The sequence below is a fragment of the Trichosurus vulpecula genome, chromosome 2 (assembly GCF_011100635.1).
Source record: "Trichosurus vulpecula isolate mTriVul1 chromosome 2, mTriVul1.pri, whole genome shotgun sequence".
In the NCBI taxonomy this organism is placed as follows: domain Eukaryota; kingdom Metazoa; phylum Chordata; class Mammalia; order Diprotodontia; family Phalangeridae; genus Trichosurus; species Trichosurus vulpecula.
In genome coordinates, this window is record NC_050574.1 from 267,962,662 (window position 1) to 268,251,019 (window position 288,358).

Sequence of the window (288,358 nt, forward strand, 5' to 3'; positions counted from 1 at the left end):
GAATGGGCTGCTTCAGAAGGTAGTAGATGCCCTTTCAGTAGAGGTTTTTGAGCCCAGGCTGAGTGACTGACCTCTTTTCAGATATCACAAAGGGATTCTTGTTCAGCTACAGGCTGAGACCCTTCCAGAATCTGAGATTCTGTGACTGGGCTATCATGAGAGGTGGTACTAGTGTGAAAGCTGTAGGAATAGAGAGGCGAGGTGGTGGATGTGAGAGATAACAAAGGAAGAAAGGGCAGGATATGAAAAGTGGATGTGTGGAATGAGAGGGGAAAAGTGGAGAAGATAATAGCAAGTTCTGAGCATGAATAAATGTGGATCCCTTGAAGGTAGATTTAATTTTTGAGAAGAGTCAAAAGTCATTGACAAGTGTGCCAAATGCAATGAGCAATCAAGCTAGGGAAATTTCGTTTTTGGTTGAAAATAAGGTGAAACTAAAAAGTGATGGTTTTCCTATGCAGTCATGGGTGTATATATCCATACATAGCGTACATACTAGTTCAGTTTATTGAGTATCAAAAGCTGGATTAATACCTGGATAGTCAACACATCTATTGGGGAGTGCTCTGAAAAAAATGTTAATTATTAGTATCTTTTCATTCAATTGGAACAACCACCACAAAAATAATACCCATATAGTGCCACATCCAACCAAACCAGACAAGGGTTGCCCACTTCAGGCATCATCTCTTCCACAAAGTTTCCTTTGCCTCTCTGGGTAAGTGAAAGTAATCCTTTTCTCCTCAAATCTCTCATGCCTCTGTTTATCTTTCCTATGCACTTATCATAATTTATTATAGTTGCTTGAAGACCTGTCTTATACCCCATACTAGATTTTAAGTTCCGTGAAAGCAGAAATTGCATCATTTTTTTTCATCATTGCATCTCTATTACTTAGGACACTACACTGTGAACATTTGAAATTTAGTAACTGTTCAATCGAAATGATTGGAGAGGAAATGGTGAACTACTCCAACAGATTTGCCAAGAAAACTCCAAATGGAGTCACAAAGAGTCAGATACAACTGAACAACAACGAAAATTGAAATGAACCACCCTAAGAGGTAGGCAAAGCAGGTATTATCATCCTCATTTTACAGATGAAGAAACTGAGGCTCAGAAAGGAGAAATTATTTGCCCAGGGTCATATGTTGAGTAAGTGGCATTCGGTTGTTGTCATTCAGTTGTTTTCCGGTCATGTTTAGCTCTTGGTGACCCCATTTGGGATTTTCTTGGCAAAGACATTGGAGTAGTTTGCCACATTCCTCTCCAGCTCATTTGACAGATGAGGAAACTGAGGCAAACAGGGTTAAGTGACTGGCCCAGGATCACACAGCTAGTAAGTGTCTGAGGCCAGATTTGAACTCAGTTCTAACCACTTCACCACCTAGTTGCCCTGCCATAGGGAGGGCTAAAACCCAGCCTATCTGACTTGAGTCCAGAGGTCTTCCCAGAACATTACATTGCCTCAGAAGACCTTGTGGGCAGCGATATGGGTAGAGGCCAAACTGTCATCAAAGAATGTGACACTTCAACTGGAGCTTTTTTTTCCCCCAGAGTTGACTGCTCACTATTTTGAGCACGAAATGCCTTTGCTTTTACACAAATATTTCCAAACACTGTAATTTATAATTTTTGAATTAATAGGGTTATGACATGACAATTATATCATTTGCATTTTTAAAAGCATAACACCATTGTTCTACTGTAAATTGTAGCAGACTCAAATTATACTACACATAATCTTTTCTGTCTTCCTTTTTCTTTTTTTTTTCAAAGGAATGGGGCACTGGCAACAGACCCAGCCAAGGTAAGATGCCAAGAAGTGGCACTGGCTAGCAGGAGCCTAATGCCACTATGATTGTTTGCTGCACTGGAAATAATCCTTGGGAAAAAACAGGAGCACCTCCCTCACTTAGCAGGTAAATAAAAGAGAATATGTCCTTCAATTCCTTTCCTAAAATGCATTGTTCAGCTAAGACAGGCTATGTCCAGTCAAACTTTTATTCACAAACATTTATGCAGTGCTTACTGTTTACAGAGGACTGTCAATAAGTCAGTCAAGCATTTAGTAAGTACTTAATATATTTTAGCCAATATGCTAAGGGCTGGGGACACTAAGACAAAATTCAAATGCCAGCTATTCTCTAGGACTGACATTCCTGATACAAAATTTAAATAAAATGCCCTCCTTGCTTTCAGAGAGCCCAGAGTCTAGTAAATGACAACTGACATTTGCATAAAGCTTTCTACTTTGCAAATCACTTCCCTTAGTCTATGAAAACATTATTACCTCGATTTTACAGAGGAGGAAACTGAGGCTGAGAGACGCTAAAATGATTGCCCAAGGTCACACAACTGTTCAGGGTCAGAGTGGCAACCAAAAAACAGGTGTACAAATGCCATGTCCTGTGCCCTATCCATTCTACTCACTGCCTCTACACTGCCCTCCTTATCTAATATGAAACTCTCCAAAGTGAAATAAATCCTCTACATAGACATCCTTACTATCACATTCTCTGCATATCAATGTATTTTCCAAATCCAGTAAAGCCCATTTATCTGACACTGTAGAGAATGAGGTGTTTCACATGATTGCATGTTCCAGATCACTGAAGCTTATCCATTTAAGCATCAAAATTTTATCTTTTGCCATTTTTATCGAGATCTTTTTAATATGCATTATATCCCGCCTTCTTAAAGTGAGGACGCTTCAGTGGCTCTGTGATCTCCAAGGTCCAGCCATTCCCTCCCATTGGAGCAGATCACAATTGCTCCAAGCCTCCGATTGTGCAAATCTTGCCTATGCCTTTCCATAATCCTCCATAAAAGGCCTACCTATTGAGGCTTCCCTCTGGTTCACTGACTATTTTACAAGTACCAGTCCAGAGCTTGTGCTGTCTGGTCCCATGACCAGCTCAAACCTTTTCCTGATAATACATACATAGGAGTGTATGACTCACAGCGATCATAAACCTGGCACAGAAGGTGGCAGCGGAGGAGAAGAGAGCAAGCATTTACTAAGGACCTACTGTGTGCCAGGCATTTTGCTAAGTGTTTTTCAAACATCTCATTTGATTGTCACAACAATCTTGGAAGGTGGGTGCTATTTTACAGTCAAGGAAACTGAGGTAGACAGATGAGGTAGATTTGCCCAGGGCTGTACAGCTAATAAGTGTCCGACACCAAATTTGAACCTAGGACTTCCTGACTTCACATTCAGCATTCTATTCACTGAGCCAGAGTAGGATGGTATATGGGAGATTTCATCTGTTCTGCTCCAAAGATGTTTCTCTGTATCCCTATCTCTCTCTGTCTGCCTAAAGCAGAGCAGCTAACAAATCCCTGACTTACCTTAAATTTTGCAATTCAAAAAAGGGAAACTATATTGAAAACTGCTATACCAGATCTAATTCTGAACAACTTGGAACTAGGCGCCAAAGAAGAAATGCTGGGAAGAAGTAACCAACACATCATAGAACTCAGGATAGAGAAGGAAAGTTGGGCAAACTCTGAAATCTACCTTTCCTGCCCTCATCTCTCTGTGGATCTCCAATCTCATCTCCAGGTGTCTTTCAGGCATCTCAAACTGGACGTCCACTAGACATCACAAACACACTCCACCTTTCCTGTTACTATAGAGGACACCACCATCCTTCCAGTCCCTCAGGATCTCAACCTAGGAGTTATCCTGGGTTCCACAGTATCCCTCACCTCCCACGTCCAACTTGTTGCCAAGACCTGCCATTTTCACCTTTGCTCCTTTCTCTCCTTTGATACTGCCACTGCAACGGGGCAGGCCTTCCTTACCTCACACCTGCACTATAACCTGCCAGTGGATCACTCTGACTTGCCTCTCCCCACTCTGATACTTCCTCTATTCAGTCACTATGGTTAAGTTTCCTAAAGCTCAGGTCCAATCCTGTCACCTCCAATCCAGTCTTCTTGAGCATTACTCTCTAACAGGTGCTATTTGGTCCAGTCACACTGACTTTCTGGCTGTCCCATGAAGAAGACATTCCCATCTCTTAGCTCTAGGCATTTTGTCTTTCTGGACCCTATGCCTGGAACACTCCTCCCTGTGTTCTGACTACTGACCTCCTTGGCTTTAAGTCCCAACTAAAACCCCACCTTCTACAGCAAGCCTTCCTCACACCCTGTTACTCCTAATGCTTTTCCACTGTTAATTATTTCCCATTTATCCTGTGTGTAGCTTACTTTGTTTTTGTTTGCATGTAGTCTCCTCTGCTAAATTGTCAGCTCCTTGAGGGCAGGGCTGCCCTTTGCCTCTTTTTGTATCCGCAGTGCCTATGTTCCTGGTACATAGTGTAGGTTTAATAAATGTTTATTGATCGATATGTTTCGCAATTACTTAGGTACAGGCCTTGGTAGCATCTTTATCAAATTTGCAGGTAATATCAAACTTGGAGAAATGGCTAATAGATCAAAAGCCAGAGCCAGCATACAAAATGAGTTTGGCAATGCTGAACAATGGGCTAGATCTACTAAAGAGAAATTTAATGGGTATAAATACAAAGTCTCACATTTGGGAATGACGAATACTAGACAAGCATAGAATAAAAAAAATTGAGGGCTGTAGTTGACAACTTAATATAAACCAATAGTATGACATAGTTATTGGAGAAAGGTAAGATGAGTGCAGGCTAGCTAATACCGCAGGAGGTGGCAGCCCTGCTATTTTCCATCCCAAGATACATTTGTGGGGTATTGTGTTCGGTTCTGGGTGCCATAGGTTTTTTTGGTTTGATATTTGGGTTTGATTTGATGAACAAACTGGAGCACAAGCAGAGAAGGGTGTCCAGGACAGTAAGACAACTCAAGATAACAGCATACAACAGTGGTGTCAAAATTCAAATAAAAATGGATCCTTGTGGGTTGCAAATTGACATAGACTACAAATTAAAATTGTTTTATTTTATTTTTATTTATTTTGTTAAAGCATTTCCGGATTACATTTTAATCTGTTTTGGGCCCACTGTAGAGGTTGCGGGCCCTGGAGTTTAACACTTCTGGTACACAAGCATTAGTTGAAGAGATTGAAGGGGTTTAGCATGAAGAGAGAATTTCAAGTACTTGAAGGGCTGCAGAGTGAAAATGCAGCTAGGTGGTGTGGTGGATGGAGTGCTGGGCCTGGAGTCAGGAAGACGAGTTCAAATCTGACCTCAGTCACTTACTAGCTGTGTGACCCTGGGCAAGTCACTTAACCCTGTTTGCCTCAGTTTCCTCATCTGTAAAATAAGCTGGAGAAATGGCAAACCACTCCAGCATCTTTGCCAAGAAAACCCCAAATAGGGTCACAGAGAGTTGGAAAGGACTGAAATGAGTAAAACAGCAGCAACGTTGAAGAGAAAAGGAGTAAACAGTCATTTTTTAAGTGCCTCCTATATGGCTTAGTACTTTTACAGCTCTTTTCTGATCTGATCCTTACAACCACCCTGGAAGGTTAGGTGCTATCATTATATTATTTATTAATATTATATATTATAATTATATGAGAAAGAAACTGAGGCAAAGGTTAAGTAACTTGCCCAGAGTCACACACACAGCTAGTGTCTCAGATCACATTTGCACTCGACTTCCTGACTCCAGGCACAGAGCTCAATCCATTGCACCACCCAGCTTCATTGAGAGAAAATCAACTTAAGATCCTTCTGGCTTGGAATCTAAGAACTGAGAAGAAATGCAAATTTTGGCTCCATGTGAGGAACAACTTTGTGCCCAATTAGAACTATCTGAGGAGAGAACGGATTTCCCTAGGAAGCAGCAAATTCTCCTTCGGTGGACATTTTCCAGCAATGCCTAGATAACCACTTCTTGGGAATACCACGGAGAGCTTTCCTATTCAGATAAAGAGGACCTATGAGGGCCTTCACAACTATTACATTCTGGGAACACCATCTAATTTACCTTTTCTTGATGGTGATTCCGTGGCATCATTTTGAACATTAATTATTGCACTGTGCTAGAGCGATGCCCTAAACTTCCCCCAGACTGCTGTCTTTTGCATTCTTGTGGCTTTTTTAAAAGCACTTTTTGTTCACCCCTCATTACTAGACTTATTACTTGCTGCTATTAGTGTGCCTGTCTTTAGTACCCTGCCTCCCTCTCCAATCAACAAGCATGCGTTAACCACCCACTACATTCCAGGCACTGTTAATCGGCAATGTGTCTGAATAGTGGCGAGAGAGCAGAGTGCAGAGGCAGAAGGAAATGTGGGTGAGGTGTGCCGAAAGGCAGGAGATCCGTGAGGAGTTTCCATTGTCCCATGGTCACTGAGCACAGCTGGGGTAGATCTATGCAGCCAGGTCTACTGGTAGTCAAGGTCACTGATTGCAGGATGTTAAAAATAGGGACTTGAGGAACCTAGTCCAGCCCTGTTACATAGGCAAATGCAGGACTCCCACCTAAAGCTTCTGAATCTTGGGACTACAAATCCAGTACTATTTCTATCATACTTTAAGAAAAACAGATGGCATGAGCACCAAGGGCACATTCATTGAGATCTAGGAGTGATTTTTCTAGGTTGCAGAGGTTGGGTGTGAGGATCTTCACTAGTAGTCTTCAAGTAAAAATTTGGCAGGTATGGGTGGGCAGAAGGGACCCAGCCAGCTGGGCCCCCAAGTGTTTTTCACATAGGGAAATGCATACTTTGATAATTACCTACCCTCCCTTTGGGGATGTGGCTTTGTGCTTGAATGCTAGGAACTTTTACGTCCACTTGAAGGGGGAGATGTTTTGGTGTATCCCTATACTTCCTGGGTCACTCCCACCCCCACTCCCACTTAGGGGGTGTCATTGAGACCCTTTTTTGACTCTGACCTGGAAGAAACCAAATAACCCAGATCCTTCAGAACAGAGTGCACAATGATCATAAACAGTCTTTAGGGAGTATGTAAGGGTTCTCCATGGGAACAGATTTTAATGACTGGACTTGAGTATCTAGAATACCCAGGGTTGGCTTGTTGAAGGCCTTTCTGCTTACTCCTAGATAGTTGGTGGTACTCCAAGTAGCTAAACTTGCTGGATGACTGATGACTTCCAGATATGAGCTTATTATTAATAATTATAATTGTTCACAGTTAAATCATGCCGTAAGGTTTACAAAGCACTTTGCTCATAATGAGTCAATGCATTTGGCAGTACAAAGACTGCTGTCCCCATTTTTTACACCTGAGAAAATTCAATCTCTTAAGAGGTTAAATAAATGATTTGTCCAGGGTCACCTGGTTAGAGGCAATGTAGGATAGTGGTTAGAGAGCTGGTTGTGTAGTAAAAAAAAAAAGATCTGGATTCAAGTCTCTGATACACTTGGGAAAGGCATTTAATCTCTTTAAGACTCAACTGCAGAGAAAGTGCCAACGTACATTGGTATTGAGGTCTTCCTCACCTGGGTTTTCTCTGACAACGAAATGCTTTCACTTGGTTATTAAATACCTAAGCCAAGACTTGAATCTAGATCTTTTGACGCAAACTACTGAGTTAAAATTTGCCCCCTCCCCCCAATTTCCTATATTCATTAGTTTTCTATTCTGCACGTTTTCCTTTATTTTGTTAGTAAGTGTTCATTAACCTTCCCTCCCTCTTCTCTTTACTGCTTACAAAACTATTAAAACTTCCTGAAAGATTTAAGGACCCATCTTATACCTATGTGCTTTATTTTCCCCTTATATTTAAAAATCCATAGATTTGTTTTTGTGGTGTTTGGAGCTGATGTCTAAGCCAGGAAAACGCAGAGCAATCTCAAATTTGAAGTCTTAAATTTGCCTCTTAGCTAGTATAGATACAACTCCAAGGAAAAGTCCAGAGTTACTACCCCATGTGGGACAAATTCTATTTATTTCAAGTCAGCCAGTCAAAACACAGCCCACCTCTCCCATTCCCCTTCTCTGACAACACAAAGACACAATGTTCTTCATGGATCCACATCCTGAGTGATCTTGTTAATAACAAAATGATCCCAGATCTCAGTGTTCTTGTGTCTATGAAACAAATATCCTTTTAAACCACACACATCAAATGGTGTTCAGAGACTGCATTAGCCATCTTTATTGCACTCAGAGGAATAACTCAAGACACATAAGTAGAATGGATTTTTTTAAAGTAGATGTTTTCTTGACCCAATTAATTTTTTATTCAGTGAAAAAAGTTGACAAAGACAAAAATCCTTTAAAATTGTGCAACAATATAGTAAAATCTTTAGCAGAAATCAGTGACTTATGAAACTTATCAAGGCAATTTAAATTATAAACATCTAATGTTACTTTGGAAAGGAACAAATATAGAGTTTTGCTTAAATAAGAGCAGTACATGATTTTTTTTTTCTGCAAATGCTTGTGAATTTGCTTAAATTTTTAATGATTCCTAACAGAATCTTTCAACTGAGAAGCGCTATGGCAAACAGGAAAGTAATGTTATTCCATTTCACCATTCACTCTTTCATCCCTCTAAGATACTATACATGAGACTAATACCATTCCTGGATTACTTGGCTCTTAAAATTTGTGATATGGCTGCTCTAAATGAGTGGGCAGAAACATATATGCAACTAATCCTCCCTCAGCCTCTTTTCCTGTTAAGTGGTAATGATACCTTTTTTGAAAACATACCTCTCATCAGCATGCTGCCAATATGTTATCTTATTCCATCGCTTAGGCTTGCATAGAGAAGAACCTGTATAAACTCAATGTACTGGTTTTTAAACATTCAAGTTAAGACTAATTAGATGGCAGGAATTTTACAAGAGAGCCCTAATATAAGCTGTTTCAAAGATTCCTGCCTGGATATTTAATCAACATAAGGTGGCATTCAGTTTGATTATTTTCCTAGATGCCTTCTTTGCAGGGATTTTATTCTTTGCCAGTGAGAGATGAAACGGTCTGGAGGACCTGCAGTCAGTAGACAGCCTTGGGTGAGGGGTTCTCCATCAGTAGCAGCAACCTTGGTGAGGAAGAAATCTAACTGCTAGGATGGAGTTTCCCCCAGGAGGAAAATCTGGGGATGTATTTTCACAAGATACAATAACTAGTCTCTAAACTACATGAAAGAATGACTGAATAAAGCAGGTGTGCATGTGTGCGTGTGTGTGCGTGTGTGTGCGTGCGTGTGCGTGTGTGTGTGTGTGTGTGTGTGTGTGTGTGTTGGGGGGAGGGGCTTCCCTTGTCATGTTCCCTACACTTGACATTGCTTCTTCTCCATTCAAAAGAGGTGACCTATTAGGCACAATAAGGTTAATTTACTGAGTGGACATTTAGGAATATACCATATGGGTTACACATTACTGGAGGAAGAAAGCAGAAGATAGCTGAGCTCTCCCTCTGTCCTCGGTGGCAATGATCCTAGGGATATCATAAAGGATAGAGTGAATCTCTACAAACTCCTTTTTCAAGAGACAAAAGCTCCTCCCAGTGGCTGGCATCATGAGGGTTTTCACAGACTTTTAAGTCAGCCACCAAGTTGACAAAGGCTTTTTGTTTTGTTTTGTTTTTTAACGACCTGGAAAGTTAGACCATATAGATCTGGCCTTCTCATGGAACCCTCTGCAGGACTCTACTGTCCAATCAGGACTCTGTCTGTTAATGAAATACCTCAAGAGAGGCCAATGTCACATAAAGTCCGAAGGGTTTTGCTGCACACAGCACAAAGATGGTCAAGTTCCAGTAGAAATTTTTTTTATGTTATTCCTTACCCCAATTTATCCCCCCTTGCTCAATTTCGATGATCCATTTAGGGGATGTGGTTCAAATGTGCATGACAATTGAGTCACTCTAATGTCTACTGAGAGAAAAATGAAAACTCCCCACTCCCCCTCAAACACAACAGACCAAATGGACAGCATCTTCACCAAGGCACGAGACCCCCTTTGCCAAAAACATCCACTGACATTGGCTGTGTCACAGTGAGGGAAAAGATCCAGTCAATTGAAAAGGCCCTCAGAAATTTCTTGACATTTCCCAGTGCCACTTCAACCACACTGGATCCCTTTAGACTTCATATATACATCCCGACCCCACATAACTACATGAAGAAAGCTGATGTGCTTCAAAACTCCATAAAAATATACAATTTACACATCGCTGCATCTATCTATACCTATCTTAGTATTCTGGAGCTGAGCTCTTCTGTTTATATAAAATACACTAGCCCATGAGGCTGTTTTCTCTAATAGTACAAGGGGCATTATTCCAAGGGGAGAGGTGGTGGCCGGCATATTCAGTACTGTGCACACAGCGTTGTGAGGCACTAGGAACTCTCAAAAATACCTAAACATTGCTGACGGAGACCTGATCTATACACGAAATTACCTACAGAATCAATGAAAACAATGTCTCATAGTTCACGTGAGCCCTGTATGATGGCTTTAACAGACAACACAAAGGATTGGTGGGAAGGAAGGAAAAGAACCATACTTCCTAGTTTAATTCATTTAATTAAATTAATTTATTTAAATTTAATTAATTCTCTCTTCTCCCCACGCCCTGATTTTTAATCTTTCAGCTACTTAAACGAGTAATTAAAGGGGGAGGTGCAAGGAATAATCAATAATAAAATCCCAGCCAAGAATGGAGAAAACCAATAAAACTCCTGTCTTTCAAAAAGAAACAATAGCCTGGGAGAAAGCTCACTTCACCACCACCACACATTAAAAATGAGAGAAGTAGCCACAGAGAGTAAAACTTCCATTGTTTCAAATATTCCTTATCTGCAATTAAAGTCAACAGTTTAAAAAATACCATTGGCTCTTTTTTCCCTCCAACACAATCCTTAGGAAGACTGTAAGTACATTTTGTTACACAAAACAAGATACTTTTGGTTAAAATAAATCAAATACTTGAGAGAAGACAGAGGTACACTGCATCCAGCAGTGCTGATGAGGCTTCACAAAGCTTTGCATATCAGAAACATGTATTAAAAGACATAACTTTGGATTCTCCCCACAGGTCATTCATTGCTCCTAACCTGGGAGGAAGTTTCACAGTGACAAACCACAGTACAACCACAACAATGCCAGACAAGGATGCAGACTCTAACTGCTAAAGAGAAGCGTGACAGGCCGCAGTGCATTCTACGTTAAATGGCCAGTGTTGTTTTTTGTTTTTGACACACAGATGACTTTATAAAGGCAGAAGAACAATTACAAATTATTTTGCAAAGAGAACGAACAAACCCCATTTTTTGCTTCTACTAATTCTGGTTCGGTGGCTCAAAATTTTGGATTGTCCAGCTATTTTTGTGAGAATGTAGCACTTTCTCTTTAGAGAAAGGAAAGAAGGGAGGGAGGAAGAGAGGGAAAGAGAGATGGATGGAGGGAGGGAGAGAGGGAGGGAGAGAGGAAGGGAGGAAGGGAGGAAGGAAGGGAGGAAGGAAGGAAGGAAGGAAGGAAGGAAGGAAGGAAGGAAGGAAGGAAGGAAGGAAGGAAAAAGAAATAGAGAAAAGGAAATAAGGAGAGAGGAGAGGAGGAGAGGGAGGGGGAGAGAGAGAGACAGAGAGAGAGAGAGAGATGGACAGAGACAGACAGAGACAGAGAGAGAGTGAGGGAGGGAGAGAGAAAGAAAGAGAAGGCACTGACCCAATCCAAAACAGCTGTATATACCAATCATTTTTAAGAACAAATATCAGCCACACTATTATCTTAAATGCAAAACTTAAAACTGAAGATGCATAAATGGAAAAATAAGGTACTCTATTTGCCAGAGTATTGATTGGTCACATATCACTGCATTGAGCTGGGAGCTAACTCTCTCTCTCACAGTAGAAGGAATCTTTTTTTCCCCAATAAAGACTGCAGCACTGTATAATAGAGCAGTGTTCTCTTACGCCACCATTTCAGCTTCAAAAGTCACGTCTTGTACACAGGCAAATAGAGTAAAAGTCCATCGCTTAATATAAGCAAGAGTAAGCTTATGGTTGGCAAGATGCACAAGCTGCAGCTCTGTCTAAATGAAATCGAATGTTGGTTTCAAGTGTCTCTCCTATCAAATACAGTAATGTTTAAACACATGTTAGATTAAAATGGGTTTCTTCAGGAATGGCAAAACCAATGCTTTTGTCCCACTCCTGGGCCCTGTGAGAGAGGGGCTCAGTATCACATGCAATGTCACATAACCACAAAAACCTGGCCCCAAAGAGAGGCCCCAATAAATTAACAGAACAAAATAAAAGCACCCTCCCCAACCCCAGCCACCCTGAACTTGCATATAAACAAAATCCAAAGAATATTTAAAATCCGGTCACTCCTTCAAGGAGAGGGGGATTTCACCCTTTGTAGTTCTCCTGAAGTTTTTATTAAATACATTTCTGTTGTCTTAGAAAAATAAAAGGGAGTAGCCAATTTATTAAACGAAAAATTATCTCACAGACTTAAAAGCATGCCCAGCAAGCACAGCCCTGTAAGACTAAATTAATGTCAAATCAAAGCAATTTGATGACTAAAATCAACCTGGTTTCTTGGTGTTCACAGTTGATTACTACAAAGTTTATTCATTCATTTCTTTCTCTTTTTTTGTGTTTTTGTCCTTTTTTTGGCCCATATAAAAATAACGTATTGCAACTCAAAGTGCATTTTTTAAAATAAACCATCAACTATCTTTATCAAATAAAATATTTACACCATTTGGTTTACAGTGAGGAACACACTCTTCAAGCTATCACCATGGGGACGTCATCTGAAAATCCCGTTATCATGGGAGCATCCTCGTCATCATCTCCTAAAATTAAACGTAACTGTTGGTAAACCGATCATACACTGTCACAGGTGATTTCACCCCACCCTCCCACCCCCGGCCACAAACCCGGTTCCCACATTGTAAAGGACAAGGCTGCAGCCTCCATGTTCTCCAGGTACACCAACACTTTAACAACAGCAAACTCTTGATGTAGCCACATAGTTTATACAATCCTGTAACACAGCCCTGGCTTTCTTTGGCTTCTCAACACAATGCTGAGCCACATGAAAATCCCAGGACCCTATATAAATTTAGGGCCTGAAAAGCCCTCAGAGCTAACACATAAGGGAACTGAGACCTACATATATCCAGTGCTTGGCATGGTCCCTGGCACATGGTAGGCACTTGATAAATACAAGATGACTGACTGACTCAAGATGTTCTGGAACTTGACTAAGGCCAAATTAGTAGGTAAGTAGCAGAACTGGGATTTGAATCCAGGCCCTCTGACATAATACCCAACATTCCGAGGGCATTAAAGAAGCACATTTTGGTATCAATGGAAGTTTAACATAATTAGGAAGGTAAATTTGCAGGAGGAAAAAAAACTGACCTAGAAGGCATGATGTTTTCATGGGTTTTCCCTGTTACACTGTCCTCCTTTTATTAATCAATCCAGAGCCTTCTTCATGGCCTATGATCTCTGCTGGGCCCATAGTGCTCTTTTTGCACTGACATGAGAGGGCAAAGACCCATGAGTATGGAGGAATGTAAATTCCTTGAGAATACAGGCTGTATTTCCTCTGCACTCTATGGCTTGTGTCTTACACAACCAAGAGGCACTCAGTGTTTAAGAGAATGGAGCTGAGCTGTAGAAGTACCACTCTTCCCCTAACAATGGCGAGGCCCAAACCCCCAAACCCACCCATCTTCCCTTTGCCTAGGCAGTGGTTTTCCTTTAAACCAGGCAGACCAAAGAGTTTATCAAAAACACAAGGAACTGAGGAAGAGACTAGGACAGAAGATTTTAGTGGTCTCAGAGTGAGGTCACCACTCAAGAGAGGCATCTCTTCCTGTACTATTGTCAAAGCTAAAGTGTGCTTGGGCTCAGGAGAAGGATCAAGAGAGGAAGGCAACATTTTAGGGTAAAAGGAGCTGACCTGCAAAAGCATGACTCATGACTCCATTTGATAAGTCCTCCAAGGTTGCCCCAAGGAGGTGAGATTAATGGTGTATTATGTGTATGAGTCAGAGGGTAGGTTATTTTGGGGGGCAGGTTTCCTACAGGTTTGAAGGATATTAGGAGAGTTTCTAAGGTCTGATTTTTGCTCCCAGAGGAGGCAAGTTCCCAGATAAATGCCACTCCCTCAGGGGTGTGACCAGAAGGCCACGGAAGCTGCAGATGAGGCCAGACATGAGTTAAGATGTCAAAAATCTTAACCTCAAGCTCAAAGGTACTCCAAAAGCCATTTATTTCAATATCCTTATTTTACAGATGAAAAAAAATTAAGAAGTTAAAGTGACTTGCCCAAGGTCACACAGATAGTAAGTGACAAAGATGGGATCAGGATTGAATTTAAATTTAACTTAAATTAATTTAACCCATTCCAATTGTATTATTGGCTGATGAAAACTCACTTTGGCAGCACAGGTAATACGACCAAAGGATGGGCCTCAGGAGGCCCCAAGGTGAATCACTGGCTTAGAGGATATATGGTTTAAAGGGAAACCACCACTACAACCACAACAACAACCAGGCCATGCTTACCAAGATCATCCCCTGACGAGAAAATGGCCGAGCCAAGCCGGGAGCTATAGTGACTATTGGCAAAGGCAGTGAAGCTATTCTGGAGCCTCCGATGCCGTGTATACAGGACTACAAACCCTATCCCCACGGTCACCAGCAGCAGGAATAATATAGGGACCACAATTGCAGCCACATCAGTTGACCTTCCAGCCTGGAATGCTGATGCATCCCCACCTGCCGACAGAACAGTGCATCAATGAATAAGGTACATGCCTGAGAGCAAGGGACAGAGGAGATGACCCCGCAGGCCCCAACGGTCCCCCTCTCCCTGACCCATCTTTTGAGATGCGCAACCCTGAGCGGCCTCCTCATATGATAAGTTCCCACATATGACTGTTTTTTGATTGCCCGCCATAAGCTGACAGACCATAGGCCTTGAGAATGCAAATACGGTAATTACATTAGACTCTTAATCACTGCCTTGTTGGTTATTTAGATGATCTCTTGGAAAGGAGACCTTTGTTGGGGGTATCAACACTGATTTCATTAGCAGTATTACTCAAGACCACTCGCTTGCCGTGTACAAGAGGATGTGAAACCAGACCACTAATTACTGAGATTGCAATTATTTTCCCGACTTGGCACCCAAGTTGCACTGAACTGCAATTACCTGAAGCTCCGTTAAGTGATCTAAAATACTCATTCACTAGAATACTGACTTATAGCCTGTGGCCTTTAAAAAAAACCCAAACTCTTCTATAAAAATGCTTATAACCATCTATGGAAAAAATGATAACTCGAAGGGAAGAGTTAGGCTCTAGGCTTTTTTTTTTTTCAATGTAAAGGGAACTCCACAGATCAAGGGCAAAACACACACATGAAACCTTCATTTAGCCACGAGACAAGGACCAACCTTCTGGGGAAAACGTTAAATAAACCAGGACTCTCATCGGAGCCTGCCTCTGGAATGCTGTCACACAAGGCACTTTGATAAACAGTGACCTAACACAAGATGGGGCATGTGTGGTTTTTTTAACTGTTGTTTGGTTTTAATCTATAATGAATCAGGGCCTTCTCACCCACCATGACCTAACTCAGTTATCAGACCACCTACACAGTGAGTGCGGAAGGAAAAGGGGAGGGAGCTGGCACAGAAAGAAGAAGTGTGTGTGTGTTTGTGTATCTGCGCAGTTCATACACACTGCACCACAAAAGCCAGGCATACAATGCCTGCTGATTTTCTGTTGTTTCGGACTAACTGTGCTTCTAAATCCTCTACTCCTCCCCTCTCTCCCCTGCCCCATCTCCCCCAAACCCTCTATTATGCAAGTTGTTGGGAAACTACTCTGTCAGGTGCTGATTCTGATCTCCCTGAGCTGATAGCAAAATTTAATTACAATACTAGAAAGGTCTATGAGTAAGCCTTCTGAAAACTGCAGGCAGAAACCAAAGATGCCAGTCACTCACCAAACCCTAACTCATCGTAGAGAAGTACCGCGGGCTCTCCACAGATCTGGCCACTGAGAAGGCATCTTGCTTGTACTGAGAAAGTGTAATTGTGGCCCATCTTCAGATTAGAAATTTTAAAGAAATTGTCGGTTGTGTTCCCAAGGTATGCTGTGATATTCATCACGCTGTCATACATGCGTATCTCATAACCCTAAGAGCAAACATGTTGGCTTGAGCAAATAGCACATACAAAGAACCAAACCAAGAATGCTAGAGTGTTAAGGGACCTCAAAGACATCTTGTTTCAGGGGTGGGGAACCTGCGGCCTCAAGGCCACATGTGCCTTCTAGGTCCTTGGGTATGGCCTTTTGACTGAGTCCAAGTTTTATAGGACAAATCCTTTTATTAAGGGCATTTGTTCTGTGAAGTCTGGATTCAGTCCAAGGGCCGCACTTGAGGACCTAGAGGACCACATGTGGCCTTGAGGCCACAGGTTCCCCACCCCTGTCCTGGTCCAGACCCATCATTTTATAGTGAAGGAAACCAAGGAGCAAAGTAATCTGGTCAAAGACAGAGATCAAGTCCATGGCCAGCTAAGCTGGGATTAGAATTCAGATCTCTTGACTTCTAGCCTAGCGCTCTTTCCATGAGAGTAGGGGAAATGCAGCAGCTCAAAAGAAATATGAGATGTGCAAATTTAGAGACATCTCCGCCCCAAATATTCACATGAACTATTTGTGCTCGATCTGTGGTAGAGACTTCCGAGCTCATACTGGTCTGATCAGCCACTGTCAGACACACTGGACCTTGACCCCAACATAGTGGTGTCATTTGGTCCTCTTCTAGAACAAAGGACAACAACTGGGCAGTAGGGAAAACGGTCTCATCATTGGAGACATTAGGATACAACACAGAGTTACAGGAACACATCAAGAATAGGCAGTTTCACTGGTGTGAGAATTCCCTTTACTGATGCAAATGGAATCTGTAAGTGAGCGGGTAGGCCTGAGCAGAAAAAGAGGAGTCACACGGCCCCTGAGGGTCAGAGTGGAGAGTTAAACTAAGGTTACTACATCAAATAACTGACTTTCCTTAGGCCAACCAAATGCCTTTGAAGTTCAATTTGCTGCCACTTATCTCTGGAGAGAGAAGGCTTGATGAGATGACTGGTTTAGAGGGCAAGCTGATTCCGTTGATACTGTTGCTTGAGGACAGCTGCTTACGTGGCTCTGAGAAAGGTGTAGTTTAGTGGTCTGAGGCAGAATCACTCTCCCTCCAGCTCACGGTGTCTGCCCCAGTCCTTCTCCCACTCTTTTTTAAGTGAAGAGTTCAGGATGGAAAAGTGCTTAGTGCGGTGATTTCTATCCTTAATGTGCCGCATAAACATTTCACTAATTAGCAATCACATAGAAAATGGTCCTTTAATTCTCAAGTTCACTGCCTTGCCCTATTTTTCTGCCCTCCATCTATGCCAAGCGTTCTGTTAATGAGCTTGTCTCTGAGAGAGCATTTCAACTGGATTCCCAAAATCAGAGGAGAAAAAAAGAATGAATAAGACACTTACCCTGCTTTCATTAAAATACTTTTCCTTTAAGGCTAGACTTTTCCAAAAGAGAAGAACATGGTCATTTTCTGTTATGATTTTTAAGGCATCTGGTGCAGACAATGACACTGAAAATTGAAGAGAAGAGGATCCCCATTAGCGGATATGTAAAGAACCCAGGTACCTTGTAGACTATGGGTCTTAGCTGGGTGGTCACTGTACCCATGCCTGAGAGGGACCAAGGGAAGAGGTGCATGGAGAGACACAGCACTGATGACTAGCACTCAGCTCTTAGTTCTTGATACTGCTCTGGCTGGTCATCATCCATCCCCTAGGAGTGCTGGCAACACAGAAAGAGGAAGTATCTGCTGAGTTAGGAGGTACCTGGGAAAGGACCTGCTACCTCTGTTCAGTCTGTCCTGTTCCTCACATTCCCCAAACATACTGGAGGCCACACATATCCCTCTCTGCTGTCCAAAAAAACACTCTCTTGCCTCTGATCCTGGTTCCTGAATTCCATTCTAGGACCTTTCCTGCACATTCCAAATTTCTACTGCAGCACACACATCTCTGCAATTCATTCATTTAGCCCCAACTGCATACAAAGAATTGTGCTAAGCTTGGAAAGAAAGGGTAGGGCTGGGGTGGAGGATGAGGAGAAACACAGGAGTAGAAAAAATATGGTCCCTGCCTTCCTAGAGCTTATGGCTGGGTGCAAGCATTTAACACAGATACAAAAAAACCATACTACAAAGTAACACAGATTAAATCCAGTAGAAAGGTGAGGTCCCACAGAGGAAAGACTACTGACAGCTGGGAATGAGTTGAGGCATTCAGGGAAAGTTTCATGAAAAAACAGGGTAGACGGCATTTGAGCTGGGCTTTAAAAGACAAGCAGCATTGAGTGAGCGGAGCAGAGTCAGGAGAACATTATACACAACCACAGATATATGGATTCCGTGAGGACCAACCCTGACAGACTTTGCTCTTCTCAGCAACACAATGTGCAAAGACAACTCCAAAGGACTCAAGACGGAGAACGCTATCTACACCCAGAGAAAGAACTATGAAGTATGAATGCAGATTGAGGCACACCTCATGCTCGCCTTCCCACCCCACCCCACCTTTTTTTCTCTCTTTTGTTTTTGTTGTTTTTGTTGCTGGGTTGGTTTTTTTTTGGTTCTGTTTCTTCTTTCTCATGATTCACTCCATTGGTCATAATTCTTCTCCACAACTTGACTAATGTGTAAATTAATTCAATGCGAAGTTATACAGGGAAGTTATATGGGATTCCATGACATCTTGGGGAGGGAGGGAAGAAAATCTGGAACTCAAAATTATGTAGAATTGTGTGTTGTAAACTAAAAATAAAAAAATAAAAAAAAGACAAGCAGCATTTTCAGGGGTAGGGAAGAACACTGCATAGAGCATCGATACAGACAAAGGAGTAGGAAAATACAGAATATGTACAGGGGTAGGAGGTTGTTCAGCCTAGCTAAACAGAGGAGCATTTACGGAAGAGCAGCACAAAGATAAGGCTGGAAAGGAAGGAAGACAGCAAATTGTGGAGGACTTTGAATGCTAGATTTAGCAGATCACACTTGATTTGGAAGATAAAATTTGACAGGCTTTGAGCAGAAGAGTGAGTGACATGAAGAGACATACATACAGAATCAACCAATCAGCAAGCATTTATTAGGCACTTACTATATACTGGGCACTAAGTAAGCCATGACAAAACCAAAACAATGCTGCCCTCAAGGAGCTTACACTGTAACTGGGAAGATGACATGTGGAAGTACACACAGAGCACACACACACACACATGCACACACATACATACATGTTATATGCGATATGTATCTATAGCTAGATACGCATTAATGTAAGGTGCATGTATGTGTATCAATACATATGTACATGTTATATGAAATATATATTCAATATCGAGAGATATACATACGTGTATATATAATTATAATTTATTATATGTGTATGTGAGTATACATACCCAAAAAGGAAAGTAGTTTTAGGGTAAAGTGTACTAGCAGCCAAAAGGATAATAAGAGCTAGTATTTATATAACACAATACATCTCAGTTGATTCTCACGAGGTAGGTGGTATTATCATCATTTTAAAGATAAAGAAACTAAGGCAGATAGCAAGTAAATGACTTGGCTAGGGTCACACATCTAGTTAAGTATCCGAAGCAAGATACGAACTCAGGTCTTCTGACTCCCAACTCCATAACCCTATGCCCTATGCCACCTGGCTGCCTTGTCAGTAAAGGTTTGCATATAAAAGGTGACCCTTGGGCAGATCCTCAAAGGAAACCAGGGATTCTAAGAAGTGGGAATGAGGAGAGATTGTATTCTAGGCATGAGAGATGTCCAGCACAAGGTAATGGAGATGGGAAATAAGCGTGCCATGGGCAGAAACTCAAGTAGGCCAAGAATGGAAGGAAGTGACACATAAGAAGAATGGAAAGGTGGGAGCGGCCAGGTTGTAAAGAGATTTCTATGTCCAACAGAGGCATTTACATTTTGTCTTAGAGTCACTGGGAGTCACTGCAGTTTACTGAGACATGACACGATCAAACCTGAGACAAGTTTTCATGAAAATCATTTTGGTGGTTGTGCGGAAGATAGATGGGAACGGGAAGATGCTTGAGGCAGGAAGTACAATAACAAGACCATTGCAATAGTCTAGCCAAGAGGTGATGATGGTAGCTGTATGAATAGAAAGGAGAGGATATATGCAAGAGATACCGTGGAAACAGAAAGGATAAGTTCTGACAACCAACTGAATACGTGAGATGAATAAGGAGTCAAGGATGACACTCGGATTAATTTGACAGTCGTATATAAGATGGGTTGGAAGGAGGTAAGGGGAGAGGCGAGGAGACCTACAAGAGTACAGATCGGTGGCTAACAATGAAAACATGCAGGAGTCCACTGAGGGGGAAAACCATTCCACCCTAATCTTTGCAGTGCCATCAGCATGCCCACCCCACCCAACATTCCACAAGTCAGAGATGGGTGAGGACAGGCATGAAAGAGCTGACTGTATCTTCCATATAACTGGACAAATTCTAATTCTGGTGCCCTCTCAGCAATACTGTGCCAAAGGGGAGTGTTCCTATCTCATGACCCTTGAGGACTCCCACCAGAACGACAATGGTACAGTTGAGTTTAATGTACCTACTACTCCCTTCTCTCCCCCAAACTGTAAGTTTCCTAACTTACTATCACCATCATTTCCCCGTGGGACAGGGCTGGACAGGGAAGTCACAGAATGGGTACATTCACAGCTTTAAGAAACTTCATGCCTGAACAGCTGCTTTGTGTTAACTCTGGAGCTACCTTTCAGACCTAGCTGGCATCCAGATAATGCAGAACTCGCTCTTGCTTACCTGTATTAATTTTCACAGTGGCTTCTTTACTCATGTTTCCAAGCTGCACAATGACATGGTATTTTCCACCAGGTTCCAATTTGCTAATCAGGTACTCCACCGTGCTATTCCGGGACTTCACTTTGTAATTCCTGTCCGTCTTTCGGATTAAATCTCTAACTGCCACAGCATATAACTGGAGGGGGAGAAAACCACATTGATGCATATCAGCTGTTCTGCAATGTTTTTCCTCCTTTCTGGATGTATGACAGATGATGTAACATGGGTATATTTGGCCATGGTGACCCTAGGCAACAGCATTCTGAACTACAGTATTCAGCTGCATCCTCTGAGGACCCATGGGGCCCCAGTAGGTCTCAACCTCATTACAAGAATTTATTAGTAGAACTTTGCCTGAAACCATCAAATACATATCAAGACCCCACTCATGACTCCAGGGGAGACTGCATTTATCAAGACACCAGCAGAACGGAACAGGGAAGAAAAACATGAACTCGGGATTTAGTTCCCCTTGAAACGGTGATAGCCAGAGAGTGTGGCTAACAAGGAAAGAGAGGAAAACCATCTAGTCCTGGGGATCTATACATTTGGTTGAAGCTCAATGCTAAATCTAAGTAAATAAAATTCGTTCTTCCTATCTGACTGATGTTATGCATGGGGCATGGAGGCAAAGAAAGAATGGAAGAAAAGAGCATTATTCATAATGGAAACACAAATCAGGAAGGAGGAAGGTATTCGTGCACTGGTGTAATCCCTTCAATCAATCACCCCAGGAGAAGCCCATTTAAAAAGCAACCAGCTCAAGATAGTGATACTCTCTAGGACTTTTCCTCTAACTAGTGGAAACAGAGAGCATGGAAGCAACATTTAGCTCCTAGAAATGGACTCACAGCATTTCAGTTATCAGTGGTTCTGTTCTTAGAGATTTAAAGGTCTGGCTCAGTTACTCACTTGTGTCTGAATCTTTGTGATCCCACGGACCATAGCATGCCAGGCCCTCCTATCCTCTATCTCTCCCCAAAAAATGTGAGGCAGAGGCCAATATATAAGGTGAGAATGGAGAAACTCACTCATTTGCATGGCCCTGATAAAGAACCTGCCTTTGGCTAGGCAGCTAGAAGGAAAAGCACAACCAATAAGAAACCAAAGCAACTGGGTCAGTGGTCAACTGGTATGGCTAAAGATTAGTTTTGGGGGCTAAAACTCAGGGGAATCAGATACTTTGTTGTGTGTATGTCCTCTCAATCTCTCACTGTTTTAGCTTGGGCTTCAGGGAGACAGCTGAGCTGTCAGCCACAAAGTCTTTGCACAGATATCCTTTCCTCCCCAACGACACTGTCTAGCTACTGTATCCCCAGCCACTCTAGAGAGTCCTCTGAAGCCACAAGGCTGTGGGCAGGTAGCTGGCCAGCTCACCATATCCTGGTCGGGAGAGTCATATGGCGATTCCCATTTGATTACAGCTGAGGTCTTGCCAATGTCCACTGCGTGAAGGTGTCGAGGAGGGAGCCTGTTGTCTGGGATCATCTTCACCACAATGTAGTCAGAAGGTGGGCCTTGGTACGGGGCTATCACCCGAACCTGAAGACAATCACACCCACCCCAAACGTGACATGATTACAAATTTTGTTGTTACTCCATGCCCTCTGATAAGATCAGTGGATTTCACGGAAAATGGCTCAGGGAGGCTCAGTATCCCAGAGAGAGCAGCAAAGGCTATCTCCCCATGATACAGATAGGCAAATTGAGGATAAGTAATTTGTCTGGAAGTTACAAAGCTACACTGTGGAGAGAAGAATCCAGAATCAACTCCTCTGGGCCAGGTGCTAATCAACTCAGCCACTTAGCTGCCCTCTAAAAGAAGCAAGTTGTGAGCCACAGAAACATACCAGAAACAAGTACTGTTCATCTCTGTTGACAATGACTGTGCTATTGTGGAATGAGGTAGTCAGGTTCTTTGGGTTTCGGTAGAGGTCAAGAAAGGATGTGGCATAGAAAACCCCATACACCTGGTAGAAGCCAGAGAACAAGACAGGTGATTAGTTCATCATCCTAAAAAGAGCAGCCTCCTTTTCCTCATATACTGTGTTTAGAAATCTGGAAACCAAATGACCCAGAGGGAGTCCATCAAACCCTAACAAGATTACCATATAGTCTTTTAAAAAATAGTATTTTACAAATTTTTAGTTACAAATTTTATCCTTCTCCTTGCCCTCTGCCAAGATGGTAAGCAATCTGATATAGACTATACATGTGCAACCAATGTAAAACATATTCCCATATTAGTCATTTTGAGGAGGGAGGAAGGAAGGAAGGAAAGAAGGAAGGAGAGAGGGAGGAAGGAAGGAAGGAGGGAGGGAGGGAAGAAGGAAGGAAGGAAGGAAGGAAGGAAGGAAGGAAGGAAGGAAGGAAGGAAGGAAGGAAGGAAGGAAGGAAGGAAGTTTCAGCTTGTATTCAGACATCAGCAGACAGAATTTTTCATTATGAGGTCTTTGGGATTGTCTTGGGTCATTTCATTGCTGAGAACAGCTGAGTCATTCCCAGGTGCTCATCATATAACACTGTTGTTACTGTGTATCACGTTCTCCTGGTTCTGCTCACTTCATTCTGTTATCAGTTCACATATGTCTTTCCAGGTTTTTCTGACATACAGTCATAAGCATTTTTTATTCATTCATTCTCATCTCCCAGGTGAGGCAAGAGAGGGAAAGTGATTAATTAATTTTCCCATTTTACTGCAGAGGCCCAGAGAGAGAAGAGGTTACTTGTCCCAGCTCCCACAGCCCTGCTGTGGATCTTAGAACTCAGGACTTTCTGGTTCTTGACCCTGCTGCTTCCTGCCAAGTGGTAAGTTGGAGGTCCTTTGAATATGGCAAGGTGGATATTAGCAAATAATTTTTTCCAAAGGTAAACGGAAAGGAGGCACAGAGACCATTCTAGCTTTCCCTATCTTTGATAAAAGTGCTCTCTCCATTGCAGTACTCAGTCTTGCTGTCAGATCCAGAAAATGCCCACAGTACAATCCTAAGAATACATAGTAAAATCCTAAGAATAAAGCTCTTCAACATTCAGCACACAGGACCTCATATGACACCACTCTAAGGAAGTTTTTTACTCATGTTCACAGGGTTGGAGCCCAGGCCATGGGATGCCAAGGCTTCCTGGGAAAGAGTAAAAACTTGTCACTTGCTGGTAGAGAGAAGGCAATGCTATTTCAAAGGGTCATACAACAAATAGCCTAAAGGAAAACCTATCTTCTTAAACTATTTCAAGGGTGGTAAAACAGCAATAGTTTGAACCCCCCAAATTCTGCCCACTGACCTAGGGGTCACAGGAGTGAACCTAGTCGGCGTTTGGGATGCTTCTCCCACTGACTCACCACATTCCTTGGCCCAGTCCAGGTACACTCTACCGAGGTCTGATTGACAGCTTTGGCTTTGAGGCTAGGAGAGGGTGGACGAGTGCCTCTGGTCATCACATGCTCAAAAGCCAGAGGACTGTCACCCAGGTCTGTCTTGGCCCAGGCAGAAATCTCATAAGAGGTGTGGGCAGTTAGATTGTTCACTAGAGAGAAGTCAGGAGGCAGAAAAAGAAAATTAGACTATAGTTTGTATCTTGATGTGCAGAATCACTACAACAGCTGTAGCTCACATACTGTGAGAATTTCATCAGGTTATCCATCCAACCTTATCTCTGAGAACATCTGATTCTTTACAGTAGGATTACGATACTCCTCAGAAGTAAGATGATAGAAAGGCCAGAGGACCTCAGAATCAGGTAGATTTGGGTTCAAATCCTACTTCTGATATTTATTAGCTGAGTGATCTTGGGTAAGTCAATTAACCTCTTTGTGTTTCAGGCAATTCCATGGGACCCAACTATAAAGCAAAACCCTAATAGGTGGGTATGATCAACACCCTTGCTGAGATTAATGAGATCATATATTCCTTGAAGTAACAACAGGGGAACAGTCTAGCAGTAGGGGCTCTTACTTCATCCCCCTTCTTTTTAACTTAGACTCAGTAGGGGAAGAAAAGACCCAAGCTCAGATGATAACGGTGGAGTTTCCCTCACTTGTTCAGGTACTAAACCACTATTTATTAAGTGCCTGTGTGCAGAGAATTGTGCTAAGCTTTGGAGAGGCATAATAGTAATGATGAAATCACAGTCTCTGCCATCGAAAAGAGTGAAGTAAGATTATTCTCACCTTTTCAGATTCTTATTTCCCTAGACGTTTTGTACTATCACAGCTATCTTTCTCCAGTTGATAAATGGTCAAAGGATAAGAATAGGAAGGTCTCAGGAAGAAATCCAAGCTAACAAAGCTAGTAACAGCTATGTGAAAAATCCTCCAAATCACTAATGATTCGTGAAATGCAAATTAAAGCAACTCTAAAGTTCTCCCTCATGTACCCATTACAAACTAGCAAATATGATAAAAAAGGAAAATGACTAATGATTGAGGGGCTGTGGGAAAGGGGGCACATAAATGTACTGCTAGAAGATCCGTGCATCGGTTCAGAAATTCTAGAAAGCAATTTGGAGCTAAACCCAAAGAATCAAAAACCTGTACACTCTTTGATCCAGAGATTCTGCTACTAGGTCTATTCCTTAAAGAGACAAAAAAAAGTAGGAAAAGGACCCATATAAACAAAAAATACTTATTGAAACTCTTTTTGTAACATGGCAAAAGCTGGAAACTAAAGGGATGCCACCAATTGGGAAACGGCAGAACAAATCACGATCATGTAATAGAATACTATCACGCCATAAGAAATGATGAAAGGATTCAGAAGAACCTGGGAGAACTTATAGGAAACTGATGCAAAGTGAAGTGGGCAGAACCAAAACCATTTACATATTAACAACACTGCACAGACAAATAACTTTGAAAGACCTGAGAACTCTATTCTCTACAATGACCAGTCAAACATAATTAGAGAGGATGGATGGTGATATTTACTACTTCCTGACAGAGATGGGATGGACTCAAGATGAAGAATCAGACAGTTTTGGACATGGTAAATATGGAAATTTGTTTCCTTGATGATACATATTTGTTAAAATAATTTTATTTTCCTTTCTTTTTAAATGGGGGGAGGTTGGGAGATAAAACGCATTTTTGTTAATTAAAAAAAAATAGAACCACAGGAACTTAGAATTAAAAGTAATCCTAGATGTCATCTAATATAGCCCCATACCATCCATCTAAAACATCCCTAAGAAATGGTTAGTCAGCCTCTTTCTGCAGACATCCAGTGTTGGGAGCTCACCACCTCACTGAGTCAGCCCATTATAATTTCAGCTGAAATTACTAGATTTTCTTCTAGGGCCAAGCAAAACAAGTCTAATCCTTCTTTCTAATAAGTTTTTCTAAAACTTGAAGATAAGTATCATTTGTCCTGCAACTCTTCTCTAGGGTGAATATCCCTAATTATTTTAGTAATCCTCTTAAGGAACCAGTCTCCTCACCATTTTGGCCTCCCTCCTGCAGACATGAGCTTCTTAATCTCTTGGCAAAAATGTGGTGCTGAACACAATAGTAGAGATATGGTCTGACCAGGGAAGACAAAAATATACTATAATGGGATCATCAGTTCCCTCATTCTGAATACTATGTGTCTATTCAGCCTAAAATTGAATTACCCATATTATCCTAGGATCTGGACAGGACCTAGAGAGAAGGGGAGGAATTCCCAATTCCCAATGGTAGGAAAGCCATTCACAGGGATTGGCTTTTTACTTCCCTCTTCCTAATACTACCATTGAAGCTCCTACCCTAGATCTGGAATGGAAGTAAGAGTAGGAACAGGGTGGTAGAAAGGGAACCAACCATCATCCCCAATAGCATCTTGTTGAGGAAACAGGGGACTAAAAGCCTTAGCAGTGGCATCTGAGAAAGAAAGGCACCTCCGTCACCATCCCGACTGGCCCTTAGGATGGCAAGGCTGGAAAACTGTAAAGGGATTGGCAAGGGGCTGCCACATCTTGGAAACAAGAGCACAGTAACCCAGAGAAAAGCACAGTTTGGAGCAGAAGTAATTTCTATACTGTTGGAGGCTTACTACTTGTTTGAGGTCCTTTGGACTGGATGATCTTTAAGGTCCTGTCCAGTCCTAAGATTCTGTGTTTCTAAGTGACAGCTGCCAACTAGACACTGAGGGAAGAGTCAGAAACACACACACACACACACACACACACACACACACACATACCCCATGAAAATCAGACACACAACCTCATTACTTTACAGTAAAGGAATAGTTAAAAAAATTTAAATAGTTTTGGCACTTGGATTCCGTAATTTGGGAAATCCATTTATGAGACTACATCCTTAGCTCATGATGCCAAGTAAGTAAGGGATTACTTTGGAGGGCTCTGAAAGAAAGGGGCTATCCATGTCAGTCCTTCACATTCCAAAAGTGGCCTCCCTCCTAGAAAGTTCTATCTTAGGCAAAAGGGAAAGCTTAGCTATGATCTGGTAGTCTCTCCTTAGTGCATTTTCAGATCCAAAGCTTCATATTTTCATGAATGAGTGACAGCACCGATAGATTTTTTTTATTCTCCAGAGATAAAGAGTTAAGACCTTGAGCAAGGAATGCCACTTTGGCTGGTCAATATGCTATACCTCACCTGGAGTCAACTTCAGTATCAACTTCAGAGAAAGAAGCTTATAGGAATGGTTTTCCTTTTAGCCTCCAAACTTCTAACAGAAACAGAATTTTAGATCTGTAAGAGGCTCTGAGAGGTTATGTGGTCCATTCCTCTGCCTTCACAGGAGATAATATTTACAGTGTGCCTAGCACAATGTATGGCACATAGCAGACCTTAATCAATCAATCCTCCCTTCCTTCCTTCCTCCCTAGTGAAGGGCATTCACTAACATTGAAAAACCTGCATTGCTTGAAAATAAATACCTCATCTAACCTCAATCCCACCTGTGCATGTCAACTAGTTGCCACATTTTACCTTTGTATGATGTTATCTCTCCATGTAGGAATAAAGTTCTTGTCTCTTGTCTGTGAGAGTCGAAGGCCCAGAAGAGGTTCACCACGTAGCCATTCACCTGACAAACATGAAGAGACAGAGTTATCATGGCGGCCATTTCGCACTTCCTGATGGCACTATGACTCTCTCTAATACTGGAGAAATTGAAATAAGCATGACTGGAACCAAACCAAACCAAGGCTCATCTACTGCTTCCCTTTTGATGAAATTTGATGCTAATGAATCTATTAATCAATGTTTATTAAATACCTTCTCTGTGCCAGGCAATGGAGACAGAAAGACAAGAGAACATACATGTATATGTGCACATTTAGGTATATTCAGAATAAATACAAGGCAATTTCTTTATTTTGGAATGGGGAGGAAGCCTAAACAACTGGGAGGATCAGGAGAATCCTGATGATGTGGAAGGTGAGACCTGAGCTGACCTGGGAAGATTCTAGGGGAGGTAGAGGCAGAGGTGAGGAGGGAGTGAATTCTAGACTAATGGAGTTGGGTGGGTGGGGGCAGCAGCCAGCACCAAGGCATGTCACGCTATAAAGGGGCATTTCACTGTGAAAAGAAAATAAGCAAATGGCACTAGGGTGTTTTTGAGGGTTGGGGGGGGAGGGGCTCTCAGTCTATGAAGTCTAGCCTGTGCTGCCATGTGGTCTGTAAGCTTTTGTTCCTGTCATTCCTCCTGAGGCTGAGGGATGTGAATAAAGGCTGTGAAGTAAATAAAAATGAAAATCTGGGGTACTGCCCCACAAGCCCCAAACCACAGAGGCTTTGTTACAGAGATAAGAGTTGAAAGGGTATGCGACCATCCCATCCACTTCCCTGATTTTACAAGTAAGACAACTGAGGCCCAGAAGAGGGAGTCACTTCCTAAAGCTCACACCTCAAGGCAGTGTCAGGGCTGAGACTAGAATCTTAGTGTCTTTAGTTCCAAGAGTCAATACATTCCAAATAGTTGAGAGCTAGAAAGACAATGGGCTGCCTTGAGCCTCTGCATCACTAGAGGTTCCTGCCTCTACTTTGTGGGCAGCCCCCCACCTCTTATTCGTTCCTACTAGTTTACATTCACTGAGGAGCCACAGAGCCCATTCTAACCCTCTAAAGGACATTCAAGGGTATGTCTCTGGTTACTCCTTGAGGTCTACATGGAAAGCGGGAACTAGGGTGAAGAAGGGGTTAAACCATGGAAGAGTCTGTGGGGCTGAGGTGGTGGGGTGAGGTGGGGAGGTGAGAAGGGAAATACATGGAATCTGTTTTTCCCTGGGAAAGTATCAGAGCCTCTCCCCACAAAGGCTCTTCTTCCACTGTGAGAAACACTGCATTAGCTCGTAGCACCAGGAAATCCAATAAAGCTGAAAATTACAGGGCACACGTTCTCTGTTAACACCAAGTCTTTATTTGCACTGTAGCTGTGAACCATTTAATTACATGGTTTAAAAAAAAAAAGAAAGCACCAGGCTGAGGCAGGATAATTATACATGAAGATCCAAGTAATTCTTTTGCTTTGGGGAGAGGAATGTTGGGGGGTGGGGGGAAAGGAGCTGAGAGAGGTGAAAGGAAGGAAGCCAACCTGGTTAGGCTATTACTACATCACCAGAGTCCTTCATTTCTCTTGATCCAAATGAATATACGTTGGTTCTCATGCTGGGTAAAGTCTATCACCCAAAGCACCTGAGTCAGCTCCTTGGGAATGAGCTGTCCCCTTGCTTTCCACCTGCCCCACTATGAGTATGAGCCTGAATATGGATTTCTGTATTACCTTAAAATTGCTATCCATTACCAGGGTGAGACTGAGAGAATTTTCACTGTAGCTCTCAATGTGGATATTTGGTGGTGGGATCACTGAAAACAGAAAAGAATTCAAAATGAGAATCCTAAGGAAGAAAAATTAGACAGCCAGCAACCTGGATGAGCCTTAGTCATTTCCTGTTCTATGGACAAAGTGATGTTTCAGTCTGGGCACGCAGGGGATTTCCTTTGCCTGATTCTGCCCACCTGCCATCTCACTCAGGTTCAGTCACCTGAGCCACCCTGGGAATTAGTCTGCACTAACTACGTGCCATTCTTTTCTTCTTTTTAAACAGGCCTTTTCCTAACAATTATTACCTCAGGCACTGGAATCACAGGGGTGGGTGTCCTCTCGATAGTGAAACCCCCATTTCTATTATAAAAATTCACCTTTATTTAATACTTCACATTCACAAAACAGTTCTATATCTCTTTAGGAATCTGTATGCTAAGGTGGTGGTGGTGGTGGTGGTGATTTTGTTTCAGTCGTGTCTGACTCTCCATGACCCCATTTGGAGTTTTCTTGGCAAAGATATTTGAGGGGTTTGCCATTTCCTTCTGCAGGTCATTTTACAGGTGAGGAAACTGAGGCAAACAGGGTAAAGTGACTTGGCCAGGGTTACAGATACCCAGTTAAGTGTCTGAAGCTGGATTTAAACTCAGGTCTTCTTGACCCCAGGGCCGGTGCACTATCCACTGCACCACCTAGCTGCCCTTTGTATGCTAAGATAGAAAACTACTACTCTCTCTAGAGTCAAAAGAAACAGGTTCAAATCCCATCTCTGATTTTACTATGCGTGTGGTTTATGGGTAAATAACAACCTCTCTGGGCCTCAGTTTCGTAAAATGAGTAGGTTTGCCTAGATGGCCTCTGATCTATGATGCTCAGGTCACTGGTTCCTTACGATGATCTCATATGGCAGGTGGTGCACATATCATCTCCATGACGATGAGATTGATTAAGATGAGGAAATTCAGGCTCACGGACTTGCCCAAGATCTCACAGCTAGCGATGGGGCTGGAACCTAAACATTTTCTGACTCCAGGGGTCCAGTGCTCTTTATACTATCCCAAAATGACACTCTCATTCTATAACATGGCAGACTGAACCACTAAGCAATCTGACATCCTGGAAATATCTGAGAATAAATCTCATAGCACAGCTAAGAGCTGTGAGGAGGATGAGAACAGGAAAAACAGTGGATACCTCTCCACTTGAATGTATAGAGAGCACACTTATCGTCATCAACGTACGTCTGTAAGAAAGGTGATGGCTTCTTGGGTCCCCTCCAACTTAGAGACTATTTGATTCTGCAACCTCTGGACCATACTTTTCACAAAAAAATTACTTTAAAGGACACCAACAAGTGATCATCCACCCTTTCCCTGAAAAAATTTAGTGAGGGAGAACTTGGTATTTCCAGGGGCAGTAATCCCACTTTTGGATAGCTCTAATTGCTAGGAAGCTTCCCGACCTCCCACCTCACAAACCAACCTAAATTTGCTTCTATGTATCTTTTAGCTGTTTCTCAAAATTTTTCCATGGGGTCAAGAAAAACAAGTCCAATCCCTTATCCACATGCTTTATATGATGATTTAGAAATATTTTTGGGGGGTAATGGTTTGGGTATATTTCTCACTCCTGTTAACTTTTTTTAATGGAGCATTTCATGTAATTCAAGGATACACAGGGACCTACAGAGGTAAATACAGACAAAAACAACTATTCTGCTGTGCCCTTACTGCATTAAAGACTCTCAGTTCATTTGTCCTTTCCTTGTATGCCATAAACTTGAGACCTCTGACCACCTTGGCTGCCCTCTTTTGCACACTTCTCCAGCTTATTAATGACCTTCCTGATAGAACCTGAGTTTAAATTTCAGCTCTGCTACTTACTACATGAGACCTTAGGCAAGTCACTTAACCTATCTAGCCTTTAGTTTCTTTATTTGTATTTATTTATCTGATAAAATAATCTCTAAGGTCCCTTCCAGCTCTATATCAATCAATAAGTATTTATTAAACAACATGTACCATGTGTGGTGATATGAGCCTATAATTAGCTGAGACGGAAAAATGGGGCCTAGTAGGGCCCCAGGACTGTCTGCAATTATCTATGTGGAAAAAAAGTACTCATCCTTTAACTAAGAAAGGAAGAATGGACTAGTGACTAAGAGTTCTTAACCATGGCAAAGTCCATGGACCCCTTTTCGGGATAGTGTTTTTAAATAATTCGAGGAAATGTTTCACTTCAGTTAGAGGTTAGCCAAAATAAATTCCCTCCCCACCATCCAAGTTCACAGACCCCCTACAATCTACCCACGGACAGATCTGTCCATCCACAGATGATGAACATCGTGCTGCCGATGCAGGCCGCGTTTACCTTTCCTATACCTGCTCCTAAGGAGAGAAGGTCATTCAGGATCAGTCATGGATCTAGAGCTGAAAGAGACCTCCCATGCTGTCTAAGCCTAAATTCATCATTTTATAATGTCACCTTCAATGCAACATAAAGGTCTCTTCTGTACATGCAATATCCAGTTCACTTGCGTGCAGCGGGGCTTCAACACCACCATATGAAGTAAGTTTAATAAATAAGTTTAATAATAACACTGGCTTAGGATTTTAAAATGTGGCGTTGGTTATCTTTTGTCTAAAGAATCTCTGGAGATATTCTCCCACCGGCTCCTCCAGCAAACTTTTTTATCATGAGCATGGTAAGAATTATGTCTCTAACTTTGTATCTGGTTTCTTTTTTAACAAAGAGAAAGAGAGAGAGAGATGTGAATAAATCCAACAAGCTTCTTTGAACACCCAGTTCATTATTCTGCCCCACACTTACTAGATTCCCTAAATTTGCTCGTCTTATTAATATATTTTATATATTTATATATAAATTCATAATACATATTATGAATTTATATATTTTTAATATAAATCAATGACTAGATTTTAGTAGGAGGCCAGGTGCCCAAAAAGCATTGCTGGAAACTTTTTCTCACTGGCCTCAAGGTTTCAAGGCAAATAACTCCAACCACAAGAGGATTTCTTCTCTGATTTTAAAAGCCACAGATCCAAAGGTGAGGATGCCTGGTTCTAAGGTGAAAATCAGGAACTCACTTAGAAAACTATTTGTTAGCAAGGACTTATTTAGCTCACAGGGTCATGTGCCAGCAACCTATGAAGTACATGGCAATGAACTAAGCTTAATGATGACTTTTGGCTTTTAGCTATGGACACAATCACCACTAGCACTAGCACTAGCATTACTGGGAGACTGTGACAAAGGCTTTTTAAGAGTAGCCTTATTTGTGAATTGTAAAATAAAGCTGACAAAAAACCCACCATTTCGCAAACACATAAAACTTTAGGAAGAAGAATGGTACACTATTGATCCTGAGTGGCTTAGCTGCAAGCTTGACTAGAGATAAGGGGATATCTATCTATCTATCTAAAAGGATATCTATGGGTCCCTGTGTATCTTTGAATTATATGAAATGCTCCATTTAAAAAACAAAAAAGAAAAAAAATCATGAATGAGAAACATATCCAAACCACTGCCCCAAAGAAAATATTTATAAATCATGATGAATAAGCCCAGGAATAAGCCGGGGAGGACATTCAAATCTGTTTCTTCATCCCCAGGCCCATTTCACAAGGGTTTCTACCTTTACCACATCTGCAGGCACTGGGATCATTTACCTCTTCCTTTCGTGGTGGTGATGGATTTTGAATCGCTCCAGTTTCCTATCCCACGACTGGTAACCGCAGCGACCTTTTAAAATTAGACGTGAGTTAGTATGAAATAAGGGCAGTGCACCAGAAATCAAGGATGCCCAGTGAGCTACAAGGTTAAGAAATGACATAAGGGTGCTATTCCTCTGAGGGGCAGGCAAATGAAATGGAGATAAAGAAGGAGCACCCTGTCAGGGGCATTGAAGGGGCTGTCAGAGTCATTAGAAAATGGACTCCCACTGCCTGGTGCGCTCCAGGTCTTTCTAACGAGTGTTTATGGACAGCTGAAGGAAAAAGGCCAAAGAAAAGACTCAGTGCTACGGCATCATTAGTCTATGTACAGGGATGATCTCATATTATTAATACTTTGTGCAAATACGCCCTCTCTTCTTTAAGGTCATCAAAACACCTAAGTCTGTTTACAAATGTAACACGACGCAGCTGCCCCTCACCCTGCGGTGGAAGATGAGCACGGGGAATAACATGGAAAAGCACAGGAGTCTGGGGGCTAAGACAGCATTCTAGTTAACTCTGGAAAGAGGTGTAATACAAGGCAACACCATTTCCCGAGGTAAAACCTCCTTTTAACTTCTTAGCAGCCTTGTCATGTCTTCTGTTGGTGCCAATCCCAAGGGCAGGAAAGCCGGACAACTTTATAGCTTATTCTAAACCAGGTGCTGTAAAGGATGGGGTATTTTAATTGACATCAGGAAACCTGGATTCAAATCCCACACCTCAGGTATTTACTACCCAGGCAACTCTAGGAAAGTCTTTTTACCCCTACGGACCTCATTTTCTTTACCTGTAAAATGAGGGAATTGGACGCAACAGCTTCCCAGGTCTCTCTTCTAGCTTTAGAGCTATGATCCAAGTTTTAATGATTTTTTTTTTCTGGAGGCTTACGTGTTCCCAGAAAAGATACACTCATACTTTATTGGAAGAATTAAAAAGTATCCAAATGCCTTTTGGTTATAAGTATTCTGGATCATCCATCCACTACAGTGACTTTATCAGAGCATATTAATGAGAAGTGACTACATTATCAACACAGCCAAATGACTTAAGATTGGGCCATGATGCTGGATCATGAAGTCTCCTCCTAACATCACGGTGGAAACAAAGGCTCTCCCTGGTCCTAACGAAGTGAGCGAGGAGAGACTGTCATGAATGAACCCTTGGCTGTGGTGAGAAGACCAGAGAACTTGAACATCCGAACTTGCCTGGTTATAGCTCTACATTCTCCCACTGAGTGTCACAGTAGGAGGAGCCAGGCTTCATCTTAGTCCTGAATGGGGTGGGGGTGGGAAAGTAGGAAAAGCCTACAACATTCAAATTTCAGGGCCTAGGCTTTCTTAAGATTTTGAATACATATCTTAAGGGTTGTCCAAAAGGAAATTAAACCTCTGGGCAATAGGTTGGGCACTTTGTAGGTCACTAATGTGGCTACAATACAGGCAATAGCACGGTACTCAAAAAGCAGCAATAACATTGATAGGTTCTTAAATTTTAAAACAGGCATTAAAGAGAAAGATAGCTGGCATTAACATAGATAGCACCTTGAGGCTTGCAAAATACATTGCACACGTCTCACTTGCTCCTCAAAACAACGCTGTGAGGCAGTGCTACTGTGGTCCCCATATTACAGATGAGACAACAGTCTTAGACGGTCATAAATGTCAGAAGTGGGATGTGAAACCAGTTTTCTCCTCACTCCAAGCCCGGTCTTCTTTCCATTATATCATACCACCTTATCATTTATCAACTCACTCTTAGGGTATATAAAGTGTTGACCAACAAGTTCGTTATTTCAGTGTAGTTACTAGGTGCTCTCTGGGAGGCCCACATCTTGGTACCACTTCTACCATATTCCACCTGAGGTCAAGAGAGAAAAGAAAAAAAAAAAGCACACGGTCAAGAAAAAAAGGTAAAAAGACTGGCCCATTCTAAATAGGTAGGTACAAGAGAAGTGGAAGAATCAAAGTCTTATGAATTGGTAAGGATTCCTGGTCGTAAAGATTTTCCTTCTGCCCCAGCATGCCCAGAAGCCTACGGCGTAGGATGGAGGAGTGTCTCGAAGATACTCACAATGTATTCACGGACAAGTCCATGGGTATTGGCAGGGGGTGCCCAGTGACCCACTATCACACCTTCGATTTCCTTGTGAAGCGACAACTGGAGATTCCGAGGAGCATCAGGAACTGGTAAAGAGATGTGTCTGAGTTAAAACCAACTTGTACATCAGAGAAACAGAGGAGATTTACTGGCCTAAGAGTCCACCTGTGCATAACTCCGACATAGAAAATTTAGCTGTTACAACACCTATTCCCCTTCTTTTGTCCCAAATTCAAGTTACTTAAAATTTACTGTGCCCCTACACAGAATATGCTTCAGAATGAAAAGGTCTTGGAGGGGTAAGGACAATGCTTCTTAGAGACTATCATGCACAAATAAGCCCCTACAATACTTGATGGTATGACTAGAAAGTAAGGAAACTTTTTAAATAAACAAGCCAGAATTCCTACATATAAGTGAATTTTGCCCCCTTCAAAGCAGTCATCTGTACATTTATTTTAACAGGGCTGCCTTGCTCAGAATCTCTTCAGAATTCCCCTTTCGCAACGGCTTGCAAAGTCAGCCCAGGAGGCACACAAGAAAGCCTACTTTCTTTCCCATCTTGTACCAAAAATAATCTGCAGCTTGACCTCTTACCTTATTTCCCTAGGCCTGATTCTAAATTACTTTTGCCTTGTTTCAAAACATCTAACCTATGCCTAGAAGGCAAAGGTGTACCCTTACTGGGAATATTTAAAGGAATGTGCTGTAGGCTCTCACGGCAATTCCAAAACGGGAATTCTAGATAATGTTCTGGGTGCGTCACTGCAATGCAAGTTGACTAGTCCTGTTTTATAATTTTTTGGTTAAAAAAAAGACAAATCAGACCAATCTCTTTAGTGGTGCAATCAATCAACTCAATAGTACTAAGTAGTGGGGAACAAGGCAGAGACATAGAGTGAGGGGCTTGGGGGGTGGGGGAGGAGAAAAGGAAGAAATACTCAGAGAGCGCAGCTGTAGTGGCGGGAAGCTGGGAATGAAAGATCAGAAAATCAATCAATGAATAACAGTGGCACAGGACTGATCTATAGCTCACACAGACCTTTGCTAATCAAGCTCAAAGTTCAGGGGGCAAGGAACCAGCCACATGGCCATCCCTAGGAAGTAGCCTGCGGATTCCTACTGGCCCAGTCAGCTGAGCACACTTACGTCCTTCTGGGGTTCTGAGGGTGACAAAGTCGTTGGTGTTGTGCACTTTAGTCAGACATTGGACTTGCACTTTGACCTGATAGGTGGTGTCAGGTTTCAGGACTTTCAAGATGCTGATGGTTTTATTGCTATTAGTCTCCAATATTTTCCACATGCTCTCACCAACCATCCTGAGGGAGAAAACAAAGGTATTTCAGCTCTGAAGCAAAATGGAATTGACTGAGACTATATGGCTCCATTTAAAAGCAGCCACACCAGGCCTTTCATCACAGGAGCATCATAACACATCCAATGACAAGGAGGACCTTTTACTCTTCATGGTGGCAACTGATATGTTAGTGAATGAACTATGAACTGAGAGGTAGCAAGGACCACCAGAAAGAACCCCGAACGAGGAGTCAACAGGCCTGGATTCTGGTCCCAGACCTGCTGCCAAACAACTGGGTGACTTCAGGTATAATCACAAAACCTTAGAGTTGAACAGGAATTTCCTCTACAACCTCTCCCATAAGTGGTCATCCAGCCTCGAGTCAAGTCAACAAACATGTATTAAGAACCAGCTATGTTCCAGACACTGTCCTTGCTTTCAAGAACCTCCCAGTCCAAGGGTGAAGACAACATGTAAATCAGACATATCTGTCTTATCGACTATATATGAATCTCTCATTCTATCTTCTATCTTATCATCTGTGTATCTATGTATCTACCTAGCCACCTATTTATCATCTAGGTATCTATGTATCATCTTTCCTATGTATCATCTATATATGGATCTATCATCTGTATATCTATGTGTTATATCTATCATATTTATCTACCTACTTCTCCAATCTCTATTTACCTACCCTACCTACCTACTTATCCATCCATCTATCCTGTCTACCTACCAACCTATCTATCCATTATCATGTCTCTACCTACCCATCCTGTCTCTGTTTACCTACCTAACTCCCTCCCCATCCATTTATCCTATCTACCTATTATCTTCCTTCCTTCCCCCCTCCTTCCTCCCTAATCAGAAAGACTCTCAGAAGGAAGGCACTAAGATTAAGGAGGACCAGGAAAGGCTTCTTCTTGGCCATGGCTAGACTTTTGGATAGTTCTAATGTGGGGAACATTTTTTCCTTATATTAAGCCCAGAGTAGATGCCATTTCTACTCACTGTTCCTTGTTCTGCCCTGTGGGGTCACACAGAGTAAGTCTAATCCTCCTTCCATACGATAGATTTTCAAATGTTTGAAGATATCATGTCCTTTTTCAGTCTCTTCTTCTCTAGACTAAATACCATCAGTCGCTTTAGCTGATCCTGATTTGGTAGAACAAGGCCCTTCACCACCCTAGCACTTCTTTCTTCTGACATCATCCTTCCTAAAATCTGGCACCTAGAACTGAAGACCACACCTGATCAAGGTGGAATGCAGAAAGACTCTTCCCTATTCCTGGGACTAAGCCTCTCTCAATAAAGGCTAAGACTAAACTAAATTTTTTGGCTGCCATATTACATTACTGACTCATATGGAGCATTGTTAAGTTCACCATTTCAACCAAATGTCTTCACATTTATGCTTCTTAAATCTCACTTTGTTCTCTTTAGTTTTGTGGTTTAGTCTGTCCAGATCTTTATGGATCCTGTGACTCAGCTCTGTGTCACCTACAAATATGAGATAGATACCAACTATGTTTTTATACAAGTAACTGATAAAAATGTTAAACAGCATAGAGATAAACAGAGATCCTTGGCCATCCCACTGAAGACTTTGTCCAAGTTGGTATCACACTACAAATGATTACTCACTGGGTCAAACCATTCAACCAATTCTAAATTTTGGTGCTGTTCAGCAGTTTTTCAGTCATATCTGACTCTTTGTGAAACCATTTGGGCTTTTCTTGGCAGAGATATTGGAGTGACCTGCCATTCTCTAGTTCATTTTACAGATGAGAAACTGAGAGGCAAACAGGGTGATCACACAGCTAGTAAGTGTCTGAGGCCAGTTTTGAACTCAGGAAAATGAGTTTTCTTGACTCTGGGCCCCATGCTGTGTCCATTGTGCCATCCAGGTTACCAGCTATAGTAAAATCTAGCCAGTGTCTTTCCATCTCTTCCACAAGCATAGAGACTGACAGACACTTTGCTAAAATATACGTAAACTCCAGCTTCAATACTGACCCAATCGACCAGTCTAGTAACACTGTCAAAAGCAGCACCCTGAAGCCAGAAAGAGCTGGGTTCAAGTTCTACCTCTGACACCTACTGGTTGTATAACCTTGGGCAAGCCATTTAACTTCTCACTATCCCAAGGAACTCTTTAACACTAGAAGTTTCAGAGAAGGTACTGACCTGCGTGGGTGGACAGCTTCCTCATCTGGGAGTTCCACCAATGACTTCAACAGGTAAAGTCCCTATCCACATAGGTTTGGCATGATATGTGCCAAACTGACTGCCATCACTGCTCCCTTTTCTAGACATTCGATAGCCATCCTTCTGATAATGGCATGCTTTAGAATTTTGCAAGGAATGCAAGTAACATTTGGCTTTTTCTAATCCTGAATTATCACTGCTGCGCTCCATAACCTTTCAGATATCACTGGTGGTGACTCAAGAATCCAATCTGCCAGTTCTTTCACTACCCAAAGACGTAGTTTATCGAGGTCTGGTGACTTACACCCACCCTAGGCTCTTTCACTCATATTTTTTGTTTTGCTTTGTGACTGGCTCCCCCTATCTTGCCCAGGCTAAAAGTGAAGTACTCACTGGTCTAACCCTTCTGGCATAAGTCTCTCTGCTGCTCCAAATTCCTGAACTCAAGCAATCCGCCAGCCTCAGTCTTCCTCAGAAACAGGGAGTGTGGGCATGTGCCATTAGGCCTGGCACTTTGGGATTTGCATACTTACCTTCTGCTTTGGTACACACCTGGCCCTTAAAAAGGCATAATGGTTGATCAATTGAAAGCCCTTTTGACTAGATTTTCGAGACTCTGGCAAATGTACTTTTACCAGCCTTTCATTAGATATACTTCCACTCTTCACAATCTTTTGAACACCACTGTTGGTGGCTCAGCAATCACACTGGTCAATTCTTTCAGGAACCTGAGATGTGGGTGCGAGGTGGTACAGTGGAGAGAGCACTGGGCCTAGGGTAGGGAGGACTGGAGTTCAAATCTGGCCTCAAGGCCCTTACTAGTTGGGTGACCTTGGAGCATGTCATTTAATTGCTGTTTGCCTCAATTTACTCAACTGTAAAATGGTGATAAGGGGAAGGAACCCACTGCCTCAGTAGCCCGTGGTGACTAGATTATCTCTAAGGTCCCTTCTAGTTCTGAAATTACACACATACATATATACACATACACGTGCATATACACACATTCATACATACAAATATATAATAACCTTGGGAGTTTTATATATACTTATTTATAGTATACTACACAGTATTAGTATTTATTCATATGTATAGTATATAATATATAGTATTTATAATCATACATATTTTATTATATTTATATGTAATATATCCACACTATCATGTGTATTATATTAATTATACACAATTATATACAACATATACATAATACATATTATATATGTATATATGTATGTATATAAAATTCCCAGGGATGTAAATATAGATATGTATGTATGTGTGTGCATATATATATTTATGTGTGTGTGTGTTTATATACGTATGTGTGTGTATTCCTATTTATTTGCTGAGTAACTATTTATCAAATATTTACTTTGTGCAAGGCTAGGAGATACCAAACTATACAGAACACAGACCCTGCTTTTAAAGACTTTACAAGCTAATCTGATGGGTAGTTGTCCACTACTAACCTATAGGACCTGTACAAATATTACACATATTTTGCACAAATGTGTATAAATTTGTACAAATAACAGTGGTAGAAGAGGCAGCAGGTAACTGCAAAGGCAAACCTGAGGAGTGTGTGTGCATCATTTCACCTTGGGAGCTGGGGCCAGGGAAAGTCTTCATGGAAGAGGCAGCACCTGAGTTTGGTCCTGAGATAAGGGAGGACTTCAAAAGGTGGGAATGAGGGTTGTAGAAATCCAGTCCAGATATGGGAAATGGCATGAACAGAAGAATGGAGATGGAAAAGAGCAGATTACGGAGTGCAGCCTCGTCTGACTGAAATATATGATGATCCCAGAACTCACCGGTAATAGATATTATACACACAGGATGCTGCTGGCATTTTTTTCGGCCGAGTCCAAGTCAAAGTAACATCACCAGAGAAATCAGCTGTCCACTGGAGATTCTGTACTTTATATACAGTTGTCTCCTCTACAGACATAAAAGGATTAGCGAGAGAGTGGGAGAAAATACTGCCTCATCAAGTCTTGGGTTTGAAGGGCCCTCCGGGGGCCACTTAATCCCTTATCCAGCTTACTGACCAAGCTGGGCCGACAGTTACATTGAAAGGCCCCAGTCCTCTTAAAATAAATCCTGGGCAAGAATTCTAGAGTCTCCCTAACTGCAAATCTTTCAGGGGTCCCATATCCCTTATAGCCATGATGCATCTCTCTGCATTTTTGATCAAATCTGTCCTGTTGAAATGTTAGCAGAGGTGCCAAAGCAAATAGACTGGCATTCAGTATTGCTTCAATCATGAGAGCACCAAACACTTAATATGTTCTCAAGGAGGAGGCAATGAGTCGAGTTGAGGCACAATGTTATTTAAAGCACCAATGGCTGTGTGTTCACAACGAGAAAGAATCACAGCTAAAACAAAGCCAGGAAGGAATCGGGCCTAGTGATAAGGTAAGGATGGTGTCAGGGTTTCAAAGTCTGCCTGTTCTCATCTTCCTTAAGGGAACCAGGAGAAAGGTTCTGTTTCACCTACAGGCTGGATGAAAATTAGAAGACCCAGAGCTTCTTACAGGGGGACCCCTGGTTACCTTGGGAAAAAAGGACCAACTGTCTAAACAGGTCAGTGGGGAGAAAAGTCACTCACCAGTACAGCTCCTTTCATCACTGCCATCAGAACAGTCCAGGAAGCCGTCACAGCGCTCCGACAGGACGATGCAGGCCTCTCCATCCTCACACATGTACCGTCCACTGACGCAAGTCAATGTGCTACGTGTAGCTAGAAAACAACAAAGACAAATACAACAAAATTCAAAAGCTCATAGGAACCGTGGTAAAAGGACAGGAATGATGGATTCCATTAGTTGAGCCTGAGGCTCCAGCTCTGTTCACGTCTGTGGTCAGTGCCTGAATTTTGTTTCAGCTGAATGAGCTTCATTTAGATGTGTCAGGATTAACCATCCATAGGGGGAAGATCCATAGCTTGTAATTCTACATACCTTAAAGTTTACAAACGGAGTTCTTCATTCACATACCATGCACACAAACTCTGGGGCTCTCATGCATTCATGTGCCAACATCTTCAACACATCGCTCAGGGGAGCACCTCAATCTCCTTGACTCTACCATCTCTGAGCAATGATAACAATAGTCAAGATGCCTGCTTTTACTGTGGGCAGCTAGGTGGCACAGTGGATAGAATGTTGGGCCTGGAGTCAGGAAGATCTGAGTTTGAACCTGGCCTCAGACACTTACTAATCACATAACCTGTTAGCCTCAGTGTCCTCAGCTGCAAAATGGGGGCGATAAGAGCACCCGTTTCCTGGGGTTGTTTTGAGGAACCAATGGGATAATAACTGGCACATGATAATCACCATATAAAGTTAGCTATTGTCATCACCATCACTATTATTATTGGTGCATAGATCACTTAAAATTTTTCAAAATATTTTCACATAAAACAAGATAATGCATATCAAGAGATCCAGAAAGGTTGAAAAGACATACAAATATATGCTCTCTACTTTCACTGACCCTTTGCACAATACTGTAAAATTAAGTCAAGAAACTATCTCAATAAAATATAAGAGTTCTCAAAATCAAATCCTGACTCTACACCTGCAGTTCATCCTGAGGAAAAAGGAACAGTCAGTGTTGCTGCGCAGACAGCTCTCCGCTGAGCTCAGATTTCAAAAGCGCATACATACAAAGGATAGAAGAGGTGGCGTATAAACTAGGGTGGACCTAGAAGAGAAGTGGGGTGGGTGATCACTAAGGTCTCTTCTAGCTTGCAATCCCCTCTTCTCTCTCAAGCAGATAAAGTATCACTTCTTTTTGGAAGGAAGGAAGTAAAGAAGGGAGGGAATAGGGAAGGAGGAAGATGACAGAGCAACAGATAGTGAGAAAGAGATAGGCATACAGAGAGACAGAGTGATAGACAAGGGCAGGAGAAAAGAAAAAGAAGTCTGGAGAATGAGTGCAGTATAGGCATGAGTGAGGTGAAGCATGGCTTGGTTCCTTATTAAAACAGAGCTCCCAGGGAGGGAGTCACCAATTAGAAGAGCAGGGCCTCAAGGCCAGAAGTTTCTCCAGGATAGCAAAGCAGCAGGTAAAGAGAAGAAATCCAGAGTCTGCCCTACTTAAAAGGAAAAAAAAATAGCAGGAAAGGCTTCATAGCTACTGACACTCTATCAAAAGGAATTATCTTCAAATTGGAAAGAGTGAAACGAACACTGTTTAAGAAGGAACTAAAGACCACAATTGGTGAGGAGACAGTAGCAGAGAACTTGGTTACTTTCAATAACTCATCAGGCCCATACAAACTATACCCCAGGGTACCAAGAGAACCCGTAATTGAGATAGCAGAACCACTGTCAATAATCTCTGGGACAACATGGAGCCTGGCAGAGAAGCCTAGGGATGGAAGAGAGGGAAATGTTCTAATTTTCCAAAAAGGGCAGATTCTAGAAATTACAGACCAGCCAGTGAGTTTCATGGGATTGCTAGCAATATTTTATTAGATAACTGGTAAGCATTTAGAAAAGAATGCAGTGATAACAAGGAGCAAATCGTGCCCAATTAACATCACTTCCTTTCCAAAAGGGACCAAGGGATTGCCAGAGACCCAGTCTAGACTAATTTCAGAACAATTTTAACAAAATCTATCCCATTATGCTCGTGGACAAGACAGAAATGTGGGAGGGATGATGACAAAACTAACTGCCATTTTAAAAATGTTTAGCTTAATTATCTCATTTTACCTTTATGACAACCCTGAAGTTCTAAGTACTATGGGTATTGTTATTCCTGTTTTACAGATGGGAAAACGAAGCCTCTGAGTCAGTCAGTCAATAAACATTTAATAAGCACCTATTGCGTGCAAAGCACTCTGCTAAACACCGGTGACTTACCCAACAACTAATACCTATCAGGGGCAGGACTTTAACCCAGCTCTTCCTGACTCCAAGTCCAGAACTCTATTCTATACCAGGCTGTCTACCAATAGGATATTGGAGTGGGGGTTGGGGCTATGTAACTGCTTGAACAATCCCACCATTGAATAAAAGATGAAGGTCAGCCTAGAAGGAAGTTTCCACTGGATTCAACTTCAGCTCAAACTCTGGTTCTACAACATACTAACGACAATGGACAAACCACTGAACTTTTTTGTATGCAACATTTTCTTGTCTAACATTTTAACCAGTAACTTCGATAAAAATATCGAAGGCATGCTTACTCAATTTTTATAATGCACAAAGCTGAAAGGAATAACCTATAGGATGAAGAATAAAGTCAAGCTTTTAAAAGGATGCTGATGTGTCGGAATAACCAGAACAAATGAACAAGACAAAATTCCATAAGGATAAATGTCAATTTCTGCACTTGAGTTCAAAGATTCAATTTAAGCACCAAGAACTCTGGTTTAATAGCAACTTATTTGACAAAGACCTAGGGGTTCTAGGTGGATGCATGCTCAATATGAGTCTGGTATGACTTGGCTGCCCCAAAAGCTACTATTGTCTTAGGCTAGATGGATAACAACAATAATCGTAGTAATAATGTATTGTATGCAGGACAAGGGATATATAAGTGACAGTGTTCTCTGCACACACATCTATTTTATATATATATATACACACACATATGTATATATACATATACATACACACACACACACACACACACACACATAAAATAGACATAAATATACTTTTCTGTTCACTGAGGCATTAACAAAATGAAGTGTTTCCAGAAGAGTACAACCAAAACAGTGAAGGACCTAAAAATCACATCATAGACTTATGAGTTCCAAGAAATTTTTGTCATGGAAAAGGGCAACGGAAGAAGACAAAAGAGAATTCCAATTCTGTCTCTCTCTTACTAGTTATGTGAGCTCACTTAACGCCTGTGCCTTAGTTTCTTAATTTGCAATATAAGGATAATAACTATCCTTCCTATCTCATTAATTCATTCCTATCTCATTAATTAATTGACAATATGAGGATAATAACTGTCCTTCCTATCTCATAGGGCCAATGAAATGAGATCATGTATATAAAAGCATTTTGTACATCATAAAGGGTTATACAAATGTCAGAAATAATGGTGAGGAGGAAGATGACAACGACACTGCCATTTTGGGGATGGCTGAAGGAACTGGGGATTTTTAAACTGGAGAAGAGAAGATGTGGCTAAGGACATAAGTCACCTTCAAAGTTTCAGGGGTTGTCTTATGAAACTATGTGGTTCCAGAGGGCAGAACTAGCAGCAAATGGTGAAAGTTATAGAGAGGCATATTTTGGCTCAATATAAAAAAAATTTCCTAACAGCAAGAACTCTCCAGAAACTGAATGGGTTACAACCTTATGAGGTCATGCAACTTGTCACTGGAGGCATCCCAGCAGAGTCTGAATGACCAATCGTCAGGGACGCTATGGATGGTGTTTGCGTACTGGGTAGTAAGTTGGATTAGGTGACTTTATTAGATGACGTTGGATTAAAGCCTTTTCCAATTCTATGAGGGAACAGGTATTATTATTGCCGTTTGAAAGAGGAAAACATTAAGAACAAGGAAGTTAGCTGCCTTGTTCGAAATCCAGCAGTTGGTTATTGGGAGACTGGGGATCAGAACCCAATTTTCTTTCCACCAGACCATGTTCCCTCCTTAATTATGCTATTCTTCCCACAGGGAAAATAAACAAAACATTATCAGTAGGACGCCCTCTTTAACCTCTGACAGCAGATATACATGGATTCTTCCATACTCTTTCACCCAGTTGCCTTTGTGGCCAGAGCTTGCATATTTGAGATGGTAACAAGGCCTATTGTGGAAATCTGCAGTTATGAAACAGAACAAAGCTAACTGGCCCTCAAAGGGATGGATGCAACCCTTGATCTTGAACTTGTAAGCAAGGAGGTAACTAGGCACAGGTAACGTTCTTCAAGTGCGGCTCAGAAGTCTCTGCTTTTTCATCTAGAACAGCATCATCTTTGGCTTTCTGACCTTCCCACCCTCCCCCTGGGCAGCAGTCTTTTGGGTGTGAATTGAATAGGCTTGGAAATATCTGTTAGGCCATCCCTGCCCCACCCCCTTCAAAAGTCACAGAAACTGTCCAAATGATGTATTTTATCTTGAATGTGTGTTCCATACAACAGTGTGCCTTGAAATGGATACTAGTAAGCCAAGAACAGACACAAAAGATACCCTCCCCTGCCCCTTTTTAAAGAGGAGATGATAATACCAGAAATCCCTAACTCCCAGTGAAAAATAAAATAACTCTAAAGCACTATGTCCATGTAACCTTTGATGTGGGTGTTTTCAGAGTGACTACAGGCACATTCATGTATTTATTCATTCAACAAATGTTTACTAAGCACATACTGTGAGCAGAGCACTGTGCTGTGTGTTTGGGAGGCATGGCAGGGCATACAAAAGCTAAAACAGAGGTGTCAAACTCACTGCCCGAGTGGCCCTCAAGACTCCTGAGTGCAGCCTGAACCAGATGAAAATGTAATTGGGAAATATTTAACAAAATAAATAAAAATACAACGCAAGACATAAAATCACAAACATATTTTCTAAGTCAATATGCGGCCTGCAGGCATCCATTTCTTAACTATGATTGCACCGGTCTACAACAGTGTAGACCCTGACCCCAAATGTTTATGAGCATTAACACAAACAGGCCTGTACATATGTATACACAGATACACACACACACGCACACACACACACAGACAGATTCCACTCAAGTAGGGATATACAATTCACAAGGATATTAATCACAAGGAATAGAAGACCAACACTAAACATCAGCCTTCCTAATGGCTCTCCAGGCACTTACGACAGTTGGACTCATCCATGCCATCCCGGCAGTCCCTATGACCATCACAGCGCTTCCAATTGGGAATGCACTTCTTTGGTTGTTGGCACTCAAATTCAAACCTGCTGCATCGTCCGAGCTGGGTAGCAGTGGAGGTCGATGAGATATTAGCTGGGAAAGGAGACAAGAAGACCATTAGGACCTCAGGACAAAGGGGAAGGGCCAGTGAACATTGGGGACAATATAGAAAGAGCCACAGAAAGGTCTCAAAGAGCTAGAAAGTGTAATGATGAAATATGTACATAGGGGTTTGACAGGAAAGAAGTGAGAGGTGATCTGTTCTATTCCACTCAAAACTGCTGGAAGCCACAGTACAGCTGAGATTAAAGAACACCGATTAAGAATAAGGCATGACCTTCAAAAGACCTGGAGTAAGGGTTATAGTGCCAAATGCTGTATGAGGGATCTAAGGGAGCACCTGGACAGAATGAGAAGCCATGGGTGGACCGTAACTTGTATTAATAGATGTTGAGTTCCTGTATCGATAAGAACTGCTATAAGGAAATATCTAAGAGAAGAATAATGAAAATGGTTCAAAGGCTGGTCTTGGGGCAAAGGACAAAGTAAAGAGATACCTCATCTAGGCACATAAATTACTAACCATATACTAGTATGTTACATGAGGGCTTAAGTCCTCACTACACACAAAATCTTTGGGGGGAGACGAGCTTTATGTACATGAAACAGCTAGAAAGCAATTCATGAAAATACAATTGAGGGCTAAAATGTACAATACAAAATACAAAAGGGAGAGAGATCAGTGTGCACTGAGGTCATCACAGGAAGTTTCACTGCAAGAGTCACATAAAAGATAAGGATGTCACAGCTCTCAGGTCTAGGTCAGAGATCTCCTGACAGCCTTTCTTTCTCTAAAAGTTACAGCCTTATATATTCTGAAAAATGATGGGGTTTTCAGATATGTTAGGGGCAAATAGGAGGCCAACTTCAGTGGAAGAGGGGGCAGATGTAGGGGAAAAGTGGGAACTAGCGTGGTACTAGGTAAGTAGCATGGGTTCACATTATGGAAGTCCTTGAACAGAAAGCTGAGGAGTCTGGAATTATACAACTGGGCAACACAGAGCCATGGAAGGTTCTTAAGCAGGAGGGTGATGTGATGGAGAAAGAACCGAATGGAGACGTAACAATTTGCTATGCAAAGTTTTTATGCAAAGGATGAGTGATTATTCTCTATTTCTACAAAAAAAGAAATAAGTTCAAAATATACAGATGCAGGAAGAATTCAGATTAGACAGAAGAAATGCCCTCTGACTCTTGAAACAGTGAGTCAAGAGATCTGGGTTCTAATCTCGGTTGTGTCATTTGCAGGATTTGGGGTAAGTCGGCTCATTTCTCTGAACTCTGTTATCCACTTAAGAAAATGGAAGGGACCGAATTAGACAACATTCGAAGGGAGGAGTTCTTAATCATTTTTGTGTCATGGACCCTTTTGGCAGTATGATGAAGCCTAAAGACCCCTTCTCTTTTAAATACATAAAATAAAAATACATAGTATTGCTAACAAAATCAATTCTATAGAAATAGAATTATCAAAATATTAAAAAAAAAAGTTCATGGATTCCAGGTTAAGCACTCCTGCTCTTGCAGCTGTAACAAAATGATTCACATAATCACGTAGGTCAGAGCTGAAGGCAACTGTAAAGACTTAGTGCACATGTCAAAACTGAGGACGTGATTTATTCAACATCCGACTAAGTGATGAGAGAGCCAGGATACGAACCCAAGCCTCCTCAGTCCACATTCCATTTAGAGGAATCCAGAGGAGCGTTCGTTCATTCAATAAACATTTATCAAGTGCCTACTATGTGCTGGGCACTGTGATAAGCACTGCAGAATCTCTTCTCTGATAACCTTTAAGAACAGGACACTCATCTAGCCGGTGTTTCTATTCTGCTGGAAGTGAAGTGTATGAATTAGTCGAGCTCTCAAGGTCTTTAGAAGCCTGTTCGTTGCAGGCACGAAGGACAGTTATTTCAAAGGCTCAGACATGGTAGATGGAGCGTCGTCTTTGAAGAACAATGAGGATAGTTTGGCTGAGCCGTGGAATGAAGGTGGGTGATGTGTAATGAGGCTGGAAATTAAGACAGTGTAGAAGGAAAGGCTGGTTGCTCCTTTGAAAGAACAGGTGCGTCACCACATATGACCACTAGATGGCAGTCTTCTACTCTTTTTTGAGGAGGAAAAGTGACACGCCTATGTGTTCACTACCAGAGGGTTAAACATAAAAGTATATTCCTACCCACACTTGCAGCTGCACTTCCCGCTCAGGGAGAAAGGTGCGGAGCCTTGGAGACGGGAACAAGAGAGCTGGAAGAGTCCTGCAGCAAGTGCAGGGGGCCAGTAACAACACCATCGTTCCGTCTTTTCCTGTCACTCATAAATCTGATGTACCATCGCTAGCTCTAAAGCTGCTGCTGCAGAGGAAGTTAGCCCAGTCTCTACACCTACCTCCCCAAAAGACAAGAAGGCAGTGGAGTTAGGAAGAGCTGACTTCCAATCTGGCCTCAGACCCTTGTTGTATGACCCTGGGCAAGTCACTTAACCCCCATGTGCCTCAGTTTCCCCATCTGAAAAATGATGATAATAACAGCAGGTACCGCCCAGGGGTTATTGTAGGGATCAAATTAGGCAATATTTGTAAAAGGTTTCACAAACCTTAAAGCACTACATAAAAATGCTAGCTATTATTATTAAGAAGGCAACATGTTATAGTGCAAAGATCACTAGGTTAGAGTTTAGAACACCTGGGTTCAAATTCGAGCTCTACCTCAGCTGGGGAGTTTGGGGATGGGGGTGGGGTATGCAAAAGGTGGACAGAGCTCTGGGCCTAGGGTCAGAAAGACTTGAATTCAAATCTAGCCTCAGATTCTTACTAGCTGTGTGACCCTGGATAATTCATTTAACTTCTGTCTGCCTCAGTTTGCTCAACTGTAAAGTGGGGATAGTAACAGTACGTATCTCCCAGCATTGTTGCAAGGATGGAATAAGATAACATTTGTAAAGTGCTTTGTGCAGTGCCTGGCACCATTCCCTTCCCCAACTCCCATCTTGCTGTGTGTGTGACCCCAGGAAAGTCCTTCCTCCTTTCTGCGGCTCAGTCTCCCCTTCATAAAATGACAGCCTCTGACCAGATGATTTCTATGCCGCCCTCCTGCTCCTGACAGCCTTCCGAGGCAAGGCCTCTGCATTTCTTTCTCCCCATCATATCATGTCGGCTGTCTGAGAAAGAGTCTGATAAAGGCACTTTCTCACAGTGACTTCCAGAAACCTGGGGCTCTCTAAAGAGGTGCAACGCTCAAGCTCAGCAGAGGCATCTTCCACAGGTGGGAGGTAAAGAGGCCAGAGCTCTAAAACTCACCAGCGGTCGGGCAGGCTTCCTCATCAGAGCCATCAGGGCAATCTTTGTACCCATCGCATGCCCAGCTGTTCATGATGCAGGCACCGCTGTTACAGCGGAAGTAATTGGGCAGACACGTGGAAGGCCTCGTCGTCGTGCTGGGGGGAAGGAGATGGGAATCTGCGAAAAACAGAGAGCAACAAAACCCTCAGAAGTCACCGTCACACAAAGAAAGCTAATTCCATAATCTCTAAGTCTAAATGTGGCACCCTGGCCCCTGCATGGCTCATGTGGAAGCAAGGCGGGCAGAGACAGCTACACATGAGAACGGTGGAAAATTCAAGTGTTATTTACTTGGTAGCTTTGGGATGAGTTGACACGTGTATGTACATGGCCAGCAAGCTTACCATCCCGATTGTGTTTGGTTCCGGCCAGCACTGAAATGGGTTTGTAGTCCTGGGGTATATATGTTAGCTGACAGCTAGAGAGGAGAGCGTTTAGAGGGTGCTGAGTGCCAGGACATCTACCTTGGGCCTGAACATTTGAAGTGGTTAACCCAAAGTTGACTAGACTGTCAAGGGCAAGGACCCAAAGTGAGAGACTAGAAGAAGCACGCTAAGATAGTGGTAAAGTCATCAGAAGGTTCAAGTCTCAAGAGCTGCTACTTCCTGGTTACCTGACCTTGGCCAAGTCATTTACCTTTTCTGATCCGGTTTCATCTGTTAAAATGAAGCCAATATTTGCCCTCCCCAGAGCCCAGGGTTGTAGAGAGAATTTAATAACTGGCACGGTAGATAGAGCACTGGGCCTGGAGTCAGCAACACCTGAATTCAAATCCAGACTCAGACACTGACCTGGGCAAATGACATCGCTGTTTGCCTTGGTCTTCTTAACTATAAAATGGGGATGATAATAACACCTGCCTCCCAGGGTCATCATGAGGACCAACTGAGATGATATTTGTAATGCTAAACTTAGCAAAGCGTCTAGCATACAGTAGGTGCCTTATAAATGTTACTGTTATCAGTTTTTTCTTCCCCCTTTTAAATTTTATTTTCTTTTTTTCTAAAGCAAATGCAAAAAAGACAAAGCATATAAACTTAAATATTAAAACAATTACAAAATAAGAAAAAATGCCATATGCACAGCAGAACACAGGAGCAGATCCGAAATATGCAGCAATAAATTTCCATTTCAAGAAAGCCTTATGTGATAGATACTACATGTCGTGCTAAGAGCTATCCATCTTTTCTTTGCTCCTTTTTAAGTTTTCTTTTGTTCTCTGCTTAACACTTTTTACTTTGTTCTTTTTCCCCCTATCCTTCCCCCATAAAGGCTTCAATTAAACAGATATATTTATTTCTAGATATATACATACATATACACATACATACATATATAAACATATACTTTACCTAACAAATTCTACTCCTGATCTTTGTTTTATGATTTCCCATCCCTCCTAACTCCTCTGCTTTACTTCTACATGCTACCTTGCTCTCCTATTATTTAACCTAATCCCCCACAACCCCTCCCTTATCCTCCCATTCCCATAAATCTAAACACCCTTCTGTAGCCCCCTATAATCTATTCCCTCACCCTCCCCTCTAGAGATCCCTCCCTTCTCCTCTCCCCCTCCCTATCCCCTTACCATTTTATGCCTTCTGAATTTAGAAGACTTTTATACTCTTCTAGATATATATGTATTATTCCCTCTTGAACCCACTCCTGACTAAAGTAGGTTTCCAGAACTACCACCCTTCCTCCAGTGTGTAAGGTAATTACTCATTTTAGCTGTTCCTAAACAGTTTTACTTTTTGAAGTCATATCATACTCAGGTCTACCCCAAACTTTCTTACAAACTACCTAATTACCAATAGCAATCTCAGACATACGTTTTACGTTTACATTTTACATACATAAAAGGTAAATAGTTTATTGAATGCCTTGGAATTAGTCTTTGTTATGTAACTTATACTTCTCTTGCCTCTTGTATGTCAAATCTTCTATTAAGTTCAGGTTTCTTTTTAACAAAGTCCTGAAAGTCTGACAGTTCATTAAATGTCCATTCATTTTCACTGAGGATTATGCTTAGCTTTGCTGAGTATATTTTCTCCTGGAAGCCCAGTTCTTTTGCTCTTCAATATACAGTGTTCCGAGACCTGTGGTCTTTTACTGTTGCCACTGCTCAGTCTTGTGTGATTCTAACTGTGACACCGCCATATTTAAATTGGTTTTTTTTTTCCTTGTTGCTCGTAATATTTTATCCTTGAGCTGGGGGTTTCAGAATTTGACTATAATATTTCTGTGGGTTTTTCTCATAGGAGCTCTTTCAGGTGGTGATCAGTGGATTTTTTTTTTTTTCTATTTCTACTTTTCCCTCTTGTTCCAATGCTTCAGGACAATTTTCTTCAATTATTTCTTGTATTGTTATATTAAGATTCTTTTTTTGATCATAGCTTCCAGGTAGTCCAATTATTCTTGTTTTCTCTTCTTGATCTGTTCTCTAGATCTGTTGTTCTTCTTATGAGATGTTTCACATTCTCTTTGATTTTTCATTCTTTATATTTTGTTTTATTATTTCTTGATCTCTTATAACTTCCCAGGCTTCTTCTTGTCCAATTCTGATTTTCAAGGAGTCATTTTTTTCCTTAAGATCCTTCATCTCTTTTCCTAATTTGTTAACTTTCTTTTCATAATCTTGTTTTTCTTGGATTGTTCTTTTTTTTTAATTTTTCCTCAATCTCTCTCATTTGATTTTTTAAGTATTTTTAAAGTTCTTCTATGAATTCTTTTGGGGCAGGTGACCATTTGACATTAATCTCTGGGGTAGAAGAGGGTTTCTTTATTTCAGTATCCTTCTCTGATCCTCTCCCCAGTCTTTTCTATTTCCCTAGTACCTCTCTATAGCTAGATTCCTTCTCCTTTGCTTCTATATGTAGCAGCTTAGTTTTTGTAATCATCTCTAGTCCTAGGGTATGAGGGATGGTGCCTCTGGCCTGGAACTGAAACCAGGACCTCCAGCCTCAGAGGAGGCCCTGCCCCACTGCTTCTGCACTCACCAGGTGTGAGCTGGTTCCTTCTTGCCCCAGGCTGCATCTCTGCAGCACAGCTGGGTCTAGAGTTCCCTGTCAGCAGAGGTTCCCTAGATCTTACCCAGCTCAGATGCCCAACTCTCCTCACTGTGGGGGGTAGGGGTAGGGGTGGAAGAGATCCTGTGACTGGGGCCAAGGCAGCCTCTCAACCCAGCTAACCCCAGGGCCTGCCACTTGTTTAAGCCATCCTTAGTCTGGAGGTGTTTACTCTTCACAAGGACCAAACCTTGTTCTGGGATTTTTCTTCAGATCTTCTCAGATTGTCCCAGGAGGACCCCTGCTCTGCCCCTACTCTTACTTATTTTTACTGCTCTATGTTGGCTCTGAGGGACTATTTTATCTCTTTTGTGGAGGAAAATCTTGAGAGCTTGGAATTTTCTGACCTACTCGGCCATCTTCCCAGAATGCTCTCCTGTTATTGTTATTATTATAATCATCCTTATCCTCATCATTATTTAGGCAAAGCACTTTGTAAAACAGCAAGCGTTCTATAAAGACGAGCTCTTATTAGCATCAGTCAGCTTGTTGTAAGCGCTCGCTTACCTCCACCTCCACAATCCTTTTCATCAGACCAGTCCCCACAGTCATTCTCCGTGTCACACTTCCACCTGTTTGGAATGCAGTGCCCATTTTCACACCGGAATTGGAAGTACCGAGAGCAGTTTGGTGCTTCAGTGGGGTTTTCTAAAGATACCAACCATGAGCAGTAGTCACTTTCCCAGTACATATTATTCAGAGATCTCAAAGATCTAATTGCACCTTTCTTACCCAGAACCCAGCTGCATTTATCAAAGCTATTAGACTCTACAACAGAGACAAAAAAAAATATCTGCATAATTCCATAAACGCCACCCCCACTTTTCTCCTCCTCATGAAACTCAATTCCCTAAAATATACCGTAACATTTTGAAAATCATTATCTAAATTTAAAACTATACGCATCTGACAAAGAGAATGGTCTATTGATGAAAATTAATGGTGGTCATCTATCTGTGAATTAGGACACTTGGTACTCTGAAGAGCATTACACTCAAAAAATGAATATATAGATAGATACATACATGTGTATGTGTACATATACATACATATTCAAAACTTGGTACTTTGAAGAGCATTACACTCAAAAATGGAAATATAAAGAATATATATTTATAATATATATAATAAATATGTGTGTGCATAATATATATAACATGTGTGTATATGTGTATATATACATACATACATATTAAAAACTTGGTACTTTGAAGAGCATTGCAATCAAAAATGAAAGCATATATAAATAATATATATAACATACACACACATATTTCATCTCAATAAGGAGTTGTCCAATAGCTTCCAAAGTCTCTCAAGACATGACAACCCATAAATTGGCTGAGAATTAGCTGCAGTTCCTAAAAAAAAAGAAAAAAGTCTGCATATGACCAAATTTCATTTCATTTCACTTCTTCCTGAATTAAGGGTGAGTGTTATAAGATCAGGAGGACAGAAGAGTGAACAAACACAATTTTTTAAAAATTAGCTTACCACAATTGGCTTCATCTGAGTAATCCCCGCAGTCATCCATCCCATCACATTTCCAAATCAAACTAATACAAACTCCATTCTGACACCGGAAACTGAACTGGTCACAAACCTTGCGGAATTCAGGGTCTGGGGCTAACAAAGGAACAAGTTAACTTGAGATAATGATCATTCCTATGCTAAAAAGTTCAGCACAGCCGGACAACATAGGGGTAAAAAAGGCCAGAAAACTTCTCAAGGGCTCTTCTGATCCAAAGATTCTATGAAATATATAAAGCCCAAGCAAAAAAAAAAATCCCAAATTCTAATCTCTTAGTACTTTGACTACTATCAACTAAAAAGGCTTACACTAATTTATATATAATGTCTAGTCTTTTAAGATAGCCTGTATTGGATAATTGACAGATCTCTAAGCTAAGTGAATAAACACACCTAAACTGGCCTCACCACCCTTCATCTGTGACAGTCCTTCCACCATTTTAGGATATCTTTTCCCTGAGCAGCCCACTTACCACACCCAGCAAAAGCTGCATCCTCATCTGAGCCGTCACGACACTGGACAATGCCGTCACAGACCATGGTGTGCAAGAGGCACTGCTCGTGGTTTTTACACACAAAGTCCATGAAACGACTACACAGGGGCTCTGAAAGAATTCACAGACAGCAGGAGATGTCAATTAGACAAATATCCATTAAGCACCTACTATGTGCAAAGAAAGCCCTGTGTTAGACACCTAAGGAGACATAGTAAGTATAGATAACACACAGTCTTTGCCCTCAGAATTTAGTTATGTGGGGTAAAAGATAAAAACAACACTGATAAGTAAAATGCACAGTAAAAACATTGTACAAAACAAAGAGCTATAGGAAACCCAAGGGGGAAAAGGGCATTAATTCATTACTAAGGGGTTGGGGGAGTGAAAGGAGGGAGGGCTTCATAAAGGAGGTAGCTTTTTAGTTGGGTTTAAATGGATGGTTTGGAATTCAGGAGGGGAGGGCGGGTGGGACTTTGCTACCCAACATTATTCTGTGGTAACAATGGACATTTCAGGCAAATAGAGCCTTAAACCAAGGCATTAAAACAACAACTTGGGATTTAAGGGAGTTTCAGGTCACAAAATGTTGCATGTGTTGCACTAGTAATACTAGATTTGTATGTAATTGACCCAGGAGACAGTGCCAATGCCCACTGAAGAAGCTAGAACTTCTCTCAACCAAAACCCAAGGGCATGTAATCCCTCTGGTGTTGTCTTATCTACCTTGGGGAGCTAGCAAGAGACTGCCTGAGTAGCTGAAGGTCAGTCTGATTAAAAACAGACCCTGAGAAGCAATCATGGCAGCAAAGTGTTGGGACTGCCTGTTCCCAACCACCACAGACACCCTGTCTGTGGCTTCCCCTTGGAAGAGTACTGCACTCACCACAATGCTGCTCATCTGAGCCATCTGAGCAGTCATGGAGCCCATCACAGTGCTTGCTGGAAGGAATACAGGTACCATTGGGGCAACGGAATCCATTGCACTTCTTCTCTGGAATTTGATAACGGAAGAAAATGAAAAGAAAGAAAAAAAAAAATCAGTGCCCAGGTACAGGAGGCCATGAAGCTTGGATCAAGTTTTAAAATAACAATAATCATTATAGAAAGAGTCTGGGACGGATTTTAGATACTTTCTAGTCTAATCTCCTCATTTTAGAGATGAGGGAACTAAAGGGCAAAGCATTTAAGCAAGCAGCCTAAGATCATATTGGGAGTAAGCAGCCAAGGCTCCTATACTGGGAAAATTCCCCTTTATAATTTCATTAGAGCACTCTGCCATCTATCCTCTCAACAATCACATAAGGTAAGGAGAACAGGTTCCTAAACACAGGCCACCATCTAGCCTTTACCTCTGCTATCAATCTTTGAAAAAACAAACAGAGGAACCAAACAGCAAGGGTTTAAAGGATCTGCCTGAATGAAGTAAGACACTGAAAGTCTGTAGAGAAACAAAACTAGGAACCTCAATTCACACATTCAGATATATAAATCTTGCCAAAAGAGCACTGCCTCCAGATCGTAGCCAGGCATAGTGATTCAAAATGAGAATAGACCCACGCTGGTCTCTGAGCCCCAAGGAAGCAATTTCACAGGTAGGGTAGAGCCATGAGGAACAACAAATGGTCAAAGCATCCCTTCTGGAAAAGCAACCAACCAAAAGGAATGTTCCCAAGTCCTTAAATCTGGCTCACTTAAAACTCTGAGAAATGGAGTAGTTTTCCCAGCTCAGAGGGAATCTTTCAGTGAAGAATGATGGAATTTCTCATCCTGAAGCCTTCTGCTTTCTAGTGGAGACTGAGAGGGAGAGAGAGAGGGGGAGAAGGAGAGAGGGAGGGGGAGAGAGGGAGCGAGGGAGAGAGAGAGAGGGAGGGGAAGGGAGAGAGAGAGAGAGGGAGGAGGCGGGGAGGGAGAGATAGAGAGAGAGACAGAGAGAGACAGAGAAAGACAGAGAGAGAGAGAGAGAGACAGACACTGGGTCAGAGGCATCTGCACTTACCACAGTTGATAGGGTCCTCATCAGAGCCATCCTGGCAATCAGCATCCCCGTCACAAGCCCACCTTTGAGGGATACAGTGACCATTGCGACACTGGAAGCTGGAGGCCTCACAGGTGTGGAAGATGGCTAAAAACAAAACAGAAGGAGACAGCATCACCACAGCTGCCCCTTCTCTCTCCCCGACCAACCACTGAGAGGAAGGGATTGCTGTCTGGTCCTCAAAACTGAAGGAGGAAGGTCTGCACAAGGCAGGGCCTAGAAAGCTGGGGAAGGCTGGTTTCTAAGCTCAGTGGGTGAAGCTTGATGAATGGGCTGGCATGTCTAATGTTCAACAAGTTTTAAAAATCACTGCAGAGTCACCATGAAACTCCATATACAGAAGTTAAACAAAGCGATCGTCCCCTGACTGAGTGGTGCATGGCTGGGAAAAGACAAATGGGTGTGTGTGTGTGTGTGTGTGTGTGTGTGTGTGTGTGTTCCTCTCTCCTCTCCTTTCTGTCTCTCCCTCCCCTCTCCTTTCCCTGCCCTTCTCTCCCTTTCTCTCTCCCTCTCTCTCTCTCCCTCCCACCCTCTCCTTACAACATATGCTTTACAGAAGCAGTTGTTTCCTCTTTGTTTGAACTGGTCACATTTATTTTTGCTTGCACATGCCCAAAGATCTTTGCTACAAGCATACTGGTAACCAGAGCGGGACAGGACAACTCTTGACCGTGAATTCTAGTCTAGTCCACTTAATATTTTGTTATAGAGAGGCAGCATTACAGTCAGGGTTCAAATTTCCTGCCTCTGATCTTGTTAGCTGGGAAACTTAATCTTTCAGGGTCCCAGGCAACTTTCTAAGCCTGTAGACTGATGTGCATTTAAATTGATAGAGGGAGATTCCATACCAGGGGTTTCCTTCAAGAAAGAAATTAGAGACCTATCTCATCACAACTCAACAAGGTAAAAGTTATAAGAATAACAACAACAGTAATAATGTCTTGTTTCACAAGTGTCTCTGATAAAGGCCTCATCTCTAAAATATACAGAGAACTGAGCCAAATTTACAAGAATGCAAGTCATTTCCCAGTTGAGAAATGGTCAAAGGATCTAACAGGCAGTTTTCAGGGTAAGAAATTAAAGATATCTGTAGTCATATGAAAAAAATGCTCTAAATCACTATTGATTAGAGAAATGCAAATCAAAACAACTCTAAGGTACCACACCTCTCCTGTCAGATTGGCTAACACGACAAAACAGGAAAATGATAAATGCTGGAGAGGATGTGGGAAAATTGGAACACTGGTACATTGTTGGTGGAGTTGTGAACTGATCCAGCCATTCTGGACGACAATCTGGAACCATGCCCAAAGGGCTAAATGTGCATACTCTTGGACCCAGCAATACCACTTCCAGGGCTGTGTCCCAAAGAGATCACACAAGTGGGAAAGGGACCCATATGTACAAAAATATTTATAGCAGCTCTTTTTGTGGTGGCAAAGAACTGGAAATCAAGGGGATGCCCATCAATTGGGGAATGGCTAAACAAGTTGTGGCATATAAATGTAATGGAATACTATTGTGCTATAAGAAATGAGGAGCAGACAGACTTCATTACAACCTGGAATGACTTACATGAACTGATGCTGAGTGAGGGGAGCAGAACCAGGAGATCATTATACACGATTACAGACACACGGTATCTGTAAAGAATAACTTTGATAGACTTGACTCCTCTCATCAATGCAAGGTTCAAAGACAGTCCCAAAAGACTCACGGAAAAAGCTATGCACACCCAGAGAAAGAATTATGGAGTCTGGATGCAGATTGAGGCAATCTATTTGCTCTCTTTTTTTTTTTCCTTCTTTTTTGGTTTCGTTTCTCCTTTCTCATGATTCATTCCATTGGTTATAATTCTTCTTTACAACTGGACCATTATGTAAATAAGTTGAATGTGAAGGTATATGTAGAAACTACACTGGATTACACGCTGTCTTGGGGGGAGGGAAGAGGGGAGGGAGGGAGAGAAAATTTGGAACCCCAAAACTTGTGGAACTGAGTGTTGTAAACTAAAAATAAGAAAAATAAATTTATTATAAAAAAATAATGTCTTATTTCCTATCTGCAAGTCCTGTGTCCCCAAAAAGAATATAAGCTCTCAAGGTCATAAACCATTTAATGGTTTTTCAAAACTGCTGGTTATGATTTTATGCTTTTACTCCCTAGAACGGTTATAAATAGACAGTAGGTGTTCAATAAATATCTGATAACTTAGTGATACTTTCTCCTGAAAAACAGAAAATGTTCTCGCTTGAATTCTTTCATTTATTCTCACTACAACTCTAGAGGGTGAAGCTGTCTGATTTAGAGGTGAAAAAAACTGAAACCCAGAGAGTGATTTACTCAGGTCACAGAGTAAGTGGGCTCCAGAAATAAAACTACATCCTAGATCTAATGATCCCAGAAGACTGGGCCCCCGCTACCAGCTTAAATTAAATAGAGACGAGGACTGCAATTAAAAGCAAAAGAAGAGGTGGCTGAAACTATGGCCCCAGGCTGTAAGGAAACACCAATGATTTAAAGAGATTGCTCCAAATCTCCAGTTCAAAGGGTGAAATTTCTGCAGGCCACTAAAGAGTGTTGCTGGCTGCCTGCCTTCTTCATCTGATTCAGGCAGAACGTTGTTTATACCTATTTCCTAAGGAAGAGGGAAGAGAAGGGGAGGGAAGGGAGGAGAGAAAGGGGTAGGGGAGGAGTGGGAGGGAGAAGAGAGAGGGAAGGGGAGAAGAGAGGGGGAGAGGGAGAGAGGGGAAGAGAGGAAAGGAGGGAGGGACAGGGGGAGAGGGAGGGAGGGAGAGGGGGAGAGAGAGGGAGGGAGAGAGAGAGGGGGAGAGGGAAGAGGGAAGAGGGAAGAGGGTGGAGAAAAGGGGAGAGGGCCACAGAGTAAGTGTGTTATAGGGAGTAATAGGTGCTTTTCCTACTAAATCAAGGCAACCAACAACAAGCTATTCATATTAATTTAATGGCTTGACTGACACTGTAGGATTCCAACTTAACTCAAGTCTATTCCTAAAGATAATTTAAAATGCAAGGAGAGGTAGTGTAGCATTGTGGGTAAATACTGGATTTGAGATCATAAAGCCCTGAGTTCAAGTCCATTCTTTATCTATGCAACTATGGACAAGTTACAACCTCAGTGCCCCAGACAACTCTTTAAGACTAAGTAAGAATAAGAGAGAGCATTTACATAGCACTTTATTGTTTGCAAAGTGCTTTAACAGGTCCTTGACATCATGAAGTTAAAATAAAAATATCCTGATTTTCTAAACTCTTTTAAAACAAGTGGTACTTCCATCCTCTTCTTGCTATATCTCCTACAAGATGCCTCACATGGCAGGGTGCAAATAAACCCACTAAAGGATTTAATATGTTACCGTCACTGGCATTTACAATCCATTAGGTATCTTTTAAAAATGCATTTATCTCCAAGAAGGGGAATAAATGTATCTGTCATGGTGCGTGAGGTATTACCCCAGGAACAGTGATTGTTTTACAAGATTTTAATTTATTAATTTAACATGTCTAATAACCTTTCCAAATGCCTCATCACATTTTTCTCCTCTTTCATGAACAAGTTGCTATTAGTCCTAGGATGACTCCACGTCAACTAGCAGGTGTTTTCCAGGGCTTTGTTTGGTTTTAAACTTTAAAAAAACTTTTTTGGGCGGGGAGGCAATTGGAGTTAAATGACTTATCCAGGGTCACAGGTAGTGTCTGAGGCCAGATTTGAACTCAGTTCTTCCTAACTCCGAGGCTAGTGCTCTACATATGGCACCACCTAGCTGCTGTTAGACTAACAATTCTAATATGCTCCTTGTTTAGCCTTTCCACGGCATTCGGTAAATGAAAAATGCCTGGCCAAGTGCCAGCGGTATCTCCAAAGATCTATGAAGGGTGTAGGTCACTGCCATCTCCAGTTTAGAACCCCAGAAGCTGGAGAGCTAGAAAGGTCACATTTACTCAAACTTTTGTTATACAGTCTCAACTGGGTCTTTCCTCACTGCACCAAGACAATCCTTTCAACACCTTCTGCCTTCCTAGGCCTCCTTGAAGGCTCATCTCAGATCTCATCTTACGCAAGATGCCTTTCCCAGTGTCTCTTCCAAATTCCACCCTGCCCCCACAGCTAGTATCTTCTCTCTGAGGTTACTTTCCATATCCTCTCTCTCCCCTTCCCCCCATATATATACAGGAACCCGTGTATGCATGTTGTGTATGTTTTATGTGTAAATATATCTATATACGCATATTTATTATACATATGTTTATATATAACGTAATACACATGTATACAATATAAAATGTGTATCTTGTATGTCTTTAGTCATTTGCACATTGCCTCCCCCATGAGAATGTGAGCTCCTTGAGGGCAAAGACTGTGTTTTGCCTTTTTTATATTCCCAGAGCTCACCACAGGTCCTGGCAAATAAGGAATACCTAAAAAAAAAATGCTTGTTTACTACTGTTTAAGTGATTTGGAGGCAAAGATTGGATGAGAACACCCCACTCTAGAAATTTTCTATTAGTTCATACTCCTTCCCTTATTTTTTTTTTATTGCACATTGTATGATACTCCAGAGGGAGCCAAGGCTGAGTTTAAATTAGGTTAAAGGTATCTGGCAAGACTAGGTGGAGAGTCAATGTGTATGGAAAGATGAAAAATACCCCTGAGAATGGCCAGGAGTGAATTATGGAAAAAGAGAATGCCAGAGCTGGAAAGGACCTGAGAGAACACCTAATTTAATGCCCTGCTTTTATGGATGAAGAAATTGTGGTCCTGAGAGGTCTGATGATTTTTCCAACATCACACAGCTAGTTAGAGGCTTCCTGATTCTTAATCCAGAATGCTCTCTGCTCCATCATGTTGCCAGAGTGGTCAAGGTAAAATTCAGAGAATGGGAGCACTAGAGTGTCTAATATAGTCTATTATCCAGTGAGTCACTCTTTGACGCTGAGCAAAGCTTTCCTGCCTCTGCAGCTGAATAACAGCAAATGAGGTTTCACCATCAGCCAAACACGAGCCTGGCCTTTCTTCTCTCCAGATGAATTATGACAATGAAAAGAAAGTATGGCCTCGCTGCCTCCATAAGGTTCAATTGTTTAAAAGTGCACAAGGGCTGAGGCTAACTGAAGGTCAGCCTGTCCTGACCTATTTTCTTTGGCTATTTGGTCACAGCTTAACTTCTTGTAGGAAATGGAAAGTCATGCGCACACATCTTAATGAGCTCCCATCTGACCTCAGACTATTTCAGGAAGAGGGAAAGAGAGAGAATCCTCTTAGAAAAGTTTGGAAAGGCAGGTCCTAGAACAAGACTTCTGTTGAGGGAGGCAAGAGCTATGAACTCCCTTTATCAGCACTGCCGGGGGAAGTCAGGGAGGGGGGATGTAGATGGCAACATCCCCACACCCCCCAAAAATGAAGTCATTAATTCATTTCCCAGCACAGGCACATGCTCCGAAACACAAGTTTGAGTGATATGGTGATGTTAACAAGATATTCAGTCATCCTACAATTTGCAAACAGAAATGCCTACGGGCTTCCCACTAATTTACAAACTTGTCACGCATCCAAACAGGGATTTCCTAATGATGGTCATGCCTTTCAGAGCTTGACAACAGTTCTGTCCTGGGGCTTGTTTTCTTCACCCTGCTATGAGCCCTGATACATAGAAAGATTCTACCCTGCAGGTCCTAGCCCACCAGCCCCAACTGGATGGAAAAACATTCTGGCTTATTCCACCAAGATGTGCCACTTGTAGGTTGCTGCTGCTGCTGCAAGCAACAACAGTGACAAGGACACTGGGAAGTTACTTGAACTCAGCCAGATTCTCCTGGTCCCTCACTTTAGGAAAGTCTACTGACTTTTACAGGCCGAAAAGCCAACACTAAACAGACTAAGTTGATAAAGGGAAGCAGGGGCCATGAAATGTTTGTTGAGAATTTACTATGTACACAGCACTGCACTAGGCACTATGGGGAGACCTACACAGAAGCATCAGACGAGGTCCTTGTCTGCAAGGAGAGAAATCCAAAACAACGAATAATAGAAAAGCCAATTATATGTAAATTTCGGGTGTATTACAAAATATGTGTGTAGGGATGGGATGTCCCCGTTTGTGCTTGTACTTCTACGGAGGATGTGTATTTCCCATTTATGCTTTTACTTAAGTAAAAATTAAAATTAGTTGAGATTCTCTTAGTCCCCTGGGGCAGGGCAGGATGGCATGGCTGCTCAGGTATACCTGGAGGTGTAGAAAGGCTGAATTTTAAAGTTGTCTTAACACACAAAGCAGGTAATCCACATGCATTAAAATGATAACTGATGGTATCACCTAATGATAGGTGATTGATAATAATAGGTGATGATAATAATCACCTAATCCTGCTAGAATTAGCAAAACTCTAACAGTTTAAAGTTTATACATATATACATACAAAACACACACACATACACACACATATAGTATAAATGTTTAGATTTCACATTCTGGAACACACAATTTAATCTCTCTGTTCTATTTTGGGGGGGGGCGGGGGGGCAAGCCTTTTGAACCACGGACAAACAAAGACACCTATGGGTCCGAGCCACTCACCTGTGCAGTTGGCTTCATCAGACCAGTCCCTGCAGTCATTGTCCCCATCACACACCCAGGAGGAGCGGATGCACATTCCTGAGGTGCAGTTGAATTCATCACTTCGACACTGGTGAGCTTCTAAAGGGGAGAGAGCAGGACAATAAAATGAGAACGAGAGTAAGCCCTGATCGGGTCAGACCAATGAACCCTGTACTGATTCTCTTGCCTCTGAGAGAGGTTCCATTGGAGCGCAGTTCCCCTCCATGAGGAGCCTAAACTTTTCTAATTCCTTAAGATAACCCCATTATAGAATTTAATCTCCATGAGTTTGTATATACAAATTTGTCTTAACATTGTTTACTGTCCATATCACTTAAGGCAATTCACTCCCTATTATTACACATAAGCTTGGGGCCTTTGTTACCAAATAGCAGGATGCCCCTGGGTGTCAGGAGTGAGGAAGGAAGAAGGGGAGGGGGTGTCAAGCATGGGTCCCTGCCCTACTGCTTCTTAGGGAACTGCTGTTTTGTTTTCTTTTTGGCAGGGTTGGGGTTAAGTGACTTGACCAAGGTCACACAGCTAGTACAGGTGTCAAGCATCTGAGGTCACATTTGAACTCAGGTCCTTCTGACTCCAGGGCCGGTGCTCTACTCACTGCACCACCTAGTTGCCCCGGGAACTGCTTTTTACCTGTATTGTCTGACTGGAGATACCTGAAGTGGGTTAGAAGACAATGCTTGCCCTCTTCAGGCATCATCAGTACAACAGTGCCTTGTAAAGATCAATCTGGATATGGTGATGTCAACCGTAACAAGTTGGGGAGCAATACACAATCTCTGCCCTCAAGGCGCTTCAGGTGGTGGACACCCCCAAAGTCACCTATTCCCCGGGGTTCAAACAAAAATGGAGGACACAGAGAGTAAAAGGGAAAAAGCAATGCTGCATGAAGTCAAGGCAGACCAGGTCTACTATGACTGAGGATTTTTTTTAAACATATTATTGTGTCCAGTCCTGGTGCTGGTGAATGGGGTGAAGCAGACCCTAATGCGGGGTGGGGAGCTCCTTGTTTCACACTCCTGGCTCCACCTCAGGTTTTTCCCGAGTCTCACAGATATATTAGAATAACCCCCAGTCCCTCAGCCACCCCGAGTTAGTTAGTATGCATTTTTCATTGACTTGTGCTTCTGTTTTCTTCTTCTAATAGAACGTAAGTTCCCTGAAGGGAAGGACTAATTCTAGCACAGGGCCAGCAACGCAGTAGGTGCTGAATAAACCAAATGTGTCCTGTGAGGTTTGGATTCAGTCAAAGGACTGCATTTGAGGGACTAGAGGGCCAAATGAGGCCGCAAGTTCCCCACCCCTGGTTTAAACACTTACTGAATGATTATGTACACTAAGACTTCTTCATATTAGAGTTGAATAGCATTGTCAAGAAAATGATTTTTAACAAAAGATGGCCTTCAGTGGCAGGGAATAGTTCAAATTCAGTGAAAATACAAAGTCACATAATTTTCCAAATAGGATTTAGCCCCATTTCCTTCTCCTATTCACAGGATTTAGAGCTAGAAGGACTCTTTGATGCCACTGAAGCCCCTTCCTTTTACAGATAAGGAAAGTGAGTCACCTAGAGGCCAAGTGACTTGTCCAGAATCACACAGCTACATTATTTCACTGAACAAAAGTCGCCGATTTTATGCCAATTTTTTTTTTTTTTTTGCAAAAGATGTGATGGGATGTGACCATCATGTGAAGCTTTTTTTTTTTTATTGTGCCAGTATTACTTAAAAATAAACTGCCTTTGCTGCAAGATTAGGATGCACAGAATACTCACGAATACATGTTAAAATTGAATACTGACAATGTGCTAGTGCTGAGAACTCTAGGGTCGGGGCTCACAATGTCTGAGAGATAAATGCGTATCCATATGCTACTGGTGAATACATTGCTGCTCTGTTTACCTTTTAAGAAGCATGACAAACAGAATTATACCATGCGACAATCATATGATGAAAGGTTATAAACCAGTTTTTGGACTGGGGGAAAAAAACCCACCACCACCCCGGGTGCAACAAATATGTGGTGAAATGTGGTAGTAAGTGTCTAAGGCAGCTTTTAAAGCCAAGTCTTCCTCATTCCAAGTTTAGCACTCTATTCTTACACCATACCACCTCTTCAATATTCTGGTCTTTACTTGGGGTCCATCTGCAATGTCTGTTTAAGATATATACTCCAACTGACGGAATATCTTAATGGGCTGCCCTTCCTATTAAAATCTGGGCAACATGCATATTCAGCTACTTGGTTTTTTTCCCCAGTGTGGATCAATTAACAAAACAACAAGTTGAAATTAAGCATCTACTATGTGCTAAGCATTCTGGCAGAAGGGCTGCAAAGATCAATGAAACAGGTCCTGCCCTCAAGGAGATTCTATTCTACTGGTGATCTTTTTTGAGAGACTTAAGATCTCAATTAGAAAGCCCTGTAATTCTGGGGGCAGTCAGCTGACAAAATGGATAGAGCACGAGGACCGGAGTCAGATGAAATGGGGGAAAAAACCCTTCAGCTGACTCTAGGCTGTGTGGGTAGTAAAGTGGTTTTAAATCTGGGTGTGGAGATAGGTTATCTAATTAGAACAGAGAAGATTTTGCACCAGATGTTGGAAGCCCTGTCTACCCAACAACCCCAAGATATTCCTTATTTCACATGGGAAGATACGGTCTACATCAGTGGGGTCTTCAGAAGTCAGCCTTCTCGTTTCCCCTTACCACAGTGACTTTCATCACTATTGTCTCCACAGTCGTCCTCCAGGTCACATTTGTAGGACAGTGGGATGCAAGTTCCAGACTCCTGGCATCGGAACTGGGTGTCCAGATCACAAATGGTGGTAGCTAAAAGGAAAGAAGACACAGGGAGGAGTTACATGACTTAGATGATGTGACTGGGGTAAACACTGCCCACCCTTCCCATCCTCACTCAATCAGCCCTGGAAAAGCACATACTTTACACCCCCCTGGCCCTTGCCAGGCAATGACAACCCAGGAGACTGTGAGCATTATAACTCATTTGCTACCCACTCCTACCCCGAAGGCTCCCACCTCCTATTTCACTCCTCCTCCCTGATTACTTAGTCACCAACAACTTAGTCTCATCCTCTCGCCTCCCACCTCAAATTCTCTCATCTCTCCTCCTCAACTCTGCCCTAACCCTGATCCAATCCAGCCCTGCTCAGCCCTTTAACTTTGCTTTCTGGAATTCTGTCTATAGTGCACAAACCACTTCATCATGGACCAGCTTTCTCCCATGCTCCTTCAATTTTCTTGCACTCAATGAGAACTGGCTTCCCTTCCCTGCATCCCAGACCACTGTCTCCAGCACTGACTACACCTTCAGACCCACTGATTCTGGAGGGGGAGTTGGAATCGCCTTGCTTCCCAATTCCATTCCCAGATCTCCCCTTCCTGTCATTGCTCAGCAGTCTCTCCCTTATTTTCACTTCATTCACATTATGGTGGCAGTTGCATATTGGCTCCCAAGGGATTCTGCCTTTTCACCTAAGGAGTACAGTGCCTGACTCATCATCTTCCTCTCTTCCCCAACTCTTGCTCTAACACTGGGGTTCAGTATCCTAGCAGATGTGCCTCCAAATGTGCCATGACCTAACATCTCTACCCACCTCAACTACACACAAAGAGAGTCACATCACGATCTCACAAATACTCCATTTTCCTGTTCAAAAACTCTCACATCTCTCCAACTTTGGGTACTTTCTCAGTCATTTTCTGCTCTTCCTAATCTCTATTCTATAATTTACCAACTCCACTCTGGAATCCCTTACCCCACTGTTTTATTATCACTCATAACTCGCCAAACCCCAGGCCTCCCAGGCTCTGACTATCGGTTTCCTCTGGTCATATTCATGTGTTGATGACTAGAGCTGGATGAAATCGCAAAAAAGTGTTGACTGAGTACACTATAAATCCATGCTACTCAACTAAAATTGAGTCTTCACTGAAACAAGGCAATCCTTTTATTCATCCCTTATCTACTATCTCACTCATCACAGAAGTTATACCAAACCTTCTCTTGTCTCTTCAAGCCTCCCATACCACCCCTTCCCCCTACTCTTTCAGCCAAGGATCTTGTCTCTTAATTTATTAAGAAAATTGAGGCCATTAAACAAAAGTTCCCCCTTTTCCCCTTCTCTTCATCTCACAACACCCTAACCTCCTCTCTCCCAGTCTCTAATAATGGGGGTAAAGGCTAAACTCTCAATATGTGCCCTTGATCCCCTCTCCCATTTTCTCCAGCAAGTTGTCACCTCAATCATACCTAATCACCCTCTCTACTCAGTCCTTCCCTACTGCCTTCAAAGGCGTCCAAGTCTGCCCCATCCTTAAAAAACTTTAACTAGACCCTACCATTCCCTCAAGCTATCATTCTAACTTTCTCAGCCAAATTTCTAAGAGATGACAATACCTATTGCCTCTACTTCCTTTCCTCTCATTTAGTCTTCAATCCTCTGGAATCCGGATTTCGATCTCATCACTCAAATGAAACTGCTCTCTCCAGAGTTACTAGTCATCCCTCAAATGCTGAATCCAACACTTTGCTCTGTCTTCACCCTTCTTGACCAATCTGCTGCATCTGACACTGTGGCCACCCTCTCCTCCTGGATACTCTTTCCTTTCCAGGTTTCCGCATCACCATTTTCTCCTGGTTCTCCTACTACCTGTAAGAGAACTCTCTGTCTCCTTTGTTGGCTCATCATCCATATCACAGCCCTAACTGTGGGTGGCCAGCAACGCTCTATCCAGGAACCTCATCTCTCTGTACTCTCACTGGCTTCCATGGGCTTAATTACCATCTCCAAGCATGTAACTCCTCAACCTGCATGTCTGGGCCCAGTCTCTCACTTAAACATCAGTCCCAACTCGCCAGTTACCCCTGGGGCAATTCAAACTTGTGCTAGGCACATCTTACACTCAAAGCGTCTCAAACAGAACCCATCATCTTCCCTCCTGAGCTCTCCCCTCTTTCCAAACGTCCTTGTTTCTATCCAAGGCACCACCGTCGTCCTTCCGGCCTCAGGTTTGTAACAACAGTGTTCTGCTCATCTCTTTATTACTCCCTTGCCATTTCTACCTTTGTATCCCTTGCAGCTGCACCCCACCCCAACTCATACAGCCACTACCTTAGCTCAGAACCTCAGCACCTCTCAGCTAGATAATGCAACAGCATCTATTGGTCTCCCTGTCTCAAGTCTCTCCCCACTCTAGTCAGGGGCTGGCCAAATCCAGTCCCCTGGCTTTACATAGTCCATTAGCTAATGATGATTTCTGCTTTTTAAAATGAACACCCATTCTTAGCTCAGGGGTTGTACAAAAGCAGGCAGGCCAGATCTGGTCCTTGGGCAACAGTCTGTGGACCCCCTTCTCTATACAGATGCCAAAGTGGTTTTTCTTTTTCCTTAAGCCCAGATCTTATCATGTGACTCCTCTACTCAATAAATTCCACCCCCGTTGCTGCTAAAATAAATAAATACTTCCCCAGTTAGTTTTTTAAAGCTCTCCCTGGCCCCGACTTACCCTTCCAGACTTACTATTACTTCCCTTCTCATACTATTCAGTCCAGCCCAACTAGCTCTTCTGCTCCTCACACACAGGGCTCCATTTCCTTTCTCCAGAACTCTGCACTGGCCTTCATCCCCGCCTCCACCCCCACCCCCACTCCCTACTCACTTCAAAGACTTCTCTTTCTTCAAGATGCATATCAGGTACCACTTTCTGCATGAAGTGATTTCTGATTCCCTCTCGAACACTAGTGCCCCTCCTCTAATTAGTCTCTGTTTATTCTCTTCATATTTATTGTGTAGGCTATAAGGATTTAATGTAAGGACTGTAGTGTAAGGATTACTTCGTTTTTTATATACTCGTATACGTTGGACTTAGCCTGGTACCTGTTACATAGCAGTCACCTAATAAATGCTTGTTGATTGACTGATACTACAACTCCCCATTTTATAGATAAGAAAAATGAGGCTCAGAGCAGTTAAATTATTTGCCAAGGTCACATTGGGAGGCAGAAAATGACAGAGTTGGAATCTTTGACTGTAAATTCTACACTTTCCACTGAACCTCACTGCTTCTCTAGTCTCTAGTCCATTAACAAGATTTTATTAAGTGCCTACTATGTGCCTAGCACTGGGAATATAAAGACAAAAATGAAACTCAAAAGTCAGCCAGACTTGCTCTTTGAGAATGCAGTTATGTATATACTCTACAGGTGAACAGACACAAGTACACACGTGTACACACACACACACACACACACACACACACACGCGTGTCCACCAAAGAGGTCAGGGACTTGCTCCATCTAGAGTTCCTGGGACAAATAGGCTGGAAAACCAGGAGCTAGCAGCCCCTCTGTTCTCAGGACACCATTCCTAGAGGAGGCTGAGGAAGTTGGCTGTTTCCAGATGGTAAATGATTCTCTCCGCCATGAACAGCCAGGCTACAGAAGGAGATGCAACAAACCAGAATCACCCTGTGATGAGCAGTGTGCTGCTGGCTAGGGGCCTGGTGGCAGTGGTGGGTGGGACTGCAGGAGCCAGTGCAAACATTTTGGCAGCTCTGATTTGGGGCTTCATGGCTTCTCTGTAATTGAGATGTGAGTGGGAGGGTGAGCCTGAATACAAAATGACGAGAGTGAAGGGGATGCTCCTGCAATGCTCAAGGGCCTGGCACCTTCCTGCTGAGGGAGTGTGTTTGGGAGGTGAGGCCATCTCCTGAGAGCATCCGCCCTGCTTCCCTTCAGCTCCTCTTTCACCATCTCACTTTATACCCTAGAGGACACAAAGGCAGCACCTGAGCTGCTCCAGGTGTTCTAGCCATTTGTTGACAAAACATACACTGTTCTATCTTGATAAGCATCACTTTTCCACTGACTGGGATAAGGAATGTAGTCTGTGGGAGGCAGAGATAAACACTTATCTTGGTTTCCAGGCATCACTTTCCAAACCTAGCTTAATCACCTCACCTTCCTTACCTCTCACCACCCAGGCCTCCACTAATTGCAGCTTCAAGAGCAGAGGGCTACCATTTCCCTGATAAGGAAGCCTCAGCCCCAGTTCCTGTTTCCCAGCAAGGCCTAATGGGATGTGGTATCTCAACCAAAACCTGAGAAGGTCAGAGCCAGCTCCATTTTTCACTCTAAAAGATAGTGACCAGACCTGTGGTTTCATTAGCCTAAGGGGCTTCCACATGAAGACACCCCCTCTACCAGTACAAACCAGTACCTTTTCCGTAACACACATTCTTAGAGTTGCCTAGAATACTGAAAGTTTAGGGGCTTGCCCAGGATCCTTACAACTGGTATAAGTCAAAGGCAGGCCTTAAACCCAGGACTTTCTTGCTCCAAGGTGAGCCCTCTTTTCTACTCTCTGCCTCTCACCCAAATAATAAATTAAAATATCTGTTTGTAAAGTGGTTGAGTCAGCAGCAGAGACCAGAAGATTGAAATCATCTATTCACTGGGCAGACCTTTTGAACATGCACACCTTTCCCTTAACTAGAGAAAATACAATATTTCAATTAACTGATCTACTTAGAAGCAAAACCCCAGCAATTCAGGGAGAACATGATAGTACTATTTTGAAATGATTAGTACCACTAGGACAGAAGACAAAGTGTAAGCTTCTCAAGAGCAGAAACTATCTAGATTTTGGTCTCTTTGGCTGGCACTGAGTAGGTGCTTAAGAAATTCGTGGTGCTTGATTGATTGATCTTGTCCAACCCCTTGCTTCTAGAAACAAGTATACCTAATTTGCCCTGGAGAGCTGCCTTTTAAAAAGTTCTCTCTAAAAACCTAAGAAGGTAATGCTCACTGACCCACTTCCACTACCTGCCTCAGTACCATCAGGTTGTTTCAGAGGTAATTCCAATAGCCGATATAAATGTCTCCTGCTGCTTTGTAAAAGTAATTCAATCTCTGCTTTTGTTTGGTTCTAAATGGTAAGTGTCTGGTTGTCCTATATTTACACTATCCTTACTCTCAAAAGACTCCTACCCAATGATAAAATATCATTATATCTTTCTGGCCTCTCTATGAAGTACAGAAAGTTAAAACAGTGCCCATTTTAGAGGCAGCAAAACTGAGTTATGAAAAGGTCAGCAACTTTCCAAGCTCAATGACGAGACCAAGACTGGCATTCAACTTTATCACTCTTCACCTAGAGTTTTCCCAAACATGCTTTTTGGGGAAACATGTCCATTGGCACCAGGAAAAATAACCATGAAGCATTTTGGCAAATGGCCTTAGGTAAGGAACCACTCCCCCCAAAAAGCATTTGTAACATTAGATGAAATGCATGACTTGACTATCTTACCCTCTGGAATGAATGGCTAGCCTGCCTACTTCCAAAGAGTGGTTAATGGGTCAGTAAGTAGGCTGCACAGCCTGTAAAAATGACAACAGCTGTATATAACCAGAGTGAAGACAAACATCTGAAACACCTCAGGATGTTGCTAAATGAGATATGTAAAGGCTGGTACTGTGGTGAAATGGGGGGAAAAAACCAACCTATCCATTTGGACATCAAGAGGTCAAAGATCTGAAAAACAGGTATATATCTCTCTCAATAAATTAGAAACTATTATAAATTGAACTAAGTGGTGCCAATGATGCTGTTTGAACTAAGGAAGTTGTATCTAAGTGTAATCTTACTACAAAGAAACAAATGATTCTGAACTGTGACAGGTCTTAGAGCTCAACCTCAGCTTCCCCCTTTGTAAATGAGGACATTAGGTAAGTCCCATAGAGATTAAGTACTTACCAAAAGTCCCCCAACTAGTTATAAATAGAGTCCCTCCAGCACAGCAATTCCTACAGCGAAGTTTCTATTACACTGTGCTCGGGTTATACACCTCTTCAAGTAAATTATTAATTTGTTATTTTAAGAACCATACATTTCTGTACAAAAGGCCTAACTGAATGGGGAAACACATTAACATTTCGTTCTTCTTTCCTTCCCCATCCAGATCATCTTCTCACCTTCAGTGACAGAGTATGTACAGTCTCCATAGAATGTATGTGTATTCCTTAAGGGCAGAGCTTGTTTTTGCACTGTGTTATTACACTGCCAGCCCTTGCCATTAGGTATTTAATTAAATGCTTGTTGACTGACTTGACAGTAGAATCAACAACCGCCTGAGAAGTGCACTGCTCTCTACCTGGTGGTCCCAACCTGAATCAAAAGTCTGGAGAAACTAACCCACGCTTCTTGGAAATTCAAGCTGGTGAAAAGATGGGAAACCTGCCGGTCCGCCCACCCAAGCCAGGTGACTCACGGCAATTCCTCTCGTCGCTCATGTCCCCACAGTCGTTGTCGTAATCACACCACCAAATACTGTTGATGCAGTTCCCGTTGCTGCAGCGATACTGATTGCGGAGGCAGGTGTTCTCTAAGGAATTGGGGAGGTGGGAGGTAGGGAAAACAAGCCAAGCATCACAGTCATCACTATAGGACCACAGGTCTTTGGGGTTTGTGTTGTTTGTCCTTCGTTCTGAAAGAGGACTATGACAATGGGGGGGGTGATGCCATGACAGGCAAGTGAGTTAGATTTAAGTGAGGGAGGCCTGTGCTTTGGGGATTTTACTTTCTCATCTTTACCCCAGGACCAGTACAGAACACTGGGGAGGGGGGAGGCAGGAAGAGACACACTTAGAGGGCAGAGGACATTTTTCTTTGTTTCTTCTTAATGAAAAGCAAAAGAAGAGAAAGAAACCGAGAAAGGGTATGTGAGAAATGGTGGGAGTTTTGTTTCTACAGGATTAAAAGCACTGCCACCACCACCCCCTCCCCACCCCCACTTTAGCAGAATGTAAGTCAGGTGACTGGTTCTGATCAGAGCAGTGATTTAGCAGAAACCAGGCTTCTAATCAGGTGAAAAGTTAGAAGCTCTGTGCATGCTTAACGAGCTGTTTGAGGGAGGCATGACATGAGTTGCATCTGGCCAATGAAGAGTCAGGCAGGAGATTCGAATTGGGAGTCAATAAAAGACTGGCTATTGTCTGAGTCCTTGTACTCTCCTGTACTCCGCTCAGGGGATGTATCCATTTATTCAGACTTAATAAATGTAAACTATAATTAAAACTTTCCTGGCTTTCAACAAGTATTTTTTATTCCTAGGCTAAGTATGTTTCTAACAGGTACAAGGACACCTGAGATGACGAACAAGGATGGTGGCATTGGCCAGTGGGATGAGGGAAAACCAAGCCCCCATAACAACACTTGGAACAGTTATCTTCACATTGAACACGTTAATGGGGACCCAGACCATCCTATATTTAAGAAAACATTCTATTTATTAACTTACTGAATTATTTGGATTTTCTCTACAGTGACTTCTAAAATTTATTACTTATATATTTATTATTTTTCTTATATGACTTTTTTTTAATAAAACAAATATTCTCTACTTCCTACACAGAAAAAAACACACTTTTTTTAAAAAAGAAATTAGGCTGAGGCAACACATGAAGATTTTTATGTCTTGATGGCCAGGTTGTGTTCTGATAACAGGATACTGAAAGGATACTCCCCAAATGTGGCATTGATTCTGACTATTAAATCTCAAATACCTTTGAGATGTCATATAGTGCTCTTTTTCAGTGGGGAAAAAAAGGTATCTTTTTATTTTCTATTCATTTTTTTTAGGAAAGAGTCTAAAGTACTGCCATTGTATATTTAGCTGCCCAGTCTCTAAGACTGCTGTGAGAAGGAGCTTATGATTACAAGGAAAACAGCACCTGGGGCAAATGCAAAGGAGGAATTTTGGACATCAACATGAGCCCATCAGGAGAAGGACTGGTCAGCTGGTGGTTCAGTGCATTGTCATGGCAACACAAGAGGGGGCGTGGGGGGAGGTGTGCAGAGTCTGGACTAGAGACCCACAGGCTAGAACACAACGTGAGGCAAAGTCCACAGTGCACTTGGATCCAAGGCCTTTTGTAAAAGCTGACAATGGCACCTTGGGGAATCTGCAGTGAAAGGGCCAGGTGATATTCATTGTTTGAAGGTGGACTGGTACCATCTAGCCAGGGATGTGGGGAAGGAACAGTAAAAAGGTGAGGGGTGTAATTCTGACATTAATCAGAAAAGCACAGTATCTGCAAACAGGGATCTCATTTTGGAGGTCAGCAGCTCCGGGTTCTTTGAGCTTGGGAGATAAGCACTGTAGATTTGGAACCTGAGGCTGAGATTCTACCCTAGGGTTTCAAGAACAAGGGGAAAAGGCTGGGGGTTGAGGGAAGGGGAAGAAAAGAAGGGAGACAAACCAAAGAAGACACAATGGAGCCTCACCTTCTTTGACACAGGTATTATTCTTCAGTTCATAGCCCCGAGGACAGTCACACCTTAGCTCCCCAGATGGAAGGACGCTACTGGATACACCCTCGGGACACCTGCAACTCTTGCTGTGGTTGGCTTTGGGCAAACACAGCAGGTTGCAGGGCTTGGATACACAGGCGTTGCTTCCTGGATGGAGGAAAAGAGGTAGCAACGTGGTAGGTTATTAAACGAGACTGGATGATGAATGGGATCTGGGGTCCCCTGAAGGACCCAAGTCCTGCCCAGACAGGGGTGGTGTCAGGAGGCAAATGTGAAGCCCAATCCCCTCATCTGGGAGATCAGAGAGATTAAGTGATTTCCTAAAGTCACACAGCTTAAAAGTAGAAGAACAGACTAGAATCTAAGTCTTCCACCTTTTCTTCAATCTTCTGTGCACAATACTGGGCTGCCAGACTTTCAATTCAAGAAACTCATTGCTAATGCAATCAAGCAGCTTCTGGTCTAAATGAAGTACACCAAATATCTTAGATTGTGTTACAGAAATACTTCACTGGGATTAGAGGTACAGAGATCCTGTTATCTGGAAAATCCACATAAAACTTTTTGGCCCTCCCTTTGTACTGCAGAAGTAGTCTGAATTATTATGGTATTAAAAGATAAAATATGTTGATGTTATACAATACTATACATATATTTTATGCACTTCTGAGTTTCTAAACTTTTTCTGTGTCATGTGCTGGCCTTCACATGTTGTCCGCAGCTTCTGCAAAACTTCCCCAAAAATTCTCATTTAACTCCTCATGCCAACTCACAATGTATCGAAACCACAAAGGGGAAAGTTGTGATGTGGAAGGGATAAGTGTAATTTGGTAGTATTTGTAATGATGATTATTAATAGTCTCTTCAATTCTCCTCTGAAGTGCAGCATATCACAGGCATGGAAGACCTGACCAAATTCAAGAACACCTGAATCTGAATCCTGCCACAAATGCTTACTAGCTGTGTGATCCTGATCTTGCTGTAGAGAGTGAAATAATTGATAACTATCCTAAAAACAAGGAAACCCAAAACATTTAAGGAGTAGCTGAGACCTACAAGATGAAAGTTACAGCCCAAAGTGTTTGGACAATCACAATTAGTCTACTGCCAGAGTAGGATTTTCAGTTGCTTAGAAAGCACAATGCCCAAGGGGGGGGGGTCAATGTCATGGTTTGGATCCTCACATGGACCAGTACACCATGACTGTGCACTTCTTCTACTCTAGGCAATCTTTTCACAGACACATATTAATTGTTACAAGAGCAGCTGGGAAAGAAAGAGTGAGAATGAAACAGGGCAAATAGAAAAGAAAACACTAAAAACAATGACCTAATTAATGGTAGTCAATATCGTTAACTTCATCAACCAGACATGGGAAATGGCCGTTTCTCTAACATGATATCTTTTTGAGAAGCAATGAAATGAAGAATAACAGCATGAAATTGAAGCATAAAGACACGTGCTTGGTATTTTGGCTTGTTTGCCGTTAAAACAATAACACCACAGTTTGAAATAAATGTAAAGGTAAAGGTAAAGGCTTTGAAAGGGACAACACTCAACTCAATGTAGAAGTTCTGATAAGCTTCTTTTAAAAAAAATGGTTAATTTATATTCATACCATGTATACACAGGCCAAAAACCATCAGTTTATCACCAAATATCCGAAGTTAACAAATGCATTAAATGAAATGCTGATTATACACTGGTATAGATTCAAAAAGCAATGCTTCCATACGTGTCACATCACCAGGAGATTTTTGATTCCAAAAACAGATCCTGATGATTTACATGACTGACAGCAAAGCCCAAAATGCTGAAATGTGTGAAGACCAGGCTATTTTCAGTAATGACGGTAATAACATACAGCAACTGGTGTCCAAGATGTTGTATCTTGTGTTAGAATTATCTTCAGATCAAAGATTTAGCAATGGAAAGAACTTTAGAGATCTAGTTCATTTTACAGTTGAAAAAACTGAGGCCCAGATACTTTAAATGATTTGCATAAGGTCATAGAACCAGGATTCAAACTTAGATCATGGCAGAAGATATGGAGTCATAGGATTTAATACCTGGGAGGTCCTCACAGATCATTTATTCCAACCCCCTGTAATGGGAAACAGGGTGAGACTTTTCCCTGTTTTTTCTTTTGGAATGGAAAGCACTAAGACAATCAAGTGCCTTTAAGTCTTGCTTTTGTTTCAATCAAGAGTCTTTGATTGAATCAAGAGTCTTTGATGACCTGCTTAAGTCATAAGAAAGCCTGAGCCACATGAGTTTGAGTCACATGATTGTGATGCCCTCTGATCCTGAAGAAGTGTTTATATATTCTGAGGTTAGCATTTTGCTTTGGGGCTCACTCATTGGAAGAGTGTTCATGTAGAGCCTCTGGGTAGCCATTAAGGAGCCCCCCGGCTTTGAAAACCCAGATCTTGACACTTCTCTCTCTGGTAATTATGTATGTATTGCTATGGTCAGACAGAAGCCTGTCTGTTGATTTGTGTTATTTTGCTCTGTTTATAATTTCTGCTTGTAATTTCTGTTTGTATTCTCTCTGAAGTCCAGGGGCTGGCTTTTCCCCCAGAACTAAGTGAATGATATATGAATGGTTAATTAAAATGAGATTGTAAACACCTTAAAGTTGCTTTCCTTAGAAAAGCATATCAAAGAACCTATGCTAGCAGCCTTCCTGTGTGCTGCTGTTATTGGCCTTACACAGCCACGGTAGCTGCAAGTAAAATTCTTGTTACACCCCCTCATTTTACAGATGAAGTATCTGAAACACTAAGAGTCACTTGTCCACTGTCACCCAGGTGGCAAGTGTCAGTCAATGAGGACTCGAATTTGGATCCTTTTATTAAGAATCCTGCACTATTCTTGTCACTCACACCCCCCCCCCAAGTAGCAGCAGACCAAGCTTCTATCCTATGAATGGGAAATGATTCTGAAAGAGGATGAGCTACACTGGAAACCAGCAGCAACAGATTCTGTATGCCAGGAAGCCAGAACAAACTAGCACAGGCTGACTGGCATTAGAAGGTTGCCTGCTTTTTTAGCTCAGGGTGACAATACGGATCACCCATAGTTAAGTTCTAACTGCATGGAGTGGCAACTGGAGGGAGACAGGATTGAGGAAAGTGCTACAGAGAGGAAAACATTCTGAGTAGGGGGATCTGAGCAGAGGGATGACTTCCCTCTTAATCACTGAACCTGATCCTTCTGGCCTCTTCTGGATTGTCATAATAGCACTCCAAGATTCTAATAGCATGTGAGAAACTTGAGGCCAGGAACTCATCCATCTTTTCCTTTCTGTCCTCAGTTCCTGGCACAAGGCTCTGATGGTACTCAGTAAATGTGTGCTGGTTGACTGACTGCAATGCTTTGACCGCATACATGAGGCTTGGCTCAGAAGGTATAGGATGAACTTTCCTACCATGACCTCAGGGAGGAGCTGAGGAGCAAGCCATTATTCCGAGCATCTTCCAAGATTCCACAGAACTGAAAGGTGAAGGATTCAGCGTGCAAACTAAAATACATATATTTTTTGGACATGGACAATGAAAGAATCTGTTTTGCTTAATGATTCATATTTGTTATAATAGTTTCATTTTATTTTTCAGTGGAGAGAGAAGTGGGACGAAGGGAAAACAACATTTTTGTTCACTGAAAAAATAAATTTTAATTTAAAAAAAGGGGAGGGTGTGCCCAGATGTTATGAAAATTAAATGATGACTTTAGCAGGCTATCAGCTCAAAATTACAAATCTATACCAGGCTCAATAGGCATCAATACTGTGATAGAGAACCTAAAAAAAGCTAATATAATCTTGGGCTGCTCAGGACAAGAGAAGTGGTGATATCGTTATCTTCCGCTTTTATCAGCCAGCTCTGTGCAGTTCTGTTGTCATCAAAATGCTGACAAGCAGAAGTAGGTCTGTGGGAGGGCAAACAGGATCATAAGGGGATTTCAAACTGTGCTGCCCTAGGAATGAGGATCAGTCAGAAAGGGGGGCTGTTCAGCTTTGAAAAGAGAAGTCATAAGGAGGGGGAGGATGGCTGCCTTCAAAGATCTGAAAGGCTATATAATGAAATAGGGAACAGTCATGTTCTGCTTGACCCCTGTAGGCAGAATAAAGATGAATGTGTGGACATTAGAGAAAGGAAGATTTAGACTTGTTATAAGTAGAGAGCCCTCCTTAAAATCCAAACTATCACAAAATAGATTGAGCTACCTCAGGAGGTCACGAGTTATCCATCTCTAGTGGTCTTGGAGCTGAGGCCAAAAGACTACTTACGAGAGATGATAAAGAAGGAGCCTCTATACAGGGTTGGACTGTGAAATGAAAAGCTTTTCCATGACAAAATTAATACAACTAAATTAGGGAAGTTATCAATGGTAAGGTGGAGGGGAGATAGGATTTTATACCAAATATCTCTGATAAGGGACTGATATCCAAGATAAACTGCACCTTGATGGCTCAGTGAGAAAAGCAGATTAAAGTCCCATCTCTGATACCAGTCATGAGACCTCAGCCTATGTGAACTTCGGCTTGCTTGTCTGAAAAATGGGGCTAATAATACCCATGCTACCTACCTCAAAGGGTTGCTGCGAGGATCAAAAGTTGGCCACCGATATGACTATTCTAACTTCTGAGGTCCTTCCAGACCACAGCCTAATATGCCACTCACAGTCCTTGCTTCCCTAACCCAGATGAAGTCAGGGTCTTTGGACTCCCTGCTTTCCTGGTAACTTAACGCAAACAATTCTAGAACTGTCTGGATGTCATTATTTCTGGTGTTATCCAAGGAAAGGTTGCTGAGGGAGTTTTGAGGGAGGCTCCTTTAAACATTATCATTTCAGAACAATGACTGTAAAGCCAGTCACTTTCTTCCCACCTTAGATATCAGCCCTGCAATCCCCCTCCCACCCCATCCTCACACACATACAATCATCTTCTGTAGTCCAGCAGTTCCAAAATGTTTTGGTTTTAGAACTACCCCCTCCCTTGCAGCAACTCTAAAATTACTGAGGATGCTCCCCTCCCACCCCCAGGGCTTTTGTTCACGTATGCTATATCTATCAATATTTACCATATTAGAAATTAAAACATCTTAGTATTATTATGAAATTAGCTTTGACCTTGCAGGCCCTCCCTGAAAGGGTCTCAGGGAAACCCTCTCTCCCCCCAACCTCAGGGGTCGAAGAACTGCTGCTGCCTTAGTATAATCCAAGTTTGCTTTCTCCAGCACAAAGAGGAAATCACACCCAATGTGAGAAAGGCAGGCTTGCCTGTGCTACAGCTGGAGTTGGTATAAGTGCATTCTACCAATTCCCTCAGCAACCTTCTCTTAGATCACACCAGAATAACGGCATTCGAACAGTGCTGGAACTGTTTATATTAGGTCATCAAAGAAGTAGGGAGCTCAAAGACCACAGACTTCATCTGAACAAGGATATCTAAGAGCCTGCCTGCCAAATGCGTGTCAAACACATCCTTCTGAACATTTACTTGTGAGATGGAAGATTTACTTTTGTGGATGACACAGAATCTCTGGATTCTATTCCTCTCACTAGAAGATCATACTACCCCATGTCAGAGAGAAACTCTGGGATGTCAGCTATGAACTAAGAAGCAGGGTGCAATCATATCCCTCTCTCCCCTTCCTTCAAAAGATCAACGGGAAGTTTTGTTTTGGTTTTGGTTTTTAAATTTTTTTTTCTCATAGCCTTCTACAATTTCTGTGCTTCTCTCAGATTAACTCAGAGAGCCTGTGAAAAGAAGACCTGGAGACAGTCCTCAGTATTATCAAGCACAATGAATCTCACCTATCTGCATGCCACAGCTTTGGAATCAGAAAGATCCGGAGGCTGCACAGTGCCATGGTCTCTCTGTGTCTAAGAAGTAGGCCATTTGTGCCAGACATCAGGAGGAAATCCAGGACATCCTCCTTACATTCTGACCTTGGATCACCCAGGGGAATCTGCTCTTCTGCATCCTTCTGTGCTGGGCTAAAGCCAAACTCTAAGTAAGCCCTGTAGGGATGGCTACGATGACTCAGAGTATATGTCAAGCTTTCACTTTTCTCCTCTCCATCCTCCTGTTCCTAATGACTTCTGAGTCAGCAGCTACTGCCTGGAAATGGCTGTCTTCTCTGTTCCCCAAACTGAACTTGGCCTAGAATGATGGAATGTGTTCTGGTTTTAAAGGCACCTCAGGAATGATATTCCACAAGTTTCTTTAGCAAACTGAATCTTGCAACCTCCGCTATGAGAATGCCTTTCCTTATTTCCAAATCCCAAACCCTCCTGCTACTGCTCTATTAGTCCATTTCCTCTAGTTCTGTTTTGAGGGAGACACTGAACAGCTGGTCACCATCCTTTGTGCAATAAATAGCCTTTCCCAGATTTCCCTTGTTCAGGAACCACTTAATGTTCTCACCCCCTGTGATGTTTAAAGAGAGTTTAACAAGATCATGAAACAGAGCCAGACAGTGTTTTCAGCAGGCCCATTTGGGGCTGTTCCCCCATCCTTTGCTTTACATCTCTCAATACCCATCTGGGAAAGCATCCGGCCTGTGTCCGCCATTGTCTAGCTAAGGCTAGAGTATTCCATGCTTCAAATAGCACGTCTGATTTTAGGGGAAAGAATGAAGTTTCAAGGTAAATTTCTTATCATTTGCTCTACCCTCCACCTTCCACACCATAAAGGGATCTACAGCTTTTCTGTCAAGAAGAGCATGATAATTTTCTCCATCAAAGAAAGTCATCAAGAGCAACAAAGGGACAGAGATAACCAATGTTTTGTTGAGTTGAAGTGCCCACTATATGCAAAGCACTATGTGAGATGCTGGGGATACAAAGACTGACCTACGCTCTCAAGGAGCTCACATTCTAGTGAGGAGCACCATGAGTGGCCCGATAAGTAAAAAGGATACTACTTGATCAGCAAGCATTTATTATGCACTTACATATTACTCGAACAGCAAGCATTTGTTATGCACTTACAAAGAATAAGCTAAACAGTCCCTGCCATCCAGAAGCTTACATTCTAATGGAGGAGACAACATGTACATATACACAATATATAAATAGAGTTTTTGGAAGGTAACCTTAGAGGGAAAGGTACTAGCACCTGGGGAGACCGTAAACAGCCTCCTGCAGAAGGTGGCATTTCAGCTGAATCTGAAAGGATGCCAGGCATTCTAAAAGGCAGAGGTGAGGAGGGAGAAAGGATAGTTAGATAATCTGAGGATGAAGCAAATACTAGTTCTTTTGCAAAATTCATAATATCGTTCTGGACAAGGCCTAAAGAGGCAGCTAGGCAGCGCAGTAGACAGGCGTGGGACTTGGAATCAGGAAGACCTGAATTCAAACATTGCCACAAATTCTTATTAGCTGTGTAATCCTGGGGCAAGTCAATAAACTCCTCTTGGCCCCAGTTTCCTCATTTGTGAAATGGGGCTAACAGTAGCACCTGCCTCACGGGATTGTTGTGAAGACCGAATGAGCTAACACAGGTAAAGTACTTTGCAAACTTTAAAGTTCTATATAAATGCTAACAATTATTTCATCACTATCATCATTGTTATCAGGAATTACTCTTCTACCATACCCCAAAGAGATCACTGAAGGAACATTCACTGATCCACTAGGAAAGGTACAGCCCTGGACTGTGCCTGAGAGCTCTTAACACAGGCCTCTGCTATGCTGTGATGCCATGAAACTTTGTATGGCACTCTAGTCTTCAAAGGTCTCATAGATACAAGATTTAATGTGATCAATTGAGAATTCCAAACAAAACAGTCCCTGAAGGTTCCTTTCAGATCTAAAATGCTGTAAGTCAATGCACTTATAAGTTACTGAATTTAACACGGTATGCCAACATATGGCCCTGCTGTCCTCATCCTTTCAATTTTCCCCTTACCCAAGGCTATCTTTGGAACATAAACCAAAAGCCATATCCTAGTTCAAGCAAGAAACTATAAAGGTGAGTCAACAGACCTGAGATGATATTTAATCTTGAGATGTGGGGAGAATTCTTTAACAGAGATATCCTCTCTGGAGCATCTACCCTACTGTTTCCCTGTTGAATCAATACTATGTTCAGGACAAACAAAGGTAAGGGAGGGTGATGTAGTGAAAATGGCACTGAATTTGGGAACTGTGATAAAAATTAAAAATAATAACAATAATAACATTTATATATTGCTTTGGTTTATAAAGTGCTTTTCACATCTATGTTATCTCATTTGCTCCTCACAACAACCCTGTAAGGTATGTACCATTATCATCCCTATTTTACAGATGAGGAAACTGAGGCAGGCAGAGGTTAAGTGATGTCCCCAGGTTCACATAGCTAGTAAGCGTCTGGAGGCAGGATTTGAACTCAGGTCTTCCTGACTGGAGCTCTACACGCTATCCGTTGTGTCTCTTAGCTACTCCATAAGACCTCACATAAGGCTTGGGACTGAAACCTGGTTCTGCCGCTTAACAGCTGCACGACCTTGACCATGTCAATCCAAGTCTCAAGGCCTCACTTTCTTTATCCATAAAAAGAAAAATCTGGACTAGATGAACTCTAAGGTTCCTTCTAGGTCTAACATTCTAGGTCTATGAAAGACAAGGAAGGAAGACTTTTCATTGAAAAGAATCTTAGAGCTCCAAAGGGCATCCAGGATTTCACGATCTACTGACAGCTCTCGAGGCCTTACCTGCTGTGTCCCCAAGACAGCTGCCAGTTGCCACGCTGGGTCTTCAGAGTCTGCCAGGATTCCTGGATGGGAGTGCACTGAGAAGTGGCAGCCCTCCTTCCTCAATCCAGGATTTAATAGCTTACGTTCACACAGCACTTTGAAGCCCACAATGCCCTCTCCTTACAGTCTTGTGAAGCAGGTAGCGCAAGTATCGTTATCCCTATTTTTCAGGTGTGGAAACTCAGGCCAAAGAAGTTAAGTGACTTGCCCAAAGTCACAGCATTATAGAGAGCGTGACCTTAGACCTGTCACTTTAACTTCTCTGGGCCCTACGAGGCAGGCGGAGAAGGACTTTTTTTTTTACGGCAGCAAAACAGCTAAAACCAAAGCTAATATTACGTGCGGTGGGGAAAACGTTAGAATTCTTCTCAGTAGATGCAAGAAGCAAGGATATTCCTATTCTCCATTTATCTCACGCAGTTCTAGAAATGTTAGTGATAACAAAAAGTCAGGAAAATTAAAGATATCAACATAGTCAAATAGGACATAAAATTATCCCAAATTGCTGGAAAACTGACGGTTTACTCAGAAAATTCTAAAGAATCCACAAAGAAATAACTGAAACAATATCTTCAATAAAGTAGTGGGTTACACAGCAAACCCATAAAAATCAACAGCATTTCTGTACAGCAATAACAAAATCCAAAAAGAAATAATAATAAAGGGAAATCTCATTCAAAATAACTACAAAAGGCATAAAATATCTAGGAGATAATCTACCAAAGAACACTCAAGACTTATACAAATACAATTACAAAACATCATTTAAAGAAATAAAGAATGGCTTTACATAACTAGAACAATATTCAGTGTTTAATATAACAAAATTACAACACCAACTAAATTAATTTAAAGATTCAGTACGTTAGCAATCAAATTACAAAGGGATGGAAACAAAATAACAACAAATTTCATTTGGAGGAACACAAGGCCTAGACTTTCAAGGAAATTGATGACCAAATATGAGAATGATGGGAGAATAGTGCTCCCAGACCTTCAATTATACTATAAAGCAGGAATCACCAAAACTACTTACTGCAGTTAATACATTTAAAAAGTACATCAGTGGTAAAGACTAGATAAAGAAGAATCAAAAACAAGTGAAGTCATTAACACTGTTCAATTAATTCAAGAATGCAAATTCCTTTCAGAGGTCCCTATCTGAAAAGAATTGCTATGAAAACTAGAAATAGAATTTGGCAAAAATTAATCTTGGACCAACAGCTTGCAACATATATCACAATAAACTCAAAATGTATGTATGACCTGAATAGTAAAAGTCACAGAATTAAAAAAATTAGAAGAGAACCAAAATGGATACTTTTTTAACACTTATGTTTGGGGAAAGAACTCTTTACTAAAGGATAGAGGTGACACAAAAGAGAACATAGTTTTCTTTACATAAAATATAATTATGTTTTACCTGAACAAAATCAACACAACTAGAATAAGAAGGAAAGCTATTAATCAGAAAAGAAAAATCTTTTGCATTAAATATCTGATAAGATATCAAAGACATGAAAACTAATATAAATACATAAGGAAGAGCCATTACTCAAATGAGTAACTGTTCGATGGAGATTTGTAAGAATAGGGATTAGACCCATGATTTCACTGGTACTGGAAACTCCTGAATGAGGAAATTTTCTCTATCAAAGCAGGTCATCACCTTCTCTTCAACTTAGTCTTAAAGGGTCACCTAGACCACCTAAGAGGCCATGTGACTTTGTGTCAGAGAGGACTTGAATTCAGGCCTCTTGGCTCTGGAGCCAGTCTCTGTCTATCTCTACCATACCATAGAACCTCTCTTAAAAAAATAGTTCTCAAAAGAATTACAAACTATGAACAACCATATGAAAGACTATTCCAAATCACTAATAATGAGAGAAATATAAATCAGAACAACTCTTGAGAATTCACCTAACATCCAGCAAATTGGCAAAGATGACAAAAGATGAGACTAGTTAATGTTGGAAAGACTGGAAAGAGAGAGAACATACTAATATACTATGGAGTTGTGAATTAGTTCAACCATTCTGGAAAGTAATTTGGGATTATGCTAAGAAAGAGGGTAAAATCTCCATACCCTCTTTGACTCATAGATCTCATGGATAGGCATACACCCCAAAGAGGTGAAGGATAAAAAGAATGGCTCAGGATACATGAAAATATATTTAGCAGCATTTTTTAAGTAGTAGCCAAAAACAAGTAACAAAATAGACCTCCATCAATTGGAGAGTGGCTACACAAATTGTGGCACAACAATATAATGGAATATTATCATAGCATAAGAAAAGATGATCATGATGGATAGAGAAACATAGGAAAACTTAAATGAACTGATACAAAATGTGGTAAGCAGAACAAGAAAACTTATACACATGTCTACAATAAGGCAAATGGAAAGAAAAGACAATAACAAAATAAAAACTGAACACAGGTAATTATAATGGTCAGGCTAGGCACCAAAGTAGAGCTATAAGAAAGTATCTCTCAACCTTCTTTGTAGCGGTAGAAGCCTATAGGTGTGGCGCACTACCTGGATAGTTGGACTTGGTTGCCCTATAAGTTAGTTTTGCTAAACATTTTTTTTAATTCCTTTTTCTTCTTTCTCTTAAGGGATTGTTCTATGTGTGGGAGAGAAGGGAGGTAGATAGTGGAAAATGAAGGTGATATAAAGATAAAAGATTTAAAAATTTTTTAAAAGATTGCACAAACTTGGAGATTGTAACCTGTGCAGAAGTTCAGTATTAACTTCTCCAAGAATTGATAAGGCTTGAATATTTTTAGGATGAAAAGTTGCCTTTTTAGATAACGTGAGTGAACAACAGAACTCAGGGAACACCGTACTTCCCAAAATCACAGCTAGTCCTATCATTTCTAAGACTAGGCTATTTTCTATTTGTTCATTAGTCAGTCAAAAGCAGTTCAATTTCTAAAACTGTGCCATGAAAGCAAACTTTACCACTTCACCCAATTTCCATGATTCCAAAATAATATATAAAGGGTCTAGTGATTTAAAAAAAAAAAAGTCTTAAGCCCTGTGCTCTAAAGTAGGACTGACCTTTGGCAAAATTATGAAGCATGGTTGTGGATTCCCAGACCTGGAAGAGGACCCTAGAGGTCTTACCATACTCTGTAACATTTCATCTCACCATGTAGTGGATAAGATGAGGTAACAGAGGCCTAGAGATGTTGTGACTTGCCCAAGATGTTATGCTTCTTTAGCTCCCCAGGCCCTAAGTCTTTGATAAGTTTCAGGGAGGTCATGATGGTTATGATAATGAAGATACTTCAGTGCAGGGCTGGCCCTCCTGAAGTTTTAGGCTTTCAATTACTTTAGTTCTCACCCAGGATAAACCTTTTTGCTTCCCTGAAGTCATCATATAACTTTCTTTCAATAACTCAATTCATCCCTTATTTATGGGGTATATACTATGTACTCAGCATTTTTCTAAATGCCAAAAAAAAAATCATTCAATCAAAAAATACCTAGCAAGGTTCTGTACCAGGACCTACAGGGGCTGCAGAGAAGTGTAAATCCTGCTCCCTGGCCTTGATGAGCTGACAATCTAGATGGGAAGTTAAGTACAACACATAAAGATGGCTAAGGGTACGAGAGAGTAAGAATGCAGTCAAATAAGTGATAGAGTTGTGTCACAGTTCAGAAGAAAGAGGTCACTTTGGCCAAGTTGGCTGGAGAAGGCTCCGTGGTAAAAATGAAATCTGATCTGAGTATAGGTATGATTTCAACAGGAAGTGAGGAGGCTGGGCAGGATTTCAGTTAGAAGTAAAGGAATGAGCCATTTATCCCATCCACTCTGGTCACACATTTCTGGTATGGATAATCTGATGAACTAGTTGGGAGTCTTCAAGGCTACTGAAGACAATATAATTCTCTTATACAATTCAAACATTTACTAAGCTATGAGTGAAAGACACTGTACTGTTGGGAAATACAAAACTGAAAAACAATCCCTGCTGAGAAGGAATTTCAGTGTAAGAGGAAGGATAAGATACATTAAAAAACTAAGTATGATTCAAGATAGAATGTGATGATAGGAGCAAAGAGGAGAGGTAAACAAAGTACGAGAAAGATCCTGAGAGATAGATTGTTTACCGACAGATAAATCAAGGAAGACTTTCTTAGCAACAGAGCCAGGGAAGACAGCAGAACCAAAACTACACAGCTAGTGATGGAGCTGCTATCTCCTGGAGGTGGCATTTAGTGGCACACTTAAGGGGATGGAGCAGAATTGTCTACAGGGGAAAGCTTGCAAAAACTCAGCTGCCTATGGATGAATTTGGCCACCTGAAGAGGAAGAATCAGAGCCATGTAAGCATCTCAGGCTCAGGAGGAGAACTACCCCAATCTCTTCCATGCTCCCTTTTTCATGTTTCCTCCAACACACTGACCTACACTCCAAGGCAGTCATGATATCAAATGCCCTGTGTCTTTTGAGTCTTCCTCCCCAGAAGTTTTCTAAGCTGTGAAACAGACAGACACACTTGGGACCTTCCAATAGTAAAGACCCAATCTATTAGCAAAGATAACTCCATAATGATAAGACCACTGAGATACAACTCAGGCTGCATCACTGATCCTGACTACCTCATCATCCTAAAGACATGCTGAAACTACAGACCTAGCATTTACAGGCCTGGAGTCAGGGAGACTCATTCTCATGGTTCAAATCCAGCCTTAGACGCTTACTAGCTGTGTGACCCCAGGCAAGTCACTCAACACTGTTTGCCTCAGTTTCCTCATCTGTAAAATGAGCTGGAGAAGGAAATGGCAAACCACTCCAAGTGTGTTTGCCCAAATGGGGTCACAGAGTCAGACACCACTAAAAATGACTAAACAACAACAAACCTTTACAACAGACAGATGTGGAGAGGTATGTTCTCAGCACTGGGGATAGCCCACAGGAATACACAGAAGGCAGAAAAAACAGGATGAGATCAGGGTACAGGTAGAAGTCTATTTTAGCCGGAATATGCTCACGAAGGGAAGTAGAATTAAAAATAAGGCTGAAAACGTAATATGTGGCAAAATAAACTGTGGCACATGAACACAATGGAATGTTACTGTCATAAAAGAAATGATGTTCATAAAGAACATAGAGATTCACGGAGAGACTTACATAAATTGATACAAAGTGAAGTAAGCAAAACTAAAAAATACAATATATGTAAAAACTACAACAATGTAAACAGAAAGGACAACAAAAAAAGAAAATTGAATACTGTGTGATTATAACGACCAATCGAAGACTCAAAGAGGATGTGTAGAAATATGTATTTCCCACCAATCTTTGTAGAGGTGGGGTACTACGGGCGTGGAACACTGAATAGTGACTACAATTGTGTTGGTTAATTTCACTAGGCTGTTTTTTTCTCTTTTTAAAAAAATTCTTTGTTACAAGGGATGGCACAATGAGTGGAGGAGAAAGCACTAACATATAGGGAAATAAAGGTGATATAAAAACAAGATATCAACTTTTTTTTCCAATAAAAAAAAATTTCTTGTCTGTAAAACATAGGTGGGAATAGCAGAAATAGTACTGGATTTGGAGTCAAAGGGTCCAAGGGTGAATCCTAGTTTGGCCACTTACTTGCTGAGTGACCTGAGGCAAGTTACCTCTCAGATTTCTCATCTATAAAATGAGGCTCCTTCCAGCTCTAACTCTATGATCCTATGACCTCTAAGGTCATCCTAGCTTTAAATGCTACGATTTAAGTACAGTAATTAGGAATCGAACCCAAGTCCAAATCTAGCAGTCCTGTTATATCATACTGGCTCAGACTGTCACCATTACTGGCATCATCATCGACATGCCCTAGAATTCAATACCATCCCCAGGGACCTTAAAATTTTATAGGAATGAAAAGGAGCTCATCCCCACAAAAAGGCCTAGGGAAGCCTCCATATGTGGCACCTACCTTTTCCTAAAAAGGAGGGTCTTGGGCTTGAAATGCAGCATCTGAATAGGCTTGCTAGCAAACTGTGCCGGAGCCTATCCGGATGTCACTTTGCATAACTGTCACCACCCACTGGGATCAGAAACATGCTGAGACTTGGCCACCTCCATCCCTAGGCATCTCCCACCAATCAAAAAGGGGTGAAGGGCAGGAGGAGGGTGTAATTATCCGCCCAACACCAGCAAGCCAGAGAGGCAAAATCATGCTGTCTTCCAGCTGTTTGTACATCATTAAAAGAGAAATTAAGATGTCATTAAGGAGGAATTAAATAATGTGTATGTTGTCGTGACAACTGAAAATGCACAGTGGCGCTTACTGCTCAGGTGAAAAAATTGCCCACAACCAGCTCCTCTCTGGGGAGAGCTTCTGAACAGGTGATGAAGAAACCTCTGACTTACCTGTGGTTTTCCCCCTGTAGAAAATCTTCATGTCCATCAGGCCTGTAAGCTGGCTAACCAAAATCTCCATCTGGGACCCACTGTACTTGGAAGCTCGGAAGATGCTGAGTTGTGACCAATCGTCCCAGTAGATTTCATTCTGAAAAGGAAAATGTGATTCCTTTGATCAGCAAGACTCGCGGTTCCTGATATCCTGGGCTCAGTCTTTCTTTCTTTTTTCCCTCTCTTACCTCCTCTCAGTCAAGACAGAGCCAAGTGCCCTGTCCAGTTCACAGTGGACATTTGATGTCCTGAAAAAGAACTGATTTATCTGGCCCTGAAGAGCAAGAATCTGTCATGCCACTCCAAGCCCTTGGCACAGTTAAGATGAAAGCAACTAAAACCACCAGATGGAAATAAAAGTCAGTAGAGATGCCCCAGAATTCAACCCACCAACTGCTACAAGGGAGAGGCAGCATGGGGTAATGGAAGGAAGAGTGGGCCTACAGTCAGGGGCCTTGGGTCCTCCCTCTGATCAGTGGGATCAGAAGCAGCTTTCATCTCCTCATCTGTGAACTGTGAATAATAATAAAATAATAATACTCATACTACTGACCTCATGGTTTTTTCTGTTTTTGTTTTTTTGGTGAAAAAAGTGGTTTGTTTAAACCTTAAGGTGCTATAAACAGGCGAGCTGTTCTTGTTTCAAGGAAAACAACTCTGTCCTCTAGAGGTCTGCTAGTAATGAGCGTCAAGGAGGCAGGCAGATCAGCCCATCCTCCTAAGGAGATAGGACGTGGAATGAGCAGACTGCAGAAAAGCTGGGGACATCCCAGCAGGACAAGCCAGGTAAGGGCATGGAGGGGAGAAGCCGTCGCCTGATCCATCCACCGGCATCTCAGTCTTTCATCGTGTCGCCACACCTAACCTACTAGGGAGAAGGGTCAAATCCTGGAAAGGACCTGAATCAGCTGCCCCAAATTCAAACAAGATCCAAACTGTAACAATTAGAAAGCACTGACTTAAAGGGACCCGAATGGCAGATTCACAACTCCAACAAAGATCCAAAGACCACAAGCCCCCTTAACCTCCGCAGAGTACTTGTCTGCCCCGATAACACTGGTAAGCACCTTAAAGACAGCGATGGCGTAGGGGTGAGGGAGGTTGTCCAGGATGACGGAGCGCTGCTGGCCACTGAAGTCGATGCGCTCGATGCAGTCCAGATATGCATCTGTCCAGTAGATCCAGTCATCATCCACCGAGATGCCATTGGGCCACTTGACATCCTCGGAAACAATGCGATATACGGAGGATCCATCCATGTCGGCCCGATAAATTCCAGGCTTCAGGTCACCCCAGTCAGTCCAAAACATCAACCTGGTTTCAAACCCATCAAAGCGAACATCCTTGTTAGAACCAAGAAAATGGGCCCTCAATGTAAGAGAGAGAAGTTTCTGAAGAACAAACCTGCCAGGTAGAGGCAGCTGAAGTAATGGACCTGGGAGTCAGGAATGCCCGAGTTCAAATCATCCCTCGGATATTCACTTAGCCATGTAAACCTGGGGCAAAGAACCTAACATCTCTTAGGCTGAGTTTCCTCATCTGTAAAATGCGGATTGTAATGGCACCCACCTGACCGGATTGTTGTGAGGCTCAAATGAGATAACATATGGAAAGCACTAGACAAACCTTAAAGTGCTGTATAAATGTTAGCTACTGTTACCTACTGCTTGGCATTTGAAACTAAAAATATCTGCAGTACTATGGCAGTGGCATGAGGGAGAGACTGACCTAAAAGAACTTCCTTGGCTTTGAAATGAAGTGTGTGTGTATGTGTGTCTATTCTCTGCCTCAGAGTCAGCCTCCTAATTATCTTTTCTGCAGGTTAAATGGCTCAGTATGCCATGAACACACTCCAGCTAGAAGAAAGGGCAAAGAGCCTAGACATGCTAGGTGGGAGGGAAAATATATATTGGTATTTAAAATTTTCTATTGTATGTTATGTAACACACATATATGTATATAGACATATATGTATTGTGTATGTATATGAACAAGGCCAGCTAGGTGTAGCAATAGATAGATAGAGCACCAGGCCTAAAGCCAGGAAGACCTGGGTTCAAATTAGACCTCAGATGCTTCCTAGCTGTGTGACCCTAGACAAGTCACTTAACTCTGCTTCAGTTTCCTCATTTGTCAAATGAGCTAGAGAAGGAAAGGGCAAACCACTCCAGTGCCTTTGCCAAGAAAGCCACAAATGAGGTCACAAAGAGGCAGACACAACTGAAATGGCTCAACACTCTCTCTCTGTCTCTCTCTCTGTCTCTCTCTCTCTCTCTCTCTCTCCATAAATGTGTATGTGTGTACATACATACATACATACATATAAGATACCTGGACTATTGGGCGTATTCCAAAGTTCATAAATAAAGAGGAAATACAGTTCCTTGGCCAAGACTATTCATTATGTTAGAGCAGATAGAGCACTAGACTTGGACACCAGTCAGAATGATCCGGGTGCAAATCCTGCCTTAGACAGTCAGCAGTCGAGTTACTGAGCAAGAAGCTGTTCCTCTCCAATTGGCTCCATTTCCTCATCTACAAAATGAGGAGGGCTAAAGCTCTAAGGTCTGTTTTAGTCCTAAATCTGTAACCCTATGAACTATGTTATTTTCTATTATTCCAAACAATTCCAGTTTAGAAATCCTCTCTAGCCACATGGATAGCCAGATGGATAAAATGTTATGCCGATTCCAGTAGTTTTCAGGTCAAGAGGGATGTATCTGCTAGAAATAACTCAAAGGGACCGTGCCGTGCAATGTCTTTTTCACCATCAGAACTGGACACTTACCCTTCTTTGGGGACGAGGGCCAAAGCTCTTGGCCGATCGAGCAAAGAGGAATTGACGATGGTAAGTCGAAAGTCTCCGTCTGGATTGGCCACCTAAGTGAAAGATAGGTAATCTTTAGATGAATGTATTTCCTAAAGGGCTATGCTTTTTGCAGCAATCTCTACCCCACATTACAATAATAACATTTCTCAGAAATAGTATGAAAAATGGGAAAATAGAGCCCAAGGGATGGAGACTAAGACAGGAGGAGCAGTCGAGAGGTGACAGCCTGGGAAAGAACTCGGGGCTAGTGGAACAGAAATCAGAATGAGCATGAAGGACATGGGGAAGAGCTGTGAGGCAGAGGAAAAGAGGCAGTGATAAAAGATTATGATCAGATAAAGGAATTTCAGAGTTCACAAACACAGAAAGGGAACACTTGTTGAAATCAAGATCACGGTGATGAGAAGTAATGCAGGTCGTGGCAACTGAGTAGCCTGAAGAACTGAAAAGTTAAGGTTCTTGGAAAAGCATCATTATGTAGGCTGAAATTCCCCTACAATGCTGGGCCTGGAGCATGGAAGACTTGAGTAGAATCTGGCCTCAGACACTTACTAACTACTTAACCCTAGGCAAGCGACTTAATCCGTCTGCATCAGGGTCCTCGACTCTAAAACGACAATAAGAATAGTACCTGGTTTATTGGATTGTCCTGAGGATCAAATGAGGTATCTGTAAAGCACTTAGCACAGTGCCTGGCACACAGCAGGTACGTAATAAAGGCTTGTTCCCCTTCCGAGTAGGAGGGTGACAGCTGGGGTAGAGGCTGTAACTGAGGCATGAAAGGGGGGGAAGGAGGAAGGGAGGAAGGAGAGTGTCCTGGGGGGTGGTACGTAACTGCTACCGGGTGACAAGTTTGTAGAGGATGATGCTCCAGCAAAGAGAAGGTGATGAGCGATGGTGGCAGAGGCAGAGTACAGAAGTGGTGACGGAGCACATAGAGTATTCCAACTCTCCCACCATGACTAGGGCTATGAGTGAAAGTGCAACCAGTGCTGAAAACAGCAGACAGGGAAGTGGTTATGATGATACAATAATAATAATGATAGCTATCATTTATCTAGTACCTACCATTTGCCAGGCACTGTGTTAAATACTGTCTCATTTGATCCTCAAAACAAGTCTGTGAGGGAAGTGCTATTATCATCCCCATTTTACAAATGAGGAAACTGAGGCAAAAAACAGTTAAGTGTGACTTGCCCAAGGTGACACAGCTAGTTAGGTATCTGAAGCTGGATTTGAATTGAGGTCTTCCCGACCCCCACGCCCAGGGCTCTCTCCACTGAAGTGACATCAGGAAGCCGGAGCTCAACGAGTGTCTATCAGCTACCGTTCTGCTCTGGGTCATAGCAATCTTTGCACTCCCCTCCTGGTACCCAGCACACTGTAGGCACACAGAATCTCAGAAAAAGAGAAGATGAAAGAGGTCACTGAATCCAAACCTGCCTGAACAGGAATCCCCTCTACGAAAGCCCCGAGCAGTGGTTATCTAAGTCTCTACTTGAAGTGCCCCTGTGACGTGCCCCACAGAGGCAGCCCAAGCCCCTTATGGACAGCTTAAAACTGCCTCTAAGTTTTTTTCTTACACTGAAATCTGCTCCTTGGCAATCTTCAGGGATTATTCCCAGTTTTGCCTTCCAGGGCCCAGCAGAACAAGCTTAAATCCTCTTCTACGTGACAGATTTACAAGAACTGTACTTAGAAAGACAGTCATCCTGATCACTCTGCCTCAGTCTTCTCTTCCCCTTCCTAGAGGCTAAAAATACTCAGTTGCTTCAACAGATCCACATCATGGTCTCGAGTGCCATCACTGCACAGACCTCAAATACGGGCTAACAAGACCATAACAGCATCAGTGAGAATATCACCCCCCTTGCTCTGACTCCATGGCCCAAAATTACACAAACTTTTTGGGGGCCATAGGACATCTACCCTCCCTCTCTATGTGTGGTCTTTTCCCCATTAGAATGCAAATCACTAGAGGACTTTCTTCTTGATTGCTTTTTTGATTCCCAGCACTTTGCCTGGCACACAGTTAAGTGCTTAACTGCAGACTTGAGCTTCCAGTGGCCTAAGACAGGGCTGTCTAACCTTAGGTTTTTATAGAAACAACAGACAATATATTTTGATTTGCCATTTTAGTGAGAGCTCTGCGGTGGCTCGGCTTCATTTACTAAAGCATTTATGTAAATTTCTATGCTTGTAGGTGGGCAGCATAAATTGCACTTTGGGCTGCATGTGGCCTGCAGGCCACATTTTGGACAGCCCTGGCCTAAGACATCAATATCTTTTTCTACGAGAATTTCTGTCTCACTTTCCCCATATACTAATATTTTTTAAACACAAATGCAGGACTTTTTGTTTATCCACATTAAACCTAATCTTGGTTTTGGTCCATTGTTTTAGCTATCAAGAACTTTTTGGATCCTTAATCAATTTTCCAAAGTGTCAGATCTCCCCTCCAACCTTTGTGTCATTTGCAAATGTGATATGTACATTAGAATATCCCTCCACCGTGCCTTCCAATGGCCTCCATTTTGGAGATAGGGCCAGGATAGCCATTCTTCATCCAAATCGTTGATAAAAATGTCAAACAGAATAGGGCCAAGAACAGATAACCGGGATACTCTGTTAGAAAAATTACTGCAAGATGACATCAAATATGCTTTAGATCTCATCATTTAATCTACCCAGCTGTGATACCATCTAGCCCCTATCTTTCCATCTTGTTCACAAGGACATCACGGAACACTTTTGAAATACTTGTCTGAAATCTGGGTAAATCACATGTATGGCATTTCACTCTCTGATCTACCAATCTAACAACCTTGTCAAAAAAGGAGATGAGATTTGTCTGGCACAACCTACTCTTGATAAAGTCAGGTTGATTGGTGTGTTCACCACCACTTATAACTCATCCCAATAAAAATATATTCTAGATCTTCTCTAGGAACAAAAGTCAAAAGTCAAGCTCACTAGCCTACAGTTCAATGACTCTACATTCTTTTCTTTAAAGAAAGTCAGTAAAACACCATGATTGCAGATGTATAACCTATATCACAGAGGGAAAAAATTTTGGAACTCAAAATCTTTGAAAAAAATGAATGTTGAAAATTGTCTTTACATGTAATTACAAAAAAAATAAAATACTATTAAATAAAAAAAATCAGTAAAAATAGTTGCTTTTCTCCAGTCCCACAGCAGTATCTCTCCCACACTTCCTATCTTTCAACAGGACAGGAGCTTGGCCCTCATGTTGGCTCATCTTATCAGTATTCTTGTTTGCTGAACTGAATTGAACCAATTAAGACCATGTAGGGCTTCTAGCATCTACAACAAATTTAAGAATATATTGTTTCTTAAGGTTTTGTGTCTTAGATTTATCAGGGTGTCCACTGTTTTTTCTCAGTGATGTCACTGTCCTTTCTTTCACACCCCTCCATGCTGATCTGCTTTGGGTTAGGAAGCCAGATAACCAGGTGTGTTAGAAGTGAATATTAATTAAAAGTAAATGGGCTATGAACAAGGACCTGAGGGGCTCTCCTTTGAGTTAAGTTTCTGGGTTTTACTGCTTTATTTTGTGAATTCAATTTTGGCTAGACTTCTGTGATAGATTCTTGGTTCTTAATGGTTCTGAATTGGTGATGGGATCAGATAGCTGAATTCTTGATACATGAGGTATCACTGTATAGTCACTTTTCAACTGTATTTATTAAAACTGTCTACTGTGTACATTTTCTACAGGATTTCTTTTTCTGATCTATCTTCTCTAGGTATCTGGCACTGTCCTAGGCTGCTACTGCATAAAGGCAAATTAACTAGTATGTGGTTAAAGGCATGACAAGAGCTCAAATTATTATTAGATATTTTCAATTCATTAAGGTCCTCCTAAATGCAAAGCACTGGGCTAGGTGCTAGGAAGATACAAAGGTACATCATAATACAGTTCCTGTCCTCTGTGTTTTCGTTTGTCTGAGACCAGATGTGTGATTTTGCTGATACCAGGAGCTAAATTTCTGAGTGCAGAAACACTATTTACTGTTATAGGTACACACTTGCCCTGCAAATTATAGTTTTGGGGAGTTGCTGGGAGCACTGAGGGCTTCTCCTCGGTCATTTTCTTCATCTTTCATCTTTTCTTTATCTTTCCTTCTGCTGCCTTTGACATTGTCAATCACCCTCTTCTCTCTAGGTTTTCATGACACCACTCTCTCCTAGTTCTCCTTCTGCTGGTCTGACCAACTCTTCTGAATGGCCTTTGCAGGATCATCGATGGTGCCACACCTATTAACCATGAGTATCCTACAAGGTTGTGTCCAGAGTCTCTTCTCTTCTCTCAATATACTAATTCACTTGGTGATTTCATCAGCTCCCATGGATTCAACCAGCATCAATATGAAGATGATTCTCAGATTTGTTTGTCCAGTCCTAACCTCTCTCCTGACTTCCAGTCTTGCATCTCTAACTGCCTATTAAACATCATGAACTAGAAAGAAGTGGGAAGGGGAGGGAATAGGCATCATTAAGCACCTATTATGTGCCGCCTTATAAAAATTATCTCATTTGATCCTCTTAACGGCCCTTTGAAGTAGGTGCTTTTATTATTCCATTTTACAGTTAAGGAAACTGAGGCAGATAGAGGTTGAATGACTTTTCCAGGATCACACAGATAGGAAGTGTCTGAGGAGGTACTTGAACTCAGGTCTACCTGATTCCAGGTTTAATACTCTATCCACTGAGCCATCTGGCTGCCTCTAAGACTAGATAGCTTAGAGACATCTTAAGCTCAGTATGGCCAAAACTAAACTCATTATCTTTCCCCCCAAAGTCTCCGTTCTTCCTAATTTCTGAATTACAAGGTCAGGGGACTTTGTACCACTATCCTCCCCCTCACCCAGGCCTGAAACCTTGGTATCATCTTCAACTCCCCAAATTCAATCACTTACCAAGCCCTCTCACTTCTGTCTTCATAAGCTCTTCCCTCTCCTCTGGCACTGCCACTATGTTGGAGCAGACCCTCATTACCTCAGGCCAGGACTACTGCAATAGCTGTTGGTGGGTCTGCCTGCCTCAAGTCTCCCCCCACTCCACTCCAGTTCACCTTCTACTCACCTGTCACGCCATGTCCCCATTTCATGAATTTTCAGTAGCTCCCTACTGCCCGAGGTATCAAATATAAAATCCTCTCTTTGGCTTATGAAGATCTCCATAACCTTGCTCCTTTCCTACCTGTCCAATCTCTTTATACCTTGTTCCCCACCATGTCCTCTTCAATCCAGTGACACTGGCCTCCAGGCTATTCCTTGAACGTGACCATCATCTCCTAACTCTTAAGTGTTTTCAGTGGCTTGCCCCCATGCCTGAATCTCTCTCATCTCTGTCCCTGGTTTTCCCGGCTTCCATAGAGTCTCAGATAAAGTCTTACCTTCTTCAAGAAGCCTTTCCCAAGAATGCCTTTTCCCTTTGATTATTCCCAGTTTATCATGCTTATCACTTGTTTGTACACAACTGTTTGCATGCTGGCTCCCCCATAAGGCTGACCTCATTGAAAGGAGGAACTGTTTTTTGCCTTTCTTTGTATTGGCAAGGTTTATTACAGTGCCCGGCACACAGCAGGCGCTTAATAAATGCTAGCCAACTGACTAGAGTAGCCCAGCTGTATGTGTCAGCGGCAGGAGTTGACTCCTGACCCTTTCTGCTGCAAGGCCTGCTTTCTATCCACTATACTTTGCCCATTCTTCTCTCTTTATTTCGTCAAACACAGCACGCCCCTCCCTTTTCTTATGATGTTTCCTAAGTCTAGAATCTCCTTCCCCCTCTTCCTTTCCTCTGTCTAATTCCTACTTACGGGTAGGTCGGCCATGTTTGATTCCCCTTCTTCCTGCGGTTCTGAGTCTCCTGGAAGTTCACCATAATAACCCAACTCAACTGCCCTCGAACCCTGGCCCTTCACCACCTGGGGCCTTATCACCCTGGTGTCATCTCTTCACCATTTCGGCCCCCTTCTCTCGCTGGTGAGATTCTTCCAGGACCTCAGCCCCTCCATTCTGGCGTCAAGGCCAAAGCAGCCTTGCGTCATTCCCCCACCAGTTATGTTTCTTTTCCTCTGGATATCACCCCCATCCCCCCAATATGGGAACACTCTCCTCCCCCTCACCACTGCTTTTCAGCTCCCCTAGATAGAGTCTTTCCTCTTTAGAATGTAAGCCCCTTGAGGGCAGGGACTGTCTTTCTTTTTGCTTATGTTTGCATCTCTAGCACTTCCCATAAAGCCTAGCATGGAGTAAGCGCTTAGATGCTGTCACCTGCCTGGTTAATGCGATGCACATGTCCCTTCCTCCGTGAAGCCTTCTCTCACTTCCCAGAACCACCACCGCCAATTCAGTAACTAGACTTTGCACCCCTGGACCTCACAGAGCACTTTCTACCTCTCTAATGCAACTACCACATGTTCCTGTGTATTACAATTATCTGCACTTGCATCTTATTCCCCAATTAGACTGCATTTTGTAAGATCAGGGACCCATACTTTTCTAAACAAAACATCTAGGCAGTTAGGAAACCCAGTGGGTACAGCATTGGGCTTGGAATGAGGAAGGTGAGAGTTCGAATCCTGCCTCAGACGCTTACATGTGATTCTGGGCAAGTCAGCCTCTGTTTGCCTCAGTTTCCTCATGTGTAAAATAGGGATCACAGTATCACCCATCTGACAGGGCACTGTGAGGATCAAATGAGACAGTATTTGTGAAGCCCTTCGCAAACCTGAAAGTGCTATATGAACTATCATCTCCCCCCACAGCCCGGCCCAGATAGATGCTCTCTTCATGACGGCTCTCTGTAGAACTGAATGCTCAGACTCCAATCCCACGCTCTCCCCATGCTCTGTATCATGCATAGTCCAAAGGAGACCCTTTCCGATACTAAATAAAAACAGGAGCAAACATACCTCGATTTTTTTCAGCCCAGCATCTACCCAGTAAAGCAGCTGGCTAAGAGGTTCAAAGGCCAAAGCTTCCACTGTTTCCAGACCTGAATTGATGATCACCTCTTGCCCAGAGCTTCCATTCAAACAGAGACGCTAAAGAGGGGAAAAAACAAAGTTTCAGACGTTTATGTCCCAAGAAGATTAGCAATCCTATATAAGCGGATTACCTGGTTAACTGAAGTTTAACCCCTTTAAGTGACACTTTACCCCAATTTATCTTAACAATTCTGATAGAAATCAAAATAAAAAATATGCTGAATACTTCCCTGCCTTCTTAAACAGAGTAAAATACAAGAAAGAAATGAGCTTCTTTCTGATGACTCAAGCACAAACACCACCTAATGAGTTTTAGAGGGATCATAATCAATTTTGGGGCAGGGAAAAACCCACACTGATGAAGCCACCACTCTCTGAAGGACTGGAGGCTCCAAGTCACCACCTCGAGCATCATTTAGAGTCTGGAGATCATTCAGTGATTCCCTTCAGATTCTTATGAAGCAAGCAGAGCTGCCAACTTGTTACTCTAGTCTGTGCTATTAAAAGTTCTTGGGCTTGCTTTTTTTTTTTTTTAACTTTTCTGTTTCCTTCTTCATTGTGACCTTACCACTTCTTGCTCTTATTTATACACTTCTTTCTAGGTATAGCTTTCTGATGTTACTACCAATATGCCTTGTGCTGGGGAACCAGATAACTGAACATATTAGAACTGCATCTCAAGTAAGAATAAATAGGTTCTGAGTGAAGAGGCTAGCATTACTTATACATGTATGAACTTTGGTATATCAACATTTATTTAGACAGTTCAGAGACCTTTTTGTTTGTTTCCTTTCTACAGTTTGGGCTGTGGCCCAACAGTTGATGGAGGGGAAGCACGGAAGGGAAGGGGGTAACAGGGCGTAGGTAAGTGTACTCCCCACCTTAGGCCCCCACAGTAACTAAGTACGGCCCCCACCTAAATGGAGGGAAGTATATGAGGAACTTCACCACAGAGAAGGCTACAAGACAGATTCTGACCCTGGTATATTAATACGGGGGGATGATGCTACATCATGTAATGGCCCCAAGTAGGCTACTCCTCCCAAACCCTGGAAACCCCCGACCATTTCTCAGGATGTCACTGAACAAGGCTCATCAGATACGGAAGTTAAAACTTAAGCTGACCTTTAGTAGCCAAGCACAAGCTCTCCACTCAGGTGTACAATCAGCTCACCTGGATGACGTCCAAGGCCAAGTCAGACCAGTACAAGCAGTTGTGTTCATAGTCAAAGTCCAAAGCCACAGCTGCCCGAAGCCCCGTGACAGGCAACTGCTCGATGGCCCCGGAAGACAGGTCATAGCGGTAGATAGATTTCCTCATGGCGTACAGGATGAACTCATTCTCCTCTGTGCAAAGAGACAAACATACAGGGACATCTCAGTCCACTTGGCTGGGGATGGGAAGGGAGGAGATGGAGAAGAGCATGTCAGAATTTTGTTTGAACCAACAATGGCTCCCCTTTATATGTCACTTTAAGATCTGCACATCTTCTTACTTCTTATTCATTTGTTCCTCACAACCACCCTAGGAGGTAGGTGCTCCTTTTCCCTCATTTAAAAGGTGAGGAAATTAAAGCTCAGAGAGAGAGAGAGAGTGATTTGCCCAAGATCAACAAAAACTAAGTATCTGAGGAGGGGATCCAAATCCAGGTCCTCCTGACTCCAAGTCCAGGCCATGCCCCACAAAGAATCACAGAATATTAGAACTGGAAGTGACCACACACATCAACCTGGTCCAACTCCTGTGTTTTACAGGTGAAGAAGAGGAATCCCCAAGGTCAGGTGGCTTGTCCAAGGTCACACAGCCCGTGAGCAGGTGGCTGCAGAAATGGTGCTTGAACTCTGACCCCGCCCTGTTAGTGCCACGTATGCCTTTCCCCATGTCATAACCTTGAAATCCTTTGTGTCAGTCTCACCAACAAAGCCACTTCCTCTCATGAAGTCTTCCATGGCCTCTGCTGAATGACAGGCATTCTGCACTGACCTGGACTGGAGTCAGGGAGGCTGGGATCACAGTCTTAGCTCTGCTCCCCCCACCCCAAGTCCAGAACCACAATAAAGTCATTTTACTCAATGGACTTCAGGTTATATACTCACATCAACAAAATAAGGAGAATGGAGAAGATGGTCTACAGTGAATTAGAAAGAACACTAGACCTAATGTAAGTCAGGAGGCTGGGGTCTGAGGCCCAGTATCACTGCTGTCTTAGGAAAAGTCACTTCAACCCTTTTGGCCTCAAGTATTCTCATCTGGAAGATGGGAATAACATCGCAGTACCTGCCCGACCTGCCTCATGGCAGGTATCAAGTGAGTGAACAAAGAGGCATTTATTGAAGCACCTACTATGTGTCAGGCATCATGCAAGATTCTGAGAATAAAGAGACAAAAGAAATAGGACCTTCCTTCAAGCAGCTTACACTCTCTGGGAAGCCCTTTTTCATAAAGACAGGCAGCTGGTGGCACAGTAGATAGAACACTAGGCCTGCAATCAGGAAGTCCTGAGTTCAAATCTGACCTCAGATAATTACTAGGTATGTGAGCCTGGACAAGCCACTTAACTCTGTTTGCCTCAATTTCCTCAACTGATAATAACCGCATGTACCTCACAAGGCTGTTGTGAGGATCAAATGGGTTAATATTTGTCAAGCTCTAGCACAGTACTTGACATGTAGCAGGGGCTATGTAAATGGGTATTCCCCTAAAAAACAAACTGTAAAATGCTAAATGGATGTGGACTTTCAGTACTAATAGTAATAGTGAAAGGTCCCTTCCAGCTTTAACGTTCTATTCATCTCCATCAGTCAAGGAGGTGCACTCTCTCTCCCCACCCTCATCACACTGCTCTTTGTGCCTCCTTCCTCTGTTCCTGGATGTCCAGGAACTTTATTTACATATATAAATATACACACACACATACATATACACCCATGTAAGTATGCAAATATATGCAAACACATATATAAAATAAATTTCCTGGACCCCTGTTTAAGAATCTCTGAAATTTTACACATACACACATGCATGTATGTATGTATGTATGTATGTATGTATACATATATGTGTGTGCATTATGTATATGTGTGCACACACGTGTTATATATGTGTTTATGTATCTGTGTATGTATGTGTCTGTATATGTGTATATTCATATAAACATTCTATTTGTGTGTATATTTTTATATATACCCATGCATACATGTATACGTACATACGTATAAATATTTCTATCTAAATATTAGTATTTCAATATAATTGGTTTCCTTTGTAGTCCTATGAATTTTATTTTAGGTATCATTTAATAACATTATTCTGAGAAAGGGTCCATGGTCTGGCAAAGAGCCCCATGACACCACAAGAGTTAAGAACCCCTTCACTAGACAGACACACAGAAAGGCAGACAACTGAGAAACCTAAGCCCCTGCATCTGTGCTGCTTCACCTAATAAACAGACCAAAGCAAGAAAGGACCTCAGAGACCCCCTAGTGCAAAGGTTCTTCACCTTCTTTTGTGTCAAGGACTCCTATGACAGTCTAGTAAAACCTTTGAACCCCTAAAGATAATATTTTTAAGTGCATAAAATAAGATACATAGGATTGCCAAGGAAACCAATTCTACTGAAATACTGCTATCAAATTATGAAAAAAAAACACAAATTAATGGATTGCCTGAAATCTATCTTCCTAGGGCTCCAGGTTTAGAACCCCTGATCTTGCCCAATCCCCTTGTTTTTATGATGAGGAAACTGGAGTCTAAGTAGGGTAAGAGACTTGTCTAAGGTCATACAGGTAGTATCAGGGATGGCATCTGAATCCAGGTCTAGTGACTGAAGAGGTCTTTCTACTTTGCCATGATGACAGCTTATACCTCTTTTTTCTCCTTTTACACTGGGATGCTCCGCCCTTGCAGAATGATGGTGGCTAGTCACAATATCCCAGCATTGCTAGCACTGATTTCTCTACTGAAAATTTTGACACGAGTAGAAAGGCCAATGCACTGCCCACATCAAGAGAGCTCCTGCTTGTTCCTATTTTGACTCTGCGAGCTAACTGTACAGCCAACACCCCCTACCCGTGTTAACATGAACTCTCTGTCCCCTTTGGCCAATACTGATAAAATGAGACCTGGATTCTCAACTTGTGAGTCTCCTACAATTGAGTAAGTCCTAACATGGAAGGGAATAACCTGAAAAAAATTCAGATTCTTCTCACATACTGTAGAAAAGTTTTGCATACATTTGCAAAGTGATAGTTTTGACAATCAACTGCTTCATGAGGCCATGATCAAATATGGATCCTCTTGCTGCAGTATGGACAGTTCAGACAAGAGCAAATCCTATATGAAAAGCCAAATGTCATGTACCCTAGGGAGATCAGAAGAAAAGGACTCATGTACAAAATATTTATAGCAGCAATTTTTGCTGTTAATAAAAACAATGGTATGCTCTCTTATTAGAGAATGACTAAACAAATGATGGTATAGTATATGAATACCACTATGCCAAAAGAAATGGTGAAATGGACAGTTTCAGAGAAAACTGAGATGACTTGTGTGAACCAATGCAGAAAGAAGTAAGCAGAACCAGGAGAACAATTTATACAACGACAGCAACACTGAAAAAAAAAACAACTTTGGAAAACTTAAGAACTCTGATCGATGCAATGATAAACCACAATCCCACAGGACCACAGTGAAGCAGGACACCCACGTCCTGCCAGAAAAGTAATGGACTTAAATGCAAAATGAGGCATACAGTTTTGGACATGGCCAATGTGGGAATTTGTTCTGCCTGACTATGAATCATTATGACACTATGATAAGAGTTTTCTTTTTTGCTGTTGCTGTTCAATTGGTAAGAGAAAAGAAAATGGGAGGGAGAAAATAAATGCTTGTTAAAATTATTTTTTTAAACAACCAAATGTGTCAAGATGGTAGACCTAGCACTGGAAACAATCTAGGCTTCAGTTCGTTTTTTTTCCTCCTTATTTAAAAAGGTCTTAAATCCTCACACCATACTATCACAGCTCAACCTTTCTGATTTTCAAACAGATCTTCCTGTTGCAAGTCTCAGTCTCTCCTAAAGAGGGAACAGAACACTAGATGGTCTATCAAGAAGGCAAAGGAAATTAAAAACTACAGCTGCCCTAATAGTCAGGGGCTAGCTTCCCACTGAAGTTAGATTCAAAATTTACAGGATGAATTCATTCTCCTCAGTGAGATTCCATTTTCTTACCACATCAAAAAATACAAACTTCATTCTGCTGATTTCCTTCTAATAATCTAATGCCTCCAAATTGCCTAAGCCCAGGACTGTTTGCCTTGGTGGTGAAGAACAGAGTGGATTTCCAGGTACTGTGAGAAAGTACAAAATGGAGCAGAACAGTAATGCCCGGCTCTTGGCCCTACAAAACCACACATTCATGTCTATCACACACATTTCCTCTGGTAGTAATCGTAAGGAGAGATCAAATATTTGCAATCCTATCAAGACACCTAACTTGTCTCATCTTTGCAAAAGGGTAGGTGTTTTCCACCAACTCCATTTCAATGTTACAACTTTGTCTGCCAGACTAAGAATTCTTTTACATAAAGGAAACTGGCCATTCTACTTCTTGTCCTATCTTCTATGCAAATGTTCTTAACTTGGGGTCCATGAACATGTTTGTAATTTTTTTAAGTAAAAAAAACTATATTTCAATAGAATGGGTTTCCATTATTAATCCTACGTATATTATGCACTGAAAAATGTTATTCTGAGAAGGGTCCACAGACAACACTAGAAAGTCAAAGGCATCCATAACATACAAAAATGTTAAGAACTCTCGGCTCCTACTGAACAGAGAAAAGGGTCTCTGCCCTTCAAACTGTTTTGAGTGAACTGGGTTCTTTTTCTCCAGAAGAATTACTTTCAGATATATTTTCTGCTAAAACATATATTCTAGCTCCTTAAGCAAAATCATTAAACCCTACTAACCAAAGCTGTCATTAATAACAGTTCTTATGGAAGAGGCAAGGGGGAGAGGGTAAGGCGAACGTGTATCATCTGCTCATTTTTGGGAGTATCCCGAAAATGTATTCTTTATAAATCTCCAGTGCAACCGCATGTTAATTATGCTGCTAATGATGGAAGATGAAATTAAAGTACCAGGGAGCTTCACATGAACATCATCCATGTAAGCCGGCAGCCAGCAAGCCAATGACATGCCGTCACTACCCTCTACACAAGGTTAGGCTGCTTTCATGGTTCATTTGGTCCCTGTCACTGTTCCATGACACAGCATCATTCCCTAATGGAAGCAGGCACAAATCATTCACCTTCACCCAGGGCTCTAAGAAATCAAAGAAAGGTTACAAATGAACGAGACTGGGAAGCTGAGACAAGAAACAAACAAAGGCAGAAGATTAGCATCTTTTTAAAGTTACCATAACTTCAGGTCTATGCTGCACATGCCTCAATAAAGAGTTTCCCGAAATCAACCTGGAAAAAGCTTTAGGGCACACCTCCCCTTTGTAATATGCTGCCTTTCCACAGTTTTTTGCAATTAACATGCATGGTTTAGATCTAAAACTGAAGGAATGCTACCAATCTCTGCCATCTGGCTTACTGATCCAATGCCTATGCCAAGTGGCCTCAGGCCTAAGGAAGCCACACCACAGACTGAGAGTTGGAAGGGTCCTCAGAAACCCGCTCATCCATCTCCTCCATCTTACAGTCAGTCAGCAAGCATTTGTCAAATACTATGTGCTGGGCACTGTGCTAAGCCCTGGGGATACCAACACAGAGGCAGCTGGGTGGCACAACAGACAGAATGGTGGAGTCAGGAAAATCCTAGGTCAGACACTTATTAGCTAGGGGACCCGAGAGGAAGCTAGGGTAAGTCACAAGACCTCTGCCAGCCTCTATTTCCTCATCTGTAAAAGGGGGGTGATCATAATAGGCTTGTTGTGAAGATCGAAAAAGGTAGCATGTAAAGATAAACATGCTTTGCAAACCTCAAAGCATCATATAAATGCTGGCTGCTGCTGCTACTGCCACCACTACTACTACTGTTATTACTATCACCACTGTCATGACCACCACCACTACCGGTACTCTTATCATTACTAACACTACTACCATTAGTACTACTATCACTACCACCAGCACCACCACTACCACTATTAAGAAATTCACAGCTGTTAGCAGCACCTGGCTCTCTGTAACCAGATTAAGGTGTAATGGGGAATGCTGAACAAAATAAATAAAAATGCAATACAATGTTGTTGTAGTTGTCCAGTTGGGCTTAGCTGGACCACACTATCCATGGAGTTTTCTTAGCCATTTCCTTCTCCAATAGATTAAGGTAAACAGAGGTTAAGTGACTTGCCCAAGGTCACACAGTTAATCAGTGTCCGAGGAAAGATTTGAACTCTGATCTTCCAGACTCCAGGCCCAGCACTTTATCCACTGAGCCATCTAGCTACCTCTGCAATATAGATAATGTTCATTTGTGGTTTTCTAAGTCCCTTTGTGGCCTGCATCAATCAGTTCCATTTCAGTTTGAGGCCACTGTCCTACTGTTAGCTAGGCCTTCACACCTGTACTTGCATGATGCAAGGACAAGGAAGAAATCATAGCTGAGGAGGAAGGCAGTGTGAAATGAAGTCTCTCTTACCAGCCAGAGGACAGGGAACTAATTCTCCCTCCAAGCGGGCTTCAACATCTCCACCACTACAAGTGTCTCCAGAAATCTTGCGGTATCTAGTTGCATGGCAAAAGGAAAATGAAGAAAAAAGGCAAGTCAATAAATAATACCACCAAAACAATCATTCCTAAAGGCATGAGGACACCATTATCCTTCTTCCAAATAGATTCCAAGCAATTCATTTCTGCATAAAACTAGCAGAAAGATTTCCTCTACATTCTGACTCAAGTCCACAGGCAGATCGAATAGGCTTGAACAGTATTCCTGGAGGCTGTCTTTTGGCTCGTTGCCTGACAGTGCCAAGTGGGAAATCATCACTTGGACCAAATCCTATAAAGATTATCCAGTCAGTTGGAAGAGATCTCTTAAGTCATCTAGTCCAAGCCACACCCGCAGGGTTTGGTGAGGGGAGGTGCACCAGCTCCCAAGGCAGCCCATTCAACTAGGGAATGGTTCTGAGTGTTCAGAAGCTTTTCTCCATAACCAGCCTAAGTTTATCCACCTATAGCTTCCTCCCATTGCTCCCAGTTCTTCCCTGGTGGGGCCAAGCAGAATGAGTCAAAATGACAGCTATCACGTCCCCCTGTGGGTTCTCTTTTCTCCAGGCTAAATATCTCCTGCTTTTCCACTGCTCTTCATCGGGCATGTACTCGAAGCCCCTCACCATTCTCATCACCTAAGAACAAGACGGCACCTGCAGCTTCAGAGGGCTGGATTCAGGCTCACCTGGAGCACTGGTATTCTGAACAGGTACAATGAGAGCATTCCTAAAAACCCTGGAAAATCAGGGCTTTGCAGAACTTAGACTCAGAGTTGCCACCCTGGTCCCCTCAACATGGTAACACAGAGTTACAAAAGTAAAGGGACCTTTGGTGCCTTCTAATGCAACCTCCCAGGCTTTGAGTGAGTGCCACCTCTAACATCCCCAACAGATGGCCATTTAGCCTCTACTTTAATAAATCCAGCTGAGGGGCTTCTATTCTGGAGGCAACCCTTTCCACTAAGGCAGCTTTCATTTCTCTGTCCTGTATGATATTCAAATGGTGGTCCTTATAAACTTTCGCCTATCGGCCCCAACAGTTTTGCTTCCTGATGCCACACAGAACAAGTCCACCACATCTTTCTAGGGAGATTCAGAAATTTAATCTAACACAATTCAAAAAATAGTTCTTATATGCCTGCTAAAGTTCCACACACCATGCTACACAGTCAAAATACAGATATTAAGGGAGACATAGGCCTTGCCCTCAAGGAACTTATAATCTAATAGTAAGGATAGGACATGATCTCCAATCGGGAAAAGCTAGAAAATAATGAAGTGCTAAGATGATGGCTAATCAAGCTATTATAGCAAATCTGAAGATGCCTGATTATTTCTAGCTAGAGGGAAATCAAAAAGGTTTTGTGGAGGAGGTGGCATATAAGCTAGGCCTTGACGGAAAGAAGGGATTTGAATGGGGTGGGGATGGGAAGGAGTTCATACCAGGGTTCTGAGAAGGTTCGTGCAAAGAGATTCTAGTCTCTCTAGAGGTAGGACAAGAAGGTACTAAAGGTCGATCTGAATTCTAAATTCTGTGACTCTATGATGCCAAGTTTAGGTGAGTGAGGGTGGCAACTCTTAAATCTAAGCCCTGATCTCCCAATATTCTTATAGCACGTGTTCAAAAGGCAGGTGTTCAGGTGAGCCTAAAGGAAAGACAAAAATAGAGTTTGGTGAATAGTATAGTTTGCTTGGAATAGATTTGTTGTCATTGTTCCATTGCATCTGACTTCATGACCCCATCTGGGGTTTTCTAGGCAAAGATACTGCCATTTCCTTCTCCAGTTCATTTTATAGATGAAGGTTAAGTGACTTGCCCAGGGTCACACAGCTACCAAGAGTCAGAGGCTGGATTTGAACTCAAGAAGATAAGTTTTACTGACTTCAAGCCTGGCATTCTATCCACTGCACCCTCTAGCTGCCCTAGAACATAGGCAATAGGAATATGAGCTAAGAAGAGGGGTGTGCTGTAGCCAGCTTGTACCAACTCACAAAAGCCAATGCTAAATTTTCGGTGAGAGGATTTGTACCTTGTAAATCAGCAAATGCTACAAATCAAGGCTTGATTTATTATTTTGTTGACTGCCTAAATTTAATAGAAAGATAGAGAAAATGTTAAAAATGGAGATTAAGGGGCAGCTAGGTGGCACAGTGAGTAGAGCACCGGCCCTGGAGTCAGGAGGACCTGAGTTCAAATCCGGCTTTAGACACTTGACACACTTACTAGCTGTGTGACCTCAGGCAAATCACTTAACCCCAATTGCCCTGCCAAAAAGCAAAAAAAAAAAAAAAAAAAAAGAAAAGGAGATTAAATCTAAAAGTGTGTCATGAGTACATTTTTCCCACCAGGCATCCAGTTGTTAAAAATTTACCAGCACATCTCTGACTAAGAGTCAGGCTACTGAAAGCCATGAATGCCAAGATAAGAAGTTTAATCATTATGTCCGTTTAGTTTAGTTAATAAGGCAATGAGGAGGCTAAGTTTTTTATACTTTAGCCCAGTTCTGCCAATCCAGCTCTGCAACAGAAAAAAAACAAAGACTAAGCTTGCTAAGGAGGGGATGTGGTACTGCCCCTTGTGCTGCTGAAGGAGGCAACATGTCGGTAACCAATACAAATGGATCCAGATTTTTTTATGCTACCACATCCCAACAAAGACCAAGCTCTTCCTAAGAACACAACCCAGTGGCGGAGAAAGGGGATAAGTGGAGAAGCCTGGTAGAAGGACAAAAATCGTATTCCTTCCCTTTCATTCTCTTAGTTGGCTCAGTGGATAGAGTGCTAGGCCTGGAGTCAGGAAGACCTGAGTTCAAATCTAACCTCAGATACTTACTAGCTGTGTGACCCTGGGCAAGTCACTTAACTTCTACCTGTTTCAGTTTTCTCATCTGTAAAATGAACATAATAGCTCCTACTTCCAGGGTAGCTGTGAGGCTAAAATGAGATAATCTTCATAAAGTACTGAGCAAAACTTAAAGTGCTATTTCATAATGGAGAATGTAGCCAGCCAGACCATTAAGACACATAGGCGATGTGACTGTAAGAGCCTAAGTCCTTAACTCCAAGGGGTCTGTGGACAGATTTGGGTGTGGGGTGGGGTGGGGGAGAATCTGTGACCTTGGATGAAAAAAATACATTTTTATTTTCACTAACCTCTATCTGAAAGTTACCATTTCCTTCAATTATTTAAAGAACCTTGATTCTGAGAAGTCTATAGATTTCACCTGACTGCCAAAGAGATTCATGACAGAAAAAAGGTTAAGAACCCCTGATATAGACAAAAAAAAACATACATTCTACAAGGCTCCCCAAAGGGATATTATCTCTTTAACTTTACATTTCTAAGAAAAACATTACTCAGAACAACTAGAAATTCAGCCAGATGACTGTAAGGGGCCCATCTTTATTTGTCCCCGAGCAGAGAACTAATGGGAAAGGATCTAGGAAAGACCACTAATTTGGCTGCTTTCAAAGAGGAGCAAATAGAAAAAGAACCAGGCAGAGAATGAATTCAGAAATGGGGCTTTTCAGGTTCTGTGGCTGCCTGTGCTCTCTTGGGCTGGCTGCTGCTTCTGTCTAGGACTCAGATTTTCTATCTGTTCTGTGAGAATACTGTTTATCTCCCATAATCCACAGGGTCATTATAAAAGCATATAACATAAAAGATAAGAACACACTTCAAAAACAAAAGAGCTCTAAAGATGGAAAGGATTATTAGTGATAGTATTATAATTAAAGATAACAATACCGTTACCGCTCTTTGGAGGACAATTCATAATGTAGAGAGCACACTAGTCTCTAGGCAAAAAGGAGGTATGTTCTGCAGCCCAGGAAGGGGGAATGGAAGCTCGGGACCAAAGATGAAAGGAGAGAGCCTTAAATGATGATTTAAGCCTTCAAGATCTAGAGGAACCAACAAGGAGGGAATTTTATTCTGGATTTCATTCTTGCTAATAGGAAAAATCTGGGTGCTGGGATGGAAATGACAGAGGGAATAGTGGAGAATAAGCATTTATCAAGTGCCTACTATATGCCAGGAAGTGTGCTAAGCACTTTCATAGCTAATAAACATAGTAATAATAATGATAATAAAACACTATGTGCCAGGCATTGTGCTAAGAGCTTCACAATTATTATCTCATTCGATTCTTACAACAATCCTGGGAGGGAGGTACTATTATATTCATTTTATAGTTGAGGAAATTGAGACAGACGGGGTCAAGGGACTTGGTCACACAGCCAGTAAGTGTCCGCAACTGGATTTGAACTCATGTCTTCCTGACTCCAGGTCAGAGGTTCTACCCACTGCACCACCTAGTTGCCTCTGATGGGACCCTACGGGCAAACAAACTTCATAGAACAAATCCCCTTAATAATAATAAAAATAAATAATTAAAAAGAAAAAAGGAAAGAAAATCCAAACTGTGAAGTTTGGATTCAATCAAAGAGCTGCACTTGAGGACCTAGAGGGCCTCATGTGGCCTCAAGGCTACAGGTTCCCCACCCCTGACAGCGTCCAGCAGAGGGCAAGTAAAATAACAAACAGGCATAAGTCTGTGCCATATGAGAATCATTTGAAAAAACTAGGAATATCTAAGCAAGAAGAGAAAGCTTAGGGGGAAGGGAGGAGGAAGGAAGAAAGAGAAGATAATAACATCGTGGTAGGATAATGGGCTATATCCTCAGGCACCGAAAAGAAATGGCAGATGTGATTACTGAGCCAGTGGGATACCTGAAGGATGGTGGAGAACAGGAGAAGCATTACTGCTTCTAGTGTGGGAGGGCAATTGTTCCAATGGGAGAGAAAAAGGCAAAAAAGAATGGGGTCTGCAAACCACAAACCAGACAGTTTGACTGATTCCCAGCAGAATTCTAGAGCACAGTATTAAAGAGCTGGTTAGCAAGCACCTAAGAAGGAAAGCTCTAACTATCCGAAGCCAGCCTGACTTCCTCAAGAACAGGTCCGGTCAGATTGACCTTATATCCTTCTTGGAAAGCATTTACTAAGCTAGAATGCTACCTATCTAGTTTACCTAGATCTTAACAAAACATTTGAGAAAGCCTCTCATGCGATTCTGGTAGGAGCGGTGGTGCCGTGGACACACTGACAGCATGATGGACGGATCTGGAACCAGTCAAGTGACTGGATTCCAAAGCACCCAGTGGAGCGTCCCAGGGATCGAGGCGTGGCCCTAGGCTGTCTTTGTCCATGACCCGGATAAAGGCATAAACAGCACGCTCATTAAGTTTTCAGATGGTACAAAGTTGGAAGGAGAGTCAGGATGAGAGCCAGGAGCCAAGAAGACAGGCTGAAGCATTGGGATGAATCCACTAAGGGTAAATGTGGAATCTTCCAGCTGGATTCCAAGACCTGACTTCCCCAGGAGAAGATGGGGGGAGCAAGGCTAGACAGTAGTATGACCAAAAAAGACTCAGGGGCTGACTCACAAGTATGATAACAGCAAAACCAAGAAAGCCACAAATGGATTCTTGAGCCGCCTTAAGAGAAGCAGAGCCTCTGGGAATAAGGAAGCAACAGTCCTGGAGGACTATGCCCTGGCCAGGCCACATCTAAAGTACCATAGCCAGATTCTGGCACCATTCTTCAAGGACATCAGTATTTTAGAGAGTGTCCAGCAGAGGGCAACAGTGAAGAAACTAGGAATATCTAGCTGAGAAAACTTTGGGGGTGGGGGAAGAGAAGATAATAACATTATAATAGTTAGCATTTATGCAGTACTTTAAGGTTTGCAATGCATTTTACAAATATTAACTCTTTTGTCATCACAATAACTCTGGGAGATGGATGTTATCATCATCCCCATTTTACAGATAACTGAGACAGGCATTAGTTAAGTGACTTGCCCAGGGTCACACAGCTAGTTTCTAAGGCTTTGGTTTGGTTTGACTTGAACTCATATTGTCCTTACTCCAGATCCAAAGCTCTAGCCACTGTACCACCTAGCTATCTTTTAAGAATCTGAAGGACTGAGGAGGGATTAGCCTAGTTCTATTTGACTCCAGAGGGCAGAACCAGGGCCAATGGATAGAGGCTAAAAAGAAACAACTACAGGTTTGATATGGGGGAGGGGGGGAACTTTCTAACAATGAGAACTACCCAAAGGCAGAATGGACTGCCTCGAAAGGTAGCAAGTTCCCCCTTGTTGGAAGCCTTCAGATAAAGGCTGGATGACAAGTGGATAGGATGCTGCCATGTTGATTCTTCAGGTATGGGATGAACTAAGCGGCTGCTGACATCATTTCCAACCCTAATATCCTGGGGACGGGCCAGGGGACCCTCAAACACAGGTCTATCTATGATAACAGAACACCAGGTTCCCCCTGTCATACTATAAGCACTCTCATAGTACATACTTACCCTCTTGTCTTCCTGTAAGTAGAGCCAACGGGACAAGGCACGGGAGGGGAGAAGGGTTTACTGGCAAATTCAGGATCAGGAACACAAACTTCTAATGATAGATCTTCACTCATCTTGAAGCCAAAATCACTGGAAACAAGACAAAGGGTTAAGACTGAGGGGAGGGAGAGGAAAAGAGCAGGGAGGGATGAGGAAACCCATCCCTTCACTTCCTATAGTGATGCTTGAGTGGACACACAGTATGTACTCAAAAATACACTCACTCAATGAATTAACCTCCACAAGCCTCAGGTCCCCAACTCTGCAGGTACTCAAATATACACTTATTGAATTAGAATGAATGAACCTCCATAGGCCTCATCAGGCCTCTGGTCCCCAGCAATGCCAGAAACAAGACAGATGACTTTGGCCCATTAATGGACTAAATGACTGCTGAGATCATTTCCAGCTCTAATAGTCTGGGAGCAGGCTGGGGAATCCCCAAACATGGGTCTGTCTTTGATAGTAGAGCACCTACAAACTCTCATTTTCTTCATCTGTAAACAGAAGTGGGTAATGGACTAAACTATCTTTAAAGTCCCTTTCAGTCCTAAAATTCAGTAAGTCAAAGAGGATTTCTCCATAACTGTACACTAACAGAAAATTTTCTTTTATCCTTATTAAATCGACTTATCTCAACAGAGTTTCCCTATATGTGTATTAGATATGCAAGGAAAAAACTAGGTTTCTCTGCTGCCCAAAAGACAGAACCAAGGCAAAGGAGATTTGCTGCTGTCAGATTCATCTTAAAAAAAAAAAAAGGCAGGAACGTGGGCCAGATATAAATGGAAGACAAAGATGTGGCCACCTGGACTTAACTCTGGTTCTGGCTCCATTCTGCTTGTATGCAAGCCAGAGAAGATGCTAGGAACATCTAACCTTAAATGAAATAGTTATCCAAAAAAAGGAGCTCAGATCTCTAAGCTTAGTGGTAGGAAAGACTTAATCTTTCCCTGGAAGGGGAACGCTCTGGCTGGCTTTTCTCAGATGGGTGTGGTGGCCATGACTAAAGAGTTCTCTGCCTCCTTTAACAGGGAAGGAATCTGGCCACTGGCCATTCTCCAAGGTGGCAGTCTAGAACTAAGATGCCAGGAAGTGGTTGGTCCTGGAGAGATGAGGCCCAGAAGCTGGTGGCAGAGGGCAACAACACCCAGTAGAAGCGAGCACGCCCAGCAGCCATCACAAGAATAGCATTCCACCACACCAAGGAGGCACCCTGAGACCAGCAGGGAAAAGGTAACATCATGCCCAGAAGAAACAACATACCCATTAAGGAGCAGGCCCAATGAGGACAGCACAATGGCATTACTAGAAGGATCACTGGACTAGCAGCATTAGAAGAGTTGGCAGCTAGGGGGTGCGGTGAGCAGAATGTTGGGCCCGCAGTCAGGAAGATCTGAGTTGAAATCTGGCCTCAGACACTAACTGGGTGACCTTGGGCAAGTCACTTACCCACCATCCTCACCCAACTGTAAAATGGAGATAATCAGCACCTACTCCCCAGGATTGTTTGTAAAGCGCTTAGCACAGCTCCTGGTACATAGTAGGTACTACTTAAATGTTAGTTATTATCATATATGTCCTTCCCATGTGCCTCTCATGCACGACTTCTATACATACCCCCTCAGCCCATTGATATCATGTGCATTTGTAGGAGATGTAGCTCAAGTTTATGGAGGAATGGCCTATTCTGATTTTCCTCACTAAGCTCTTTCAATAAATAACTGTGCTTTGAATTAACTGTGTTTCCTGGGTGACTGGAGAAGAGAAAATACAATCGGTAAGAGCTCATGAGCCATTGCTCTGTGCGGATATTGACCCATGAGAGTAACCTGAGCCTTGGGTAGCTCTGTTAGGAGCCGTGCGTGCACGTGCATGTGTGTGTGTGTGTGTGCGTGTGCATGAGCTGGAGGAGATGTCCCAAGTGCCCTAGGCAGCAATCCAATCATTTATGTGTAAAGGTATTGTATTATAGCTATTTTTCCAATAGTTAGCAATGCTCCCCAACTTACTCATACCTATGGCATATCTGAACACTTCTCAAGAGTCTGTCATTGCTAAAAATGAATTCAGAAGCTGCGGTATTTTTATTGTTCAGAAACAAAATTCCCATTTTTTGAGCATCTAGACTCACAGGAAGGAAGATTAATGTAATTTGAAGAGCGCTGACCTTGGGACTAGGACATTTGGCCTAGAATATCAGCTCAGACACATCCTAAATGGGTAAATGATTTCATCTCTCTTGAGTTTTGGCTTCCTCATCTGTAAAATGGTCACAGAGCCGGAAGGCATCAGAGCTAAGATTTAAACTCAAGGTCTCCTGATGTCAAGTTCTTTATCATCATACCAAGAGAGTTCCTAGTGAAGACAGATGACCCCAGATGTGCACCCTCTCCCCTGCTTCACTCACACCAGGGCAGCCTGTCCCACGGCTCACTGCTCTTCTAAGATCTGCTGTGTGCAGGGTCTCTCCTTGGCCCCAGCTGATGGGCTCCTGGCACTTACCATTCATAGTCCTCCCTTGTGCAGGAACAGTTGGACACCACCACAGGCCTATCAAAGTCTTCTCCATTGAAACATGTTGCGTGTGGAGTCCTCCGTTTGAAGACAGTCTTGTGCCCCAGCAAACATTCATTCCCCCGTTCATCAGATGGTGACCACAGCTTATAGTCATTCTCGGTGCAAGGAACCCCTGCGTGGGGCAAAAAAAAAAAAAAAAGAACAAAAATCTGTAGCAGAAAGTCACCAACATGAGACGCCCCAAGTTCCTAACTCATTTGTCATCTTCCCCCCAGCCTTGCCCCACCTTCCAGTCACCCATGTTCAAAAACTCAGTTATCTCTGACTCCTCCCCTTCCTCCCTCCCCACCCCCATTTCCAGTAAGTTGCCAGTTTTGCTCACCATCCTTCTACATCTTCTGCATCTGATGTCTCCTCCCCACTCACAACCTGTTACCCTGTACAGGCCTTCATTGTCATTCATGTGGACTAGCGTGATGACCTCCTCAATGGCTACCTTGTCTCTAGTCTCACCTCTCCACAATCCACTTTCCCACATTGCTAATACACACACACACACACACACACTACTGCGCTCAAAAAAACTTTCAGTGCCTGTACAGTACCCCTAGGAGAGAAATACAAATACAAATTCTTTGTCATGGCATTCAAAGCCCTCCACAATATGGCTTCCACATATTCACTACTACTCCCTTTCACATCTTCCATGTTGCAGACAAACCAGTCTATGATCTGATTCCCAAGTTCAACATTCTACTTCCTGCCTCCATCCATTCCCAGAAGCCATCCCCCATATCTGGAATGCAGTCCCCCCTCATCTCTGCCTCTCAGAATTCAAGGTGGGCTGGAGCCAGTTCATACTGGCTCCAGAAAACCAACTGTTAAATTTTCAGCGTGAGCACTTATACCCAGGAGTTGGCTTCATGTATCACTTTATGGATTAACTAGAATTTAAAAATGTAAATAATACAGATTAAATATAAAAGGATATAGTGTGTACATTTCCACTCCTCCCCCCACCAAAAGCCAGATGTTAAACATTTACCAGCACACCCCTGCTCAGATGATTCTTCTTCCTTCAAGACTTATTATTGGGGCCACTGCTTTTATGAGGTCTTTCCTGATCCCTCCACAGTTGTTAATACTCTCTCTTTCCTCAATTTTCCCTGAATACCTTTTCATGTACATGATGTAAATCCCCTACTCTCTCTCTCTCACACACACACACACACACACACACACACACACACCATGAAATGCCAATGCCTTGAAATCAGGAACAGTCTTCTGTCTTTGTATTCTCACTACCTTGAACATAGTAGGCATTTAAGAAACGTTTGCTGAATCAAACTGAATTCATTTAGCCTCTTTGTAATGGCTACAAACCCATCAGCCAATTTAAGTCCAAGTGGACATTCTGAATCTAAGAATTCCTTAAGTATCTAAGAAATTCCCTTAGAAAATGGGTCCTTAAACTTGGGTCTATGAACCTTCTCCCCAAGGGATCTATGGAGAGATTTCAGGGGGAAATGTAAATTTTTAAAAAAAAAAACATTTTGATAACTATTTCAATAGAATTTATTTCTTTTGTGATCTTACAGATTTTATTTTATGCATTTAACAGTATTCTGAGGGGTCCACAGACTATATCCAGCAGCCAAACAGCAAACACAAAAAAGGTGAAGAACCCCAGCCTTGGTGATTCTCCAGATAACCAAACCACATGAGGGATAAAAGGAGCCTTAGAGATTATACTAATCTCTGTCTCTCTCTATCTCTGTCTCTGTCTCTCTCTCTCCCCCTCCCTCCCTCCCTCCTGCCCTCCCTCCCTCCCTCCCCATATATACAGAATATCTATATCTATGCCCTTCATTTTATAACATGTAATGGAAAGAGTCCTGGACCTGTCAGGAGGCCTGGGGCCTTTCCATGGAGGCCTTAATCTGCAGATGTTTTTTCTGCAGATTTCTGATATTTGTTTTGTTAGTTACACCTGTGATCACCTTCTCCAATCAAACAATAAGCCCCTAGAGGGTAAGGATACCCTTTTTCTGTATCTCTCTAGAGTGCCTGGTTTAGGAGGGTTCTGTACACAGCAGGCACTCAGTCAGTGTTGACTGACCCATGCAGTAACGATTACCAACATGGTGGCAACAGATGACTCCCCTGAAGATTCACTCACCTAGGACATCTGTTGTGTTAACCTGCAGGATCAGCCAGCTGTGCCCATTCTCTTTGTATGACCCAAAAATGGTGAATATGGTGCTCTTTTCTCCAGGTTCAGTGAGAAGTCCATACACAAATACAGGCTTCTCTGAGAAGCTGAACGTTTTCCAGGTCTCCCCTTCATTGGTACTGTACCTACCCAAACAAAAACAAGGAAATTCATAAGGTTAAAATTCCCTAAACTAAACAGCCTCAGGGCAGGGAACCAAGCCCAGGAAGACAGGCAGTGTTTTGTTTACTTATTACTTATTACAACAATATTAAATTTTGTCCTTGTGAAAAATTACCTGGAGGGTGAGTTCCCCACTGAGCTCATGAGGAACCTAGGGTTAGGAACCAGGACATCCTGCAATCTTTTTTTTTTTAAATCTCAAATCACATACAAAATACATCCTGTCTTCATTTTTCATATGTATTTGAGATTTTAGGCTTAGTTCTTTAGAATAAAGTCTTCTCTGATATATCCCACATGAAAATGATCTTTCCCTCCTTAGATTTCTTATATCAAATCAGCTGAACTCATCTTTTATCCTTATAACATTTTACCTCGTATCCTACTGATTGCTATATAGGTCTTGTTCATCCACCACTAGAATGTGAGCTCCAAAGACAAATTCCTTTGTTTGACACTAAAGCTTTAACAGTTTACTTCCAACCTGCCTTTGCTGGATTATTACACATCCATTACTCTCCATCACACACTCCATGGTCCAGCCAACTGGTCTTCTGACTCTAACACATACACAACATTCCATATCTCAACCCCATGACTTTGCACAGGCTGTGTCCTGCCCTCTCTGACCCCACTGCACCCCACATCTACAATGCATTCCATTGCTCACCTCCACCTCCTGGAATTCCTAACTTCCTTCAAAGCTGGCTCCAACACCACCTGCCATATGAGGCCCCTCCCGACCCCCAGGAAAAGGACCACGAAGGATGAGGCAATATATAAAATGAAATTCTGATGATACAGCGACCTCAATGAAGGAGAAAAAAGGGAGCAGGGTCTTATGCTGGATAATCATAGGCAGTATAGAAAAGAAAACCTTCCACATATAGGAATAACAGCTATTTACATTAATCCTTACTAAAGCTTAAGTCTTCTATTTAGGTTCAAGAAAATCAAGCTCACAACTATAAGACAGTGAGAAGCTGGCTACCTACTGATGTCTCCCTCATGGAAACTCCCCTGTATTTATTTTTTTTTTCTATATTTATATGTGCACATATTATCTCCCCCAAGAGAATTTAAGTTCCTTAAGTACAGGAATGGTTGGGTTTTCATTTTTGTTTCTGCAGCACCTAGTACCATGTGTGGGCACATAGTGAGTGCTTCATAAATGCTTACTGACTGACTGAGAATAATTTTGTATCCCTCAAGCACTGAGCACCGGGCCTGGCATACTAAATAGGACCATGAGAAATATATATTATATATTTGATGTATTTATAAATTATATATTATAAATTATATTTGATATATTTATAAGTTACATATCATGAATTATATTTATATTTGTAACATGTATTATATATTTATGTGTAATTTAAAAATCATATATAATATATATGTTGGAATCATTTCAAATTTACATGAAACAGTACTTTCTATTGTTCTCTGATTTTTATCCACATATAGCACCCCAGAATGGGAAGGATTTAGCTTAATCCTAAAGAACCTAATAATGGTGAGGCTCATTAGGCAATGGAAGACAGAAGCTGAAGAAATGCCTTTCTTCGAGGTTTTAGCAAGAGGATGGTTTAAAATGGAGGAGGGGATGATCTGACCTTTTCAATCCCCATCCTTGCCTGTGGTTTTGGTGAAGGCTTAACATCCACTCACATACACACAAATCTAATGAAGTCGTCTTGCTCAGCAGAAATGATGAGCAGCGTCTTTCTGCTTTGTAATAATGCTGGAAACCCAGTCTTTTGCACATTGCCTAATTATTTCTATTTATAAGTTCCTCCAACTCTAGCTAACCTCAAGAGACGAATCATTTCATTTCCCAGGAGGTTCCAGAAGGGCCCAACCAACAATGTATTAATGAGGCTAACAAGCAAATGCACGGTCAAGCACAGGCCTGTTGCTGCAAACAAAACTGCTCATTTAAAAGAAAATTATTTTCTAGAATTTCTTAAAAAAAAAAAAGGGAGGGGGTTTGTGACAACTACAGAGAGTAAAGGAAGTAATAAAGGGACCTTAACATAAGTGGAAACTATAGCTGTTATAGATTCAGCTCAACAGGAAAAAATTAATGAAAATGGAAACTAACAGAACCTTGGGAGAATGTGGCCACATCACCTCAGACTGAGTGGCAGACAAGGGTCTGACAGAATGCCTGAGAAAACAGACCCAGTGAAATATAAATCCTAAACTTAGGGATCACAGAGGCAGAGCTGAAAGGAGCCACCTAGCCCAACCCTCTCATGTTACAGATGAAGCAACTGAGGGCCAAGTGTAAATGACTTATCCAAGGTCATATCGGTGCCAAGCTGACTTTATGATACAAATAATCAGAGGCATCATTTGAATCTAGCTCCTCTGACCTTCAGAGTCCGTGCTCTTTCTATTGTATCAATACCATCTAGCAAATATCTACTATGTGTAAATATCTACTACGTGTAAGGCATCATGTTAAGTGTTAGGGATATAAAAACAGAAGAGGTTCTACCTTCTGGCCCTGAGAACTGGCTAGTTCAGTGACAAATCCTTTAGGAAAACATTCTTCCAACAGTTTAAGGAACAGATATTCTTCCAACAGAGAGGACTGGAAAATTTAACAAAGGAAAATATTCTACAAAAGAGAAGATAACCTTCAAAATGAAATTCTGATAACGCTATTTTTTTCTAACTATCACCGATGAAGAAGGGAGAAGGGGATAATATTTTATACTGAACAACACCATCCAATGCAAAAAGATTTCAAGAAGGCAGAATTTATTTATTCTTATGAAAGTTCAAGTCTTATGCACGCGTTCAAGAAAAATCAACCTCCCAAGTATGGGACCATGTGAGACATGACTATCCAACCATTCATGTGAAAAAGACCTAGGGTTTTAGTGGACTCTCAGTTCAATACGAATCAGAAGAAAAATATGGAAGCCCACAAAGTTAATCTAATCTAAGGCTGCATTAAGAAAAGCACAACACAAAAAAAAAAAAAAAGAAAAGAAAAGCACAACACTCCTGACAAAGGGGTCCCATTTTACTCTGCCCTTGTCAGACCACATCTGAAATACCGTACTTAACTCTGGGCACTATATTTTGGGGATGAATACTCACAAACTGGAGAACGCTGAGAGGCAGGTGGCCAAGATGGTGAGTTTCAAAACTCTGACAAGAGAAGGTTGAAAAAACCTGGGTTGTTGAGTTTCGGGAAGGGCAGAGGTGAATACCATCACTATCTTCAAGTATCTGAAAGGCTGTTAGGTGAAGTAGGACTTGTAGGATCAATGGGCAAAAGTTGCAGAGAGGTCGTTTGGGATTCCTGACAATTAGAACTGTCCAACGGTAACTGTTCAACCACAAATAAAGCATAGGTTCTCACTGAGGGTCTGTGAACTTATTCATTTAATATTTTTATAACCATATTTCAATGTAATTTTCTTTCTAATCCTACATATTTCATTCTACACATTTAATAACATTATTCTGAGGGAAAGGGTCCATAGGTTTAACCAAGTTGTCAAAGGGATCCATAATACAACCAAAGCTGAGCTCCTCTGAAACATGGGCTGGATTTTGTGATGTCCTCAGAGGTTGTTGTTTGTCTCTGACCTCCGTTGGTGACACTGTAGAAGGACTTCTTGAACAAGGACGGGGTGGAATAGGTAACTTGTAAAGTCTCTTATAATTTTATTTATATGACAAAGAAAACTACATAACTATGATGGGAATTTCCCTAACAAGTTCACCACTTAAGGGCATGTACAAACAGAATGGAAGGATGGGCACTTCACCAAACAGGAATGGACCCAGAATAAAGTGAGGTTTACAAGAGTACTTTCAAAAGTATGACAAGAGTAACTTTTAAAATAATTTTCAGAGCAGGAAGACAATGAAGGGAAGGGAAAAGCTACACCTTGGGGCAGAAGGCATCAGGTTGAGAGATGCCAGAAAGAAGAGAACTTTTTGATTCCTATCACACTTCTCCATCAAAAAGAATGGTCTTAAATTGACCTAAATGACTTCTACAGTCCCTTCCAATTCTGAGACTTTAGGGAAGGTAAAACAAGTCAGGCTGAAAGGAGACTGAAGCCTCAGACAGTGAGCTTCACCTAATTCTGCAAGAATACCATAACTCTGGACATAAGCAAAATTGAAAGAACAGGAAAAGGCTCAGAAGTGGTCACCAAAGCTTGTTGACTTTATGATACAAATTCATCATCACTCAAGTCTTTCGGTGTTTTGTTTTTGTTTTTTTTTGTCCCCAAGACCTACAGCAGCTCATCAAGCAGCCAGCTACTCTTTCTATTCCCCGACTTGACTTCAACAGAGGAGAACAACAGAGGAGAACAAGAAACCCCCAAAACATCCAGCAACGCTCAGAATAAGAAGGAATTTCAGAGACCATTTAGACAAGAAATCCCTTTGTATGGCCAAGAAATAATTATCTACCTAGACTGCTTGAAAACCTCCCAGCTGTTTGTTCCTTTTTTCATTGGGGACACTTAGAAAAACTGCATTATCGGAATTTCATTTTTTAAGGTTATCGTCTCCTTTGTGAACTGTTTTCCTTTGTTAAGTTTTCCTCTCTGTTGGAAGAATATCTGTTCCCTAAACTGTTGGAAGCGTGTTTTCCTAAAGGATTTGTCACTAAACTAGCCAACTCTCAGGGCCAGAGGCTAGAACTTCTTCTGTTTTTATAAACCCAGAACTTAGCTTTTATCAGAAGGCTACCTTATGGTGAGAAAGAAATGGGTTGAGTCAACAGGTTTATTTCCTGTCCTATAGTGGTACCCTTTCCCTAGCTTCCATGATGTAACAGCAAGAAATCTGGGGTCTTCAGTATCCCAACAATAGCATCTCTGGTCAAAGACCTGATGGAAAATAAAGACAGACCTATTGCTTAAGTAATTACATTGATTAATTAATTAAAACTTGAGGTGGTCTGAGTTTCTAAAATACATAATACATATAACTAAACAAGAATAAGCTTATGTTATTTTTGGTTTTTTTATTTGAACAATTGTCCCAATGTCTCATTGAATCTATAACCTATTCTTACTCTCATTCATTGGAACTGGGAACAGGTAATGGAACAACTGGTACTTTTTACGTCTTTGAGCAAAAAAATAAAGAATCCTATATTGATGATTCATTTCCTCTTTCATTTCAAATAGCTGACTGGAGACGTGGCTCAAGCTTAATAAGCATCCTGTGCTCTGTCCACAAGCACGGTTCTTGGGGACAAAAGGCAGGAAGAATGCTTTGGCATTCAGAATATAAAAAGAAATGATCACAACTGATGATTCACAGGTCAAGATTGGATTTGCCAGCCTCATCGTGAGAGATGAGAACAACTTCCATTTCTTCCCATAGAGTCTGCCTTCAGCATAAAGATATACTTAGTGATGACACTTCTGACTTGCCAAAAAATACATATATGTTCCATCTTCCAAAAAGATGGGAAGCACTTTCATAGGGGTATATTCCCAGTACCTCCTGTGAGGGTCCTAGCACATGAAAGCAGACCACTGGCTAAGGGAGCATAGATTAAAAAATTAACCCATAGCCTAAGTATCTCCCTTACTACACACAGGACAGCCATGCCTGGGGCATCCTGCTCCTCATCTCAAAACTTTAGGGAGACCAGGGGAGGTTCCACTTTTGACTAAAGCCTAAAGTCACTCCAAAATACACACCTATGAGGGCCTGGTCTAGCTTTGGAGACAGAGGCTGTGGCATCTTTGGGGATTTCAGCATAGCTCTAGGTCACTGCAGAAAAAGTGCTTGATTTAGAGACATAGAATCTTAGAATTGTAAGAGACCTCAGAGGCCATCTAGTCCAACAGAGACCTGAAAAAAAGGATCCCCTCTACCCCCAACACTATTCCTGAAAAGCGATCACTGAGCCTTTGTTTAAAGGCCTCCAGAGAAGGGGAACCTTCTACCTCCTGAAACAGTCCCTTCCAGTTTTGAATAATTCCCATTGTTGTGATGTTTTTCCTTATGACTATCGAGGCTCAATCTACCCATCTGTATTTTCCACTCATTGCTCCTTCTTCTGTCTTCTGAGGCCAAGCAGAGCAATTCGAATCCCTTTTCCTATATGACAGCCCTTCAAATACCTGAAGACAGCTGTATGTGTGTATATGTATGTATATGTGTGTGTATGCATACACACACACACACACACACACACATATATTCATATAGATACAGGCGTATGCACATACACATTTAAACACATATATACACACATAGACACATACATATATATCCCCTAAACCTTCCTTTTTTAGTTTAAACATCAGCAATTCACAATAATAAGAGGAGAGATTTGGTTTGAATAATCCCAAATAGCAGATAATCCAAAAGCCAATTTCATTTGCATCTAGGGAACATTATGGTTTGGGTTTTGTTTGGTTTTGAAAATGAATTCTCTCTCTAATGGTGACTTACTTCCAGAAATTTTGAAATGATTTTTCATACCTACAGAGCATGTGCATGCACACGCGCACACGCGCACACACACACACACACACACACACACACACACACACCCTACCTTTGTGAAGGTAGCCCAGAATTACATTTACTGACAGAAAAGTAAAAAACCCTGGGATCAAAATATTGAAATAAGAAAATTCAGAGGGAAGGTGGAAAAATATAGTACTATGTGTGCAAGTCAGAAGATCAACATTCAAATTCGGTCTTAAACACCACCTTTATGACCAGGAAGTAGTCATTTAACTTCTCAGAGTCCTGGTTTCATCACACGTAATAAGGAGTAATAACTCCTGAGCTACCAATTTCACAGGGCTGTGGGGAGCAATTACTCGGCAAATCTTAAGTCACTAGGAACAGGAGCTGTTGTTATTATCAGTATTACCATCATTGCTGTTATTATAAACCTCATGCAGAAAATTGAGAATTGACTACAAAGCAGTAATTTCTTAGGAAATCTAAAAATTCAAGTAGGACCAAACTTAATAGTACAAAGAGTTAAGGCACAGAGAAGCTATTCAGGTATAACTGTACAACTGCTGCGCAAAGAGTGGGTGGATTATAAATGTTTGTTAAATTAAAAAGATTTTTTTTGAAGCGCACTGAAATCACCATATCACAGAAATTATAACAAAAAGGGATAATGCCAATGTAGAATCATAGGACCTGTATTCAAAATCTGCCTCTTTCACTTATCCTACCCTTTTGACTGTGGGCAAAGCCAAAACCAACCTGGACCTCAATTTCCTCACCTATAAGTCAAGTCAATCGCAAGCATTTATTAAGCACCTACTATGTACCAAGTGCTAAATGCTGTAAAATGAAGGGAGAAGGAAGAAAAGGGAGGAAAGGGAGGGAAGGGAAGGGAAGGGAAGGGAAGGGAAGGAAGGAAGGAAGGAAGGAAGGAAGGAAGGAAGGAAGGAAGGAAGGAAGGAAGGAAGGAAAGAAGGCTATTAAGTGCCTACTATGTGCCAGGCGCTGTGCTAAGAGCTTTACAACTATTATCTTATTTGACACTCACAATTCTGGGAGGTAGGTGCTATTATTAATTCCCATTTTACAGTTGAGGAAATGGAGGCAGACAAAAGCCAAATGACTTTCCCAGAATCATGCAACCAGTTAAGTATCTGAGGCCAGATGTAAACTCGGATATTCCTGACTCCAAGCCCAGTACTTGGCCCCATCCAGCTGCCTTCAAGGCCCTTTCAGCTCTAAATCTCTGATCCTATGATCATTTAGTCCAACTCCTTCCTCTTCTCAATGATGAAACCCAGAAAAGGGAAGTTACTTGCTCAAGGTCACAGTGACTTTGGGGCAGAGCTGAGATTAGAAATTGGCTCTGCTGCCTCCCAGACCAGGGCTCTTTCCACAATGCCATGTTGTCTCTTGTCCCAGTCAATTCTTTTCATGATACAGAGACAGAGAGCTCCAAAAAGTATTCTTACCCTGTACCAAAGGGAGAAGAAACCAGGGTCGGAAGGAGAGCCACAGTCCTTTGCCTTTTTCTGCCATCAGATTGTGTGATCTACCCCTGCTTCGGTCCTCAGCCTCAGAACCAATCACAGGAGAGAAAGCCAAATGCTACAATCTCAGATTCCTCTTAAAAAATAAATCTATCACATCCCTCTTTGCTATCGGCCATTCTTCTAGAAGGAACAAAGGAAGAGAAAGGTTGTTTTATTTCAACCTTTCTGTTTTTTCCAGTCATCCATTCAATGGGAGACAGAAGCATGGAGGTCAGTCTGCTCCGACTGAGCACCAGCTACTGTCCTGTATTTCAGGGATCTGGAACTCAGGCAAAAGCAAAACCAAGATCAGGATATGGTGCAGAAGGTGGGGGTTATGAGGGTCTAGACACATTTTTAGTTCTCTGTATGATGTTGGGAAAGAGGCACTGGAGAGGAGACCTGGGTTTTAATCTTGGTTCTCCTAGTAAGTAGCTGTGTGACCTTAAGCAAGTCATTTCCCCCTCTCTGAGCCTCAGTTTCTTCATCGGTGATATGAAGGAAGCTGGGCTAAATGATTTCTGAAGTTCCTTTTAGATGAGAAGGAAAGAAATGTCTGTCCTTATTTCAACACCTAGATAGCAACACTTTTTTCATTCATTCAAACACTGCACAGTGTTACAACCATGTGTGCATGAAGGGACAAGTTGTCCATATTTAGTAATGAAAATTTATTAATATTAATTGTTAATATACTTTTTTATCTTCAAAAGAGTATCACATTTGTGAAGAGAGAATAAAGAGCCTTCCATGGAGTCAGGTAAACCTGGATTTAAGACCTGCCTCTGAAATATGCCAGCTGTGTGACCATGGGCAAGTCACTTAAGCACAGTTCAACAGGCTAACTTTCTAAGACTATAAAGCACAGACAAGTTATTGATCTATATAGATGGATGGAGTTTCCACACTGGGAGCATCCTACCGAAGTCCAATACCTCCAAAAGTACCACCATCCCCTCTACCATCAAAAAAGAAGAAAAAATCATATCCATTATATCATTTAATCTTCAAAACAATATTGTGAAGGAAGTGGGACAGAATTATTCCCATTTCACAGATAAGAGAAGGGAAGAAAAGTAAGCTTAAGTGAACCATCACAATTCACACAGTTAGTATTAGACGTCAGAATAGAGCCTTGAATTGTGTGTTGCGGGGGTGGTCCTCTCCTCTACCGATGCTCACTGACCCAAATGTCTAGAAAATGATTCAATGACACAAAAGAAAAAAAAAAACAGAAAAAAGTAACTTACTTCAGTTGATTGGTTTCCATCCCCTGAGCAATAGCCATAAGAATGCCTCCATGATCACCCCACGTATAGTAATGAGGTCCAGAAAGGGCCTGAGAAGAAAAAGTCAATAGGTCACTCCATTCTGTAATCAGAAGGCTAAGAATACTGGGTTTTTCAAACAACCACTAGAATCAAGACACACAAAAAAGCAATTTCAGTTTACAAGATTTAGTATATATAATAAGCAAATATGTTGAATGAACGGACATACGCGCTATCACATGGGTGGCATCTGATTTTCCCAACAACCATGTGAAATAAATGGAGAGGATACTGTTAGCCCCACTTGTTACAGATGAAAAAACTGAGGACTAGACCATTTGTGACTTGGCAAAGTCACAGCTAATAAGAAGCAAATCTAGAACCCACATCTTCTCCCTCTTAGCTCGGATCTCCTTCTATTACACAAACCTAGCTCCAAAGCTCAGAATTTGTATGTAAGATTCTAAGCAGTAATTAATCTGAAAGAGGGCCTGAAGAACATCAGCTGGAAGTGCTATCAAGGTGTGCTGTAATGGACAGGTCACTAAAGTTTTTTGAGCCTCAATTTCCTCATTTGAAAAATAGGAACACTTAATTATCTCAGTCTACTGGCTGATTCCCTACTACCTACAAACCTGCCCACGTTTTCCTCAACCTCAAAAAATCTTCACCTGATCCAACCATGCTTGCTAACTATCATCCTCTGTCTCTCCTCCTTTTTGTGGCCAACCTCTCTGAGAATCATGCTTTTCACAATCACTGCCTCTGCTGTCTTTCCTCTCACTATAATCTGGCTTTTGACCTCATTCTTCACATCTCTCCCCAAAGTTACCAATAATCTCTTTAACAGCCCAATCTAATGGTCTTTTCTCAGTCCTCAACCTTTTCAATCTCTCTTCTGTTTTTGACACTGTCAGTTACCTTCTTCGTCTTCGTAATTTCTTTTCTCTAGGTTTTAACTCATAGTTCTCCTACCTGTCTGAATACTCCTTTTCAGTCTCCTTTGCTGAATCATCACCCAAGGTCATAGCCATTAACTATGAGTGTCTCCCAAGGCTCTGTCCTGGACCCTTTTCTTTTCTCCCACTATACTATCTCACTTGGTGATCTCATCAGCTCCCATGGATTCCATTATCACCTCTACGTAGATGATTCTCAGATTTATTTGTCCCAGCCCTAATCTCTCTCCTGATGTTCAGTTTTACACCTCCAACTGCCTACTGGACATCTCAAACTAGATGTCTTAAGCTGAACATATCCAAACTGAACTCGTTATCTTTTCCCCAAAACCCTCCTATCTTCCTAATTTCCCTATTCACGTCAAGGGCACCACCATATTCCAGGTTACACTGACTTACAACCCAGGTATCATTCTTGACTGTTTACTTTCTCTTATCCCACAGCCCCCAACCCCACCCCACCTTGGTCCATAGCCAATTGTACCTTTGCAGCATCTCTCATATAGGTCTCTTTCTCTCCTCTGACAGTGCTACCACACTGATGCTGGCCCTCCTTACTTCACGTTTAAACTATTGAAATAGCCTGCTGATTGGTCTCCCTACCTCCAGTCTATTCCCAGCAACAGTCCACCTTCCACTCAGCTGTCTAAAGGATCTTCGTGAAGCACAAGTATGACCGTGTCATTCTCCTATTCAACAAACTCTAGTGGATCCTACTAACAGGAGGATCAAATATAACAAAACCCTTGGTTTGACTTATAAGACCCTCCATTATCTGGCCCCTTCCTAACTTTGTGGCCTTCTTATACCTTAGCCCCCCTTAGTGTGTTTCAGAGGCACTGGCTTCCTTACTGTTCGTCCCTTAAGACATCTCACTGCCCAACTCCGGGCATTTTTACCAGCTGTGCCCCAGGCCTGGAGCTTTCATTCTCCTCATCTCTGCCTCCTCAATTCCCTGGCTTCCTTCGAGTCTCACCTTCTACAAGAAGAATTTCTCAGTCCTCCTAAATCTTAATGCCTTTCCTTGGAGATTACTTTCAATTTGTTCTGTATATATCTCTTCATACATAGCTATTTACATGCCATCTCCCCCATAAGACTATGAATTCCTTGAAAGCAGGAACTGCCTTTGTTTGCAACCTCATCACTTAGGACAGTGCAGGGCACATAGTAGGTACTTAAATGCTTGTTAACTTGCCTTTACACATTCATTTTTTCTTGTGCAGATGTCAGGCCAAGCTCTTTTGAGTGATTATGGGATTCTTCCAATAGACTCTGCAATATTCTAAGTCTCAGTGAAATAAACCCAGTATCATTTATAACATCTGAAGGACTTCACCTTTTCAATGTGGACCCTCCATCACATCACCTTCATTACAGTGGTGAGCTTCTTTGGTAAGCACACCTTTCAGAGGGCCACCGGACAGGGTTGTTTATGCTATATAATTCAAGGAATCTTCACTGGTTTTGATGTATGGAAAAATGATATATAACAAAAGCACCTGTAAGGCAGCATTTTGTTCTACCAAATCAATGCCTGGGGGAGGGGGGGGCAGTAAGGGGGACAACCAACAAATAATCAGCACAATGAGATCTTGTGTTCTTTACATCTTTCAGTTAACTGTGAAATAGTAAAATGTGGTTCATTTTGAATATTGTTTGTCAAAGCTTCTCTGTTCCCTACTAATACCCTTATTGAAGATTCTTTAAACTCATGTACAGATAACTCTCATTAAGATTGGAAGAGTAAGCTCATACATGAACTCAGTAGTTATCAATGCTCTCTCAGCTTCTTTTTACTGACATTAATAAAGCCTAGTACTTCTTCATTCCTTTGGTATCTTCCCCTTCTTCAGACACCTCAGTGTCCTTGCACTTGTACCCCTGCCGGCATAGATTTCCTTTGTGAATACCTGGCCAATCTGCCTTCTTTTCCTATGTGTGTTCTCATTAGCGTCATCTTTACTTCCTCTGTGGCCCCATCTGGCGCTGTGTGATGTTGAAGTCAAGGGTGATGGCTCCGCTGTCCTTGATGGAGGAAAGTTTGTTAGGATTTTTGCTCATCTTTTACATCTTTCTTCTGTTTACAATTCTCTTTTCATTTTCATCCATAATTGTCCTCAGAATGACTTTGCTGGATATCTTGCCAGGTTTTCTTTAAACTGGCTTTACCCTCCACTGCTTCTCTCTTCTTTACGAGATATTTCTCATAATCATCCATCATCTTTCTTCATAAGATCTTGCAAACTAGTTTATACTCTAACCCAAGGATTGTCTCCAGCAGCCATCTATCTCCATTTGACAAATAAGTCAGATATTTGCCAACTAAGGCCCTTTCTGAGATATTTCACTCTCCTTGTGGTGGTCAATAATTCACATTGGTTAAACTTGAGAATAAAATTATTACAGCCACTTTTAATGTTATTTGTTGTCCATTTTCCATTTCCGATTTCCAACTATTTGTTTAAACCATTCAAGGTTAAATTGTTTTAATTATACATTGTTTCACTTATACATCATTTTTTTCCTAATTAGTATGGTTTTAATTACACATCATATTTTTTTCTAATTAGTATTATTATTTTTCACCAATACTGTTATTAGTTCTAGAGAGTCAATAGTCTGACTACATACAAACTGCTGATCTGGGAATAATTAACATCAATAACAATCCTTTTCCTGCCTATTAAAATGTAATCAATTTCATCCTTTAAGATATTGTTTGGTGGTCATCACGTTCGGCACTTACTGAATCTTTTCTTTAAGAAAGTATTCATGATATAGAGGCATATAGGCTTCTAGACAATCTACATCTTGTTGGCTTCTCCCATTATTCCTTCTTCCTCAACCATGTTTTCCCCACATATTTCTCCCCAGAATCACTTTTTCCCACCTTTGCATTTAAGTCATCATTTATGCAAGGACATGGACAAGAGTCACACAGGACTCTGTATCCCTCAGTTAAAACATGAGCTCTTTGACAGCAAGGACTATTTCATTTCTGTCTTTAGATCTCAGTACCTCATACAAAGTAGGCCCTGGTTAATGCTGAATTAAATTGAATAAACCTTATTAAGGTAAAAACCACAGCCCTGGGGACAGGAAGGAAAGGAGGGGAGAAGGAAAAAGAGATAAGGAATTTATAAAGAAGAGAGTCTTAGAGAGTGAGGAAGAAAGGATATAGGGGATACTGGGACCCCTGGATTTTTTGCTATGAAGCCCCTGCAGTAAGGACAACCAGAAGCAACGCCCAGAGAAGAGAGGGTGAAGGAACATCCACCTGGGCATCACATTTCTATGCTGTTCACCTCACACATACATATCACCTTCTGAAATTCTGCATACCAAGGAACAATAATAATGATAAACCCCCATTTATAGAGCACCATAAGGTTTAGAAAGTGCTTTTCTCCACATATAATCTGTGGGGGAGCAAGTGCAGGTACTTCTATCCCCATTTTGTAGATGAAGTTACTGAAGTTCTTAAACATTAAGTACTTTGGCAAAGATCACACAACTGGAAAGTAGCAGAATCAGGCCTCCTCTCCTAACTCTGCATCTGGCCCTCCTTCTGTTACATCCATATCATGACTCCTAGCTATGGGTGTTCCACAAGGTTCTGCACTAGGCCCTCTTCTCTCCTCCCTCTGTAGTCCCTCTTTAGGTAATCTCATTGGGGGCCTTCTCCAGTCATCCTGATCTATATTTGGCCACTGGACTCAGATGCGTCCGCAGGAGAAAGTGAGGCTGGTGACTTTGCACAGCCCTCCCTCACTTAAACCCAATTCACTTCAAAGTCACGGCATCATCTTCCTGGCATCATGGTCCTCTTCCAGAACGAAGGACAAACAACAACAATAATCTTGTCACCTCTCATGGGTTTAACCATCATCTCTATGCTGATGATTTCCAGGTCTATATATCCAGCCCCAGTCTCTCCCCTGAATATCATCTATTGGGCCTACTGGGGTTTTCAAACTGAATGTACCAGAAACATCTTATACTAAACACATTGTTTTTTCCCTAAAATTCTCCTCATTTCCAAACTTCCTTATGTCTTTTTTCCCCTTATTTCTTAAAAAAAAAAAAACCAAAAACCCAACCCCGTGATCCTTCCAGGGTCTGAGGTTCATAACTTCAGCATGGACTCCCCCTGCCTCACTCCACACATCCAGTAAGTTGGCAGATTTTGCCAATTCTCCCTTCACATCTTCTCTCATATCTGACTCCTTCCCTTACTCACAGAGCTATCACCTTAGTTCAGGTCCTCATCACCTCTGGCTGGTTATTTCAACAACCTCCTAATTAGTCTTCCTGCCTCAAGTCCATCACCACTGCACTGTACCCTACACGCTACTGCCAGAGTAACTTGCATTCAGAGAAGTTCTGGTCAACGAATCCCCCACTCAACCTCAGTGGTTTCCTATCAACTGTAGGATAAAATACATATTCCTCTGTTGTGTTTTTAAAGCCCTATACGACCTGGCCCCTACCTACCTTTCTAGAATCATTGGACATTACTCCTCCTACTGCACTCTATAAAGGAGCCAAACTGGTCTTCTCTCTTTTCTTCTCCATCCAACTCCTGTGTTGTGGCTTCAAAGTGGCCATTCAACGTATCCCTTCCTTACCTCCACCTCACAGAGTCCCTCTCTTCCTTTAAGTTGCAACTTGGATACAATCCACAGCAGGAAAACTTTCCAGATCACCGCAAGTGATATCACCCTCTCCACAAACTACACTGTATTTAATTATTTTGTGTGTGTATACACACATCTACATATATATTCATTAACTTTCTATTTATGCTCTGCATATTTTTTTATATATTTTTGTCTTCCCATTAGCTTGTCCTTTGTAGCTGTATCCCATCCCCGGTGCCTAGCACAGAGTAAGTCCTTAGTAAATTCTTGTTGACTGACTGACACACTGCACGGTTAAAGGTACTAAAATATGGTTCTAAAGCTATCATTCCTATATTAATATACTCTTTCATCACTTCAGCTGGTTACTGACAATCTGTTCTCAATCTTTTCTTTTAATAAAGCAGGCCTGGAAAGCCCATCTCTTCCTTGAAGCCCTCTCCAACTCCTAGTGGGTCCAACCCATCTCAAGATATAATTCTCATTCCTCCCACTCAGGCCACAAATGCAACACTAATATGTTATCCACTTCTTTACTTCAGAGTCCAGGTCTGTTTGCCAATATTATCTGTACCAGGGTTGACCCAGTTCGATGGCAAAGTTTCTCTCAGGACCAGGAGCTGCGCTGTTTTCTTCTTTGTTTCACCACACAGAAACCGACACCACGACACAATGCAAGAAGAAAAGCACGAGAATTAGAGCCGGAAGTCCTGGCTCTACCACTTAACAGTTATGTTATGTGTCAATAAACCACTCTGACCCTCCATTTCCTCATCTGAAAAATCTGAATAATAGCATCCACATTATGAACTGCTATTTGCGACAATGCTTTGTAACCACGGAGAAGTTATAATGATTAATAAGTGCTTCCTGATGAAGATGACCCTTTCATCTCTCCTGGAGTTTTGTTTTGAGGGCCTCACCTCATGAAGCCAATAACTTCATGTTAAAACTAGGCAGCTAGTGGTGCAGTGGATGGAGAGCTGGGCCTGGAATCAGGAAGACCTGAGTTCAAAGGGTGGCTCGCTTAACTCCTGCTCACTTCAGTTTCCTTATCTATAAGATGGGGTAATAACAGCACCCCCCCTCTCATGATTGTCCTGAGGATCTCCGTAAACCTTCAAACACTACATAAGTGCTAGCTACTGCTGCCGCTTCCTTTCCTTCCAGAACAAGTAAGAGGGAATATTACGTTTTCCTCTTTTCTCTTTCTAACTAAGTCAGAACAACGCATTTCCTAGAACCATGGTCCACAGAGCTGGAAGGGACTACCTGGCCTGGCTCTAGCACATGTACCCCTTCTCCACCATTCCCTTTCTATTCACCTCTACTTTTAGGCAGATAAGGTATTTTATTCCCATTTCACAGGTGAGTCAAATAAGACCCAGAGAAGGTTATTACAGGCCCAGTCATCACAGTCAGCATTCAGGGAAGAAGGTCCTGTGAAGAAGGGCCGAGCATTACCACCACCTGCCAGCCAACTAATTCTGAGCCTTGGGAGTAGAAACGTCCCCCAAACCAAAAGATCCACCTTCAATTCAGCCCCAGTGGCCATTACTGAGGTGAGAAATCATTGTAGAGAAAGGGCCCAGCCTTCCTCATCATTACCAGCAACAAATGCTGATCAAATGCCACCAGCAGACACATGGGTAACCACTGTACAAAGGGACTCTATTTATGGACACAGACAGCAAAGGGTGGAGGAAGGGGGAGGTAAAGTATGAGATTTGCATCTATCTGAGAAAAAAGCAGAGGGAGGGAAGCCTAGGAGTGGCAGCCCTCTCAGACCACCAGTTCTGCTTCCAACCAAGCCCTCACAGCCATCAGGCAGAGAAACAGCTCTTGTGGAAAAGGGGCCAGCCATCCCTACTAGCCAACTCTAATGGAACAGCCCAGGACCCTGAATCTAAGAGTCTTGGGGATGGCAATGCTTGCAGCCCAGTGCCCGCGGCCATCATCCTAGGAAACAACCCCTCAATGGACTCAGCGAGGCCACTGCTCCTGCAGATGCTGCAGCCACAGCTACCGAAGACCCAGAAAAGAAACTTTTGCCACCAGAGTCCTTGGCACTGCCAAAGGGTTCAACATCAGAAACTGATGAGATTTTATCAATGGAAATGACATTAAAGGAGAGGCATTAGCACCTGTTTTGCTTCTGCAACCTAAGGATCATGAGAGCGTCCCATCTGACTTGCAGCTGAAATCTTCCATTGGTTGATGTATATACATCCCAATTAGAATGTGAGGTCCTTGAGAGCAGGGACTGCCTGGCTTTTCTATTCCTATTCCTGCACTTAGGATAAGGCTTTACATGTAGTAAGTACCTAATGAAGTCTTTTTCATCCATTATTTCATGTAAGGGAGGTAGGGACTGCCCATCTCTAGCACGTAGACTGACATAGAGTAGGTGCTTAATAAATGCTTGCTGAATGACCGTTTACACACCACACTGCCTCTCTTAATAAATCTATCTTCTCGCCTCTCCGTTGTCCTGAATCACTGTGGAAGAAAAGGCTGCACTCTCTCAGCCTTCCTCTCAAACAAATGCAATCTCATACTTTTGCTCCCCACCCCCACCCCCAGCTCTGGGCTCTCAGCATCTATGAATAAAGTCCTCTCACACAATGGCAACTTGAGGGTGGAAATCAAAACAGCATGAAGGAAGACACTTGTAGCTGCCCCAGAATTCACCAGACCACACCACTTTGCTGGGAGGGGAAAGATACCTCTTTCTTCACAAGAGGAAATTGCTTGCAGATGTCCAAATACCAGATTACACCAACATCAGAACATACAAGCAAACCACAAGCCTGCCTGGAGGAGAGAACACCCAATTTCAAAAGGAACACATAACACGAGGGAAAGAGAAAGCAGCTGCTGAATCATCCCCGGGGGTCTGGGCAAGGCCAACCCACAGATCTGTCAAGCGTTCCTGGTTCGGTTGTGCTGTGTGTGCACGCGTGCGCATCTTTTACTGTTCCAGCCCTGGCTGCTCATCCTCCTCTGAATTCTTTCCAGGGGCACGCAGTGTCTAGACCACACAATTTTTCACAGACTTAGAGCTGGTGAGAAAACACCGTGCAGGTGAGGGGAGTGAGAGTCAGGGAGGTAAAACTGTTCTGAGAGAGGCAACGTGCTTCAGTGAACAGAGCACTGAGCTCAACTCTGAGCTCCACTTCCTCTCTATGTGACCCTGGGCCTTGGTTTCCCGAGCTGTTCAATGAGAAGATTGGATCCGATGATCTCTATGGTCTCTTTCAGCCCTGGCTCAGATGACTATCTACTTCACAGTGTAGCTGGTGAGAAAAGTGCTGGCTGAGTGACCCTAGCCTCCTTGTTCCCTGATCTGTAAAATGGTTATTGTAAGGGGCAAATATATGCTAAGTTAGTCAGCTGGAGGGACAGTGCAGAGAGAACCAATCTTGGAATCGTGGAGACCTGAGTTTGAATCCAGCCTCAGATACGAGCTGTGTGGTCTTGGGCAAGCCACTTAACCTCTATTTGCCTCAGTTTCCTCAACTGTAAATGAGGCATAACAACAGCACCTACCTCCCAGGGCAGCTATGTGGTGCAGTGGATAGAACAGTGGGCTTGGAAGCAGGAAGAGTTCAAGTCTGGCCTCAGACACTTATTAGCTGTGGGACCCTGGGCAAGTCACTTAACCCTGTTAGCCTCAGTTTTTCCATCTGTAAAATGAGCTGGAGAAGGAAATGACAAACCATTCCAGTATCTTTGCCAAGAAAATACCAAATGGGGTCACAAAAAGTCGGACATGACTGAACAACACCTCCTAGGGTTATCAAGTGAGATAATATTGAGAAAGTGCACAGTGCCTGGCACACAGTAGGCACTTTATAAGTGTTAACTATTATTAAGTGCTTTAAGAACTATAAAACTGTCTCCTATTGCTATTAATGCTAGAGATTAATATATTAATGGTCATTATAAAATTTAAACTATTATTGTAGTGCAGTGGGAAGAATCTAGGGCTCTAAAGTGAGAATACTTGGATTCAAATTTTGCCTTTTTCACTTTCTACCTGCGTGACCTTCACCAAATCACTTAATTTCACAGAGTCTCAGTTTCTTTATCTGTAAAAGGAGAGAGATGGATTATATAAGGATTATACAGGGTGTCCCTAAAGTCTGGACACATAGGCAAAAATGCATATTTTGAAATATTTGGAATATTAACAGACCTTAGCCCCCTCGACTTCTTTTTCTGGGGTAAGATAAAGGAGAAGGCGTACTCAATGAAAATCACACAGGCAACACACTTGATTGAACACATAAAGAGTGAATGTGCTAAAACTGACAAGCAATGTGAAGTTATTGCATCAAGTTCCTGTGAATCCTGCAAAGCGCATCAACCTTTGCATCACAAATGATGGAAATCATATTGAAGATGTTATTTGTTAACATTCCAATTAAATAAAATTCATTTCATTTCTTGAAAATATGCATTTTTGCCTATGTGTCCAGGAACACCCCGTATAAGGTCCCTTCCAAATCTAAATCTGGAATCCTATAATCTAATCCTATGTGTTGGATTTTATTTTCCCAGCTAGATCGTCAGCTGCTTAAGGGCAGGAACCAGCCCTTTTATTTCTTCTGTGTCCCACATAGTCCTAACCGGAGCATATGAAAAATGCTTAATAAATACACAGTTGTTGTTACTTGATAGACTGAGTTGTATGTGGTTTAACAAATTGAGGGCTAGACTACTGATTCAAGAAGACCTAGGTTCAAATCATGCCTCTGATACTCTAAGTGATGAAGGACAACGTGACTTAACCTCTCTGACCATCAGTTTCCGTATTTGTAAAATCCTGGTAATACCTTCAGTGTCCACATCACAGGCACATCACATAAAATAAAGTGAGAATCAAGCATTCATTCATTGCTTGTCCTTCATACCCAAAGAGCACCGATGACATCATGAGGTTGGGGTCAAGGTACAGTGTGTTAGGCTGTGGCTGATCAGACCAATACAAGCATGGAAGGCTCTACCCCAGATCGGGCACAAACAGCCCATATGAACAGTTGGGATGGAGACATCTCCAGATTTGCACATCTCATGTTCCCTTTGTGCTACTGCGATTCTGCTTTGCTCACAGACCACAGAGCCTTCTTTGATGCAGGAACACCATCTGTGCCAGCATCTCCCATGTCTCACAATCGATACCAAAGTGAGAATCAAATGAGGTGATACATGAAAAGTTGGCTCTTGTTGTTCACGAAAGTGCTACAAGGGGCTCCAGGAAATCAGATGTATTTTCCCCATGGCACTCTTAAGTCACAATAAAAATTAGGTAGGCTGGCAAAGTAATTTTTACATGCTTGGAAGTGTTTAAGCTTCAGTTTCTATCTTCTTTAGTACTAGCTCTGTACTAGTACTAGGTCTGAAGATCACTGTTCGGTGCTGGTGGTGATACTGGCCTTACAGAGCCTCACAATAAAAGGAAGGATTCCTGCACTTGACACACCTTTATGCAATGCCAGGCTCTGGGAGTACAAAGGTAACAGCCCCTGTCCTCAAGGAGCTTATATTCGATCATATTCTTCTGGGGTAAAAAAAAAAAAAAAAAAAAAACCTACAACGCAAAGTGAATCACAGAAGTGCATAAAAGCCCTTTCGCTTTGAACAGCGCTAATGCAGTTGTGATGGAATATCATATATTAGAGCAACCTGTGTTTGTGCACATAAAACAAAGGTTAAGAATTCTAAGATTAGATGTTATCTAAGGCCTTTCCAAGGACAGCTAGGTGGTGCAATGGATAGAGTGCCAGGCCTGGGGTCAGGAAGACTTTTCTTGAGTTCAAATCTGTCCTCGGACACTTACTAGCTGTGTGACTCTGGGCAAATCACTTAACCCTCTTTACCTCAGTTTCCTCCTCTGTAAAATGAGCTGAAGAAGGAAATGGCAAACTAATCTGGTACCTTTGCCAAGAAAACCCCAAATGGGGTCAAGAAGAGTCAGTCACAACAACAACAAAAAGGTCCTTTTCAATTCTAAAGTCTCTGATCCTATGACTATACCAGTGGTAAATGTTTAACAACAAGCTCTCTAAAATATATATATGTGCATATGTATATATACACACACATATACATACACACAGAGAACAGACTTCTAAGTTTATTCTGCATTATTAACATTTTCTCCATCGTATAAGCTAATTAGTATTGTGAGTATGGAAAGTAGTAGACTTGGAGTCAGAAGACCCGGGTTCAGACCTTGCCTCACACACTCAGTAACCATGTGACTCTGGGCAAATTACTTTCTCAGCATCAGTTATCTCATCTATAAAAAGGGAAATGACAGCACCTACCCCTCTCAGAATTGTCTGTGGAGATAAAATGAAACAACGGATGTAAAGAGCTTCGCAAACCTTAAAGCACTATGTAAATACTAGCTCTTAGTAATATCAGGTTTTCCTGACTCCAAGCCTAGTGCTCTCGGTAACTGGCTTATACACTTTATCTCACATACACTTCACTCTATCTTTAACCTTTTTTACACTGGATTGTCCTGAATGTTTTGGGAATCTAAATGTATAGCCCATCCTCCCAGACCAAAGGCTGGAATAAGGGGAAAATCCTGACCTCTCTCCATCTGGCTCCAGCACTGCTAGAGATGTACACATTGGTCTTGCTCGCCATGTTCTTTCCAACTGAACCTAAAGTGGGAAGGAAAAGAATGTTTTTTAATTCTAAAAATGTGCACGGTAACCAATCACCTCCTCCAACAAGCAACTCACTGTACTTCTCAACACCACCACTTTTATGAAGAACACACCACAAAAAACAGTCTGTATTCATTTGCAAACAATAAGGCAGTTTACATACAGCCCAAGATATACGCAGACATACCAGTGGCAACAATGAGTCCAGGCGCTGACTCCTTGGAGAGGATGGGCATTCTCCGGAGCTGGAAGTTCAGCAGCTGACTAAGGCGCTGGGCCAAGTGCAGGGAACAGCCGTGAGAAAGCTTCGAGACAAAAGTTCCAGATACCTGTTAGTGTCTGATAAAAGGCTTAGATTTCCTAGTGAAGACCCAGCCCACTGTGTAAAGGCACCCTGGCCAGGCAGAGAAGGAAAGGAATTCACTTGAAGGAAATCAGACTGAAAGTCAGATATTCTCCACATTCCTTAAGGTGAAGAGGAGGGTGGTCCAGTGCCTCCCCTGAGGTGGTAGGGGTGGAGACGGGAGTGACTGGGAGGACTACCTTCTCAAAGAAAAGCTCAAAGAACAGCAATTAGGAATCACTCTCAACTCAAATAGAGAGAGGAACATAATTCTCTCCACTTTTGCCTCAGATAACCTCTCAAGTGGCTTGGAACTAAAGGGAAATGAAATGATCCCATAGTCCTGATTTTCCAAGTCAGTGGAGACAGGTTTTTAAATGTGATTTAAGCCATTCTGACAGTGACAGAATGAAAACCAAGAAGTACAGACCAGAAAGGCTCTTGCTGATAAATTACCCCACAGACCAATACAAGAGATGCAGTCACATACAAAGTGCACCCTTTTTGCAAAGGATTAAAAAGTAAAGCACATTGAACAAGGAACAAACTTTTTAATATGAGACTCTCCAATTCTTCAAAACTTCCATACTGCTTGGGTTTATGCCCTTAGGCTTTATTGCCAGAAAAGGGCAAAGGGCAAAATCAAAACACTGCATTTTGCTAAAAACACACACACAGAAATCACCCAGTCCTAAAGATCACTGCCTAGGTAACAGATTCGAGGGAGAGCCTAGAATTTCCGGCTACAAAAACTGAGCATGTGTTTACAATGCAGGTTAATAAGCATAGCAAGAATTTCCTGGTCCACAAATTCTTGTTTCAAAAAGTCCTCTCCGATGACTATTTAACTCACCAGCTTCATCCCTGGGGAATAAAAACTGGAACAGCTGAATGGGATCTCAAAGAAATATTTATTTACTAAATTCCTTTTTCCAGGCTCACTTTTTACTTCACCTGCAAGGAAGTCTGTTCATTTATGGCTTTCCTGTATCCGAGGGCAATCAGATTTTAACTGCTCCTATACATTCTTGCTTTCACTATTTGACATCACAAATAGAAACTCAAAGCTGATTAATGGCCAACCTTACAATTCTTAAGTAAATACATTTGTCAGAAGAAAAGCAAAACAATTTAGGGGCAAAAGTGAGGTACTTTTACCTTAGCTGAACTTTAAGGAGTCCAGTAGTGTTTTTCCCAAGAAGAGCTTAGTCTCTTCCAATCCCTAAAACCCAGAAGGGTCTGTCTAAGTTATTATAGGTCTCTCTGTTCTATAAGATACCACAATGATGGATCGGGACCTTGGTGCCAGGTGAAGTGGAAAGAACAGGATATAAAGATTTGGAATTTCCAAAGGGCCACACATTCAGGTTTATGAAGTTAGGAGGAGGCTGTGTGAACATGAGCATATGCATATAAATTATATCTCTCTGAACAGAATGACATTTTCAAATGTAAATTCATTTGCTTCCTTGAAACATGCATTGAATTATTTTTCTCCTTGTTCTTTCTTGCCTAGCTCTTTCCACTGCCCCAAATCCTTATGTACAGCTGGGGCAAAGGGAGTGATACACAGACTCCCTCCAGAAGGCCACAATGCAAAGACCAGAATTATAGGGAAAGGGGGAGGGGAGGAGGCAAAAAGTTTGTAGATAAAGAAGTGGTGAAATAAGGTCAAAGGGGAAAGCTTGTTACTAAAACTCAGTTGGTCATATATACCAAAATATTCAAAATATTCTGTGATAGTAAAAAAATGGAAACAAAATAGATGCCCTTTGGGAAAAGGCATATCAAACTGTGGTGCTGAATGTATGTACTGAAATATTATTGGACTATAAGAGAGATATGAGAAATTCAAAGAAACTTGGCAAGACTCATTTGAACTGAGAATAAAGTAAGCGGAAGCAACATTAAAAATATAGAAAATGTTCACAATAATGTAAAAAAAATGAAAAAACATCAGAATTCAGATTAATACAATGACCAATTGTGATTCTAAAGGACTGGTGATGATATATGGCTTTAGTGGAGTGGTAGTAGACTGTAGGTATAGAATGAGGCGTGTATTGTCAGACATAGACAATATATCTGTTTCCTTTGCTTTTTTGTTACAAGGGAGCATAAGGGAGGAGCAGAATAATGGGAAATGACAGTGATATAAAAAAAGAAACCTAAAGCATCAATTAAGCTTAAAAAAAAACTTAATTGGTATCTTTCTGAGGAAATAAGACAGATAGGGGTCACATGCAGGACAAATTGTAGAAAGAATTCTAACATATGGATGTGACTACAGAATTGTCAAAGAAATTATGTAAGAAATTATAATTACTACAGTACTATGAGCTGATAAAAGCTGACACTGTGTAATATTAATGGGGTTTCTTTATTATATCACCTTTTTTTCTTCTAATTTGTATTTTCCCCTTTAAAGGTGAGAAGAAGCAAACCATAGTCACTTTAATCCTTGTGAACATGGAAAACAAGATTAAGCAGCTGATACCTCACAGTCGATTTTTTCTCCATATTCAGTGAAGGCTGGAGCCTGAAGGAATTCCCAAGTTCCTCCTTTGTCAAAGGTGATGACCGACCTCATGTTCTCTTCACTCAAAGACCCATTAATCAGGGTGGCAATGTAAACGCCTTGGACTCCTTCCACTCGGTGAAAATCAGCAAAGGGTTCATTTGCAAAGTACCTACAACCAGAGAAAGTGAGGAGAGCTGGAAAATGGAAAACCTGCTTGACTAGCATTCAGAAACATGGAGTAATTATATTTTATTGGAAGCTGAAGGTCACTGATCCAATCAGCAGCTCTGCAGAAACCTTTATGAACACAGAGTAGAAGCACAGACAATAATAGAAAGGGCACTGCCTCTGGATTCAGGAGAGATCTGGATTTGTAATTTGCTACCTCTTAGAGGAAGCTTACTCTGATGCCCCCCTGTTGCCAGTATGCTCCCAGAAGATGCTATTTTACACTTATTTATGTCTAATTTTCTATCTACAGGATGTTCCCATCCCAAAATAACATATGCTCCTTGAGGGCAAAGACTGACTGCTTTATTTTTGTCCTTCGATGGTCAGCACCTAGGACAGGGCCTGACATGTAGTAAAGTACATTTAATTAATGCCTGTTGAATTGAACTCCTTCTGGTGTAGATATTTACTAGTTGTATGGCCTTAGACAAGTCACTTAACCCCTCTGAATCTCAGTTTCTTCATCTAGAAAACAGATAATGATACAACTCACAGAGTTGTAACCAAAGAGCTACAGAAACGTGAGTCGTGATAATATCAGCATTATCGTCATACAAAAAGAGACCTAAGAAACATCATTATTTGTCCACTAGAAAAATTCTATAATTCTCTATGCAGAGGAAAATAAGCTAGGTTTCCAGACACCTAGATCAGCCCTGATGCACAGGAAGTACTTAAAGTCTGAACTGCCACTGTTGAGACATTCAATCTGACTCTCTAACCTGTAGCTCCAAGGATTTATCTTGAAGACTGAAGGGGAATCATTCATTTTCCCTTCCTTGTGGGATCAGTCTGCTCTACGATGAACGAATAAATGAATTTTTAAAAACCATTCATTAAGCACTCATTAGGTGCCAAGCGCTGTATTAAAGCCCTGGGGATACAAAGAGCCCCCTCTCAAGGAGGTCACTCTACAGCTTGAGGAGGCCACCCATATAAGAGAACTCTATTACAGGATGGATAAAGAGGTCTGAGAGTCATTAAGGTACAAAAGCGGGGGAGAGATGACCAGCCCCGGTGCTCTTGGGTTATGTCTTAGGTTATATGCTCTTAGGTTAAATCAGATGGTAGTACCCAAGGGTCTGATTGACACAGAATCAGAAAAGGAGCTAAGACCTGCTAGTTCTCCATTTTAGCAGAAGGACTGTATAACTGTTTCTCTTTGGAATAGCAACCCTAAGGGTCTTCCCCTCCCAGCTTGATTTTTTTTTCTTTTTTTTTTCTAATTAAAGGGGCCATCCCTTGACTCACTTCTTAAAGAGGCCTATTCACTGAACGGGCATTACCTCACTCTGAGTACGTGAAAAGGCCTGAGCCTAAAAGGGCCAGGGTCTCCTATTTCATCTCGGGTCATCTCCAGTCATCCTGATAAATCTCAGGTCACTGGACTCAGATGGCTCTGGAGGAGAAAGTGAAGCTGGTGACCTTGCACAGCCCTCCCTCACTCAAATCAAAGTCAACTGAATGTCCTGTCATCATTTGCCTGATGTCATGGTCCTCTTCGAAAACGAAGGACAAACACAACCACCTGAAGGACTGTGGTTTTCCAAGACTTAAAGCAGCGTAGTGCTGCACAATACAAAGCTAAATACAATCAAATACCTATTGGTCATAAATGGATCTCAGGGACCCACTCGCCCCTGGTGGCTAGCTAAGCCAGGATAATAGGAGCTTCACTGTGGTGCTTTACATTTGGAAAGCAGTTTCACCTTAAATTAAGGCACAGATTATAACCATCATGATCCTATGAGAATGGCACAAGTTTAGTTTTATATTTTCAATCTGGGGGGTTCAGAGCTACTTTGTTAAAAATTTAATATGAAAAATGTTTTGCTTTTAATGCTGCCAGCCCCACCTTCAACTGCTCAAACATGAGAGGCTGTGTGGTATGATGAAAAGGAAGCTAGCCTTTGAGTCAGGAAGATCTAAGCTCCAATGCAGTCCTGGGGTGTGGCCCTGGGCAGGTCACATCACCCATCTGCCTCAGTTGCCTCATCTGTAAAATGAGAATCATTATAGCACCCACCTCTCCAGATTGTTGTAATGAGATAATAACTATAAAGCGTTTAGCACAGTGCCTGGTACACAGTAAATGCTATATAAATGTTTTAGCAATTATTATTCTCTGTGCCCAAGAGATTGTGCTGGTATGTACTGGTAACAAGAATTCTTCATTCAAAGTTTCCTATCCCAGTGAAATCACACGTCTAGTTGAAACAATAAAAATAGAAATTTGACCATAAAATTTTCTTTAGCAATCGACAGCAGCTGTGCTATCCTCCAGGCACAGAGAAATTCTACATTTGCATTAATAAAAAAGCTTTCTCTCTCTCCAAGGAAGGAGGTGGGAAATGGAGACCAAGAGTCACAGACTTGTGTTAATATGCATAGACTAAATACTGAAGTCTCAGATAAAATGCAGAAGCTCCAGCTTAAATATTATAGGAAATAAGGTTTTCTACCTTAAAGGGGGAGAGGGGATGTGCAATGTAGCTCAGTTATTTTTGTCCATTTAGCTTCCTTGGAGTCTACTCAAGGTTTATTATCTTGCTGTTCCATATTTACATCGATTTTCTCAACTTTTAATTTAATTCTATCATCGCCAATCAATTTACTTCAAGTTCAAATGTCAGGGAGGTCCGAACTTCCCTAATGCAAACGAGCCCCACTCCTTTCCCCAGGTCAGATTCCCTGAGCTGGCTATCTTTTCTTCCCTTTCCCAGCACAAACACGTCCTCTTCCCACACGTCATAACTTTCCACTTTTCCTCCCTCTCTCTTCCCTTTGCCCCTGCCTCTCTCTCCCGAGAAATCCCTAACCTCATCCCATGTGCAGCGTGAGGGGTTATTTTTTCCATTTCATCCCTGGTCTGCCCTTGTTTGCAGCACTTTCCTGACAGCTTGGGCTTCCCAGTGTGCCTCTGGGCAAGGGTAGTTGCTATGCAGCTCACTGCCCTGCAGGCTGCCCTCAGATGCACTGACTGCAGGATCCAGCCCCGGCACACAGCCAGCCTTCCACCTTCTTAACAATTCCACCACACATCATCACTGGGGCCTCACAATTCCTCAGGACTGCTGTTCTTCCCACACCTCCACTTCGGAATGTTGATAACCACAAGCACAGCGTTCAGCAGGTACCCACCTTTGTTCTATTACTGAAAAGTCCTTTCCTCAATTTTTTAAAAGAATAAGCTAAAGCAGTGATGTTCCCAATGACCAGCTATGAAACTCTGTCCTCCCACTGAGTTCAGGATCCTTTGGCGTGCACTTAAAATAGGCTCCATTTCCCATCATGAGGGGGCCTTCTCACCCAGGATCACAGAGTTTAGAACTAGAAAGGACCTTCTAAAGACTACCCAGTCTAATCTCCTTCATTTTCAACAGATGACGACACTGTAGCCTAAGGAAGGCAACTGACATGCCCTCACACAATTCAATTCGACAAACACTGAAATGCGTAGCAGAGTGGACAATGAGCCAGACTCGGGGTAAGAAAAGACCTGGATTCAAGTCCCACCTGTGACACATGCTTTCTGGGTGACCCTGGTTGAGTCACTCAAACTTCTCAGCGGCCTAGACAACTTTCCTCACTGGGAGTTCCCTATCACAATGAAATCCTAAGCCCAGGTTCATCTCACCTCTCATGGACCAGGCAGTATTCCAGGTACTGGAGATACAAACAGCTGAAAACTGCTCCCTCCTCCCAGAACACACATTCTACTGTGGGGAGTGGGAGGGGGCAAGTGTTTAATGTTCATAAGCAAATGCAACACAAATAAACAGCACTTTGAGGAGTTGGGAACACTAATAACTGGAGGAATCAGAAAAAGCCTCTTATGGCTAAGCCTTGAAGGAAGCTAGGGATTTTAAGAAGGAAGTGAGGAGGGGAGAGGAAGATTCCAGGTATAGAAGACCACAGTGAGTCAGGAGATGGAATGCTGTGGACCAGGGACCTGGTCAGTGTCACTGAAAGACAGAGCAGGCGAGCAGGGAGTAACGTCATCAGCCTAGAAAGAGAAGCTGGAGCCCAGAACCAGAAGGACATTTCTAACCTAGTTTCTCTGACTCCAAAACCAGTGCCCTTTCTACTCTGACAAAAGGCATCTCTATGACTTGCCAGTTTACCTTCTAACTAGAATTTTAAAAATCAGAGAACATGGGGCCACCCAAAAGGACCAATCAGAATAGGAGCAGGCCCTAAGGGAAAACAGATTGTGAGAAAGTGAGAATGATTAATGGGACAGGCTGCTTTGTAACAGCGGCAAGGCAGGAGTGGAAAAGCACTGGACTGAGAAACAGGCACTCAAAGCTCTGATTCCAGCTCTGCTACTAATCAGCTGTGTGGTCTTAGACAAAGCACCTGACTTCTCTGGATCTCAGTTTCCTCAACATTCTCTCTTTCTTATCTTTTCTCTTTTCCAGCTCCTTCAAGGAGAAGGAGGAGGAAGTGGAGGAGGAGGAGGAGGAGGAGAATAAGGAATAATAATTGGCATTATTATATGCATACGCCAAGGTTCTGATTTTGTCAGCACGGAAAACTCTCAGAGGACTACGTCCGCCAAAAGAAGCCCTTCTATGAATCCACAGATGAGTCCTAGAGAGACACCTGAAGCAGTTATGTAGTTTACCCAGGCTCCCACAGATCCAAGGGTCAGACAGAGGAAGGTTTTGAACCCACATCTCCCTACAAGCCCAACACTCTGCCTTCTATCTATGCCAAGACTGATGTCTGGTGCTTTAGAGTTTGCAAAGTACTTTAAATATGTTCTCTCATTGGAGCCCTCAAAGCAAACCTGTAACATAGGTTCTATAGGCATTATTATCACCACTTTACAAATGAGGAAACTGAGACTCAGAGAGGCGACAGAGATACCCAAATCTCACTCCTTCCACCTGCCCCTTCCCAAGTCCTTCAAAGATTATCACCTGACCCTTATGGGATTACAGAGACTAGCCAGAAGAGACCTTACAAGTCTCATTAAATCTAATCATACACTCATTTTATAGATGGGAAAACTAAGGTCCAGATGTTAAGTGACCTGCCCAAGGCTACACAAACATTAAAGGAAAGAGGTGGGTTTGAAATCCAAGCCCTCAACTCCAAATCCAGCCCTCCTTTCTGTACCACCTGCTTTCCCCCAAGAGATTTCCTATATAGCTCCTCCCTTTCACAGCCAAAGGCCCATAAAAAGTTGTTTATATTCACTGCTTCCACTTTCTCACCTCCTATTCATGTTTCAACCCCTCAAAATCTGACTGCTAATGCTACCACTCAACTGAAGTAGTTTGTTCCAAGATCACCAATCATCATGTGATGACTAAACCCAACGTTTTTCTGCAGCCCTCATCCTTGAATCTTTGGCAGCCTGTGACACTGTCAATCACCCCCATTTCCTAGCTGTTCTCTTCTTTTATTTCCATGACTTGCTCTCTGCTGGTTCCACTCCTTCTGGTCTCACTACTCCTTCTTAGCCTTCTTTCTTAGATCATTATTCAGCTTATACTTCTTAAGAGGACAGGAGGGAAAGGGGAGAGAGAGAAAGAGGGAGAGGAAGGAGATGGAGAGAGGGAGAGGAAAGGTCCCCATCGCTTCAGAGGTGAGAAAAGCCCAAACCCTCTCCTCCTACAAACTTCTTATTTGCACTGAAAGCACTATGAGCCTTCCAGTTACCTAGATTATTATGAGGAAGACCAGCAAAGAAGCCATAAACCTCATGGCAAAAGAGGATAAAGACACAGTCAGCCAGAGCAGTCTATTGGTGGTCTGCATGAGGATAATAAGCTTATAATAATAATAATAATAATAATAATATATAATATTAAGTATAAGCCAGGTAGTCCAAGCTTCTCCTACACAGAAAAGGCATGCTGAATAAATTCAATTCAATCAACATTTCTGTAATGTCTATAGTATGCAGAGAACTGTTCTAGACATTGAAAAAAGAAACAGATTTAGATAAAACGCTGGTCATAGCCTTCTTGGAGTTTAGTCTCATGGAAAGCACAGGTAATTAGAATACATAATAATAAGCGCATTAGAAAAATAAAATGAAAGAAGAAAGAAGGAAAGAAGGGAGGAAGGGAGGGAGGGAGGCAAATGAATATTTGAAACAACATACTACAAGAGGCCCAAAAGAGGTTATTATTGAGAGGAGGTTCAAGGAAGGTTTATTAATATTTATTAATTACTCTAATTAAATAAAAGGTAATGGATAGAGTTGTGTTTAGAACCAGGAATACTGAGTTAAAGTCCTGCCTTTAATACAACCTAAGCTGCATGACCAAGGGCAAGTCACTTAACTCAATATTTCAGGCAATTTTCTCAATAGATTAGCCAACCAATCAACAAGTATTTATTAATTATCAAGTGCAGCACTATGAGCCAGTCAGAAGTAAAATAATCCCTGATTTTAATGAGGTTATGTTCTATTAATGATACAAAGCAGATCTGAGATAATGGTGGGCCCCCAGGATGGCTGAGGGGGAGGATATGAAGTGGAAAAACTATCACAGAAAATGGCACTTCACCTGAATCTTGAAGGAAACCAGGGATTCAGAGATTCTCTCAGACTATGAACTGAAAACAACCTGCCGCTCTGCGTTGCTGGCTGGCTGCTCTACACAGGGAGTTCCCCAAAACCAGAGAAACCACAAAAATCTGGACTCCACCTCATCCCCCGCTCCCAAAATTTTTAATTTAGAGAAGAAATAAAGAAGCTTTAATTTAATCTAAGCTGCCCGTAAGCAAGTAAGACCAGCAATACTGATTTGCCTTTAGCTGATGCTGTTTTCCAAATGTTTTCCCCAGCTTCTAGGTATACAGACCCAAAAACAAAACAAAACAAAACAAAACCGAGTGACTTCAAAGAATTCACTGCAATGTTAATATGTCTGCCTATGTTGACACAGCCCTAAACCTCAAATAGATTTCTCGGCCAGGGAATTTGGGGTGAGGAGAGACAGGTTAGGGAGGGGGGAGGGGAAGGTGTGGCTGTCGTCTTACCTCACCAAGGTGTCGCTGCCTGCTCCTCCAGGGCTATAGTACAGGACGTTCTCCAAGGACAGGGAGAATTTCAGTCCCTCTGCCTCAGAGATGTACAAGTTGGTGCGGTTGTTGCTGTGACTGACACACACAAACACTTGGTCTTCTGAGGCATCTGCAATGTAATATTCCTTTGGAAACAAAGCAGAGAAATAAGTCAGGAAAAGTCTGCTTGCCCCAAAACTGGACCAGAAAGGATCTTCCAAGAGCTCCGTAGGGGGCAGCGGCCGGAGGCAAGCACACCGATCTCCCCGGCTCTGGCAAAGAAGTCTGTTCGCTGTTTCTATCCCCTGGTCCTGCTGAGACTAGGCAGGGAAGGGGATGAGAAACCAAGGCCAGCCAGGCTTGTTGCAGCATGCTCTAGGCTGGTGAGTCCGCAGGTTATCCCCCCAAAACCTTTTGATTTCTCCCTCTTTCCCTATATTTAATCTTACCAAAACAGCTGTTGAGGAACAAAAACACACTAATCTGAATTTTAGGTCACTCCATTTTTCTTGGTGGAGAGGGTTAGGTACTAGTAATCCCCAAATGACCCAAAGAAAGAAGCTAAGGAATGAGGAAATAGGTGGAGGAGGAGGCTTGGATAATCTGCAAACCAAATAATTTACTCCTAAATCCTAACTCCTAAGGAGCCAAATACAGACAACCCCTGGTGGATTAAAAGCTGCTAGAGCCAAACTCCCCTTGCCTCAAATGTCCCCCTGCATCTTCCCATCCTTCTCCTAATCCGCCACCCATATTTCAAGGCTCACATCCAATGCTACTACCTCTAAGAACCCCTTCCCCAGCATAGCCACGCTGGTGTTTGTACTCTGTAAATCCCTTTAGTACTTAACAGTTTGCATCATGCATCTGATCCCTTGATCATAGGCTACCTCGGATCATCTGCTGATCATTTTTGTATCTATTTTTATCTCCTTGACTATACCAGCAGTTCCCTCAAGGACCAGGATCATGGCTGAAAACTTAAAGCTGAATGTGAAGCAGGCTCTTCAAAAATGTGTGTTTATTTGGCCTGACTTCTTGTCCCTTGATAATGGCTGACTGACTCTGTGGCACCACATGCCTGGCCCAACCTTCTCCTACTTGAGGCAATAAAGATCCAAGGTCAGATCTAGCTCAAACAATGAAAACAGGGAAATGAGCCCAGATAAACAACAAGTACCCTGAACTGCAGTGCCCAAAGCCTCCCCCTGACATCTCTAACCACAGGGGACATCCCTGGGCATCGCCAACCTTTCCTCTACCCACAGGAAGCATGACAGGAGCAGGTGAGTGGGCAGACCCTCCATTTCCCAAGGCAAGCCAATTCCACTCACATTAATGGGATGCCTGGTGACAAACTGGGCGGCTCGCATGGGCTTTCGGCCAAAAGAGACCCAGAGCTGGACAGAAGACTGCTGCTGACTGCCCAAGAGATGCTGCCAGGGAGAAAAAGAAGTTCAATTAATTACATCAGATCAGAGCCACTCTTGCAAATAAGGAAAGGGCAAACCATCCCAATTCTGTATTTCCCTAGGTAGCGGTCTTGCAATAAAGGGCAAGGAGTAACAGGGAGGACAGTGGTGCCCATGATTTCACACATCAGAACACACAAGGGGGATACAATTTTTCTTTGGTCATCTTTGATTTGATGAACAGCCATTTGTATCCTCGGGATTCCAGGAAAACACAAGGCAGGTGCTGAGAAGACTGAGTGGAAGATATGGACCAGTCACATAAAATGAGCAGGCATAGATAGATAGTGACCTACATTGAGGAACTCTCAGGTACATTTGAGTATCTGAGTAACATATGATCAAACAGAATTGTGGTGCTCCTTTTTCAATAACTAATATTAATGGCATAGGAGAAAAGATTGCAGATTAGGCAAATAAATCTTATTTTACTCCAGAATGCAGTCATTCACACATGTATCTCACACTCACTCTATGCACACTTAAGGATGTAAATGTATGCACGCTTAGCATTGTCAAACCTTTGAGTCAAAGATGTAAGCTCCAATTCTATCTTAGACACTTACTGTGTGTTCCTGGGGAAGTCACTTAACTTATCTGCCTTAATTTCCCCATCTATAAAACGGCTAAAATAATAGCACCTACCTCCCAGGGTTATCATGAGGATAAAATGAGGTATTATTACACTGACAAACAGAGATGTCTGCTGACTTGCTTACCGGAGATTTCAAACTATTCCACAGACACTGTCCCATAGACATCTCAACTTGAACATGACCAGACAGAACTCAGCCCATTTCCAAACTTCCATATTTCTATCAAGGGCACCATCATCTTCCCAGTTTACATCCTCACTGTCATTCTCTACTCCTCACTCTCCCTCACCCCAAATAGTCAGTCGGTTGTCAGATGCTGTCATTTCTGCCTCTAAGACATCGCTCACCTCCTTCCTGCTCTGATGACTTGCTCATCCAGCCATCACCTCAGTTCACATTCTTATCACTTCTAACCTGGATTATTCCCAACAGCTATTACAATCACTTGCTAACGGTCCTCCCTGCCTCAAGTCTTTTTCCATTCCACTCCAATCCATCCTCCACACAGCTGCTAAAGCTGTATTTCCTTAAGTATAGGTCTGACTCTATCACTCCCCTAATCGATAGACTCTAATGACTCCCTATTGCTCTAGGATAATATCTAAAATTCCTTTGGTCTCAATCTTCTCAGTGAAGTAGGAGGTGAAGCCATTTACTGTAAGTGTGATGGGTCAGATTCAACGGAGAGTTTGAGAAAGAGAGGGCAAGATTTCAAAGAGTTACTGTTGGGGATGAGACAAGAAGCCACAAAAAGAAGAGAGGAGGAGTGTCACACAGCATTGAGGATATTCCTCCTACTACTTCCTATCATGAACAGAGCTCGGAAAGAATTCATTTCTCAAAGACATTGGATGTGGAACTCAAAGGAAAGCAAACAATCAGAAATTACCCAAAGGTTATGAGCATGGGAAACTGGGGAAATGGCTATGTGGAAAGAGAAACGGGTCAAAGACAGTCTTTCATGTGTCTACATTAAGGGGAAAAATAAGGAAGACGATTCAGAAAAGAAAACTTGATGATAATAAAGAAGAGGAGGAAGACGAAGAATAAGAGAAGGAAGAAGAGGAGTTACCATTTATATTATTATTATTTATTTTATATACCATTATTATAATTATTAATATTTATTATTATTATCATATATATATATTTAAGGTCTCCTAGTTTCAGTATCTCAGCATTATCCTGGATCCTAGGTATCTAATCTGATCAGCTCCCAAATCTTGTGGGTTTTCCCTTCACAACATCTCTTACATCTGACCCCTTATCTCTCCACTCACACAGGTACCACCTTAGTTCAGTCCTTCATGAATCTCTCACAACAGCCAGCTGATTGGTCTCCCTGCCTGAAAACTCTCCCCGTCCAAATTCATCCTACACAAGGCTGCCAAAGTAACTTTCCAGTAGTGCACATCCAACCATGTGACTCCCTATTCTACCAACTCTAGTAGCTTCCTATTGGCTCTGGAATAAAATATAAATTCCTCTGTTTAGCTTTTAAAGCCCTATACAACTTGACCCCAATCTGTCTTCCCAGATCTCCCTGTGGCACTAGGTGATTCAGCCAAACTGGCCTTCCCTCAGGTCCTCAGACAAGACATCTTACATCTCTATGCCTTTGAACTGGCAATCTCTCAGGCCTAGAAGTGGCCTCCCAAATCACCCCCACCTCAACCGAATCTCTATTCCTTTAAAATGCAGATCAAGCATCATCTTCTGCCTGAAGGAAGTCTTTACAGATCACCTCAGCTGCCAGTGCCTTCCCTCTCTCCCGGATTACCTCTATTTACCTAATGTGTATATACAAAATTTACATTTATGCTTTATATATTTGTATGTGTACTTGATGCCTTCTCCCCCACTAGAATGGAAGCTCACTATAAGTAGGGATCACTTTGTTCTTTGTGCTTCTATCCCAAGTGCTTGGCTCAAGCAGTTGCTTAAGAAATACTAGCTGACTAAGACAGAATGTGGATTCATGTGATAATATATATAAGGAAAAAAAAAGCTGGTGGCCATCGACGTTGGTAAAAAATCTCAAGTTTATGCCCTAGGAAGATCAGCTGATTGTTGTATTTAAATGTTTAAAGGGCTATCACCAAGGAGAGGGGTAGATTAGTTCAGTTTGGCCCCAGGGAGCAAAATGAGGAATGATGGGTGGAAATAACATAAAAGCAAAATTAGCTTCATGTAAAGAAAAAAGTTCTCAATAAATCGAGGTATAAACAGAGCAGATGTAGAATTCTAAAAGTGGAATGAATGACCTGCCTTGGGAAGTAGAGAGTTCCCTGTCTTTAAAGGTCTTTAAAAATAAAGGCTGGATAGCCATTAGTTAGGAGCATGCTGCAGATGGAATTTTTTCAGGTACAGTTTGGATTGGATGGCCACTGGGGTCCCAGGCCTGAAATTGTGTAATACAGGAGTGCTGAGAAAGGCAGGAAAATGCAATGTCATGGAAGCCAATGGAAGAGAAAGTATCCAGGAGGAGTGAGTGGTTAGCAGGACTAAATGCCATACAAGAATCAAGGAAGAGAGAATTAAGAAAGAGCCATTGGATTTGGCAATCAGAAGGTTTCTAATGGTGGAAATCAAAGCTAGATTACAGAGGAGTTTGTTATAAACAGTAAGGATGTAAAGACAGTTGGTATAGATTTCAAGACTAGTCAATTCCCTAAGTCTGGAAGTGAAATGAAATTGAAAGACAGGAAGTATATAGAAGGGGGTAGCAGGCTTGGGATTTTAAAATATATTTTTAAAGGAACTTCAGTCCTCACCAGATATGCCTAGCACACCCTACAGTACCAAGATAGCTTAGAAAATAGGTCTAGTGAAAGACTCTAAGTGTGTCATCCAAGGACCAGCCTAGATGAATGTGAAGAGATTCACCCCCAGGATGGGATCAAAATAATGAATTCTGAAGTTGTATTAGCCCTCAGATACTGCCTACTAAACTGCAAACAGGTTACGATCTGTATCTAAGGAGGGAATGCTCACATTGATGCAATCTCAGACTCCTGAAAGCACTGAGAAAAAAAAAAAAAACAGAGGTGGGAGATGGGCATGTTTGTAGGCAGTGAAGAAAGAGCGAGGGGGAGAAATTGAAGGCTTAACTTCAGTCTGTTTCCCTTTTCTCTAACCTCCATTAAACACGTTCCTTTAGGAAAATCAGTCTTTAGATTGATAGAGCTGGTCTCAGATCCAGGAAGACCTGGGTTCAAGTCCTGCCTTTGCTGCAAACTGGCTTTGTGACCTCAGGCAAGCCCCTTATCTTCTCTAGGTAACTCTGTAGGACTAGATGTTGCAGAGAATATGAAGTGGTTTCCTCATCTGGGAATTCCCTACACTACTGAAATCACAGATCTAGTGCCAGATACAAGGTTTGGGATTTTGCTTTGTTTTGGAGTTTGTTTTTTCCCCATACTAAAATGAGAGCTGGGTAGAAAGGGGGATATGTGCAGCTAGGAAAGTAAACATTTGAGGATGCCAAGAAAGGGATGCCATTTTTGTACAGCTTCCACGGAAGGGAGTGAACTCTATGGCACAGCACATGGGACCAAAATTAATCTGGTATAAGAATCAAAAGGTGTATAAGTACATCATCTAACACTAAAGGACTACTAAGGGCCACAGTGTGAACTGCGACAACAGGGCTGCTTAGAGATGCTGAACGGGTTAACCCCAGAAACCCAGCTTAGGTATAGAAGCGACTGAAAAAAGATTATCACTCACACCTCATGAAGAAGTCTTGCAACAAATCGTGATTATCCATGCTGACGAAAGGAAGAAAGTGGCATGAATAACCCAAAACTATTTCTAAATGGCTTTGCAATCAATTATGTGACTTGAAAAAAAAAAAAGACACAGACAGAGACAGAGAGAGAGGCAGAGAGGGAAAGGGAGAGGGAGAAGGAGAGGATGGGGGAGAGAGAAATTCCTCGCATTTATACAAAGTTTTGGGGTTTACAAAGTGCTTTCCTCATAACAATGCCACGTGCAATAGATAGCACAACTATATTATTACCCCCCTTTTACAGAAGAAACTGAGGATCTCAGAAAGGCTGAATAATGACTTGTTCCCATTCACACAGCTATAAGCATCAAAGCTTGGGTATGAACCTAAATCTCCTGATTCACAGTCGAAGGCTCTTTGCCACGAGCTTTAAATAGGATCAGTTTTGTGATCAGGGATATATATATAAATCCAAACAGGTTGTCCTTTGGAAAGCTGGGGTAAATTTGGGGAGACAAGCCACCTCACCCAACATTCCTTAGAAATGAGAAGTCATGAAAATCTGGTGTCTTAAAGAAAACAGAGAAGCCAAATATAGCAAGCTTAATGAATATGAACTGTGAGCATTAAAAGGTTTATAACTCAGCATTTCCTGGCTCCTTGTATTCAAAAAAGAAGTAGCAAGGCTAGAGAGCCAGCCTCAAAAACCTGGGTTCAAGTTCTGCCCCTGATATATACTGACTGGGGAAAGATTTCCTTGGGGAAATCACTGCACCTCTCTCGCTGCTCTTGACAACTCTCCAAGATTATGAATTGCAAAGAAGGTACCAATAATTTGCATTAGTGGGAAGAGGCTTCCCCACCTGGGAGTTCCTAATCCCCACAAAATCACATGCCCATTCCTTTCTCTATTTTCCATCACAACATTCCCTCCTCACCTCTACCTTATAACAGTCTCTCTCTTCCTTTAAGATGAAACTCAATGGCATGTGGCAAATTTAACTGTGTCTGTTCACCACCTGCCATTCTCATCAATAAAATTGTATTTCCCTGCACCTAATGGGGATCATCGTGAGTCTCTCTGCTATAGGTGTATCCATGTGTTCTGAGGCTGGTGACAGAAAGCACAGGAGACAGAGGGCATGTCCATGGCAGGAGGTGGAGGGAGGGGAAGAGGAAGGTTAGGAAAACACAGCTGAGGCCAATGCAAATGGTCTGGCAACCATACAAGTTTCCAACTTTCAAAAGTCTTGTGAAGAGCAGAGAACAGGAGCCCCTCTCTCCTCTGGGCAATCCCCATCTCTACTTCACCACTAAGGTCTCCTCCTCATCTTGGGGGGGAGGGGACGAAAAGGAAAGAAAAAGCTCTCTTCCTTATCTGGGCTCCCCTAACCACAAGGTTTCGTGGCTATTCCTCACTCATTACCGCCTTATAAATAAATAAAAGCCTGGCTATGTAAACCATGGCTGACTTCAACTGCTACCCTGTTAACCGAGTCAAAAGTAGATTAACTGTTGAGAGGTCACTAATATGCTTTGTCCCTAATTGTAGCCAATGGAGTAAAGGCCTCAAATGGAGAGCAAAGAGAGATGCTGCCAAGGCCCCAGGAAGACAAGCCACCAAGGCCCCAGGAAGACAAGCCAGGCAGCTCTAGAGGGTCCTGTTTGTTTGTCTTCTGACTCCTACGAGAGGCCATCTGACCTAAGCACCCTCAATCTCTCATTCACTTACGTCGAAATCTCGGCACATCAATTCCCTCTCTCTTGTTCCCCAGTCTATGACCAAGAGGTAGGTGGCCCTTCTCCTTGCCAAGGTCAACTCCTCTATAAGCATACTAGATCTCATCTTCTTCAGCAGACTGCATTCAGAATCTCTCTCTCGGCCCCTCCCTCTTTTCTCTTTCTCTCCCTTTCCCTCCCTACCCCCTCTTTTCCCTCCTCCCTTCTCTCTCTCCTTTTCTCTCTCTCCCTCCCTTCCCTCTCCTCTGCTTTCCCCTCCCTGCTCTCTCTCAACTCTGTCTCTCCCTCTCCTTCCTCATTGCTTCCCTCCCTGCTTCCTTCAAACATGTCTCTCCTTTTCTTAAAAAAGAGATCCCACAATCTTCTCAAGCTAGCATCCTCTATCTCTTCTCCCTTTCTCACACTCCTGGAAAAAGCCTCTATTTCCTCCTCCTTTTTCCCAGTTACACTCACTTTCACTCATTCCTTAACTCCTCGCAGTCTGGCTTCTGACTCATCACTTAACTGAAACTGTTCTCTCCAAAGTTACCAATGATAGTCTTTGCTCATCCTCATCCTCTACCCTCTGCTGCACTGATAATACTGACCACCCTCTCCTACTGGATGCTCACTCCTTTCCGGGTTTTCACTACTCTGCTCTCTCTTGGTTCTCCTACCAATCTGACTGGTCCTTAGTCTCCTTCACTTCCTTGTCATCCATATGATACCCCATACCTGTGTGTATCCCCCAAGGTTCTGCCCTGTACCCTACTCTTCAAAGGGGCACCCCCTCCTCCTCACCACTTTCCAATTCCCTTATATGTGTTGTCGTCCCATTAGAATATAAGCTCCCTGAGGGTAGGGGCTATTTCGTTTGCTTGTATATGCATCTCACAACAATTAGCAGTGCTTGGCTCATAGTCAGTGCTTAATTAATTTTGTATATAGATATAAATGATATATAGATAAAGATGCAGATGACAGACAGATAGACAGACAGATAGACAGATGGATGGAGGTCGATATAAAGATAGAGACACAGATAGATTTCTTCTTCCTCTATATATTTTCTTGGTATCTTCATCAGCCCTTGTGGGTTTAGGTTTAATTCTCATTTCTATGCAGATGACTCACAGATATAAGAATGCATACACATATATATACCTATGTGCATATACTCATAAATATGTATTTTAATACACATATCTATACATACATGTAGGTACATATACGCATGTATATGCATACATGCATATATTGATATGTGTATCTATGTGTGTCCGTATTTGTGTGGATGGGGGAGACATATGTATGTGCTATATACAGTCTCTCACCTAACCTCCAATCATGGTATCACCAATTATCTACTGCACATTTCAAAGTTCAATACACACTCTTTTTTTCCCTTGAACCTTCCTTTATTCTAAATTTCCTTACTCCTTTTGAAGATACCACCATCCTTCCAGTGTCCTCGGTTCATAAGTTCAGCATTGTCCTAGATTCTTCGTTCCCCACCTCTAATCTAATGTCTAATCAGCCACCACGACAACCATGATAGCCAGTTCTTTCTCTCCGCTCTCACAGCAGGGTTCAGGTCCTCGTCACCTCTTGCCTAGATCATTACAACAGTCTTCTAATTTGTCTCCAGCCTCAAATCTTTCACCATTCCAGTCTGTCCCACACACTGCTGCCAAGGTAATTTTCCTTCAGTACAGACCCAACCATGTGACTCCCTTACTCAATCAACTCCAGTGACTCCATATTTAGGAATTCTGAAGTCCTTCATCACCTCCCCCCAACCTACCTGTCCAGCCTCAGAGCACATTACTGCCCCTTCCATATTGTGAGCCAAACAAACTGGTCTTCTCTCTGTTCTTCATTCACGACACTCCATCTACCATCGGTGTGCCTTCTCAGGGACTATCCCCTGTAGCTGGATTGCATTCCCTCCTCACCTCTGCCTTGTAACAGTCTCTCTCTTCCTTTAAGATGAAACTCAAACACCATCTTCCGCATGAAACTTTTCCGGATTCGACCAACTCCTACTGCCCTCCTTCCCAAACTACCTTGGATTTAACCACTTTGTAGAGACAACTTTATATTTACAAGGCATATATTTTTGTATGGTTGTTCCTCCATTAGAACAGAAGCTCAATGTGAGTAGGGACTGTTTTATTCTTGGTACTTCTATCCCCAATGCCTGGCACGGGGACTGGCACATGACTAAATGATCTGATAAGAAATAAAACTGATAGATACACATCATATTATGGTATTGAATAAGCAAGTGTTCCATTATGACATCTGGTTACAAGGGATCAAAGACAGGGCAAGGAGATTTGAGAGCCCCTCTACTTACTGGCACAGAAGCTAGAAGGCTAAATACTGGGACGTTTTATTTAAGGCCCTAACTCCTACTTGACAGTGTCTACGCTGATGTCTACACATTCAATAAGCTAAGTCAATTAGCATATTTCCAGAGCTTTGAAGAACACGAAGGAAACAACAGTGAAACCAACAGATAAAAATGCACCTTTATGGGCTCTTATCAAATTTGCAAAGCATTTTCTTCACAACAATCTTATAAAGTAGGTTTTACTGTAGGGGAAGCTGGTGGTGCAGTGGATAGAGCACTGGGCCTAGAGTCAGGAAGACCTGAGTTCAAATCACAGCCCAGACTCTTACTAGTCCCTTTTTTTGCCTCAGTTTCCTCAGCTGTAAAATGGAGACGATAATAGCATCTACCTCTCGGGGTTGTTATAACAGCCATAACGAGTACTTGGCACAGTGCCTGGCACAGAGTAGGTGTCATAGGAGTGTTTCTTCCCTTCCCCAACATCCTCATTTTAGAGGAGAGGAGAACATCCCAGCATCATATACCTGCTATCAGAACCAGGATTCAAACCCGCATCTCTGCAGCCTCCAAGCCTTGTCTTTTTCTCTTCCCAGCGCTCTACATCACACTACCTTGCCTTGCTATTTTTCCTTAGCTTCTCATGAGAATTTGTGTTTGTAAATCTGACGTGAAATCACAAGAAAATTCAATCACATGCCACGCTCTGAAGGACGCCTTTCACAGAGGTTTCTCCAGCTCCCAGAAAGAGAACATTTAGGCCTGCAGGAGCCATCTTTTTTCCTAAACCTTTCCATGAATAGACTTCAAATAATCCTTTGGAAACAAATCTCAGGATCCAACAACCTCTACAGGGAAGATGACATCAACATGTCTTGTTAAAGTCCTTCCCGTTTCAACCAAGTTCATTTTTTATTTTAAATTGACTTTAAGCTTCTGGCAGTAAGAGGAGACAGATCACTGGAAGCCTTGGTTGCCCCACCACCACCACCACTTACCACCACCTTTGTGGCAAACAGGTACTTGTCACGGAGCTGAAAGTCTTTGACTTCCTCCAAGATCACTTCCTGGTTTTCCCTGGACTGGAAGAAGTCTGTACTTTGAAAGACAGTGGAGAAGCCCGTGGGCTCATGCCGTTCAATGTAGATGGTATTGGGTTTGTCATATGGATCAATTCCCCTGTGGGAAGGAAAAATAGTTACTGTCATGTTCATATGCATGGGACGCCTTCATTCTAGGCACGTCACTGACTTGCTCAGAAAGTTGTAGGGTCACAGACGACACAGCAGACAGAGCCCTGGCCCTGGAGTCGGGAACACCTAGTTCAAACCCTGCATCAGACACTTACTAGCTATGTGACCCTGGGGCAAATCACTTTACCTTCCTCAAGTTTCCCATCTGTAAAATGGGATAATAATAGTACCTATCTCTCAGGTTGCTGTAAGGATAAAATGAGATATTAATAAAAGAGCTTTACAAACCTTAAATACAAATTATCATTATAATTATAATCATCATCATCATCATCATCTCCCCCAGAATGCCTAGCACAGTGCTGTCCTAGCATAGTAGATACTCAGAAAATACCTGCCCAAACAGAAGGAAGGGAACAAGCCTTTATTAAGCACCTACTATGAGGCAGGCACAGTGCTAAGGGCTAAATACAAAAAAATGACCTCACTTTGTAACAGATTTCTAAGGTGAGAGCAATTTTGAATTTTAGCATTATTTAATTTTAGAGATAACAGAATCACAGAATCTCAGAGGTGGAAGAGACAGACCTCGGAGTGCAAGCATTCCAATTCATATCCCCACAGATTTCCCCCTGACTTCATGGCTGACAGTGGTCATCCAGCCTTTGCTAGCAAAACTCTCTTCCCTCCTACAGCAGTTGCCTACTGAGCTTTGGGAAAACTCCAGTTGTTCAGATGCATTCCTTCCCATTAGGCCTACAACTTCCTCTCGGTAAATTCCACCCATGGCTCCTGATTCCAGACCTTGGACTCAAGCAGAACAAATCTGATTCTTCTCCCATCATTCAGTCTAATGCCCTCGTTTGACAGATGAAGAAGCCAAAGCCCAAAGAAATGAAAATCCTGTTGTTCGTTGCTGAGAAGAGCTAGAATTGGGCTTCAGTCTTCCAATTCTTTGCCCGGTGATTTTTTCCCCTTGTTCAACAAGAATACACTACGTCTAGTCTCGGGATGGCACGTGGATTCCTGCCATCCCACATCAAAGACAAAGAAGTGACTGACCACAGGACTAATCCTAGTCATTAACTTAATTCCTAACACATACAGAAGGCTGGGTGATATGAAACCTGGAAGGAAAAGGGAGAAAAATGAAGAAATGTCTATGGAAGACACCTCTTCTTAGTGACCTTTCAAAAATAAGGAGCGATACAATCTAATGAGCCCAATGAGTCAATCCTCTCCAAGCACAAGTAGCCCAGAAGGGTTGGAAAGAAAACACAGCAGTGAGAAAAATTCCCAAGGACAAGGGCTCATCTTTCTCTTTGTATGGTTCCACAAAATATACAGGTGCTTACTAGTGGCTTTTTGCATAATGAGGAGCCCGGTGAAACTCCCTCAAAATACCCTTCCCAAAATAAAGTAAAAGCTTAATTTCAGAGCTCCCATTTCAAGGGTGGCATAATTCAGGAAAAGAATGACATTAGAACTGGGGACAATTCTACTTCTGTTCTGTCATCCAAACAAGTCCCCAATTAATTCCTAACTAGAGCAAAGGAAGAAAACTGATATTTTAGATAAGGCCTGGATGAAAATGGTTCTTCATTATCTGATACTCTGTGTGTGTATGTGTGTGTGTGTGTGTGTGTGTGTGCGCGCGCGCGTGCGCACACGCGCACGCGCTCCTGTACATGTGTGCGTGGGAGCTGGTACAATCTGCTCTCCTCCACAATTAGAAGTACTGATTAGAGTATTTCCGTTGGTGGTTATGCAAATTAGTATAAGGCTCCTCAGTATTACAGAGAGAGAGAGAGGTTGGGGGGGGGAAGGAGAGGGTAAAATTGTTCTCAGTTATTTAGAGACCCTGCTTACCTAAGAATCCATTTTAGATGCATCTCTAATAGAAATCATGGCTTATATTTTCTATAGTCCCTTCTTGGAAAATATGTCAAAGGTTCTTCTGACATTCTAACTTAAAATATTTATAGAAAACACCAGTAGAGGCAAAGCTTAAAATTAAAATTAACATTAACAAAGCTTAACATTAACAAAGCTTAATGCAGCAAAATGTGGCATTTCTGAAAGACCACTTCCAAAAAAAGGTCTTCAGAAAGCATAAGTATTGCAGTAACTCCAATATCCCCCTGGTTTCCTAATGGATTGAGAAATCCCAAAGATCTGATCCCCTCCCATAATCAGTCCTCATTCAGAGGGGTTCCGACTCAGATTCTGTATGGTTTGGTTTGATTTTTTTTTCCATGACTCTCAATTCCAAACTGGGCCAAACATGTTTACACTAAAAGGGGAATCAAATTGGACAGAAGATATTTAAAAGTTAGTCCCAACCTCTTAAGATGGTACAACTTACCAAGCAAATGACTTCACATGTTCTTGAATCATGACCCAGGTCTGGCCAAAATCATCTGATTTCCAGAGCTGCAAATCAATAATATAAAAGTGATGAAAGAGAGCTAAGCACTCTGGGCCAATGATAACTAAATCACCATCGAACTCCTGCCGTGAAACCTAGTCTTGGGGAACAAAATGCCAGAGCCTAGAACAACAGGCACAGATCACTGGAGCCAACAGGAGTGCTCAAAAAGCATATGAGGACAGGGAACAACAGATAAATCTGTTATCCTGTCTTCTCTGCAGTTATCAAAATCTCAGACACAGTTTTTTGGAGGAAAAAATGACTGGATCCATTTCTTTTTTCCAAAGAATGATACTGTTCTGGTTTTCCAGAAAGGACACTGCCTCTAAGATTGTATCTCAGTTGGTAGAATATGGCCAGGAAGTAACTCCGAGGTCTTCCTCCCTCAGAAATAATGTCCTTGAACACCTTTAGTGAGTTTAGTGAATAAGGTGGGTATAAGGGAGAATAATGAACATCAGTCGATGATAGAACGACAGAGCTTACAGCAGAATCATCGGCATACATGGGGGAACATAAGCATGACAAACTGACTTGCTGGGCCTAGCCAGAAAGATGATGTATAAACCAACCACCTAAACTTCAAAAGCCCCAGCCTGGAGGCCCCCTCTGGCAACAGGATGTTAGAAGAATAAGACCAGAGGGCAGCTAGGTGGCACAGTAAGTAGAGCACCCACCCTGGAGTCAGGAGTCAGGAGGACCTGAGTTCAGATCTTGCCTCAGACACCTGACAAACTTACTAGCTATGTGTCCTTAGGCAAGTCACTTAACCCCAATTGCCCTGCCTTCCCTCCTCCAAAAAAATTTTTTAAAAAAAGAAGACAATGACCAGAAACAACAATAAAGCTAACTGAACCACTCTGGGAAACTGATGTAGCACCATATGGTCCACTTTTTCTTCTCCCTCCTACCCATGCCAAGACTTTCCTATGAGAGACCTAAAATTTTGCCAAAGTAAGTAGGAGGCATTTTTGGTAAAATGAGCTACAAGTAAAAAGAAAATGACCCACATTTAGTTGGCACAATCATTACCAAGCCAACCCAGGGCCCAAGTAAGTTTACGCCAGGCCTACATCCTTGACCTACTTAATCCCAGGCCTGAAACTGATCCCCATGCTGTTCTTCTGAAGCTTTCTCCTACACAATTAGAAAAGAAATACATTTTCCCAAAGGAGTAAACAGTTGATGTTATTCCAATATAAATTCTGTATAAATATACTAAAGAGGGTCAGAAATACAAAAACATAGCCTGTAGAGTCCAGGTTCCTGCTTTCTCTGTCATAATGGCTTCCAGGGTCTCAATTTATACTCCCTCCCCCCACTCAACAACAAAATACCTGTCTAGAAGAGCACCAGGTTAAAAAGAAAGAGGATGCCAAGTCTGGCCAAGAGGATCCTTGGCCAGAAGGAGGAAGGAAATTGCCAAGAGATATATTTTACTTAACAACAGTAAATGACATTGTGCTTAGAAATGCCAAGCCTAGAGGAGGAAAAAGTGTTATTGAAAGGACATGACAGAAGACAACAAGAAGGCAAGTAAAGAAGCCTTTACCTGTGCCTACTAAGGGTCCTTCCAAGGCAGCAGGTAGGTAGGTGGGTGGACGGGTGGGAGGGGGTTCGCTTACCTGCTTGTTGGGGTGAGATCTATCAAAGCCCAGGAGAAGGTTGGGAGCCTTGGTATGCAGAAGGAGGTCAGCTGCCCGAAATGGGATAGAGAAACCCTGGACTGTGCTGCAGAAATCAAAAGTAATCCAGAGGTACTGGGCATAGGCATCCACGAAGATATACTGGAGAAGAAAACAGAGAAGACAGAGGCACATGGTGATAAAAAGTTGGCAATACAGCGAACCCCTTAGCTATACAAGGTGAGAGCACTCAGGGAAAGATGAAAACCAGGGAGGAGTGAGGGGCCTGCATATCCACGGAGCACAGAGCCCTCTTACCATCGAAGCACACTGATCAAGAGATGCGAACATATAGAACCAAGAAAACACCATAAGAGAAAGCAATGCTAAAAGCCTTCAGAACTCTGATTGATACAATGACCAATCTTAATTCCAAAGGACAAGTGGTGAAGCATCTCCCACCTCTTGACAAGTATGTCTTTGCAATTATGTCTCCCACCTCTTGGCAAAGAAGTGATAAGCTACAGGTACAGGGTGAGGTATACATTGTTGGATATGACCGATGTGCCCATTTGTCTTGTTTGTACTTTTTTGTTATAAGAGAGTGTTCTTTCTGTGGGTCACTAGCTGCAATTTTTTTTTAAAGCCAATAAAAGTGAGGTTAAAAACAAAATATTCCAGTTTTTCAAGAGAGAGAAAGACCAACCAGAAGTGGCCGAGTTAGGCAACAGAGAGGACGAGTTAGTATATCCCGCATACTAGTCCTATTTAACCAAAGCTTTAATGATCTCTGTGACTTCCATCAGGGTGTTCTTCTAATTTTTCTTATCTTTTATTATAGACCACTATTTCCAAGAGGTGAAGACCAATCAATGAATGAAAACTATTTGTTAACTCTTTCAACTGACTGGCAGTGTGCTAAATGATGGAGATATAAGTACAAAAAGCTAGAGTCCTTGCCCTCAAGCAACTTACATTCTAATCAAGTAAAATGACTTACTTAGGGGAGTAATGACCAGAGGCGGTAGTTCTGGTCTGGGAAGACTCAGGGATGGTGAGTAAGGTAACGCTGATCTGACTGTCCTCAGAGCTAAAGTGGAGGTGACTTGGCCAGTGGCTTATAGTTCATTCTTTTCAAAGGCCAACAGCAACCAAAGGAATCGGAGTAGTGCAGTAGGAAGATCTGGAATTAAAGGACCTGAGTCTGCTATTTACTACCAAGTGACCTTAGGCACTGAAACCCCTTTGTGCCTTAGTTTCTTCATCTGTAAATAAGGAGACTGGACCAAATGGCCTCTAAAGTCCCTCCAAGCTCTAAATCTGTGATCCGTTGATTCTATGAGGTTATGATTTACCAATACTCCAGAAAGGCTGAACTGGGAGTGGGCAGGAAAGGGATAGGCTGGAAAAGAACTGCAGTCCCAGAGCCATTCAAAAGAGCCCCAGGCCAAACCTCAACATCACCTGTCCAGCAATTTCACCTGCCCTGGGAGAATGGCTTTTTCTCCTAGCACCAGGAGGTCGTCCCCGGGAAAGGAGCAGCCCTGAGGCCAGCAGACTTTCTCTGCAGCATCAAGAGCAGTGGCTCCTGTGGGAACAGGACGCACCTTATTCTGGCTGTACAAGGGTGACTAAGTTTGAACAATAGCTTGGCAGACTAGCAACTGCCTGCCTATAGAGGCCCTTTGTGGGGAGAGAGAATAAGGGCCTGTTCCACCCCTGCCCAGGAGAGGACTAAGAAGTCAGAATCAGCAGGATCCAGGTCTACCATGAGTCTGGTCACAGAAATAAAATAGGAAAACTGAATGCAAAAAAAACTTCCCCGATCAACTTCCCTCAACAGGCTCCATTAGGCATGCCAACCTAGCTGAAACACCAAGATACCTTGAGGGAGCCAAGAGGAGGCAGCATGTGCCAGGTGGGTAAAACCAATGCCACCATCTCAACCACCACCTTCCCTCAAGCCCAGATGGAGAAAGCCTAGGTCTACGAAACCAAGAGCTCTGGGAACATAAGAGATCCCCAGCCCACCTGCCCTGCTTTGAGCCTGGCCCATATCATTGTGGAAAATAATCACTATGGAGAAGGGGCCCACATTCCTAGCTATCACCAACACCAATCTCTGACCAGATGCCACAAATGGACAGCTAAGCCCAACAGCCTCAGTGACATCAGTGACCCCCAGACTACCAATTCTTAGTCTTGCACCCAGCTCCCTAAAGTCATCTTTTTGGGGAAACAACCCCTATGAAAATGAAACCTTGTAACTGGTTCTGCAGGTGCTACACACAGCTCCCAATTCCTCAACAACCACAGCTACAGAAAAGACAGAAAATAAAGTTCTTGGCACTGCTGAATGGTTCAAAAATCAGAAACAGACAAAAAAAATTTTCTGTGGGGGGAAAAAACCATTAAAGATCTATTACCATCTGCTTTGCCACTGCCCCCTAAGGACCATGAAATCTTTCCATCTGACTCGAGGGAGCTGAAACCCTCTATGTGTGTTGTCTCCCCCGATTCGAATGTGAGCCCCTTGGGAGGAAGAACGGTCTCCCACTTTTCTATTTGTATCCTAGGTGCTTACATAGTACTTTGCACATGATGGGTGCTTAATAAATGCTTACTGACTAACTAAATGACTGCAACTGCAAGTTCAGGGCTTTTTCAACTACTGTCTCCCAGTATTAATATGATATTCTCACCCCCATTGAAAACCATTACTGACTGGCTTAGATGCCTCCCCCCCCACCCCCGTTATTTAGCATAACAAGATCTCAGGAAGCAGTCTGAGAAAGATGCAAAATAGGTGCTGCTATTCTGGAAACACTAGAGCAATAATGGTCATTAATTACCAAGGCCTCACTTCTGTGGGTGTCTCCCTCCTTCATAGGTTACCTGTGTGTCAGAAGAAGGGACTTTTCTATATAGTTCAATGCCTTTAAACTCACCAGGACTGGTCCAGGCTCCTCACTCATCAGGTCATGCTTTAATTATGGCAAGAGCTCTAATCCAAGGGTTTTTAACTTAGGGATCCATGGCCATCCATGGATGAATTTCAGGTGGCCTCTGAATTTGGATAGGAAAATTTATTTCACAACTGAACTTTACCATTTCCCTCAATTATGTGCTTTAAAAAAAAACATTATTCTGAGAAGGGGTTCATGGGCTGCACCAGATTGCCAATGGGGTCTAGGACACAAAAAAAGATTGAGAACTCTTCTCCAATTATCTCTTCTGCAAACCATTCTGCACACTGCCATAAAATTAATCTTCCTACAATTCCTCTCCTAAATAACTTTTTTTATTGTAAACCTAGAGAACTCAACAATAATCACATAGGCAACAAATCAAGAAATAAAACTCCAAATACAACTTAAAACTCTAAACCATGTACATTTTGGTAAAATATTAACTCTGACAAAAAAAAACTACTTTTTTCTTTGTGTCCCCATTCCAATCTCTTTTCCATCTGTGTGCTTATATGTTTTATGGAGGCTGTCCTTTAAAAGGACATGGGGGTGTCCCCATGCCAGTCACTTGCTTAAAAACTGTGAGTTGTCTCCCCAGTTCCTTTGGGATAAAGTGCAGATTTCTAAGATTGGTTGTCAAGTTACCTCATCCTATCCTACCTTTTCCCAGGCTTCTCCTACTACTCAGGGGGAACTCTCACAACCCTCCCCTAAAAAGGTACCAATGTGATTCCCATCTGTGCTCATGCTGTTCTCTAGCCTCCTTACTTCACTCAGAACATCCTCCCCCTTTCTAGTACTTAGCACCGTTCCTGGCACAAAGTAAGTGCTTAATAAAAAATAAATAAGTAAGTAAACAATATTCACATAGCGGAAGCCCTTTACAATTATTATCTCATCACAACAACCTATTATAACTCCCCTTTTACAGATCAGGAAACTGAAGTAAACAGGCTGTGCTAATGGTCATATAGTTAGTAAGAGTCTGAAGCTGCATTTGAACTCAGGTTTTCCCGACTCTAGGCTCACATTCCATTCACCATACGACCTAGCTACCTAATAAATCTTTACTGATAGACTAATTTCCATTCCACGTCTTCAAATCCTATCCCTTCCCAAAGCTCCAGATGGTCCCACCTCTTCCAGGGAAGAATCCCTCCAGCCCACACTGATCTCCTTCTTCAAACTCTAATGACATTTTGGGGGGGCCTATAATATTCTCACCCTTGTACTAATGGCACTTAATGATTTCATGTGTATATGTCTTATCTCTCCATCTAGACTGGAAGCTTCCTACACTTTTCATGTATTCTTTATCTTAGTATAACATCCTCCTTCCAAACTGCGGCACTGCCCAGCCAAGGCAGCTAGGTGGCACAGGAGATAGAACGTGGGCCATGAGTCAGGAAGACCTGAGTTCAAATTCAGTCTCAGACACTTAATAGCTGTGTGACCCTGGCAAGGTACTTAACCTCTCTTTGCCTGTTTCCTCAAACGTAAAATGAGGATGATAACAACACCTACCTCGCAGGGTTGTTGTGAGCATTGAAGGAGATATCTGTAAAACACTCAGCATAGTTCCCAGTACACAGCAGGTGTTATATAAATGCTTATTCTCTCCCTCTTCTCCTCCTTCGTCTTCCAATACTGGTCACATGGTAAACACTCAATAAATAGCTAGCTAGCAGAGTTGGTCTCATTCAGCAGGTACCCACCTGTTGTGATTGCAGGACCATCAGGAAAGTCTTTCGTCCTTCCCCCAAAAAAATGTCTTTCTCCCTCCTAGCTACCAATGTCTAAAGTTCTGGACTAAGGGTTTCTCACTCTTATGACTTGTGGTTTTGCCTCATGTTAAAATACAACAATGCCTGGGAAGGACAACCCATCAGACTTTATAAGTTATTTACACACATTACATTATAAAAATGAACTTATCTAATTCTTTACTGACAGCAAGTTTTAGAGAAGGGAGAAAAAAAGGTAGAGAGGGAAGATAATACGGAATGTCACAAGGTTTTGGAAACTGGGGCCAAAAAGGGTTGGTGGCACCAAAGGACAATCCATACACTTCACAATTTTACCTAAGGCTTGTCCCATCTGGTCAACTAAAATGAATTTGAGTAACTTCAGCATTAGACACAGCACTAATCACAGGTTACCTCTGCGGTGTTGTGAGGGTTGCATGCTCTAGGAAAGGGCCCCAGGACCTTTCAAATCCATCAGATTGGGTCCCATAGTATGAGCAGTTCTGTCTTGCTGCAGCAGGGGTTCTTGGTTCTTAACATTTTCTGAGTCTTGGACCCCCAGTGAATCCTATGGGCCCCTTTCTTTATAATTGAAGGAAATGCTAACTTTTAGTAAGAGGCAAGTAGAAATAAAGATCTATTTTTTTCCCATCCAAATTCATAGACCCCATGAAATCTGGACTCCTATGCTACAACGTTAAGGGAGCTAGAGCTTCTTTCTAAGCGACTTAGGGAGTCAGGAGAACTAAAAAAAGACCCAAAGCCTTCATATAAACCCCTCACCACTACAACCATTATTAACAAGGCATCTTCTATGGGCCTACCACTTTTTCCATACATACCCCTTCAGCCAGCACCCTGGTCTTTAATATTAAAAAATTTAAATTTCTCCTTCTTTCTCATCGAGGTGGTACTCAATGTTCACATTCAACCAGGATAAAAATGTCAGAGGCAGGCATGGAAAAGCACACAATAAGATGATGCCCTACTGACAACAAGACACTTCTTCAGAAACTGTGTGGTTTTTCTCAGGAAGTATCAGGTCTAGTAGAACAATGTGACTTCCCCGGGTGAAAATAAACATAATGAGAGTCACCATTTCCTTCCTGGGGAGTTCAAGGTGTGCGAGAACAGACAGCTACCACCAAGGAAGTAGGAACTCCCTCTTGGCAATGTTTCTTCCTAGACTGCTGCACAAGGCCCCAGCACCAGTACATTCTATGGATGTCAGGCCATTTTATCCCCTATCTCTGAAGCTCCACCAGTTATGAAGCTATTCAGACTGGAGCAAGAGAAATATGGGGAGGATGAATGTAGCCAATGTAGTGAATATGCATTTGCTCTTCTCAATTTGCTCATTCAGTCAATATTGGGGAAAGTGCTAAACTTTGAGTCACAGGACCTGGGTTTGAATCTTGGTTCTGTCACTAACTAGCTCCGTGACCCTAGACAAGTCACTCTACATCTCTGGGCTTCATTTCATAAGGATGTTGCACTAGATGGGCCTCTGAGGTCCTCTGTAGCTCTAAATTTTTGACCCTGTAGAACTCCCATCCCATCTGATTTGTGGCACCTAAATTTTGTCCCTGAGCTTCTTTTCCCCTCCTGCATTCCTCTTGATCTCTTGAATCTTTGTACACACACGTACACACACACACACACACACACACACACACACACACACACACAGAGTTTCCCTCTCTAACCCTTGCTGTCCCTTCACTGTATCCCCTCCAGGCCTACTCCTTGCCCTTCCATCTCAGAAAAACAGAAAAAAAAATTCTAAATATCTACTATATAGGAAGACATTATGGAAAGGTTCTATGACCCAAAGAGGTAAGGAAGCCAGAGATGAAGCCTGCTCCTACAATCCCATACAAAGTAGTAAATCAATGGGGCACACTGAAATGCTAACACAGAGCTCCACTGGTCTGTGGGACTTGGAGCCACTAGCATCTCCCCAATACTACCAGTGCTAAAAGCCACCTTACCAAGTCCTCCCTCCAAACTAGATCCAATTCAACAAACCCTGAGGTGCCAGCTCTGTACAAGGCACTGGGCCAGGAGTTGGGGATACAGAGGTGAGAGATCACAGAACATGCTCTAAAGAGGCTTGCAATCTAAGAGGGGAAGGAATGGACATGATTTTTCCCTTCCCAATCCTGTTCCTGACTTTCTTTAGACTTCAAAACCATGGCCTCTCTCCTGCTGGTTCATCCTGAAGTTCCCTCAGAGCCCGGGCCCCCCTTGCCCTGGAACAGGCTAACATCTGCATAGCCCAGTCCTCTGCAAGGCCTGACTCCCTTCTCCCACTAGTTAGTTCTTCCTGGAGCTTCCATTTTGTGGAATGACCCAGACAGGCAGCTTGCATTCATTTTCTGGATTTCAAAACCATGCTTCCAGTCAGTTACCTTCATCCCTCTCTCCCATAACCCTGCTTCGCAGGACTTACGGGAAAGACTAACCTTCTTTTTGCTTGTATTTGTATCACCAGGACTCAAAAAGTGCCTGACACATATAAAATATTTAATACATGCTTGTTTGTTTCCATCCGTCCTACACAAATGTGTATGATACAAGGGAAAATGTGATAAGTGCAAAGGAGGGATCCTAGAAAAGTGCTATGAGAAATCAATTTCAGCTGAGGTAGGACTCCAAGAAGGGTTTGTGAAGGAGATGGCACCTGAATTAGGTATTTAAGGAAGGGACTTCAATAGGTGAAGCTGGCAGGGATGGGGGGGGGGGGGTGGAGCGGGACAATTGGAGAAGGAAGACAGCAGGACAAGAAGGGAAATGGTAAGAAGTCCGGTATAGCCGGAGCAGGCTGCCCATGCTCCAATACAGAAGTATGAGTTAGGTGCCAGAGTGTGGAAGGCCTCGAACACTGGTTAAGGAATATGTGTGTGTGTTTGTACAAACACACACATATGTATACACACACATATATACATATATTTTTTAATGCAACTGCATCTTTTTTTAATCTGGTAAAGAAATTTTTCACAATAGAAATATAATGAAAAGCTGGTTAATCAAAGTCATTAATATTTTAAGTAAAATCAGCCCAAAGTCTGCTTCAAAAGCAAAGCCCTTAGGATAGCCAGATGAGAAAATAGGAGGAGAAAAGAAAAGAACCAATGGCCTGGTCTGCAATATACAATATCTGCTGGTTTGATTTTTCTCTCCATGCAAAAACAGGGGCTGGGGTTAGTCAATGAGGAATGGATTACTGCAGTGAACAGAGAAACATCAAAAGTGGCTCTGAACGAAAAACAACAAAAATACAGTCAGAGAAGGCTGTAACTGACTCACTGAATGCTGACCTATTCTATTCACCACTTTTTCAATGCCCCTTCAGATACACAGTGGCTGTGAGAAAAACCCTTTGTAAACCTTGAGGCCCTAGAGAAATGTGGCCTACAATAACAAATAAGACAATCATTATTATAATCATTACCACCCCAGAAGGTAATCAGTGAAGTGGAGGATTTTCTGTGGGCTTTCTTCGCATTAGAAATTCTGATGGTGACATGGCATTGCCATACTGTGGGCCAGCCTTACAAATAGGGTCTCCCCCATAAAAAATGTTCCCCTCCATAAGCAAGTATTAGCAGAGTCTCAGAAGGGACCATGGCTTTACCACCTGCCCCAAAAATGTTTCATCACATTTGTCTTCCCATAACAACAGAGTTCTTTCTTCCCTAAACAGGGTCCACTAAAGCAATACTTTGTGGCTGCTACTTCCTTACCCGTTTGTTGTCTGCTGGGCTATGGTAGAATTGAGCAATCACTGCTTCACTGTTGTTTCCCACACCAAAGTTGAATTTCTCCGATATTTTCTGGAATGATTTCCCATAGTCGTAAGACACGTAAACCTGGAAGGTGGGGGTAGAGGGAGGGGAGAAAGAATTATAAGAGATCTGACAGAGAAATATCTCCCTCTGGCTCCACTTTCAAACCGTCCTGTTACAGGTTCTGAATGTGGTAACAATTATGTCTCAATGGCATAATGAAACTATAGGTGTCCCCAGATAATATTAACAAGGAAGAACCAGCCCACCTCTGTGTCTGTCCCCAGGCACATGGGGAGCAGATGACTTGAGTTCTGTACCGACTGCCCGGGATAGAAGCATGGTTACCCAAGGACAACACGACCTGCTCAAGAAGAGGGCTGACATAACTGAAGTCATGATAGCCACCTTACCCGAATGACCAGGTCTAATGGATTCAAATTATATCCAGAGGTCTGATTTGCCTGGAAGGACTAAAACTGTGTCCCATCCATCAGGTCTCCACTACCACACAAAGGTCTCTAACATACTGTCCACTCTTAGGCTGTGTGGGAAGACTGGGAAGAAAAACCAGTTTCAACAGAAAGGCAAGAGGAGAAGGAGAGGAAAGGAAGAGAAGGTGGACAGAAAGAGGAAGGTGGAGAGGAGGAGGAAAGGAGGAGAGAAGAGAGGGAAAGCAAAAGAGGGAGAGGAGAGAAGGAGAAAGGAGTACTGCTACATATTTTTCCTTATTACAATAAGAAATTTTTTAAAATTTAAACACCAATGTATCAAAATTCCAGCTCTAATACTCTTATGATTCCTCAAGGGGAATAAAGAATTCGTAACTGACATTTCAACTCAATTCAAAAAGAATCTATTGAGGGTCTACCATGTATAAGACACTATGATAAACACCAAGGATACAAAATTTAAAAATGACAGTCCTTGACCTCAAAAGGGGTGAGGCGGGGTGGGAAGTAAGGGTGGCTGAGAAAGGAACATGTTCACCAACAAGTGTGATACAAGGTAGGGTTTAATAGGAACAAAGGAGAAAGTCAACTAAGTGCCTTCAGACACACCACTGGGACAAGGTAACATTTCACCAATAAGTATGATACAAGGTAGGGTGTAACAGGAACAAAGGAGACAGTCAACATATACTTTTGTCAATTTGCTCCTGACCCCAAAAGACATATAGGCCAGGATGTGAATGGTGTGATATTAGTGTTCACTACTGCCCATCATTCTAAGCCTACCTACATTTTCCTAGCTATGAAAAGCCCAACAGGATTTAAGAGCAACGGTTTAGACAAATCTGATACATAACATAATCAACCCAAGACCACGCGTTCTGGTTTATCTTCAAATATATCATGGGGAATAAAAGGATTCCTCAAGGTCACTGAGGAGTACCCAGAAAAGGGAAGGCTATAGGTGTCCCAGGGTGGGGGTGGGGCACAGAGTCAGCCCTCACCCTCAGCCACTAATATCTATTAGGCATAAAGGTCAAGCCAATCGAAACAAAGGCATCTGCATTTATGGGGTTCTAACCTAAAGTAGAAGGGACGTAGACTTCATAAAAGCATAGGGAACCTTCCAACTGCAGAAGAGGAAGTAGGGAATTCAACAACAGAAATTGAAGTTTGTTTTTTTTCTAAATTGTGAAACTTTACAGAGAAGCGTAGGACAGATTATTAGGAAGCAGAATAGAAGTTCTATTTAAAGGCAAAAGGATATAATGAAACTCAAATCTTTTCTTGTTCCCTTTCCCCCCAATATTATGCTTGAGACACTCTATGACTTCAGAGAGACTGCATGCTGTTTTATGTCTCGGCAGGAAAATGTGGGGGAAAAAAATGAGTTTTTCTAAAGGGAAAGTTACTTTCATTTACTTGTTCAGAGAGGCCTAGGAAAATGTACTCTTGAGAGTGGACAGAGTTCTGCCTTTGGAGTCGGGTTTAAATCCCCCTGTCTGCTGAATATAGTCAAGTCACTTACCCTCTCTGGGCCTCAGTTTCCTCACCTGTAAATAAGAACACTGCACTAGGTGGGAGACCTCTAACCCTTCTGGATCTAAATATAAACCTATGATCCCTAGAGCTTCCTTTAAGGTGTGCTCTTTCAAAGGATATTTTGGTAGGGAGATTTGACAGCTTACAAAAAAAAAAAAAGAAACCTCTTACATTTCAAACTTAATCAGTCATAAAATTATAGAGCTAGACGGTCCTACCATCACCATCATCATCAGTATCAGAGGGCTTCAACCACCTTGTGAAGTACAAGAGGACAAAGCGGACAGTGTCAAATGCAGCAGAGAGATTAAGATTTTTTTAGAGGCCATTAGAGAATTTAGGAACTCCACAGTATCAATGAAGGGAACACAACTCTAAGTATAGCCCTGGCTTCCTGAAGGACATCTTCTCTAGCTGCCTTAGAACACCCCCTGTTACTGCCGCATCTTTGTATGTCTGTCTAACACACAGCACTTTACACATAGCACACTTCCAAAAATGTTTCTTGAACTGTTGCTAAATATAACCCATTTTTTCCTTCCTGACTGATCCTTATACCTAGATACAATACAACTGCTGTGTGACCCTTTGGCCAGTTTTGTAAAAAGAACTAGCAACCACATGAACCAGACTAGATTTTCTTTAGTCATACGATATGTCACATGGGACAGAATCAAAGTCCTTGTTTTAGGATCAAGAAAAATAACATCTACTGTTCCATTTTAATACACTTGTCACAGAAGGAAATCTCAGATAGGTCTTGCTCTTTATGAATAAGGTGTTCATGTTACCTAACACTAACTTTATTCTGTTAAGTTACCCAAAAATTCAATGGAAAGGTGATGACTGTTTTCCAGTATTTTTTCCACAAGATAAAAATGAAACATGGAGGTCTTTGGCTTCCAGAATAATCTAGTTGCAAATTATAAGCACCACACTGCCCTTCTCTAACATTTGAGAATCAACTGCTTGTATACCTTTTAACTTCCACTTTAATTACTACAGGAAATTAATAAACTTTTCTTTCAGGTTACTGTGAAAAAGCTTGCTAACTTCTTTTGACACCACCAGCTCCAAGCTCTAAGTCACAATGCATTAAAAAAATTAACACAAAAAGAAGCATTTCCAGATAAACAGAACACAAAATGTAGATTGTATATGAAATTGGTGATCTATATTTAGCAATACTTTTCAAAAAATTACATAAATTCAACGCTACTTTGTTTTTTATTAAATTTTTCTCAATGAACAAAAATCCATTTCCTCTCCTGCCCATTCCACCAACCCCCCCCCCACCATTTGAAAAGAAAAAGAAAACCCTTGTAAAAAAAATATGCAGAGCCAAATAAAACAAATTCTCATATTGGACATGTCCAAAAAATATATGTCATTCTATATCCTGAGTCGATCACCTTTGAAAGGAGGTGGGTAGCATGCTTCATCACTGGTACTCTGGAATGATGGTTGCATTGACTGGTACCAAATCATTTTAAAGATTACTGCTTTATAGTATATTTTGAGATCTGGTACTACTATACTCCCTTATTTTTCATTTTTATTTTTACCATTATTTCCCTTGAGATTCTTGACTTCTGTTTCCCCTGTATGAATTGTGGTTTTGGGGGAGAGGGCTGGAGCTCTATAAAGCAACCCTTTGGTAATACGATTGGTACAGAATAGACTAAGCAAATTAATTTAGGCAGTACTGTCATTTTTATTATACAGGCTCAGCCCATCCATGAGGAAGAAATATTTTTCCAATTATTTAGATCTGTCTTTACTTCTGTAAAAAGTGTTTCCATTTGAGTGGTCCTGGGTATTACTCCTTTGGGAGTTAATATGTGATTTATTCAATTTCTTTTTCTGAGATTAAGCTGTTTAACTTCTATTTCTTGTTCTGTTATTCTGAGTACTTTAAATCTTTTAAAATAAACATCTATTTCTTTTAAAGTTGCTAGGGTTTTTTGGTATATAGTTGGGTAAAAGAGTTTCTAATAATATCCTTTATTTCTTCATATGTTGTGATTTCTTCTTTTCTCATTTTTGATAGTGGTAATTCAATGTTCCTCTTTCTTTTTTTTTTAATTAAAATTAAGTAATGACATTCCCCGCCCCCACCCCTGCAAACAGAGCCTTCTATTTAGTAATTCATTTTTTTTTTTAGTTTTCAATTTTATTAATCTCTTCTTTGACTTTCAGAATTTGTACTTTAGTATTTAATCATGTTGTGTTGTTTTTTTTTAAAGTTTCCTAAGTTTTCTGGGTCTTATTTGCCTTTTGGTGCATTCCCAATTCATTGATCTCTTTTCTCTCCTTTGTTGATATAAGTGTTTAGAGACGTGAATTTTCCCCTAAGGACTGTTTTGGTTGCCATCACCAAAACTCAAGTATTTTGTCTCACCTTTCTGGTCTTTAATAAAATTATTTATCACTTCTATGATTTGTTCTTTGACATACCAATACTTCAGGATTAAATTATTTCTAATTGATTTTAATCTTTTTCCAATGGTTCTTTATTATATATAACTTTACTGCACTGTAGTCAATGGTAGATTTAATATAACTGTTTTTATGCACTTGTTTATAAGATTTTAATGCACTAAAACAGTCAATTTTTGTAAAGATAACATACACAGGTGAGAATATGTCTGTAAACCCTTTCTACTGCATTAAATAAAATTGCTAGAGATCTATCACATCTATCTTTTCTAAAATTCTATTCAGATCCTTATCTTCTTTCTTTTTTTTTGTTTTTGTTTTTTAAGACCTGTCTACCACTGAAAATGGTACATTGATTTCCACCACACTTATAGTTCTATCCTATATTTCTCTCGGTGATTAATTTCGCTTTTCTTTTTAGTATTTAGATGCTAGCCATTCAGTGCATTCGCCTTAAGTACTGAAATTAATTCATTATATATGGTATCTTTCAGCAAAATGTAACTATTTATCTCTTAATCAAGTCCATTCTTGCTACGGTTTTGTCTAAGATCATGATTATTATTCCTGCTTTTTTTTTTAAAGTTCAGCTAAAAGCACAAGAGATTTTGCTCAAGTTCCTTATTTTAAATGTGGGTGAATCTGGTGTATCAAGTGTGCTTCCTGTAAACAGCATACTGCAAGATTCTACTTTGTAATCCATTATGCTGTCGTCTTCTGTTTTATGAGTGAGTTCATCCCACTCACAATTAAAATCATTATTTATGTATTTCTCTCCATCTTATTCTTTCATATTTTTTTTCCCTCTTTGATCCCGACCAACTTTTTACAAAGAAGGAAAGGGAATAGCTCTGTGTTCCATACCAATAAACTTCTACTCCCTTGCCCATCTTCTCTTCCCCGCCCCCCCCAGATGCTAATCACAGATTTCTTTTCTTCCTTTTTCACCTCTTTTATTCTCTCCAACCTCTCTGCAGCCTTTGACACTGCTGATCTCTCTCTCTCTTCCCTGATACTCTCTTTTCTCTAGGTTTTCAGGACATCATTCTCTCCTGGTTTTCCTCCTATCTATTTGAATGGTCCTTCCCAATCTCCTTTGCTGCACCCTAATTCAGATCATACCCTCTGACTATAGATGTCCCTCAGGGTTCTGTCCTGGGACCTCTTCTCTTCTCCCTCTCTATCACACTTCATTTGGTGATCTCATCAGCTCCCATTGATTTAATTACCTTCTTTATACAGATGATTCTCAAATCTACCTGTTCCTGCCCCATCCTCTCTGCTGACCTCTAATCTCATACCTCCAACTGTCTTTCAAACACCTCAAACTGGATATCCAGTATCTTAAACTCAGTATATCCAAAACAGAACTCTTAATCTTCCCCCCTAAACCATCCCCACCTCCTACCTTCCCCATTACTGTAGAGGATGATGCCACCTTCTTAGTTCCTCAGACTCACAATCTAGGAGTCATCCTGGATTCCTCACGATCTCCCACCTCCATCCCCACCCCTATATCCAAGCCCAGGCCAAGACCATTGATTTCACCCTATCAACATCTATATCCATTCAGCTACTAATGAGATTTCCCTAAAGGGCAGGTCTGATCACATCCCACACAATCCATACTCAATAAATTCCAGGGGTTCCTAATTGCCTCCAGGATCAAATACAAAATGCTCTGTTTGGCATTTAAAGTCCTTTATACCCTAACCCCAACCTATCTTTCCAGTCCTTGCACACTTTATCCATTCCATAAACAAGACACTCCTCTCAGCTCCAGGCATATTCTCAGGCTCTCCCCCCAGGCCTAGAATGCTCTCCCTCCTCATTTCCCTGGCAACCTTTAAGACCCAACTAAAATCCCATTTTGTACAGGAAGACTTCCCCACTCCTCCTAATTCCAGTACCTCCCCTCTGTTAATTATTTCCTATTTATCCTGTATATAGCTTGTTTGTACATATTTGTTTGCTTTGTTGTCTCCCCCATTAGAATGAGCTCCTCAAGGGCAGGAACTGTCTTTTGTCTCTTTTTGTATCCCCAGTGCTTAATGAGCACAGTGCCTGGCACATAGAAGGCACTTAGTCAATATTCACAGACTACACATTCAGTCAACTGAACTCTCTGAATTTAGGGTTTATTTTGCGTATGACCAATCTCTCCCTGAACATATTCTTCCTACTATTCCTCTCTTTCCCCCTTCCCTGTTGCCTCCAATTTCCCTGCTGAGTTGAATGCATTTCTACATAAAAATTTTTATGTGTTTGTCGGGGAGGAAGCAGATTCCTATCCTCCTTTGACTACGTATTCAAATGAAAATGAGATTCCACTGACATTGGCTCTCCCCAGCCCTTCCTCATTTTTATAAACTTGCTCCCCTGAATTATGTGAGATAAGTAGTACCCCCTATTCTTCTCCTTTTCTTCTCTAGTGTCCTCTTCCTCCTTTCTTCTTTAAATATTATCAGAACATAACAAAAATTAATCCCACACCCTCTATCTTATTTGACTCCCTCTATGAACTCTTATGACATTAGGGTTCTGAGGAAATGCTCGTATCATTCTGCTCCAATTAGAATGTCAACATTTCATCTTTATGTAAAGTCCCTTTAAATTTTTCACTTGCACTTACCTTTTTATGTTTTTCTTGACCCTTGTGCTTGTATTTACTTAGGTCTAGTATATTTTTTTTAATCAGGAATGCTTGAAAGTCTTCTATTTCATTAAAAATCCATTTTCCTCCCTGTAAGAGTATACTCAGTTTTGCTGGGTAAATTATTCTTGGGTATAAGCCCTACGACTTGCCTTTTGGAATATCCTATAACATGCTCTCTTCTCTTATATTGATAGCTGTTAAATCCTATGTGATTCTGACTATAGTTCCTCAATACTTGACCTCTTTCTTTCTCGTTGCTTGCTGTATTTTTTTTAGCTTGTTAACTCTAAATTTTGGCTATGTCATTCCTGGGAGTTTTCCTTTTAGGGTTTCTTTGAGGAGGTAATTGATGGATTTTTTTTTTCCTGTTTTCATTTCACCATTTCCTTATAATATGTCTAAACAGCTTTCTTCCAAGATTTCTTGAAATAGATTATCCAGACTCTCTTGTTGGTCACAGCTCTCAGGTAGTCGAACGATTCTTAAATTATCTCTCACAGATATTTTTATCAGTTTTTTTTAAATGAGATATACTTCTTCAATTTTCTGTTTTAAAATTTCTCTTCCCATGGAGTCATTAATTTCTATCTGAGCCATTCAGATTTTCAAAGAATATGTTACTTGGGTAAGCTTTCACATTTCTTGGGTTAAGTGGCTAATTCTCTTTCAAATGTCTCTTCCATAGCTCTTATTTCTTTCCTAATTCTTTCATCTATCACTTTCATCTCATTTATAATATATTTTTGACTCTTGCTTCATTTCTTCTAGGAATTCTACTTGATTATGTAGACAAGCTTTGTTTTTTGGAGGATTTGCTTATAAGCATTTTGTAATTATTCTTCTTATCTAGGTTAGTCTTGGGCATCACTAGAACCCTAATACCGCTTTACCTTTTTTTTTTTTTTTTTTTTTTTTTTTGCTTTTTTACTCAGCCTTACTTCCCTGATTAGGGCTCTGTGTTGGGTTCTACACTCTTCTGATGAGACTACTATAACCTTGTATGATCCTAGCCTGTCTTATCTCAGGCCATGCTACTATGCTCTTCAGTTATTGAGTATTATATTCTTTAAGAATAACAGGAACAGCTTGAGCCAGGGAGTTGCATGCAGACTTTCAGCAGGTACCAGATGATCAAAGCAGGAGCACAGCAAGATCCTTTACTTCCTGGGCTTTTCAGGCTCTACATACAAGGTTATATCTAGTCAACACAGCTTCAGGCTTGCCTCAGGAGTTGCTCCAGTAGACAGCAGTTGGTCTCAGCCTTTCAGCTGGATAGCTAAGCAGTGATCAAGTTCAGAGTAACTGCACTGGTCTCAGGAATAAGTCTCTGATCTGCTCTAGGCTATCCTGCATCAGGCTACTTGTCCAGCCCTTTTCAGAGCCCTTCAGGAGAACCCACATTACAGGCCTAAGCCACTGGCTCTAGATGACCCTACACTGCTAGCCTACCTCTCTTCTCTCCCCAGGGCTGAGCTGGGAACCCACTTGGGGCGACCAATACTGTTAATCTTGCTCTGTTTTCAGTTTGGAGCTAAATCCTCAATCCCCTCTATGGAATGTTGAACTGCTGCCTGTATGATCTGGTTCAGATAAGACTGAGGTTCTTCTGATGCTTGCTGTCCTCATACCTTCTTCCATGTTTGTATATTCTTCTCACACCCCCAATTAAGAGAAATATCAAGTTCTACCTCTTCTTCCTCCTTTGTACACAAACGTATCCCTTTTACTTTTCCCTTCTTTTTCCTTCTCTTCAATCCCTCAGAATAGGACCAATCCATATCCAGGTCCTCTGTTTTTTCTAGTTTAACTCCTTTAGTACCCTCTGGGGGCAGCTACATGGCACAGGGAATAGAGCACCAGGTCTGGATTCAGGAAAAGCTGGGTTCAAATCTGGCCTCGGATACTTCCTAGCTGTATGACCCTGGGCAAGTCACTTAACTGTGTGCCTCAGTTTCCTCATCTGTAAAAGGAGCTGGAGAAGGAAATGGCAAATCACTCCAGTATCTTTGCCAAGAAAATCCCAAATGAGGGGATGTAGAGTCGGACATGTAGAGTCGGACACAAATCAAACAAATGAACAACAAAAACACCCTCTGAAGACCTTAAGGTTCTGAAGGGACTCTTGTTTCTTCTTCCCTACTAGAAAGTTAACACCACATAACCAAACAGTCCCTTCTAAGTGCTCAAATAAATTTACCTTTCTAGGCCTCTCTTGATTTTTACTTTGTACTTGAATCTTAAAGTTTCTGCTCAGCTCCAGTCTTTTCAACAAGAATATTCTGAAATCCTCTGTTGTGTTAAAGATCCATATTTTTTTCCCATGAAGGAATATACACAGTTTTGCAAGGTGAGATATTCTTGGCTGTAAAACTGTATCTTCTGCTTTTTGTAACACTAATAACAAAGATTTTCTCTCATTTACAAGAAAAGCTGCCAGATCTTGCTCATGAGATTTTGACTACAGTTCTTGATACCTGAATTTTTGTCTTTCTGACTGCTGTAATCTGATGTGAATCTCTGGAGTTTGATTTTGGTGTCCCTATGACTTTTGGGTTTTCCTTTCAGTAGGTGATAGAGGGAAGTCATTCTATTTTCACTCTACCCTTCAGTTCTAATAGATCTGGACATTATTCACTTATGATTTCTTGAAACATAATGTCCATGCTTTTTAAAATCATGGTTTCAAGGAATTCAATGATTTAAAAATTATTCCTCCTTGACCTGTTTTCCAATACTTGGAATTATTTTCTTCCTGACTTTTGCCTCCTTGAGTACAACCTACCACAAGAATTTCATGACACACCCTCTACCTCCCCTCTGTAATGTTAGTGGAATAGGAAGATCTATCCCATCCATTAATAGGCCTATGTGGCCTGCTTTGAGCTCTGGCCCAGCTCACAGCTGTGATACATCCTGAGTCTCACAGAGACCACTGGGGGAGGAGCTTGTTTAGGGGTGGCTTGCTTGTAGGAAGGCTTTCACACGTTTTGATAGTAAGCTAATTAGGCACTGGGTCACCAGGGTTGTGAAGCCTTCTGGCTCTGAGCCTATTAGCCAAAAGTGTATATATATTCTGAAGTGAGGTTTTGGTTTGGGGGCTTGCTTATGAGAAGGATCTTTTGATTCCCTGGTCAAGACTGTGAGTGACCATAAGTTCAGAGCTCCCTGACTGCTCAGATGTAAAGGCTCCTTCCATCCAAGTGTGTGTAAAGTATATAGCACTATTGTTCTGGTTCAGGCAGTCAGAGCCCTGTCTGTTGGTCTTTATGCTGATTTCTCTGGTTGTATTTTCTCTGATGTTCAGGAGCTCACTTTTCTCCTGAACTAGTGTACATTCTTTAATTACATTATAAAGAAGATTGCTGACAAAGAAGATTGTTGACCCCTTAAACAGATCTCTTTCCTAGTAAAGCAGATCAAAGAACCTGTGCTGGGCATGCTAGGGTGCTTGCAGCTACAACCTCTAACCCCATCAGTAGCATTCTCTCTCTCCTCAAATTATCCTCTATCTACTTATTGGTAGACATTCTTCTTAGACAAACTCTTTTAGGATAAAGTTGGCACTAATAAATAATAAATCATATCGTTCTCAGGTTTAACTCCATCACAGACTTGCTAAGTGGACTTTGAAGACTTTTCCCCTCAGTATCCTCATCTGTAAAATGGGGAGGGGGGGAATATTAAATAATCTCTAAAGGACCTTCCAGTTCTGGTTTTCTATGGTCCTATGTAGGAGTAGCTGAATAAATACTACATAAAAAGACTCATGTATAACCAGCAACCCTCTCATACTTGGAACAAGTTATAGCTAAACAGAGGAATTTATTTTGACTACACGAACTATATTTGTTATAAGATCTTATTTTTCTTTTTTTAATGGGGGAGAGAAGACAGGGTGGAGAGAAAATAATTTTTAATTTTAAAAAATTAAAAATTGTATCTAGTACATGGATCCAGGAACTGTATGCAAACCTTCCTCGAATTCATGATTGACATAAAACTTTTCAACAAAAAATCACCTTCTTATCCTACCCCTGGTCCTATACACCAAGCTAGCTTGTGATTTTCCAGTGATCAAAGATCTTACCATAACATTGAGTGAAGCTATGCTCCAGCTACTTCCTTATGGATGTCCCCATTTTAGAGCCCTAATTAACAACTGCTTGAGGGAATGGCCTCCGCTAAGTACCTTAACCCTCTATGGGCCTCACAGACTCTCTATCTGAAAAACAGGGTTAATAATACCTAGCCTGCCTACCTCATAAGGACATTATAGGAGTCAATGAGACTACATACGTGAAAAACATGGGAGATGATATCTCTGCCTACTCTTTCCTGTTGTCTTGTGATTTACCCGATATAATTATAATTCCAACTAACTCTCTAGAGCTCAGATCACCAGATGAATTAGCCAGGAAAGGGAACATAGGGATTCAAAGCCAAGGTCCCTCCAATTGTCCACATGGAAATTTCAAAGACTTTTAGATTTGAGACAATTTCTACTACCATCTTCCTTCTGAATCTAATTAAAATAACGTTATAAAAGGCAAGATGGTATAGTGAATAAAAAATCTGGTCACAGAATTAGAACTTGGTTCAAGTCCTATCTATCACAAACATATTATCTGTGTGACCCTTCACAAATCACTTAACCCCTCAGACAACTCTCTAAAACTACAAACTGCAGAACAGTCCCTAACCTATATTGAAAAAGTGGGGTTTCCTCAATGGAAACTCCCTATACCAATGAAATCATAGGTCTGTATCTAATAAAAAAATTAAAATTAAAATAAATTTGTATATATTATATATACAGCTACATATATTATATATAATACACGTGAGTACCACACATACACACACACACACACACACACACACACACACACACACACACACACAGAAAGTAAAATTGTATTAAATTGAAGGATCCTTGCACACAGCTGAAATGAAACACTCTCTCGTGCTCCGGGTAACATAGCAACCATAGCATTAAAGGACCCTCTGCACACAGTACCAGGTTGTCAATGTGTCAGATGTATAATCCAAAGAAATTCTCTTTATTTTCAGTACAGTTCCTAAAATGGGGGGTAACATCCAGCCCCTGAAAACTTTAAAGAGGAAAAGCCAAGGAAAGAAATCCACTCAAGTGCAACAGGTAAGAATTCAACGAATGAGAAAACCAATGAGATTTCATCTGGGCTCTGCTCCAAGGGACAAGGTGGCTTCTACCCAGGAATATATATTTCTGGCACCATGTCGAGTGGATACAGCAACCAGGACAATGCCATGTCACTTTGAGAAAAAAGCAACCACGGTATCATAAGGATATGTTTTCAGCACTGAGCTGTATATCAGGCGAGCAAAAGAGATAATATTTCTACCCACTCTGCCCTGTCATTGTGTGATATTCCTGGTCTACTCTCCACTTATCTACAATTTCCCCAGGTGAGCCAAGAGCAGACGCCACCTCCCACAGGCAAAACAAAAGGAGACATGAATATGCCCACGCACCACTAAGCTCCCAGACCTCCCTCCTTCCAAATAAGGACAGCATACTTACATCACTGCTCTTAGGGCCCAGTAGTGCCAGGCTGTCTCTGGCTAATGCCACAATCACGTTGCTCTTTTCTCCAGCCCAGTGTACCACCATCTGATTATGGGAGTCATTCAGGCTCACCTGAAACAGATTGAATCACCAGAAGAATTAGCCAGGGTGACAGATACAGGAAATCTGGGCCAAGGATCCTTTACCTACCCTGGTCCACAGGGAATTTCAAGGGCTCTTAGGTTTGAAAGCCAGCTTGTGCTTTTTTTCGAGCGTATCCACACCCCATGTCTCCAATCCCCCAGAATAAACTTCCCAAGGAAAAAGAAAAACTGGTTCCCCTCAAAAGACCATTTTAAGGTTAAATCTAGATCACGTACAGGTAAATATTCATCCTGAGGAAACCTTTCCCATAAGTCCCTGCTGACATCAATTACTCTGCTTACTTGTGTCTTTTGTTGAGATCATTCCAACCTCTGCTTACCCTCTCCTTGCTGTACATATGACACACATATAGCAAACACTCTAACTGAACAAAATGTTGGCAATTCTTTAACACTTGCCCAGGTCCCCTACCTCAGTGTAGTTATAGAGGCAGGATCCTGCCAAAGCTTAGGCAGGATCTCAGGCTGACACCTTGCTAAGATGTCTAAAGGGTGGTGCTGTTTATTCCCAGCATTCAATGGGAAACAGAGTTCTGTACAAATATAGAATTCTTTGTTGTGTTAAGAAACAAATGGAATATCCATGTTTAAATGTAAATAGAAAAACATAAGACCAAAGAAAAATGACTCTGGTTATTATCCTACCCCCTATATTTGTGTGGAAAATCAAGAGTTGTTAACACTTTTGAAAACTCTCTAAGAATCCCAAAAGTTTTGAGCTAAAAAGAGCTTCTGAGATCATCATGCCAATCCTCTCACTCTAGATATGACAAAAATGGGGCTCAGAGAAGTTCAAGCCCAAAGTAGTGAGTTCTCCTATCACTGAAGATGTTTGAAGGATGGTGAATAACTCATTGGGGATACTTCCCCATCCCGGATCAGGAGCTGAAGAAACAGAAACACAGTTCCACACTCTATTGCTAACTGCAGAGATTATCAGTAATATGTGAACCACTGGTGGTATAAAACACACAAAAAACATTTTTAAAAGTCTGTTTAGTGACCATACATTGGTCTCAGTCTTTGTTCTGGTCATAAGAAATGAAGCAGCCTACATAAGGATCCCAAGAATGCAGATTTGCCTATAAGCCAGCACTGTTTTGAATTCAAGAAGACAAAGGAAGATAAGGCCTTTAAAAATGCACCAAGCTATACCACCTCACACCTACCAGATTGGCTAATATGACAGAAAAGGAAAATGATCAATGTTGGAGAAGATACGTGAAAATTGGGACACTAATTCATTATTGGTGGAGTTGTGAACTGATCTAACCATTCTGGAGAGCAATTTGGAACTATGCCCAAAGGGCTATAAAACTGTGCACACCCTTTGATCTAGCAATAGTAGGTCTGTATCCCAAAGAGATCAAAAAAGGGGGAAAGCACCTACATGTACAAAAATATTTATAGCACCTCTTTTTATGATAGCCAAGAGCTGCAAATTGAGAGAATACCCATCAATTGGGAAATGGCTGAGCAAGTTGTGGTATATGAATGCAAGGGAACAGTACTGTGCTATAAGAAATGAGCAGGTGTATTTCAGAAAAACTCGGAAAGACTTACATGAACTGATGCTGAGTGACGTAAGCAGAACCAGAACACTGTACATAGTAACAGTAACACTGTGCAACGATCAACTATGACTGACTTAGCTCTTTTCAGAAATACAATGATCCAAGACAATTTCAAAAGACTTATGATGCAAGACTTATGATGTCCACATGCAAAGAAAGAACTATGGAGTCTGAATGCAGATTGAAGCATATTGTTTTCACTTTTTTTTGTTTTTTTTGTGGCTTTCCTCTTTTTTCAGTTTCTTCTTTCACAACAGAACTAATGTGGAAATGTTTTCATGACTGCACATATATAACATATATCAGATCGCTTGCTGTCTTGGGAAAAGGAGAGGGAGGAGAAAAAGAGAGAAAAATTTGGAACTCAAAATTTTATAAAAATGAATGTTGAAAACTATCTTTACATGTAATTGGAAAAAATAAAATACTATTTACAAAAAAAAATGTGCCAAGCTATGGAAAGCAGACTCAAGGCATGTAAGAATGCACCAATAATGAGTAAGCTAGGTGAGGGCCAGCACAAGGTCTGGGAGAATTCAGGGTGTATTTATGGACTTCTCATTCTAGCTGTTTGTCTACACATGGCATCCTCCACCCTCCGCCACTACCCTCACACTGCAGAAATTATCCTCATCTAACCAGACTGCACTAGGGTCAGACCAGATAGCTTCTAAGGTTCTTCTATCTGAAAAATTCTAGTCACACATCTACTAACGTGGCAGATCCAAAATGAGAATCCACACTTCCTGTCAGACTAGGACAGAGGTGCTCAAACTTTTTAGTCTCAAGAACCCTTTTACACTCTTAAAATTTAATGAAGATCCTTCAAAGTACTGTTCTTTACTTGGATTATATCTAGATATTTACCATATTAGAAGTTTTAAAATCTTAATATTACCATGAAAATAGTTTTGACCTCACAAAACTCCTAAAAAAAGTTCTCAGGAACCCTCTGGTGTCCCCAGATCACACCTAATCTAAGATATAAGGCTCAAAAAGAGATGTTTTGGTCCCCAGTGATCATGTTTCTAGGTGATGCTGAGTGTTGCTGCCCAAGTGACTCTCCTGATCTTCTCATTTTTGGCCCAGGAACTGAATATACATCTCTGAAACTCACAAAGTTTTTCGAATCTAAGTGGCCGTCTCCTACCCTAGCCTACATGGTTTTACTCCCTAGTCTCAGTATCCCACCAGGAATTATCACTGATTGGTTAGACCTCCTTTGTGAGAACATCACTTCTTGACTGATGCAAAGCCTCAGTCTGAGTGGAGCTAATCTTTAAGGGTTTTTTGTTTGTTTGTTTTTTGTTTTTTTTTTTTTCTTTTGGCTGTTCTTTGAAATCTTACTGTCAAAATATAAGCAACAATAAGTCTTTGCTTCTCTTCCACTTCTCTTCCCCCCCCCCCCACCTAGTTCTTCCCACCTTCTTCTCCTTAAGGTGTTCTCAGATGTCACAAAGGTTAAGAAAAACACCTGCAAAAAGAACTTGGCAGGCAGAGTGACAGAGGAGCTAATCTTTAACTATTTTACTTTGAGACAGCACCTGCATCGAAGTATATCCAAGATCTCAAGCACTTATTTTGCAAATGTCTGGTATAAAGTATGGTTGTATTACTTTTTTCTAAAAAGGGGAAAAAATCTTCAAAACTTTTTGGAAGGTGTATCATTCTAAAATTTCCCTACCCACCACTACTTAAGATCTCATGTAAATGACAAGGAGATGGAACAAAGTGAAAACACCAAGAGCGCCCCGGAGGAATCAGGGCACCTTTCCAAGCAGTAAGGTACATTATCACTTCCTGAAGCTTAATCTCCTCCCCAGTAGGGGTAAAATGCAGATGAAAGTGAACAGGAAACACGTAAGTATAGGAGTATTACAGTTACAACGGTTTGAACAAGCATCCAAATCTCTCTTCTTAGACGTCGAGGTCACAACTAGAATACTAATGCTAACTGCTAGTATTTATTTAGCACTCTTAAAGTGTGCGAAAATGACTTTGTCACAAATGAGACAAAGAGATGGGTCTTGTGAGTCTTCTTACCCCCGTGCACCGGAAGAGGACACCTCTATGTGGACAATTAAGGGCCTTGCCTATGGCTGCACATCAAGCATCTAAAGCAGAATTCGAACCCAGGTTTCCTGATTCCAAATCCAGGATTCTTTCCACTATGCCCTGCTGCCTCTTAACACTAGGAAGAATCAATCAATCAAATAATAAGCATTTATTAAACGCTGACTGTACGTCAGGCTCCATGCTGAGTACCAGATACAAGGGACGAAATGAGACAATCTCTGTCCTCAAGGGACTTACCTAGGAGACATGTACGTATATAGGAATTCAGTTTCCCCACCAGGCTGCACTCATGACTCTCCTCCCACACTTTGTCTCAAGGCCCCACTGGCAGGTATCTTCATACCCGCCACCCCACTTTCCAGCTTCTTCTGAATGAGTCATCTAGGCCCTTCAGGCTATAAGCTCCTTGAGGGCAGGAGCTGTTTTTCTACCTGTTTGTGTTTCTACTCCCAGTTCTCAGCACAGTACCTAGCACAGTCAGTTGTTTCTGACTCTTCACGGCTCCATTTAGGGTTTTCTTGGCAAAGATCCTAGGGTGGTTTGCCATTTCCTTCTCCGGTTCATTTTACAGGTGAGGAAACTGAGGCAAACAGAGTTAATAAGTGACTTGCCCAGGGTTACACATAGTATATAGTATGAGCTTAATAAATGCTTGTTTATTTGACTTGACTTGATACAACTATATACAGAAACTATACAAAATAAATACAAAGTAATTGAAGGAAGGAGAAGACGGATAAGAAGGAAGAAGAAATTGTAACTAAGAATGATCTCCAGTCAACATTATACAAAAAAACAAGCATATGTGTGCAGCATGTGTATGTGTACATTCGTTACAAGGTCTTTTTTTTCCTTTTTTTTCCACTGAGGGGAGGCGTTGAAAGGAGAAAGTGGATAGGGATAGGATAATGGGAAAAGAAAAGAAAAGACAATCAATGAAACATCTTTTTTTTTTAATGCACACAAGAGAAATAAGGCTGGCAAGAGTCACAGACAAGTGGCACTTGCTTTAAAAGTTGTATGTTGAATTTATTATGTTTTAAAGAAAGGAAACCTGTGCATACTAGAGATTCACAATTTTATGGACAATCCTCTTCTGTTATACCATTTTATTTGGTGTTTAAGTTTAGAATAAACGTAAACAGAAAAATAAACATAACACAGATCTAGCCACACAGATACAGTTATTCCTGATCTGACTGAGGAAAACATTCAGTTCTCAAGCTTGACAACCTCAAAGATGATCCATCCAAAAAAATGGTAACCAAGAGACTGAGAAAAGTCAAATGGCCTTTCAAGGATACAGAGCTTTCCTTGACAAGAGACTAGGAAAAAAAGGGGAATGGTTCTGAAGAGACCCAGCTAAAGTCCTCCCAGCTCAGAGGAAATGTGGGGTGTGTGTCAGGAGAAACAAAAGGAATGGGGCGCTGAACTGCTGAATGACTTTGAATAGGAAGCATGGAATTTGAGCAAGATGAAATCATTATTTTTTTTTAATAATTTCAGTTTGACAACCACCACCATATGATGTGTACAGGATAATTAATGCTTCATACCAATCAAATGTCCCTTTGTTTTTGTTTGTTAACCCTTCATATCTCTTAGTGTTATAAACTCTACTTAAAACTGATTAAAGTCTGCTTCTCGAAAAAAAAAATTCAGTTTGGTGATCCTTTCACTCCCAAGAGCTGACTGCAACAAGGCAGTGAATCCCAAACTGGTATTAGTGAGAATCCTCAAGCAGGCAGTGCCTCACACCCAAGCAAACCCAGGCCCTTAGATCACTGGGACTTCAGTAAGCAGCACATCCTGGCCATGTGAACAGTGAGTGCCCTATGTACAATTAGCAGTGAGTCACCGCCAATCCCCAAGGCAAGGCTGTTCTCTTTTATTGCTGTACCTTTTGGTATTGGGCATCGATCCATTCAGGGTCCCATCCTTTAAACACACAAAACCAAAAAGTCACAGGAATCAGTCCCGAAGGAGGGAAAAAAAAAAAAAGAGTACAGAGAGTGAGAGGCCACAGGACTTAGTGATAAGGGGAGGCCAGCCCGCCCCCTCCCCAGGGGAGAGCAGAAGACCCAAATCACAGGATGTTCCAGCTAGACGTGCTCCCTCTGTAATCTTCCCTAGTCACTGGTTCCCCAGTGAGAAAAGAAAGTATCACTATCACCCCCAATCCACAGGGGCAATCCATCATTAAAGGCCCCTAGTTAAGAAACTGCATCAGTTTGTTTATTTTCCTTCTTGGTCCCAAAGATTTCCCTTTGGCTTCCTCACCCTCCTCCCCACCCCTCCCTCCTGACTCAGCATCACTAACCTCAAAACCCAGCAAGGTAAAACCCCAACAAGTCCTGGGGAGCTGCTCCAAGGCCTCCAACTCCCCTAGCAGTCCTGCCCAAACTTCATGATCAGCTGTGAGGCCAGGGATGGGGGGAGGGAAGCATAAAAATAATAATTATAATAACAGCTAACATTTATGTAGCACCTGTTATATGCTGCTAGGCATTGGGCCAAGTACTTTATACAGAAAGCGGGAAACAGACAAAGACGGAGAAGAGTTTCTATTTAGAAGGGTCTGGTTAGGGGGTGGAAGGCACCGAGTGACTTGTAGGATCCTAGATCGAGAGCTGGAAGGCACCACTGTCATCAGTCAGCTAGGTGGCAGGCGCACAGGATAGAGTGCCGGGTCTAGAGTCAGGAAGACCTGAGTTCAAATCCAGCCCCCAGACACTTACCAGCTGTGTGACCTAGAATTAAAAGGGACCTCGTTTAACACCCTGGTTTTTACACAGGAGAAGATTAGGGCCCAGGATCACTTGTCCATAGTTACCCAGGGAGTAAGCATCGGAGGCAAGATTTGAAACAAATCCTGTGACTCCGCAGCCGGTACTCTTTCCCGTATATAATGTTGCCTCTTTCTATGGTGATGAAAGAACCAGGAGGTCATCACTGAGCCTAGTGGGCATAAAGGACTTCCTCTGTAGAGTTCCCAGGAGTAACAGGGATTTGAATGAGACTTGATCATAAGGCCTAGTCTCAGTTCCACCGCCTCACCGGAAATGATAAGAAGATTCAGAAACCGTGAAAAGCAGACTCTTCTCCATAAACAAACTTGTCTCTTATAGGACATTTCTGTGCCTCCTCCCACAAAAGAGAGGTCTCTGCTCATCACGCAGTGCAAGGCGTGGGCAGTCACAGAATCCTGGGCCTGGATAAGCTTTCAAGAAGGCATCTGGTCCCTATCCCTGCCTCCCGGCAAGAACTTCATCTCAGCTAGCTGAGAAATAGCCTGGTTTGTTTGTCTTGAAGAACTCCACCAAGGAAGGTTCCCCAGCTTGACAGAAAAGAGCACCTGCTCCAGCATGGAGAAGCCCCCACTGGCAGGAAATGCTGCTGGTGTCAATTCTAAATGCATTATGCTACCAAAATGTCCTGCTGGAGCGAGTCACCATGGAGACCGAGGGTTAGAACATTGGCCAAATAAATCCATCAAAGAGAAATTCAATTCATTCGGAGAGTTTCAGGGTCAGTACAACCCAGCTGTACAGACCCCCTACCAACTACAGGTGTCCATTTAAACAGCACACAATAATCATGACCATATGCCCCTCACCACATTCGTGTCCTTTTATCCCCCAGATTAATTTGGGGCTCTTATGTATTCTCTCTCGGTCTAGACGGCTAGCTGTTCCTCAATATAAATTTGCTCTCCCCTTCTCCCTCCCCCCTCCATGAGCTGGAACAAGTCATTTTTCATGCCTAGAACACATTCCTCTGTTCATCTCCATCAAACGAAACAGTCACTTCCTTTAAGAGCTGATTTAGCTATCACCTCCTCCATGAAGTCTTCCTTGCTCCATTAACCCCGCCCCCCCCAGCTGAAGTTGATCTCTCGCTCTCCTCAGATTTTCCTAGGACACTCAGTCTAAATCCCTCTTTTGCCCTATCAGTCTACTTTGTATTATTGGGGGACATGCTCTTGTTTAAAAAAAAATTTTTTTTTAAATACTGACTCTGGAATCAGAGGATCTGGATCTAAATCCTGCCTCTGACACTAGCCGTACGACTATAAGCAAATTGCTTTCCCCCATGGGGCCTCAGTTTCCTTAACTGCCAAATGAAGGTTATATAACACCTAAAGAGCCAACCTTACACAGCCGCTGTGAGGCTTAGATGAGATAACTGCATGAAAAGTACTTTGCAAATGTTAAGGTGCTGTATAAATATCAGTTATAATTATTTATTTTCATGTGTGTCATATCTCCCAGGTGACTTGCAAACTCTCAGAGGGCTGAGGCTACATTATTTTCCATCTCTGGATCCCCAGCACTGAGCGCACAAGTTCCTTCCCCAAGTACATAATAAATATATAGGAATGGGAAATGGGCCTGCGATCTGTTTAGTATCAGAAACTCTCAGATGAGGAAGCTGCCTCTACTAACGAAGGCTGCCTGCCACCTTTTCTGCAATTTACCATCTTTGAGAGAACAGACATGGGGTGGCAAAATCACTCGCCCAGGACCACCAAGCCCAGGAAGTACCTCTCAGAGGAGAGACTTGAACCTGGGTTTTCCAGACTCCAAGAACCAGCTTTCTATCCAGGAGGTTCAAGTCTTTTCTCTAGCAGGCAGGGCTCCTAATGAAAGCAAATGAAATTAACTTGCTTCATGTCCCTGGGAGGTATAATCATTTTCCTTCCCCATAGATAAACTGAGCTCTGAGAGGATACACTACTTGGCCCCAGTTATATCCAGAGTCAAAGATTCACCACCCTCTAAATCTGCAGTCTCTTACATTAGTAAGAACAGGAGGAAGAGGGCAAGCGCACTGATTTTCTAGAGGTCATGTTAAGAAAAATCAATGGGAACAGTTAATCCACCTTTCTATCGCTGTTTCTTCATCTGTAAAATGTGGAGTCCTGCTCTGACATCCTGTAATACTATGAGAAAAGCTTGGAGCATTTAAACATCATTCTAGTTCTTATATGGCTTTTTTGGAGAAACTTGGGGGGGGGGGAGGGGTTGTAACACATCTGACCTGGTGCAAAGAAGATTAAAACAAGACACTGACAAAAGCAGTGGGTTTGGTGGAAGACCCTGATTCAAACCCTATCTATGCCACCTACTTCCTGTGTGACCTTAGTTGAGTCACTTCATTTCTTAATTTTCTCTAAATCTATAATCCTATGATCTCAAGGGGTCATTCATCTGAGACTCCTTTCGGGACTAACTTCCTTTATGGATTAGGCCATAGACAGGTCCCTCTCTTTCCTTCTGCCTCTCTTTTTTTCACATTGGTAAAATCCATGGGTTAGGATGATCAAGGGATGATTAGTGTGCAGTCACTCCTATATAGCTTCTTTCCAAAAGTCATTGGAAAGAAGAAAAATAGACAAATCCGTGCGTACTTTTCAATACTGCTTTCAATTCCCAGAGGCACAATTCAACATTTTGCATGAAAAACAAACAGGTGAACATTAAATTTTTAAAATGTTAAAGGTGGCTGAAGGAAGAGACAAACTCCTTCTCATCCCTGAGCAGAAAGCTGACAGTAAAGGCCTGAGGATGCTGAACTCAGACTCTCAGGGCAGAACTGCGTCCTCTACCTGACAGTGGCATAGCGGGGTTTTGTTCGAACCTTCCATTTCCATTTCCACAACCTAAATGCTAGGTCTCCAAATCACCCCGTGTGCTCACTAAATTTAGTAAATTCATTATTCTCGAGGGCCCAAATCTAGTTTAAGGGCTCCCTGCAGGGACCCTATGTTCATCTACACTGACCTCTCTCACTTATGCTTTTAATATGGTCTCAACATGATTCACAAAACTTATTATCTCTCCCTTCACCTCTCCTCCCTGGGACTGAAGCAGATGATCAAGACTTTCTTGCCACTAAGCAAAAAAGGAAACAGGGATAGGGAACTGATTTTTCTTAGACTACATATTACTTCAGGTAAAAGACTTGGGCGGGACTCAGCCTTGGAGAAGGACGGACCTATCTCTAAAGTGCCTTCCTCAGTGATGCTAAGCAGTAAGCAGCTTGAGGGTGTGTGGGGTTTCTCTGCGTTTACCTACAACCCACACCCCATCTAAATGGTGTCTAATGCAGCGGCCTTGACAGAAGTTAGGTGGGGCAGTGGATAGAGCAGTGGGCTTGGCACCAGGAAGACTCAAACCTGGCCTCAGACGCGTAGCTGTGTGACCCTGGGCAAGTCACTTAACCCTAGTTCCCTCAGTCTCCTCATCTGTAAAATGAGCTGGAGAAGGAAACGGCAAACCATCTTTGCCAGGAAAACAGGGTCATAAAGAGTTGGACAGGGCTGAGACTACTCAACAACAAGTGTGGTCTTAGCACAAACCTGGTGAAAATTAGATCCCGATGATCCTGGGCACGTCTCTGGTCCTCAATCTCAATGAAAAAATCATCAGGCTAGTCTACATCTCTGTCATTTCAGACCGACTTTTCACGTCCGTTGATTTCCACCAAGAAGTGGCTCTTACCACTTTTAAGTTTCTTCCTCCAGCCCCTCTTCAAGCAAATGCCCTTGTAATCATTTGTTCACCCTCTAATTTACCTCCTTCATGTTATCTGAAAGCAGATCCTGGTTCTGGGAAGTCTAGGTTGTACACCAGGATTTCAACTAATGGCGACCCTACACATTAAGCAGAGGTAGCCAAGCGGTGGACCAGGATCCTCCCGGTAGCATCCACGCTGGTTGTCAGCTGACCCCTAGCTCTCCCCAAGCACCACTACTACCCCTCCTCCTCCAAGGTTTTCCAGAATTCTCAGCACAGTGAGCATTCCTCCCCTGGCTACCCTCAGAATCATCAATAGTAGTCTGTAACCCAACATCCCATCCTGAGCACAAGGTATCAAGAAATGATCAGCAAGTCCTCTTTCTACTAATAGAAATGCTTCGTTTGCTATGTCCATTTTTAAAAACTGGGGCTCCTTAATACCAATGACTATGTAATGGTTAGCAAGCCATCCATGGAAAAGCAGTGCCTTGCTGCAAATAACTCAGTGACTGAGACTAAGTTAGACTGGGAATTGACTCCTAAGTGATAGTAAAAAATGGATTTCCTGGGGGTTAGTTCAGTCCACTGTAATTCCCTCCATGGCCCAGCACAACCCAGTGGCCGGGTCGAAATTTAACCCAAAGTAGAATACCAGCAGCACGTGCAGACAGAGAAGCTGCCACTTCGGCTGTGCCAGATGCCCTGGTATCCCCAAGGGGCAGGGATAGATACCAAATGAGTCAAGCCTGATGAACTGAGGCTTCTTTAACACCCATCTCAGCCTGGGGGACAAGTTGGATAAACACAGCTTCATAAACAAGATTCAGGGAGAGGGAAAAAAACCCCACAACACCCAAACAACTGCTGTTCTCAGAATGATATCCCCAGTTTAGATTATTCCTCAGTGCTACAAGGACACTACTTAGTTATCAGAAGGGCCCCTTGTGTTCTTGAGAACACATGTCCCCAAATAACAGGCAGCGATAAAATGAACAGACCGTTCCTGAGCTGGCTTTGCTAGGCAACCATGGCTGTAGACAGCATGGGAGAGGTGAGGGAAGAGCAGGAGGGGGTCTCTCTCAAAGGAACGTGCCTCCTCCTCCTCAGGCCACCCCCATCACTAGGTACTCAAAGCTGCTCCCCTTCCTCATGATTTTAAGCATCTTGTTCTATTGCTGATTTCCCTCTCGAAGAATCTCAGATTTGGAATGGACCTCAGTCTAACATAATACCTTAGCAGCTCAAATCCCACCTTCTGTAGGAGGCCTTTCTCAATGCCCCTCTCCCCTTTATCTCCCCTATTACTGACTTTGCTTCGAGGTTGCCTCCCATTTAGAGGGTAGATAACTTACACAAACAAAGGTATTTGCGTGTTGCCTCTTCCATTTAAATGTAAGATCCTTAAGGGCAGGAACCCTATTTTTTACTTTCTTTGCATTCTCAGCACTTAGCACAGAGCCTAGCTTCCAATAAGTGCTTAGTGAATGCTTGCTGAGTGACTGATTTAATAGTTCCTTCAATGGATCATCACATGCTATGGAAGAGAGAGTGTGAAGCTGACCACTTTATGCAACTCCCCCTTAATCCAACTGAGGATTAATTAATCTTAAATCCAATTCACCTACAAGACTAGACATCCCCCATGATGTCGTTGGTCAAAAAGGGTCTACAACAACAAACACAACAATGTGCTCCAGTCTCTTCACTACCCTGGTCAACATGGCCCCCAGACATGAACCCATTACTCCGGATGTGTTCTCCCTCCTCTTCCTCCTCTACATTTGCCTCTCTTAGTGAGGCCTACACCTGTATTTGCTTTTCTGGCAGCCACAAAACACTGTTGACTCATACTGAGATTGTGGCCCACGAAATACCAACAGCTTTCACACGAACTGCTGTCTAACCACAATTCACTCATCCTGTACGTGTGCAGGTGATTTTGTTGAACCATGTAGGGCTTGATGGTTTTTTTTATATTTCATCTCATTTGATTCTAGTCTTGCCAAGATATTTTTGGATTCTATCATTCGTCTCCCTCATTAGTGACTTCCTTCTCTCTGCCTACAAACATGCTGAGGTTTATTTAATGCCTTTCCCTCTCTCCTCCCCAAAAGAAATCATCCTTTGACTCTTTCATCGCCTCAAATTATCATCTTATTTTTCTTCTTATTCATTGATAAACTTCTACAAAGAACAGTCTACGCTGCACTTGTTACCACCACTTCCTCACCCCTGAACTTCTCACAGTCAAGCTCCCTATCAACTGAAACTGCTCTCCCCAAAGACACCCATACCTTCTTAACTGCTAAATTGATTTTCCCTGTCCACATCCCCCAGGGGCCTTCTGCAACTTTTATGGCCGTTGATTATACCATGCTTTTAGAAAGTCTATCTTCCTCTGGCTTCCATAATGCCACTGTCTCCTGGTTCTCTTTCTACCTGTCTAACCACTCTTCCATAATGTCCTCTGCTGGTTCATCCTGCTCCTCCAACCTACTAAATCTGGAAGTCTACCAAGGCTATAACTTTAGCCCTCTTTTCTTCTCTCTCTGTACTCTCTCCCTTGGAAATCTTTACCACTTCTATACAGATGACAGCCCTCCATCCTGTCTTTGAAGCAACAGGGTACAGTAAGTAGAGCGCTGAGGGTGGAGTCAGGAAAACCCAAGTTCAAATCCTAAGACAAGCCCTTGCTACCATTGTGACCCTAGACAAGTCACCCCATTTCTCTGGGTTCTCATCTGTAAAATGATGGGACTGGACACAATGGCCTCTAAGGCTCCTTCCACAATTTGTGATCCTCTGCTTCTCAAATCTACATAGACATCCCCAATCTTTCTCCTGAGCTCCAGTCTTACTGATCCAACTGCCTTCTTCATGTATTTCCATCATGTAATCTGAATAGGTCCAAAACTGAATTGGTCATCCTCCTCTCTAAACACGTCCCTCCTCCTGAATTCCCTATTTCTGATAGTGGTGCCATAATTCTGTCCTTTACCAAACTGGAACCTTCAGGCATTTGTGATTCTTCACTCTCCCTCATCGCCCCCACATCTAATTACTTCTCACTTCCTGTCGGGTTTATTACTATAATATCTCATCTCTACTCACACTGCCAGCATCCTAGTCCCTATAGGCCACCTTCCCCTTTACCTTGACAACAGTCTCCTAACTGGCTCCAATCTCCATTATAATCCACCCTTCCTGAAACTGCCAAAACAACCTTCTGAATGCTCAGGTCTCACTCATCGGAACCCCAAGCTCGAAAAAGTTCAGTAGTTCCCTATAGCTTTCAGGATAAAATTGTTGTTCAGTCATTTTTTCAGTCGTGTCTAGCTCTCTGTGACCCCATTTAGGGTTTTCTTGGCAAAGATACTGGAGTGGTTTGTCATTTCCTTCTCCAGCTCATTTTATAGACGAGGAAACTGAGGCAAACAGGGTTAAGTGACTTGCCCAGGGTCACACAGATAGTGTCCGAGGCCGGATCTGAACTCAGGAAGAAGAGTCTTCCTGGTTCCAAGCCTGGCATTCTATCCACTGCACCATCTAGCTGCCCACCTATTCACTGTCCTGGCATTTAAGGGCATCCACAAGCTGACTCCAAATTACCTTTTTCCAGACTTATTTAATACTAGTTCCTTTCACATGCTCTTCATTCCCAAGAAAACTTTCCCAGTTTTTATTCTGCACTTTTCTATAGTCAAAGCACTTAGACAGTCCATCTCCCATGCACAGGATACAGACATCATCCATTATTCCTAGTGGTTGATACCCTTCTCCCCCTTTGAGGACCAGTTCAGGTACCACCTCGTCCATGAAGCCTCCTCTGATTCTCCCAGGTAAAAGGTCCCCAAATCCTCTCATCTCCCTTGCTTCCCTTCCTCAAATCTTTCCAGAGCACTCTGCCTGGATCTCTTCTTTTCTCCTAGAAGCAGCTAAGTAGTACAATGGATAGAGCTGTAGACAGTCATGCAGACCTGAATTCAAAGCTGCCCTCAAACATGTCCTAGTGATGTGACCCTAGACAGTCGCTCAGCCTCTGTGTGCCTCTGCTTCATCAATTAAAAATGATAATACCACTCATCTTCCAGGGTTGTGAGGATCAAATAAGACAGTATCTTCAAAGTGCTTAGCACAGTGCCTGGCACATAGTAGGTGCTTAATCAATTCTTTTTTTCCAGTCTTCCTTCCTTCCTTCTCTTACCACATTTCCCTGGTATCATTTATTTATGTGCAAGTCACATCCTTCTATTAGACTGCAAAATCCTTGAGAGCAGGGACAACGTCATTTTTCACCTAATACACAGGGCACTGTCTTGCACACACAAGGAATTTAATAAATGTTGGCTAAATTGAATCATTGGTCTCCCGCACCATCCAGCACAGGGGAAAGCAAGCACAATGAATGCACACAAATTATTTTTACTCTGAATATGAAGGAACATTGGCCTGAAAACTACACACAGATGAGGTTATCTGTAGGCACACAGCACTGTGTTGCTGGATTGCTTTAGCGTCAGGAGATTTTAAACATTACATTATCTCTCCCACTCACTTGCAGTCAGGTGCCTCCTCTTCTAGCGACCTTTGGGGGTCACCGGACTTAGCTACATGTTAACTCAACTTTCATCTTCAAGTGCTGACTGACAGATTCACACAGGTATGCATTCCTTGAAAATGCCATCTCCAATAGGTGCCTCCACTTTCTCTCCTCTTACCTTAACCCTGTACAATCTGGCTTCTGACCTTATCATTCCACTGAAACTGCTCTCTCCAAAGTTACTAATGACCTTAGTTGCCAAATCCAATGGCCTTTTCTCAGTCCTCATTCTCCATGACCTCTCCGCAGCCTCTGACACTGCTGATCTCTCTCCTCCTTGACACTCTCTTCTCTCTAGCTAGGTTTTTGGGACACCTCTCTCCTAGCTCTCCCTCTACCTCTCTGACCACTCTTTCTCTGTCTCCTTCGCTAGATCCTCCTACAGATCATGCCCTCTAACTGTAGGTGTCCCTCAGGGTTCTGTCCTGGACCCTCGTCTCCCTCTATCTCTTCACTTCATGATCTCATCAGCTCACATGGATTTCATCATGCTGATAATTCTCAAATCTACCTTTTCTGCCCCCTCCTCTCTGCTGACCTCCAAATACATCTCCAACGTCTTTTCAGATATCTCAAACTGGACGTCCAGGGGACATGTCCAAAACAGAATTCATTATCTTTCCCCCAAAACCTCCCCCACTCCTACCTTCCCTCTTACTGTAGAGGGTAACACCATCGTCCCAATCCCTCAGGCTCACAACCTAGGAGTCATCCTGGATTCCTCACTATCTCTCACTATCTCTCACTATCCAAGCTGTTGCCAAGGCCTCTCAGTTTCATTTCTGCAACATCTGTTGATCTCACCTCTGCAACATCTCTTGGATGTGTGCACTCTCTCCTCTGACACTGTCATCACTCTGGTGCAGACCCTCATCACCTCACACCTGGGTTATTGTAATAGCTGCTGATGGTGGGTCTGCTGGCCTCAAGCCTCTCCCCACTCCAATCTATCCTCCTAGTCAATAAACTCCAGTTCCTCCCTATCACCTCCAAGATCAAATACAAAACCCTCTATTTGGCAAAATCCAAAGCCCTTCATAACCTACCTTTCCAGTCTTCTTACACCTTACTCCCCAGCACGTCCTCTTCGATCCCGTGACACCGGCCTCCTTTCTGTACCATGAACAAGACATGCCATCTCTTGGCCCTGGGCACTTTCTCTGACCAGACCCTATGCGTGGAACGTTCTTCCTCCTCCCCTCTAACTACTGACTTCCCTGGCTTCCTTTAACTATCAACTAAAATCGCGTCTTCTACAGGAAATTTTTCCCAACTCCTATTAATTCTAGGGCCTTCCCTCTGTTAATTATTTCCTATTCATCCTGTATAGTTGATTTATATATATTTATTTACAAGTTGTCACCTTCATTAGATTCTGAGCACAGGGCAGGGACTGTCTTTTCCCTCCTTCTGTATCTCCAAAGCTTAGCACAGTACCTAGCATTGTAGGATAGTTAGCATTTGAGAAATATTTATTGATTAACTGATGGTTCAGGGAAGTAAGTGGAGGAAGTGTGCACTCACCCTCCCTCCCTCCCTACTTCTCCCTCCTCCCCCTTTCTCTCCCCACCCCCCACTTTGGTACCTAATGGACCCTTTTCTCTCTCAGTTCAATTCCTCTAGTTCAGTTCCAAATTGTGCTCCTTACTGTTACCTGAACTTTATTCCTTTAATTCTCCAATAGAAAGTGTGGCATACTGGAAAGGGTCTTGAATTTGGAATCAAAGGACCTGGACTCCACTGAGAGCTGAAGAGAAACGCGGAAGCTATCTAGTCCAACCCATGCATTTTACAAATGAAGAAACTGGGCTCTAGAAATCATGAGTGACTTACCCAAGGTCACAAAGGGAGCAAGGAACAAAGCCAGGATTCTAACCCAGGTCCTCTGCTACCAAGGCAAAAGCTCTTTTCACTTTACCACAATGGTACCAATCTTCTGAAAAGTACCGCCTATGGGATCCTGGCCAAATTATTTCACTTCTCAAGACCTGTTTTATCATCTATAAAAAGGGAGGGACTGGAGTGGAAAGAGAAGGAGTGGCAGCGTAAAATTAGATAATATCAAAATCTATAATCCTAAGATTCCTAATAGGAACTCCACTCTTGATGAGTTCTTGATCGGTTTTTCCCCACAGGACTTAACAATCCAACAGCTTCTCCAAAAGCTCCAAATCTCTTTATAATCTCCCCTACCACCAGCTTTCCCCTAGTGATCACTTTCAAACTTTAAGATTGACATTTAAGATTTATGTTTCTAGCCTTGGTGTTACCTTCTCCCTTACAGTCCTGGAATTTTGAAAATTCCACATTTTTATTTTATTACACACACCGAGGCCTGTCTGCCACAGTGATCTGGGGGGAGAGATTTCCTTTTCATAAGCTATTCTCTTTCCTGCATAGTTCTGCTAGAAATTCTTTTTTAAAAAGAAAAAAAAAAAAAAAGGGAGGACAGTAAGCTTTAAACACTCCTGGTTGATCCCTCTACTCCTCAGGTTTACATAACCTCTATCTTATTGCCCTTGTCTGCAAGCCAGATTTGGGAGATAATTACATCAGCTTGCCTTTCTGAGAATGCATAGCTGTCTCTTTAATCTAATTGGAGAACTGGAGATAAATCATCCTAAAAGGTCCCGATTTTCCGGAGCCAAAAGCCAGCATGAGCAGTGGCATGATCAATTAAACTCCTCCAGCCAGGCCGGCAACAGCCAGTATTTATGTGAAGTGATGGAGACCACGCCCCTAGACAGATTCTTTATCTCGGTGTCCCTCCACAAGGTAGACAGGAAAGAGAGAAAGACTGGCCTTGGTCATACCCAGGCAAGCCAGCAAGTGCACTGGAAATAAAGGGCACGGGATAAGAAGTAGGTTTCCTTACTTAAGGGCTTCTTTCCAATGGAGAACCTGACTAGGACCACATCAGATGGGGGAGGGGGGAGACAAAGGTCCACTGAGAAGTACAAAGGATGAGGGGTCCTGTTAGCCTTTACCACCTGAGCAATCCCTGAAGGGAATCAAGGAAAGGAGATAGAAGGTGTAATGAGATTCCCCTCAAGGTAAAGCTCGGAGGTCCCTACAGAATGATGAAAAGAATATGGGACAAGGAACTGAGAAGACTTGGTTTCTGCTACTAACTCACAGGATGACTTGACAATGAGCTAGTCATTCCCACCAATTTGGGCTTCAGATTTCTCATCTACAAAATGAAGGATTGGCATACAAAAAAAAGTTAATCAATCAACCAACAAAGATTTATTAAGTACCTACTACCTGCCATACCCATCAACAATTTGGCAAAAATCATTAAAGGTGAGACAATTTAGTATTGGTAGAATAGTAAAGAAACAAATTTCAAATCACTAATAATTAAGGACTTAAAAGTTAAAACAATTGATTTCACCTCACAATTATCGAATTGATAAAGATGACAAAGGGCAAAAACAGTCGGTGTTGGAGGGGTTCTGGGAAGTCACTCACACATTCCTAACTGGTACATCTATGAATTGGTCAGACTCCTCTGGAATTATTGGAGAAAAGTGACACGCTTTGAGTCCAATTATACCCCTACTAGGCATGTACCTCAGACAAGTAAGAGACAAAAAGAAAGGTCCCACATACACCAAAATATTCAGATTAGCCTTTTCTGAGCAGAAGAATGTTGGGACAAAGTGGGTACCCATTTGAGAAATGGCTGAATAAGTGGTGGCCCATGAATTTATTGTGCCATAAAAAAAATTAGGAATTTAAATATGTAAAGACATATGATCTGAATGCATGGACTAAGAGAACAGTATAAAATGACCGCAATAACGTAAATTAAAAGCTACTAAAAAGCAGCTGAACTCAGAGTAAATTCAATGACCACTATCAATTGAAGAAAACAGATGATAAAATGATTCTTTGATCTACTTAGTAAGAAGGGAGTGGCTGAGGAGGTAGGCCACAGATGATGAATGTGACATACGGTGACAGACATACTAGGTCTTGTTTGATTGGTTTTCTTTATTAAAGGGTAGAGAATAAAGGGTATATCAGAAAAGAGCTGTTCAAAATATCCACAAAATGAATAAAATGTTAGTGAATAAATTTACCAAAACATATGCAATACCAGTATAAATAAAATTACAAAAAAGCAAGGATTCTTAATGTGGGGTCCATGAATTTATTCTTTTTTTAATCTGAAAACTGTATTTCAATTTAATTGGTTTTCTTTGTAGTTCTATGCATTTGAAATTTAAAAATAGTACTCTGAGAAGAGGCCCATAGACTTTACTAGACTACCAAAGGGTTCCATGTCACAGTAATAGGTCAAGAATCTCTGCATTAAAGAAAGAAATAATTTAAGTAGCTGGATGAATATTCAGTGCTCATGGCTAGGCCATGCCAATATAATTAAAATGATAACACTACATAAGTTAATTTATAGGGGCAGCTAGGTAGGGCAGTGAATAGAGCACCATCCCTGGAGTCAGGAAGGACCTGAGTTCAAATCCGACCTCAGACACTTGACACACTTACTAGCCGTATGATCTTGGGCAAGTCACTTATCCCCAATTGCCCTGTCTTCCCCCCTCAAAAAAATTTTTTAAAAGCATTTATTAAATTAATTTACAGATTTAGTGTTATATGAAACAACATACCAAAGATACACTCTACGTAGGTGGACCAAAAAATATCAAAATTTATCTTGAAGAACAAAAGATCTAGAATGTCAAGGCAAATAAGTTTTAAAAGACAGTAAGGGGGAATAGTATTTCCATATTTAAAATTATATCAAAATCATTAGATTCTGGTTTAAAAAAAGAGAAAAAAAAAGACTAGACAAGGAAGAATAAGAACTCAATAACCTATTGTTTGATTAATCCAAAAACCTAAATTACTTCCTATTTAATAGAAAAAAGAAAGTAGTAAAAAGAAAGTAGTAGAAATAAGATTTAGTTTCACAGCTTACACCACTGAAATAGAGGAATTGGGTAAAAACCAACACTTCACACAATATACCAAAATAAACTCCAAATATATCAGCTCAGATATAGTGACATTATAAATGAACTGGAGGAACAAGGAAGAAACTACCTTTCAGACAGGAGGAGAGTTCGTGAAAAACAAGGGTTAGAGAGAATCAAGGAGATAAAATGGGCAGTTTTGATTACACCAAATTAAAAGTTTTCATGTAAACAAAGATAAGGCAAGGGAAAACATTAACTGGAGAAAAAAAAACACTTAGCCTGTTTCTCTGATAAAGGTCTCATTTCCAAGATCTATAGGTGGAATTATTCAAATATGAGAAATTCACAGAAACTTGTTAAGATGGAGAACAATATATACGCTGACTACAATAATGTAAATAAAAAGCAGCTGAACTCATAGTAAATTCAATGACCACTACTGACTAAAGAAAATTGATGATAAAATATTTTTTGTTAAGGAAGAAGGGGAGTGGTTGAAGGGGTAGTCTACAGATGCTGAACGTGGCATACAGTGACAGACATATTAGATCTTGTTTCATCAGTGTTTTTTTTTTTTTATTTCAGGGCAGGGAATGAAGGGCGTATCAGGAAATGGCTGTGACAAAAAGGAAAGTCTCATTCAAAATATTCACATTAAGTTTATAGATAAAACTAGGAGCCACTTTTTTGAAAAAACAAAAATAAACCACTAGCTAATTTGATTTTAAAAAGAAAAAAATGAAACCAAATCACTAATAACAAAAATGAAACAAGACAAATCACAACAAATAAAGAAATAAAGGATATTATTAGAAACTTTTTTGCCCAATTATATGACAAAAAAACCTGACATTTTAAATGAAATGGGTGAATATTTACAAAATATATAAAATGCAAAAATATGGGAGAAAGGAATCCTATCAAACTCTTTCTATGATACAAATATAGTCTTGACACCTAAACCTAAGAAAGAGTAAAACAGAGAAAGAAAACTAGACTAACATTTCTAAAGAATATTGATAAGAAATTGTTAAATAAAGTATTGGCAAAGCAACTACAGAAACATATCACAAAGATTTTACACTGTTACCAGGTTGGATTTATACCAGGAACTCAGAGCTGGTTCAATATTAGTAAAACTATAAACATAACTGACAACATGAATAACAAGAATAACAAAAATCACATGGTTAAATTAACAGATGCTGAAAAGGCTTCTAAAAAATATAATACCCATTTCTGTTAAAAAAAAAAGCCCCACACACACACATACACGAAAACATAAGAATAAATATACCATTTCTTAATGTATACCTAAAACCCAGAATCGGCATTATTTAATAGACATAAACTAGAGGCCTTACCAATAAGGTCAATGGTAAAGCAAGGAGGTCCACTTTTTGATAGAACCCTCAAAATGCTAACTATAGCAATAAGACAAAGAAAAGAAACTAAGGGAATAAACCATCCCCACTTAATAAATGATCAAAGTATATGAAGTTTTCTAAGGAAGAAATCCAAGCTATCACAAACAAAAGAAAAAAATGCTTCAAATCACTTAATTTATGAAATGCAAACTAAAGCAACTCAGATTGGCAAAGTTGACAAAAAAGGAAAATGGTGGAGCAGTGAAATCAGTCCAGCTATTCTGGAAAACAATTTGGAACCATGACCAAAAACTTAATAAATTGTACATGTCCTTTGATCCAGTGATACTAACTAGGTTAGTGATAATGGGCCTCTATCCCTTAAAGATCAAAGAAAGAAAAAAAGGTTCTATATGTACAAAAATATTTATAGAAGCTCTTTTTATAGTAGCAAATGACTAGAAGCCATCACCTGGAGAACAGCAAAGCAAATTATGGTATAAGAATGTAATGGAATGTTATTATGCCACAAGATATACAGAAGGACATTTTCAGAGAAACCAAAGATTTATATGAACTTATGTAAAGTGAAATGAACAGAACCAGTATAATATTTATTCAGTAACCATAATGTAAAGAAATATAAGGAAAAACAACTCTGAATGACCTAAATCAATCAACTCTAATTATCCAAAATTCCAGAGAACCTCCTGAAAGACATATGATGATTCAAGATAGAGAATGAGATTTACACATCTGGGCATAACCAATGCAGAAACTTGTTTTGCTAGAAGGTTTGTGTTACCAAAGCTCTGCTTGGCTTTCTTTTTCAAATGAGAGAGGATGGGGAGGAGGGAAGGACAAGGAGACTGGAGATAGGGTTCCCAAAAAACAAGGAGGGAAAAGAAGGAAGGCAAGAAGGAATCTGAGACAATCAGGACAGCTTTAAAAGTTATGTGATTAATTTATTAATTAACTTGAAAAGAAAAGCAAGTTCTGTATAATAGCAATTCAGAGTTCCATGGGTGATCCAATTTCTTTAGTTTAATCTGATGTCTGTTAAGTTCAAAATTAATTAAATAAAAGTAAATGAAGGCGTCACTAAAAAAGTTTAAAGGATCATATGTTATAAAATAAGAGCAGAAGGGATCTCAGAGATCATCTAGCCCACTCTCCACATTTACAAATGAAGAAACTGAAGCCAACAAGGAAGTGACTTGCCCAAGGTCACACTGGTTGTTAAAGATTAGGATACCAACCCAGCTCCTTTTGACTCCAAATCCAACACTCTTTTCACTACACCAAAATGCTTCTAAATGATCTCTGAGGTCCCTTTTGGCATCAACATTTTATGACTCCATATGGGCACTGGGCATCCCAGGGTCCAAAACTGGGATGAGATAAAACAGGCAGAGGAAAGAGAACTGGGTTTGGGAGTTAGAAGACCTCGGTTCAAATCCAAGCTCAGTTACTTATTCCTTGTGAGACCTGCAGCCAATCATGTATTTACTGTTTCTAGGCTTCAGTTTTCTCCTCTGTTAAATGACAGGACTGGGATAATTCGTGGCTAAAGTGACTTCTGGCACAAACACAAAAAGTGGTGTCTATCTCTCTGTGTCTCCATCCCTCTCTCCATCTTTCTGTCTCTTCTCTTCCCTCTCTCTCCTCCTCTTTCTCCTCCATCTCTTCCTATTCCCTCCTCCTCCTTCCTCTCTCTCTCTTCTGTGTCTCTCTCCCTCCTTCTCTCTCTTTCTCTGTCTCTCTCCCTCCTTTTCTCCATCTTTATCTCAGTGCCTCTGTCTCACAGTCTCTCTCTGTCTCTTCCTCTATCCTTTTCTTTGCCATCTGTCTGACAGAGAGACAGAGAGAGCGAGAGAGAGTGAGAGAGAGCGAGAGAGACAGAGAGAGAGAGAGAGATTCTGAGGCTATAAAGACTGGGGTTTTCCAGACCTAAGATCTTGCTTTCTCTCTATCCTCTGTTTGTGATGGAAACTAGGGCAGTATTTACTGTTACTATGACTTCAAGGCGGGGATGATTTCTCTCCCTGGTAATGAATAAGTCACCTTTCCTCTGGGATAGAGGAGGAAGAACTGAACCAAACAGGCAGGATGAAAGTCCACCTGTGCTATATACTCATTAAGCCAAGAAAGCAGTATTTCCCAGCAACTGGCCAGTGGTGACATGGCTGGTTCCTGTCACTATTACTAACAGCGACCAAATGGATTATTAGAACACTGATTATTTTAAGTTCCCTTTTACTAGCATAAGTCAACAGCAAGGAAGTAGATTCTGGATACTAGCAGCAGTGAGGCGGCACAATGGATAGCATGCTGGGCCGGGAGTCAGGAAGACAGGTTCAAATATAACCTCAGACACTGTCTGTGTGAGCTTGGGCAAGTCATGTAAATGCTTTTTGCCTCAGCTTCCTCATCTGTAAAACGGGGATAATAATAGTGCCCACCCCCTCAGTTTGTTCTGAGGATAAAATAAGACAACATTTGTAAAGAATTTTACAAACCTCAAAGCTCTGTATGAAGGCCAATGAGCAGAAACTGAGGTTCCAAGGAGATAAGGCATTTAGCAAATGAACTTAGCAGCCCAGGTACCTGTGTCCCACCTTGCCAGAGAGCCGACCGAGTTTTTAAAAAAGTATTTTACTTCCCAGGGCCATTGTGAGGATCCAATGAGATAATGATTGTAAAACGCTCAGCACAGTGCTTGGCACACAGTAAGGACTACTACATAAATGCGAGCTATTATTATTCTCAACCAGTCCCAGGCTAAACAACAGTCCATGCCATTTCTTCACTGAAGGCCCAAGGTTCATGGGTCGATATGCCAATGAATTAGGTCAAAATTAACTGCAGCTCATTTCAGACCAAGGGAAATTGATTTCTGCATCTCTACGTGGCCAGAATGAATATGCATTCTGCCAATGTATATATCTGTCCTTATGTTTGTCAGCCAAGAGCAGTCTTCACTACCCCAGAAATCCACATTTCTTTCCATGCAAACTCTAATCTCAAACGCTTCATAATAAATTTTTAAAAAACCTTTTGCTTTCCACTAAGCACAAATCTTTATTTCCCTTTCAAAATAAATAGGAAGAGCCAGTTTTTTTAAAGCAAGGTTCTTATACTAGCCTAACTTTTATTGATTTTTATGAAATCAATTTTCAATTGCTTCTGTGGATTATTTTAAATAATTCCAATTTTAAAACCCAAATCAGAATTCTCCACTACATTCACTGCACTTCCCGTATCAGCTGGCAGGTTTTCAAAGAAGCAAATTTATTTTAATATTAACAGAAGCAACACATAATTAAGAAGGTAAATCCACTCCTCTCAAGATCAAATTCATTCCAAATATATCATTTTTAAAAATTATCTATTTAAGTTGTTTGTGTCCCTGGGCTCACTGTGTCCTTTAGTGTAGATAATAATTAACTGCCTTTTGTGTGCAAAGATGACACCACTGATAATGTATCTGTATCTATCTGTAAGTGGCTAAATACACCAAAATGTAGCCTTAAGACCCTCCCACAAAGCCCTGACACAGACAAAACTAACTTTGTTTTGCAGCCATCATTATCTGCAATCCAAATCACCGCTTCTCATTCTTGGATCCCAGATCTCAAGCACTTTTACAAGCATGTTATTAACCTCATTTTACCAAGAAGGAAAACCTCATAGCACAAGTTAAATGAGTTAATATCATCTACAATATATACATATATATGTATATGTGTATGTACATATATAAAGACATAGTCATGTATACACATATACATATATACACATTTACATACACACAAGTCATCATGTCAATCCATAGCATTATTTATGAGACTCAGGTTGGAATCATGATGGACTCCATTTAGTCAATCCATTTATTCTGATTTTTTTTACCCAGCTTGGACCTGCCTCTAATGGGAGAATTATATATGGAGTCTGCCCTCAACCGCTCCCTTATCCTTCCTCCAAATTTCTCCATTTCTGTTGTTGGACCACTATCTTTCCAGCCATCTAGGTTCACCACTTATGGAGCTATGCCTGTATATTCCTGGACTCTTCGCCCTTCTGCTATATCCTATTAGCTGAAAAGTCTTCTCAATTCTTTTACCATCACATCTCTAGCATCTAACCCTTTCCACCGACACAGGGCCCTTATCACCTTTGGCCTTAACTACAACAGTCTCCTAATTGCTTTCCCTGCCTCCAGTCTCCCTGTTCTCCAATCCATCATCCCCACAGCTACTAAAATTATTTCCTAAAAACAAAGATCTAACTATGTCGCCACCAACTCCTTTCAAGAATCTCCAGTGATTCCCTATCACTTTGATGATAAAATCACAAATTCTTAAGCCTCCACACTCTGCCTCCTACCTATCTTTCCAGCTTTATTTCGCGTTATCGCCCATCACACACTCTCCGTCCAGTCTACGCGGCCTGCTAGCTACTCCTCACACGATAAACTTCACATTCCACCTCTGTGACAATACAACTGTAGCAATGGATTTGGACTCAGAGGACCTGGCTCTTCCACCTCTCACCTCTGTGATCTTGGGAAAATCATTTTGTCTCTCTGGGCCTCAGTTTCCTCATTTATAAAAATGAAGGGACTAGATTTGATTCTCAGGTCACTCGCATCTCTAAATCTATACATGATCCCATGACCCCCTCTCTCCTCATCACTGCCTCCTCAAATCCCAAATTTTCTTCTTAGCATCACTCCCTCCAGAGCCTCCTCCTTCCCAAGGCCTTTCCTGATTTTCCCCGTCCTCCTTCCCAAGGCCTTTCCTGATTTTCCCCGTTATTTTTCTTCCTGAAATTACTTTGTATCATTTTGCATTTTCTTACATATGCACATGATATTGCGTCCATTCCCAGAGAGAACATAAAACTCCTCGAGGGCTACAATACAGACTGTTTTGTTTGGATTTCTGCATCCTCAACCTTTAGCACAGTGCCTTCCACAGAGCAATCACTTGAAAAAATATTTATTCAATTGAAAATTAGGAGATTGGCTTCTTCCGGAACAAGAACCTCTTTCTCTTCTGAGACTCAGAAGAGATGTGGGAATAATTTTACACCCAACAGACCATGAACGACGGGCTATGAACCACAGATTATCAGAGCTGGAAGGGGGTCTCAGAGATCATCTCACTCCAAACCCATCATTTTGTGCTGAGTACCAGGACTTCCCACTTGCGTGACTCCCTGAAACTTGTAGGTAAAAACTCATTGATTATTCACAATCATGAAACCAATATGTATATTTTTTGAGGCTACATGGAGATGCCTCCATCATTTCATGATATTGGGGGCAAGGATAACTGAAATCCATTAATAATATAAAACCAGATTTGGACCTGGGTTCATATTGTCACTTACTATTCATGTGACCAAGGGCAAGTCATTTAACTTCAGTGTACCTAAGATTCCTCACCTGTAGAATGAGTGCTAATGATAGCACCTACCTCCTAGGACTGCTGCAAGGCTCAAACCCTAAAATGGCCACAAGTTAGGTAGCGGAAAGGAAGTAAGAAAAACAGGACAATCTGCCCACGGGAGATCTAGTAGAGGGCTGGACAAAAGGATCTCTAAGTCCCCTCCCAACTCTCAGATTCTCTGATCCTACTCCTTACCCCCAAAACAATTTTCACATCAAAGACCTATGTTCTTCAAAAATCATATATAAGCAGGTTACCCACTCTCCATTCTCATGGAAACCCCAATATACTGGCTTCTCCACCTCCTTTGGGAACACACAGGTTGGGCATTCTAGTTTTAGGCTCAACCTCTCATTCTTTCCCCACGAACTTATATCAGGCAAAAATCAAGGGAAACTAGACCGAAGGCCAAACAGCATTCCACCCCAAGAGGCCTTCCTTTGTTTGGGAGCCCTGTACTGTAACTGACACCTTATTTTCAGCCTCAAAACAAGACACTGAATCCTACCTACCCTCTGAAAAGCAGAGACTACGTATGAAGAGAGAGTTTGTTAGGAGAAAAATAAACCTGCAGTTATACTTGGGCATTCTAAAAAACTTTCCTCAAAATGAACTAATAACAGATAGAAAACTAAACTCAATTTGGTAGCCTTGTTAAGAACTCCCTTATTAGAATTATAGATTTATGCTTTTTTTTTTTAAAGCAGACCTGTGATTTCATTAGTACAGGGAAATATCAGTAAGGAAACTTCTTCTATAAATTCATACTGGCATCTACTGGGAAACTTATAATCTTAAGAGAAGTGCCTGATGCACTGAGAGGTTAAGTAACTCAACCTGGGTCACAAAGCCTGAGTCACAGGCAGACCTGGAACCGAGGTCTTCTTGACTCCAAGACGTTATAACTCTCTGTCTACCACTCCAGGTTGCATTGCTATGCAAACTTAATAGTAATAACTCACATTTTTATAGCACTCTAAGGTTTACAAACTTTTCCCAACAATTGTTTGAGGTAAGAAGAACAAGTATTATCCACATTTTATATGTGAAGAAACTAGTATTAAAACAAACTTAGAAATAGGCCCAGGTGATATCACTGCTAGGTCTATATCCCAAAGAGATCAAAGATGGAGGAAAATAACCCATATGTATGAAACTATTTATAGACGCTCTTTTTGTACTGGCAAAAAATTAGAAACTCACGGGATAACCGTCATTTGGGGAATGGCTAAACAAGTTATGGTAATATTAGTGTGAAGGAATCCTATTGTGCCATATGAAATGATGAAAGGGATGGTTTCAGAAAAACCTGGGAAGACTTGAAAGAAGCGATAAAAAAAATAGAGTAGAACCAAGAGAATAATTTCTTCTATAATAATGCTGTAGAGAAAATCAACTTTGAAAGACTTAAGAACTCTAATCAACACAGTGACCAAGAACAGTTTCAAAGGATTCATGATGAAATATGCTATCCACTTCCAAATAGAGAGCTAATGGACTCAAGTAAAGACTAAAGCATCTTTTCTTTTCTTCCTTTTGTTTCTTTCTTTCCTTCTTTTGGGAGATGGCTAATACAGGAATTTGTTTTGCATGACTACACAAACTTTAATGGGTTTTGTTTTTCTTGCCTTCTCCAGGGGTGGGGGAGGGGAAGTAAGGAGGGAAAGGAACTCAGAACCGAAAAAAAAAAAAATAAAAATTGAATTAAAAAAAGGAAATGTAGATAAAATTTTTAAAAGAAATAGGCCCATGGTAACACAGCTAGTAAAAGCTATAGTTCAGATCCAAAACTAGGCCTCCTGATTTCAAGTCCAATATTCTAAATACTTTTTTAAAATGGCTGAAGATGAACTTGGGTTCCACCATCTCACAGGTTCACTACCTGACCATCCTTCCAACCATAAGAATCTATAAAAACCTGGTCAAGTATTCACATGTGAAACGTCCCACTAATATGACAAGGCTCCTTCCCATATTTCTAATGTACCATTCCCCAAGACTTCCCTTCTCCAGGCAATGGAATCCCTATGCTTTACCCAGATTTCCACTGAAAGGATTCAGTGAGAGAGAGGACGGCTCTTCAATTATTAGCTAAGCATCTGCCTTGCTCAAGCTCGGGTACACTCTGGCGTGCATTCTGTCCTCCGAGCAAACTCAACCACTCACAATTTTCCAATCTTGTTCTACCTTTCCCCAACTTCCATGTTTCTTAAGGAGGCCATCCACTATGCTTAGAATGGCGTTGCTCACATCTCTGCCTCACGAAAACTTTTCCATCTTTCAAGGCCAACCAGCTCAGGTATCACCTCTTCCATAAAGATTACGTCTAAATTCCCCACCTACCTATGTGATTTCTCCCTCCTCAGAGCTCTCCTACTACTACATTGATACCTCTCCTATGTACTTATCACGTAATAATAATAATAATGACCATTATTATAATTGTTAACATTTATATAGTGCCTAAAGGTTTGCAAAGCATTTTACAAATATTAACTCATTTGATCCTCATCACAAACCTGGGAGGCAAGTATTATTATCATCAGCACTCTCCAGATGAGAAAGCTGAGCCTGACAAACTACATTACTCACCTGGGGCCACAGAGCTAATAAATATCTGAGGCAGGATTTGAACTCAATTCTTTGTGATTCTAAGTCTAGCACTTTATCCATTGTTTATATAATATATATATATGTGTCTGTGTGTGTGTGTATATATATATATATAACATACATATGTACATTATGAATGTTTTTATATGACAACTACACAGATAACTACGTATATAACTATATAATATGTAGTTATCTACAAAGCTGTCTTGTCCCTCCTCAATTAGATTCCCAATTCAGTGTCAATGTCATTTCATTTTTTCCTTTATATCCCCATCCCTACCATAAAGCACTGCACAATAAACACTGGTTGAATTAAGTTGGGCAGAACTGACATCAAATCGCTTTTGAATATACTGTCGTATCCTAATATTTGTCACGCAGATATTCTTCTAATAAAGTTAAGGCAAGAATTGGCTTTCCTTATGTTGAAGGTGTGGAAACTGAGGCCTGGGTTAAACTGACTAGCAGCCCAAAATCACAGGAGGTCTGTAACCGGAACCCAGGTCTGGAAGCCCTAGGGGCAGCCTCCTCCTAGAATGATTGATGGCCTTTTTCCTTCCCTCTTGAGCATAAAATCCCTGTAGCTGGTGGTTTCAAGGTCACCCCCAGGTCTATGATTTTTCTGGGTGCTCCTCAAGAGGATCCCAACTGACCAGCAGCAACATCGGCTGGCATAAAATAATGCAGAGCATCCCTGCTTTAATTGAAGCTGCTAGGAGAAGCCCCGCTGACCTCCTGTGGAATGTCAAAAGGGCAAGCTGCTGCACATTCTCTTCCGTCTCCAGAGCCCCACCTGGCCCCTCACTGGTCCACCTCCCCCGTTCCTGTTCCTTCTATCCCCAATTACACAGGCCTCCAATAAATCTCTGTACAGTTGCGGCTGTTTTTGTCTACCTTCATTGCTTGCTGTCATTTGTATTTATGTGTCTAAAGCCGCATGTGTCTTGGCTCCTCATTAAACTCTTTAGTTCCCACAGACAGGAAAGATATCTTCTGTTCCCCTGTATCCCCTTCTCCTCCTCCTTCCTCCCATTGTACCTCCAAAGAGGTGCCGGACATCATGCATATTCAAAGTACTCTTGACGGCTCTAACCGCTTTAGGCTCAAAGGCAGATGAAGGGAAACAGTTGATAATTATACAGCAGGCGCAAGTAATTTGAATTTAACAATACCCCTTGGAGGCAGATGCTATTATTATCATCCCCATTTTACATACGAGATCATTGAGATCTGGAGAGGTCAGCTGACTTGACCAAGGTCAAACAGCTAGGAAGTGTCTGCCGCAGGATTTGAACACATATCTTACTAACCCCAGGTCAAATCAAGCTCTCTATCCACTTCAACAGGCTTCCTCTGAGAGGCAGGTTCTCTGTCTATCCCTCTTTTTAGTAACCTGGAGCCCATATGGTGAACAAGATATGATCTAGGATGCGGAAAAAACCATTACATCTTTATTTTCACTAACCTTAAGTTTCCTTTGAAATCTTGTGTATTTTACGTATCTAAAAACAAGATTCGGAGAAGGGGTCCACAGGCTTCATTAGACTGCCAAAGGGGCCCCTGACTCAAAAAAAGGTTAAGAACCCCTATTTTAGGAGGTAAGACCAGACCAATCATTTCAAATGGGTTGTGAATTTGATCCTCTTGCTCAGGATACAGAAAAGAGATTCTGCAAATTCCTTCATTACCTGCCAGGAAGTTCTAACTTATCTCCAGCCCAAATCCTTTATGGGCTACGGATTAAGCTCACTGTCACATTTTCTCAAGGAGAAGGAGAACTGTGATTTTGTAAGGCAGCCACAGCATAGAAAAAGCTGCCTGTTCTTCTGACTGTGGGATAAGATGACTATTTCCCACGATTCTTCTAGAGAGCTCACTCATTCTAGAAAGCCCGGGGATGAAAAAGCCGCTTATTAGATCACCCTCAGATGGGAGCATAATTCATTTCAGCTACTCTAGGCCGCAAAGACCTTACAAAAATCAAACCCTGGAATAAAAACTGCATCCATATCTTTCAAACAAAGGAAAACCTCTTCTTCATCAATCCAATCGTTGAAAGGCAACTCAGATCTAGAGGGGGGTGTTTTGTCCTTCCTTAGGAAAACTGACCTATAATTCTTGAGTGAACCAGTCCACCAGGAAGACTCACTTTCCCCTCCCACACATCACTGACGTCAGTGTCCCTGTTCTGTGGCTGGGACTTGACTTGGGAGTCAAAAACAAACAAGTAGAGCTTCAGATGAAGGGGAAATCAGGATTCACAAGAGAAGTTTAGCAAATGAGATATGCTTCGAGCAGTACATTTTGCACATATGCACATTATTTAAGAAAATATCCAAAATTTTACCCAAGGATGAAGGAAAAAATGAGACCAAATGCTCCCACTTACCACCTTGTCCAGTGTGCATTTCATCATGTATCAAGCAAAGACACTACTACTTTATTATCAAAAGGGTGCAGTCTGAGGGAGAAAGGGGCGTAAAGAGGGGAAAGTAATGGGGTTTCAGAGAAGAGGGCCATAGATTTAGAGTTGGTAGGGACCTTAGAGGTCATTTTACAAAAAAAAAAAATGCAGAACAGAGAGGCTAAGTTAACTGCCCAACATCACACCGGTAGAAAATAAACAGCAAAGTCAGGACTTGAACCCCAGGTCCTCTGGTCCTAAATCTATAGCTCTTTTCCCTGTATCACAATGCAGTCCACTCTGGCTCTGTCCAGATGTGTGACCTTGGACAAGTCACCGGATAACTCAGTCCTCAGTTTTTTCACCTATAAAATAAAGAGATTGGACTAGACTGTATCTTAAGGTCCCTTATAACCCTAATTCTACTTCTGTGCTTCTGTCAATCTCCTGGGGAAAAGGAAGGTGCAAAAAATAAAGGCAAGGGCAGCAGTCACAGCCTGACGCAGGCCCAGCCCTTTAATTTCTACTTTAAAAAGGGGGGGGGAACCTCATTTATAAGGAAAGGTGAGTGCTGCCACCTCCACTGCCTTCTCTTTCCACCTTTGCCCACCGTCTGGTTTTGCTGATGCCAATCTTAACCACAGGAATGGGGAGTCTTATGAGACTGTAAAAGATCAAATTAATTTTGCCATCTCCCATATTAACCTGTTCGCCATTCCTAGCAGTGGGTTAACCATAAAAAGAAATTAACATTGCTTAGGATCTAATAAACCCATTGCTTGGCTAGTAATAAATCACTCGCTGAATAATCAAATCTTCAAACGATCTCATTTCAGTCAAATCCTACAAGCAACAACGCAGGAGATTAGTATGCATGCAAACTGGAGATAAAAAAGAAAAATCCGCCCGGATAATTAACTCTTACTTCGCACCCCATCAAAGCAGAGAGCCACGCTTTGGGGGTCCCCCACCTTGACGGTGGCTGTAAGTTACTAAGTGCCCCACACGTCCTCCTTCCCCACCCGGGGCTCGTGGGGGTGGTGCTGGCTTCCAGCGCCCACTGCCACGGGCTGAAGGGAACCCCTATTTTGTCCAGGTGCGGGATCCGGCGCATCCCCGGGGTCCGCGGGCAGCAGGACCAGTTGCACACGGCGATTCTCTTTGCAAAAGCAAGCGAACGGGGACGACATCCCCAGTGGTGCCTGGGATGCATTTGCCCCCGGAATGATAAACGGACGAGGGAATGTCATCGCGGGTCGCCCCGGGGTACGCGGAGGACACTCACCTGTCCGTACACCTTCACAGGCTCGGGCTGATGGGCAGCGGCGCTGCGCTTGGTCCGCGGCGGCGGCCGCAGCTCCCCGGCAGCCCGGCTCGCGCCCCCGGCGGCATCCCCTGAGCCGCCGCCGCCTCCGCTGCGCCCGGGCAGCTCCGGCTGGCCCGCGCCGCCCTGCAGCACGAAGAAGCCCCGCTCCTGGGGCAGCGCAGCCCAGCCCCCGGCCGAGTGCAGGCTCCGGGTCTCGGCCAGAGCCCAGGAGGGCAAGAGCGCGACGAGGGCGAGGAGGAGAGGGAGCCGCGGCTCCCTGCAGCTGCTCCCCGTCGCCATGTTCCGGCGCTCGCTGGCGCAGGTGGCGCCGCCGCCAGGAGAGAATGTGCAACGAACCGGAGGCCCCGCGAGCGGGCGGGCGGGAGGCGAAACGGCGGCGGCGGCGGCGGCGGCAGCGGCGGCCGCCTGCTGCTCCTCCCCCGCCTGCGCGGCCGCGGCCCCGGCTCCGGCTCCGGCTCCGGCGCAGCCTCGGCGCGCTCCCGGGACCGCTCGGAGCGGCTTTGTCACGTGTGTGACACACCGCTCCCCCCGCCCCCCCCCCCCCGCCTTCCCTTCAACCATAGCCTTCATCTCCCTCCACCCCCAAAAGCAGGGAAGGCAACCAGTGTGCCCCCTGCGAGCACGCATCCCCATTGTGTGCGAGGCTGTGGGTGCTTATGCATTGACCCCAGCTTTAGGTAATAACGACGGGGTCCACAGCTTGGGGGGTCAGCCTTTGCAATAACACCCCACCGCCATCCCCTCACATGTCAGCATTCGGAGCTGGGGAGCAAAACAAAGCAATTCCCACGTGCCCAGGGTGAGTTCAACGAGTATGCAGCCTTAGCGCTCCAGGCTTTCGCTTTGCAAGTTTTGAGCCCTGCAGACTGACATACGGGGTCCAACGTCATGTGCTAGATAAACCGTAGTCCTTCCTGGCCTCTTGATGGTCTCTTAGCGTTGAAAGTTCTTTAATGATGAATAATTGGCCTACCCGTGACCAGTCCCGTACCACCAGCACAGTGCGTGTGGAGCAAAGGAGACACAGCAGATAAAGCGTGGACCTTCCTGGCCTGTTGATGGTCTCTTAGCACTGAAAGTCCTTTAATGATGAAAAATAATGGGCTAGCCTACCCATGACCTATCCCATATCACAAGAACAGTGCATGTGGTGCCTGCATTTAAGGTGATAACTGGGAGCATTTAACATGGTGGTGCCTGCATGTTCACACATTGCATAAGTGTTGAGAAAATATACCCAACTGAGAACTGATCTGTACAAAGGTGTACCCACACAAATGTACACCATGCATGAGGAAGAGGGACAGGTACACTTGTGACTCCTTCATTTTGCCCCCTCCCGGTGCTTCCTCCAGCCAGGCTTTGTTCAGCCAGATTTATCTCAGTCCCTCTAGTCAGCGTGGTTTAGTAAAGCATCAGTTGTTCATTCCTCTCCTCACTCTACTGATACAGACCACCTGATACCTAGACTAATAATATGTCTATAATCCTGTGAGGTATTGTATTTTTAGGTGTTTTTATCTCCATTTCTCAGATGAGGAAATTGAGGTTCGGAGACATCGAATGGTTTTGCCCACGATCACACAGCTGTTGTCAGAGGTAGGATTCAAATGCAGGTCCCTCCTGACTCAAAGTCTAAAGATCTTTCGGTTCCAACTGATTGCCTCTCAGGCACACTGACTCTGACAGGATGCAATTTAGCACAGTAGGAAGAGCGCTGGATTTAGAATCAGAGGCACTCAATTCAAATCCCAGAGCTATCATATATAGGCCTGGTGACCTTCGGCAAGTCACTCACCATCTGTTTTATCATCTGGGGAAGATCTCTAAGCTTCCACCCAGGTCAACAACTGTATAATTCTATGACTCTTTCCTCAGCCCCAGAAGTCTTTGGACAGGGGGCAATTTAATTCAATAAACATTCATTAGGTACCTACTCACCGAGCTAGGTCACAGAGGAGATAATAAAAAGCTGAGATAAGGCATATTCCCTGCCCTCATTGAACTTAGAGTCTAGTAGGGAGATAAGATACCTAAACAAATAACTATTGCACATAGCATTGCAATGACAAATCTTATAGCAAGGTACATAGCAGTGTTATATAAATCCTCAGAAGAGAGCAGAGACTTCATGGGAGAGTTTTATTGGACTTGGCCATTAAAGAAGTAGGGGAGTCGGAAGGATAGACCATTAAGTAGTAAAGTTCGGCTGATGCAATGTAGTTCATGACGGGGAATAATACGAGATAATCTGGAAAAGAGGTTAGAGCCATAATTAAATCGGCTGATTAAATTAATAAATGAAATTAAGACTAAATTAAGAAATTGAATTCTAATTAAAAAAAATTGAGGCAATAGGGAGCCAATGAAGATATAGCAGAGGAGTAATATAAGCAAAGCTACATATAAAGGAAGATTAATCTAGCAATGATGAGAATAGATTAGCAAGGGATCAGAAGAGAAATTAGATTTGTTCAGTGCCTAGAAAAGCAGAAATAGCAACTGGGAATAGGAATAACAGAAAAAGCAACAGTTTGGTGGAACTGATTCTGTGGCCTGCTGGGAAGTGTCAGTGAATCAAATATAAAGCCTTACATTCGGGTTCAAAAAATTCAGTTTTACTAGTACATGAGGGGCAGACAATCACTTGTCTTTAAGAGACCTGGAGTGAGTCAGCAGTTTAACTGGGTAGCCACAAAGCTGATTCAATCTACATTTAAAAGAGGTATAATGCCCAGAACTAGGCAAACGATAGGCCTTCTGTACTCTGCCCCGATCAAATCATATCTCCAGTATTGTGTTCATTTCCAGGCACCGCATTTTAGAATGGACATTGACAAGCTGAAGAAAGTGCAGAGGAAGGTAAACAGGATGAGGAAAATTTATATTCAGATCTGTTGAAAGAAAGGGAGAGTTTAGCTCAGAAAGGAAAGAATTTGGGGGGAGGGAGCAATGAGCCATGAATACTTTCTTAAGTGTTTGAATGTCTGGCACTTGAAAGACTGGTTAGATTTGTTCTCTTTGGTCCTAGAAGAGAGAACTAGGAGCAAGAGGTGGAAATGGCAAAGAGGTAAATTTTTACTTAATATTGGGAAAGTTTTCCTAGCAAATAGAACCATCCAAAAGGACTGACTACAGAAGTTATCATCCCTTTTCCCTGGAAGTCTTCAAGCAAAGACTGGATTGCCATGTACTCAGTGTGTTACAGAGGGAATTCTTTCTTGTTAAGACCCAGGGTAGCCTAGATGATCTCTGAGAGCTCTTCCAATACCGAGACTCTGTGCAGCAAGGGTCCCCTAGCCCCTTCCCACATCCATTCGGTCCCCAAAGCCTTTTGGGAAAATAGGAGAGATGCAGCTACAAAATAAATACCCAATAGTTTCTTCCATTCATTTCATTCAACAAGTCTTTGTCGAATATGTATAACTCTGGGTGTGACTGCTATAAGAAATGGTGATCCAGTCATAGTTGGGATGGGACTGAAGAAACCAAGCCCACTTGTACTCTGGATTACTGTTTGCAAGAAAGGATCAGTGGAACCCAATCTGATAGTTTGGTTAAAAACTTGTTGGGTTTTTGTTTTCGGTTATTTGCAATATTGATGCTGGGAAACATAGAAGCCAAGTATTTGGATATGAATAGACACAAATCCACTCGAGTAGATGAAGTCCCATGCAGCCTCCCCACCTGTCTAACCATCACCAAAGTGTGCTTTTTCATTCAGTTGGATAGTGGAGAACCCTTGAGGTACTACATGCTTCAAAGTGGCAGGCAGTACTTCCCCCCACCTCTCAATTTCATTTGCTGAAGAAGCCATCATTCCCACTGGGACTGTTCTATCCTGAAACTGGCAAGGTTGTGTGGTCAGTGAGAAGCAGTCATGATCAGATTATAAACTGGATTATGGAATCTCTGTAGATACCACCTCAGAGAGGCAAGCAAACTCTGTTTCCCACCTTATCCCCACGCAAAGACTAGCTTGGTGAAAGAAGCAGGAATATCTGGTGTGCTGGAATCAGCTTGGATCAGCGGGCAAGAGCCAAATGTTAAATTTTCAGTGTAAGCATTTACACCTTGGAAATTGGCAAACAGCTGCAAATCAGGGCTTAAATTATTGTCTTATTGATTTCTGTACTTTAAAAAAAGTGATGCAGAAAGTGTCAGTAATGAAGATTAAACTTAAAAGTGCAGTGTGGGTACATTTCAGAGAGCCGGTTGTTAAGCATTTACTAGCACACCCCTGGAAGAACCCCAGATGGAGGAAGAAGTTTGCAGTTTCATACGGTGTGACTAGCTGATTAGGTGAGAGTGGATTTTTGTAAGGCCTTCAGTCCAGCATTAGGCACATAGTTAACACTTAAGTATTTGATTAATTGGTATTGTGATATAGTGGGAAAAGCCCTGGATGGAGTTGGAGGATATGGGCTTGCATCCTACCTGGCTCTGCTACTGTTATCTCTATGGCCTTTGGCAAATGCTTTAATTTCTCTGGGCCCCAGTTTCTGCGTCTATAAAGTGAGGGAATTAGAGTATGTATTCTCAGATCCTTTTCGGCTGTAAATCTATGATCCTATGTAATTGTCTAATGATGTGGCCAGCAGCTTGGAAGTAAACTTGAGCCTGTGCTAAGATGGCCAGTGGTTGATGGACTAACTTTACTATCTATATAAAATACAGGTTTTCTTTTCTTGCCAGCTGACCAAATCATCTTTTTCTTCCAAAGTTTTCTCCCTGAATCACCGTCCTGCCACCAATCGCTAATACCAGATGGAGATTACCCAACGTGCAGGGTTCTGAACACCGACTTCACCGCTGTGTTCTTCCAGCCCTAGCTATCCTATACCACTCACCACAGCCACCAAGGCTGTCCTTAGCCATCACCAGCATAGATGGAGCTAAAAAGGTTTTCATTCTCCCCAATCTACTTAACAGCTAGGTGGTATAGTGGGTAAAGCACTGGATGTGGAATCAGGAAGATCTGGGTTCAAATCCAGCTTCAGATACTTACTAGTTTATATGATCATGGGCAGGTCACTTAGCTCTGTTTGCCTGAGTCTCTTCCTCTATAACATGAGGATGGGAATAATAGCAGCTGCCTGCCAGAGTTGTTCTGAGGATGAGAGAGCATTTCTAAAGTGCTTTGCAAATCTTAAAGCATCATATAAATGCTAGCTATTATTACTCTTTGTTGCCTGAAATTCCTCTCACAAAGGGCAAATCTTCTCAATATGATGAACTAGAAGAGGGGCGGGGAACCTGCGGCCTGGAGGCCATGTGTAGCCCTCTAGGTCCTCAAGTGCGGCCCTCTGACTGATTCCAAACTTCACAGGACAAATCTGGGACCTAGAGGGCCACACATGGCCTTGAGGCCACAGGTTCCCCACCTCTGAGCTAGAAGATTTACAGTGCAGATACTTCTAGAAGAAACACAGTGGCTTAAATGTATACTAGGTATAAATGAGTGATGTTAAGGATTAAATTTTGGTAGAGGAAATAGAAGGGCCGGACATCACAGGAAGCCTGAATGAGGTAAAAGAGGGGTTCCACAGGATAGAAAAAATATGATAAAGAGGAAGTCTAATGTCTAATAATGGCCATCTCTGGGGCAAGGCAGGGGAAAGAGGGAGGGAAAGGGAAAAAGGGGGGAAAAGGGGGAAAAGGAAATATGCATAACTTTGTGGTGTATTTAAAGGCAGCACAAGTTGTACATGGTAGATTTATGGTTTCATATGCAATCATCTTTTTTGTTGTACTGTGTTATGAAGATGCTTGTTTTATTCCATAAATTAATTAAAAAAGGAGGAAGTGCAATATATTGAAACAAAAGTTTATATAACCACAGAACGTTAGGACCAAAATATCACTTTCTCAATCCTAAACCTTGTGGAGCTCTCTTCAGTACTTGACGTTGTAGGCCACCTTCTCCTCCTGGATACTTTCTCCTCCCTGAGTTTCCCTTGACAGGGTTCTCTCTATGCTCTCCTTCCTCCTGTCTGACCGTTCCCTTCTCAGTCTTCTTTACTGACTCATTGTCCAAGTAATGTCCTGGGATGCTCATCCTTCTCACCGCTACCTCCTGGAATCTCTTTTTTCACTTCAAGACTTAGCTTTTTTCCCCTATTATGGGAGGCCTTTTTTGATTCCCTCCCCACTCCTGCCGCAGCTTTTTTTTTCCTTCTTCTTCTTAATTAACTTCATTTGATTTGTATGTGACTTTTATATACCTATATGCTATATTGATTTGAAAATATTCAAAGATTCATTGATCGGCTCTGTCAATTGTACTCATTAACACTTACAAAGACATTTTAATAAACAATTTATTTTATGTTCGGCATAGGTTCATAGTATCCAAATAACCAGTGAGCCACAAGTAGAATTTCCAAACTTGTTATACAGTTATGTCTTCCACAACAAGGGGGTGCCCACACAATCTAGAAAATCTGCATAAAATTTTTTGGCCCTCCTTTCATACCAGAGAAGAAGTCTGAATTTTTTCTTTTTCTTTCATAGGCTGTTTACAGTAATTTACTATAAAATCTGGCTTAAGTATTTGGACATAGGCTCTGTATCATCTGCTGGCCTTTGAATTTTGTCTGCAGCTTTCGCAAAACTCCCCCAAAATTTCCCATTTACTTTCTTGTGCTGACCTGTGAGATATCAAAACCATGATGGGGAAAGTCATGATGTGGAAGGGATAACTACATACTCTTCTATTAAGTCGGCAGGAAGGATATGCTTGTAATTTTACAGCAGGCAAAGGGAAAAGGAAAGTTTTACATTTCAAAGAACTGATGGCAAAAGAGAAAAATCTACATGAGATAAACTTGTAAATTGATCAGCAGACACCAGGGAATCTGTTCTAAAATTTGCTACTAGCCAGGAAATGTTCATCATGAATAAATAAAGCTGAGCCAGAAGTTCTTTTATCATTAAGCAGTTAATCACCTGGGTTAAATTTTTGAAGAATTCAGCTAAATTTCATAAGAAAAAGCTTCACTTGGTTACCTTGTTTTCTTTAAAAATAAAATGACTGTAGTAGAGTCAATAAAAAAGAAAGTAGGAATTATCTTATGACAATATGCACATGTTGTCTCCCTTGATGGAATGTATGCTTCCAGAGGGCAAGAACTGTTTCATTTTTTTTTATCCTCAGCATTTAGTGCCTAGAACATGGTAGGCACTTACTAAATACTTGGTGATTGATTGATTGATTATATAGCATAGTAAAGAGAATGATGGACTAAGAATCAGGAAAACATGAGCTCAAATACCACCTCCAACTCTTCTGGTTAAGATGATGTTATGAAAAGTCAAAGGGGAGCCTAGGTCTCATGTACTAGAGCAAAGATTTAAAAGGAGTACCAGCCCAAACAAAGCTCAGAAAATACGAAGAGAACCAGGACTGAACAAAAAGATAAAAGCCTTCAGGCATTAGGAAATTCGCATACTAAATGAGTATAGAAAATACACACAGCTGAAAATGTATTTATTTCCTCTTCTGCTCATCTCACAACATCCATATGCCCTCTGCCACTATGCCTTCTTTCACCTCCGTTTCACATAAGGTGCCCCTCCTTTTTCCTCTACCTGTATAAGTGATGCCGTGCCATTCTCCCTTTTCCAGCAGATTTCCCCCCTCTCTTATCCCCATTCTCACACTTAGCTTCAATCTCTCCCTTCTACTGGCTACTTCCATGTTATCTTCTAACTTCCACTGCTCGTAGGTACTGCCAGCATTGAGGTGCTATTGCCTTAAAGGGTGATGCTGCTATCTCTGTCTTGGATTAAATGCATTTTGTCCCCACAAACACTATTCTGTTTTTGTTATATCCCCTTATCTGGTCACTGGTCCCACTCAACTTAACTCATAGTCCCATTCAAAGCTCCAGTCCCACTTTCCTTACCAACACAGCCTGGTCCCAAAACCCAGCGCCATCCCTTACCCAAGCAGCCATTTAAAAAACATATTTTAAAAATATTATTTTAAAGCCCTTTGGGTTTTATTAAATATTATTTAAGATTTGAAATATTTTAATATCTTAAGAATACATTTAAATAAATAATATTAAATTTAAATAGTTTAAAAATAAATATTATAATAATGTTTAAGGAGAACAAAAAGTTTTTATACCATTCAAATCATTAATAATTTTTAAAAATTACTTTACATTATTATTTATTTCATATTTATCCTTTTAAATTTCTTTATTTTGTGTACATTTTAAAATTCATGTAATATATTTTTAGTATAGTAGTATACATCTATAATTTCTTTAAAAAATGCATAAAATGGATGTGTGCTCAAAACTATTTTACTACTAGGGGTGTGTGATGAAAAAAGCTTAGAAATCATTTGAATGGTTCTAATAAAATGAAATTCAGCAAGATTTGGTTTTACACTTGGGTTCAAAAAAATCAAATTCATAAGTATAAGATAGGAAAGGCATGGTAAGACAGCAATTTGTCCAAAAAAGAAATGGGGGATTTAATGGACTGGAAACTCAGGATGAATCAGCACTGTCGTGTAGCAGCCAAAAAAGTTAATGAGATCTTGAACTGCATAACTTTCAGTTGTAAGTAGGTGATGGTTTCTGTGCACTCTGCCCTGGTCAGGTCATAGCAAGATTACTGGGTTCAGTTTAAGAACAACAAGGATAGGGGCAGCTAGGTGGCGCAGTGAGTAGAGCACCGGCCCTGGAGTCAGGAGGACCTGAGTTCAAATGTGGCTTCAGACACTCGACACACTTCCTAGCTGTGTGACATTGGGCAAGTCACTTAACCCCAATTGCCCTGCCTTCCCCCCTCCAAAAAAAAAAAAAAAGAACAAGGATAAGCTAGAGAGCATCCAGAGGAAATCAACCAGGATGGTGAAAGACTGTGAGTCTGTTAAATGAGGATCATTTGAAGGATCTGGAGCTGTTTGTTCTAGAAAAGAGAAGAATCAGGAGCTATACATACATACATACATTACATATATATGTATATAATACATATACATACCTACACATACACACATACATTATATATGTGTATATATAATACATATACACCTATAAATATATACATGCATATGTATATATAACACATCTACACACATATATACATTATATATGTATTATATATAAAGATACACACATACACACATATACATTACACATATGCATATATAAAATACATATATGCACACATAAATATATTATACATGCATATGTAACACACATACATACCTACACATATATACACACATCATCACACAAATACATATATACATACATCACATATATACACACATATACATACACATAGATACACACATGTATACAAACAGCTATCTTTAAGCAGAGGCAGGTAGTTGGTGTTCATCCTTCATTCTCAAAGATGACCAATGACATCAGGAGGGTGATGTCTTGACTTGCTCATGAATTGGGTTTAAGTGCGGCAGAGCTGTGTAAAGTCATCAGCCTCACTCTCTCCTCCAGGGTCAACCGAGTCCAGTGGCAAGACAAAAGTCAAGACAACTGTCGATGACTCAGGTTACAGTGGATGATCTTGGTCTTTCGAAACTAAGGCTCTGTTGTTCATGCAGTGCATAGAGCACAGAACCTAGACTCAGGAAGACCTGAGTTCAAATTTGACCTCAGATGCTTAGCAGCTGTGTGACCCTGAGCAAGTCATTTAATCTCTCTCTATCTCAGTTTCTCTGTCTGCAAAATGGGAGTAACAGGACCTACTTCACGGGGTTGTTGTGAGGATCAAATGAAATAATATTTATGAAGTGTTCTGCAAACCTTCAAGTGCTACATAAATGCTATTTTTAAAAAGTATTTGAAGGCCCCTCATATAGAATCAGGGTTAGACTGGCTCTGTTTGTCCTCAGGAGGCAGAAGCAGAAACAATGGATGCGAGTTGTAAAGAAATAAATTTAAGCTTCATGTCAGGAAAAACTTCCAAACAATTAGAGCTGTCCAAAAGTGGAATCGTAGCCTGGAGAGGTGCTAAGCACTGGGACACAAAGGTAGAGGATTTCCTCTTATTGTACATTAGACTAAATGGACACTAAAATTCTCTCCAAATCAAATTCTGTGAGGTAATAGGGAGCCATAGGAGCTTCTTAAAGAGGTGAACAACATTGTTAGAGCCGTACTATAGGAATATCATATTGGCGATGGATTAGAGAGGAGGAAGACTAAAAAAAGACAGACCAATTAAAGAGCTGCTTCATTTTTTTCATGTGAAAAATGATGAGGATCTGAATTAGGGTGGCGGCCATGTAAATGGAAAGAAGGAGATGGATGCAAGAAATGTTATGGAGGTTGTACAACAAGACTTGTCAACTGGACATGAGAGAGAGGGGAGTGAGAGAAGTGAATGAGAGAGACTGAGGAGGGTTTATGAACCTGGGTGACTGGAGCAAAGGACAGAAATAGGAAAGTTAACAGGGTGGGGTGGGGTGGGGATGATAAAGAGTTCTGATTGGGGCATCCTGAGTTTGAAATAACTGATGGACATCCAGTTGGAAATGTCAAATAGGCAACCGGCAATGTGGACCTAGAACTCAAGAGATTAGAGTTCAATTTATAAATCTGGATAGAGATGATAATTAAATCCCCAGGAGTTAATGAGAGTAGTGAGAGAAAAGTGTAGAAAAAGAAGAGAAGAGGAGCAAGAGAGAGCCTAAGGCTACACCCATGGATAATGATTCTGCAAAGGAAACCTAGAAGGAGTGAACAGACATTTAAGAAGAGAATTGAGAGATGGAAGAGCCATTGAAACCCAGAAAGGAGGAAAGAGTGTCCAGGAGGAGAGAGTGGTCAAGTGATGCAAAGAAGTCAAGAAGGATGAGAAATGAGAAAAAAAGTCAATGCATTTGATTATTAAGAGGTCATCACAACTCTAGAAAACAATGTCAGTTGAGTGATGACATCAGAAGCCAGATTGCAAAGGATTGAGGAAGGAGATGAGAAGTGACAGCAAAGAGCACCGTTTTTTCTACAGGTTTGGCTGTAAAAGAGAGGAGAAATATAGAATAATAATATCCAGAGGAAGTGGTAAGGTCAAATTAGGGTTGAGTTTGTTTTGTTTTTTTTTTTGAAGAATGGGGAAGTCCTGGCACGTTTGTAGGCAACAGGGAAGGTGTCAGTAACGGAGACAACCGAAGATTAGAGACAGGGGATGATTGTCAAGACAATCTGCCAGAGAAGACTAGATGGCAGGGGATCAAGGTTACAAGTAGAGAAGTTGTCCCTGGCAAGAAGTCCTCATCATATTGGAGTAAGGAAAAAGAAATTAGAGATGTCAATGGGTTTTGTGATGTAGAGTAGAATAGAAGAGGGAACTCAAGGGGAATGGCCTCATTTTTTTCAGCAAAATGTTAAGCAAGGTCCTCTGCTGAAAGGGTGAAGAGAGAGATTGGTGCTGAAGGCATGAAGGGAGAATGATAATAATTGCTGTCATCTATAGAACACTTAAGGTTTGCAAAGCACTATATATAACACACACATATATTATATTGTATAATTATATATAATTACGTATATAATATATAATTATGTATATACAATATATAATTATATAATATAATTCATATAATTATATTATATTATATAAATATAGTATAGCTTAATAAATGCTTATCGAGTGACAAAGAAACAGCTTTGTAGGAATGAAAAGTATACATTAGGTAGTAGCAGAAGCTAAGATGAGACAAGGCAGAGAGGAGCCATTTGGTGGAAGCTATGAAGGCAATGATCGTTAGATTGTCAAGTTGATCAAGAGAGATAGCCTATTAGAATGGTAAAAGAAGTGGACTTGTTGGGTCCATTCCTGGTGATGCCATCCATGTGCTCATGGACAATTTATTTAAGCTCTCCAAGCATCAGTATCTTTAGCTGAAAGAAGAGATAATGACATTTTTACTACCAACCTCAAAGGATGGTTCTCAGGAAAGTACTATGTTAATGTAAGCTGTTGAAAAGGTTATGAGAGCCCCTGGGGAATGGGGAGGTGTGCAAGGCCCTGGCATATAGTTCCTATTTGTTTTAGCACTACATCGCAATGTGATTTATCTGAGCTATGCCATGCCAAGGTCTCTGGAGATTTTGCTTCTTTGTCTCATTATTTCTTGAAGACATTCTCCAACATGTTCTACACTGATGTTTTTTTTCCCCCTGGCATTGCTAGAGTTCTGGGTGCCCACATATTTATTATACAGAGGTATTGGAGATCGTCCCCTTTCCTTTCAGCTATCTATAAATCCATCATCCTGGAAATTTAGCATAGTATCATCAGCTGAGTTAACTCCTGTTAAAATGATATTCCCACTAGACTTACATGCAAATGCTATTAATGAGGCCCTTCTAAAAAAATACATTTCCTTGGTGCCTTTAAGCTAATCACATCAAATCATTCCCATTAAATACGTTATTGAACTGACAATCAGGGTTTGGATTGTACCAATAGATCCATTTCAAAGGTAAATGTGTGTACAGAGAACCAAGTTATGGTCAGGGAACTGCAAGGAAGAACTCTGTACCCAACTAATCACAGAAGGATGAGCTAAAAATTGCAGTTTCCGCTGTGCTATTCAAATGAGAACTTTCATCCTAAGTTGGCAGTAGATTCAATGTTTGAACTTCCTTTGCATTCCAAGGTTATATAGCTAAAATAAAAACCCAAGAAAATACAAATTAAAACAGTTTTTAGTTCTATCAGATTATTTTGTGTGAATGATTCCAAAGAAGTACTTTACAATCTGTCAGGCACTGAGTGAAGCTATAGACTGGCCCTGCTTCCCTTCCGGTCTGCAGGAATGAACAAGTCGACCCCTTCACCAACAACTCCAATGGTTTCCTATCATTTCTAGAACAAAATATAAAATCTTTTGTTTGGCATTCGAAGCCATTCACAACCTGCCTCCCCCCACCCCCAACCTTTCCAGTCTCATTACACCTTCCTCCCCCTAATTCCTACCTCTACATACATTGTGATCTAGTGGCACTAGCCTTTATGCTATTCCTCACACAAGAAATTCCTTTTTCCCCTCTCCATATGCTCTACCCCATCATTTCTGCTTCCTGGCTTCCCTGGATTCCTTCAAGTCCCGGCTAAAATCCCACCTTCAACAAAAAAGTTTTACTTCCTTCTGTTGATTTTCTACAATTTATCCCGTACATAGTTGTTTGCATGTTATCTCCCCCTTTAGACTGTAAGCTCCTTGTGGGCAGGGACTGTCTTTTGTCTTTCTTTGTATCCCCAGCAGCTTGGCACAGTGCTTCGCACCTAGGAGGTATTGATAAATGTCTATTGTCTATTGACTATTCAGATAGGGTAATTACAGTTCTAGAGACTCATAGAGTCCTAGAGTTCAGTGTGACCTCAAAGGCAACCTAGTCCCACTGTACCTGAAAAAGTATCCCTTCCTACCGCATATCTGCAAAGTCATCATAGAGCCTTTGCTTGAAGGCCTCCAGTTAGAGAGAGCCCATGACCTCTCAAGACAGCTGTTAAACTTCTGGATAGTTCTAATTATTAAAAAGTTTTCTCTAAATCTGCCTTTTTGTAACTCCTAGCCATTGTTCGTGTTTCTACCCTGTAGAAGCCAACAGGACCTTCTTCCATGAGAATACTTGAGGACAGCTAGCATGTTCTCCCTAAATCTTCTCTTCTCTAGGCTAAGCATGTCCAGTTCCTCCAGCCTATTTTCCTACAGCATGATATCAAGTCCCTTCACTATCTAAGGTATCCTTCTCCGGATACTCTCTAGCTTATCAAAATCGTTCCTAAAATGTGGCACCCAGAACTGAACACGATTGGATGTTGAAGGGACTCGATGATGCTACGCCTAGATTCAAGAATCAACATCTGTTTATAACTAAAGTTTGTTATTTCCCCACTGCATTTCCCTTTATTAGCCCAAACCAGAAGACACATTAATTCAAAGCAGAAAGTATTACACTAAACACTATATCTAGGTAAGTAGCAAGGAAACCCTCTCCTTCAGTACATAGGAATATATTTTCCAATGAGAGAGGGAAATATACATAGCCAGGCAATACGCAGAGTCAGAGTAAATCACACAGACCTCAGGAAAGATTTAATCCAAATCCTTATGCGATAGATGAATTCCCTCTACAACATGTTCACAAGCTTTAACAGACAACCTTTAATACTGCCTTAAAAGATAGCCTATTCAAGTTGTGAATATGATCATAGGATCATAGATTTAGAGACAGAAGGGATCTCAGAAATCATCTAATCCAATACTTTTATTTACAGATGAGGAAACAGGCCCTGAAAGTTCAAGTGATTTGCTTGAGCCCATTCAAGTAATAAATGGGAGACCCAAGATTCAAACACAAGTCCTCTGACTCTAAGCTAATGTTCTTTCCACTGCACTTGGAGACCTGGGGATAGGGTGAGGGTAGGAAGAAGGAGAAGCAATTTTACAAGTTTCTTCAGGAAAGGAAGAGAATGCATGTGTATTTTAGGCACATGCAGCCTTTGCAGATGACTTTCAGCTCCTAATCTCGTCTTTCCCTTCCTCCAGTCCCAAATTTCTAACTGCTTCCTGGATGTCTCCACCTAGGTATCTGGACTGACATCTCAGACCCTAGTGTCTCAAATGGAACTCATCATAATCCCTCCAAAATCATCCCCCCCTTAAAGCTACCGTCAATTCAATTTAATTCAACAAGCATTTGTAAAATGCCACCTATGTGCAAGACACCAGGCTAGGAGCTGGGGATACAAGATAAAAACAAAATAATCCCTGCCCTCAAGATGATTACATTCTACTGGAGAGAAACATATATCCACAGATATATAAATACAAAACATACATAGAGTAGATGAAAAGTGATTTTGGGGTGGCAAGGGCACTGCCAACTGGAAGATCACCATTTTTCCCAATACCAAGGCACAAAATATTAGTCACCTTTGGCTCTCTGTGTGTGTTTCTCTCTCTGTATGTCTGTCTTTTTCTGTCTTACTCTCTCTCTGTATGTCTCTGTCTCTATTTGTCTGTCTCTCATTGCTAGGAAATTCTTAAACTGAGACAAATTCTGCCTCTCTTTAATTTCTTTTTTTTTTTGGGAGGGGGGAAGGCAGGGCAATTGGGGTTAAGTGACTTGCCCAAGGTCACACAGCTAGTAAGTGTGTCAAGTGTCTGAGGTCACATTTGAACTCAGGTCCTCTTGACTCCAGGGCCAGTGCTGTACTCACTGCGCCACCTAGCTGCCCCCTCCCTCTAATTTCTACCAACTCACCTGTGATTTTTTGTTTTAGTAGCAATGACTGAGGGGGACCCAAGTGCATCCAGAATAGGGAGAGCAAGATGGTTAAATGGTGTGGACAGCACATTACTCAAGGAATTAGTGAAGAACCTGGAGGTGTTAAGAATAAAGAAGAGAAAGCTCAGATGAAACACAATTGTTGCCTCCAAATATTTGAAAGCTTGTTATTCTGAAAGGAGGTTTAGATTTGAATCTAGAGGAAAAAACTAAAGCTTTCATTTCGTGATGGAAGATGCAGGAAGGCAGGTTTTTTTTTCATTGTAAAGAACTTGTTAACAATTGAGCTGTCCAACAATGTCCTAAGCTACTTTATAGAGTAGTGAATTCCTATACGTTGGAGATGTTCAAAGGGTGATTGAATATTTGTCAGGGCTATTAATACAGGAAGGATTCCTGAGAGGGAGGGTCCTTTTCAGCTTTGCAATTCTCCAATTCCATTGGTCTGATTCTAGCCAGGTGGTACATTCATTCAGTTCCTTCTGCAAAAGACAGAATCAGAATGTGACCAAGGTTATACATCCTGGCCCAAAACTCAACATTAATTTTGGATTTGTAGGGGATTGGAATACTGCATGTCTGTCAGTGGAATGAGGCTGAAGTCATTCATTTGAAATAGGCAAAGAGAATTTCAGAGCTGCTAGTAGACCTGATGGAAATAAAGTCAAATAACAATGCAGCATTGTATCTGAGCATCAGAGATAGTTAATGACCGTTAGAAAAAAATTATTCCCCCTTCGCCCAACCTGGAAAAAGACTTAAAAGAGAGCATTTCTAGCCTGAGAACTCTGCTTACAGTTGTTTGGGAAAAAAAAAAAGAAAGAAAAAAAGAAAGTTGAGCTTTCAAAAACAAAAACTGCTTGTTTCAAAAACTATCCCACAAGCAGTTCCATTGGAGTTATCAGCATTAAGGAAGACTCTTGGCTCACTCCTAGTAGAACAGGTGCACAGTCCAGGCTGGTGGTATGGGAATTGGGTCTCTTCTCTGCAGAGTCAGCATTTCCAGGTGTCCATTCACCTAGCTAGGCTCTTTCTACTATACCAGGATGAATTTCTTATGCTAGAACATTATAACTAATTTCTCTCTTTAGTCAAATCAAGACAAAATGTTTTATGCTATTAAGGCTTAAAACTGCACTAAGACTTTTGGGACAACCTGTATTTCAAAAGGATTTTAAATATCTTTTAGGGGAAAAAAAAAAGATCATTTAGTCCAACCTCCTTATTCAACAGGTAATGAAACAGACAACCAAGAAGGAAAGTGACTTGCCAAGGTCCAACAGGTAGTCAACAGCAGAGTTTGGGTTTAAAGCCAAGCTCTCTCTGACTCTGAATTCAGTTTTCAAGATGACTACATCCTTCCTTTCCCTTCTTTCCTTCCTATCGGGGTTTCTGGTTTCATTGTTAAATAATCCTAGGTTTCTAAAGCAAATACTGTAAGTTCTTTGACCCAAAAAGCTGCAGCCCTATAATTTAAGTGGTGAATTGTTTCATTTCTATAACCTGGAGAGAGAAAAGCCTTGGGTGGTCCGGGTGTAAAGCTGCTAGTCTAGGAATCAGGATACCTGGATTCTCTTTTGGGGTCCCCCATTACGTAACTTTAGCCAAGTCATTGAGCCTTTCGGGGACCTCATTCCCTTGTAGACAATGATCTCTGCTCTATGTCTCAAAGATGGTGGAAGACAGCTTCCAGGGCAGCCCCCATATAAAAGGCTCCCCAACTCATTCTAATGGATGAGACATTTTACCTCCCTCTGAGTTAGTTTCCTCATTTGTAAAATAATAGGATTGAATTAGATGACCTCTAAAATGCAGACTTAAATCCTGTGATCTCATTGTAACCAGCAGGTGTCTCTGTGAGGCAAAATTTCTTTGTGTGAGGCTTTTCCTCCCATAGTAGGAATGTGGGCAGGGCAGATTCTTCTCTGGCCACATATTTCTCCTCCCATTAGGAGGCCCAGAAGGTGTGACTTTTCCTTGGTCTATGCCCATACTCCATCCCTACCCACTTAAGAAGCTAGGATTTCTCCATTCATCTTATTCTAAACCTGAATCTGATTTAACAGTGATTCTTTTTTTTTTTTTTTTGGTCCTCCATCAGGGGTCCTAGTTTATGTGAAGCATTGATCTGTTCTGTTCAAGAGCTTATAAAACATACTAATAAAAATTAAACCCATAAGTATCTTTCACAATTACAGTTCAGAGTCCCCAGTTAGGGTGAAAAAAATCTATAATGTTTTGGGTGGAAGCTTAAACCTCTGACCCCATTTAGTTCTGTGTATACTAAACTAGTCACTGGCCTCTTCCATTCTTATCTTTTCCTTCCCAGTGCTAGCCCTCTCCACAATTCATATACAGACATGTATCATGAAGAAATTATGACTGATCCCTTCTTTTGTTTGGGGCTGCCCAAAGGTTTACCTTTTAGCACACTGATAGAAAAGTTTTCTATTGTCACAAAGCGCTATGACTTTTATTTCTCACAAATATCTGGTTCTCACACTGTGTGTGGATATGGTCACTAGCTTAAATTCTAATTATCTCCTGTTGAAATAAGAGAGTTAGGAGTTGGGATCCCTTTTCTGTGTCATAACCCACTGAAAAGGGATGAGAGATAGGATAGATAAGTTTTAGTTCAGAGAAGTGTAGCAGTGAGAAGAATCCAAGTGGGCGAGACTAGATAAGGCACTGGGGAGGGAGGGCAGTAGGGCTAGATGCAGATGGCTTGACCGGTTATTGCATTTTCAAATGTGAGCATTCACGCTTCAGAAATCAGTAAATGGGCTACTAATCAAGGCTTGACTTACTGTTTTGTTCATTGTCTAGAGGAGTAGGGAATCTGCAGCCTATGGCCTCAAGTCTGCAGGTTCCTCACTCTTGGTCTAGACTTAAGAAAGTGATGGGGCAGCTAGGTGGCATGAGTGGATAGAGACTTCCTGGAGTCAGGAAGACCTGAGTTCAAGTCTGGCCTGAGACACTAGCTGTGTGACCCTAGGCAAATCACTTAACCCTGTTTGAATCAATTTCCTCATCTATAAAATGAGCTGGAGAAGGAAATGGCAAACCACTTCAGTATCTTTGCCAAGAAAACCCCAAATGGAGTTATGGTGAGTTGAACAGGACTGAAATAACTCACCAAGAAAATAAGAAATTGATAGAAAAAATGTTAATGTTGTTGTTGTTCAGTATGTAAGTCAGTGGTGGCAAACTCACATAACAATAGGGGCCACTAATCAATACATCAGAAACCCTGTGCAGCACATATTGACTTAGTTTTAAAATGTAATATTAGCTATCTGTTTTTATTTGTTTTGTTAAATATTTCCCAATTATACTTTAATCTCTTTTGGTCCACATTCAGAAGTGTTATAGGTTGCCTTTGGTCCTGCCATGGAGAATTTTTGGCACCTTTAATCTAGTTTGATTCCGTTATTTAACAGATAAGGCCAGTGAAGCTCAGAAAAATTAAATGGCTTGTTCAAAGTAACACAGGTAGTAGGAGGAAGAGTCAGGATTTGAGCCCATATCCTTTGAATTCAAATCCAGCATTCTTTCTACTTTATCTTGCTATCTCAATTCTTAAAAATGTCTTAATTTTCTCTATTTCACTTCAAAATTTTGCTCCCTTCCCCTTTACTTTGGGGGTATTCCATAAAACCCAAATTCCTAGGACTAGCAATTATGGATTCTGTCCATATATTTCAAGCCCCAGAATGTTCTTTGGGCAAATAATTCTGAGAAAGACTATGTTGGGCTTTTCTAGGTCTCTTCTTAAGGCCTGAGAAACCTGACAGGATCCCGGATTTCATTTCATTCATTGCCTGGGCAATGAGGCACTGGTTGTTTGCTGGAAACCTAGAGCCAAAGTCAGTTTTGCTGGTCTTCTATGGAGCTCATGACCCATTTAAATGTAGGCCAAGGCAGATGTACCAAAAGTAGCAGTTGGAACTGTGAAATCTCCCCAAGAGAGATCACTGGAGCAAACAGAGCCAAAGCTGCCCTAGGATTCCTAGAAAATGTGTTTCTGTAGGAGTGTGCCCAGGTAGCCAATGGGAACAAAATCACAGCTTTGATCCTTTTTTGGGCCATCGTGCTTCACTTTGTTCCATGGTCATACTCAAGACTAGGACCAAAGCCTCTATGTGTCCCAGTAAAGACCCTGCACTTCTCTGTTCATATTGTTATATCGTTGGTTGGATGGCAGATCGGTACACTGTTTTTGAAAGTTGACTGGCTATGTACACGATGCAAATTTCATCAGCACTAAGCCTTCTTGGTGTGGGAATTCCCTCCACCAAGAGTAGAAGGAAAACAAAAATAGAAATAAACAACTATGTAGAAGAAAACAATGATGTCTTGGTGTCAGTCATAGAAGCACATCTAGAGGGGGAAGAGACTTCAGGGGCCATTTTAGTCCAGTCCCCTCATTTTACTGAGGCCCATGGAAGGTATGTGATTTGCCCAGAGTCACAAAGCGATCAATTCCTGTCCTTTCCACTTTTGTAACATCTCTAGCATAAGCTTTCTTCTCTCCTCTGACAGTGCCACTACCTTGCTGCAGCCCCTTATCACCTCACCCCGAACTATTCCAATATCCTACTGGTTGATCCACTTCTCAAAAGTATCTCCCTGTTCCAGTCCATCTGCTATTCAGCTGTAAAATTGATCTTCCTAAAATGTAGGTTTGATCATCACACACACACACACACACACACACACACACACCCTCCAATGAATAAACTCCAGTGGTTTCCTCTTAATTCCAGGATCAAACATAAAACCCTCCATTTAGCTTTCAAAGCCCTTCACAACTTGGCCCCTTCCAACTTTTCCAATCTTCTTATACCTTACTCCCTATTCCACAATGCTCCATCTCCCAATTCCAACCATTTTTACTCTTTCCTTCATGTCTGTGATATTCTTCTTCCTTATCTGTACCTCCTAGCTTCCATGGCTTGTCTCAAGTCTCAGCTAAAGTCTCACCTTCTGCATCAAAAAAAAAAAAAAAAAGCCTTTCCTAATCTTCCTTAATCTTAATACCTTTCCTTTAAGACTATCTCAAATTTATCCTGTTTATATGCTGTTTTTACATAGTTGTTTGCAATTTCTCCCCATTAGATTGTGAGCTCCCTGAGGGCAGGGACTATTTTTTGCCTTTTGTTGTATCCCCAGCACTTAGCACAACACCTGGCACATAGTAGGTGCTTAGTAAAAAAGAGAGCAAATAGTTTGCCTCACTCTGCATTCAGATTCCACAGTTCTTTCTCTGGTTGTGCATAGCTTTTTCAGTCATGAGTCTTTGTTGGTAAAGTTGTGAACTTATCCAGTCATTCTGGAGATCAATTTGGAACTACGTCTAAAGGGCTATAAAAAGTGCATACCCTTTGACTCAGCAATACCAGCTCCAAAAGACTCAAGTTTGATAGGTATGGCACTGAATAAATAATTTAGGTAAGATTGTCATTTTTATTATATTAGCTCAGCCTAACCACGAACAACTTTTGTTTTTCCAGTTATTTAGATCTAACTTTATTTGTGTGAAAAGTGTTTTGTAATTATGTTCATATAGGCCCTGGGTTTGTCTTGGCAGGTAGACTCCCAAATATTTTATAGTATCTACAGTAACTTTAAATGGAATTTCTCTTTCTATCTCTTGCCGTTGGTCTTTGTTAGTAATATATAGGAACGCCAAGAATTTATGTGTGTTTATTTTATATCCTGCAACTTTGCTAAAGTTGTTTATTATTTCAAGTAGTTTTTTACTTGATTCTCTAGAATTCTCTAAGTAAATCATCATATTATCTACAAAAAGTGATAATTTAGTTTCTTCTTTTCCTATTCTAATTCCTTCAATTTCTTTTTCTTCTCTTATTGCTACAGCTAACATTTCTAGCACCAGATTGAATAATAGGGGTGATAATGGACATCCTTGTTTCACCCCTGATCTTATTGGGAATGCATCTAGCTTATTCCCATTACAAATAATGCTTGTTGATGGTTTTAGATAGATGCTTTTTATAATTTGAAGGAAGTCTCCATTTATTCCTATGCTTTCTAGTGTTTTTAATAGGAATGGGTGTTATATTTTGTCAAAGGCTTTTTCTGAATCTATTGAGATGATTATGTGGTTTTTGCTAGTTTTGTTGTTGATATGATCAATTATGCTGATAGTTTTCCTAATATTGAACCAGCCTTGCATTGCTGGAATAAATCCTACCTGGTTGTAGTATATTATTCTCATGATAAGTTTCTGCAATCTTTTTGCTAATATTTTATTTAAAATTTTTGCATCAATATTCATTAGGGAAATTGGGCTATAATTTTCTTTCCCTGTTTTGACTCTTCCTGGTTTAGATATTAGTACCACATTTGTGTCATAAAAAGAATTTGGTAGAACTCCTTCTTCACCTATTTTCACAAATAGTCTATAAAGTATAGGAATTAATTGTTCTTTAAATGTTTAATAGAATTCACATGTAAAACCTTCTGGCCCTGGAGATTTTTTCCTAGGGAATTCATTGATGACTTGCTCAATTTCTTTTTCTGAGATGGGGTTATTTAGGTATTTCATTTCCTCTTCTGTTAACATGGGCAATTTATATCTTTGTAAATATTCATCCATTTCACTATGGTTGTCAAATTTATGGGCATACAATTGGACAAAATAATTCCTAATTATTGTTTTAATTTCCTCTTCATTGGAGGTGAATTCACTCTTTTCATTTTTGATGTCGGTAATTTGATTTTTTTTTAAATCAAATTGACCAAAGGCTTATCAATTTTATTGGTTTTTTCATAAAACCAGCTCTTGGTTTTATTTATTAATTTAATAGTTTTCTTGATTTTAATTTTATTAATCTCTCCTTTGATTTTCAGTATTTCTAATTTGGTATTTAATTGGAGATTTTAAGTTTGTTCTTTTTCTAGCTTTTTCAGTTGCAAGCCCAATTCATTGATCTCCTTTTTCTCTATTTTATTCATGTAAGCATTTAGAGATATAAAACTTCCCCTAAGAACTGCTTTTGCTGCAACCCATAAGTTTTGGTATGTTGTCTCATTATTGTCATTCTCTTGAATGAAGTTATCAATTGTTTTTATGATTTGTTCTTTGGCCCACTCATTCTTTAGAATTAGATTGTTTAGTTTCCAATTAATTTTTAGTTCATTTTTCCGTGGTTCCTTATTACAAATAATTTTTATTGCTTCATGACCTGAAAAGGATGCTTTGGCTGCTTCTGTCTTTGTGCACTGGATTGTGAGGTTTTTATGCCCTAGTACATGGTCAATTTTTGAGTATGTGCCATGTGCCACTGAGAAAAAAGTATATTCCTTTTTATCCCCATTCAGTTTTCTCCAGAGGTCTATCATATCAGCCTTTTCTAAAATTCTATTCACCTCCTTAACTTCTTTCTTGTTTATTTTGAGGTTAGATTTATCAAGTTCAGAGAGGGGAAGGTTGAGGTCCTCCACTAGTATAGTTTTGCTGTCTATTTCTTCCTGTAACTCTCTTAACTTTTCCTCTAGGAATCTGGATGCTATACCACTTGGTGCATAGATGTTAAGTAATGATATTTCATTGTCCATGGTGCCTTTTAGCAGGATATAGTTTTCTTCCTTATCTCTTTTAATTAGATCTATCTTTGCTTTTGCTTTATCTGAGATTAAGATTGCTACCCCAGCTTTTTTTACTTCAGCCAAAGCATAATACATTCTACTCCAGCCTTTTACCTTTACCCTGTGTGTATCCCCCTGTTTCAAATGTGTTTCTTGTAAACAACATACTGTAGGATTTTGGTTTTTAATCCAATCTGCTATTCGCCTCCGTTTTATAGGAGAGTTCATCCCATTCACATTCACAGTTATGATTACTATCTGTGTCTTTTTCTCCATCCTATTCCCCACCCCACCCCCATTTATGTCAAGGAGTTTTTCTAAAACTATTGGTTATTCTTTTCCTCCATTAATTGTTACAAGATTTAAGGCAGGTTCCATTTTCAGTAGTGTGAATCCAAGAGAAAAGTGGGAGCCAAATCAATGTATCCAAAATACTGGTGATCATTATGTGCAGGCTAGGACTGAGTCTTTTAGCTCCTATCTTCTTTTGCACAGTGGGAATATGCAGTATAGAAACCTGCAGCTAATTGAGAGTAAGAAAGAAACCATCAGTCTTGGATTTGTCCCATTGTCATTCTCATAGTAGGTCCACCTTGAATGGTGCCAACTTATGTTCCTTGTTTTGTTTCATACTTTTGAGAACCCAGGGTGAATTGATTTTAGCTAGGCTACAGTGATAACAAGAGTTGCAATAACAAGCAAAATTTTGCCCGAACCACGAAGAGAACCCCAACCCAAATGGTCCCAGAATATCTTCATTTCTCATGCTACTGTAACATTTAAGGAGCTAAATAAAGTGAGGTAAGGGTCACCTCCTTTATCACCTAAGTCTAGCACTGTGTAGCATGTTTTCAGTAAGGTCAGGATAAATGGACTAGGAAAAGGTTGGCAGTCTGTAAGAGATGTTGGAGAAAATAACACCATCTGAAATTCATATACTTCAGAGTTTTTCGTAAGTAGTCCCATTCATTCTCACAACTCAGACTCACAGGACCTCAGAGTTGCCACCTAGGCCACCCTGAATAGCAGTCTACTCTCCAATGTACTCAAAAAGTGGTCACCAGCTTTTGCTTGAAGTCAAGTCCATCAATGAGAGGGACCTTCCAAAGGGTATTACATGGCTTCCAAGTTTGCTCAGTTATGAAGGCTCTCCTCCAACTGCATCCACTTCCACCACTTTTTCAAAAATAGGAATGTTTTTCATGGAATTTAACCTCATCTCAGAATCCAACAATCAAGTTAGAACTCTTACTATAACTAGCTAGCTAATAGTGGCTAACATTTAGATAGCCCTTTAAAGTTTTTAAAGTATCATATTATATCTATATACAAATATATATTACATATAATATATATCCTCATTTTACAGATTAGGAAACTGAGGCTTACAGGTTAAATGACTTAGAGCTAGTAGGAGTCTGAAGCAGGATTCAAACTCAGATCTTCCTGACTCCCAGGCTAGTGTTCTATTTCATTACTAAAATTAGCCTGAGTACAATGTCCAGATGTCACTAGTTTGTCCTTCTCCTGTTGTTTTGAAGTTGATTAGCTAGGATATCATTTGCTTTCCCTTGCAAAGGAAGCAAACATTCTCTTGGCTCTAAAAGAGCTGAATTTCTTTCAAAATCCATCAATAGGTCACTGTGAGGAGAAGGGAAAAAAGCACGAGGTTGTGACAGATTTCTGTTTAAGGAAGCATTGGAAGTCTCATCTGACTTTTTCTAAAGGTTTAGAGCCCTGGGAATGAATAATAAAACACATTTGCAAAAATGATCACCCTCTCCCTATAAGAATATCAATATCATCAAAAAGTATTTATTACCATGTGAATGTAGCTACAAAATACTATTTAAAGAAACAGAGGTAGAATTAAACAATTGGAGAAATATCAATTGCCCGGTAAGCAAAGCCTAGGTGGCACAGTGGATAGACTGTCAGGCCTGGACTCAGGCAGACCTGAATTCAAATGTGGCCCCAAATACTTACTAGTTAGGTAACTCTAGGTAAATCACTTTAACCTCTGTCTGCTTCACTTCTGTCAAATGTAAAAAAGGTGATCACAATAGCACCTACCTCCCAGGGTTGCTGTGAGAATTAAACGAGATGATATTTGTAAAACAGCCCAGAGTCTGGTACATAGTAGGTATTTAATAAATAATTTTTCCCTCTTATTCCTATACCAATCAAAATACCAAAGGATTAAGTTATAGAGCAAAAAAAAAATAACAAAATTCATCTGGAAGAACAAAAAGTCAAGAATCTCAAGGGAAATAATTAGGGTGGAGGGGAGTGGAAAGGACGGGGATGTATTAGTACCATATGTCAAACTACACTACAAAGCAGTGATCATAAAAAAAAATTGGTACTGGTTTAAAAATAGTGAAGTCAGTTAGCAAAATAGATTAGGTGCTGCTTGTCCTTTGTTCTCGAAGAGGACTGTGATATTGGAAAGGTTATGTCATGACTTGCAAGTGAATTAGATTTAAGTGAGGCAGGACTGTGCAAAGTCACCAGCCTCACTGTCTCCTCTGGAGCCATGTGGGTCCAATGGCAAGATATAGATCAGGATGATTGGAGATGGCTCTGATGCAGTAAGAGACCTTAGCCTTTTTAAGCTAAGGTCTTTCCCAGGTCTCAGTTTGTCTGAGGCAACACCCAATGAACAAAGAATAGCTTCTTTTACCTAGTCCAAAAAAGAAATCAATCTGGGAGGGAAAGATCCTCAGGGTTTCTGGATGAAACAGAAACAATTGCTATTTATGTTGGCTCTGAGCCCAAACAATGACCAAGTGAGGCTTGGGCTGGGACCTATTGTTGGCCAATCATTGAAAATCCCAGTCATTTGGGTTTAAGGCATGGGCCTTAAAAAGAAATCTAGCCCAGAAACTCCAAAATATCTTGTGAGGTTTCAGGGATCAAAATTTATATTCCTTTGGGCAGAGCACTCGCAGGTAATGGTATGATTCCCTATGTGGAAAGAGGGAGAAAAGGAAGGAAGGAAGGAAGAAAGGAAGGAAGGAAGGAAGGAAGAAAGGAAGGAAGGAAGGAAGAAAGGAAGGAAGGAAGGAAGAAGGAAGGAAGGAAGGAAGGAAGGAAGGAAGGAAGGAAGGAAGGAAGGAAGGAAGGAAGGAAGGAACTGCATTGCCCAAATGGAGCTGGCCAGTTGGGTTTCCAGTAGGGCAGCTACTACTACTCACAGATTGCTGATAGTTGTTTATCCTTCATTCTGAAAGAGGACCATGACATAGGAAAGGTGATGTCATGACTTGCAATTGAATTGAAGTGCAGCAGAGCTGTGCTAAGTCACCAGCCTCACTCTCTCCTCTGGAGTTATCTGGATCCAGTGGCAAGATATAGATCAGGATGACTGGAGATGGCCCCTGAAATAGATTAGGTACATAATACACAGAAGCAAATGAACACAGTAGCATAGTGTCTTATAAACCTAAAGACCTTGAGGACTAACTATTTAAGAAGAACTTCTGGGAAAACTGGAAAACAGTCTGGCAGAGACTGGGTTTAGACAAGTATCTGACACCAGATAGAAAAGATAAGTTCTAAATGGATAAATGACTCAAATACAAAAAGTCCTGAAGTGCAAATTAGAGGAGAGGAAGGGAATACCTATCCCAACTGTGGGTAGGGGAACAGTTTTTGGCTAAATAAGGGATAGAAAAGATCATAAAAGACAAATTGGACAATTTTGATTATATAAAATTGAAACATTTTCCCACAAAAAATGGGGTTAAAATTAGAAGGAAAACGGTTACTTGGGGGAAAAAAATCTTCACAGCAAGTTTCTCAAACAAAGGACTAACATCCAAGATACATTAAAAAATTTTGTAAAATAAAAACCATTCTCTAATAGATAAATGGTCAAAGGATATGAACAGGCAATTTTCAAAGGAAGAAATGTAAGCCACCAACAGCCATATGAAAAAGACTCTAAATTATTAATAATAAAGGAAATACAGATTGGAAAAACTGTGTGGTTCCACATTATAGCCATTAGATTGACAAAAATGACATCAAAATGCAGCTTTCCCCCCAAACCTGCCCCTTCTCAAACTACTGTATTTTTCTCAAGAGTATCATCATCTTTCCAGTCTTTCAAATGCAAAGCTTCAGAGGCATCCTTTACCCCTAAGCACATATCCAATTAGTTATCATACCTTTTCATTTCTAACTCTGCAACATATCTCATATCTGTTTCTCTTTGTTCACACAGCTACTACATAAGGTTAGGACCTCATCACCTCTTGCCTGGACCTTTGCTTGGACCTTAAATGGTCTCCTTTGCCCAGTCCCTCTCCAGTATATCCTTACCATTGCCAAAGTGATTTTCCTAAAGCATAGGTTGGACCAAGGGTGAAAAACCTGTGGCCTTGAGGCCACATGTGGCCCTCTAGGTCCTCAAGTGCAGCCCTCTGACTGAATCCAAACATCACAGAACAAATTCACTTAATAAAAGGGGATTTAAAAATTTTATTTATATTTTATTTATTTACATTATTTATTTTATTTTATTATTTACTTTTATTGCAGGGATTTGTTCTGTGAAGTTTGGATTCAGTCAAAGAGCCACACACGTGAGGACTGAGAGGGCTACATATGGCCTCGAGGCTGCAGGCTCTCCACTCCTGGGTTGGACCATGTCACTCCCTTCCTCAATAAATTCCAGTGATTCTCTATTACCTGTAGTGTTAAATACAAATTCCCTTGGTTGGTATTTAAGAGCCTTTGCAATCTGACTCCAATTTACCTCTCCAGCCTTATTATACATCATTTCCCTTCACACATCTTGTGATCTAGCCAAACTGGGCTTCTTGTTATTCCTCACACACAAACTCCATGTTCCATATTTACAGCTTTGCACTGGCTGTACCTATTCCAGAAATACATCTTTCTTCACTTGAGCTTTTTAGAATCTCTAGTTTCTTTGGAAACCCAGCTCACACCTCACCTACTATATGAAGCCTTTCCTTATCTCCCCAGTTACTAATTCTCCAAATTATCCTACATTTATGCATTTATTTTGCATATATTCATATGTGTACATGTTGTCTTCTCCTATATGGTGGAAACTTCTTGAGAGCAGGGACTGTTTCTTTTTTTTTCCCTAATCTCCTAGCACAGTGCCTGGAACATAGTAGGTGCTTCATAAATACTTAATAATTGATTAATTGGTGCTCCTGTTTGTAGACAGCACTGTGCTGACTGCATCAAGTTTAATGTACTATAGGGCCTCCTCAATAAGATCCATGACCACTGAAGAGATCAGCTTAATAATTCCCTCAGGAAAAACCATGTGGATGAAGAATGCCTATAGCCAAGACTTGGTTTTGCAGTTGGATAAAGTGGTCAATTGAGTTGATCTATGAATGCATAAATCTCAGACAGGCATTGCAGATAGACAGTGATCTGGGCCCAGAATCAGAGAAAGAAGAGAATGGACTATATTGCCCTTGGGAAATTGTGCAATGCTTTCAATGATTTGTAAGTTGCTCCCTGACACAAAACCCTATATTTTTAGTACCAATATGATATGATTCTGAATCACAGAACTCCACAATCTTTGACAAATAAAAGAATGGGAAGCTCAAAGAGCAATGGAGAGGTTTTGATAGTCTTAAGAAAACTGAGCATATTATCCCTGATGGCTCATGTGAAATAAGTGGAGTAGAAGATGTTATAAGTAAGAAGAATTGTAACACCAGAAAGGGAGGTGGTTAAGTCAAATAGTGAAATCCTCTGAAATGCTAAGCTACACAGAGAAAAACCTCTATTGCATTGAGTAAAACCTCCAGGAAGGATTCCTGGCAGGACAGGAAGAAGAATTACATGGATTGAAAAAAGCTTCAATGAGTTAGTCACATTGATAATTACATAGGTGTGTGTGTGTGTGTGTGTGTGTGTGTGTGTGTGTGTGTGTATGCATGTGTATGTGTATATGTATATGTATGTATGTATGTATGTATGTGCATGAGGACAGCTAGGTGGCACAATGATAGAGATGAGCCCTGGAGTCAGGAAGACCTGAGTTCAAATGTGGCCTTGGGCACTTACTAGCTGTGTGACCCTAGACAAGTCACTTAACCCTGTTTGACTCAGTTTCCTTGTCTGTAAAATGAGGTGGAGGAGGAAATAGCAAACTACTCTAATATCTTGGCCAAAATAACCTCAGATGGGGTCATAGTGAGTTGGACGTGACTGAAACGACTAAACAATGTATATACATGCATATGATGTGACCACTATAGGGCGATTCATTATTTGTAGGACCTAACTGCACACACACACACACACACACACACACACACACACACGTGTCTATACAGCCAGATCTTGATGTGAATAATGAAACCTCCTTAAGAGGTCACATTATTCAAATGTGTACTGCATATTTCCATTGGGTTGGAACCAGTAACCACATCTTAATTATAACTTCAAATAAATGTGACCACTTCAGGAGATTCATTATTCGTACATACGGTGTGTGCGCATACACATGTGTATATATACATACGTTATATATATACACATGTGTGAATATACATACATATGTTTTATGTGTACATATTTGCATACATATGGAGGGAAAGTCTATGGAGATGAAAGCATGGATCCATTGAATATTGAAATTCTTGCTTATTTTAATTTGTCCCAGCCCTGCTGTTTCCTTATAGTATTTAAGCGTTGAAAGGCTTAAAAAGCAGTATTTAAAGGGAAGATGATTTCCAGGGGCAGGAGAAAAAGAAAGCCTGTGTCCTCTCTTATAGGCCAAATTGGAGTTGGAAAATTCAGCTCTGAAAGGAGAATTGGTGGCAGCTAGGAACTAGTAGGATCTGTCCCTGAATCATGTTCTGGGTCTAGCTGGTAAAAGAAAAGAGTAGAAGGCAGTGGACCCATGGTCCTATAGCATCACAGCCTGTGACAACAATTTGGCTAGCAGCTGCTGCTGAGGTATAAGACCCAACAAAACAAGCAACAAGAGCTGCTAGCACAGGTTTTTTGATCTGATTTTCTAAGGAAAGGAGCTTTAAAGGGTTAACAATCTCACTTTAATCAAACATACATATATCATTCACTTAGTTCAGGAGGAAAAGTCAGCACCCTGAACTTCAGATCAAACACAAACAAATTACAAGCATACATTATATAAACAGAGCAAATAAACACTAATCAGCAGACAGGCTTCTAGCTCTCTGTCCAAGCAATCACATATCTAGTTACCAAAAAGAGAAGCAGTGTCATCTGGGTTTTTTTCAAAGCTGGGGGGGCTCCAGCAGCTCCCCAGAGTCTCCACACCAACACTCTTCCAGTGAGTAAGAGCCCCAAACAAAATGCTAACCTCTGAGTTTATATACCTTTCTTGGGCCCAAAGGCTTTGTACCTAATCAGCAAAAGGGTGTGGGCCTGGGACTTCGTACCTAGTAAGACTTAATCAAAGGCACTTGATTACTTTAGCATTCTAAAAGAGAAAACAGTAAAAAAGTCCCACCCTAATTACCAACACACAGCCTCATCATAAACTATCAGTCTCAAGAAATAGTTGCTAGTTCATTTTCAAAAAATGAATTAATTTTTAACATTATTTAAAATAATTTGAATTCCAATTTCTATCCCTTCTTCCCACCCCTCCCCAGCCCATCGAGAAAGCAAGCAATATGATATAAAGCATACAAATGAAGTTATGCAAAATATATTTCCATATTAGCCATGTGGCAAACACACACACACACACACACACACACACACACACACACACACACAAAAGCAAGAAACATAAAAAAAGTGAAAAAAGTATGCTTCAATCTTCCCTCATAGTTCATCAGTTCTCTCTTTGGAGGTGGAAAGCATTTTTCACAATGGAATTTGTGGAATTGTCTTGGATCATTGTATTCATCAGAGCTGCTAAGTCTTTCACAGTTGATCATCATTACAATTTTGTTGTTACTGTGTACAGTGTTCTGGTTCTGCTCACTTCACTTTGTATCAGTTCATATAAGTCTTCCCAGGTTTTTCTGAAATCTTCACCCTCATCTTTTCTTATAGTAGAGTAGTATTCTATCACAATTATATACCACCACTTGTTCAGCTATTCCCCAGTTGATGGGTACCCTCTTATTTTTCAATTCTTTGCCACCATAAAAAGAATTGCTATAAATATTTTTGTATATGTAGGTCTTTTTACTCTATCTTTCATCTTCTTGAGGTAAAGACCTGGTAGTGTGTATGGCCCTTTGGACATCATTACAAATTTTTCTCCAGAATGGTTGAATCAGTACACAACTCCACCAACAATCCGTTAATGTCACTTTTTTCATACATTCTCTCCATCATTTTTTTTTCTAGCTTGATAAAATAATTTTTTGGTAGTTTGGCTAGCATGGCACTGAATAAGTAAATTAATTTAGGTAGAATCATCACTTTTTTATATTGGCTTGACCTACCCATGAGCTATTAATATTTTTCCAGTTTAGATCTGTCTATTCATGTGACAAGTTTTGTAATTGTGTTCATATAGTCCCTGAGTTTGTCTTGGCAGGTAGACTCCCAAGTATTTTATAATGTCTCAGTTATTTTAAATGGAATTTCTCTTTCTACCTCTTGCTGCAGAACTTTATTGGTAATATATGGAATTGCTGATGATTTATGTGGTTTATTTTATATCCTGCAACTTTGCTAAAGTTAAGTAGTTTAAGTAGTTTTTCAGTTGACTCTCTAGGATTCTCTAAGTCAAGACTTATTAAACTTTTTTCATTTGTGACCTCTTCTTTTGGCAGCATTCTCTGGTGTTGCATGACCAGAGGGCAATCCTTTGTGTTCCAAACCAAGGCTGCAGTGAAGTTGCATGATGCAACATTAGCAAGCACTGCCAGAAACACCTTGGATTCATTATGCATTTGATTTTTAATTAATTTTTGATCATGCTTTTGGAAACCTTTTATCGTTGCCAAATTTTTTGCAACCCCGGCCCACAGTTTAAGATGCATTGCTCTAAATATACCATCATATCATCTCCAAAGAGTAGTGGTTTTGTTTCCTCATTGCCTATTTTTATTCCTTCGATTTCTTTTTTGTCTTATTGCTGTAGCTAGTTCTTCTAATATGATATTAAATAATAATGGTGATATTGGGCATCCTTGCTTCACTTATTGGGATCTTATTGGGAAAGCTTCTCCCCATTACATATAATGATTGCTCTTAGTTGTAGACAGATACTACTTACCATTTCAAGAAAGTCTCCACTTATTCCTATGGTCTCTAATATATTTTTTTAAAAATAGGAATGAGTGTCGGGGGTTGGGGTGGGAGGAACTGTCCCAAGTTTCAGGTTTTTTTACACTGCTGTTTTATGAGCTAGTTCTAGGGGTTTGGAAATGTTTGGTTTTTCCAAGACGTTATTATTCCGGGTGAGGTGTGGTCACTGCTCTCCTGTTCTGCTCTCTGGTTCTTACCTAGGAGGGCCCCAGATCCCTTTCAGCCACTAGAGCTACTGCTCCTTAGGGCCCCTGCTCCCTTAGAACTGAAAAGGTAACCTGCTCCTCAGGGGCCCTGATCACTTATGACTGCAGGTGCTCCTCTATGCCCTTGAACTCAGGGGCCCTGCTCACTTGTGACTGCAAGTGCTCCTTTATGGCCTTGAACTCTGATCCAGAAGTGGGCATAGGCAATGGAGCCCTGTGCCCAGGGTTAGCCCAGGGGCCCCCTGTAATCTCTTTGTGAACAATGCCAGGTTCCCTTACCGTCTCTGGCTTAAGAGTTCCTGAAGCTGCTGCTGTTGCTGCCTTCAAGGCCCACAGCTGATGTTGCTGCCATGCGGGCTCCAGGCCAGCCCCCATCCCCATAGATTTCTCTTTCTAACTTAAGTTGTATTGCGCTGGAAAAATGTCTCACTCTGACCTTTTGTTGGGTCTGCCACTCCAGAATTCAATTTGAGGTGTAATTTTAAAGTTGTTTGGAGGAGAATGTTGGGAGAGCTTAGCTTCTTTCTCTACTCTGACATCTTGGCTCTGCTCCCCACCAGTTAATTCTTTTTTTTGTTTGTTTTTTTTGTTTTTAGGGCAGTTGGGGTTAAGTGGCTTGCCCAAGGTCACAACGCTAGTAAGTGTGTCAAGTGTCTGAGGCCGGATTTGAACTGAGGTCCTCCTGACTCCAGGGCGCATGCTGTACTTACTATGCCACCTAGCTGCCCTCCCACCAGTTAATTCTTGAAGGAGCCATTTGCTATATCTGAGGTTAGATGGCTTCTGGCACCAGCCCCTGGATGGCTTGATATTAGGTCTCCTGGTTTGTTTTTTTTTTTTAATGAAGGTAACATGGACTCATTTCATTTACCCAGTGGCAGAACTTTAACCTCTTTTGTACCCATACACACACAAACACACACACACACACACACACACACAATCCCATGTTCCTCTCAGCCATCCCCCCAACTCCAATTGCCAAAGAAAACTTTGCCTAATTTTTAGTGATTACTTAATTTTGTAGATACTCTTCAGCACTCTTGGGGGCTTTATGAAGACACTAGACTTAATGGCTCAGACTTTAAGGCTCCCTCAAGAGCAATGGTTCATCTAGCTAAGTCATGCTTTGGTGATAATTAGAAAAGAGGTGACCGACAAGCTGTACTCCATGGCTTAATTTCATTGGAATATTTTTTTCTTTTTATGGCTAACTTATATGACAAGGCTGGGACAGGCTTCTATAGGTGTGATTGATTGCAAGTGGGTGTGAGGGAGAAGCAACATTAAAATTTCTCTGATTCAAATGAACTCATATGCAAATGCATGTGCATAAAATCAACATAATCACAGTCTTGATTCTACTTCTTACATGCCATCATCAGAGTCTGTGCTAAGCCCTAAAGAGCAATTCAAATGGATAGAATTATTGTCCTCTACATGCTCAACTTTGACAGAAACAGTGATTTTTTTTATATATCTTATAGAAATGTGTCAACATTTGGAAGATCCACATAACTCAGTAAACCAATATTTTCCAAATGACCAGTACATGATGCTACAAAATCATGCATGGGCAAAAGACCCATTCCAAGTCCAAGATAGACCAGTGGATTTTAATCTAACAAGGTATGAAAAAGTTCATTGACTTGGTCTCACATTCCACATTACAGCTTACCTTTAAGCACCTATCACTTGTCAAATTTGGATGTAATATTAAAGAAGAATATTCTCGAATATCTGAAAAGGCTATTAAAATACTCCTCTCTTTTCTAGCTACATATCATAGACTTCAACCAAAACAACATATCATAACAGATTGACTGAAGAAGCAGATATGAGAATCCAGCTGTCTCTTTTTAAGCTAGATATTAAAGAGATTTGCAAAATTATAAAACAATGCTACTCTTCTCTCTGTATTTTCTCGTTTTGAAAAAAAAACATAGTTATGTTAACAAGTAACGGATTTATTATTATTATTTTAAATGAATTAATAAATATTTTTCAATTTTGTTAGTTTTAATTTCAAATGTGACAAATATTGATAAACATAACCCACTTAAACAAAAGCTCTTTGAGTCCTCGGTAGTTTTGAAGAGTGTATAAGGGTACTGAGACCAGAAAATATGAAAACTCCTGTTGTAGTTGTAATGGTAAGAAGGGTAGAACTTTTTTGCTATTTTCTGTTTTGGAATGCTAAGGCAATCAAGTGCCTTTGATGAGTCTTGCCTTTGTTTGAATGGGGCAGATAAAGTGGGACCTTTTGTTTTATATTTTGGAGTGCTTCTCAGCACTGAGGTAATCAAGTACCTTTGATGAGTCTTGCCTTTCACACATAATGGCAAGCAAAGTGGGGTCTTTTGTTTTGGAGTGTTTCTCAGCACTGAGGCAATCAAGTGTCTTTCAGTCTTGCCTTTGTTTAAATCAAGAGTCATTGATTGGAAACAATGTATATACATGGTTCTAGTGATTTAAGATCTTTGCCACACCCCTTTTGCTAAGTAGGTGCTGAGCCCTCAGGGCCCTTAACAGGGTATATGAGCTCTGAGGTTGTCATTTTACTTTTGAGGGTACGCTCTTTGGAAGAGTGTTGGTGATTTGACCAGACGAGACTCTGGAAAGCTGTAGGAGCTTCCTTACCCTCCCCCCACCCCGTTTGAAAACCCAGATGTTACTGCCTCTGTCTCTGGTACCTATGTATGTAATGTCCTGGTCAGACAGATAGAGGCCTGTCTGTTGATTTCTGTGTGTTATTTGCTCTGTTTATATAATTTCTGCTAGTAATTTCTGTTTGTGTTTTCCCTGAAGTTCAGGGTGCTGACCTCCCCACCCCCCTGCCCAAACTAAGTGAACGAGGTATACACACACACACATACACACACACACACACACACACATATATATATATATATATATATATATATGTTTAATTAAAGTGAGATTGTTAACCCCTTAAAGTTACTTTCCTTAGAAAAGCAGATCAAAGAATCTGTGCTAGCAGCCCTTCTGTGTGCTCTTGGTGTTTTACCTCTACAGCAGCTGCTAGCAACATTGTTGTTACAGTAGTAGAAGACCATTCTACCAGAGTAAAATGTCAATGTACCAGAATTATGATGATGTGCTCACAAGCACTTCTATGTGATATCTAAGGTTTAAGAATCTAAGTGCTGTGCTGCCTTATCAAACCTAGAAAGACCCTCTAGGAACTGTGAAGTCCTAGGTGGAAAAATTGAAGGATATAACTGTATAGGAAATAATTTTCTCTTTCTTCCCAATTAAAGTTTTGAACTTTCACAGATAAAAATAATAATAAACATTTATACAGTGCTTTAAGGTTAACAAAGTACTTTATACATGTGTATTAATATATGTATATATTACATATTATAAAGTATAAATTATATTAAATATTATACCATATCAATATAACATCTTATGTGTATAGGAAATATATAATATATAGAGCTCTCTCTCTCTTTTTCTCTTTCTCTCTTTCTCCCACAGAGCTAGTAAGTGTCTGAGGCAACATTTGAATTCAGGTATATTCAGACTCCAAGTCTAGCATTCTAGCCACTGCACCACCTAGCTAACTCTATATATAGACATGAAAATATATATATTTGTCTGAAAAAGATGATGCCAAAAATATAGAATTTGGTTTCCTAGACTATGACTTAAAATGCTATAATAATGAATGAACTCTTTTTAATGATGGGGTACATCAAACAAGAACTGGGAGAGGGGGGGAAATGTGTTTAGATAGAGATCTGAAGAGCTTTAAGCTGAAAATGGAGGGAGAAAGAGTCAAATGCCCGGATACAACAGCTTAACAACACAGCCATCCATTGCTACTTAGAGACAACTATTTGCTTAGACAGTAATGCAGTGAGTAGCAACAGCAGCAGAGAAGAGCCATACAGCTGCAGCTAATTTAGGGGAGGGCACTTAGGTGGTTCAGTGGATAGAAGTTCAGGCCTGGAGTCAGGAAGATCAAAGTTCAAATCTGACCTCAGATATGAACTAGCTGTGTTCTTGGGTAAGTCACTTAACTCTGTTTGCCTCAGTTTCCTCATCTGTAAAATGAGCTGGAGAAGGAAATGGGAAACCACTCCAGTACCCTTCTAAACAAAACCCCAAATGGAGTCATGAAGTGTTGCACACAACTGAAAATGACTGAACAACAAAAAATCTGGAAAAAATCACTGGAAAGTGATAAGTGATAAACAAAACGAAGTTGAGATTTCAGTTCAAATGTGTGTTCCAGATTGTGTCAGGCAGGCAAGAGTTAACTTGTTTGTGTGGTTGGGGTATAGTATCAGCTCTGAAGATTGTCTGGAACAAGTTGAGATTCAAAACAAAGCTTTAAAAAAACAAGGATTAGAAACAAAAACATCACTCAAAGAAGGAATATGAACAGAAAAGTCTGGGTCAACATACAGAAATAGGAGTCAGGAGTAGATGCTGAAATAAGAAATTGTCAAGACAAGCCAGTGGATCAAGAAAGCTGTTGCTCTTTGTCCTTTGTTCTCAAAGAGGACCACAACATCGGGAAGATGATGCCATGACTTGCAAATGAATTGGATTTAAGTGAGGGAGGGCTCTGCAAGGACACCAGCCTCACTCTCTCCTCCGGAGCCATCTGGGTCCAGTGGCAAGATATAGATCAGGATGACTGGAGATGGCCCCCAAGGAAGCTAAGGAAAAACTAAAGAATCTCTTAGCCTGGCGAACAACTGAATGACAGTTTACATACTCCTCCTAAGCAACCTTTGATGCCAGGTTAATGTGTATTAGCTATTCCCACTTCTGTTTTTAAAATGGGACATGCTGTCAAATGCTGGCAGCCACCCACATAGTAAACTTTTAATAAATGCTTGCTGTTTGATTGATATTACTTTAAGTCAAGAAGACAAATATATGTGAAAATTCATAAACCTGAAGAGCAAAGCTTAGTAAAAAATATTAATACTAAAGATAAGGTATAGTCTGATATGCACCCTAAATTTTATTGAAAGTAGATTTCAGAAAGTTCAAAGAAAAACACAAGTATGATATCATGACCTTCATCCCTTTCCGAGTCCTGATGTGGAAGGTTTTGGTTGCCACCCTGGTGACCTCCTTCCCTTCTTATTCCCCGGCTTTGGGTGTTTTCTGAAACCTAAACCTAAGAGCTTCCTTTATACAAGTTGGAACGTGCCATAACAAAAGCCTACTGATGTAACCATTCGTTGGCCTGTGATTCTTTTGTGAAATCTCCTTTAAGTCCCCAGAGTGCTACTGACAGATTGGGACAAAAGAGCAGGTAAGCAAGAATAAATGTAAATATGTGTCATGGACTTGTAAGAATATGTAATATCAATTAATGTGGGACTTTCTTACTGTTTTAAAATGATTAATTGTCTTTGATTGAGTCTTACTAGGTGCTAAACCCCAGGCCCAAATCCATATCTATTAGGTGCTAAGCCCATGTGGGTGTGAAGCCCTCAGGATCCTAAGGAGGGTTGATAAGACCAGAGCCAATAGTAAGAGCTTAAGTTCTGGTCGCTCAGATGACATTTGATGATGTCTAAAGAGTGCACAAAAAGGGAAGACAGAGCTGTTTGCTTAGGACTCTCCCTCTTGGCAGTGTGCTGATATGAGGACTCTGGGCAGCTGTATTTAAGAGCCCTCCAGCTTGTAAACCTGGATGTTCGGACTTTGTTAAACTCTGGTAACTATGCATTGAGATTTGAATCAGACAAGGTCTGTCTGTTGATGTTTGTAATTTGTTTGTATTTGCCTTGAAGTTCAAGGGGCTGATCTTTTCCCCCTGAACTGTGAATGATATTTGTATACTGGATATACTGGATTAAAGTAAGATTGTTAACCCCTTAACATTGCTTTCCTTAGTAAAGCAGATCAAAAGAACTTGGGCTTGCAGTATTCTGTGTGCTGGTTGTTGTTGGTTTTACACCCCCACAGCAGCTGCTGGCAGGATTGTTGAAACAGAATAGAATCAGAAAAGCTAAAGCTCAGAATGAGATGAAAAAAAAATGCAAAGGATAACAGAGAAGGTTGTGTGTATGTCGTTTTCTTAACGATCTTGAGAATAGGAAAAAGAAGAGGGGAAAAAGAAGCCTACTGCTTTGGGGTGGATAAGGATAATGAACAAACCTTTCATTTCCTACTTTGTCCCTCTTCTGTATCAAGGAGTATGATTTTCTTTTCTTTTTTTTGTATTTCTTTTGTTGTTTTTTTTTGGGGGGCAGGGCAATTGGGGTTAAGTGACTTGCCCAAGGTCACGCAACTAGTATATGTGTCAAGTGTCTGAGGTCAGATTTGAACTCAGGTCCTCCTGACTCCAGGGCCAGTGCTGTACTCACTGCACCACCTAGCTGTCCCTCGGAGTATGATTTTCCAATTGAAAAGGAACCTTGTCCCTTATTTCACTGAGAAAATTGATTACATGTGAATGTACATTTTGAATGATTACATTGAATACATTTGGTGTAAGTTGCTTCTTCCCTCACCTTCCCTTCATCTTAATACTATTTCCCATCATCTCCCCCTCAATTTACTCCTCCTTTCTCCAGTCATTGACAATGATGTTGTCCTTCTCCTTGCCAGAAACCTGGCAACCTTCTCTACACTGATTCCATTGCCTTCTATCTTCTCCAGCAGATTACAATCTCAATCATCCATCTCCCCTCTCAAATCTTCAATCTCTCCCTATTTATTGGTTCCTTTCCTACTGCCTTCAAACATGCCTGTCTCCCCAGTCATTAAAAAGCCTTGTTCCCTAGAATCTACCATCACCTTAAGCCATTGTCCCATCTCTCTCCTCCCTTTCTTAGCCAAACTCCCAGAAACTGCCATCTACATTCAGTGACTTTACTTCCTATCCTCTCAATCACTCCTCAACCCTTTTGTAATCTGGCTTCCAACTTAATCACTCAAGTAAGATTACTTTCTCCAAAGTTACCAGTGATCTTTTAATTGCCAGTTGGATGGTCTTTTCACAGTTCTCATCCTTTTCAAACTATCTACTATATTTGATATTGTTGATCACCCTGTCCTTCTGGATAATCTCTTCTCTCTTAGTTTTTCTGACACTACTCTCCCTTGGTTCTCCTATATGTCTAACTGCTCCTTCTCAGTCTCCTTTGTTAGTCCATCATTCACATCATACCCCCTAACTGCAGGTGTTCACTGAGGTTTTTTTTCCAGGGCTTTCTCTCTTTGTGACCCCATAAGTTCCATGGATTTAATTATTATCTCCATGCAAATGATCCACAGATCTGTATTCCAGCTTCAGCCTGTCTCCTAAACTTTAGTCTTACATCACCAGTTGCCTGTTGTACATTTCAAAGTCAATGTCACAGGACATCTCAAACTCCACATGACAAAAACAATACTCATTATCTCCCCACCCCCAAAGTCACCCTTATTCTACACTTTTCTATTTCCATTTGTAAAGGTCCTTCTGTCAAGGCTTGGAATGTATGTCTTGTGATGGGGCCTAAAATAGTAAAGATCCCAAGGGCTATGTTTCTTCTCAGCTCTGGAAGAGAAGAGTCTGTATTTTTAAGCTTAAAAAAATAAAAGCTTTGCAAAAAAAACCAAAACACATTGAAATGGGATTTTTGTACTAGACTAAAATCTTCATGGGCTAATTTCATTCTCTTCAATCAGACCAGTTGCTTTGCATCAGGGGCTTCTGGGTTTTTCTTTACCCCTTCAAGGGAGAGAGGGAGGATAAATAGAGTCTTTCAAGAGAAGGTCATGCCCTAGGTCAAACCCACGGGGTAGAAATTCTAAGCACTTCCTTCACAGGGAGGTCAATAAAAAGTGCTCTATATCTAGGGTGCTGGCAACTGTTGAGCAGGACATACTTTTCAGTTTAATCTGCATCATTAACATTTTCTCCATCACTTTCTTAAGTTTAGATAATCAACAGGACAATAAATCAAGCCCTGACTTTAGCTTTTGTGGATTTCCAAGGGGCAAATGTTTATGCTGAAAATTGAACAATCAGTGAGCTGGTTCTACGTGGCTCCTGTACACCCTTTTAGAGTACTGTATTTAAAGTATTCTCCTGAGTTCAACACCATGACCTTATCCATGATGTCTCACTCTTTCTCAATCCACAGAGCCAATCAGTTGCCAAATCTTGCCATTTTCCCCCTCATATCTCTCTTCTCTGATTCTTTCTCTCTAGTCATACAACCAGCACATTGAGTCAGGACCTCATTACTTCTCACCTAGATTATTGTGGCCTCCTAATTTATTTTCCTTTTTCAATTCTCTCTTTGCTCTAATACATCTCCTTTACGGCTACCAAAGTTACTTTCTTTAAAGCCAAATCTGACCTTGTCATTCACTAAGTCAGAATGCATTTATTAATTGCTTGCTATGTTCAGGCACTGTAATATGTACCAGGTATACAAAAAGAGGCAAATAGAGACCTTGATTTTAGGGAACTCACATTCTAATGGGGGACATAAAATATAAATAAATGGGCACATGCAAGATAAATACAGAATAGATATGAAGTAATCATTGAAAGGGAAAGCAATCCCATCTTCAATAAACTCAAACAGCTCCCTCTTGCCTCTGGGATAACATATAAACTATTTAATTTTTAAAGCCGTTTACAATTTGGCCTGAATCTATCTTACCAGCTTTGCTGGACACTGTTCTCCTTCTTAAGGGGCAACTAGTGGATAGAGCATTGGGCCTGAAGTCAGGAAAACCTGAGTTCAAATTCAGCCTCAGATACTTACTAGCTGTGTGACCCTGGGCAAGTCATTTGACCTCTATCTGCCTTATTTTCTTCAACTGTAAAATAGTGATAATAATACCATCTACTTCTCAGGATTGTGTTGAGAATCAAATGAGATAATCTTGGTAAAGCATTTAACACAGTGCCTGGTACAGAGTAGGCACTTAATAAATGCTTATTTTCTTCCTTCCTTTATCCTAAAATTTGCTATCAAGTCAAACTGGCTTTTTCTCTATCCCTTTACCCAACACATCTTTTTCTCTCCCTATGCATTTGAACTAAATAGCCCTCCTGTCTAGAATGCACTTCTTTTTTTGGAATATTTTATACCCAATTACATGTAAAACCAATTTTAATATTAATTTTTTAAAAAATATTTTGAATTCCAAACTCTCTCCTTCCTTCCCTCCCCCCTTCCCAAGATGGTAAGCAATTTGACATAGGTCATACATATGCAATCATGCCAAACATATTTCCATATCAGTCATGTTGTGAAAGAAAATACAGACAAAAAAAAGAAAGGAAGGAAGGGAGGAAGGAAGAGAAAGAGAGAAAGAAAGAAAAAAAGGAAAGAAGGAAGGAAGGAAGGAAGGAAAAAAGAAAGAAAGAAAGAAAGAAAGAAAGAAAGAAAGAAAGAAAGAAAGAAAGAAAGAAAGGCATTATACTTTGTTGTGCATTCAGATTCCATCAGTTCTTTCTCTGGAGGTGGGTGGTATTTTTCACCATGAGTCCTTTGGAACTATCTTGGATCATCATATTGTTGAGATTAGCCAAGTCATTCACAGTTGATCATCATATAGTATTGCAGTTACTGTGTATACTCCTGGTTCTGCTCATTTCACTTTGCATCAGTTCTTGTAAGTCATCTCAGGTTTTTCTGAAATCTGTCTACTTGTCATTTTTAATGGCACAGTAGAATTCCAAAACAATCATATACCACAACTTGTTCAGCCATTCCCCAATTGTTGGACATCTTCTTTGCCACCGCTAAAAGAGCAACTATAAATATTTTTTATACAGATAGGTCCTTTGCCCTTTATTATTATTATTATTATTATTATATTATTATTATTATTATTGAGCTCTTCTGGGAGTTCTTTTTGGGACTGAGACCAATTCACATTTTTCTTTGAAGTTTCACATGTAGTCATTTTGACGTTGTTGTCCTCTTCTGAGTTTGTGTTTTAATCTTGTCACCAATCTGTCACCAACTTTCTACAATCAGGGTCTTTTTGTTTGTTTGGTTTTTTGGGGGAGGGTTGGTCATTTTTCAGCCTGTTTCATGACTCTTACCTTTTATTAAAGTTGACTTTCCTCCTGTGATGGAGGGGTGATTGTCCTAAGCTTCTTATACTGGGGGAGCCGGGCTTTGCTGCTAGCTTGCCTGGACACTGTCTGTGCTGGACTACACAGCCCTTTTGCCCCAGTATGACAGACCTTTCCTGCCAATCTTCTAAGTTGTTTTGGGCTAGACAACTGTTTCCCCCCATATTTTTGCTGGTTCTGCTCTGAGGAGTTATTTTATAGTTGTTTAGAGGTGAATTTGAAAGAGTTCAGGAGAGTTACTGCCTTACTCCACCATTCGACTCTGCCCCTGGAACGCACTTCTTAAAGGACAGGGATTATTTCCATTTTTTATTTTGTATCTCCAAGGTCCAGCACAGTGCCTGACAGGTATTAGGCACTTAAGAAATAATTGCTGAACTGAATTGTTGTTCATAAGTAAGAAGACAGTAAGAGATCTCCATGCTTATACTCCATATTGAGCTTACCAGCCAGTATCTCGCATCTCCTGCCTATGACAATTGGAGATGAGAAACCAACCAGGCACACCTAAGTGAAAACATGCTCCTCTCCCTGTGAAGCTCATGACCTTTACCTCCCTCAGGAAGATTCCCTGGTGTAAAGGTGATGATTGTGAGGCAGGAATCTATGCACCAGAGAAAGAACTAGATGTGACAAGTCCAAGGGTGATGTAGACAAAAGACTCTCCCGACCCCCTTTCTCCTCTTGTTGTGCCTGAACTATCTCATTAGAAGCTTTAACTCTCAGACCCCTTTGGCAAGTGAAACCATACATCTGTTCACTCCCAATTCAGTTACTGACACCCAGTTTTCTGCACCTTTTCTTAATGTTAAGACCCAACTAAATTCTTTGCCCTAAATCCTTCTTTCCTATTGCTCCTCTGATCCATAATCTTACCCCTGGTGTTTTGTCTTAAGGTTTATGTCTCTGCTTTTTTGAGTTAAAATAGGACAGGACCTATTTTAGTAAACCTAGAGCACCCAACACATAGTTATTATTTAGTCATTTTTTCAGTCATATCCAAATCTTCATGACCTCATTTGGGGTTTCTTGGCAGAGATACTGGCGTGATTTTGCCATTTCCTTCCCTAGCTCCTCTTATAGATAAGGAAACTGAAGCAAACATGGTTACATGACATGTCTAGGGTCACATAGCTACAGGGTCACAAATTTGAAAGTCAAATTTGAATTCAGGTCTTCTTCACTCCAGGCCCAGGACTCTATCCACTGTGCTATGTAGCTGCCCAAGAACATAGTAGCTATTTAACAAATATTTATTGATTTATGTCAGCAAGTGAATTGACATAGTTTTCCCAGCTGGAAGGAGGGCTCAGTAGGAAACAGAAGCTGTGACAGATGGGAGAAAAGCCCAGGAACTTAGGAGCTCCAGAGAGGAAGAGCGGGGTGAGGATGCAGACTGGTACCAGTGCCAGTCAATTGAAGGGAAAAGTGCTTTGACTAAGGGTGCTATGCCTAGTTATGCCTAAACTGCATATGATCATGAACAGCCAGAGTTTTGGGTCTAAAACCAGAGTTCTTCCCCTTTCCCCAAAAATAAGTTCCTGATGATCCCAGATGAAAGACAGTGGGTACACTAACCAGGGAGGTAAAGGCAATACAGGATGAATAGGAGACTGGAGAATGCCAGAGACAAAGTCTGACTCCTTCAAAACCTTCTCTACAGATGCTCCTCCGCCCCCATCCCCACCTCTGTGTCCCTTGGCTCACTCATCACCACCGTGACTCAGCCGCCTGCTCATCCTGGAGCATCCCTCTGCCATGCTTGGCCCCCTTCTCACATTTTGGAATTCCTTCCGTGGCGGGGGGGGCCTCCATTTTGGGTATCGGCAGTGCCAATCATGCTTCTTTCCCTTCCTGAATGTGTTTCTTATTCTCTGAACTTTGACTCCATCTGTCCCCCACCCCATGCCCAATTCATTGTTGTCTTTTATGTACTGTCTTAGAATGTAAGCAATTTCCTTTGAGCACAACGTCTTTTTTCCCCCTTGTATCGTAGCCCTAGAACTTAGCACAGTGCTTTGAACAAAGTAAGCACATAATAAATGTTTGTTGCCTGTGTGCCTCAGTTTGAGAACCTTGAAGGCATTAACATATGGAAAGAATATTTGTCACAGCTTCCTCTGAGGAGGAGACATTCCCTGCCAGGAATACTGCAGTTTCTGCTTCCTTCTCTCCTCTCCCCTCTTCTGTCCTGATGAGATGCTCATCAATAGGCTCTACCACAGGTTCCTAATCTGATAAAAGTCTTTTTCAACTTGTTCTTTTTGGGCCCTCCTCACCTTAACACATAAAATAGGAAACTGCTCCAGAGGGGTTATGACCCTAACATGCTGGGCTCTCCTCTGTCCTGAAAAAATGGTAGAAGATTACTTCAGCACATGAAGCACTCAATACTCTGGTTGTAACAACAACTATGGCTGGAATAGTGACAAATAAAGCTGTTCATAGAGGTAAACCATAGCCTCCTGATCCATTAGTTCCTATTAGAAAGGATCTCCTTGGGAATACCCAGAAGGTCCCCAGAGGTACCCTAGTGTTCTCTGGCTTCTGACCTCACTTTTACTGCTTGAAAATGAGCATCAACAACTATTTTTTAAAATTTTATTTTATTTTTTGTCACAGTTTAAGTTCCAGACTATCTCCCTCCCTCTCCAGTCCACACTAGAAAACACCATCATTTGACAGAGAGAGACAGAGACAGAGAGACAGACAGAAACAGAGAGACAGACAGACAGAGACAGAGAGACAGACAGACAGAGACAGAGAAAAAGAGAGAAAGAGACAGAAAGATGGAGACAGAGACAGAGAGAGACAGAGAAAAAGAGAGAGAAAGAGACAGAGAGACAGAGAGAAAGAGAGAGAGAGAGAGGTGTAAAACCGTACTATGCAGGGGGCGGAGCCAAGATGGCAGCTGGTAAACAGGGAATAGTGTGAGCTCCGTACGGAGACCCTCCAAAAACTTATAAAAAAATGGCTCTGAACCAATTCTAGAACGGCAGAACCCACAAAACAGCAGAGTGAAGCAGGGCTCCAGCCCAGGACAGCCTGGATGGTCTCTAGGTGGGGTCTATCCCACACGGAGCTGGGAGCTGGGAGCTGGGAACGGAGTGGAGCAGAGCCCAGCCTGAGCGGCAAAGACCATCCAGACCAGAAGCCAGGCGGAGGGGGCCCTAGCGCCCTGAATATGTGAGCTGCGGCAGTTACCAGACCCCTCGACCCACAAACACCAAAGACTGCGGAGAAGGTTAGTGGGAAAAGCTGCGGGAGTGGAAGGAGTTCGCGGTTCGGCTTCCAGCCCTGGGGGCAGCGGAGGTGGGGCAGCTACAGCTGTTGTTACTTCCGGCTCCAGGCCCACCTGGTGGGAGGAATTAAGTGGCAGATCAGAGCAGGGGTGCACAGCCTGCTGAAGATCTATGCCCAGTTCGGGTTGGGGGTTCTTGGGGAAGGAGCAGTGCGGATCTGACAGAGCTGGCACCTCCCCCCCAAACGTGGAACATAGAACTCTGTAATCTACAAGCAGTCATACCCCACTGAAAAACTCAAGGGTCAAGTTAGTTGGCTGGGAATATGGCCAGGCAGCGAAAACGCACCCAGATTCACTCTCAGACTTTGCATTCTTTCTTTGCTGACAAAGAAGATGAAAACATACAGACGGAAGAAATTAATAAAGTCAAAGAGCCTACAACAGAAACCTCCAAGAAAAACATGAACTGGTCCCAGGCCATGGAAGAGCTCAAAAAGGAGTTGGAAAAGCAAGTTAGAGAAGTAGAGGAAAAATTGGGAAGAGAAATGAGAAGGATGCGAGAAAACCATGAAAAACAAGTCAATGACTTGCTAAAGGAGACCCAAAAAAAAATACTGAAAAATACACTGAAGAAACAACACCTTAAAAAACAGACTAACTCAAATGGCAAAAGAGCTCCAAAAAGCCAATGAGGAGAAGAATGCCTTGAAAGGCAGAATTAACCAAATGGAAAAGGAGGTCCAAAAGACCACTGAAAAAAATACTACTTTAAAAATTAGATTGGAGCAAGTGGAAGCTAGTGACTTTATGAGAAATCAGGATATTATAAAACAGAACCTAAGGAATGAAAAAATGGAAGACAATGTGAAATATCTCCTTGGAAAAACCACTGACCTGGAAAATAGATCCAGGAGAGATAATTTAAAAATTATTGGACTACCTGAAAGCCATGATCAAAAAAAGAGCCTAGATATCATCTTTCAAGAAATTATCAAGGAGAACTGCCCTGATATTCTAGAGCCAGAGGGCAAAATAGAAATTGAAAGAATCCATCGATCACCTCCTCAAATAGATCCCAAAAAGAAATCTCCTAGGAATACTGTCGCCAAATTCCAGAGCTCCCAGATCAAGGAGAAAATATTGCAAGCAGCCAGAAAGAAACAATTTGAGTATTGTGGAAACCCAATCAGAATAACCCAAGATCTGGCAGCTTCTACATTAAGAGATCGAAGGGCTTGGAATGCGATATTCCGGAGGTCAATTGAGCTAGGATTAAAACCTAGAATCACATACCCAGCAAAACTGAGTATCATGTTCCAAGGCAAAATATGGATTTTCAATAAAATAGAGGACTTTCAAGCTTTCTCAGTGAAAAGACCAGAACTGAATAGAAAATTTGACTTTCAAACACAAGAATCAAGAGAAGCATGAAAAGGTAATCAAGAAACGGAAATTGCAAGGGACTTACTAAAGTTGAACTGTTTTGTTTACATTCCTACATGGAAAGATGATGTGTATGATTCATGAGACCTCAGTATTAGGGTAGTTGAAGGGAATATGTATATATATATGTTTATGTATATATATAAGTGAATGTGTATGTATGTATGTATCTATGTGTATATGTATGCATGTGTATGTATGTATATATATATGTGTTTTCATGTATATGTATATATACATATATATATATATATATATGTAAAAGAGAGAGAGCAGACACAGGGTGAGTTGAAGATGAAGGGAAGATATCTAAAAGAAATAAAATGAAATTAAGGGATGAGAGAGCAACATACTGAGAGAAGGAGATAGGGAGAGATAGAATGGGGTGGATTATCTCGCATAAAGGTGGCAAGAGGAAGCAGTTCTGTGGGAGGAGGGGAGAGGGCAGGTGAGGGAGGAATGAGTGAACCTTGCTCTCATCATATTTGGCCTGAGGAGGGAATACCATACATACTCAGTTGGGTATCTTACCCCACAGGAAAGAAGAGGGAGGAAGATAAAAAAATAAATAAAAAAATAAAAGGGGAGGGATGATGGAGGGGAGGGCAGATGGGGGTGGAGGTAATCAAAACAAACACTTTGGAAAGGGGACAGGGTCAAGGGAGACAATTCAATAAAGCGGGATGGGTTGGGAAGGAGCAAAATGAAGTTAGTCTTTCACAACATGAGTAGTGTGGAAGGGTTATACATAATGATACATGCATGGCTTATGTTGAATTGCTTGACTTCTTAGGGAGGGTGGGTGGGAAGGGAAGAGGGGAGAGAATTTGGAACTCAAAGTTTTAAAAACAGATGTTCAAAAACAAAAAAAAAAGTTTTTGCATGCAACTAAAAAATAAGATACACAGGCAATGGGGCGTAGAAATTTATCTTGCCCTACAAGAAAGGAAGGGAAAAGGGGATGAGAGGGGAGGGGGGTGATAGAGGGGAGGGCTGACTGGGGAACAGGGCAACCAGAGTGTATGCCATCTTGGAGTGGGGGGGAGGGTGGAAATGGGGAGAAAATTTGTAATTCAAACTGTTGTGAAAATCAATGCTGAAAACCAAATATGTTAAATAAATAAATTTAAATTAAAAAAATGGGGATAAAAAAAACTGTACTATGCATACTTCTATTTATCAGCTCTTTCTCTGGAGGTAAATAGCATCTTCCTTCATAAGTCCTTTGTAGTTGCTTTGGGTATCTATAATATTCACAATAGCTTAGCCATTCACAGTTATTCTTTGAACAATATTGCCATTTCTGTATGTAATGTTATCTTGACTCTGCTCATTTAACTCTTCATTATTTCATGCAAGTCTTTCCATGTTTATCTAAAATCGGCCTGCTCATTGTTTCTTACAGCATATATACCACAACTTATTTAGCTATTCCCCAAAGGACAGGTGTCCCCTCAATTTCCAGTTCTTTGCCACCATAAAGAGAGCTACTATACAGTTGTTTTTTTGAGGCAGACAGGGTTAGGTGACTTGTCCAGGGTTACACACCTAGTGTGTGAGGTCAAATTTGAACTCAGGTTCTCCTCACTCCAGTGCCAGTGTACCATTTAACTGCCCCAAGGTGCTACAAATATTTTAGAAAATATAGGCTAATTAGAATAATGGTGTTTTCCTTAAAATAGTAATATCTATCTAAAACCATCAGCAAGCATTATACATAAGGGGAATAAGCTAGAAGCATTTCCAATAAGATGAGACGTGAAACAAGGATGTTCATTGTCACCACTGTTATTCAGTATTATACTAGAAATGTTAGCCTTAGCAATAAGAGAAAAAAAAGAAATTGAGGGAATTAGAATAGGCAATGAGGAAACAGAACTACTACTCTTTTCAGATGATATGATGGTTATTTAGAGAAACAACTGAAAAACTACTTAAACAACGAACAACTTTAGCAAAATTGCAGGATATAAAATAAACCCACATAAATCATCAGCATTTTTATATATTACTGACAAAGTCCAGCAGCAACAGATAGAGAAATTCCATTTAAAATAACTGTACACAGTATAAAATCTTTGGGCATCTACCTGCCAAGACAAACCCAGGAACTATATGAACACAATTGCAAAGCACTTTTCACACAAATAAAGTCAGATCTAAGCAATTAGAAAAATGTGAACTGCTCATGGGTACGCTGAGCTAATATAATAAAAATGACAATTCTACCTAAATTAATTTACTTATTCAGTGCCATACCAATCAACTACCAGAAACTTGTTTTATACAGCTAGAAAAAAATAATAACAAAATTCATCTGGAAGAACAAAAGGTCAAGAATATCAAGAGAATTACTGAAAAGAAATGCAAGGAAAATGACATACCAAATCCCAAAATATTACAAAGTAGCAATCATCAAAACTACTTGGTACTGGCTAACCAATAGAGTGGTAAATCAGTGGAATAGGTTAGGTACATAAGACATAGTAGTCAATGACTGTAGTAATCTACTTTTTGCTAAACCCAGAGACTCTAGCTTCTGGGATAAGAACTCAATATTTGACAAAAACTGCTGGAAAAACTAGAAAACAGTATGGCAGAAACTAGGCATAGACCAACATCTTACACAGTATTCCAAGACAAGGTCAAAATGGGTACATGATTTACACATAATTAAGCAAAGTAGGACAGCAAGGAATAGTTTACCTGTTAGATCTATGGAGTAGGGAACAATTTATGACCACACAAGAGATAGAAAACATTATGCAATGCAAAATGGATAATTTTGATTACATTAAATTAAAAAGTTTTTGCATGAACAAAACCAATGCAATCAAAATTAGAAGAAAAGCAGAAAGCTGGGAAACAATTTTTAGAGCCAGCATTTCTGATAAAGGCTTCATTTCTCAAATGTATAGAGAACTTAGTCAAATTTATAAGACTATTAGTCATTCCCCAATTGATAAACCATCCATTTTCACCTGTGAGACCTTGGGGAGGGCCACTGAACATCCCTCAGCCTCAGTTTTCCCATCTGTAGAATGAGGGAATTGGGACTCAGAGGTTCTGTCCAACTGTTGTTCTATGACCCCAGGATTCACTGAGAGTGGAATTGTGAAGGGCATTGTTTTAAGCACCTTACAACATAAGACAGTAAGTAAGCACTACAGACTATAAAAGTTATAATGCTAGAAGTCCTCTCTGTCTCTCTGCCTTTCTACATTCTCTCAATATTTTGAATTCAGCTCATTTGACACTTTCCCCTAAATGTTTGGCCTGCTCATAAGCAAGCCTCTCCTAACTGATATTTGAATGTAACGTACATCTATTACAAAAATAATAAACGAAAATTATGATAGCTAGCCATCTGGGTCCAGTGGAAAGATATAGAGCAGGATGACTAGAGATAGCCACCATATTGAAGATAAGTGAGAGAATGAATGGACCACTCAGTGGAGACAAACAAAGGGGAACTTCTGGATAATTAACCCTAGTACCATAATTAGGATGGGACCTAGAGGTTTAACTGTGGGTGCTAAAACTTAGAAAACCCTGACTGCATTTCTACTCCTTCAGCATATAAATAATATAATTTGGCACCTAGTTAGCAAGAATAAGTATCAATTAACATGCTTCCTCTACCAACTTGCAGTTACAGCTCAGGTGAAGTCAATCAATCCTTTCCATGTCCATTCCTGTTCCACTTCTTTCCAGGCCTAATTCCAGTATCCCAACCATGAGGATCTCTCTTCCCCACCACAAGCTGGTGTACCAGGGTCCTACCTCCCCCCATAGACCTACACCTGAATTGCCCTAGACACCAAAATTGTTAGATATACTTATTTTAAAATGTAATAGTGATTAGTGAGTAGGAGTATGTAGTTTTAAAAATATGATGAAAAGCAGAATAATTGTATCTCCCTCTTCCTTCATCCTGTTAGACCCACTGTTTCCCATCCAGAAGGCAAACTTGATTTGACCATCCTAGGAGATGGCAGAAGAAAATATCTGTCTCTAATACTTCTTTCTCAGGAAAATTATAAAGCAAAGTGAGTCTTATTTTGGATGTACTTCCCACCTACCTCTAACCTAGTTAATCCTCAACTTTAGTGGGGTAATGTTCTAAGAAAATGGTGCAAAAGTAAAAAATGCAAGTGGTAATACATTGACTATATGGGAATAGGGAGTTACATTCCCATGGCCACCAAAAATTGTAATCTTTTTTTAGAGATTTCTAGAAGTATACTTTTCTGCATATAATTCCTTATAACAAAATATTAATTCTTATAATATTCACCTTTCCTAACACAGTAACCATGAAGTAACCCATTAGCAGTTTTTGTTCAGTCATTTTAGTCATGCCCAACTCTTCGTGACCCCATTTGGGGTTTTCTTGGCAAAGATATTCAAGTAGTTTACCATTTCCTTCTCCACCTCATTTTATAGATAAGGAAACTGGGGCAGACAAGGGTAGGTGACTTGCCTGGGGTCATACACCTAATAAGTGTCTTGAGGCTGGATTTGAACTCAGGAAGAAGTCTTCCTGTCTTTAGGTCCTGCGCTCTATCCACTGTGACATCTGGCAACTTCTAAAATGCAGTACACACAATAAAATTGGTAATATGCAAAACATTTTTCTCTTTCTAGTAATTCCCTAGAATTCTGTGATTTTTTTGTGCTAATGTCCCAATTTTTAAAAAAAGCCTAGCAATTTCAGACAATATCTACTTTTTGTTACACATGAAATCTACAGTATCATAAACACTGTACAGCAAATAAAAAATCTTAAAACCAAAACATTTTTTAACCTGAATCTTATCTTCCACTATGTTAGATGGTGGTGTGAAAGCATTGTACTGTATACAATACTGCTGTACATTTCTCTACCTTGGTTGCCCTCTGAAAACCAAGTGAAAAGTTGCTAGGACTTTAGTTGCTGCTGTCAGAAGACATGGAGACTGGTGAGGTCTCAGCATCACCTCTGACATTCTGTCTTTCATAACTAGTGGATGGCAGAGATCATGAAAGGCAAATCAGTTTGAAATAATCTGTCATCAACATCTGCTTCAGGTACTGTTTGAGATCCTTAAGGGTCTAGGTGTATGGGAACGTAACAGAGGTGAGCTGAGATTTAACTTTGAGGCTATGATCAATGATGGGATCGGCAACCTCAATGTCTCTAGCCAGCTGGTCAATTATGCCAAGCTACCCTTCAAGCTTGGAAACTGTGAGTGGCGCAGCCACGTTTTTCCATATTGTACATAGCCACAAATGTGTGAGTTGCCAATGTGAAAGTGAAAATGAAATTACTTATAAAATCATGCTTGAAGTGACCAGAGTTAAACATGTAGAAGTTGAGGATTGACTGTACTTTCTGAGAGAAAATTGTGAAGTGAAATGAGGCTTGATTTGAATATTATTCCCATCTACCCTTCTAATAGTTCTTTCACTGTTTCCTCCCAGCCTCCTGAAGGTATCTCTTACCCTCATGCTGCCCGTGGGTGCCCATGGTCCCCACTCTGGTTGTCCCCATAAGCCTGCCTTGCTTGGCCAGGACTCCCTACTTTAGACCTTTCCGGATCCCCAGTGACCTTGCAACTTTCACTCTGATGTCACAGAATTATAGAGCTCCAAGAGATCTGGCCTTATCCAGTCTAGGAATTTTTTGTGTAGCATCCTTGACAAATGATCATCAAACCTCTGGTGTGATCCTGGGCAAGTCGCTTAACCCTGTTTGCTTCAGTTTCTTCATCTGTAAAATGAGCTGGAGAAGGAAATGGCAAACTACTCTTGTATCTTTACCAAGAAAATCCCAAATGGGTCATGAAGAGTCTGACACAATTGAAAAACAAATGAAACATATGGGGCATTGTGCTAAACTCTGGGGATACAAATGCAAAAGAAACAGTGCTTGTCCTCCAGGGGCTTACAGTTTAATAGAAGAACATAGTACACAAACGGAATATGAAAAAGCTTGGGGGGAAAGTACTTGGCATGGAGTTATGATGGAGAAATCCAAAGGAGTGCAGCCAAGTGGAAAATGAAGAGCTGGATAGCTGGGCCTCCTCCTGACATGGAGGTTTGGGGAGGAGCTCTATTCTCTACCCTCCTGTCAGATAGGATAGAGTGATGGGCCTGGGGTCAAGAAGACTTAAATTCAAATCCAACCTCAGACACTTTTGACCCTGGGCAAGTCATTTCAATACTGTCTGCCTCAGTTTCCACATCTGTAAAATGGTGGTAATGATAGCCTCTATCTCCCAGGATTGTTTATGAGGATCAAATGAGATAATATTTGTAAAGTGCTTAGCAAACCTTAAAAGTACTTTATCAATGCCAGCTAATATCACCATTCTGGTTTTGGACAACTCCAGTTATCACAATGTTCTTCTCTATATTGAGCCAAATTTGCTTTAATTTAATTTCTACCCATTGCTTTTTGGAGCAAGTCTTTGTCCTTTTCCATATAAAGATAATAGCTGGTATTTATCTAGTGCTTTGAGATTAGTAAAACACCATAGATATATTACCTCATTTGTGCCTCTCAACACTCCTGTTGAGATAGTTAGTATAGAAATTATCATCCCAACTTTGTGATCCATCCAAACTGGCTTGCTTGCTGCCCTTCCCCAATGACGTTCTACGGGTGCTCAAATGAGATCATATTGACAAAGAGCTTAGCACACTGCCTGATGCATGGTGGGCACCATATGAATGCTTCTTCCTATCCTTCCTGCCTTCCCCTTTCTGGCCCCTGTGCCTTTGTATTGGCACTCCCTCCTCATCTCTGCTTTTTGAAATCTCTAATTTCCTTCCAAGTTCAGCTCAAGTGTTGCTTTTTTTTTTTTTGACATTTTGAAGCCTTTCCTAATCTCCCAGCCACTAGTGTCTCCCACTATCAAAAAAATGCTTTGTATTTATTTTATACATAATTATATATGGACATGTTGTGTCCCCTGATAGAATATAGACTCTTTGATGGCTGGGACTTTTTCAAATCTGTCCTTGTGTCCCCAGCATCTAGCATAATGCCTAGCACATAGAAGTTGTCTAATAAATGTTTGTGGATTAATTCCTATTTTACGTATGTGGAAATTCAGGTTCAGAATGTTAATTGACTGTCTGTCCACTGTTATCCTAAGCACTAGGAAGTGCCAGAGGTACTTGAATCCAGATTTTCCTAACTCCGGATCCTGTATTCTATCCTTCATGGCATTTGAATATAGTTTTAATGATTTCCTCCACCTCTAATCCTACTGGAAGCTGTTTCTTCTCCAGGCTATCTATCCCCGGTTCCTTTGGCCAGTCCTCACAGGATACTTTTGGTAGCTCCCTTCTTTATTCTAGTCTCCTTCCTCAGCAGGAGCCCTTGAGCGCATGAAAACAATCATTTGAAATGCCAAAGATCAGAGAGCTAGGGCGAATGAGATAGATAACGCAGAATCTTTTACATAATCAATGGTAGGTTAAAACCAATATAAAACAGCCTCTGCTTTGGTGTAGAGTAGGATGAGGAAAGAGGCGATATAGTCTCCTTAGTCTCTGATAATTTCTGAAGCTTACGTGGTCAAGATTTTGGGAATAGAACAGTGTGAGCAAGCTACTGTTACAGAAAAAGAATTTTTTGAATGTTATTAAGAGAAAAAAAGTCTTCAAACTAGGGCCATAATTAGGGCAAGTCATCCAAGGCTTTGTCACCCTACACCATTTGCAATGGGAAAAGACATCAACGGTCGTTTGTAAGTTTGTTTGTAAGTAGTTTGTAAGAATAATTAGCTAAGAGGCAGCTAGGTGGTGCAGTGGATAGAGCACCAGCCCTGGAGTCAGGAGCGCCTGAGTTCAAATCCAGTCTCAGATACTTACTAGCTGTGTGACCCTAGGGAAGTCACTTAACCCTTTGCCTCCAAAAACAAAACCAAAAAGAAGAATAATTAGCTAAATAAGAAGCTACTAGAGGGCAGACTAAATAAGAAGCTACTAGAGGGCAGACTCAGATGACTTTCTGTACCCCCTTACCTTTCTTCTCCTTCCCTTAAACCTCCTCAACAGTGGACTTGAGCCCATGTCCCAGGATTTCAGCTTCCCCACAATGCGGTGGGATCTACTTGCCCTCCCCTCCCCCAACTGAAATCACAAATTATGCTGCTTGCCCAGGACAAAAAAAAATCCTAGTTATGGCTGGCCCTCGGGTCTGAATAGAGGCAGGAGAGTAGAACAACTCCTTGTCAGGGATGTATAGAGGACATTCCTTCTTAGATTCTGGTTGAGCTACATGGCTTCTAAGATCCTTCCTTACTCTGAGATTCTGTAAAAAGATAAAATTACAATTTTTAGGATAAAGTCTCCCTGGGATAGTAGACGTGTTGATGCCTATACATGCGAAAGGGAGTCAAGTCTAGGGAAGGAAAAACACATCATATAAATGGTGCAATTTAAATCAGGGGAAGGGAAACAAAGCAAATTCTCTTTTATTGAATCTATAGGCAATATTTATGGAAACTTTTCCTACCACCAAATCTATCTGGTGGCAGGAAAAGAAAGAACCACAAGCGTGTGTATTTATTAAACATCAATATCTCTTATAAAACCAAAATGACCTTTGCTGATCAGATGGGATAAGAAATAGGAAAATGTTGTAAGAAGTTGTTTTGTTTTGTTTTTTAACCCCAATTCAAATGCAAGGGCCCAAGGAGCCATCCACCTAGAACTTAGTGTGGGAGGTAAGGTCAGGGCAGCAAAGATTGGGCATGAACACAGTGCTTGTCTCCTGGTCCCTGGCAATTTCCCTGAAGGAAGTGGTGCTTGGCAGACTAATGTTGTGGGCTGGCACTCAGGCTGCATTTTTAATACTCTTGGTTCCTTGAACTTTAGGAAATCTGATGGCAGACACTTCATTTGGCCAATTGAAGATCGACATCTCAAGGGCTACCCTACAGCCCACAGACCACACACACATGCATTAGTGGACCCACAAAGCCAACCAGCCAACTAAAATGTCAGCAAAGGGAACCACAGAGCATTTCTTGTTTCCTTGTGGTTTCAGTCAGTTGAGTTAGCATCCCACGCTTGGACCACACAGCCCTGGAATATACCAGGATGGCAGGAGAGAAAGCAACACCATGCTAGCTAGTGGGGAACACAGTCAGAGGGCTGAGAGTTAGATAGTGTCTATTGGACCCAGGCCAAACAACCTTCTAAGAAATGTGCCAGCAGGGAAGAAGCCACTGCTTGCCAAAAGAAAACACCTCCTGTGACAGTTTCTCATGGAGTCAGAAACCTCCAAAGCATCAAATGATACCTTACTTAAACATGGGTATTGCCTTCTCCTAATCCAAAAAGCCATGCGTTTAATTAGGGCCTATAATTAAAGGAAAATCAATAAAACTGCCAGAGAGAGAGCAGGGATTTGGGCTTCTTTAGATATCTTGTCATGTTCTCTTGATTGAAAGAACTCAGTTGTTTATACTAAATATAATCAGAACTATTTAAACACTGGACCCTTTGGGTATTTCTCTTGCAATGTTGTGAAAAATCAATCAATTAAGAAATGAAGCAGTATAGTATAATGGATAGAGCATTGAACTTGGAGTCAGGAAGACCTAGAGTACTTCCTTATACAGTTACTAGCCTGGCACATAGTAGACACTACCCAAGTTCTAGTTATCATCATCATCATCATCATCATCATCATCATCATCATCACCATATTATTATTATTACCAATATTATTATTATTTTATTATTATTATATTATTAATTATTATTATTATATCCTGAACATTTAACTTAACCTCTCTAGGCCTCAGTTTCTATATCTGTGAAATGAGACTGACTTGATACTTTGACATACAAACTAAAGCCCACACATTCAAATGAGGGCTGTCTGCTTCAAAGAAGTCATCTCAGGAGGCCAAATATTCACTCCACTGATTCCATCTGTGTTTGATACATAACGGGATTTGTCTTAAAAAACCTGTGGCTAGGTCTTTTGAATATCCTCTGTCATAGCAATCCTTCACCCCTTGAAGGTTTGATTTTTTGAAACAGTCACAACTCATTTGGACCCAAATTTGCACCCAGTCAAGTGAGTGATAAAGAGACAGAACCCTACTCAAGAAATCTCTAAAATCTTTTCCCTTTAGAAGTTATTATGGTATGTTGAATAAGATAGTAACATAAACTTTATTTTAGTTAATACATAAAGTTTGATCATTGCTTTCTGATGCCACTTTTCCTTAGTAGGTCTCGAGAAATTGGTCGTAAAAGCAATTCTATGGGAGGAGTACCAGAAACATTTTGATTCTGTAGTACATATAGGTTCTGGACCAGGACCAGCAAAAATGGCAGAGTAGGAGGAAGCTGTTCAATATTACAGCAATAATTCCATAACTGCTCCAACAAGAATACGTAAAAGAGCATCAGACAAGCCATGATTAAGAAATCGAAGAAGAAACCACAGTGGGTTATTTTTTCAGCCCAAGATCCTGAATTTGATTCACAGCCAAGTGACCAGGACAGAGACCGTGGAACAGGGGCAAGCCTCTGTCATTCTGACTGATGGATGAGGTTATGGATTCATCCCCTGAGCTCAAATTAGGGCTAAGTATACACAGCTCTGTCTCTCTGAACCTGCAGTCTCCCAGACAGTTGATGTGGCCAGCAACTGTATATTGGGCCACTCCATGGGGGAAAGTCTGAAATGACTGGAACTCCAGGAGGATCTGTGCCCCAGATCAGATCATTTATGGCCTGCTAAAAGTTTGCTGCTACTTTCTCAGGTACTGAGTACTGTGTTCTTCTAGGATCACAGTGGGCAGCTCAGACCAGGGACCTGCTGACTACTAATTGATATCAACTGGTATTCAGTGGGTGGAAGCACAACAGTTGGACTCTCATGAATGCAGCATGACAAAGAGATAGTCTCACTTCATAAAGGCATCAGGGCTAAAGTATTTTGTTAGTTACTTTAAGTGGGGTAGGATGATTAATTGACACAATCAATGTTTTGTTGTCGGTCTTTCATTTTCTAAGACAGTGGTAGGGAGGCCACAGATTCCTCACCCCTGTCCTAAAAGGACCAATGACATCATGGAGTGGTGTCTTGACTTGAGTGTGAATTGGATTTAAGTGAGGCAGAGTTGCACAAAGTTGTCAGCTGCACTCTCTCTTCCCATCATCTAAGTCCAGTGGCAGGACAAAAGTCAGGACTACTGGCAATGGCCCAGGATGCAGTGGATGACCTTGGCATCTCCAATGCCTGACCAAGCTCTAAGAGCTCCACAGTGCCTGATTCAGCTGTCTTCGTGGCCATTGGAACAAATTGTTCTCTCCTGCACATTTGGTCAGAAGTCTTTACGTGCTTGGGGTAGACATCCTTCTAGTTGTTGATGGGTTTGAGGTCTGTCTGTTACTCTCAACCTGGTTTAGCCCTTCTGTCCTGATGGTTTACTGGAGTGTAGCTACTGGGCAAGTTACAGTTTCTTGGAGCCACAAGTGAGAGTTGTGTGAAGGTGGACACCAAAATCTGATGAGAATAAGGTTCAAGCAATGCTCACCCCTCCCTTCTTTCCTTCTACTGTAATCAGTCTTTTGTGCCTCTTCATGTGATGTAATTTACCCTATTCTGCCCCCCCCTTCCTCTTCTCCCAGTGTAATCCTTTTTTTTCACCCCTTAATTTTTTTTACATCATCACATCAAGGTCAATTTATACTTATACCATCCATCTATATATACTCCTAACTGTCCTAATAGAAATATAATTCTCAAGAGTTACAAGTATCATCTTCCCACGTAGGGATGTAAACAGTTTAATCTTACTGAATAACATGTTTTTTCTTTCCTGTTTACCTTTTTATGCTTCTCTTGAATCCTGTATTTGAAGATCAAATTTTCTGTTCAGCTCTAGTCTTTTCATCAGGAAAGTTTCAAAGTCTGCTATTTCACTGAATGTCCATCTTTTCCTCTGAAAGATTATGCTCAATTTTGCTAGATAGTTGATTCTTGCTTGTAATCCAAGCTCCTTTGCCTTGTGGAATATCATATTCCAAGCCCTCCAATCCTTTAATGTAGAAACTGCCAAGTCCTGTGTAATCCTGACTGTGGCTCCTTGATGTTTGAATTGTTTCTTTCTGACTGATTGCAGTATTTTCTCCTTGAATTCTGGAATTTAGCTATAATATTCCTTGGAGTTTTCATTTTGGGATTTCTTTCAGGAGATGATCAGTGGATTCTTTCAATGACTATTTTCCCCTCTGGTTCTAAGTTATCAAGGTAGTTTTCCTTGATAATTTCTTGAAAGATGCTGTCCAGGCTCTTTTTTTAATCATGGTCTTCAGATAGTGTAATAATTGTTATTTATCTCTCCTGGATCTATTTTTCAGGTCAGTTGTTTTTCCAATGAGATATTTTATGTTTTCTTCTATTTTTTCATTCTTTTGATTTTGTTTGACTGATTCTTAATGTCCTGTGGAGTCATTAACTTCCATTTGCTCCATTCTAATTTTTAAGGAATTATTTTCTTCCGTTAGCTTTTGTACCTCCCTTTCCATTTCACCAACTCTAGTTTTAAAGAAGTTGTTTTCTTCAGTGGATTTTTTTCCCATTTGGTCGATTCTATTTTTTTAGGAATCATTTTCTTCAGTCAATTTTTGTGCTCCCTTTTCCAAGTTGTTGATTCTTTTTTCATAATTCTCTTGCATCACTCTCATTTCTTTTCCCAATTTTTCTTCTGCCTCTCCTATTTGGTTTTTTAAATCCTTTTTGAGCTTGAGATCAATTTACATTCCCCTTTGAGGCTTCATATGTAGGCATTTTGACATTGCCCCCTTCTGAGTTTATGTTTTGATCGTCTCTATTGCCATAGTAGCTTTCTGTGGTTAGGGCTCTTTTCTGTTTCTTACTAATTTTCCAGCCTATTTCATGGCTTCCAAAGTGGAGCTCTGCTTCTGGGGTACAGGGAGCACTGTCTCAAGCTTCCTATGCTGGGGGCCAGAGGCCTAGTCACTGGCTTAACACAGGGACCTCAGGTGCTTGGGGCTTGTTCGCTGGGCTGGGGTGGCCCAACCTAGTCACACCTATTGTGTGGGGGTTCTGGGGCTCAAAATTTGCCTTCTGCAATAGGGCTGGAGGCCTCACTGCTGACCTGCTGAGCCAGGACTGAGGGGCTTTGGTTGATGATCTGTGTGGCTGAGAGCCTCCAACTGGCTTGCCCAGATTCCATCTGAGCTGGGCTACACTCCTCTTTTACCCAAGTGAAACAGACCTTTCCTGAAGTCCTTCTAAGTTATCTTAAGCTGGAAAATTGCTTTGCCCTGTCTTTTGGTGCATTCTGTCACTCCAGAATCTGTTTACAGGCTTGCTTTAACTTGTCTCTGAGGGAAACTGGGGAGAGCTCAGGCACCTTCCTGGCTTCTCTCCACCATCTTGGCTCTGCCTAGAGATATTAGAATATCTATGTGATGTTTTTCTTAAAAAGGCATCAGTAGAATATTTTTAGGGACCCTTTAACAATGACATGGTAGAATAATTCTAGCTCCCACAGTGTGTTGAAGCCAGCTTGTACTGATTCAAGAGAGCCAATTGTTCAATTTTCATTGTCAACATTTATACCTCAGAAATTGACAAAGGCTATAAATCAGGGCTTGCTTTATTGTCTTTCTGATTTTCTAGACTTAAGAAAGTGATGGAGAAAAGTGTTAATAATGCAGATTAAATTTTAAAGTGTGTTGTGTGTGTATATGTATATATATATGTATATTAAATATATTTTTTCTTTTTTTGTGGAGAGCTGGTTGTTAAACATTTACCAGAAAACCACAGTCCAGCTTCCTAGGAAATTTATAAATTCTAGCAAAGACTATTTGATGTTCCACACTTAGCACATGGATCATCACATGCGAATAAAGAATCCTTGCTTACATTGTATTAGAGCCCAAATATTGTGCACAATACTTAAGCTTTATGGTCCTTTTCTTCCAGGAGTTTGCTTAATCTTGTTCTTCTGCCTTTGAAAGAATAGGAAAAAGAAAGCTGACTCTACAGTCCTGTTGGAAGAGGTTGCATTTGGATGACAGTTACTCCTTAGACTGTCTTTTTCTTTCTTGGACTTATCTGTTCCACATTCAAGGTTATAGAGGAAGGTAGAATGTGAATTATATCTACTCCTGTCCCCTACTAAGACCTTTCTCCTATCTTTGCTCTTGCCCTTAACTGCCTCTCTGCTTCTCTTTCCCACGGCATCTGTTCTCCAAAGCGGGTCAATCACTCTCTGGAGTCAGAGGACCTGAGTACTCACTGACCTATGTCATCTTATGCAAGTTGCTTGACCCGCAAGGCCTCAGTTTCCTGATTTGTAAAATGGAGGAGTTGGACTAAATTTCTTTTTAGGTACCTTTCAGTTGTAGGTCTGCGATCCTATTTTTGTTGTTCGGTTGTTTCAATCATATCCAGCTCTTTGTGACCCCATTTGGGGTTTTCTTGGCAAAGATACTGGAGTAGTTCACCATTTCCTTCTCCAGCTCTCTTTACAGATGAGGAACTGAGGCAAATAGTGTTAAGTGACTTGCCCAGAGTCACACAGCTAGTGAGTGTCTGAGGCCAGATTTGAACTCAGGAAGATGAGTATTTCTGGCTCCTGGCCTGGCACTCTTTCCACTGTACCACCTAGCTGTCCTATGATTCTATTGAGATCAAAACACACTTTCTCCAGAGTACTTACTCTCAGTGTTGCTTAGATAGAGACTCAAAGATTCAGACATTTTCATAGTAAGGGGCATGACAGAAAAGGCTTGGTCAAGAATGACCAGGTTGAAGGATGATGTCTTTCTATAGAGGGCATCAACATCCCTAATGATACCACACTGAGGTTTATTGAACGAGTCTTGGCTACTATATATCTGAACCAGAGCCTTAGACTTGTCCTCTGCATGGGGAGAGCAGACAGAGATCCAGAAAAATAACTGGAGCCCAGAGACTCGTATAAGAGAAGAACTACACACAGGAGTGGACTTGGGTCCTTGAAACTGGAAAGAGGACATAGAGGCCTATTTATCCTGATACCTTACCTCAGGGAACATCTTGGTGCAAGATGGGGCAGTCATGAAGAGACAGGGACAAAATGGTGACAGAGATCTTGGAGGGAGAATCTTATGGCCCCAGGAGAATGGGAACCATGAAAATGTAAACTCCTTGTTAGAATTACTTTATTTATTGCATTTTATCCCCAATACCTAGAATAATAGTAGCACATAGTAGGTGCTTAGTAATGCTTATTGATTAATTAGTTCATGTCAGGAGAGATGGTATTAACTGAAAGCAATGATGGAATTTGAATGTCTGGATCTCTTAGACAGAGAAGGGAAAAATCCTAGCTAACCCCAAACTCCTAGATACAGGCTTTGAGAGAGAAGAGGAAGAATTCCTGTACAACACCAAGTTCCTGGACCAAGAGGAAGAGTTCCAAGTCTGAGCAGAATTTGGCAGGGAAGAGCTATGAGGAACAAAGCCACAAAGTGAAGGAGCAAACTTGGGCACTCTCCCCACCCCCACCTCCACCCCCCCTACTGTGAGCTTTGTAGACTGCACAGTCACTGACCCACTTTGGAGGGATGAGGGCAGTGGTGGGATTCAGCCGGTCCGCATTGGTTCGGGAGAACTGGTACCTAATTTTAGGTTGAGTTCAGCAAACTGATTATTAGCGGGGTTGGGGCCTACCCTGCCATATCAGCGGCTGTGGCACCTCAGCTCGGTTCCATGAAGAACTGGTTGTTAATTTATTTGAATCCCTCCACTGGATGAGGGAGTGCTTCAGCTACAAGATAGTACCAAAAGTCTAGAGAACTGTAGATGCCCCGGGTGGAATGAGACTCACTGTAGGCAGAAGGAGAATTTTCTTAATTTTTTGTGGACTTGAGTGTGAGCCCTTTGTGGTTTGCATTTTCTGACAGGTAGAATAAATCTTGTCCTATATTTGATATAATATTAGCCTTAATGTTTGTATGGGATGAAATACAAGACTGAACCCAGTTGGTATGAACTCTAGCTGCAGTTCTAGGCCACAGATTACATAGTATTCTTAGGTTTTTGTCCTTTGGCTGTGAAATCCCCAAAGGATCATGTTTTCATCAACTACGATATTTCTCCACAATGTCACATATAAGTTTCTATACCCAGTGGTCACTCATTCAGTCACTGGTTGTGGACTGATGGGTTGACTGGTGCTTCTCCCTGAAGTTTTGCTAGACTTGGTGAAAAGGTATGGGGTTTCTAGGTAGAATTTCATTCCACATGGGCAAATGGGATGCTTTGTAACATGGGAGAGAGAACCCCAGAACTCAAACTGACACTGTAAATCACTGACATCAATAGATAGAAACAAATTCCAAGATGTAAGAGTAAAATATGACCCAACTCCACATTTCAAAGTCCCTTCTGTTTAGCTTCAGTCATCACTTCCTGACACCAGACAAACTGAAGCCAGCCCTGATAGGGACAATCCTTAAGTGGATTTCCCTCTCTGACTGATTTCCTTTCTCTTCCCTTTCCCTTCCCTAAATCCTCCCCCCTTTTAAATCTGGACTGGTTTTCCTAATTCTCTCTGGAGGGTACCTTCCAAAGTCTATGGAAAGTAACTTACTCCAATTGATACCTTGCCAAAGAATCTTGGCACTGGAAGAATGAAAGGAGGATTAAGGACCTGCAGGACCAGCTTTGTATCACACTGTGAGAGTTGACCCTTTCAGAAATCAAGCCTGTTAATTGTTCAGCTAAATGCTAGTTGACCTTTAAAATGCAGGATTAAGTGTGTGTTAAGTTCTTCTCCCTGGAGTTATGGAAAGATGGAGGGACTGAGAGTGCTGTTTTTGTGACTCTGGGATGCATCCTAGGGTATACTGCTGATGGAAGGCTTTCTTCTCTCATCTCATGGTCAGCTCTGAGATAGCAGCTATGGTGTAATAGAAAGAGCTGAGGGGTGGTAGTGCCAAAGGAGAGAAGGGGGTGTATATGAGAGCTAAAACTACTGTAGTTGGTTGTCTACATTCATAATTGAAAGACATGCTAAATTTCAGTAAGACATTGATGAAATAAAGTTTCAATTTTCTTCTCATTCAAGTTCTTGGACTCTTCTGATACCTTTGGGAATCTATGGATTCCAGGTCAAGAACCCCTGGTATACAGAGAGAAGAGACTAAGTGTAAGGATTCAGGATAAAGATATAGTTGAAGGCTGAAAAATCTTATTTATGACAACAAACAATTTTCCATCTCTTAATCTTGAAATTCAACCTTGAAATTAGAAATGACATGAATTGGCAAGATTCAGTTTAGTGCCTAGGAATATAACATGAATGACTGTGACCCAAGTCAGGCAAAGAGATCTGGACTTACTCTGTGAAATACCAATTCTTTGAGACTGGACAACAAATGGGATGACAATTACAAAATCATAAAATTTGGAGGTAGTTTTAGAGAGAATGTCTAGTCCATCCCTTCCTTTTATAAAAGACAAAATGAAGATCAGAGATGTTAAATGACTTGTCTTCTTTGATCCAGGCTAAATATTCTTCAGCCACTTTTCATAAGCCATAATTTGAACTTCCCTGACAATCCTGTTCTACCTCCTCTGAATGTCAGTGTCTTTCATAAAATGTGGTCCCCAGAACTGACAATAGTATTGCAGAAGTGATCTGGCTAGGCAGAGTACACTCAGATCATTACCTCCATCATTCGGGATAATATTTATTACTAATATTAATAATTATCACACACTTTTATTAATGTAGCTAATCTCACTAGCTTTTTAGCATCAAACTCACACTTTTGATGCCTGTTGGACTTGAACAATGAAAATCACTAGGCTCTTTTCATGGGAATTGCCTTCGAGCCATCTTGCACTTAGGTTATGGATTTCTTTTGTACCTTAATTCAAAAATTCACTTTTATCCTTATTAAATTTCACATATTATATTAAATATGCTGATATATTTCATATACATAGAGACAGTATGAAGTAGCATACAGAGCATTGATTCTGAAGACAAGAAGACCTGGGTTCAAATCCAGGTGTCTGATACTCTGACACTGGGCAAGTCTCTTTATCTTAAAGACAACTCCTTGAGAATTATTGACTAAGTCACAGACTGGTTTTGACATTCCACTGACAAAATCACAAGTCATGTATTAACATAAGATTCAGTCCATAGTTCCAACATGTTAAGATCTCTCTGGATCCCAAATATGTTACCCAACATATTGGCTCTTCCTTCTAATTTGATATCCATTACAGATTTGATAAGGGTGCCATCTGTGCCTTCAGCCAAATTTCTGGTTTCTTTTTTGTTTTAATTGGTTTTTCAGAGACTACATTTCCCTATGTTGCCCAGTTTGGAAGTGCATTGCCTCAGTCACAGGCCTGATCCACTGTTGATCAGTAAGGGAGCTTTGACCTTCACCATTTGCAAACTTGGTTAGCTCAACCCTCCTTAGGCAACCTAGTGGTCCCTCTTTCCCAGGGGTTTATCATAGATACCTGATTGACTTTAAATCCACCAGCCTCAGTCTCCCCAATAGCAAAGATTACAAGTGTGTACCACCGTGCTTCCCGAAGATATTTTAAAATTTAAATAAATAAGTAAACAAGCAAATAAATTGATAGATACATAGATAACAGAAAAGGCCCTATGAAATCTCTGAGATATGCTACTAGAAACTTGTAATGGCAAGCAAAGTGGGACTTTTTGTTGTCTTTTGTTTTGGAGTGATTCTCAGCACTGGGGCAATCAAGTGCCTTTGCTTGAGTCTTGCCTTTGTTTGTAGAAAGGCTCATACCATTTTGCTAATTAGGTCATGAGAGGTGTGAAGCCCTTGAGAGGTATTAAACTCTCTAACCCTGAAAAAGGATATATATGCTCTGAGGTTAGCATTTTCCTTGGGGCTCCCTCATTGGAAGAATGTTGGTGTGGAGACTCTGGGTAGCCATTAAGGAGCACCCCACCCACTCTGGGCTTCGAAAAACCCAGATGTTGGTGCTTCTCTCTCTGGTAACTGTTTGTGTATTGCTTGGACAGACAGCTAGAAACCTGTCTGCTGATTCATGTTTATTCATTCTGTTTACATAATGTATGCCTGTAATTGCTATTTGTATTCTCTCTGAAGTTCAGGGTTCTGGCTTTTCCCCCTGAACTAATTGAATGGTATATGTATGTTTAATTAAAGTGAGATTGTTAACGCCTTAAAGTGACTTTCCTTAGAAAAGCAGATCAAAGAACCTACGCTCACAGCCCTTCCTGTGCTGGTGTTGTTGGCCTTACACAGCCACAGCAGCAGCTAGCAGCATTGTTGTTACAAAACCTCTGTTTATAGACATTTATGTAATACTTTAAGGAAAAATACATCTATTTTCACTTGATCCTCACAACAACCTAGTGAGGCAGTTTAATACATATAATTATCCTCATTTTACAGATGAGGAAACTGAGGATGAAAGAGGTTTGGTGACTTACCCATGACTACTCAGTTTATAAATGTCTGAGGTGAGATACTTACCCAGATTTCCTTACTCCAAGTTCAGGGCTCTGTTATGTCATGCTGCATCTCAATTATCTTTATTATCCAGCTCATACTTCTCTATTTTACCCCTGAAGATATCAGGAGACTATCAAAAGCCTCGCTGAAATCTTATCCAATTTGTGTCTATAGTATTACATCTACCATTCTAGTAATTCTGTCAAAGAAGGAAATAGATTAGTCTGGTATGACTTGTTCTTCCCAGACCTTTGCTGGCTCTTACTGAACAGGCTGATGATATCAGAGAGGTTAGAAAAGCCCAGTGTTCAGCTCTGACATTTATTCACTGCTGCTTAGCTATAATGGCATCTAAAGAATCATAAAGTGTTAGAGCTACAAGATGCCTTAGAGATAGATCACCTGAACCAAAATCCTTCACTTTACAGATGAGGATGCTGGATTGTAGAGAAGTTTAAGTGACTTGTCCCAGGTCAGACAACTGTTTCATACTTAGATACTTAAACGGACTGGCCAATCTTTTTGCCTTCTGTCCTACTATTAGTCACTCTGTAGCAACAGACACCGCCATGATGGTGTCCTGAGGTACTAAATCCACACAGACACCTTGGGCCTTTTGGCCTGATTGGTAAGGACGTAAACACAAACTCACACGGCCTACTATGCCTAGCCTGAGCCACGCTCCATCCACTCCAACCGTCTTCTTGTCGTCTGTGCTATAGTCTTTACGTTCATCATTTCATATAGCACAATAATATTTCATTCCGTTCCTATGCTGCAATTTGTTTAGCTACTCCCCAACCTCCTTTGTTTCTAGTTCTTTGCTACTACAAAAAGTGCTGATACAAATATTTCATTTTATACGGGACCTTTCTTTTTATCTTTGACCTGATTGACGTATATGCATAGGAGTGAGATTTCTGGGTCAAAGGATGTAGACATTTTAGTCACTGGTGATTGCCTCAGCTGGCCTATAATTTCAGGAAGACCTTAGCCACGCTTAACTTCACTCCCAATCTCCCGGCTATTTATTCTGACAGCCTCCCAGAAGCCTTCTCCTCCCCAACTATAAACCATGCTCTGTAGGCTTTAACCCTTTCATCTACAGAACTTCCAACCTAAGCCCTCATGGTCCTGATTGGGGATTGCTTGTGATGTCCTTGGTCCTCTTTAAGAATGATGAATGAAGACTGGACAACAACACATCCACCTCCTTGCAAAATAGAGAAACTAAAGAGATAAAGGAGAGAGGAAGGGAGGGAAATAAT

General features: G+C 41.4%; 1 protein-coding gene across 1 annotated transcript; it reads right to left on the minus strand.

Annotated features, from left to right (window-relative positions):
• Positions 1-12,332: 12,332 nt before the first annotated feature.
• Positions 12,333-220,719, minus strand: SORL1 (sortilin related receptor 1). The gene is made up of 48 exons (XM_036745727.1): positions 220,380-220,719; positions 187,389-187,505; positions 174,695-174,820; positions 166,232-166,393; positions 164,541-164,608; positions 161,981-162,161; positions 152,447-152,548; positions 151,089-151,258; positions 143,832-144,024; positions 141,179-141,296; positions 140,912-140,985; positions 128,683-128,771; positions 119,208-119,386; positions 117,011-117,197; positions 114,467-114,595; positions 108,018-108,103; positions 101,539-101,711; positions 100,290-100,421; positions 93,305-93,396; positions 91,584-91,830; positions 90,475-90,613; positions 75,318-75,491; positions 73,303-73,416; positions 66,721-66,843; positions 63,974-64,093; positions 57,342-57,467; positions 56,229-56,336; positions 55,322-55,453; positions 54,813-54,944; positions 53,826-53,966; positions 50,209-50,367; positions 46,794-46,943; positions 41,597-41,728; positions 40,800-40,926; positions 36,624-36,793; positions 35,448-35,560; positions 35,130-35,234; positions 33,330-33,402; positions 29,599-29,681; positions 27,804-27,900; positions 24,214-24,398; positions 22,724-22,843; positions 22,251-22,415; positions 20,835-21,009; positions 17,444-17,550; positions 15,898-16,090; positions 14,452-14,664; positions 12,333-12,725 (listed from the first exon to the last, which is right to left on the minus strand). Exons 1-48 carry the CDS (start codon positions 220,698-220,700, stop codon positions 12,658-12,660), a joined length of 6,690 nt encoding a protein of 2,229 aa, XP_036601622.1. The 5' UTR covers positions 220,701-220,719; the 3' UTR covers positions 12,333-12,657.
• Positions 220,720-288,358: the final 67,639 nt, after the last annotated feature.

What these genes read in the sequence shown, in the direction of transcription:
- SORL1 (XM_036745727.1), bottom strand. Translation starts at nt 220,700, where the DNA reads ATGGCGACGGGGAGCAGCTGCAGGGAGCCGCGGCTCCCTCTCCTCCTC. An exon ending in CTGTGAAGGTGTACGGACAG is followed by an intron (nt 187,506 to 220,379) that starts GTGAGTGTCCTC and finishes AATCTGTTTCAG; the next exon opens with GTGAGCCTGAATGACTCCCA. An exon ending in GGACTGGGCCAAGGAATGTG is followed by an intron (nt 22,844 to 24,213) that starts GTGAGTCAGTGG and finishes GGCTTCTACCAG; the next exon opens with GTGTATGGGGTTTTCTATGC.